Genomic DNA, 288,358 nt, shown 5'->3' with positions numbered 1-288,358 from the left:
AAAAGACAGACAAGGGGCACCTGGGTGGCTCAGTGGGTTAAGCCGCTGCCTTCGGCTCAGGTCATGATCTCAGGGTCCTGGGATCGAGTCCCACATTGGGCTCTCTGCTCAGCAGAGAGCCTGCTTCCCTCTCTCTCTCTCTGCCTGCCTCTCTGTCTACTGTGATCTCTCTCTGTCAAATAAATAAATAAAATTAAAAAAAAAAAAAGACAGACAATTTATAGCAGCAATGGCCACAGTCGCCAAACTGTGGAAAGAACCAAGATGCCCTTCAGTGGACGAATGGATAAGGAAGGTGTGGTCCATATACACTATGGAACATTATGCCTCCATCAGAAAGGATGAATACCCAACTTTTGTAGCAACATGGACGGGACTGGAAGAGATGATGCTGAGTGAAATAAGTCAAGCAGAGAGAGTCAATTATCATATGGTTTCACTTATTTGTGCAGCATAACAACACGGAGGACATGGGGAGATGGAGAGGAGAAGGGAGTTGAGGGAAATTGGAAGGGGAGATTAACCATGAGAGACTATGGACTCTGAAAAACAATCTGAGGGTCTTGAAGGGGTGGGGGGTGGGAGGTTGGGGGAACCAGGTGGTGGGTATTAGGGAGGGCACGGATTGCATGGAGCACTGGGTGTGGTGCAAAAACAATGAGTACTGTTATGCTGAAAAGAAATTTTTAAAAAATGACTATTCAAAGTTATTAAAAAAAAAGACAGACAATAACAAGTGTTGGTGAGATTGTTGAGAAACTGGAACTCCCACAGAATCCTCGTGGGAATGTAAAATGGTGCAGCTGCTCTGAAAAACAATTTGGCAGTTTATTAAAAAGTTAAACATAAATTTACCATATGACCCAGCAATTCCATCCCTAGCTGTGTACCCAAGAGAAATTAAAATATGTCTATACCAAGACGTGTATTCAACTGCTCATAGGAGCAGTTTTTAAAGATTTTATTTTTAAGTAATCCCTAGACCCAACATGGGGCTCAAGCTCACAACCCCAAGATCAAGAGTCGCGTGTTTCACTAAGTCAACCAGGCACCCACATAGCAGCATTATAATAATAGCCCCCAATTTGGGAAAAAAAAAAACCCAATGTCCACCAACCAGTGAATAAATAGAAAAAATGCAGTACGGTTCATTCTGATGCAGAGTTCATTGAGGAAAGCTGGATGAATGATTGGTTCTTTCCCTTTATTTACCAGCTTTATTTATTTTTTTTATTTAAGAATTTATTTTTAAGTAATTTCTACATCCAAGGGGTCTTAAACTCACAATCGCAAGACCAAGAGTCACACTCTCCATCCTCTGAGCCAGCCAGGAGTCCCTATTTACTGTTTTAAAAATAATCATTTGATTTTCTAACATGCACCAAAGATGACCAAGGAATTTCTCAGCATCATATTTTTTAAAGTAATCATGATGAATTTATTGATTGATGAGTACTTGATGTGTTTAGTTTCTACTGATAGCTTTCAAGTTGATACATACTCATGTAAAATACAGAAAAGAAAAAGAAAGGCATCGGTAATCAAATGCACCAGAAGCAACCTCTATGAACATTTTGATGTATTTTTTTTTCAGTCCTTTTTCTATCCATAGAATTTTACTGGGTGTGAACATACTAGATTCCAAATATTTCGGCATTTCTCCAACACAAAGATGAACGCTGCCACGTGCCATAGCTCTAAAGACAGCTTAAAGACCTGTTTTTGGTACTCTCAGAGCTCGGCACACCGGTCCTGCTGTCTTTTTAAATTAATTGATATATTTATTTGGGAAAGAGAGAGAGCATGTGGGCAGGGGGAGGGAGAGAGAGAGTCTTAAGCAGACTCCCCACTGAGCACAGAGCCCCACAAGGGGCTTGATGGCAGGACACTGAGATCATGACCTGAGCCTAAATCAAGAGCCACCCGGGTGCCCCAATGGTCCTGTTGTCTTAACAATAGTACACAGTGATTTCTCCATGAATCCTGTGATACAGGAGTCTGCAGTATAGCAAGGAAGACAACACAAATACAGTAACTATAATTCAAGGTAAAAACTATTGGGTGGCATGGAACAAAAATTATATGGGAGTTGAAAGGAAGGAGAGATGCCTTCTGCTGATGAAGTATCCTTCCCATGATACTGCCTTCCCAAGTGAAGTCACCTCTGTCCTGTGGCTGGCATCTCTTATTATGTTACTATGATTATCCAAAAAAGAAATGAAGGACTCTAGATCAGTTCTTCCCCATAACTATGTTAAAATCACATGGGTACTTTTAAAACTCTTAGGGCTGCACCACAGAACCAATTGTGTCAAATTCTGGGAGGAGGGACCTAAGCATGGATACTTTTTTTTTTTTTAAGATTTTATGTATTTATTTGACAGACAGAGATCACAGTAGGCAGAGAGAGAGGAGGAAGCAGGCTCCCCGCAGAGCAGAGAGCCCAATGCGGGGCTCGATCCCAGCATCCTGAGATTACGACCTGAGCCTAAGGCAGAGGCTTTAACCCACTGAGCCACCCAGGTGCCCCAGCATCGATACTTTTTTAAAAACTCCCCAGATGGTATGTGCAGCCAAGGTTGAGAACTGATACTTATTGTATCCAAAGCCCTCTGCCAAATTCTGGGCAGTGCTATAGAAAAATATAAAATACTTACCTGCATATGACCGCACTTCACATTTTAATGACAGGCTATTGTTACAGAAATTTTCCTTGTGCATTTCTGTCCATTCTAGCAATTAAAGTAAAACACTTCAGTTATTTGGACTCATAACTACTTGTACCTTATCAATTGCCCACTCTGACAGAACTAGTGGACCTAACATGTAAATGGGAACGGCAAGTTCAAAGCTATCAAAAAGGTAATGGCTTATCCTCCCCCATGTTGTTGCAGAAAGATGACTCTTTGATAGCATTTGTGTTTATTTTGAAAGCTAAGAATTGATACCTGCTGTAAAGAATGATTCCCATCTCCATTCTCTTCATCTAGATGTCTAAAATTGGAGCCGCCATTTATTTATTTATTTATTTTTAACGATTTTACTCATTTATTTATTTGATAGAGAGAGAGAGCACAAGCAGGGGGAGCAGCAGAGGGAGAGAGAGAAGCAGGCTCCCCTCTGAGCAGGGAGCCCGACTCAGGACTGTATCCCAGGGTGCTGAGATCATGACTTGAGCTGAAGGCAGACACTTAACCAACTAATCCACCCAGGTACCCCCACCTTTTATTTACGTTTTTAAAGATTTTATTTATTTATTTATTTATTTGAGAGAGAAAGAAAGAGAGCACGCACGCAAGTGCGCAGAGGGCAGAGGGAGCGGAAGAAGCAGTCCCAATGTGGGACTCTCTCCCAGGACCCTGAGGTCATGACCTGAGCCAAAGGCAGACACTTAACTGACTGAGCCAACCAGGCACCCCTAAAATTGGAGACTTTTAAAAATTGTTTTACTGTGGAGCGCCTGGGTGGCTCAGTTGGTTGGGCATCCACCTTTGGCTCAGGTCATGATCGCAGATCCTGGGATCAAGCCCCACATTGGGCTCCCCGTTCAGAGAATCTGCTTCTCTCTCTCCCCCTGCCGCTCCCTCTGCTTGCGTTCTCTCTCTCTCTCTGTCAAATAAATTAATAAAATCTTTTTAAAAATTGCTTTATTGTGAAGTAATTTCAAATTTACAGAAAAGTTGCAAAAATAGTACAAAGAAATCCCATATTCATATTTGGCCATATTTCCTTTATCATTCTCTAGATAGACAGACAGACAGATGGGATAGATGGTAGTAGATAGACGGTAGGCTGAGGTAGATAGACACAGACAGATCATTTTAATCCTTAGTAGAATAAGTTTATTGCTCTTTTACCCACTAAATGCTTCATAGCGTATTTCTCAATAATAAAAAACATTCTCTCATATAACCACAGTTCAGTCACAAGAATCAGGAACTTTAATATTGACATGCTATTATCCAATCTACAGTTCATAGTCACATTTTCCCCACTGTCCCAAGATTATCCTTCAAAGCACTCTTTTCCTGTCCAGGACCCAATCCGGAGTACTATGCATATCTCTCCACACAGTTCCTGTCAGCTCCTCAGCCTTCTTTGCCTTTCTTTTTTTTTTTTTTTTAAGATTTTATTTATTTATTTGACAGACACAGATCACAAGTAGGCAGAAGCAGGCAGAGAGGGGGAAGCAGGCTCCCCGCTGAGCAGAGAGCCTGATGTGGGCCTCAATCCCAGGACCCTGAGACCATGACCTCACGTTATGACGTGACTGGCCTATATCCTCTTCACAACCATCAATGACAAGAAAGGCAGAAAAGGGGCGCCTGGGTGGCTTAATGGGTTAAAGCCTCTGCCTTCGGCTCAGGTCATGATCTCAGGGTCTTGCCAGCTTTCTCTACCGTCAAGCTACTAATTTGGCCTTTCTAATGTCATTTTGGAGGACTTGCCAAACTCGGACTAGGAGTGAGTGAGGCATTTGAGGCACAAAATGCAAGGAGGGGACACTCTCAGGCACTCGTGAGCTTTAGCTCAGCGCCTCATAAAGAAATAGTATTTTCCCATTTTGAAAACGTCTTTTCGCTTTAGCAATTCACCTGCTGTTTCTTATCGGGTTCAGGAGGAAATCTCGCAAACTTAACGTGTTATCAGATTTGAAAAATAAAATTGAGATCAAATTCTGCCAACAGATTTAGTCCACCTGAGAAGAGGAAGCAGGAAGCGCCATCCAGGTGGGCGCGGGGTGGGGGGGCGAGGCGCGCGGGGTAGGGGGGGGACGCGGGGAACAGCAAAAGTAAAGCAGCTGGGAAAGGCGATGCTGGGCAAAAGGTCAGTGGAGCTCGGGGCGGTGAGCACAGCTCAGGATTACTGTGCAGGCCTCTTAACTGGACCCCAGATGGACTGGAGTCCATCTCTGTCCCCCTTCAGTCCCTCTCAACGCAGAACCTTTCAGTGTCATCGTGTCAGTCGTCCCCGCTCCCAGACTCAAAGGCTAGTGGCTCATCAGGTAGCCCCCATCCACCTTTCTTTTTTCTTAAAATTTTTATTTAAATTCAATTTAGGTGACATACAGCGTCTTATTAGTTTCAGGGGTAGAATCTAGTGATTCGTCAGTATCACTCCCAGGGCTCACGCCGTCAGTATCACTCCCAGGGCTCATGCCGTCACGTGCCCTCCTTCATGCCCATCCCCCAGTCACCCTCCCCCCCTCCAGCAGCCCTCTGTGCTTCCTGGAGTTCAGAGCCTCTCATGGTTTGCCTCTCTCTCTGGTTTTATCTTATTTTATTTTTCCTTCCCTTCCTCTCTGTTCATCTGTTTTGTTTCTTAAATTCCACCTAGGAGTGAGATCATATGGTATTTGTCTTTCCTCCGACTGACTGATTTCACTTAGCATAATGTCACCCTCTAGTTCCATCCACGCCTCAGCCACCTTTCTGACCTCTTCTCCCACCTTGGCCAGAGCTCACTGGAGCTGCTCTGCTAGAACAAAGCAAGCTCACTCCATTCGGCCTCAGGGACTTTGCAATAGTTTCCTGGCCAGGGACACTGCGTCCCAGATAGCTCCGCAGCTCTGGCTCTGCTGTCCCCTCATTCAGAGGCCTGCTTAACCTCTTCAGTGAGGCCTTCTCTGACCACCCCCAGAGCTCCTCCCTGCTCGCTCCAGCTCCCTATCACCCTTGTCTGCTTTACTTTTCTGCAAAGCACTTCCAACCATCTGATGTGCAAACGTGCATTTCTGTGCATTTCTTTGTTTTAGCTCCTTCAGCCCATTAGCAGGTGAACTCCCCTCGGGTGCACGTCTTTGTCAGCTGTGCTCACTTCTGGATCCCCAGTGCCTAGAACATGCCTGGTACATAAGAGCTCAGTGACCGTGTGTGAGTACGTGCGTGTGTGCGTGCGAGAGTGCCAGAGAGAGGGAGAAACAGAGAGAGAAAGGGAAAGGATATCTAGTAAGGCTGGTGGGTAGGTTGGAACTCTGTGCAGCTCTTTAACAGGGTGGATCTCTCAGGAAGCTCATGAGGCTTAAGGTCCTAGCAACGTGTCTCCGTGTCCATACGCTTAAATTTGCAAAACCAAAATGTATAAGCTGAAATCAATTTAAAACGTTGTCTCCTGGGGCGCCTGTGTGGCTCAGTTGGTTGAGCAACTGCCTTCGGCTCAGGTCATGATCCTGGACTTCCAGGATCGAGTCCCACATCGGGCTCCCAGCTCCTTGGGGAGTCTGCTTCTCCCTCTGACCTCCTCGTTTCTCATGCTCTCTCTCACTCATTCTCCCTCAAATAAATAAATAAAATCTTTAAAATAAATAAAAATAAAAATAAAACGTTGTCTCCTTGCATTCCAGTGTCCCCTCTCACACTTCCTGCGGGAGCTTTGTCCTGCATCAGTTTAGCTAAGCTGGCACCATGTTCTCTCCCCTCTGTGGTTCCAAGTTAGCACCGGCCACTAGACACGTTTTCATGGGAGGCAGGTGTGAATTTGCAGCCCCATTTTTGCAGCTCTGAAGGTTAGCCCAGGGTGCCAGGCTCCGTGGCAGCTTGCCTGCAGTGTCGCTGATCTGACGCCCCCACACTTAGATGGGACTGGGCAGCACTCAAGCCCACAGCTCCCTCAGCGTCTCCCAGATGTCCTCCTCCTTCCCAGCTGCTCTCCCGATGACCTACAGCGATTTCGGGATGGACCACAGACACAGCGGCAGCAGCCCACGCAGCCTTGTCCACCGGCTCCCACAGCTGCCAAAGATCTGACCCCAGAATGAGTCTCTTACTATATATCACCCGTGGCAGGTCGGCTTCCTCCATGAACCCTGACCCATACATTTCCCATCATGCTCAGGGGCATTGGCGTGGCCACAGGCTTTTGGGGGCCCGCCCAGCTAAGGGGAAGTTGAGTTGGAGACTCATTTTGCTAGGATTCAGAGACACGAGTTTACACGGTTTACAACTGCTTCCATGAGGGGTTAGGGCACTAAGAGCCACCCACATGGGAATGGTTCCCAGGAATATTCCCCTGGCCTACTGCGGAGGGCCCAGAGGGCACATGGCAATTTGATTGTGTCTTATAGCACCTGGCACCAGAAGTACGTGGCCAGGGGGTGCTGGATAAGAAACAAGATTTAAAATGTCCAGAGCCTGGGGGGCCTCCAGCTAGGTCAGTAGAGCACGTGACTCTTGATTCAGGGTGGTTCGAGCCCCACAAGTTCAAGCCCCACAAGTTCAAGCCCCACACTGGGTGTGGAGCCTACTTTAAAAAAAAAAAAAGATAAAATGTCCATAGTCAGAAGCATGTCTCTGGGAAGTTCTTCCAATCATATCATGTGATTCTTTTTTTCAGATTTTGTGGTGCTTCTGGTGTTTGTCAGCTTTTTAACCTTTGCAATTTTCTGTGATTTCTTTTCTCATTCCAAATAATTATTCACTTTTGTAGCTAATATTATACTATTAAGTTTGTATTATTGTTCTTTTTTTTTAAGATTTTTTTTTTATTTGACAGAGAGAGAGAGATCACAAGTAGGCAGAGAGAAAGCAAGGGAAGCAGACTCCCTGCCTAGCAGAGAGCCCGATGTGGGGCTCCATCCCAGGACCCTGGGATCATGACCTGAGCTGAAGGCAGAAGCTTTAACCCACTGAGCCACCCAGGTGCCCCTGTATTATTGTTCTTTAAGAGGGCCCCCAAACTGCATCATCTTCAGGACCCATGAGACCTGGAGCATCTCCTGCTCTTAACCATCAAGTTGGAGTAGTTAGCTTTTATCCTGGAGGCAATAGGGAACCATCACAGGATTGTGGCTGAAGAATGGAATAATCAGATCTGTACCAAGCTGTGGTATGCTGAAGCAGGGTCATATTGGCTCGTGAGAGGTTAACTGTTAAATTTTCAGAATTTTTACGAAGTGGTTGACGTCGTATCAGTAGCTTAAAATCAGCAGCAGCCACCGTGGGGGCATTTATCCACAGAAATTGGCAAAGGCTGCAAATCAGGCCCTCCTCCAGCCCTGCCCCTGGAGAGCTTGTTGTTAACCATACCAATACACCACTGATAACCAAGTGATTTTCTTGGTCATATAGCTTTATGAGAAAATACGCCTATAATTATTTTACTCTCAAGTGTAATTGATCAAGATGGGGGTTGGGGCAGAACAAAGGAATGAAGGTGTCACAAAGCAGTACTTAAGAGCTTTGAGTACCTGAAGATAAAGAAAGGAAAAGGATGAGAAACCCTCAAGACAAACAAAAGGGCACCCACTCCCAGCTTTGCCTGAGATCAGTCTTGCTGATCTTCGGTTCTATGGGGCGTGGGTCATTACTGCAATGGAGACCTTTGAGTGTGTGTGTTGCATGTTCTGTCTTAGTCACTCGGGGAAGCACTGGTTATGACATATGCAACTGAATATTTTAAACTGTACTTAGAGCCAGTATAGAATGTCATTGCCTTTGCCTCTGTGGGGATTTCAAAATGTATATTAAAATAAATTTAAATGTAAATATTTTTACTGATACTCTAAAATCACAGACCATATTTCATCTAGTCTAACATGTCATGATTATAAGCTACACCACTGTTTTAGGTCTAACTAAGAAAAATTGCTGCCAACTGCCCATTAGACAAAATCTGGTGAAAAAAATGTGTCTCAAAATCAGGAAAATATGAAATAGCCCTTAGAGATCTTCTGGGCTAAAAGTGTCCTTCGAGAAGTGAGGAAATTCTAGCCCGGGAAAGGCATACTATCTACTTAAGGTCGTAGGCTTAGTTAGTAGTCAGAGCTGAACACGGAAAACCCAGTTATCCCTCTGCCTAGGTCAGAGCTCACAGTGAGAGTTTCATTTGCCAGAGGTAGTGCTAGTGGTTAGTCTGGAGGTTTCTTCCAACTCTAAGAACATGATATGCAAAAATATACAAGTCATCCTCAAGTAAATCAGAAAATATTATATGGAACAGAATGATAACATTTACTAAAGAGGCCCCGTATTAAGCATTGGTTCCCATTACAGATGTCTACTGTTTGTAATAGTGTCTAGCTGATCTATTTATTGACACATTGTAGGCTCTCGAAAAATAGTAGATGGGTATATCTGGCTCCATGACTATCTCTGACTTTGGACCATTTGCTTCAACTCTCCGGAGTCTGTTTCTTCATTCATTAAATGGACATAGTAATATCCGTCTCTTAGGTGTGTAGTAAGTCAAGTCAGGTGGGTGTGTAAGTGTGCCTGGCACAGTAGCTGGCCAAGGGTGAGAACATCAATGTTAGTTTCCTCTAGGTCTTAAGTTACTGTTGTTAGATCCAAAATTATATAAATGTCAGTACAGGAAGCCATTCAGAAAAACCAATATTCCTATGGAGTCTAGTACTCTAGACTTGCATGGTCGAATATGGTAGTCACTAGCAACATGTGGCTATTTAAATTTATAATTAAAATTAAAAATTCAGGGGCGCCTGGGTGGCTCAGTGGGTTAGGCCGCTGCCTTCGGCTCGGGTCGTGATCTCGGGGTCCTGGGATCGAGTCCCGCTCCGGGCTCTCTGCTCGGCAGGGAGCCTGCTTCCCTCTCTCTCTCTCTCTCTGCCTGCCTCTCCATCTCTGTCAAATAAATAAATAAAATCTTAAAAAAAAAATTAAAAATTCATGTCCTCAGTCACATCAGCCAGATTTCAAGGGTTCAGTATCTACATGTGGCTAGTGGCTGATGGACCGGAAGCACAGATGCGGAACATTTCCATCACCGCCGAAAGTTCTGGTGGACTGCACTGCTCTATGCTAACAAGCGTACAATGCTACCCATGGCTCTTTTCTCAATCCGAGTCAGGATCTTCCCAACTTTTTTACACCTAACTTCACTTGATGAATGTATTTGTGCGCCCTCCTGTGGCTAGAGATGAAAACTAGTCTGTGTTTGAGGTGGATTATTTGCAAAAGGGTTAGTTTAGAAAGCTTTAGTAATCTGACCACTAGAAAGAAAGGTAACATAGAACAGCTACATGGATTTTGAAAACTCTAGAGACTACCAAAGAAAATCTGTTTGAGGAGGTCTGATCGCCTAATGATATATTATTCCTAAATATCATAGAATATTTATTTAAACACTCCCTGTTTAAACGAAGGACAGTACTTTTATATATAACTGTTCGAAAGTGAGGAGATACAAGCAGGATTATTCGATGAATGATTCCCAAGAATTCTCTATGGGGCAGCCGGCAACAGACTGGAACCTAAGGGTCCTCCTGTGTGGGTGGAGGGCTCTGGGTGCTAAACTGACTCTCTTCCCGCTGGACGAAGGGGACTCCTGTTTCTGGGAGCGGGGTAGGGGGTCCTTCCCCGCACCTCCTTACACAGCTAGTACCTAGGCTCAGCCTGCTTCGTGTCTAATCCCAAAAGTTTTCCCCCTACCTCCACATTTGCCATGCCAGACTGTCCTCACGCTTGCACAATGGGAAGGGAGAGCTGTGGCGGCGGGGTGAGCCCTCCCCTGGAGCGCTGGGGACCAGAGTTCAGCAGCCCCGCACAAGCACCCGGTCCACAGGATGCACAGAATGTGCGGGAATGTGCAGGGCCTGAGCAGCCACTGATCCTTCTGCCCAGGGTTTCCAGTCTCACTAGTGAGTCTTCTGATGGGGACAAAAAGCTAAACTCTTTGTAAAGGTTTATTTTTTTCTTTTTTTAAAGATCATTTTTTGGGGCATCTGGATGGCTCAGCCGTTAAGCGCCTGCCTTCGGCAGGTAATGATACCAGGGTCCTGGGATCGAACCCCATGTGGGGCTCCCTGCTCTGCAGGGAATCTGCTGCTCCCTCTCCCACCGCCCCCTGCTGTGTTCCCTCTTCCACTGTGTCTCTGTTAAATAAATAAAATCTTAAAAAAAGAAAAAAATAAGGCTTTTCTTTTTTTTAAGTGAATCTCTACACCCAGTGTGGGGATCCAACTCACAACCCCAAGATTAAGAGTCCCATGCTGCTCTACTGACTGAACCAGCCAGGCATCCCAAGGTTTGTTTTTTCAAAGACAATATTAATATGTAATTTCCCCTCCCCCCCAAAATCAGAGAGCTTCTGGGTTGGTGAGCAGGAGGAAGTGGTGTGAAGGTTGTCCACTGGAAACCCCATATCCCTTTCCATCTGGTTGCTCCTGTGTTATATCCTTTTTTTTAAAAAAAAGATTTTATTTATTTGACAGACAGAGATCACAAGTAGGCAGAGAGGCAGGCAGAGAAAGAGGAGGAACCAAGCTCCCCACTGAGCAGAGAGCCCAATGCAGGGCTCCATTCCAGGACCATGAGATCATGACCTGAGCCAAAGGCAGAGGCTTTAACCCACTGAGCCACCCAGGCGCCCCTGCATTATATCCTTTTATAATAAAGCAGCAACCTAAAACAGATTCTTTCTATACTCAACCTACAGTTCCAGGTTATAGACAAGCATGGAAAACTCTCTAATTGATTGTATGAGAACACTACAACCCTGAAATCTTGAAGAATACACTGGCAAAAAAGAAAACAGAAGGCGCTAGATGAAAAACTATAAATAAAACAATAGCAAATAAAATTCAGTAAGACGTTAATAGGATCCAGGCACCTGGGCAGCTCAGCTGAGCCTCTATTTTCCGATCGTGATCCTGGGGTCTTGGGATCAAGTCCCCCACGGTGCTCCCTGCTTGGAGGGAAGCCTGCATCTCCCTCTCCCACTGCCTGCCTCTCTGCCTGCTTGTGCTGTCTCTCTACCGAATGGATAAATAAAAGCTTGAAAAGATACATTAATAGAATGATTCACCATGACCACGTAGGATTTTGCCAAGGAATGCAAAAACTTGTTTTTCAAATCATTTTATTAAAAAATAAGTAAAATGTTACGGGTTCCAAAAAAAAAAAATACAGAGAAGTATAAAGAAATCAAAGATATCTGGAATTTGGACACTCAAGGGGAATCACCTACTAACATAGCTAAATATAAGATTGCACTACATATCGAGGTATTTCTCCCTGCACACTAGTTTACGTAGCTTTAACAGGCACGCAGCAAGCAGCGCAGGTGCCAAAGAGCTGTGGCCTCCCGGGGTGGGGCACACAGTTAGGCGCAGCTTCACCTCACTGAGCATGCTCTGCGGAGAGCGTTAAGTTGAACCAGCGCAGAGACTTCCACTCAGGGCAGCCCGCCCTGCGCTTTAGCAGCTACGTGTGCACTGTGGTCGGTGCATTGTCTCTGAGAGTAAGTGCCAAGTCACATCCCTCCCAGTGCAGCTGCAACTCATCAATCAGGGTTTTCACAAACAATGTTTTTGAAAACCAGGTACAGGCTGACCCGCTAACATTCCACGTTTATCTTAAGCTCACGACATTGTAGGAAGCAAATACACGTTCTGTTGCTTTTGCTTTTCTTTTTCTAAAATAGCTTTATTGAGATATAACTAACATACTGTAGGATTCATTTAAAATGTACAATTGGCTGACTTTTAATACATCTACAGGTTTATGTAAGTATTGCCACAATCTAGTATTTACTTATTTCTTTTTATTTCTTTCTTATTTTTTTAAAAAGATTTTACTTGTTTATTTGACAGAGATCACAAGTAGACAGAGAGGCAGGCAGAGAGAGAGAGAGGGAAGCAGGCTCCCTGCTGAGCAGACACACACCCCCCCCCATGCGGGACTCGATCCCAGGACCCTAAGATCATGACCTGAGCCGTAGGCAGTGGCTTAACCCACTGAGCCACCCAGGCGCCCTACTTATTTCTTTTTAAAGACTATTTTTTTAAGTAATCTCCACACCGGACATGGGACTTGGACTTACAACCCAGAGATCAAGCATCTCATGCTCCCCCGACTCATCCAGCGGAGTCCCCTTCAATCTAATTTTACAATATTTTTTTTTAAAGATTTTATTTATTTATTTATTTGACAGAGAGAAATCACAAGTAGACGGAGAGGCAGGCAGAGAGAGAGAGACAGGGAAGCAGGCTCCCTGCCCGATGCGGGACTCGATCCCAGGACCCTGAGATCATGACCTGAGCCGAAGGCAGTGGCTCAACCCACTGAGCCACCCAGGCGCCCCACAATATTTTTATACTTCATAAAATCTTCCCCATTTCCACCCAAACCTTCCGGATTTAGGCAGTCAATAACCTACTTTGTGCGTCTAATGGATTTGCCTACTCTAGACATTTCATATAAACAGAATCATATAATATGTGGATTTTATGCTTCGTTTCTCTCACTTAGCATATATTTTCAGGGTTCAGCCATGGTGTCAGTGTCAGATACAGAGATACTTAGTTTTTATTGCCAAATAAGATTCTACTGCATGGATATACCACATTTTATATATCCATTCATCGGTTGATGGACATTTGGGTTGTTTTTCCACTTTTTGGTTAGTATGAACAAGGCTGCTATGAATATTTGTGTACAACTTTTTGTGTGACTATATGTTTTCATTTCTCTCCGGGACATATCGAGGAGTGGAATTGCTGGGTCATATAGTAACTCTGTGTTTAATTTTGCCAAACTGGTTTTTTTTTAAGATTTTATTTATTTATTTGACAGAGATCACAAGTAGGCAGAAAACCAGGCAGAGGGGGGAAGCAGGCTCCCCACCAAGCAGAGAGCCCCACAAACAGAGAGCCCAGTGCGGGGCTCAATCCCAGGACCCCGGGACCATGACCTGAGCTGAAGGCAGAGGCTTAACTCACTGAGCCACCCAGGCGCCACCCCTGCCAAACTGTTTTTCCAAAGCAGCTGCACCATTTTACATTCCCACCAGCAATGTAAATGGGTTCCAGTTCCTTCATCTCCTCACCGATACTTGTTATTACGCCTCTTTTTTATTACAGCCATTCTTGTGGGTGTGGAGTAGCATCTCACTGTGGTTTTATTTATATTTCCCTCTTCATGCACTTGTTGGGGACGGTGTTCAGAACATGCTACCTCCGTTTACTTATTCATAACTTTTCTGTCTTATCATTTTCCCACGTTTGTTCATTCTTCATCAAACCTAGCATGAAAGCACTTCAATTTACCTGCTTCATCAGGTCTTCATTTCCTTATGAAAGCACTTGAGTGACATAAAGCTTATGTTAAATAAATTTGTATGCTTTTCTCTTGTCAATCTGTCTTTTGTTACAGGGGTCCCAGTACAGAATCTAGAAGGGCAGAGGGAAAATATTTTTTCTTCCCCTACATCAGCCATTTGTATATCTTTTTAAATTTTATTTATTTATTTATTTATTGTTAGCGAGGGGGAGGAGCCAAGGGGGGGAGAAGAAAGAGAATCTCAAGCAGGCTCCACACCCAGTGCTGAGCCCGAAGAAGGGCTTGATCCCAGGACCCTGAGATCATGACCTGAACTGAAGTCAAATGCTTAATCAACTGAGCCACACAGGCGCCCCTCCTTTGCCCATTTTTTAAAAGATTTCATTTATTGGGGCGCCTGGGTGGCTCAGTGGGTTAAAGCCTCTGCCTTTGGCTCAGGTCATGATCCCAGGGTCCTGGGATCGAGTCCCGCATCAGGCTCTCTGCTCAGCAGGGAGCCTGCTTCCCTCTTTCTCCCTCTGCCTCTCTCTCTGCCTACTTGCGATCTCTGTCTTTCAAATAAATAAATAAAATATTTTTAAAAAATTTAAAAAATTTATTTATTTGACAGAGAGAGAGATCACAAGTAGGCAGAGAGGCAAGCAGAGAGAGGGGGGAAGCAGGCTCCCTGTGGATCCCAGGACCCTGAGATCATGACCTGAGCCAAAAGCAGAGGCTTACCCCTCTGAACCACGCAGGTGCCCTGCCCATTTTTAAATTGGGTTTTCGTTTATTATTGAGTTGTAAGGGTCCTTTATATATTCTATATACATTCCTTTGTCAGATATATAATTTCCAAAAATGTTTTCACATTCTGTGGGTTGTCTTTTGGGTATCTTTATGGTATGATTAGCAGCACAGATGCTTTGATTTTGATGAAGCCCAGTTAATCTTTCCTCATTTTGTACTTTTGGTGTGTCATAGCTAAGAAATTGCCTAGCTCAAGGTCACAAAGATTCAGCCCTATAATTTACTCTGAGAGTTCTGCAGGGTGAGTCCTCCAACTTCTTTCATGATTGTTTTGGCTTTTGCAGGTCCCTTGACCTTCCAACTGAATTTGAGGGTCAGCTTATCAATTTTACAAAGAAGTTAGCTGAGATTGGGCTAGGAATTGCACTGAATCTAGAGATCACTCATCCTGTTTCATAACCTGCTTTTTTCCCCCAGTTAAATATATTGAGAGCATCTTTCCATTTCAATAATTATAGTATGTCATATTTCCTCTTATGTAATAATTCAACAGATATTTACTAAACACTTACAAGACATGAAGTTTTCTGGTTGCTGGTTATACTGAGATGAATCAGACACATATCCCATCTGTGAAAAGGAGCTTTCTACCTAGAAAGGAAAATAAGACATGAACATAAATAACTCTAACCTAAGTATAAGAAAGAGATAAAAAGCTTCCAAAAATAAAGTTATTTACAGAAATTAGAAAGGAGGTAAAACTTCCACATAGATATAGTCATTTGGTTAGACTAGGGTCTTTCAACCTTAGCACTATTGATATCTGGGGATTTTTCTTTGTTGGGGGGGGGGGGCTGGCCTGTGTGTTATAGAATGTTCAGCAGCATCCCTGGCCTGTACCCACTGGATTTTAGGAGGACTTCCCTCCCCAAGTTGTGACCATCCAAAATGTCTCTGGACATTGACAAATGTCCCTTGGGAGGCAAAATCACCCCTGTTTGAGAACCACTGAGCTAGAACTTACCTGATCATTTTTAATGCTGGTGTGGTACATCCATGGACAAACTATAATTTCCACAACTAATACCCTATAATTGTACATTCTTGTTGTGTTCAATTTTCCACTGCCTTTTAAAAAACATAACTTTTAGGGGCGCCTGGGTGGCTCAGTGGGTTAAGCCGCTGCCTTCGGCTCAGGTCATGATCTCAGAGTCCTGGGATCGAGTCCCGCATCCGGCTCTCTGCTTGGCGGAGAGCCTGCTTCCCTCTCTCTCTCTCTCTCTCTGGCTGCCTCTCCGTCTACTTGTGATTTCTCTCTGTCAAATTAATAAATAAAATCTTTAAAAAAAAAACATAACTTTTAGAATCTATTACATCAGCTCCTTAGGATAAATAGGTACATCATGCTAGATTTTTTATTATAAAAGTTATACATGTTAAAATTTTTAAAACGCAGGCAGATAAAATTAAAAGGTGCTCACTCTCTCTCAGTCCCACTCCCCAGAAACACAGTCTATGAACTATCAATTTTAAGTTTTTATATTTATTCAGAAGTGAAATGGTCTATTCATTGCACATTTCATCTGGAGCTTTCTAAGCTATGTTTTTGAAACTGTGGATCTTGGTCCATTAGTGAAATCAAATTAGAGAGTCATGATTGTATTTCATTAATCAAATAGAACGGCATAGAACAGATCAGATCAGAGAGTATTACCACATAGTAAGAATAGGCACTACTTTTGTTTCAGTATCATAAAAAGAGAGATAGATGATAGGTAATGTGAAATGTACATGTTACTGTGGGTTCGGACCAAGAAAAAAATTTAAAGCCACTGCTTTAAGTAATCTAAATATATATGCAACATTCCTTTCTATAATGGGAGTGAAGTGGTGGATGTGGCAAGCTTATTTTTTCTTGACTAAAGGAAAACAATTAACATAACATAAGCAAAAATACTTAGTATTAACAGTTACTCCCCAGAAAAGTAGCAACACTAACTCTCATACTAAATATTGGTTTTAATGTAAATTTAGAATCAGGGCTCCCTCAACTCAAGTTTCCTTAGGAATTAAATGATGCAACAAGAATCATCTACAATGCTTTTACTTTTTTTTTTTTTAAGATTTTATTTTAAAGTAATCTCCAAACCTAACACGGGGCTCAAACTCACAACCACAAGATCAAGAGTCACATACTCCACCAACTGAGCCAGCCAGGTGCCCCTATAACGCTTTTATATGTTTGCAATTTAAATAGCATTGTTGTATATATTAAGAGGGTTGCTGATGGGGGCACTTGGGTGGTTAAGTGGCTGTCTTTGGCTCAGCTCAGGATCCCAGGGTCCTGGGATCGAGTCCCACATGGGACTGACTCCCTGCTCAGCGGGGAGCCTGCTTCTCTCTCTCCCTCTGCCACTCTGCCTGCTTATGCTCTTTCTCTCGCTCTTGCACTCAGATAAATTAAATTAAAAAAAAAAAAAAGAGGATTGCTGATGTTTTTCAGTCTGCTTCTCTGGTACCTCTTTCTTCATTCAGTTGAGTCATTAGATATCATTATCAAACATTTATGACTATCTGTAGGGAACATGGGATGCAGTAGCTTATATAAATGTTGTTACTCCCTTCTGCTGGAGTGGTGGTTTATACAGCCAGGATGTTCTTGAATGTCTTTATTTCATACCAGGATAACACAACAAGGTCCTTGTGACCAACTGATTTTACATTATCATATAAATTTTTGTGTTTATTTAAGATAAAACTATTGTGATATTTGCTACAAAGCCAGGTCATTGAACTTTTAATATAACTAAGATTTCTCCCAAAAGTTAGAATATTTGCCCTAACTTGAAATTATCACATTTCAAGGTCGCTGAAGCCTAAATTGTAGCTGAACACACAAAGCAGCTTTCAAACAAACACGGACAGGAAACACGTGATAGACATAGAAACAAATTTTCCCTGAAGTTCTTCTGTTCAAAATATCATCAAAAAGATTTGATAAAGAAAACTTTTCTGTGTGAGTCTATTCTTTGCCGGAACATGCCCAGCCAAGTGATACCAGCTCCAATGCGGGATGCGATCCCAGGACCCCAGGATTACGACCTTAGCCGAAGGCATACATTCAACGATTGAGCCACCGAGGTGCCCCAATTCATCTCTACTTCTAAGGACAAAATTTCATTCTGAGATCTAGTACAATTCCTCGCTTCTGAGAGGAGGAAACCAAAGCTTGCAGAGGATAAGACTTCAATTAAGATACTTTTGAGGGGGGTGACGCCTGGGTGGCTCAGTGGGTTAAGCCTCTGGCTTTGGCTCAGGTCATGATCTCAAGGTCCTGGGATCGAGTCCCGCATCGGGCTCTCTGCTCAGCAGAGAGCCTGCTTCCCTCTCTCGCTCTGCCTGCCTCTCCATCTACTTGTGATTTCTCTCTGTCAAATAAATAAATAAAAATCTTTAAAAAAAAAAAAAAAAGAGACAAACCAGTAAATATAGAGGCTCTCTGGGTATTGATATCAAGGAATTGATATATTTATTGTACACACAAATGTATTGCTGTTATTTTTGAATTTTTAAAAAGATTTTATTTATTTGATGGAGAGAGACACGGTGAGAGAGGGAACACAAGCTGGAGAAGGGCGAGAGGGAGAAGCAGGCATTCCGGATCAGCAGAGAGCCAATGTGGGGCTCGATACCAGGACCCTGGCTGGGATCATGATCTGAGCCGAAGGCAGATGCCCAATGAGTGAGCCATGCAGGGGCCCCTCTGTTACTTTGAATTTTTTAAAAAAGGAACTTGGGGTTCGTGGCTGCCTGGCTGGGCTCTGTCAGTAGAGCATGTGACTCTTGATCTCAGGGTTGTGAGTTTGAGCTCCACATGGAGCATAGAGATTACTTTTAAAACTCGAAGACCCTCAGGGACACCTGGGTGGCTCAGCGGGCTTAGCCTCAGTCTTCGGCTCCTGTCATGATCTCAGGGTCCCGGGATCAAGCCCCACATCCGGCTCTCTGCTCAGTGGGGAGCCTGCTTCCCCCCCTCTCTCTGTCTGCCTCTGTGCCTACTTGTGATCTGTCAAATAAATAAATAAAATCCTTAAAAAAAAAAACCTCTAATACCCACAAAAAAACATCCTCAGTAACAAATAAATAAATAAATAGACTGTTAAAAAAAGGGAACTCTTATATAAAGATGCATGTAGAAATATTTACTAATGACATGAGATGTGTGAAATATGCATCAAAATAATGAGGGATGGCACGGCTGGACGGGGGTATAGATGAAACACACTTGACCATGAGCTGATAATTATCAAAGCTGGGTGGTGTATACATGGGGGTTCATTTCACTGCTCTCTTTTCTTTTGTATTTCTTTGAAATTATCCATAATTTAAAAGTTAAAAAAAAAACCCCACACATGCTGGGGGGGGCACCTGGGTGGGACAGTCAGTTAAGCGTCTGACTCTTAGTTTCAGCTCAGCTTGCAATCTCAGTGTCCCGAGATCCAGCCCTACATCAAACCCCACATCAGGCTCCATGTTCACAGTGGAGTCTGCTTAATTCTTTCTCTCCCTTTGCTCCTCCCCACCACACCCTCTCTCTCTAAAATAAATAATCTTTCTTTTTAAAAAAATCACACATGGTCGCGCCAGGATGGCTCATTCTGCTGGGCATCTGCCTTCCGCTCAGGTCACAATCCCAGGTCCTGGGATCGAGCCCCTACATCAGGCTCCCTGCTCAGCAGGGAATCTGTTTCCCCCTCTGCCTCTGTGCTTCACCCCACTCACATGCTTGTGTGCACATGTTCTCTCTCTCTCTCAAACAAATAAAATCTTTTTTAAAAAATCACCTATGTAGGAACTATTGACTTTAATTCAATTAATAAACGGACCAAGACTGAAAGCATTGCTAAGGTTACTGCACACCACTTTTAATTTTAATTTTTGGATAAAATTTTTGAGATAATTGTAGATTCATCCTGCATAGTTTCCCCCAAAAGTAACATCTTGCAAAATTAAAGTCTAATATTACAACCGGGATACTGGCATTGATATAATGCACTCGTCTTCATCAGACTTCCCCCAGATTTACTTGTATTCATTTGTGTATGGTTGCTTGCGTATTAATTACTATGCAATTTTATGACCTATGTAGGTTTGTATATCCACCACCACTGTCAGGATACAGAAAGTTCCAATACCACAGAATAAGGATTCCTCACTTTGTTCTTTTATAACCGCACTCACACTGTTTTTCTTTTTAATTTTATTTATTTATTTGACAGAGAGAGATCACAAGTAGGCCGAGAGGCAGGCAGAGAGAGAGGCAGGCAGAGAGAGAGGCAGGCAGAGAGAGGAAGGGAAGCAGGCTCCCCGCTGAGCAGAGAGCCCGATGCAGGGATCCTGGGATCCCGGGATCATGACCTGAGCCAAAGGCAGAGGCCCAACCCACTGAGCCACCCAGGCGCCCCCGGCACTCACAATCTTGAATCTTAGCTCCCAACCCCCTAACCCCTGGCAACCAGTAATCCCTCCTTCATTTCTCAAGTTTTTGTCACTTCAAAAATGCTATATGAATGGAATCATAAAGTATGTAACCTTTGGGGGTTTTTTCCCATGCAACATAATTCCCTAGAGATTCATCCAAGCTTTGTGTATCAATAGTTTCTTTTCTTGCTAAGTAGAATTCTGTGATGTACCATAGTTTAACATCTAGGCTGATTTCAGTTTTTGGCTATCACGAATAAAGCTGCCATGAACATTCATAGACACATTTTTCATCTAACATTTTGTTTTGCTACTAGTATAGTAATTTTCCCTTCTATTCATTAATCATAGAAGACTAGTAATTTTGCAAACTTTCAAAATAAAATCTGTTGGCTTAATCAGTCTATACTTTTGAAGCATGTGTAATTTCCCCTAAGTGAGACTATAAAGTATTTTCTCAGTAAGATAATGAATTTCACTGGCTTTTCTCCTAGCATATTTTGAAAAACAATTCTCAATAGGAATTTGTAAATGACCTTACAATTACAGATCTTTTGATGACTAAGATAGGTCTACATCAAAGCTGGTTTCCTCTTTGTAATAATCAAAGAGAACAATTTTGCCATGCCTCCTGAACCTCATAAATATGCATTAGGAGACAAATTTTCCAACTGATAACACCCATATGCCATCACTAAGGCCAGAGAACATGTTACAGGTTTGAAATTTGAGCCCTTAAGCCTTTCAGCATAAAGTATAATAATGATGCAATTTACATTTAGCCACAGATATACTGAAAATTTCCAATTTGCTTGGGAGTTCTATTTTCAAAAACCACTACGGGTCTTTTAAAAAGCAAAGCATGCTTTTGTCATGGTTATTTACCTGCCACCATCTCTTAGCTCTAAACTACCTCTTTTTTCCTCTTCTCTGTGTTGCCAGGGCTGGGATTCTACAAACTGCTTTTCCCAAATTCCCAAGCCCATTTCCTCCTTATTATGTTCTGTCAATGGAAGGTTCTGATGGCAGATTGAAAGTAAGAAGGGACCTCTGGTTGCCACCTTCAATCACCCCAAGGGTGAGGTATCTTGATGGACAATCCTACCTACCTGTAAGAAGTTTGGAGAAGAAAGAGGAACTCAACCAAAAGAAATTTAGCATGCTGTTTCCTCAAGAAGGAAGAATGGATTATAGCCAGCAATTATAACAAATTTTCACTATATTGAACTTCAGAAGCAGTCTTCTGTTGTAAATTACAATGCATTGTGTACTAAAACTTTGAATAAAAGAACAACGATCTTGGGGTGGAATGCTCAGAGCAATTTTTCTAAAAGAAGGTTCTACATGTGAAGCCTTGTTATCACTACTTATGGACTGGGACAGACCAGGAGGAGTTTCCTATTCAATATTTTTCATTTGACAAATATTTATTTACTCCGCCCCAGTGATTCTAAGTCTAAGCCCCAGGGATTCTGGACTAGGTCATTTCCTTTATTCACTGTCACCAACGCAGAGCTCATGTTGCTTAACATTAACAACCAGCACAACGGGGTAAGTTGGCCTTTCAGAAATCCAGAGGGACACCCATGAAAGTTAAATATTAACACATATATAAGTATAAAACAATGACTTCACTTTACCTAATAAAATATCACAATACTAAATGAAAACAAAGTACAAGTTCAAGCAAGTACAGTGTTTTCTACTTTCCAATAATTTCCTTCAGCTCCCTCTAACACAAGTGCATTAAACAATATTTTAAGAGAAATGACTAAGAATTCTATTACATTAAGACAATTCATTTGTGTGCCATTCTTTGTTTTTATTTTTTTCAAAAATGTGTGGGGTTTTTCTTCCCCTGCTTATAAGAGTAATGTTTGTCCACTGGAGAATTCTTTTATTTTTTTTTAAAGATTTATTTATTTATTTGACAGAGAGAGATCACAAGTAGGCAGAGAGAGAGAGAGAGAGGAGGAAGCAGGCTCCCTGCTGAGCAGAGAGCCCGATGCGGGACTCGATCCCAGGACCCCGAGATCATGACCTGAGCTGAAGGCAGCGGCTTAACCCACTGAGCCACCCAGGCGCCCCTGGAGAATTCTTTTAAATAGAGCAATGTATGAATAAGAAAATAACCATCAGGGGTGCCTGGGTGGCTCAGTGGGTTAAGCCGCTGCCTTCGGCTCAGGGCATGATCTCGGGGTCCTAGGATCGAGTCCCGCATCGGGCTCTCTGCTCAGCAGGGAGCCTGCTTCCCTCTCTCTCTCTCTCTCTGCCTGCCTCTCCGACTACTTGTGATTTCTCTTTAAAAAAAAAAAAAAAGAAAAGAAAAGAAAATAACCATCATTCATAATACCAGTAACCAAGAGACAATAGCTATTAATGTTTTCTGTACCTTCTTCCATTCCTAACAATTTGGATGAAAATCATTTGGTCAGAAACAAAATTGGAAAATTGGTATTCTTTATGCTCCTTTTTGCCTGTGTAATTTTCAGATTTTTCTGTAATGAGCTTTGCTTTTGTGATAAAAAAAAAATAAAGGAATGTATAAAATAGAATGAATGTTTGTACAAACTAGGACTGTATAGAGTAGGAGCTATGTCTTGTTCATACCAGGTACCTTCGGTTCCCAGAACAATGCATGGAACACAGTAGTTACTCCAAATGTTTTTTGAACAGCTGAGATTTTCACCAGAAACCAGTGAGCGTTGCTTACAAACACAGAATGTCTGGGTATTATATCCCTCTCTCATTTCTTTTGGTAAACAGTTCATTCTATCACACAGAATCACTTTTGCTGTCTTGCTATATAAGACAGATTGAATTCAAATTCCAAGTCCAACACTCACTAGCTATGTAACCTTGGCAAGAAACCACCATTCTCTACCTGAGCTTCCTCATGTGGTAAGCACCCGTCCTGGTACTGGGGATATAACAAAACAAAGATCCTGCAACTTATATTTTAGTGTAGCGAGAATAACCTATGAATAAACATTTTTCGGGTGGTGAAAAGCATCATGAGAGAAAAGATAATAGAGTAATAGTAATAGTAGAATGCAATTACCTGTGTAAGGGGGGCATGGGGTATGTTGGTATTTTTTTGAAAAAAATTTTATTTATTCATTTGAGAGAGATAGCAAGATTTAGCATGAGCAGCAGAGGGCGGGGAGGACAGAGAGATAAGTAGACTCCCCGCTGAGCGGGGAGCCTGGAGCACCTGCCCGCTGGCCTTGATCCCAGGATCCCCAGATCATGACTGGAGCCGCAGTCAGACACTTAACTGACTGAACCACCTCGGCACCCTGGTATGTTGCTATTTTATAAAAGATGGTCAGGGACTGGCTAGAGGCTTCAAAAATATCCTAGTGCCTGTGTTTTTCAAACTTCAAGTTGTGACTAAGTGTGATCATAAAAGTGCAAGGGACAGGGTAATCTGTATATTTTTTAAATGAAATAAAATACCAGACTGCATCACACATATTAAAGGTCAGCATGGTTTGGTGTAACCTGTTTCAGTTTATAATACAAGTAAAACACAGTAGGCATGGAGAAAGTGGTGGCTAACAATATAGCAACTTCGATGTAAGCAGTCTTAGGGAAAGGTACCTAAACAGGGCCTCTCTTGGGTAAGAGAGCCCATACTTTAGGAATGCACCTGTTCATCTTGCTCATTTAGCAGACTTAGCTTAGTGCAAGAGAGACAAAAACACAGAGAAGGTGGGAGAAAAAGGACCAGAGGTAAAAAGTTGGGGTGAAAAACAAAAACAAAACTGAACAGTTTAGCAAACTGAAGGAAAAGGTATTTCCTTTTTGAGGCAAAAAAAAAAAAAAAAAAAAAGGACCTGACTGGAAAAACAAAAACAAAACTCAAAAAATTAGAAAAAAAGGATTAACAGATTCTCCTTAGGAACAACAACAACAACAACAACAAAAATCCAAAGCTAATAAAATATGTTGTACATGATACTTTTGGATTAAGTATATGATAGTGCCTGAGTATTCTCAGAAACTCCTGAAATATCTACTTCATACTTCTGCCTCTGACCCTCAGTGAGGTGGACAGAATAAAGATTTTAAAGCCATAATGTCTGTGAAGATTTCTTTCAACTATTTACACATGTAATAGTTTTTGGAAATCATGCCTACTGATCAAAAGGGAAACTGGAAATTGGCAAGCCATCTCTTGCTGTGTACATGAGGACATTCCCACTGAAGCAAAGCCCTTAAGACAATTATTCTAGAACAAGTTGGACAAACTATAGAGTCCTCTGGCTAAATATAACCCACCACTTGCTTTTGTATGACTCGGAAGCTAAGAATGATTTTTCCATTTTAAAGTAATTGTAAAACAAATCAGAATATTTTATGGCACGTGATATTTATATGAAAATTCAGTGAAAATGTATACGAAATTTCCGTGTCTATAAACTTTTATTGGAATACAGCCAGGTTCGTCCATATTGTCTGGGGTTGCTTTCTCACGGTAAGGTGGCAGAGCTGAGTAGTTGCTCCCAACGCCTAAAATATTTACTCTGGCCCCTTTCAGAAAAACGTTTGCCAACCAGTGTTCTAGAATACAAGAACTGTGCTATTTAAACACCTTCCAACCCTTGTCCCTCTCTAGCCCAGGCCTTTTATGCCCAGCCCTGCCCCAGCTTTAGCCCCTAACAAGATTCCTGGGCCTGACATGAAGGCAGAGTGTTATAATAATGAATTGTACCCTATTGGAAAGTAGAGACACCAGACAGTAAATTTCTACATAAAGTAATATTACTGGTTCTGCCACCGACTACAGTAACGTGTGTGTTTGTTTCCCGATCAGAAAAGTGGACATGACAGAGGCAACTGAACAATTTTGTCTGAGGATCACCACGGTCATTCTCATGAAAGCACTTGGAAAATACCAAAGCAGCGAACGTTCTGAATTGCTTTTGCAGGGAGAGTCCCTCTCCGAGTCTGGGTGTGCACTGAGGCTCCCTTTGCACGCAGGCATTTTGGCCACCTCCCCCCACCCGGTACCATCTCGCCCTTCGGGCCCTGCAGCCTCCTTTCTCTGCATTCCCACGCACTCCTCAGGGGCTACCAAATTCCAAGGTAGAGCTGCGCTCAAGCAAGCCATCCCTGGTCAGTTTAGGGCAGCTCTCCCCAGCTTCGCCATCGTGGAGTGGGGTCGCCCCAAACCCCTGCAGGTGACAAGAATGACTCAGCAGGGGTTCGGACTGGGGCAGAGACAAGAACGCTGGGGTAAGGACAAAATTCTCTGCAGTTCGAGAGGGCGCAAATCATTTTAAGGACCCAAATGTGCAAACAAACGAAAATGCAATTCAAGTCAGCTTTGAGCTGTCGGCGGCCTGTGCCAGTACAGGCCGCAGGTTTAGCCTAATAGGGAGGCCCGGCGGCTTCAGCAGCCAAAAGACGCTCGCGGCCTCTGTAAAAGGTTCCCTTCGCCTCCAACGAACCCCACCTTAGCTCGACCAGGCCCAAGGAGGGAAACCTTCCAGGGTGCACAGAACTGCATGCCCATGATTATCGGGGAGACTTTGAGGGCACAGTAATCTCTCGAGACTAGAAACCATTTTCCTCCCTCGCTCTGAGATTTTGCTTGGCTAAGCGGTGGCAGTCTCCCTGCCCCCCTCCTACCCCACCGCCACAGCCGCTGCAAGCAGCCACGCCCCGCGGCCCCGGGGCTTGCGGGCCCCCGCGCAGCCCGCACGCCGCGCCCCCATCCGCCCCACCCCCGCGCGCCCCCATCCGCCCCCGCGCCCGGCCCTGGGAGCGCTGGGCGAGTCCTCGCGCCTGCGCCTCGCCAACTTCCTGCCGCGGAACGCCCCGCCCACCCCCAGAAGCCCGCCTCCAAATGCCGCGTGAAACCTGCCGGACGCACCTCATTGGTTGAAACGACCGAACCGTTGGCTCCCAGGCCCGCCTCTCCGCCGCCTCTCACTTTTCCCAGGGCGGATGCGCCTGCGCTCAGCTGCCTGGGCGGGCTGGGAGGCGCGGGTTGAAAAGTCTCGTTCCAAGTTTGGAGAGAGAGAGAAGAGCGCCTCAGACCTCGGTACCCGCGAGCGGGGAGGAGGCAGGAGAGAAAGACGCAGCGTTTGGGGAGCACCCAAGCTGTAAAACGGAGCTCACGCTTCGAGAGCTAGAAGAGTGTGACGCGCCAGGGCGAGGCAGGAGCGCCTGCGTTTGGTCTGCTGTTGGCTAGCGAGGGGAGTCCGAGGCGGCGGCGGCGAGGGGCGAACGACCCGACGCAAGATGGCGAGTAAAGAGAGTAAGAGGCCCTGCGGGGCGGCGCGCGCCGGGACCGCGGGGGGCGGCGGGCGCGCGAGGCCGCGGCACGCGCCGGCGAAAGGCGCGAATTGGCGTGAGGAGCAGGGGGCGGGGCCGGGCGCGAGGCTAGGCGCGCGCCTCGAGGGGCCTACTCGGGACGGGACCAAGGCGCGGAGGGCTCCGAGCACTTCCGGAGCCGGCCGCGGGGCCGCGGGGCCGCGGGTTGGGCCCCCTTCCCCCCCCTGCCCCCCCACCCTCCCCCCCCCCCCCCCCCCCTCCAGCGGCGGCGCTCCCTTCTGCGCCCTTGGCTCTCGGGCGGAGGCGGCCTCCGCCACCGGAAAGCGGACACGGCTGCTCCTTCCACGCGCGCGCGTCGATCGCTTCGGGGTCGCGGCCCTTGTCCGGGGGATTCTGGAACACGCCGGCCTATGGCTGCTGACGCTGGCTTCGTGGGAGCGGAGGCCGCTCCTGGTGGGGGATGGAGGGAGCGGGCCGAGGGGTTTCTGCTACACGTGGATTCGTCTCCCCGCGTGGGTCGTGGAGCCCCTGTACACACGGGTCGTCATCTTAGAACAGGTGCGAACAGCTGTAACTGGCGAAACAAAATCGTTGTCTGTGTAATTACCCAATTCTGTATGCGCAAGCGGTATTGATTTCTAAGTGCAAAAAATAAGCTTCCTGGTGTTAATAAATATTCTCTCCACCTTCTGGAAGAGTAGTTAGTTCGTGTCCAAATTAGAGGTAAATCTGAGTGGATTAGGTGTGGCCATCTCGAGGTGACCTCCAGTATCTGTGTACAGATTCTGACTTCGATTTTTCTCAGCCGCTTAATTGTATGGGCTTTCTCCAAATTTCAGTGTTTGAAGATACTGTGGAGGAGCGTGTCATCAATGAAGAATATAAAATCTGGAAGAAGAATACACCGTTTCTGTATGACCTGGTTATGACCCATGCTCTTCAGTGGCCGAGTCTTACCGTTCAGTGGCTTCCTGAAGTGACTAAGTAAGGGTTTTTGGCAACTTTTACTTTGCATAGATTTAACTATTGCCATGGATTCCTAGTTTCAGCATTTCACATATAGAACAGGAGTGTGTAATCAGTTTAGCCCTTGGATGAGGTAGCAGGTGATTTATATTTTCGAAAGTTAAGTGATATATGGGATGGCTTCTGATATGTAGATGTGGGGCTAAAGTGCGATTAATGATATTTGTGGGACTCATCTGATATATTTGACATTTTTTTGGTTTAAATACAGAGCGGCATTTTGGGGGCCGCTGACCCCAAAGAAATCCAGCCGCTGGGGGCCGGATTTCTTTACAACTTTATTGAAAAATACGGTATACACGGGAAAGTGCACAAATCGTAAGCATATGGCTTGGTGGATTTTTACCAAGTGCGCATATCCATGTAATCAGCTACTCCAGTATGAATAGGTTTTAATTGGCAAAGGGGGGAATAATTTAGCAACGGTTCGCCAAAGAAAAGATGTTAGGCTAATAATGTGGAATACACTTTGAGGTTGTTGTTGGTCTTCGTAAGAGTGTTCTTTTCAGCCACTTCTGGAATTTCCCTGGTAATAATTTCTGGCATTATTGAACACTTAAAATAAGGCCTGGCGCATCTGAAGTTTTTGTGTCCCCTTGTTTGGTTTAATACTCAAAAGTGTACTGTGATTACTTTTTATCATCCTTATGTTGTGGAAACTGGGGTGGAAACATTGAGTAAAATTCCCAAGATCACACATTCTGTAAGTGGTGGAAAGGGATTTTGAGCCCCCAAAACTGAGTATCCCCGAGTTGAGCCAAGCCCTGTATTAGATCACCTTTCTCATGCCCTTGCACTTTTTCTAGTAGGAACTTGGCCATATACTTTAAAACTATAAAACTATAATGTGAGTATATAATTCAATGAGCATTAACAAAATTAATCTAGGAAGGGGATTTTGAGACAAGTTATGGAAATAAGAGCAAGTTACTTTATATAAGGTTACTCCTTTAACGGACAGATTCTCCATATGCAAAGACCCTCTTCCATACAGGTAGGACTTCCATTGGGGTTCCCAAAATATCACAGTGTAGATACACAGATGTGGGAAGAGCAGCCAAGAAATATATGATGGAGACTTCTAAGCACTGACATAACCATTCTGAGCATCAAATACTAAAGGGTATTTGGGTTCTCAGCACCACTTAATTTTGACTCTTTGTGCATTCCTGTTAAGTAAATTAAAAGCTTTAACAGCTTAATTTACATTCTTTTAGACCTTTTTGACCTACCTTAACAGAAGAAAACAGTGGGGGTTGGTGGGACTCTGAGGTTAGAAACCAGAGTTTGAATCCTGCCCCCCTGCTTCTTAGTAGCTAAATTAAGGCACATTGGTCAGTATCTGCATCCAAGCTGTCTGATGTGTAAATGAAGGTGCTGGCGCTTCTTACTGCCTACTTTTGAGAGAATTAAATAAGATCCTGCACTGTTAAAGTGCTGGCATGGAGTAAGTATGCAGTAAGTGGTGACTGATGCTGATTTTCCCACCCCTTTGTATTCAGAAATAACTTATTAGAGTGTAATAGCTGTATTTCTCTATTTGGATTCCAATGAAAACTGCGTATTCAAGTCTTTTAAAAATGTTACTATGATATGTTTTGTGTAGCAGCTTTAAAGATGATAGATCTGTAAGTTCTTAGCCCAGATAATGCTTTTTTAAAGATTTTTATTTTTTAAAAAGATTTTATTTATTTATTTGATGGAGAGACAGTGAGAGAGGGAACACAAGCAGGGGGAGAGGGGGTAGCAGGCTTCCCACTCAGCAGGGAGCCCAGTGCGGGGCTCAATCCCAGGATCCTGGGATCATGACCTGAGCGGAAGGCAGACACTTAACAACTGAGCCACCCAGGCACCCCAAGATTTTTATTTTTAAATAAACTGTACACCGAATGTGGGGCCCCAATTTACAACTGAGATCAAGAGCTGCATGCTCCACCTACTGAGCCAGCAGCCTCCCCCCGCACCGTACTACTTTTATATTAACACTTAAGAACTTAAGAGAAAATACTCTAAATTGTGTACTCCATGGTGTTCTTTGCATGCAAAGAAGTGGGATCTGGTTGTGGGATGTGCAGTTGCTCTGGGAATGCAAGAAAATGCCAGGCAGCCTGCATTCTTGGATGTTGAGGATAGCTTTGTGGTGCTTTTGCAGGATTCTGTTTGGAATATGAAGGGACTTTGATTGTGTTTTGTTACTATATGGGACACTGGAAACGTTGGCTATTCTTACTCCCTGAGTCTTTGAGGAGCTAGATCCTAGTCAACCTCGTAAGGCCTGCCTTCTACCTACGTACTATATAGAGCATACTTCCTAATAATTACTTACAGTTTCTGAACTCTTGTCCTTTAAAAACTGAGTTAGGTAATTGTCCACATAGTGGGTTTGCCTTTAAAAATTTCTATTTAGGCATTTCTAAGATTTAATTTCATTATTCCATATATCTTTTATTGAATAATTTGCTATTAAACACATTGAGACTAAATCTCTACTTAAGAATCTTTGTAATCATTCAAATTCAGGTGGTACAAAGTGCATGGAGTGAAATATGTTTCCTTTTCATGTCCCCTATTCTCCTAGTTTTATTACCCAAAGCAGAGACCATCATTTTTGGCACTTTTTAAAACCCATCCAGAAATAAGTACATATACATATTTCTCCTCCATCTTTTTTTTTTTTTTAAGAGAGTATGTGCACATCAGCAGGAGGAGGGGCAGAGGGCAAGGGAGAGAGAGAAAGTTAAGCAGACTCCCTGCTGAGTGTGGGGCCAATATGGGGCTCAGTCCCAGGACCTGTGAGATCATAGCGGAAACCAAGAGTTGGACATTTAACCAACCGAGCCACTCAGGTGCCTCTCCTGTCCATCTTTTTTTTACAGTAGCAAGTTATTCGTTATTCACTTCACTTTACAGTTGGTAGTTTATATTAGAGACTTTCTTCTCAACATGCTTAGATAGGTACAATCTTTTGTTTTAAGGGCTCTGCAGAATTCCATTTATGAATTTATTATAATTTATGTCACCAGTTCTTTATTGATGGATATTTAGGTTGTTACCAATCTTTGCCACTAAGACAATGCTGAGAATAACCTTGTAATAATCTGAGCTTGTCAGGTGAATTTCTTAGCAGTGGAGTCCAAGTGAGCAAAGGATTCTGGCACTGAAAATGGACGAGGTCTTTTAACATTAGTGCTTCTGCAGCCTTAGGTTCATTCAGCATTGGAGGAAAACTTCGTAATATTGATTGGTTCAGGAAAATAGGTTTGTATTTTAATGATGGAGATGAAAGGATTTCCAGTAAAAAAAAAAAAATCCTTATATGATTATTGTGTCAGGGAGTACGTGAATTGAATTTTAGACTCAAGGAATTTTTCACAAACTCCAGTCCATGTTTGGACCATGGTCCTTAGAAAGGTGCTGTTTTTTTCTGTTTAAGCTCCTAAAAAGTCACTTCTTTTTATGTTAACCATAATACTGCTCTGCAGTGCCTCCTTTCTCTCAGGCATTCCTATTTCTCTTCAACTGATTCTAATGAGATGTGTTTAAGTTCCTTTTCATTTTGAGCTACAAAGATTTTGTTTTGTCTCAGTTCTCCCAAACTATATTGCTTAGAGCCTAGTTTTCTAAGTATGTCTTCTTTTTTTTTTTTTTTTTTTCATTTAAAAATAAGTGGGTGTGTGCTCGTATATATTGCCCCCCCCCCATATAAGTGCATCTAAGAGGAAATTAACTGTTTTGGCAGCCATATCCTATTTTTGGCCACTGAACATATATTGACTAAGACTCATGCCTTTTTTCAAACAAGCTGCTATTGCTTAGCCATGGCTGCCTTACTCTGTTCTTGGACTTGTATTTATTGTTCTTTTTATCATTAAGCCAAATCATGGTAAAATTTCATCTTGTATTTTTATTAGTTATTAGTAAATTATATTTGTAGAAGCAGTCCTCAACCCTTTTTTAAAATCCACTGAATGCTTTGTACAATTGAACTTTAGAAACCTAAGTAGCCTAATTTGTCTGGTGTTGGGGCCTAGAGTCTTAGGTTTTGGCCCTCTTCACTGAGGTGGGACCACAGAGCATAGGTGAAAATTGTTATTCTTGATAATACAAATGGGGAAACATTGTTAATAGATACAGATGTAAAAATCACTGTTTGGTCCACAGTGCCAAGGAGCATCAGTGGGTTCTTTAGCATCAAAATGAGTTCTATAGTACCAAGGTAACAAAGCAGCCCTCCCCCCCCCGCCCCCCCGCCATAAAATTGAGAAACCCATTTCATAGACATTGAACATTAATAATGAGTTTTCATGCCTTTTGCCCTCATAACCTGTTTTTCGGGTGAAGAAACTGGGGCCCCCAGGAAGTTGTGATTTAAGGAATTGCATATAGTTAATTTTAGTTTGAGCCAGGATTTGAACCCAGTTTTTCTGGCTCAGTGCTTAAACTTTCCATTCTATCTTGTTGCCTCTTACTGGAAAATTTAGAAATGTCTAATTTCTTAAAATGGAAGATATTTTTTAGGTGAGAAGTCAATGATTATGAGTGTGGAGATTGGAGATGGACTGAATTTGTTAGCAACTGATTTCTTTAGGGTTAGTGTGACTTATTTTCTTTCCTAAACAGACCAGAAGGAAAGGATTATGCCCTTCATTGGCTAGTGCTGGGGACTCACACATCTGATGAGCAGAATCATCTCGTGGTTGCTCGAGTCCATATTCCGAACGATGATGCACAGTTTGATGCTTCCCACTGTGACAGTGAGAAGGGTGGTAGGTATACCGTATATTCCAGTATTGGTGTTTAAGGAAGTGTGCCTTCTTTTCTACTATGTTATTACAGTTTTCTATTAATATCTTTGGGCCCAGCCGTTTAACTTTTAGGAGTTTATCTCATAGAACTACTTGCTCACATGTGCACAAGGATTTCACAATAGCATTATTTGCAGGATTGAAAAATTAAGATGAGCCTGGCAACCCAGATGTTAGTTTATAGGAAATTGGTTAAACACATTATGGTATGTTTGAAATACTGTTCAGCAATTCCTAAGAATGCGATAAATTTGAAATTTCACACAGACTCACAATGAGGCAAATCTGTATGCCCTAGTATGGAAAGCTGTCCAGGATAGATTAACTCCTTTGTGTGATTGTAGTACCCATTTTGGTAAAAAGTAATAATATGTATTGGGTGTATATAGGAAAAAGTCAGAGGAGGCGTATGTACCAAATAGTTAACAGTGGCTTTTTTATGGAAGCTATTGATTTCCTGTTTCCCCTGTCAAACGTACATTCCCCTGATTTGGTCTTCCCACCATCACCCAAGGTTGGCCATTGTGCTGGAAGGACTCAGAAGACTCAGCAAATTATACGCATGGCTAAAGTTTGTTACAGTAAAGAATCCAGAGAACAAAAGCAGTGGGGGAAAGATATACATCAGGGAGTCTAGGGAGGTCTGGCACAAGGCTCCTCCAAGGCTGCACACGACCTGCTTTATCTCTGGCAGCAAATAACAGGGACATGTGCAGAATCTCTCTCTTCTGCCCAGGGAAACCCATTTGAGTGTCAGCATCTGAGGCTCTGGTGGGGGGGTTGTTTTCACAGGCACGTCCTTCTGGCAGCCAGTTAAGACAACTGAAACTCAGGACCCCAGTAATGAAACCAGGTGCATGTCGTCAATCTTGTATCTGTGCAGAGCAACCCTGACAACCTGGTACAGCATGGTCCATTGCTCCAGGTGTACACCACAAAATCATCAATCCATCAGTGACGTTGAGAACATTCTGAGGTCCATGTTCCCAGGACTGAGGGTCATTCATGGTCCCAGTGTCCCCAGAACTGAAAGGGCTAAGCAACCAGACCTGTTGGGTTAGTGCTGTCTGCACAGCCCTAAAAGGTTTAATCTTAACATTTAAAGGAATTTACTTTAGTTTTTTTTTTCATATTGAAAATAAGACATTATAGCTAAAATCCTGCCACCCCATACCCCTTTCCTAACTTGCCTGCCTTTGAAGAATTTACCACTGTCCTGAAATTATTGTGCCATTTTTAACTGTTTGTATTTTTATTACTCATACAGTAGTAAATCTGTATAAAGGGTTTTTTTCCCACTTTTTTTCTTTGGGTACTGTTTTGTGTATGTATGTAAACCACGTAGATGTCCACCTCCTTTTAACTCCCATGTCTTGTTCCGTTGTGCTTTAAACCTTACTTGATTCATTCTACCAGGGGGCAGTTGGACTGCCTCTGCTTGGTATTTTGCTCTTACAAATGGTGCTTCAGTGACCATCCTTGCCATGTCTCCTTGTACACATGTGGGAGAATTCATCTAGCGGAGTAGGATTGCTGAGTCCTATGGTGTATTCATTGTCAGCTTAAAATAGTCTAAAACAATTTTCCAAAATGATTTAATCCCTTTGCCACTGCCACAATTCATAGTCCGTTTCCCTACAATTTTATGCGTTATTTCTGTAAAAATCGTAATGAGAAATTTTCAGTGGATTTTAATCCTAAAGTATGTATTTATTGGACTTTTGGCTTCAGACTTAGTCTCTGTGCATAATTTATGGATGTATCAAGTTACCGAAGTCACTTGTTTTGTGTATTCCATTCCAACAAGTGCCTGAAATAATTTACAGTTTACACCTCTCTATTTTCAGTTGTGGTATTTTTTAATGGATAGTATTTTATCATTAAAATGGTGGTTTTTATTTTCGAACTTTTGAGTTTGAGAAAACAAGGCCCTGTGTTGAAAGTAAATCTTACTGGAAATCTGTTTTTTTGGAAGAGGAGAGCTGTTCAGGTTCTAAGTAAAGGAATTGGGGAACTTGAGTGTCTTTATGTTAGAAATGCTAGAGCCCTTGGAATCCACAGTGGAGGGTTGGGTGGTGGGATGAAAAGCAAAGTTGGGGCAGAGTTGGAGCAGAGTCTCAGGGTGAGTGGCAATCTTAGAAAGGCTGGGCCAGGTTTCTCCCACTGACACGATGGAAAGGGGACATGTTGAGAAGGAAAAAGGTGATTGTATATGGTTGTGTAGGCATAGCTGTGTGGACTGGTCTGTGATTTTCAGCCACACAGAAGAGTAAGCTACGTTTGCCACAGAGAAGAGTGGCTGAATGCCAGTATTAAACCATGGGAGCCAGTGTTCATTAAGCATTCCCATATAGCAAGAGCTGGCTGAACCTGAGAAGTGGTTTGCTGCTTTCAGTTGGTTTTCTTTAGGACCCAGCCAGTCCGTTTTTCTTGTTTCCTGCCTGGCTCCATCAGGCATTTGAGTTAGTGTTCCCGAACCTGAGATCTGGGGGAACAGAAAAGGAACATGCGGAGAAGCGGCAATGTAGGTCAGGAAGAAATAACACAATTACGAGGTGAAACCTCCAAACTTTTTAAGCATCAGCAACTATTCCCGTTCCTAATCTTTGAACACAAAAAAGAAAATGCTTGTTTGCTGTTATGTGCTTAGATGTTCTCTACATGTACACTTTCTGTTATTATTTTGCTGCTTCTCAGAAGTTCCTTACGCTTTTTATATGACTTTGTTGCTTTTCCAAGGCCTTTTTAATAACTATTCAGCACCGTAGTCTCATTCACACACCAGCCCCCTCATTTGAGCTTTGGTACTCCGCTAGCAGTAGAATTCAGTACGCTAGTGGAACCAATATGTCTGTGTCTTAGGGTTGGGTGGGGGTTAGTTAGCATCGATTTCTGATTTTAGGAAACAATTACATCCTCTTTACAACTGAAAGAGGCCAGTTTTTAATTATTCTAAATCCAAGGTGAAACAACTAACTTGCATAAAATGGCTGTCAACATTTTCCAATTCAAATGGGCTTTGAGAATAAATTAATTCCAAGTGGCAAGTAAACCCAAATTTTTGTGTTCTCTAGTTAATTTGTGTTGTGTTTTGCCAGGTTAAAATTTGTTGGGTGGATTAAACTAAATGACTTCTGATTTTTAATCGTAAGTGTATGTGTTTATTTCTTTCTTCTCACATTAGAATTTGGTGGCTTTGGTTCTGTAACAGGAAAAATTGAATGTGAAATTAAAATTAACCATGAAGGAGAAGTAAACCGTGCTCGTTACATGCCACAGAATCCTCACATCATTGCTACCAAAACTCCATCTTCTGATGTGCTGGTTTTTGACTATACGAAGCACCCTGCTAAACCAGGTATGTAGTAATGAAATCAGGCCATCGGTTGAACATTTTTCTTGAAAAATAATTGCTGTGAGGTCGTTCAAACTAGTGTAATCTATAATTTTTAAAGGTTTAAAAATCTTCTCGGGGGTCCCATCACCACCCTCAAAATTCAGTTGATGTAACGAAAGGACCTCCCAGACAGGTTCTACTCCTGGCTAGGACTTACTATAGCAGAGGCTACAGAGCAAAAGCAGAGGAGGAAAAGATATGCAACAGGCAGAGTCCAGGGAGGTCAGGCACAGGCGTTTGAGTCCTTCCCCACTAGGGCCACGTAGAACACGCTTTTTCTCTAGCAGTAGACCGAAGGGGCATGTGATCAATGTCTCTGCTTAGGGAAGCCTGTTTGACTCTCAGGATCTAGTGTTTTTATAGAGGTCTGGTCACATAGGAACATGCTGCTCTATGACTAGCCATGGCAAGGGCAACTCAGAACCCCAGCAGTGAAGCCAGATACATCCTGAATCTTGCTGAACAACCCTGCAAGTCCTGACGAGCTGCTACGGCACGCCTCACTGCTCTGGGCACACACAGCTTCATCAGTCAGGGACATGAAGAATTTTGTGAGGGTCACATTCCTAGGGGTTGGCTAAGGGTCAGTCATGGTTGCGGGCTACCCTGGAGACATGCAGGGGCTGAGCAACCAGACCTGCTGTCTTAACTCTTTCCTCACAAAAGTGTTTGAAAAAAATTGATCCGGGGTGGAGCAGGTTGCCACTCCAATCTGAGGGCATAGTTGTAGGTTTCAGTGTTTTGCGTTGGAGCTAGTACTTGGTTTTGCAGAGGAACTAGTTACTTTATGGTCTTGAGACTTGGTTTGCATTGAGTATTTGAAATGAAGCGCAGAGAACAGCTTTTCAGAGTGGCTGTGGGTCAGACCAAGTCCCAAGTCATCGTTTGTATGTGACGCTTCTTCAAGCATTATCATGAATGTTACGGCTCATTCAGTGAGGACCGAGGATTGCTTTTACTACTTCTGATAAATAGAAAATCACTTCGTAGTTAATGTGTCTCTTTCCTTTTTTAGACCCAAGTGGAGAATGTAATCCTGATCTTAGGTTAAGAGGCCACCAAAAGGAAGGCTATGGTCTTTCCTGGAATTCGAACTTGAGTGGACATCTCCTAAGTGCATCAGACGATCATGTGAGAGACTTATTCTTTCTAATCTCATGTACTTAAAGACTGTCTTGGAGAGCTGTGCACTGAAGGAGCGCTGTGTAGTTGAAAGGTTTTCTAAGATAATACTCCTGATTATTGTGATAACGTTTTCACAGGATTTAGAGCAATGGTTATCAGACTGCCCTGTTGGAGCCTTGGGATTCCACAGAGCTCTTTTGAAGCAACCTTAGAATGGAGGGAAGGTGGGCAAAAGGTGTGCCATTATTTCCAAATGTATCTTTGTAATGGAAACTATGAAGTGTTTGTGAGACAGAAATTCCCTTTTAGTTTATTTTTTAAGTGTACAATTCATTGGGTTTTAGTATATTCACAAAGCTGTGCAGTCATCACTACTATCGGATCCTGAAACATTTTCAGCAAATGGCACAAAAAAGAAACTCCAGACCCCTTAAGCAGTCCCCTCGCCACTGCCCCCAGCTCCTGACAACCACTGATTTACTTTCTATGTCAATAGATTTGTCTCCTGATAAATCATATAAATCATATGTGCTTTTTCCCTGTCTGGCTTCTTTTCACTTAGCATAAGTTTTTCAAGGTTCATCCATGTTGAAGCATAGGTCAATATGTCACTCCTGTATATGGCAGAATAATCCATTATATGGATGTGCTGGAATTGATTCATTCATCAGTTGATGGACATGTAGGTTGTTCCTGCTTGGGGCTCATTGCTTTTCTTTTTCTTTTCTTTTCTTTTTTGTTTTAACATTTTGGGGCTATTTTGGCTGATGCTGCTATATGACCATTTTTGTATTAAGTTTTGTGTGGATGTAGGTTTTCATTTCTCTTGGGTAATTACGTAGGAATGGAAATACTGGGTCATATGGTAACTCTATGTTTAACTTTTTAAAAAACTGCCAAGCTTTTCCAAGGCAGCTGCAGCACTTCACAGTCCCACCAGTAATGTGTACTCCAGGGTACCAGTTTCTCTACTTCCTCGTCAGCACTTGTTGTTGTCTGTCTTCTTTATTATAGCCATCCTGGTGAGGGTGAAATGGTTTACCTCCTTGTGGTGATGAGGACTAATGATGTTGCATATCTTTTTTATGTGTTTATCGGCTATTTATAGCTCTTCTTTGGGAAAATATGTATTCAAATCCCTTGTCCATTTTTAAATTTTGTGGTTTTTTTTTATTGAGTTGTAAGAGTTCTTTATGTATTCTGGATACAAGTCCTTTATCAGGTAGGATTTCAGAAGATTTTCTCCCACTCTGTGGGTTGTCTTTTCGTTCTTGGTGATGTCCTCCAAAGCACAAAAGTTGAATTTTGAGTGTAGTTTATGTGTTTTATTTTATCACTTATGCTTTTGATACCGTGTCTAAGAAACCATTACATGATCCAACATCACAAAGATATTTACATCTACATTATCTTCTAAGAATTGCATACCTTTAGCTCTTACATTTAGGTCCTTTATTCATTTTGAGTTAATTTTTTTTATATGGTGTGAGGTAGGGGTTCAAGTTCATTCTCCACTTGTAGTTATTGTGTTTTTTCTAGCACCATTTGTTGGCAAGACTAACCTTTCCCTATTGAGTTATCCTGGCATCCTTAATACAAGTATTTTAACAAAAGTACCACACAAATGGAAAATGATCTTGTTAATTTATTGTAGATCAGTATTTGTAGCATTCTTTCCACCTACAGCTCCACACCTTCCTTCATGGATCCCATATTGTAAGTAAAACATGTTTGCTGTAACTCTAGCCCAGAGCTGAGAGTAGACTTCTGGAGCTTTTGAAAGCTCTTGTAACTTGGCCACAGGTTCTTTACCTTCTTTCTTCGTATATCCTCCTGCCTAGAACGGGGCCTGTTGCGTCACAGACCTTCTTTATATTTCTACTGGCCACGATTTCTGTTATGCTTTTTTTTTAAATACTGAAAGTAGGTAATTGGCCCAGTTAAGAATCTTTAGGTACAAGCAAGCAAAACCAACTCTGGCTGATACAAACAGAAAAGAAATTTATCAGAAGGACCTTGAGCAGCTCACAGAATTGCTGTGCTGTCTAGAAAATGGCCTACAACCCAGAGAAGAGGCTAGTGGATGTTACTCTCCGCTGTGTACACTCCCCACCCACCCCCCAACACACACTGGCAGTCATGAGAACAGATTTCCCTGTTGATGTTCGCAATTCAAAATCATGGCCAGACTGATGGAGCCAGCATCGTGTCCCAGCCACAGGAGAGGCTGGGAAGCAAGGGTCTCCCTTAGTTCTATGAAAGGAAGCTTTCTTCCACGTCCCTCAAAGTGGGCATGGTTGAGTCCCTAAAACAGGGAGGATGGGTTAAGCTCAGTTACTTAATTACTAGTGCATTCTGAAGACGCCGGGCTGGGAGTTGCTAGTTACAATAATAGCTGACGTTTTCCAAGGGCTCCGCATGTGCCAGGCATATTGCTAATCTTCCGGGATCCTTGTGAAATGAGCAGGGGAGGACGGCAAGAGCTCTACATGTTCCTTTTCTTCAGTGCTTGTAAATTGTGCATCTGAGTGTGTATCCACAAAGACTAAGGGTATGTGTATTATATAAAACTTCTTTTGGGTACTGGGTAAATAGCTATTACTGGGAAATAGCTTTGTTCTAGAGACTCGGATAAGAAAGTGATTTTCAAAGAGATGAACCCCATACCAGTGTCAGTGGAATTATTGCAGCAAATTTACTCTAATGGAATTGCCTTTTATTTTAAACCATGTGGATGATAATCATTGCCTTGTAGTTGGCAACATTTTTTCCTAAAAACTTTCCTCTTAACTTTGTGATAATTGTCATTTGAAGCCTCAGGTTGCAGAGCCTACAGATCTGTGATCTTTGGGGCCTGGGGAAGGCCCATGGCCTCTCCTTGGGTTGTGCTGATGTTTTGAGGAGTGCACTGTGGGGATCTGTCCATAGGCCCTAAGCTTTGGCCTCTCAAAGTAGCCTAGTTGGGGTTTCTGGGTTATTCACCTGTCCCACTTCTTAATGTTTGTAGTGGTTTCTGCTATGAAGTCAAAGATTTATCCAAATATTTTTGCTGTTGAAGAAGCATGTTTTAGTTTTAATTTCTAATCTCCCAGCCCTGTGTGAATTTCTAGGACACAAATATCTGTTCAGTAGATACTGAATGTTGGGCTCTGTGTTTCATTGTGTAATCTAGATGAATTTTAGATACTTGATTGAAGATATGTCAGTAGAAACTCGAACCTGATCGTCTCTTGCCTACCATCATGCTCGGTTTCCCCATCCCCCTTACTGTACCCTTACCTTGCCCTCTGCATCTCAGATGATGAATGGTACAAGAATACACTCTTCTGTTTCAGAAGCTTCACTTTTATTTATGTTTCTTCTCGTGTTTATTTCTACCTTTTATATAGTTAGATAATTTTTTTAAGTTTATTTAAGAAATCTCTACACCCAGCACGGGGCTCGAACTCATGACCGTGAGATCAAGTGTCATGAGCTTTTCTGACTGAGCCAGCCATGTGCCCCTCGTTCAATAATTTTTTAATGAAGGTTGTTTATTTTTTCCTTCTTTAGACTGTCTGTCTGTGGGATATAAACGCAGGACCAAAGGAAGGCAAGATCGTGGATGCTAAAGCCATCTTCACTGGCCACTCGGCTGTTGTAGAGGATGTGGCCTGGCATCTGCTCCACGAGTCCTTATTTGGATCGGTTGCTGATGATCAGAAACTTATGATGTAAGGTGGAAGGTTCAGTGGGGTCTTGCTATGTAGGTGTCCTCAATGACCATCAGTGATTGTGGTGGCCTGTGGTTTGATTTACTAATTTTTTTAAAGTTACATACTGGCCTTAAAAACTTCACTGAGGTATAATTGACATACAAGAAACCATACACGTGTAATGGCTTTTTTGTATAAAAGTTACTGTGGCATATGAGTAAACACCATTTTTTATTTGAAAAAAGAAAACATAAGTAAATATGAAGAAACCTGCTTGGCAATGGCAAATGTCAAAATTGGGGTCGCAGTGACTTTGAAGATGAGGGCTAAGAATGATTCTATCAGGTCATGGCCACTGGGCTGCATTCAGCCACCTGTAATGTGTTTGATTTCATAAACTCCTATCTGAGGCAAATGTGACCAAGTAATAAGACTTGACAAGGCTAGGTTGTAGGTATCAAATTGTTAAATTGTTCTCTGTGTAGTAGTTGGTGTATGCTTGAAGTAGTTGGTATTAAGACAGGAATCTAATAAACGAGTAACTGGAAATGATAGCCCTAATTTATTTTCTGTAGGTGTAGAATATGGCACGTAGTGGTTGGCAGTCCGAATTGGCAGCTCTGTACATGGTTGGGGTGTCCATGAAGGGGCAAGCGTAAGGGGCAGAAATGGGGGGGTGTGGAGTGGCGCGGACCCGGAAACAAGTGTGAGAAGCTGGGGAGGGGCAGGTGGCTTTGTCTTGTGCTGTGTGCCTTGTACCTTTGTGTTTTAGATGGGACACCAGGTCCAATACCACCTCCAAGCCAAGCCACCTGGTGGACGCGCACACTGCCGAGGTCAACTGCCTGTCGTTCAACCCCTATAGCGAGTTCATTCTTGCAACTGGCTCTGCAGATAAGGTTTCCAAGTTTTTGTGTATTTGGTGTTTATGAATCCAGTTGTCTTGTGCTAGTCAGATATTCTAAAACTCAATGTAAAGTGCAGAAATGAATTCCTTTTCATTTGTTATTTTTCTTCAGACTGTAGCTTTATGGGATCTGCGTAATTTAAAGTTAAAACTCCATACCTTTGAATCTCATAAAGATGAGATTTTCCAGGTACGTGGCAGTTTTCTATAGTCTCTGTCAGGTTTTTGGTAATTTCTGATGGGGGAAATTTAAAATCTTTTTGCTTTTATAGCAGGCATGCTTTTTTTTTTTTAAGTTCCTCTTCTGTGTAGGTTAACTAGTGGGAAGTAACTTGGAGCTCTGTGAGATTATAACTTTAGAAGTCGAAAAAGTCTTGCAAAACAGGATCAGTTTAAAAAGTGAAATCCAAGGATTCTTTAGTTAAGGTATCCAGCATGGTAGGTCCTCTGGTGGGAAAAACAACAAACAACCTTGTATATCGTTTCAAGTGGTTTCAATTGCATAGGTTTTTTTTTTTTTTCTTAAAAAGACTTTATTTATTTACAGATCACAAGTAGGCAGAGAGAGGGGGAAGCAGGCTCCCTGCTGTGCAGAGAACCCGATGTGGGGCTCGATCCTGGTACCCTGAGATCACAACCTGAGCCGAAGGCAGAGGCTTAACCCACTGACCACCCAGGCACCCCTCAATTGCATAGGTTTAAGATATACTTAATTGAAAAGTTGAAAAGCTTCTGGGGTAGTTAGGGGGCTGAGTAACTTTATGGGGATTCCTAGCTGAGCTCCCTTGTATTGGGGTGTGACCTTCAGGAAAGCAGGCTGAGGAGATGGGCCATTTAAGAGCACTTGAAAGGATAGGACAAGAAGAGGATAGAGAAACAGAAACTGGGAAGGTCTCGAGGATTAGAATAATACCCACAAACATAGGAACAGACGATACTTCACACTTTCCAATCTGTGTTGCTAGGTCCACTGGTCTCCACATAACGAAACTATTCTGGCTTCAAGTGGTACTGATCGCCGCCTGAACGTGTGGGATTTAAGGTAACTCCCAAGTCCGGTGACAAGAAACTGCATAAGTATGCCAATCTGACAGATGATGAAATTCATGAAGTCGAGAGTAGTTTGCAGATACCCATTTAATAAGCCAAAATTTTTTTTAAAATTTTACTTACTTACTTGACAGAGACACAGCGAGAGAGGGAACACAAGCAGGGGGAGTGGTAGAGGGAGAAGCAGGGAGCCGGATGCGGGACTCGATCCCAGGACCCTGAGATCATGACCTGACTCGAAGTCAGACTAATAAGCCAAATATTAAAGCAACTTTCAAGTGCCTTCCTGAAGAGTCTTGGTTCTGTAAAACAGAAGTGAATCAGGAAATGCAATGCAAAATGAATTTATATGATGAGAGTTTTTGTTGTTGGTATTCAGACATGAAGTTGGGGGCGTGTGTATGTCGTAACGATCGAAATAATTATATTGAAAACACTCTTGGCATAGAAAGGGGTACAGATGTTAGCTGTTTATGTCTCGTATGTGGGCTCTTAGTTTATGTCTCTTACCTGCACTCTTAGTGTTTCTATCATTTGCTCTTCTGTGCTTCCATTGTTTCATTTTGAGGACCTGAGCTCCTGCTGTGGTCTGTGTAGCTGCTGGGGATACACTTGGGCACGGAATAAGCACAGGCGGTGCTGTAAGCGAGCTTACATTCTTCTGGGGCTCAGCATAGAGTTCTTCCAATTTTGTAAAGTTCCTTGATCTCCGAGTTGCCATTCTAAGAATTTCAGACTCCTTTACTTTTCTTGAGCCTTTAGAGCCATTAATAAAGATGTTCAGTTATATAAACGTTCTTCTCAGATATCATTATCCTAAGTTTAAATCATTACCAAGAAATAACTTATTTAAAATCCTTATTTTAAATGTATTGCTTTGAAGTAGGCTAAGTTTTTAGTTTATTAAAACCAAGGCTGCTTTCATCACAGAGACCGCACACCAGTTCTTCAGTGCACAGAACATAAAACACTGGAATAAAATACTTGTATTGGTAAAACTTCTGAACATCTAACGTTCTGTGTTTGTACAGAACAAACTCTAGCCATGATTGAATCTTGGAATGTAGAGAATCTTGAAAGCGGATATTTGAGTCTACACTATTTTATTTGAAAACAATTTTAGTAGTAAAAGTAGAAACTGAAAACTCTGAAATCAAGCAGCGGGCTTTGAAAGTCTGGATGCCCTGGCAGCTGAATTGTCCCTAGAGGTGCCAATAGTAAATTTGGAGGCTTAATTCTTAATTCTTTTATAAGTTGCGTAGTGTTAGAATTACATTACATTGGATAGAATTACAGATTAAAATAGTTCTGACGGGAGGATATACATCATTGTCTAGCAGTCCCATGTGTTTGGTTTAAATTTAATAGGAAGAAAGAGTATCACTTGGAAGGTTATGTATTTTGGTTGCTTTTTTAGCAGTTCTTACTAGCAAAGCCCACCTTGGGGCTAGATATCAAGGCTGATACTTGGTGTGTAACTTAAAGAGTGTTGGGGCTGCTGGCAGATTCGGCATGTTGAAGTTATTAGGCTAAGTTTTTTTTCCTCTTTTCCTTGGCTTATATCTTTTTTTTTTTTTAAGATTTTATTTATTTATTTGACAGAGAGAGATCACAAGTAGACGGAGAGGCAGGCAGAGAGAGAGAGGGGGAAGCAGGCTCCCTGCTGAGCAGAGAGCCCGATGTGGGGCTCGATCCCAGAACCCTGAGATCATGACCTGAGCCGAAGGCAGCGGCTTGACCCACTGAGCCACCCAGGCACCCTCCTTGGCTTATATCTTGAGTTTTACCTTTTAAATCCAGTGCAGCAAACAGCCACAGTTAAAAATAATGACTTTTATTTTTTTAAATAATGAATTTTAAATTAGTATTTATTATAAACAATTTCTGTGCTGCATCCTCAGTTATGAACAGCTTTTATCATTTCCAGAAGGTGAACATCCCACTGTCCCACCAGTAACTAAGACAGAAGTTGTCATTGGCAGTAGTGTAGAAATGTGGTCTCTAGAGTGTGCATTTTAAGATGCCTTTTGTGGGCTGATGCTGGTTTTGTGAACACTGATACCTTCTGCAAGAATTTCAGTATTGACAGCATTATGTTCTTTTTTGATAGCAAAATTGGAGAAGAACAATCAGCAGAAGACGCCGAAGATGGGCCTCCAGAACTCCTGGTATATATTGGCTTTCTTATGCAGGATGAAATGTCATGTGCAGATTGGACTGCCTGTCATTGATCCATGAATCTGGAAAATGAGTCAGAACTCCAAATGCTAGCTCTTGGAGAGGATTTCAAATTGGTCTTAAAGGTTATTCTGACTGGGTTTTGACATTTATAGAAAATAGTAAATAGAGCACAGTAGGTTTTTATGAATATTTCACTAAGAACTATTTGGGCTCCTGGAAAATCATGAAATTTCTCACTAATTCCCATTTGTAGTATTTCTGAGGGGTTTTTTTTTGGGTGGGGGGCTCGGTATTGATACCGAATTAGCCAATACTTCACATTATCTAACAGTACAGAAATATTCCGGTGACTTGATTTTTAAGTTCCCTGCCCAGAAAATGACAGCATTCTGGATCTTGTCGGTGCCAAGTGTGTACCATCTCCCTCCTGCTCCTAACAATCAAGCGGCATCTTCTCGGCCCTTGAAGGTTTCTGTGGTGGGTTTGTCCTGTTCTCGTCCCTCCGGGTTCCGAGCTCTGCAGTGTGCGCGTCGGGTCCCCTTCCGTTGGGCGGGGCCGCACTTCGCGGCGGTTCCTCCTCACTCAGAATCCACGTTCGTGTCCGCCAGTCATTTAGCAGATGGTCATCCAGTCCACTGTAGCGTATTTCATTCCTAGGTCAGTACCAAGTCTTGGTACCCTTGGGCTTTGCCCACCGCTTTTAAAAGGTAAAGAAGGCCCTCAAAGGTGAGCCCCGCGTACAGGAGATGCTCACCGAAGCCCACGTGGCACAGACGCCCTGGATCCCCGCACTCCTTGCGCAGTGCCACACCCCACAGCAGTGGCCAGAAAGGGACACAGGGTGTCATAACACAGACATGCCCGCATGTTCTATGCACTGCACGCTGATTAAAGAAGAGCATTTCTCAATAAATCCCCTAGGCAGACGACAGCACCTGGACGGTGTATTCTCTGTTGAGTGACTTAGTCTGCAGAGTCTGTGCTGTGCTGCGTGGCTTCATAGTTCTAAAGTGTCTCTAGCCGAGGCGTTGCCGGCACCTGCTGTCATCCATCGTCCAGCCGTTGGTCCTTACTTTACTTTGGTAAAAACTTGGAGATGGAACTCACATACCATACAGTTCACCTGTTGAAGGGATAGGATTCAGTGGTTTTTAGTGTGCTCACAGAATTCTCCAACTGCCGCCACAAGTCAGAACGTTTCCTTCCCCTGAGGAAGGAGCGCTGCTCTGGAGTACCTCCCAGTCCGCTCCTCTCCTCGGGCCCTGGCAGCCAGCGGTCCGCTTTGTGTCTGGATCGGCCTAGCTAGCTCTGTCGAAGTGTGAGAGGAGGTGCTCTCTGTGACTGATTCTTTGGCTTGGCGTGCTCTCAAAGTTTCCAGCTATTTGGGGGTACCCTGTATAGTAGGATTCTTTAACAGACCACTCAACAGTGGTCCTTGAGGAAATCCACTGGGATTTTGCTCCTTTCACAGGAGAGCTTGAAATCAAGGGACACCTAACTTGTGGCAAACTGGATGCTGACCGTAATTTTAGTCCAACAGTGTCTTGATTTGAGGACTCTCTGCACATCCCAAGCCTGTGGTCTTAACGTATTTTCTCTCAGCGCCCCCTTAACACAATTCTGAAAAGCCGTTTTTCTCCTGTCATTTTTAAACTGAAAAAAATGATTAGGTAGAACAGTTACCTTGCATGTGACCTAATTGTCAACCTGAGTCAAATTAGACTTCGTTAGGAAATGTGACTTCGGTCCAAGACTGTGCATTCATATTGTCCCCGTGAGAATGGTTCCTTCTGATTCTTAATTCTGAGGTAAGGGAGGTCCAGTGCTTTCCCATGAGGCTGTGTCTTGTAGGGAGGGAGTCTCTGCTGCCTTCATCATTGTACAGCAAGCCCTCTGCTTAGCCTTTGGGGGGCTTTGCTTTTGGACCCTGGGGGTTGGTTGGTTTTTTTAAATCCCTGCCGGGAGTGGTGCCCCTTGGGGAGATGGAGGGTGGCTGGGCGGTGTGTGGGCTCCTCGGGTGGGCCAGTTTGGAGAGGCTGTAACAGAACTTTAAGGAGGTTTATTGTCTTAACTGTTTGTACCGAAGTACGTATATTTGATAATGAGGCTGAATTAATGTTAAGTGTATTAGGTACAGAAATGGCATTGTGGTTGTGTAGGAAGATGTCCTCACTTTTGGGTGATGTGGGGTGAAGTACTTGGGGGGGGGGGCGGCTTAGTTAGGTATGTTTGTGTGAGAAAAACGCACCCGTGCACATACTTGTATCGGGAGTGTAGGCAAAGGGGAGCCAGGCGTTGCTGTACTGTCCCATCTTTCTTGAGGGTTTGGAAACTTGCAGAGGCAGCAGGGGGTGGATTACGAAGCCTGTAAACCCCTCCCTTAAACCTCAGTTGCAAGATTGATGCTCTGAAAACTAAGATATGAAACAGGCTTTTTAAAATTCTTATTTTTCTTATTAACAGTTTATTCATGGAGGACACACCGCCAAGATATCAGATTTTAGTTGGAACCCCAATGAGCCTTGGGTCATCTGCTCGGTCTGAGGATAACATCATGCAGATATGGCAAATGGTGAGCTAAAGTGTTTATTTTTCCTGAACGAAGAGACATTCACTCAAAGTGTTTCTATTACAGAATTGTTGCTTTTCTAAATTTGGTGCAATATGCACAATCTTAAAAGACCTTTCTCCATTTTAACAAGTCTTAAGTTCGGTATGCACCTGTCAGGTCAGGAGAAATCTGTGTCTGCACACAGACGGGGACACGGCCTCTGTTCCGCTTTGCATGTTGTCGTACGCTTCGTCCGCTGGGCTCTTGGCGTCACTGCTGTAGGTCCGGGGTCTGCTCCGTCACGGGCATGAAGGATACAGGAGCAAAGCATCCACGAGTCCTCGGAAGCGGAGTACTGAGCACCTAGTGTTTCTGAGGTGGTGTTAACCCTCTCATTAACCCGCAGGGCCGGTGCTTCATGTCAGAGATGCTTGAAATGCTTTTGGAAAACACTTTTTACTACAGAAAGTAGTAGCATGTAGGCAGCTTGGTGGCTTAGGTGGGCTCCTCTGCCAAATGAGAACCCTGGCCCTGGGTTTTCCTCATTCAAGTCTGGGGGGAAAACTACTAAGTAAATCACTCTAAAAATGTCCAACACAGAAACACGCTGACCAGTGAATCCTAAAATCTAGACAGAATTAAATGCTGATTTCAGGAGGTTTTGTAAAAAACCATGGGGAGTTTTACCTATGCATTTATTTGGTTGTCCTCTCCAGGCTGAAAATATTTACAATGATGAAGAGTCAGATGTCACAACATCGGAACTGGAGGGGCAAGGATCTTAAAACCCAAAGTACAAGAAATGTTTCTGTTGAATGTAATGCTACATGAATGCTTGGTTTATCAAGCGCCGAAAAGGCATTGTATAGTAGGAAATGTAAGTGGGTTGGCATATGGCGTTCTTTACCTTCTGATTCTAGCACTTTCAAGTGAGCTATTGCGTACTGTATCATATTGTAGCTTTTAGGGAAGAAAGGAATGTTGTTTAAGAAAGAACATCACTGTTGTTTTAAATACAAGTAGCAGGGTACTGCCTTTGATTCAACTATTTTAAGTCCTTGTTTTCTCAAACTAAGTGCTTGCTGTTCCCAAATATGCAAGAATAACTTTTACACTTTTTCCCTCCCAACACTTGTTGATTGGCTTTGCAGAAATAAAGTTTTAAAATAAATTTGGTTTTGTTTTCTTAGAACCCGGGTAGGAGAGTATGAATGTGTTGTCCATGTGCGTCCCTTCCTGTGAGAAAACTGGTACGCGTGTGTGTGCGGAATTACTTTGCGGGATACGTTGAGTGTCCTGATCCAGAGATTGGGTAAGAAGTTAGACCTGTACACACGGACCTACTGTAACTTCTACACCGCCCCCCCCCCCCAAGAAAGCTCGCTGGCGTACACAGCAGGGGTCAGCGTCAGCCTAGGGGATAGACCAGGTTGGCCCTTCATCCTGTTTCGCAGGAGCTGCCACCTAGTGATGGTTTTTAATTTTAACAGATCAAAAATCGACAATGACGACCTTGTAGCCCATTAAGTCTAAAATAATTACAGTCAAATATAAGAGGGGCCAGCCAACTTTTAAGTTAATGTGCTTAAATACTTTTGGCTCATCTTCAAATAAAATCGTTCCCTATATGCCTCTATAATGTACCGAATCCTCTTGCTATTTAAGTAGGTGCACCCTGAAATGTGCGAGGAGCAGCTAAGACTTGTGGAAATGCAGGGTTGGCTTTTTTCCTTTTTGTTTTTTGTTTTTTTTTTTAATTTATTTATTTGAGAGAGAGGCAGTGAGAGAGAGCATGAGCGAGGAGAAGGTCAGAGGGAGAAGCAGACTCCCCGTGGAGCTGGGAGCCTGATGCGGGACTCGATCCCGGGACTCCGGGACCATGACCTGAGCCGAAGGCAGTCGTCCAACCAGCGGAGCCACCCAGGCGCCCCATCCTTTTTTTTTTTTAAACAGTTTGACAACAGCTAAACTATAGGATTTTTTTTAGGGTCTTCCCCCCGCCCCCAAAGGTGCAAAAAATACCCAAAAAAGTATGCACAGAGGTCTGGCTACATAAAAGGAGTCCTCTGCCACCCAGTCCCAGGGGTGAGCTGGTGCTCCGTCCTTGCTAAGGCCTGAGAACCCAACCGTGTGCGGCAGTCCTTGCAGTGGCTCGACAGGTGAGGTCACATGGGCAACGGAAGGAGACACAGATGCCGTCAAATTTATCATACATATTTACTTAATCTATACAGAATCGCGTAGATAAAATCAGATTCACATTAGTGAAAAATCTCTACAAAATGTCTTTGAAAAGCAAAACAAGACTGCCTCTGAACAATTCGTATCCTCATGAAAGACGTGGGCTGTAAAAATAAAGCCGTGTGTTTAGCACAAACTAGAAGATCTCTGCATCTTTTGTTTTTCACAGTTATTTCCATCTACAGTCTGAAAGAGGTAGATTTTTCTGCAACACCTGAGAATTGGATTGTGATAACCAGGTGTAATAAAGGCAGTTGCATACATAACTAAAAAACACTGGTCTCAAGACCAAGAAATGTACTCCTAACAAGTCTGAGGGTGAAATGGTCCATGATCCAAGACCCAAGTATTCTCTGCTCCTCGGAGTCTATGGCCACTACAAGTAACACACAGCAAGATCCCATGACGATGCGACAGATGCAGCTGAAGTGAATGTGACATTTAAACCTTTTCTGGACCAGCCGAACAGCAGGACAGTGTTCTAGAACACGGTGGACACAAGGCGTGCTACAAAGCCACAACACTGGGCTGGCGAGGTGATCGCTTTAGGAGGGGGTCTGCAGAGGGGCCTGTTCGTGTTCACAGGGTGATGGGGGAAGGATTGCGCAAGGACCCCTCATGCGTCCCGACAGAGTCGACCTTTAAATACCATGATCGCATCTAGCTACAGATACATAGTCAAAGCCGAAAGCAGCAGGCCAAGGACTGTTAATCACATCGCTTTAGAAAGCCCTTGAGAATAGGCAACGCGTCCCAAGAACGACATCTTCCACACAGGACAAGCACCACAAAGAAACGTGGTGGGCTACACGAATGGCTTCAGCAGTAAGAGCTGTACATCCAGCGGAGTTCTTGTGAAATGGGATCATTAGTACTAATTGTAAAGTAGGTTATATTTCTGATAAATACCTTCATTCCTCTAGGGGAAAGGAGTCCAACATTTCATCTAGTAGCAGAAAGGAGTATTTATACGAGGCCGTCGGAGGAGGGGATATTTGTTTTTAGCTTCCGACTCATTTTTGACCGTCGTGAGAAAACCGGCTCTGGTTTTCTTTCCCTCCACTCTCTGGCCCCTTGATTCCTATGACCAATGGCGGCGGAAGCTTCTAGGAGATAACGTTCAATTCATTCAACCCACTTTAGACCATGATTATGACAGGACTTTACAAAGACACTTTTAAAGAGAAAACCCTTTTAACTGGACAGAGTGGACTTTGATTCAGTCCACTGAGCAATTTCAGTGTCAGTTTGATAGTTTTGCTCTGTGGAATGTGGTAATATCAATTCTAGTAGAGCCTATTTCATAAATTATTTCAATGCAAATTTTATCACGGATAAAGTTCAAGCTTGCATGGTATAACCTGACTTTTTTGCATATCTCAGCCATATTCAACATCCTTAAGAACAAAGAAAACTAATTGAGAAGTAACGTGCTTCATATGGAAAGTTCCCCCAGTCCGAGTATAGAGACCTTGATCCTACTACTGGCTCTTTTCTTACAAGACAGTAATTAAGAAAAGGGGTGAGAACCAGACCAAAAGCATCATCGATCTTGACTACTAAAAACTCTCTACCAAGTCTTCCCACAGTTAAGTTAAAAGTGTGGGTTCCAGTCTTTCTGTTTTATAAATAAAACCCATTTCAGCATGATCCACAATTCAAATTACCTTTTAAAATATCTGGAGAACTTCGCTGGCGGATTCGCAAACGGTTGAACACCCAATTTCAAGTAGCTAGAAGGGCAGCAGGGTAGCGGAGGGCCTTCTGCTTGATGAAAGCTAGACATGAACTTAACCCTCATTGTCTTAAAATGACAACTACCAATGGCTGCCTTCTGCGGGAAGGGGAGGATGTGTACCCAAATCCCGAACTGGAAGCAAAACAAGCCGCCATACTCCAGAGTGAACATCTAGGTGGTCCAAGCTCAAACATGGATTCTAGTCCTAACCTGAAACCAAAGCAGTAGGATTGTTCTTAGTCACAAACATTAAGCCTGTTTTGTTTGTCCAATGATTTGTCTATATCTACTACTGTAAAAGTGACACCTTTATGTACATCTGCCAAAACGGAGTATTTGAGACTTGCAGCCATGTCAATTTGATATAAATATTATCAAAAAGCTAATTTGAATCAAAGATGCTATGCTTATTTCTGACCCAACCCTAGTTTATTTTTACTTGGCATTAAAGTGGGCTATTAGATAAAACTAAATCATCTTGATTTTTTTTTTTTTTTTTTTTAGTTGTATTAATGGAGGGGCGGGATGTTTGAATCAATATTGTGTTCACATCAGGGAACCATTATCAGAACAAAGTTCCCTTGTGATGATCGGCCCTATCTTGAGTGAAATTTGAGTAATTCTGTCCAAGGAACAGGGAAAATAGGACAAGGTGATGGTCACATGCATTCCATTGAAGGGAAATGAGGCAGATGTGCAACACGGCTGAGGAAAATGTATAGAGGAAAACTATTCAAAACTGCTAAGCAGCCTCCTGTACCACGTAAGTCCAGTAGTTCTAAGAAAATACAGATATGGTAGAAAAAGTAAGAAAATTTTCACCACAAAACCAATAGTTACTACTAACAGAAAGTTATACACAAAATAGAGCTCTCGATACAGTGATCATACTTCCTTTCAGTCCACGGACTCGATGCCCGGCACGGCACCTGCAGACCTGGCTGGTTTCTCCTTCGCAGGCCTGGGGGCGGCGTCCAGGGGGCCCCCCGGGGCGCTTCTAGAAGCAGTGTTCAGCTCCTTGGGGGCCTCCGGGCCAGGGCAGGGCTGCGTGGCGGGCAGCGCTAGATCCTCGCCCGCAGCTCTCCCGGAGACCTGCTCCTTCAAGACCTCCACCCTCTCGTTGAGCTCGTTCCGCTCCGTTTGGAGCGCCCGGCACAGCTTCTCTAACCGGTCCAGTTTGATCTGGAAGGCCTTGTACTCTTTATCACGGACAGTTTTCTGGAAGGGAAAAAGAGGGCTTACGTAACCTCGCTGAACACGAGTCCGTTCACGGGACGCAAACAAATGAACCTGAGCCGCACTGGAAACCACTTGTTCAATCACGGCTCGGCCGCGTTCGGTCTCCTCCCCCGCACCTGCGCGGACGCTGCTGCTCGGCCCGTCTCCGCGCACCAGCTGGTACTGACCGGTTCCCCGCCGTCCCGGGGGCCAGAGGAATAACCGACATGCACTTTTAAAAGCATTTTCTATTGATCTAAGGAATATTTACTAAGGAAATTTCAAGATACTCATCACAAAGCTAAAGATCAGAAACTTAAGGGCCTGATTAAACACAGAAAAGGATTCTTTTCCACATAGATTTCTCTTGTTCTACCATTTAGGTGAGAACGAGATTCAAGCCGGGAAATTGCGTGTGTGCACACGACACACTTCGGCCGGCAAAAACCCTCCTCTGCCGCCTTTTCCGAAGCCCGTCCAAGCAGGAAGGCAGGCAGCGGGGCCGGTCTCGGCATCACCGGAGCTGGGCCCCGCGGCGGCGACGTCAGCCCCACCCGATTCCTGCAAACCGGCCCCAGAACTCTGCGATCAGACCGCATAGACCCCTGCCACCCCGGAGTTCACAAGCTGCAGGCCCGCGACAGCCCGCCGCTCTACGGCCGCCCCCGCCCCGCCGTCCGCGCCCCGGCTCCGCGCAGAGCCCTCCACTCTGGCAGTGCTGTCCCCGCGCGGCCCTGCCCTGCGTGGGGCGGCGGCAGCTCCGTCCTCGTGACGACGAACACACCTGAGTCGTGGGAAACCACCTCACCTCCTCAGCCATTTGCAGAAGCGCTTTGTTATTGTTTTCCCATTTGGTACGCCATATTATTGTTTCTTTTTCCAGTTTTTTAATTTTCTTTGTCATCTGTCAATCAACACAGTTGCAAATGTAAATTCTAAGTTCCATCTCTCCACCTGTCCCACCAGAGAGCCGCGAGGCTCCCCCCGCCCCCTCACTGCACCCGCCTCGCGCAGGGACCGCGGCGCCTGTGGGTGGGCGGCCGCGCGGCCCCCGGCAGCACCCACAGAGGCCGCGGCGGGAAGCGAAGGAGGGGCTGTCGCAGCGCGGGACGCGGAACCTGCTCCCCGCTCCAGAGGCCGCGGCCCGCGGAGGAAGCGGTCCGACCGCGCACACTGGCCACTCGGACCTGGGCCGGGGCGCGCCTTTCATTCGGCCTGGGGTTGACCAGGAGAGACCCCTCCCCGGGTTGGACGCAAACATGTCCAAGTTGGGGTCTTCTATTCACTAATCTGTCTGGTTCTTGGAAGGACAGGGGTGTCCAAGCTCCCTGCGAAGATTCAGAACGGATGATCTACCACAACATCCAAGACCACATCCGTTTCAAAACTACAGGCAGTGTCACTTCAGGAACATTCTAGCGACCAAGAAAAAAAAAAGGGTCGTTTTATCCTTAGCTTTGGGCATCCTCCCAACTCTGCAAGACTGACGTCAGGTTTCGCTGAAGAGAAAATGAGCCCCCAAATAAGCGGAACATTCTTAAACCTGTAAGAACCCAGTTTTCAGAAATTCACAGTGAGACCGCGCTCTCTGCCTGGCCCCGAGCCCCCTTTTCAAGATTCCTCCGCGCACGGCTGACTGCGCCCCCCCCCCCCCGCTCCGACCCCACGCGGGGCAGCGAGCCCGGTGCCATCAGGGGAAACGAGGATCCGACAGAGCCAGCGCCCTGCCACAAAACCGTAACACAAGGCAGGGTGGGACAGAGGCCACGGGAAGAGCGAAGATCTGGGTCGATTATTGACCGACCGCGATCTCTAAGCTGCAAGTAGCAAGGACAGCGGCCCCCAGAGCCTGTCTTAATCTGTTCAGCCTTAACAGGGCGCTCGCTGTGTGCGGGGACCCTCGGCTGGAAGGACCGGCGGGCCGCGCTAAAGCACCACTGCCCGCACTCTCCGACGCCTGGGTCCCAAAATACCGGAAGGTGGTAATTTGAGCACTTAACACGGCTAAGCACTGTCTGAAATACTCCACTTTATGGAGGTAATTGCTTGTTATCTATACAGAAGACCCTGAAAGGTTCAACAGCTTGTCCCCAGCCACACATTATAGGACGCGGCTGGGACACGAGCCAGAGCCCACTCTCCCAGCCACTACGTAAGACCTAGTGATACTCACGACGAACATCTACTGGATGCTTAGGAAGTGCCAGGCAATGCTGTACTTCTACCCAACCCACCACCACTTCATAAAGTCCCATTTTAAGGGGAATATGCCACACAGAATAAGGATGGATGGATGGATATACTCTGGTTCTCAGCTTGGTTATCAAGGATATTGCTTTCCTTAATGTAGACAAGAAAATTTAAAAAGAAGCCAAATAAAGAATGCGTTTGGTTGAAGGAGAAAGAATTTAGCGGAAGGGGCGCCTGGGTGGCTCAGTGGGTTAAGCCTCTGCCTTCGGCTCAGGTCATGATCTCGGGGTCTCAGGATCGAGCCCCCGCATCGGGCTCTCTGCTCAGCAGGGAGCCCACTTCCTCCTCTCTGCCTGCTTGTGCCTACTTGTGATCTGTCAAGTAAATAAAATCTTTAAAAAAAAAAATTTAGTTGGAGAATAGTTAAAACAAACAAACAAACAAAAAAAAAAACTAAAGGTAGAAACACTGGGGCACCTGGCTGGCTCAGTCCGTGGAGCGTGTAACTCTTGATCTCAGGTTTGTGAGTTTGAGCCCCATGTAAGGTGTGGAGATTACTTTAGGAAAAAAAAAAAAAAAGATGGAAACACTGACATTTATATTACATGTAAATAAAAATACATAAATATAAATATACATAAATGTGTATGTGTGTGTGTATGTATGAAATCAACCAACCAGAAGGTGTAATTACTATTCCAGGCTTGGATATCTTCAAATAATCTCCAAAAACACAGAGCTTTGGGAAGGAGGGGCGGGGTGCAACTGAGTGAATAAAACAAAAGACACAACAAAAAAGAAACCACTTATAGTGTAACAACAAGTTGTATTTAATACAGGAATTCACTTTAATAAAGCTGGTATTTAAGGACAGAGACCACTAGCTACATGGGGCACACCAAGAGCAAAATGACCAAATGGGATGCCACTGGAGGGTCAGAGAAGAAATGAAGACTGTACCATAACAACAGCAACTCATCCAGGTCGTGTTCGTGCTTAAAAACAGCTTCTTATATAAATTCCCTTTTAGGTAATATTCTACTAAAAATATGCAAGTACCTTTTCCATTTCCTGCCGGAAGGTTGTAAACAATTCATTGCTTTTTGCCATCGTAGTCTGGAATTCTTCAAACTTATCCATATAAAGAGAAAGCTACAGAAAAAAAGTAATGAAATATTCTGAGTTCCAGGTAAACAATTTAAAGCAATTCCTAAAGACTTTCTAAAAGGACATACTATGGTTACACATTAGTTATCTGATACAAGTGACAGAAAGAGGAACGCAAACCCAGCCTCGGCTACCAGAGACAGCTGAAGTTCTATAACCCACCGAATCCCCTGAAACTGAGGAAATTTTGTGGACTTAAACATCTTTAGATGTAAAATGTTTAAAATGTACAAACAGGGGTGCCTGGGTGGCTCAGTCGGTTAAGCGGCTGCCTTCAGCTCTGGTCATGGTCCCAGGGTCCTGGGATCCTGTGTCCAGCTCTCTGCTCAGCAGAGAGCTTGCTTCTCCCACTCTCTCTCTCTGCCTGCTGCTCTGCCTATTTGTTATCTCTGTCAAATAAATAAATACAAATTTTTTTTAAATAAAATGTACAAATATCTACTAGCTCCAATCCACCAATTACCTCTCCTTACATTTGAGAAATTGTCCATGGAAAAAAGAGCATTCTTTTAGAACACCACCTGCACAGTTCTTAGCTTGGTATCAAGGATATCTCTCTCCTTAACACAGGCAGGAAAACAAAACAGAAGTTGAAGCACTGGCTTGGGGGGAGTGCAGGTGGGAGAATTCAGTGTGATGGATTGTTTGGACATTCAATTTGGACCGATTTGGGTACTGGGGGCCATGGCTCTAAAGTACACTTCAAATACTGGAAATTGTGATAACCACAATATTATTCCTGGTGTGTTATAGAATATCAAAAGTTTTAAATGCATGTTCATAGCTGTTTTCCTCGAAGATGGAATATCCAGGTAGACTGTTCCATCTAAGAGCTCAAAACTGGCCCATACTGGGAAGTTAGTAAGTGGCAACTACCGTGACACTGAGACTTCCATGCCTGCATCACAGAACAACGGGTCAACCAACACCAATCCAACGCTCTCTTCAACAAATGCTGGACACTGACATGGTAAGAGCATAGAATGAGACCAACACTTGGCAAGGACAGCCACATTTAGACTAGGAAAAGTAAGACATGACAGCAAAGGAACCAAACTAATGATCAAAAAACACGACCCAGGGTGACACATAGCACTGACAACAGAAGTTTCAATGGTAACAATCTAAGATAATCCGAGCTGCCTGGGCGCTTCATAGAAGGGTCCTCTGGTGCTTTGCCCTGGAGAATTAGCAATGACTCCCACATTTAAGTCCATCTTCCAAAGCCATCTACAAATAGACTATATGCCTTTTCCACATCAATACTCTTCTCCATTTATATGGACAACTCAGAGCTAATAAGGGGTTCAAATTTCCTGGAAGCAATCTAGCACAATCCTAGGTTACAGTGGCAAGTTAAAAAAACTTGAATTTTCAAAGTTAGGCTACAGGAAATGAGCATCACCTCATCATAAAACATGCCCAAAGACAAAACAGCATTCAAAAGAGGTGCTCTTAAAGATTCAGACCAGTCTCAGGGCACCTGGGTGGCTCAGTCGTTAAGTGTCTGCTTTGGCTCGGATCATGATCCTGGGATCGAGACCCGCATCAGGCTCACTGCTCAGCGGGAAGCCTACTTCTTGCGTTCCCTCTCTGGCTGTGTCTCTATTAAATAAATAAATTAAATCTTAAAAAAAAAAAATTCAGACCAGTCTCAATGTATCAAGTGCATTTTAGAACTAATTTAGAGACCTTACAACATTAAATATAAATGTGTTGTATAAGAAACTTTTTTTTTTTTTTAAGATTTTATTTATTTATTTGACAGAGAGAGATTACAAGTAGGCAGAGAGGCAGGCAGAGAGGCAGGCAGAGGAGAGAGGAGGAAGCAGGCTCCCTGCTGAGCAGAGAGCCTGATGCGGGACTCGATCCCAGGACCCTGAGATCACGACCTGAGCCGAAGGCAGCGGCTTAACCCACTGAGCCACCCAGGCGCCCCTTTTTTTTTTTTTTTTAAGATTTTAAGAAACTTTTTTTTTTTTAAAGATTTTATTTATTTGACAGAGAGAGATCACAGTAGGCAGAGAGGCAGGCAGAGAGAGGGGAAGGGAAGCAGGCCCCCCGCTGAGCAGAGAGCCCGATGCGGGACTCGATCCCAGGACCCTGAGATCATGACCCGAGCCGAAGGCAGCAGCCCAACCCACTGAGCCACCCAGGCGCCCTGTCTAAGAAACTTTTAAAATAAACACTTTTCTCAACAGAATGTAATCTAGTTACTTGGAAAAGGGTAGACTATAGGTAAACGCCTAATTTCACCTGTCCATAAAGGCATCAGAAGTATTTTCTGTACCTTTCCTTTGAGTGAGGAGGCAGTATCTGCTACCCTTACTACACATTAGACAAACACAGTGAAAGACTACATTAGGACAAACAAGGGGTTTGGACTGAAAAACAGGGAAGCAACAAAGAAAAGCCTAGGCCCAGATGGTCTCATGGGTGAACTCCACCAAACATTTAAAGATGGGGGCACCTGGGTGGCTCAGTGGTTTGGGCTGCTGCCTTCGGCTCGGGTCATGATCTCAGGGTCCTGGGATCGAGCCCCACATCGGGCTCTCTGCTCCGCAGGAAGCCTGCTTCTCTCTCTCTCTCTCTCTCTCTCTCTCTCTCTCTGCCTGCCTCTCTGCCTACTTGTGATCTCTGTCTGTCAAATAAATAAATAAAATCTTTAAAAAAAAAAAAAACATTTAAAGATGAACGAATGTCAATTCTTCCTAAAGTCTTCCAAAAAAAAAAAAAAAAGATACTGAAGAGAAGGGACACTCCCCAATTCATTTTATATAAGGTCAGCCTTTACCCTGATATTAAAGCCAGATAAGGATACCATTAAAAAACTGTAGGCCAACATCTCTGATAAATATAGCCGCAAAAATTCTCAATTAAATACTAGCAAACCAAATTCAATAGCACGTTAAAAAGATCACAGACCATGACCAAATGGAACTCATCCCTGTGATGATGCAAGGATGGTTCAACATACACAAATCAATAAATGTGACATTCCACATTGATAAAATAAAGGAGAAAAATCATGATCATCACAACGGGTACAGAAAAAGCATCTGACAAAATACAACATCCATTCATGATATAAACACTCAACAAGTTGGGGACAGAAGGAATATACTTCAATGTCATAAAGGCCATACATGACAGACTCACAGCTAATATGGTACTCAACCATTAAAGGTTTAAAAGCTTTCCTTCTACTAGAATTCCTAGCCAGAGCAATTAGGCAAGAAAAAATAAAAGGCATCCAAATCAAAAAGGAAAAAGTAAAACTGTGTTTGCTGACAAAATGATCTTACATACAGGAAATCCTGAAGACTCCACCAAAAACCTGTTAAACTCAGCAAAGTTTCAGAATGTGAAACCAACATACAGAAATCAGTTGCATTTCTATACACTAACAACAAAATATCTGAAAAAGAAATTTTTTTAAAAAACCTAAATTTACAATAGCATCAAAATCAATAAAATACTTAGAAATAAATTTAACCAAGGATATAAATGATCTACTCACTGAGAACTAAGACACTGATGAAAAACTTGAACACAAAGTGGAAAGATATCTGTGTTCAAGGATCAGAAGTTAGTATTATTAAAATGTCCGCACTACCCAAAGCCATCTATATTTAATCCCTACCAAAACCCCAATGGTATTTTTACAGAGATAGAAAAAACCAAACCTAAAATTTGAATAGAACCACCAAAGAGCTGGAACAGCCAAAGTAATCTTGAGAAAGAACAAAACTGGATGGAGGCACCATGCTCCCTGACTTCCAACTATATTACAAAGCTAAAGCAATCAAAACAGTATGCTACCAGCATAAAATCAGAGACACAAAGGAAAAGAGTTGAGAGCCCAGAAATAAACCCATACACTATGGTCAACCAATACTTGACAAAGAAGCCAAGAATACTCAATGGGGAAAGGACAGTCTCTTCAATAAATGGTGTTGGGAAAACTGGACCCCTCTCTTACCACTATTCACAAAAATTAAAGACTTAAACATAAGACCTGAAACCATAAAAACTCCTGGAAGAAAACACAGGTAAAAAATTCCTTGAGGGGCACCTGGGTGGCTCAGTGAGTTAAGCCTGCCTTTGGCTCAGGTCATAATCTCAGGGTCCTGGGATCGAGCCCCGCATCAGGCGCTCTGCTCAGCGGGGAGCCTGCTTCCCTCTCTCTCTCTCTGCCTGCTGCTCTGCCTACTTGTGATCTCTCTCTGTATATCAAATAAAAAAAAAATTCCTTGAAAGCAGTCTTGGAAATTTTGGTCATGGTACCAAAAGGCACAAGCAACGCAAGCAAAAATCAACAAGAGGGACTACACTGAACTAAAAAGCTTCTGTACATCAAAAGAAACAACAAAATGAAAAGGCAACTATGGAATGGGTAAAAATACCTGGAAACCATATACCTGGTAAGGGGTTAATATACAACATATATAAGGAATTCACACAATTCAAGAGCAAAAGAACAAATATAATCCAATTTAAAAATGGACAGAAGACCTGAACTGGCATTTTTCCAAAGACCTACAAATGGCCAACAGGAACATGAAAAGGTGCTCAACACCACTACTACTCAGGGACAGGCAAATCAAAACCACAATGAGATGTCATCTCACCTGTTAGGATGGCTATTATCAAAAAGACAAGAGGTGACAAATGTTGGCAAGGGTGTAGAGAAAAGGGAAATACTGGGCACTGTTGGTGGGCAGGTAAATCAGCAGTTACTGTGAAAACCAATATGGAGGTTTCTCAAAATTAATAACAGAACTAGCATGTGATCTAGGAATCCTACTTTTGGGTATATCCCTGAAGATGATGAGATCACTATCTAGAAGTGATACATATGCACTCCTATATTCACTGCAGCATTATTCAAAATAGCCAAGATATGGAAACAGCCTAAGTGCCTACTAACAGATGAATGGATAAAGAAAATGTGATATAAATACATAATGCAATATTGCTCAGTCATTTAAAAAAAAAAAAAAAAAAAAGGGGCGCCTGGGTGGCTCAGTGGGTTAAGTCTCTGCCTTCAGCTCAGGTCATGATCTTAGGGTCCTGGGATTGAGCCCTGCATCAGGCTCTCCGCTCAGCGGGGAGCCTGCTTCCCCCCTCTCTCTCTGCCTACTTGTGATCTCTATGTCAAATAAATAAATAAAATCTTTTTTTTTTTTTTTAAAGATTTTATTTATTCATTTGACAGAGAGAAATCACAAGTAGATGGAGAGGCAGGCAGAGAGAGAGAGAGAGGGAAGCAGGCTCCCTGCTGAGCAAAGAGCCCGATGCGGGACTCGATCCCAGGACCCTGAGATCATGACCTGAGCCGAAGGCAGCGGCTTAACCCACTGAGCCACCCAGGCGCCCAAATAAATAAAATCTTAAAGAAAAAAAAAAAGAAAGAAATCTTTCCATTTGTATTAATATGGATGGACCTTTAGGGCATTATGCTAGGTGAAATAGGCCAGAGGAAAGACACTGTATGATCTCACTTATATATGGAATCTGAAAAAGCCAAACTCCTAGAAATAGAAAGTGGAGTGGTGGTTGTCAGGGGCTGATGGGAAGGGGACATCCAAAGATAATGGTCAAAGGGTACAAATTTTCAGTAAGAAGATGAATGCGTTTGGAGGATCTAATGTACAGCATGGTGACTATACTTAACAATAGCGTGTCATATACTTTAAAGAGAAGAAAAAGTAGGGATGGCCCCCATCAAAATTACCATCTCCCATGGCTCTGAGAGTGGTTAATAGGCAATTTTTAAAATGGGTTATGTGTTCACAGCACAAAATTCTGAAGATTTTAGGTTCAACTATATGAAACTGCCATTTCTGTAGGTCAAAGAAGTATCAGCAATTTCATAGAATTCAACTTAATACAAAAGAGTGCCAATCTGCAGACTCCTCGGTTCTTCTTTTTTTTTTTTTTTTTTTAAAGATTTTATTTATTTATTTGACAGAGAGAAATCACAAGTAGGCAGAGAGGCAGGCAGAGAGAGAGAGGAGGAAGCAGGCTCCCCGCTGAGCAGAGAGCCTGATGTGGGACTCGATCCCAGGACCCTGAGATCATGACCTGAGCCGAAGGCAGCAGCTTAACCCACTGAGCCACCCAGGCGCCCACGGTTCTTCTTTAGTTGAAAATTAGCAGACCCACATGGAAGCAGACTGAGAAAGGGAGGAAACACCTGGAGTATTGGAAAGGGGACGCTGCAGACAGCATCACCAACTGTCCCAGTCTGCCTGAGACCTAAGTGCTTCCTGGGACACAGGACTCTGAGTGCTAAGACCACGGAAGGCCTGGGCAAATCAGGAGGAGCTGGTGACCCTAAATGAAGAGGAAAATTCCAAGAGGGACATGTGATCTACTCTCAGTTCTGGCTGGGAACAAGCACAAGCACCTTAGAGAAGATTCAAGGTATATATCAAATGAACCATAGATTTTTTTTTTTAAACAAATGCTACTATCCCCTGCTGTCAAGTTACCTGCTGTTTTAGTTGTACTTCTTGCTGTTTCATTTGTTCATATTTGTGCCTCGATTCTGTTGCTTCTTTTAATAACTAGAAAACAGAAACATACTATTACTAATAGTAATTACAAATATGATTCTAATGTCAAATGACCAGAGAAAGAGTTAGGCTTAATCCTTCCACTCATTATTTTAGCAAGAACTACAAGCCTATAGATAAAATATTCAGTTACATCAATTGTTCATTACCTCTCCAATCTGTTCTACTTGGTAACATTCAGGAATGTTGGAACACTCTTTTACTGCTTAGAAAGAGTACCCTGGAGGCCGAATAATAGGTTTGCAAAACTCAGGGTTAAACTGTTATGTTTCAGGTGAAAATAATGAGAAGTTTGGTATTAGCAGAAAACAGGACTAGGAATCTTGAGAGTATCTCAACGACTCAGAAATCCACTTTACTCTTGACAGTCAGGATGAGGCAGAGTGAAGGAGTATGGAGCAAAGCAATGAAATCAGAGACCAGTTTCTGATCACTTCTTAAAAAGCAGGGGAGAAGTGGATGAGAGCTTTAATTTATATACTTAAGTTTTTAAGAAAAAGTTATATGGTGAAACTGCATTATAGTAAGTAACTGTTGAAATTCAGCCCCTGAAGTAAAAAGTCACATGTAGGCCAAATAAGCCCTAAAAAGTCATTAAACCAACTATAAAGTATATATGTGCAATGTACATATGTGTGTGTGAATATATGAAATTTATACCCTCACTTTGGAAAGAACGGTTTCTTCAATTATACACAGGAAAGCATTATTAATTCTCACAGAAGATGGTGCTGTATGAAAAACAGGTCTCTCTTAAGCCTAGACCCACACTCGACGTGGTAAGTTCACATCATGAGGGCCACTCACAGAGCCTTCATACCAGGCTTGCCTCAAGGCCTGTGCTACTTGACTGAAAGCTGGATTAACAGTCCTCATTGCCATAATCATTTCTCATCTTTATTTGGGGGCGGGGGCACGCTAAGCACATAAAGTTGAATTTGCATTTGTTAAATATACATACCCAATGAGAATTCCACTGCATTCACAATTACTGACAGGCAATATAGTCTGAACATACACTCTGGGAACGAAGCTGAGTGATTAGGTATAGAGAATTCTGTTAAAATTTTATCATAAAATTATACCAGAGTAAATAGACAAAATAGGTTTCCTAGTTTCAAGTCACTTGTTTGAGATCAAAGTATCAGGGTATATAGGAGACCAGTGTTTGGTAAGCTCAATATTAAACTGAACCACCACATTTAATGTGCTGAATACTGGTATAATTCTTAAACCTGGTGACCATTACCAAAGTGAAATAACTGTAAGCATGAAAAAGTCAAATGAGTGCAGATCTTTCCACTAATTTGGTCTAATCTCTCCCATGTGTCTTCTGTATAAAAAAAAAAAAAAAAGTTAAACAGAAATAAATAGCCAAATACTTTCTAACACACACATGGCTTTCTCAGTCTAGAACAAAAAACCAATTAGCATGACCCAGGTGCTCTATTAACGTAGAATAAGTATTCTGAATGACTTTGGTTACAATTTTGACAATAAATTTCTTTTTTTAAGAAAGAAAACTTACAAACTCTCTCTCTCTTTGATGTTTTTCATCAGCTTCTTTTATTAGCTGTGTCGTCTGCTGAAGCTTGGCATCCACAAGCTGTTGTTGTAATTCCTTATGTTTGAACACTTTATCAATATGCTATGGGAGAAGTAAAATTTCTTACATCACTTAATGAAAAAGAAACACAATGATGAGGAAACAACACAAGTTACAATACCTTGTTTATTCTTACCCTGCTTTTCCTGCTAATAGCACCAGAGCTGAGGACCCTGGGTCCATGAGTTTATAGAAGAGTGAGCTTTACATCACCTTGCAATCCCTCCTGGGTTTGCACTTGCAGGAAAGGAGCCTTCCAGCTGCTACCCTGGACCCCCTCCCTTTCGGAGGTGGACTGTCAAGGAGCCTCATTAACCACACACTTGTACTTCCTACTCCTGCCCTACAATGAAAATGAGGCTCAAAAACGTATCAAGAAAAAGATGGATAAGGAGATCAAACTGTTAAACCCACATATCAGACACATTACCTCCTGGGTATTTCTCCCCGCTCTCCGTTTGCCGGAGGCAGCACGCGGTGACCACTGAAGCGGCCCCAGGTCAAGTCCTGGCTGGTGCGTGGCCTGGGGTAGATTTTCCCCTTGCTGACTCTCGATTCCCTCCTCCAAGCAGAGATAACCACATTTGCTGCAAGCTCTAAAAGCCAATGTGGTGGTTCTGCTGTGTAAGGTGCCTGGTGCCCAGCACATACTAGACATTGCATAAAATGTCATTACGATTTCCAAACAAAATTGGTAAGTAGTTATTTACATACAATACAGTCATCAGAACACCCCTTCTCAGATGTGCAGAGTAACTCTTCCTGACCGGAGACCATCTGATAACACTCAAAATAAGACTCACATGTAATGTGCTTAAATGTACATAGTTTTCAAGTTTTCTACATCTATCATGTGTCAGTCAGACTGTCATATTAAAAACCAAAAGAACAATTTTAAGAAAACTGAGGCCTTTATAATCTAATATAAAATTTATTCTCTAGGGCAAAAAAGTTCCTTCAATAAACACTCAAAGGAAAAAAAAAAGAGTGAAGAGGAAATCATTTTTTTTTTAAAGATTTTATTTATTTACTTGACAGAGAGAGATACCAAGAGAGGGAACAGAAGCAAGGGGAGTAGGAGAGGGAGAAGCAGGCTTCCTACTGAGCAGGGAGCCCGATGCGGGACTCGATCCCAGGATCCTGGGATCCCGGCCCGAACCCAGGGCAGACGGTTAACAACTGAGCCACCCAGGCGCCCCTGGAAATCTTCATGTTACAGACTTGAAACCAATCAGTGAAACAGATGGACTGCGTTTAGAGCTTGATTCAAATAGCTTAAAAAAAAAAAAAATGGGGGGAAGACACAACTACAGAAAATTGAACAATGACTCAGTATTTAACATTAAGTAATTACTGTTAATTTTGTTATGTGTGAAAACGATAGCATGGTTGTGCTTAAAAAAAGAATCCTTATCTTTTTGAGGTACACCCTCAAATATATATGAACGGAATGGAATAGAACACCTTGAAGTTGTATCAAAATAGCCCAGGGTAAGCTGATGGGAATAAAGCTGAAACTATGATTTCATCTGCTAAAACAAGAGGACATATTCTCTACTTTTAAGTTTATAATTCTCCATTTTAAAAAGGGAGAAGGCAGAGAGAGTGATTAAGGGGCACTGGGTGACTCAGTCAGTTGAGTGTTCAACTCGTGATTTTGGCTCAGATCATGATCTCAGGGTCCTGAGATGGAACCCTACTTTGGGCTCCTAGGCTCCGTGCTCAGAAGGGAGTCCGCTTGGGGTTCTCTCTCTCCCTCTGCCCCTCCCCCCACACCCGCACGCACTTTCAAATAATAAAGAAACAATCTTTTTAAAAGAAGTATTTTTTGAAGGGCTGAATGTAAGACTCTAAGTTAGTATGATCTAAAGTTTGCCTTCAAAACTGAATACATAACCCACAGAGGGGCCAATCTTTTTTTTCCCTTTAACCGGCTATTTTAATCTACTTGTGTAGGGTTACAACACACATAAAAGCATGTTTCCCTAACTTCAAAGGCAGGGGATGCACTGTATAAAAAGCCTGATGCCAACAGAAAGGATGGATACCTACCATTTGCATCGACATGGATGGAACTGGAGGGGATTATGCTGAGTGAAATAAGTCAAGCAGAGAGAGTCAATTATCATACGGTTTCACTCATATGTAGAAGATAAGGAATAGCGTAGAGGACCACAGGGGAAGGGAGGGAAAACTGCATGGAAGAAATCTGAGAGGGAGACGAACCATGAAAGACTCTAGACTCAGGAAACAAACTGAGGGTTCCAGAAGGGACAGGGGTGGGAGGATGGGCGTTAAGGATGATTGCTCACATGTGGTGATGGGCACTGGATGCGATACGCAACTCATGAAATCACTGAACGCTACATCATAAACTAATTATATGCTCTATGCTGGCTAACTGAAAATAAGGGGAAAAAAACCTTTTAGCAGATAAACATGTGAAAGAAATAAATTAATGTCATTTTCTTTGAATAAATAAATAAATAAACCTGATGCCTCTAATCCTGCCCATTTGGCCTGTAAAAATGAGGAGGCTTTTAAAAAACAAACAAAAAAATAGACCATCACCTGCTTGCTTTTAATTAACACCTCTGAATTTCCTGACTAGCCTGAAAAAGTCTTAGTTGGAGACCAGTGACCAAGAGTCTTAGTTGGAGACCAGTGACCAAGACCAGCAGGCATGGATCCTTCCAATAAGCTTTTTACTTCAATGAGTATGAGAGTTTAGAAATAGGTTCTATTTTTCCTCTCAAATAGTATAGAACCCCCACTAAAAGAAAGAATCTAAAACGCAGGTATAATACAACGGTAATGTAGACTGTATAGGTTATCACAGATGTCTGAGTTAAAGCGTATCTGAAGGCCAAATATTTATTAGTCTAGATAAGGGGAAAAATCTGCACGCTAAATATGCAATCTTGTAGCAGCAGGTGGAAGACAAGGAGTACTTAACGCTTCTCTAAGAAACCGCCTCACCTACCCACGGCCACAGAGTCTTCTCAACTATCTAAGTGACAACCCCCAAGACTCCTGTTCTCGTGGTGGCTGAAGTTTTCCTGAGAAAAACCCAACTTCCACTACGCAACTATAAAAGTTCTAAAACATCCTGTGACGGTAGTTCTCCTCTGGCAGTGAATGCGGAGAAACCCCTATTGATCAGGAGAAGCTGTCTGAACCAGGAGAATGGCTTTACCTCCTCCCTCAGGGCGTACTGTTCAATGAGCTTCTTCAGCTTCTCTCCCAGCTCAATGTTTTCCTGGCGGAGCTTGGCGTTGTGTATGTCATGCTGCTCCAGCTGCGCCTGGATTTCATTTAAAGTGATCTGGAAGTGTGCGGTGGCTTCTTTACGTCTTTCTTCCTCCTCTCGTGCCTGCTGCATATTTTCTTCCTTATTGTCCAAAAAAACTCCTGTTAATGGTACAGACTTACACAGAAGATACTCATAAAAGCTGCTGCTGGTGCTCCGGGGGTTTACTTATTGTGACCCTAAAGTGTTGCTTCTGAACTCTGATTCCCCTTCCCTTTATCTGGGACCAGAAGGTGATCATTTGATAAGCACACAGCTTTTCCTGAGTAGACATTCAGAGAGGCAAACTGCCCTGCTGTAAAACGAGTGCTATGTGCTATTCTAAAAGTACTTAGCCTCTGGGTACGGGCGGTAGGCAAGAGTGGTCTGGCCATGCGGCTGGTAAACGGCTCCTAAGGAGCTCAGCGGCTGTTTTCCCTCCCCAGATCCAGTCCCTGCCTCAACTCTGTTTCTGTTCAGCTTCGCATTCATGTCAGCTTCTCCTACGTGGTAACGAACTACCTCACTGCTCAGCAGAAAACTGGCAACTCTGAGTTTCCTAAGCCAGGGCTCCAGGCAGGTAAGCTGTGGTCTAAAAATCAATCTCAATTAGATTTCCCACGGCCAGGTATGAGGTCCATTAAGAAGCATCAGGCCAAGCAAAATAGTAGAAAAGTGGTTGCTATCTGTCTCCATGTAGAGACAAAAGATTTACTTCAAATAGGTACACAGTGATTATAAAATAAGCCAAGCCAGTGTCAGTCCCTCCTGAAAAACAGAAAACTGAACCAACTAACCTTTAATGTCTTATTGTGACGCTGCAGTTCCCGGCAAAGAGACTCTAGTTTGCTTCTTGCCAAGATAGCCTTGCTGTGCTCACTCTGCAAGTGGACTTTCTCTTTCACAATTTGGGCTTGTTTCTTCTGCAGAATCTTCATTTGCTTCTGAACATTCCTGCTTTCCTCCAGCTAAAATTAATAAGCACTTTACAGTCAGGAAGTACAACGAAAACCTTTGAGTTACAGCTGGAGGAATTACACTAAGAACTATGGAACTACATTTTCAAAAACCAAGTATTACAGTATTTTTTAAAACTTATTTTGTAACCTATTACTCTGCCAACCTTCTCTCTTCTAGTCATGATAGGAAAGTAAACAAAAAATCAAGGATAATGGAAAAAACAATCTTAATCTATAAAAAAAAAAAAAAAAAAAACCAAAACAAAAAAAACTCTACCCCCAAAGCAGGGCTCAAACTCACAAACCTGAGATCAAGAGTCACATGCTCTACCGACTGAGCCAGCCAAGCACCCCTTAATCTCTTATTAAAAATTGTTAAATGGTGCTTTTGGAAAAACTTTAGAAATAAACACCATGGAGTTTTACTTTTCTGAGAAACACACAGGCTGCTCTATTGAAATGGTCCTCCAAATTAGAATAAGCAGTATTGGGGCACCGGGGTGGCTCAGTCAGCGAAGCATCCAACTCCAGATTTTGGCTCAGGTCAGGATCTCTGGGGTGTGAACTGAGCCCCGCACCAGGCTCCACGCTGGGTGTAGAACCTGCTGAAGGTTCTCTCTCTCTCTGTCTCCCTCTGCCCACATTCCCCTCCTCAGCTCAGACACATGCATGTGCTCTCCAAGGAACAACAAAAAAAAAGAATGAGCAACATTCAAGTTCTTTGTGAGAAAGAGAGGAATTGCTGCAATTTTGGATTTGGAGCAAATAAGTATATTTCAAGGTTAAATCAACGCTAACAGATTAAGACAGCAGCCTTACTGACGGTTCACAGAAAAGATGCTGAGTCAATTTCAAGAGCCAAGAGTGACACCTTGTGGCCTATCAAAACACACCAAGCATCCTGAAATGCCATATGCTCACAGCTATTAAAAACATCCTTACAGAAATTCTTGCAGAAAAAATAGTTTTATTTTTGTATAATACTTTTGCAAAGTAACGTTATTATGACCACAGGTGCAGCACAGCTGCAGGAGGCTCCCCGCCTGCACAGACGATCTGTAACTCTGCAGAGAGCTGCAAGCCCTGTCCTCTCGGGCTCAAGGTGATCACAATCCAGAATCCCAGGCTCACCGTTCCTTTGCTCTTCTCATTCATCTCATTTGTGTGCGGTCCTAAAAGAACTGTTCTGGTTTCAGTTATTTTAACTTTTTTGTGGCTAGTGCAATTAAAGAACTGAATTTCTTCTTGAATTTAAATTGAGCTTAAATAGCTGCATGTAGCTAACAGCTACCATTTTGGACAGCACAACTGTAGATCATATTGCTAGAATGCATCCAAATTGTTTGCACAGATCAAGAAACAGAAAACCCTTTCTGTAAATGGCCAAAAAGTAAGTGTTTTAGGCTTTGTGGGCCACATACTCTGTTGCATTGTTGTGTTCTTTTTCTTAAACACTTTAAAAACGTAAAACCATTCTTAGCTTGTGGGCAGTACAGAAACAGGCCTTGCCAGATTTGGCCCCACTGGTTACAGGACATCTCACTTAAAAAATATGCCACACACAACATACTTTACTGACCCATTCTCAAGTCAATGGGCATTTGGGTTCTTCCCAGACTTGATTGCTTACAATGTTATGAACACTGTCCTATGTGCTCCCTGCTGTACACATGTAAGAAGTTCTCTGGGTGCAAGCCTAGGAGTGGGACTGCTAGGCAGTGACTCATGTTCTACTTCACATGACAATGCCACACTCTTTTCGAGAGTGGCTGGCAGATTTATTCTCCCATCAGCAACTTATAAGAGATCATGTAGATAGATGCGTATCCTCTCCAAAAGTACAATCAGAATTCTTAATGTATGCCGCTGCAGTGGATATAAAATCGCATCTCATTCTGGTCCAGATTTGCATTTCCCTGATCACCAATAAAGTCGAACAACTCTTTACATGTTTATGTACCTTTATGTTAAGATATCTTTATATCTTCATGTTTTTCCACTTCTCTAAAATGCCTCTTACATGTCTCTTGCCCAGTTTCCCATTGGGTTATTTGTTCTTTTCGTATTCATTCGTAGGTGTTCCTTAGATATTCCTGAAACTAAATACTCTGTTGGTTGTATTTGCTGGCATATGTTCTTCCCAGTTTTTTTAATGTGACGTCTCACTGTCTTTTGCTGAACAGAAAGTTAATTTCAACACAGCCAATTTTTGCAATCCTTTCTCTGATAGTGCTTTTTGTGTTGTAAGAAATCCTTCCCTTGGGGCACCTGGGTGGCTCAGCTGGTTAAGCATGAGACTCGATATCAGCTCAGGTCACGGTCTCAGGTTTGTGAGACAGAGCCCCGCACTGGGCTCCACACTTGACAGTGAGTCTGTTTGTAGTTGGTTCTCGCTCTCTCCTCCCACGCTTCTCTCTCTGTCTCTTCCTAAAATAAATAAAATAGGGGCGCCTAGGTGGCTCAGTCATTAAGCATCTGCCTTCAGCTCAGGTCATGATTCCAGGGTCCTAGGATCAAGCCCCGCATCAGGCTCCCTGCTCAGCAGGAACCCTCCTTCTCCCTCACCCACTCCCCCTGCTTGTTTCCTCTCTCGCCATATCTCTCTGTCAAATAAATAAAATCTTTTAAAAATTTATCTTTTTAAAAAATCTCTTAACCCAAGTTTAGAAAAATATTTATTAATATATCTAAATAAATCTAAATATCTATAATCTTTAAAGCTTAGTTTTTGACATTTAAACCCTTAATCCATTTGGAATTAATCATTGTGTGATTAATTTCTTTCTTCACATTGTGTGTAATATCTTTCCCATAATGATATACACTTTAAGAAAGGATTTATTTATTTAAGTAATCTCTACACCCAACGTGGGGCTCCAACTCATGACCCCGAGACCAAGAGCTGCATGCTCCATCAATTTAAACAGCCAGGTGTCCCAGGATATACACTTTTCAAGTTCCATTAATTTCATGAATATGGCAAGTCTCCCCCAAATGCACCAAAAGAATCCATGAAATGTTCTTCTAAATCCCCAAATGGGGGGCACCTGGGTGGCTCAGTGGGTTAAAGCCTCTGCCTTTGGCTCAGGTCATGATCCCAGGGTCATGGGATCGAGCCCCGCATCGGGCTCTCTGCTCAGCAGGGAGCCTGCTTCCCTTCCTCTCTCTGCCTGTCTCTCTGCCTACTTGTGATCTCTGTCTGTCAAATAAATAAATAAAATCTTTAAAAATAAAATAAAATAAATCCCCAAATGGTGTTTTTTCTCCCAATTTTTCCCAGTAAGTTGAACCTAAGATGTAATAAAGAGCCAAGAATAGCCAAGATACTTCTAACAAAAAGATTAATAAGAAGAATATATACACCTACCCCAGCAGATATCAGGATTATTATTACACTATAATAATCTACACTTGGGATGCCTGGGTGGCTCAGTCAGTTAAGGGTCTGCCTTCAGCTCAGGTCATGATCCCAGGGTCCTAGGATTGAGTCCCGCATTGGGCTCCTTGCTCTGCGGGGAGCCGGCTTCTCCCTCTGCCTGCCATTCCTCCTGCTTGTGCTCTCTCTGACAAATAAATAGATAAAATCTTCAAAAATAATAATAATAATCAACATCTACACAAACTGACTCAGGAATGGGAAAGAATAGCACTATAACACATACCTAAGAATCATGTTACAAACCTAATGATACCCACACTTAGCAAGTGAAATGTGAGCATTTCAAGAACCCACACTATTTGGTAAACATGGAGGCCCAAGGTCTCTCCAGCAGCCCATCCCAGTTCCAGGGCAACATGCCATACCGTCTGCTCTACAGGACATTCTACTTATCCACGCCACAAGCACCAATGATGTCAGATGATGCTATCACAAAAAGGACAGAGGACAGTGATGGCAAAGGGAAGTTTTCTAAATAGCCTTAGGAAGAGGTTACTCCATAGATGGTCTCACTGCGACAAATCTGAAGCAAAGAGAGGTTACTACTAGGCAAGTCTAATGTGTCACACATCCTAAAATGAATGTAGCAATTATTACTGGGACTTAAAAATAACCATACCCACCTACACACACACGCGCAATAAAAGCCACAAACAAAAACAGCCTAGACCCCTGCTACTTAAAGTGTTATTTAAAGGCCAATAGCATTAACATCACCACCTGGGAGATTGTTTAAATACAGACTCTCAGGCCCCAACCCAGACCCACCAAATCAGAACATGCCTTTTAACAGAAGTCCCAATGGTGCGGGTGAATCTGAGGACTGCCCTAGGCAGCTATCTGCCCTTTCTTCTAATCTATTCATGGCTGTCTGCCTTCCACCATTCTTACAGGATTCTCATGCAGATGGAACCAATAGGAACGGTTTCCACAGACAGTGGAAGATTTCCTTTCCTGAAGCCAGCAACCTGACCACACTGTGTTTTCTTCCATCTTTGTATCCGTGACTGTTCTAGGCCATTTATACTGACGCACTTGGCTTCCTGCTGCTCTGAACAGAAGGTGCTAAGCTGCGGAATGCCAGCTCCGGGGGCGCATACACACACCCCTTTGTAAAGCAAGGGAGATAAATTGTAATTCTTTGAATAATAAACAGAATTGATATTTAGAGCTGCCCAGTGACAAAAAGTAGTATTTGTGATATGGAATATCTGCTTCAGCAACAGATGAAAATGCATAAAAATCATCAATAATTCATATAAGTTTTTCACAAAAGGCATTACTTTTAGCATTTATATTACACTTACTCATTCTAAGTTTCCCACAACCCTTACACTTACAGAAAGGGTTCTAGGACGTCCCCATTCTTCAACCTAAACAGGATGGCAGGGTTTCCATGTTGAGACTTTTCATAATTTTTAAAAGAGAATTAATGTTTCTTGAAATAACACAGGCCCAAAACAAATGAGGTCAGTTTCTCTAGAAGGAGAAAGAAATGCCTGGCACATAGTAGATGTGAAATAAATATTTCCTGAGACACAGTATTGTTTTAGTAGACTATTTCATCTAACTCACAGTTTCAATCACAATGGGTAGAACATTTATCTCTAGAATTCCCCTGGGAAAAGTTAAATACAGGAACCACTACACCCAGACTAGCATCTTTAGCATCACACCGTAGTACTTCTAAGTCAGCCTTTTCACTTCTAAAACAGAGTTTTAGAAAATCTATGCCCTATCTTAGCATTATAATGTCCTATAGGTAGCCCCTTATAAAATGAAGTCACACAAGCAGCAAAAAGCCCCAAGAAATAAAATTCTCTTCAATTTTGGAACACAATATAATTTTTACATCTAAAGCTATATCAAAGTATTTTAAAAAGGTTATCAAGTACATACAACATTTTGCTGCACTTCATATGAACTTTACCCCCTTGATTTAATACTCACAAGATCAGCATATTTCTTACAGAGAGCTGCCAGCTTCTCTTCTGGAGTTGAAAGGGTGTTTAGGGCTTGCATCAATAATAAAACTTCTTTGCCTGATGATTAACAAGATGAGAGGAATAAGATCAAGTCTAACCTGTAAATTCTACATAACACTTTCTATGTTCTGACATCCAGAGTAAAATAATTTGTGCCTGTATCTAGACATAAGAGATTTACCAGCTAAATTAAGAAAGCTATTTTTAAATTCTGGATTAGCAGGCACCCCTTGCTTCCCACCCCTACCCTGAATTTTTTCACTCACTAATACTGCTAGCTATTTGTAACTCTTGCTAAAGGCTTAAAAATTCCCTTGCTTAACCACTGATGTCCAAGCTAAGACAAAGGGCAAGTTACAAAGGGCAGAATATTTTTAAAAGCTTCCTACCCAAATACAAATATAGAAGCAGGTTCAAAGAGAATTTCAGTTGGTACTCTCTAAGATGCACATAAATCACTTGTGGCATGTATTTTTTCTATAAGCAATTTAAATAACTTCTGATCATTTAGTAAGCACCTTCTGTGTGTTAACCAAGTTTAGTGTAAATAAAAGGGTGTCAACGTAAGTTCTTTCCCCCACAGGAGGAGCTAGCAACGGTATTTAAAAAAATCTTTGGCAGGGAGAAGCAGGTGGGTGAGATAGAGGACAAATGGTCTTTCAAAATAAGTGATAATATTTTACTTCTAAAGTAACCATTTTATTTTTTAAATATTTACTCTTATATGTAGGATATTTCATTTAAAAATATATATTAAAAGGACTTTGATATGTGGTATACAGACTGCTATGAAGAAAAAAAGCACGCGGACTTCAAAACTGAACACCTTTCTATCCACACAAAATTTCAGAAACAAAACCTCTCAAAGCCCAAGGCCAGTACAAATTTTAAGAGATGACTAAACATGATTATTAAATATGATTAGAAGTAACCATAATGTAACCTGCAATTTTTAATCAAGATTTTAAACCATATTCCATCTGGGTTGTTTTTTTTTTTTTGGAGACACAATTCATATACTATAAAATTCACCCTTTTAATTAGAAGCGTACGATGGAGTACATTCACAAAGTCGTGCAACAATCACCACTGTCTAATTCCAGAACATTTCATCACCCCAAACAGAAACCCCATATCCTTCAGCAGTCCCTCCCTCCTGCTCCCCCACCGCGGCCCTGGCAACCACTATGCCACTCTCTGTCTCCATGGACCTGCCAATTCTGAATATTTCATATTAAATAGAATCTTAATATGTGGACTTTTGTGTCTGGTTCCTTTCATTCAGCATGTTTTCAAGGTTCACCCACGTACAATGTTCTCACTACTTCATTCCTTTTTATAGCAGATATGATACCACATTTTGTTTATCCATTCATCAGCTGATGGATAACTGTGTTGTTCCAACTTTTTGGCTATTATGAAAAAGGCTGCCATGAATACTCATGTACACATTTTTGCATGGTCATATGCTTTCAACCCTCCTGGCTATATACCTAGAGGTAGAGCTGCTGAGTCACATGGTAACATTATGTGAAACTTTTGTTTTTAAGTATTAAGTCATCTCTACACCTAATGAGGGGCTCAAACACAACCCTGAGATCAAGAGTTGCATGTTCCTCCAACTGAGCCAGCCAGGTGCCCCATTCCCTGTAACTTCTTAAGACTCCATATCTGCTTTTACACATATAATTGGGGCTGCTGATTTTGAAGACATTTGTTTGAAAGGAATTAAAATTATTTTTTTAAAGATTTTATTTATTTATTTGTCAGAGAGAGAGAGTGAGAGAGAGAGCACAAGCAGGGGTAGTGGCAGGCAGAGAGAGAACCAGGCTCCCCACTGAGCAGGGAGCACAATGTGGGACTCGACCCCAGGACCCCAGGATCATGACCTGAGCTAAAGCCAGATCCTTAACCGACTAAACCACCCAGGTATCCCTGGAATTAAAATTATTTCTTGTATTTCTATAAGAATTTTAAGGGTTTCCAAGTTAGTGAAAAATATATTTAATATATTTAATATTTCCAAGTTAGTGGAAAATATATTTAATAATATTAATAATATTAAATAAATAATAATATTTAATAAGGATAATTTTGTACAGAAAACCATACAAATCAAACACTGTTAATCTTAGGTATACTAAGTATAAAATATTTAGGGGCACAGCACCTGGGTGACTCAGTCAGTTAACCATGTGCCTTTGCTCAGGTCATGATCCCAGGGCCTTGGGATCAAGTCCTGCATCGGGCTCCTTGTTCAGGAGCTTCTCCCTCTCCCCTGGCTTGTGCTCCTTCTCTCTGTCAAATAATTAAATTTTAAAAAAATTTAGAGTCAATGAGTAAGGCTAAAATAAAAGGGGATTTCAGATTTCATAACAAAATTTAACCTATTACCTTTTTAGTCCTAAATCTCAAACACAGAAGGAAAAAGAAAACGTACCCTTGAAAGTCAGTCTTAACCCACTTCTGAACGATAGATAACATTATGCTGTCTCTAAAGCATTGTGACTAGATTTTAAATAAAACAAGCCAATAAATGCACAGTCTTCACAGTAAATTTCAGTCAGACTACATTAAAGATGCAAACAAGGCAAGTCAAATACTACTTTGTCAAGTTGGCCCCAAATTCTGTGAAGAAAGCTTATTCCTGATTACTTAGAGAAAACAACTTCCTCCTTTGCTATCTTTGTCTCCTGCAAAAAATGCAGTAAATATACACACTTGCTCCACTGAGGACAAGAGATATATTAGCTAAACATCCGCCTCAACGCTGGCCACGTTCATAATCACCTGCGCTGTGGAGAACAGAAGTAAAAAGAGCAGCACACAGAAATGTCCAACCAATGAGCACAGACTATTACCTAAAGTCTTCTCTTTGCTCCCGCTGCAGTCTGAATCCTGCTGACCATCAGGAGGATCTATTCGAGCTTCTCGCCCAGGAATTTCCTCTCTGGACTCTTGCATGCAGTATGCTGGGCTCATCAAACTCCTGTTCTTTGTAATAAAATCACTGCCTTCATCCTCTTCCAATGAATGCTTGTTACTTGTGCCACCACAATTTGAGTCTTGATGTTGAAGAATATCATTTGATTGAGAGTTGTGTAACATATCTGCCTTCACCCCTAACCCACACATTCCAGCTTCTTCCATTGTGCCAATCACAAACTAGAGAGAGGAAAAGAAAAAATATGGAAAGAGGGGTTAAAGCAAATGTAATCAATGTTTACATCCAATAATACACCACAGATGGACAGTTTTTTTCTTTTAGTGATTTGTAAAATTGATGTAAATATGGTAATTTCTAAGTTTCAGAGTGGCGACATAACTGTAAAGTATAAGAAAATTAAAACAAATCACACAACTAAGTGGTCCCAAAGGAAGTGAGAAATGCCATTTACTTTATTTTATTTTTTATTTATTTATTTAACAGACAGAGATCACAAGTAGGCAGAGAGGCAGGCAGAGAGAGAGAGAGGAGGAAGCAGGCTCCCTGCTGAGCAGAGAGCCCAATGAGGGGCTCAATCCCAGGACCCTGGGATCATGACCTGAGCCTAAGGCAGAGGCTTTAACCCACTGAGCCCCCCAGGAGCCCTTTCCATTTATTTTTCTTTAAAGATTTTATTTATTTATTTATTTATTTATTTATTTGAGAGAGAGAGAGAGAGATCGCGAGTGAGAGAGAGCACGAGCATGAGAGACAGAGAGAGAGAGAGAGCATGAGAGTAGAGAGGTCAGAGGGAGAAGCAGACTCCCTGCCAAGCAGGGAGCTGATTCGGGACTCGATCCCAGGACTCCAGGATCATGACCTGAATGGATGGCAGTTGCTAAACCAACTGAGCCATCCAGGCGCCCCAGAAATGCCATTTAGTTGTAAATCTAAACTTATTTCCCTAAGGGCACCTGGGTGTCTCAGTCACTTAAGTATCTGCCTTTGGCTTGGGTCCTGATCCCAGGGTCCTAGCAATGAGCCCTACATCTGGCTCCTTGCAGACTGCTTCTTCCTTTCCCTCTGCCCCTCTCCACCAGTCGTGCTCCCTCTGTCCCTGTTTCAAAAAAAAAAAAAAAAAAAGGGTGGGCACCTAAGTGGCTAAGTCGGTTAACTCACTGTCTTTGGCTCAGGTCATGGTCCCAGGGTCCTGGGATCAAGCCCTGCTTCGGGTTCCCTGCTCAGCAGGGAGCCTGCTTCTCCCTCTCCCTCTGCCTCTCCCCCAGCTTGTGCTCACTCTCTCTCAAATAAGCAAAACAAAATCTTAAAAAAAAAAAAAAATACTGGGGCACCTGGGTAGCTCAGTGGGTTAAGCCACTGCCTTCGGCTCAGGTCATGGTCTCAGGGTCCTGGGATTGAGCCCTACATTGGGCTCTCTGCTCAGCAGGGAGCCTGCTTCCCTTCCTCCCTCTCTTCCTCCTTGTGATCTCTCTCCCTGTGTCAAATAAATAAATAAAATCTTTTAAAAAAAGTACTCACACTTCCTTTCAAAAATAAACTTTTTTTCCCTAAAAAGAATTCACCATTAAAATAGTCAATATCTTAGAAATGAAATTATCCTGTTAGGAAACATTAATTATTCTGTTCTTATCCCTGATGAGACGGTAGAGCAGAGGTGGCTCACTAGCTGTCCAGCAAAAACCCTCACTCCTCCAATACCCTCCAGCTGGCGCTGCTAGACAAATGCTCAGCTCAGGACTCCATTTCCCAGGCCCCTTGTATCTAAGCGGAACTCCCAAGCAGAGTTCCCACCAATGGAATGTAAGATGAAATAATGACTGTCCCTTCTTCAACAAGACTTTCATTCTTAGAAGCATACATTCTTTCCCCACCATTTCTTCCCCACTCTGGCTGAATGCAGAGATCTCCCAGACTCTGAGAGATGGCACAGCTACAGGATAAAAGAATTAACAGTCTAGGCCCCTAAATCCCATGTACATACAAAGGAAGGCTGCCCTTCCTACAAAGAACTCCACACTGGACTATTAGATGAGCACAAAAATAAAGTTCTCTCACATTAGGCCACAGAAACTTGGGAGAATAATGGTTTAAGCAACTATCCCTGCCCAAACAAATGTGGATAGTGGCCATGGCCATGGGAGTAAAGGCATTATTCTAGTATTTTATTCTCAAATCAGTAAAATTGACCTTACTCTCTCTTCTATCATAACGTTAACCCCATTTATTTATGGGCTTCTTCCCCTTAACATGATGTGGCACAAATTTGAATTTTACACATTCTATACATTCCCTCTCTGTATGAAAGAGGGCCTCTTCCCTTTCTGAATAATACAATTGGTATGTGTGTGTGGGGGGGGGGGGTGTTAGTATCTTTCTTTTACCACAAGTGGACAAAGTTACTTTCCAAAGTTTATAGGAGAGCAGAGATTCATTATTTCGAGTTACAAGAGTACTTCCAACTGAAGAACTAAAACTGATTTAAAGTATCAAAGTAGCAGAAGAGACAGAGATTGTGGAAAGTAAGTCCTTATCCTTTATAGTCTAATGTTGATGAACCAGGTCCTATACTTCTGGAGGAACAAACTGGTACAGCCACTTTGAGAAACTCTTTGACAATACGGATACATTCCAACCCAAACCCTGCTCTTAGGATTTTACCCAAGTATGCACATATGTGCAGCCAAAGGCCAAGAATGTTTAAAGAAGGGCTATTGGTAATTGTCCCCAAATGGAATTAACCCAAATTTGTTTCAAGAGAAGGGATACATTGTACTATGCTCATACCATCCAGCAACAAGAACTAACTACTGATAGATGCAGTGACACCAATCGATTTAAGGAAGGTGCCGAGAAATCCACACTGTAGGAAACCACTTATATGTAAAGTTCAGAATCAGGAAGGCTAGGGGCACCTGGGGGTGGCTCAGTGGGTTAAGCCGCTGCCTTCAGCCCGCGTCATGATCCCAGAGTCCTGGGATTGAGTCCAGCATAGGCTCCCTGCTCAGCTGGGAGCTGGCTTCACCCTCTCCTCTCTACTCGTGCTCCCCAGATATTTCGGTCTCTGCCTCTCTCTCTCTCTCAAATAAATAAATAAAATCTTCCCCCCCCCCCAAAAAAAATCTGGCAAGGCTAATCAATTATGCTGGATATCAACAGAGGGGTTAATACTGAGGGTAGGGTCTTCAGGGGTACTTGGCAATATTCTATTTCTTGAGCCAGATGGAGTCACACAGATGTTCACTTTATGAAAATTCATTAAGCCTAGGGGCGCCTGGGTGGCTCAGTGGGTTAAAGCCTCTGCCTTCGGCTCAGGTCATGATCCCAGGGTCCTGGGATACAGCCCCCTATCGGGCTCTCTGCTCCGCGGAGAGCCTGCTTCCTCCTTTCTCTCTGCCTGCCTCCCTGTCTACTTGTGATCTCTGTCAAATAAATAAATAAAATCTTTTAAAAAAATTCATTAAACCTAAACATTTACAATTTGTCTACTTTATTGAAGTAAAACCTATTTCAGAAAAGTTTATTTTTAAAGTTGCAATTTATACATTATTCAAGAGTTATGAAGAACCAAACAGAATATTTTCCTCAGGACAGAAAGATTAGCAATGTGCTGCTTTTCATGATACTTTTAAAATAATGTGCATACAATACTTTCATTTCTTAAAAAATTAATGCATTAAGAGGAAAAGGGTTGTCTATCTTCAGAGTTGCTGTTTGATGCCACATTCTAAGCCTAAAAACTTAGAAATATTTAAAAGACTCTTAAATTCTTTCAAAAATATTTAAAACTCACTTCCATATGCAATGCATTCTGTAGAATGAGATTTCACAAGTGTAATCCACAGGTATTAAATTTATAAAACACTCATGATGAAGTTTCAAAAACTTCAAAACAAACATCTTTTGTTAAATTCCTGCAGAAACTTCTTAAAGCCATGAATATGCCCAAATAATATACTACATAAGTATTAATCTCAAACTAAATGCAAAATGATCATTTTTTGCTACATTATATACCCAGCTACTAAGTTCCGCCTCTACTTTATATCAAATACTGAACTGCCATATACTACTGGGCACATGGATAATGTTAACAGCCCTCCTCTTTACAAGCAGTAGAGGAAAAACAATAAGTGCTATTAATATCATCTTTCCCAATTTTTATTTTATTATTTTTTTAAAGATTTTATTTGCAGGGAGGGGGGCAAGCGTGCGGAGCTCAGTCACAGGACCCCAAGATCATGACCTGAGTGGGAAGCAGATGTTTAACTGACTGAGCCACCCAGGCACCCCCTTCCCCAATTTTTAAAAAAATAATTTTTAAACCATTCCCCTGAAAACCATTAGTATAAGAATGGGTTCACAAAACCACAACATTGTTTTTTTGTTTTTTTTTTTAATTTTATTTATTTATTTATTTGAGAGACAGAGAGAGATCACAAGTAGGCAGAGAGGCAGGCGGCGGGGGGGGGAGGGGGGGGGAGGGGGCGGACGGACACGGGAGAAGTAGGACCTGACCTGAGCCGAAGGCAGAGACCCAACACACCGAGCCACCCAGGTGTCCCCAACATTGGCTTTAAATACCGATGAAAGTCTGTTAAAAGATAATTAAAACAGAAGACTGCTATCTCTAATACATGACAGAATTTCTCAGAAGTTGTAATGATGATAAAATCCACCTTATACCAGAAAGTTTTGTCAAGACACACCAAAAATATAATGAGCAAGCAATCTGTTGGAAGAAGGGGGAGCCATAATTTAATTAATGGGTAATTTTCTTTTTTTTTTTTTAAGTTTTTAAAATTTATTTAATTGACAGAGAGAGAGATCACAAGTAGGCAGAGAGGCAGACAGAGAGGGGGGGAAGCAGGCTCACCGCTGAGCAGAGAGCCCAATGTTGGGCTCGATCCCAGGACCCTGAGACCATGATCTGGGCTAAAGGCAGAGGCTTAACCCACTGAGCCACCCAGGTGCCCTGGGTAATTTTCATTCAGGAAAACCTGAAGCCTCTCCTAGGATCAATTTTAATAAGAAAGGTACCTGAGAAATGGAATTTGTTAATTTCTCATTTTTCAGCTCTATTAGTGTTTTTCATAACCTTTATTAAGATATAATACCCATGTAATTCACCAATTTGAAGTGTACAGTCCACTGGTTTTTAGTATACTCACAGAGTTGAGGAACCATCACCACAATCAATCTTAGAATACTTTAGTCACTGGGACGCCTGGGTTAAGCAGCTGCCTTCAGCTCAGGTCATGATCCCAGCGTCTTGGGATCTAGTCCCACATCGGGCTCCCTGCTTCTCCCTCTGCCTCTGCCTGCCACTCTGTCTGCCTGTGCTCACTCTCTCTGACAAATAAATAAATAAAATCTTAAAAAAAAAAAATACTTTAGTCACCTCAGAAAGAAGCCTTCCCATTAGCCCCAGCCCTAGGCAACTAACATACTGTATTTACAGATGTGGTTGTTCTGAGCAGTTCACCTCAACAGAAACAGGTAATACGTGGCCTTTTGTGTTTGGCTTCCTTCACATAGCTTGATTTCAAGGTTTATCCATGTTGTAGTATGTATCACTACTTCGGTTCTCTTTATTGTCAAATAATATTCCAGTTTGGATATACCATGTTTTATTTATCCATTCATCAGCTGACAGGACATCTGGATTATTTCCAACTATTGGCTATTATAAATAAATCTGTTATGAACATTAACGTACAAACTTTTATGTAGACATATGTTTACATTTCTACAGGGTATATACCTAGGAGTGGAACTGCTGGGTCATATGGTCACTCTGGTTAACCTTTTGGGGAACCGTGACACTATTTTTCTAAATGACTACACCACTTTATATTCCCACCAGCAGTGTGTTAGGGTTCCATTATTTATACGTTCTCACCAACACTTGTTATTGCCGGTCCTTTTGATAATAGCCACTACAGTGTGAAGGTATCTCATCTAATGACTAATGATGTTGACATTCTTTTCATGTGCCTATTGGTCATTTGTATACCTCCTCTGGAGAAATGTTTATTCACATCCTTTGCCCCCTTTCTAACTGGGTTCTTATTGAGTTCTAAGAGTTCTTTATATATGCCAGATACAAGTCCCTTATCAGATGTATGACTGGCAAGTATCTTCTATTACTATTCTCTCAATTTTGGAGAAAAGGCACAATGTATTCACCTATTTCAAAATGTCATAAATTTAATTAAAAATCACTCTGGCTTTCAGATTAAAGGCAGATAGGTTAATTTCAACTACCAAACACAGAAAAAAGATGCAGGACTAGAAAAGTCAAAATGTTTACATAACTCAAAACAGTAGCTGGTGGCACTGAGCATAAATAAGGACCCTGAATGTGTAGTATGAATAACCATCACATCTCATGCTGTCCTTCTATTTCATTGTTTTCTATTTTTTTAAAAGATTTTATTTATTTATTTGACAGACAGAGATCACAAGTAGGCAGAGAAGAAGGCAGAGAGAGGGAGAAGCAGGCTCCCTGCTGAGCAGATTCGGGGCTTGATCCCAGGACCTGAGATCATGACCGGAGCCTAAGGCAGAGGCTTTAACCCACTGAGCCACCCAGGTGCCCCATCATTGTTCTCTATTTTTAGTTAATACTACTTCTTTTTGTCTTTCCGGACACGCCACCCTTTGGCCTCTCAGCTCCTGTCACACACATTACATTAGCACTTATTTGGTATGCATATCCAACTAGACAGCAAAAGCTTATGCATAAAAGGTACTCAATTGCCAACTGATGGAGAACACATGGGCCAAAACGGTTGCTGAAAACAAGCCATGGAAAATATCTAAACATTACAAGTTAGAGGAAAATACCACTATGACTACTTTATCTTTAGAAGCAATACAGTATTACATTTCCTTTGCTCTCCTGTGCAACTAATTTTGATGTATTTTTCACATTTGCTAATGAAAGACTAACTTTGGCACTACAAAATCTTGGTTTATGAATAAGCCCAGGTCCAGCTGGACTCTTGAAATAGCAGGCCCCAATTTTTCTACTGTATGTGCTGTTTGTTCAAGAACCTTCTTGAGGCTCTGCACTGGGCCATGATATGAAGCAAATTCTTAAGTCAACAACTTTAAATGGTAGATTATATATATAAGCCCTCACCTCCTTAAGCAGAGATCTCTATATCACATAGCCAATACAACTTCCTATTCTGCTTTCTCTGATACCCATTCTGGATGCCTTTTCTTGGGTATTAATCTCCTGTATAAACAGCAGCAGTTAGTATTTATGCAGCAAATACTACATCCTGGCACAACTGCAAGCACTTTCTTATATTAACTAATTTAATCCTCACAATAATGTCACAAGATAGGTATTATTCGGGGCGCCTGGGTGGCTCAGTGGGTTAAAGCCTCTGCCTTCAGCTCAGGTCATGATCCCAGGGTCCTGGGATCGAGCCCCACATTGGGCTCTCTGCTCAGCAGGGAGTCCGCTTCCCCCTCTCTCTGCTTGCCTCTCTGCTTATTTGTGATCTCTGTCTGTCAAGTAAATAAATAAAATCTTTAACAAAAAAAAAATAGGTATTATTATTATTTTTAAAGATTTTATTTATTTGACAGAGACATCCAGAGAGGGAACACAAGCAGGGGAAGTGGAGAGGGAGAAGCAGGCTCCCCGCTGAGCAGGGAGCCGTATGCGGGACTCCATCATGACCCAAGCCAAAGGCAGACAGCCAACAAATGAGCCACCCAGGTACCCCCGAACATATGTAAATTTTATTAAAATTTCTACACAAAGTCATTTAAGTTTAAAAAAATGCTTAATTTTATTTTTAATTTTTGAGAGAGTGTGTGTGCACTCGGGGCGGGGGGTAGGGGGGCAGAGGGAGAGGAAGAGAAAGAATCCCAAGCAAGCTCCATGCCCAGCGCAGAGCCAGACATGGCGCGCCATCCCATGACCCCGAGATCATGACCTGAGCTAAAATCAAGAGTAGGATGCTCAATTGACTGAGCTACCCAGGGCCCCTCCAAATTAATTTATTATTTTAACACAAATGCATACTCAAATGAAATGAATGTTAAGACCCACAACCCAACAAAAATGGGCAAACAATACTAAGCAAGAAATCATAGAAAATACAAGTGGCTAGCAAACATATGCTTAATTTTACTCACAATAAGAGAAGTGCAACTTAAAACTATCAGATACCATTATTCACATCAAAAACTTTGACCACCCCGTGTGGGAAAGGGTGTGGGGTACGCGCAAGCATTCCTGGTTGGGGAACAAATTGGTTTAACTACTAAGGAGTCTAATTCAGGGCAGAGACTGTGTGGAAAGGGGTGCAAAGGAACTTTCCAGGATGATGGGAATGCTCTATAACTTGATGAGGGCTGGGGTTACAAAGCTGCACGCATTTGTTAAAACTCAGCACGTACACACTTAAAGTGGCCTCACGGGTGAAAGGACCAACAGATGGATAGATAAGTGAAAAGGTATGGTAGCAGAGAATCTAGGTGGTGGCAATATGGATGTTAGTATCAAATTCGTTCAACTTTATGTTTAAAAAATTTCCACAATAAGGGGCACTTGAGTGGCTCAGTGGATTAAGCCTCTGCCTTCCGCTCAGGTCATGGTCTCGGGGTCCTGGGATCAAGCCCCACATCAGGCTCTCTGCTCATTTGTGACCTCTCTCTGTCCAATAAATAAGAATCTTTAAAATGTTGGGGAAAAAATCATGCCACATAGCTTAAATCCACCAAACTCCTTTCTTATCAATTTCTTCTACGGACAAACAAGTACATCTATGACATTATATATATAATGACATTTATGTAGCAGTATTTGTAGTAACAAAAAAAAAATCAGAAATACCCTAAATGTCCATTAATAATGAACTAGATAGTAATAACTTTGTATGATGAGAGATGACAAACTGGTATTTTGTGGTATTACACTAATGTAATACTGCATGTGAACTGTACTTCAATTAAAATAAATAATAAAACTACATACCCCCCAAAACCAAAATAATGGACTGGAGAGATCAACTGTGGTACATCCATGTTACAGGTACTATAGCATCTATTAAAAAATAAGGTAGATGGAGAATGACTGATCTGTAAGGGTAAGTTGAAAGGGGATAAAGAAAAATGCCCAACAGCATGTACTGCATGCCACGATTTGGGGGTGTGTGTGTGTGGCTGTGTAAGTTTATGAGTGGGAATCATTTACAATCTCTGGAAGGATACAAAAAAAAACACACACACTAATGGAGAGAAACTGGAAGTGGTAGGGGAGATGGGGGACACCAAGCTTTCACAGCATGCCTGTTTTATTAATCTTTTAAGTTAGGAACCATGAGTTACCTTCAAAACACCTCCCTGCCTGGCAGGAAGCCTGCTTCTCCCTCTCCTACTCTCCCTGCTTGTGTTCCTTTCTCACTGTCCCTCTGTCAAATAAATACATAAAAACTAAAAAAAAAAAAAAAAATCCAATCTCAAATGAAAGTGAAAAATTTCTATTCGAACTTTTCCCTGAAAATCATAAAACAAGCTATCACATTTTCATTTTTTTCATGAGTCTATAGTCAGGAGCAGCACACACAGCTCTTACAGCTTGAAAGACACGAGGGAGAGTAGGTCATTCAGCCACAGCAGTGTCTACTAGAGCCCTAAACCCCAACAATCCTCCACCTCATTCACTCCCCTTCTGTCAAAGGATACATTTCTCAACCTTCCTCCCATTGTCTAAATACTTAGAGCTAAGAGGATTCCTTAAGTGAAGAAAAGACGCCTTCAAAATGGATAGCCACCAGTTCAGCAACCATTAACTGTAGGAGCAAACAGCTACTATAGAAAGTTTTGCGAACATGAATACACTGTACTCATCTACTACTTGCAATAGCTTTTCCATCAATATATTTGAAACTGAGATCGCATAGGAATTAAAAACCTAAAGAAAGGGGCACCTGGGTGGCTCAGTGAAGCGGCTGCCTTTGGCTCAGGTCATGGTCCCAGGGATCTGGGATTGAGCCCCACATTGAGCTCCCTGCTCAGTGGGAAGCCTGTTTCTCCCTCCCCCTCTGCCTGCCACTCCCCTTTGCTGTGCACGCGCGAGCGCTCTCTCTCTGTCAAATAAATAAATGAAATCCTTAAAAAGAAAAAAAAAAAAAAACTAAAGAAAAAACTATTTATTTATTTATTTATTTATTTATTTAAATTTATTTGACAGAGAGAGATCACAAGTAGACGGAGAGGCAGGCAGAGAGAGAGACAGAGAGAGGGAAGCAGGCTTCCTGCCGAGCAGAGAGCCCGATGCGGGACTCGATCCCAGGACCCCGAGATCATGACCTGAGCCAAAGGCAGCGGCTTAACCCACTGAGCCACCCAGGCGCCCAAGAAAAAACTATTTAAATAAGTTGCTTTCCTTTCTACTCTGTAGATAAAGATGAACAATTTTAAAGTTTAAAACTTCCAGTTATGCTCTTTCAAATAATACTGAAGCTTAAGAGCCATATTTCTTTGGCTTATTTTCTTTAAAGGGCTTAAATGTTTTTAGTAATGACTGTTCTTTTACTAACACTCATCTAAATAAAAACAAAAAAAGCCAACACCCACATCCACTTCCTAATTACTTCAACTACCATCTGCTTAAATGAGATCAAATGTCTTCAACTAGGGCCAGGCATGTGTTAAAAGCAGAAATAATCCAAACCCTGCCACTGAAGGCTAGGGTGGCCCTTCAGAGGGAGCAGGTGGGAAACACTGTGCACATTTATGCATTTTCCGGAGGGGGAGCTGTAGCTTTGCCTTGGGTTCCCAGAAAGTCTCAAAAAATGTTTATCAAGTAGGTGAAGAGAACCTTCACAACGCGCAGGTCCCTTTATAACCCCCATTTAACCTTCCCCTCAGAGAGGCTGGTCTTATTGTTCCCAGATAAGGCAAATGAAACTTACTGAGTTGAAGTAACTTGCCCACAATCATATTAAGTCAGCAAAAGGAACTCACAAAATTCGAAACAAGGTCTGTCAAACTCAAGAGCCTAGGTTTTCTTCATTACATAACTCCCCTCACACTTCATACATTAGCCTTGAAAAATGAAAGATCAAACAGATCTCTTGTGCAATTAAAAAATAAACCTAGGGGCGCCTGGGTGGCTCAGTGGGTTAAGCCGCTGCCTTCGGCTCAGGTCATGATCTCGGAGTCCTGGGATCGAGTCCCGCATCGGGCTCTCTGCTCAGCAGAGAGCCTGCTTCCCTCTCTCTCTCTCTCTCTGGCTGCCTCTCCGTCTACTTGTGATTTCTCTCTGTCAAATTAATAAAATAAAATCTTTAAAAAAATAAAATAAAAAATAAATAAACCTAAGAAGTTAAATGATGTCTAAAAATATATATCATGCTAGATATACAAGGATGAAATAGGAAAACACAGGGAAAGTGCTTTAAATTTTTAGCAGTGATGAACTCTGGAATTTAAAGAGGTGAGGCAGGACTAATTTGGGGGTAGGGCTCTCTATAAATAATTTAAGTCATTTTTTTTTTAAGGTATCGAAGTTGTTATGGTTTTACTTTTTTGGCCCAACTTGGGCTTGAACTCATGACCCTGAGATCAAGACTCGAGGAGAAATCAAGAGTCAGATGCTTAACTGACTGAGCCACCCAGGCACCCCTACTTTTTTGTGTCTTAGAATAAACTGAATTATCTCTAAAAATCCCTTCAACCCTATGTTTCTAATAGCTTCCCTAAGAGTTGTCAACTACCAAACAGGAATGTAATGGCAAGAGTACATGCCTGACAGACCCAGTGGGGGCCAGAGAAGTAAGAACCACCGAAGGAAATACTGAAAGATACCAAAAATACTCTGTATCTCTCAAGACATCAGCTATCAGCCTTAGTTGATTTTTTAAAAATATGAACCTCTCTCCTAAACATATCCAGTATTTTGAGAAGCTTTTACATTTCCAAATATAAATTTTACAAACTTATAACATTTACATTTTCATGTGCTTTTTAATTTTTTTAAACAGGTGGATGGAGATGGTGGGGATTTCATGTACTTGGTGGGGGTTTCATATACTTTTTAAATCAGAAAAGTGACTCTGGCTGTATATAAATCATTTAAAATAGTTTATATACTAAAGCTATTTTAGTCTTTCAAAGAATTATTCTGGATAGCAAACTTTTCCACACAGTTAACACTACATCAATCATTCATCTCAAAATTCTGTTTTAAACATTTTGGACCAAAGCCTTTAAAATATATATTATATAACCTGATGCCTCCTTAAATAGTAGTCTGTTTCACTGTGTTAGAACAAAGGAATGAAATGAAATGAAAGGATTTTAATTTTTAACAGATAAAATGACATATTACTGTGCACTAGAATATAATTAGATTCTAGGGTCCATCTCTACAATATGCCTGTACTCTTTTCTGGGGGGTGAGGAGGGACAGAAGGAGAGGGAGAGAATCTTAAGCAGCCTCCACGCTGATCTCACGATCCTGAGATCATGACCCGAGCTGAAGCCAAGAGTTGGATGCTTAACCCACTGCACCACCCAGGTGCACCCCCCATATTCTTTACGATAATAAACTCTTAATGTCTCAAAATATGAACTCCCACAGATGAAACATTATTTTTATTTCAAGCATGAAATACTTGTCAGAGGCTTCCTAATTATATAGCACTGTCTTCCAAAACAGACCATGCAGACCCATATATGGGACTATATTAAAAATGATGTCATGTCGGGGTGCCTGGGTGGCTCAGTGGGTTAAGCCTCTGCCTTCGGCTCAGGTCATGATCTCAGGGTCCTGGGATCGAGCCCCATGTCGGGTTCTCTGCTCAGCGGGGAGCCTGCTTCCCCCTCTCTCGCTGCCTGCCGCTCTGCCTACTTGTGATCTGTCAAATAGATAAATAAAATCTTTTTTAAAAATGATGTCCTTTCAAATTGGTAAAGGAGATAAATGATTTCAGGTATCTCCCAAACCATATGGGAGGAAAAGAGTGATACCCTGTAGCATCCCTCCAGATATACCAGGACTAAAAAACAGAAAATGAAAACCACAAAGAACTAGAAGTCCTAAGTAAAATTTTCTTCATAACCTTGGCATGGGAAAGAACTAAGTAAACCAAGAAGCACAGAAGATGTTTTTTTAAAGGACAGAAAGATCAATTTGGACCAACTTCAAAAGGCCGGATTTGTACGGGCCTCAAATGAGGCAGAGACCCATTTGCAAGGGTTTGTGAACAAGCAGATCACAGTTACAGAACATGTTTAACCTCATTCATAATAACAGAAATACGCATGAAAACGTAAATCATCTTTAACCTACCAGATGTAAAAAGGTTGATTTAAAAAGAACAGAACAGGGGCACGACTGGTTGGCTCAGTGGGTTAAAGCCTCTGCCTTCAGCTCAGGTCATGATCCCAGAGTCCTGGGATCAAGCCCCACGTCGGGCTCTCTGCTCAGCGGGGAGCCTGCTTCCTCCTCTCTCTCTCTGCCTGCCTCTCTGCCTACTTGTGATCTCTGTCTGTCAAATAAATAAAATCTTAAAAAAATAAATAAATAAAAAGAACAGAACAAGCCTTACTGTGAGCAAACAAGTCCCTCAGTACAGTCCTGGGAGTGTAAACTGGCAGAGCAGTAGTAGTTTTGTAGGAGTATGTATCAATGTCTGAGTACACATTCACTTTTATCCAGCAAGTCCACCACTAGTTTATTCTGAAGATATTATCACTCAAGGGCAAAGGCTATTCACCAAACTACTGACCATTACCACACAAAACCACCTAAATATCTACACATAAGGAACCGCTGAAGTAAATAATGCTCACCCATACATGGTAAAACTGCAGCAATTCGAAAGAATAATGCAGATCCACGTCAATATGGACAGAGCTCCAAGGTATAATTAAATAGGGAAAAATACAAACATCTAGTGCAGGATGAATATCTCAGTATAAATTAAAAATGTATTCATAGGGGAGCCTGGGTGGCTCAGCAGTTAAGCGTCTGCCTTCGGCTCGGGTCACGACCCTGGGGTTCTGGATGGAGTCCCTACACCCCCCCACCGATTGGGATCCTTGCTCAGTGAGGAGCCTGCTTCTCCCTCTCTCTCTTCTTGCACTTTCTCTTTCTCTGTGTCAAATAAATAATATCTTTTTCAAAAAATGTATCCATATTTAAGGCAGTATATTAGAAAATATTTTTCTGAGAATACCCTCAAAATTGTTCACCATAACAGATGGGCCTAGAAGCTGGTAATGAACAGAGACTTACTTTTCATTTTATACTTTTTTGGTTCTATTTTATTTTATTATGTGAATGTATTACTTTCATTTAAAACAAACAAACAAACAAACAAACAAAAATTTTGGGGGTGCCTGAGTGGCTCAGCCGTTGGGCTTCTGTCTGCCTTTGGCTCAGGTCGTGATCCCAGGGTCCTGAGATTGAGTCCCACATCGGGCTCCCTGCTCAGTGGGAAGCCTGCTTCTCCCTCTCCCACTCCCCCCCACTCTCCCTGCTTGTCTTCCATCTTTCTCTCTGTCAAATAAATAATTTTTTTAAAAAACAAAACAAAGGGGCGCCTGGGTGGCTCAGTGGGTTAAGCCGCTGCCTTCGGCTCAGGTCATGATCTCAGCGTCCTGGGATCGAGTCCCGCATCGGGCTCTCTGCTCAGCAGGGAGCCTGCTTCCCTTCCTCTCTCTCTACCTGCCTCTCCGTCTACTTGTGATTTCTCTCTGTCAAATAAATAAATAAAATCTTTAAAAAACAAAACAAAACAAAACAAAAAAACCTTTGAAGTTGATTGATTTATTCTTTAGTTAATTTGGGAGTGATATCACAGTATATGGTGATCCTTCTGCCCTTCCCCACACTCAAATGTTCTCTTTCCCTCTCTCTCTAAATAATTCTTTAAAAAATAAAATAAATGCTCTCAACAAAGTGGAGGCAGAAAGAACATACCTCAGCATAATAAAGGCCATACATGACAAGCCCACAGCAAACAACATACTGAACAATGAAAAGCTGGAAGCTTCTCCTCTAACAGGAACAAAACAAGAATGACCACCATCACCACGTTTGCTCAACACAGTATTGCAAATCCTAGCCACAGCAGTAGGCAAGATAAAGAAAATAAAAGGCATCCAATTAAGGAACAGGCACCCAAAATTGTCAGTATTTGCAGATGATATAATTCTATACAGAGAAAACCCTAAAGAGGGGTGCCTGGGTGGTTCAGTGGATTAAGCCTCTGCCTTTGGCTCATGTCAGGATCCCAGGGTCCTGGGATCCAGCCCTGCATCCAGCTCCCTGCTCAGTGGAAAGCCTGCTTCTCCCTCTCCATCTGCCCCTCTGCACAGCTCGTGCATACACATGCTCTTCCTCAAAGAAATAAAATCTAAAAAAATAATAATAATTATTATTATTATTTCTCCCTATCCATCTGCCCCTACCCCCTGCATGAGCATGTGTACTCGCTCTCAAATAAATCAATCTTTTTTTTAAAAAATGGGTAGCTAGCTCAGTCGGTTAAACGTCTGCCTTTGGTTCAGGTCATGATCCTGGGTCCTGGAATCCAGTCCTGCATTAGGCACCTTGCTCAGCGGGGAGCCTGCTTCTCCCTCTGCCTCTGCCTGCCACTCTCCCTGCTTGTGCTCTCTGACAAAATCTTAAAAAAAAAAAAAAAATGGGCAGAAGATCTAAATACACATTTTTCCAAAGACATACAGATGGCCACAGGTATATAAAAAGATGCTCAATGTCACTCATCATTAGGGGAATGCAAATTAAAACCACAATGAGGTATCAGCTCATACCTCTCAGAATGATTATTAGCAAAAAGACAACGGGACACCTAGGTGGCTCAGTAGGTTAAGAGTCTGCCTTCGGCTCAGGTCATGCTCTTGGGGTCCTGGGATTGAGCTCCAAATTGGGCTCCCTGCTCAGAGGGGAGTCTGTTTGTCCCTCTCTCTCTACTCGTGCTTACTCTAATAAATAAAATCTTAAGAACAACAACAACAAGAATTAACAAGTGGGGGCGCCTAGGTGGCCCAGTCATTAATTATCTGCCTGCAGCTCAGGTCACCATCCCAGGGTTCTGGGATTGAGCCCCACATCAGGCTCCCTGCTCAGCAGGAAGCCTGTTTCTCCCTCTCCCACTTACCCTGCTTATATTCCTTCTCTCGCTCTGTGTCAAATAAATAAATAAAATCTTAAAAAAAAAAAAAAGAAGGGGGCGCCTGGGTGGCTCAGTGGGTTAAGCCGCTGCCTTTGGCTCAGGTCATGATCTCAGGGTCTTGGGATCGAGTCCCGCATCGGGCTCTCTGCTCAGCGGGGAACCTGCTTCCCTCTCTCTCTCTCTCTCTCTCTCTGCCTGCCTCTCTGTCTACTGTGATCTCTCTCTGTCAAATAAATAAATAAAATCTTTAAAAAAAAAAAAAGAAAAGAAAAGAAAGGAAGAAGTGTTGGAAAGGTTACAGGAAAAAAGGGAACCCTTGTGTACAGGAGGAATGTAAACTGGTGTAGCTTCTATGAATACCAGTATGGAAGCTCCTCAGAAAGTTAAAAACATGATCCAGTATTTCAATTCTGGGTATTTATCTGAAGAAAGGAAAATATAAATTTGAAAAGATAAATGCATCCCTGTGTTCACTGCAGCATTACTTACAGTAGCCAAGATATGGAAACAATCTAAGTATCCATCAATGGATGAATGGATAAGGAAGATGTGGTATATATACACTATGGAGTATTACTCAGCCATAAAAAAGAAAAAAATCTTGCCATTTGCAACAACAGGGATGGACCTAGAGGTATTATGCTAAGCAAAACAAGTCAGACAGAGATAGACAAATATCACAGGATTTTAATTCTATGTGGAATCTAAAAAACAAAACTCACAGATGCAGGGAATAGATGGTTATTAGAAAGGAAGGGGGTTGGAGTGCGCTAAAGGAGGTCAATCATATGGTGATGAATGGCAAATAGACTTATTGTAGCAATCACTTTGTAGTGTATACAAATGCTGAATTATTATAATGTACATCTGAAACTAATATAATGTGATATTTCCAATTTTACCTCAATTAAAATAAACTGAGAAAAAAAACAGCCTTGTGTTTGAGATACATGGGATTTACAAAAGAGGGTTAACAGTATACCTAAGACTAAGTTCTGAGTAAAGGGAGGAAGGAAAACACAGAACATCTACTAATTGCTATGTGCTAGACTTTTAAAATACATTATGTAGGTTAGCCTTAAAATTCTAAGACAGTGAGAATGTACTCCATTATACAGATAAACTAAGGAAGAAAGTAGGAAGAAAGAGGGAAAAAGTCCATTATTTGAGACCTACACTTATTGAGCTTGGTATGGAGATATGCTTCTATGGGGGATGTCCTAAAGAATCACATTTGAAGGTAAGAATCATGACATGGGGTTCCTGGATGGCTCAGCCAGCTGTGTCTGCTTTAGGCTCAGGTCATGATCCCAGGGACCTGGGATGTAGCCCCACACTGGGCTTTCTGCTCAGCGGGGAGCCTGCTTCTCCCTTTCTGTATGCCTGCCACTTGTGATCTCTCTCAAATAAATAAATAAAATCTTTAAAAAAAAAAAAAGTTCTTTCAAACCTTTAGCAAATACAACCTAACTTTATACTGGCCATTAGGAATTAAATGTAAAAATATTCTGGTTGCTAGGATTACTGAATTGCTCCATTAGCAAGATAAAGCAGTTGAGTCAGTAATAATTAGGATTCCACATTCCTAGAACAAGGTTTAGGAACAGGGCCAGGAAAAATAAGCCTATTCTCTTCTAAGAGAACGGTCTTGGGAAACATGAAACAAGGAAAAGCAGAGCCCACTTCTGAGACAACTCAGGGACAGTGGTTCTCAAAGTATGGTCCCTGTGGACCCTTCCAGGTAGTCTGCAAACTCAAACATTATTTTCATAATACAGAGATACTGTTTTCTGGTGTTAACATTTGCACTAATGGTACAAAAGCAGTAAAGAGTAACAGCACTGGGGCGCCTGGGTGGCTCAGTGGGTTAAAGCCTCTGCCTTCAGCTCAGGTCATGATCTCGGAGTCCTGGGATCCAGCCCCTCCATCAGGCTCTCTGCTCAGCGGGGAGCCTGTTTCCCCCACTCTCTCTGCCTGCCTCTCTGCCTGCTTGTGATCTCTGGCTGTCAAATAAATAAAATCTTAAAAAAAAAAAAAAAAAGTAACAGTACTGACTCCTAAGAACAGTGTCAAGGCGGGACACCAAACTCTAAATCATGGTTTTCTTCACCACCATGTACTCTAACAGAGGAGGAGGGAGCATTTTTACTTAAAAATGCCCTTGAGGAAGCAATAAAAGTACAAATTTTTATTAAATCTCAACCAATGAGTACACATCTTTTTAAAGACTTTTTTTTTTAATTTGACAGAGATCACAAGTAGGCAGAGAGGCAGGCAAAGAGAGAGGGGAAGCAGGCTCCCCACTGAACGGCTCGATCCTAGAACCCTGGGATCATGACCTCAGATGAAGGCAGAGGCTTAACCCACTGAGCCACCCAGGCGCCCCCACATCTTTTTAACTGTGTGAAGACAAAGAAAGTACACATAAAGCAGTTCTGCTGCAAACAGAAGTGAGATGGGACCCTAAAGAAAACCACTAATGCAGTCATTTGAACTACAAGTCCCACTAGTAGCTTTTTTTTTTCATGGATCACCTTTTTTTTCTTTTTTTTTAAGATAAACTGTGCTGGGGCACCTGGGTGGCTCAGTCGTTAAGCAGCTGCCTTTGGCTCAGGTCATGATCCCAGGGTCCTGGGTTTGAGCCACGCATCAGGCTCCCTGCTCAGAGGGAAGCCTGCTTCTCCTTCTCCTATTCCCTCTGCTTGTGTTCCCTCTCTCACTGTGTTTCTCTCTATCAAATAAATAAAATCTTAAAAAAAAAAAAAAGATAAACCATGCTTATTTATTCAGACTTGGGTATTTGGCAAACATATTCTCCAAAATAAATAAAGTGAGCTTGTTACTTCAAGGCAGACAACAGATAGTATTTGTTGTCAATGACAAAATTTGAGTTTTTAAGCAAAATCTAGAATTTTTTAAAAACTATCTGCTACCATGAGTTTGGCAGCTTCCCAATACCTAAGACTTTTCTGTACAACACAGAACTACAGTGAATAATAATATAATAACACTGTATGGTAATATATGGAGACTATACTTCCAGTAGTGAGTAATGTAAAGAATTGTTAAATCACTATGCTATACACCTGAACTAATAACACTGCTTAAAAAAACCCACAAAACCTCTCCTGATGACATCAATGATGATACTACCATTATTTTGTATTATATAACAAAATGTGTCAACATTTGGAAGATCGACACAATCTGGTACACCAATACTTTTCAGATGACTAACATGATAATTACAACATGATGGGAAAAGAACATGCATTCAAAGTGCAGAACAGACCATTAGATTTTAATATAACAGCACTAAAAGTTTAGTAGAGTTTCAGAATCCACATTGGCAACTAACCTTCAAGAACTACTACTACTTGCCAGGGCACCTGGGTGGCTCAGTGGGTTAAAGCCTCTGCCTTCAGCTCAGGTCATGATCCCAGGGTCCTGGGATTGAGTCCCGCATAGGCTCTCTGCTCAGCAGGGAGCCTGCTTCCTCCTCTCTCTCTGCCTGCCTTTCTGCCTACTTGTGATCTCAGTCAAATAAATAAATAAATCTTTGAAAAAAAAAAGAACTACTACTTGCCAAGTTTTGGTGTAATACCACAGAATTTCCCTAACTGTCTAAAAAAGCTATTACAACACTCCTTCCTGGGGCACCTGGGTGGCTCAGTGGGTTAAGCTGCTGCCTTCGGCTCAGGTCATGATCTCGGGGTCCTGGGATCGAGTCCCGCATCGGGCTCTCTGCTCAGCAGGGAGCCTGCTTCCCTCTCTCTCTGCCTGCCTCTCCATCTACTTGTGATTTCTCTCTATCAAATAAATACATAAGATCTTAAAAAAAAAAAACAAAAAACCCAAAACACTCCTTCCTGCTCCAACTACATACATGTGTAAGGCCAAACTGTCTCCATATACTTTAACTGCAACAGCATATTGCCACCGACTGAATCCAGAAGCAGATTGAGAATTCAGCTGTCTATTAAGCCATTCATTAAAGAAACCTGCAGAAATATAAAACAATGCCACTCTCCTCACTAAAAAAAAAAAAAAAAAAAACAAGACATCTTGATTTTTTAATTCCCTTCATCTATTTCACCCATTCCCCCACCCACCTAGCAACCACCAGTTTGTCCTCTGTATTTAGGAGTCTGTTATTGTGGATAATCAGTATTTAATTTTCAAAAACCATTATGCTGATTATGTGGCAGGCAGCTTCTGACATGGCCCTCAGTGATCTCAGTGATCCTCCTGGTATTCACAGCCTTGTATAATTCCCTCCCCTTGAATGCAGGCTAGACCTACTAACTGATTTTTTTTTAAGATTTTATTCATTTATTTGACAGAGATCACAAGTAGGCAGAGAGACAGGCAGAGAGAGGTGGAAGCAGGCTCCCTGCTGAGCAGAAAGCCTGATGCAGGCTGGATCCCAGGACCCTGGGATCATGACCTGAGCTGAAGGCAGAGGCTTTAACCCACTGAGCCACCCAGGCGCCCCTAGTGACTGATTTCTAATGAAGAGAGAATCTGGCAAAAGTGAGGGGCTGTCACTTCTATGGCTACGTGATAAAAGACTGCAACTTCTTTCTCTCTTCTGCTGACAGTCTTGCTCGTTCTAATGAAGCCAGCAGCCATGTTGTGAGATGCCTATGGAAAGGCCCATGCAACAAGGAACCAAAGGAACCCTGGGGCCAACAGCTCATAAGGAACTGAATCCCGCCAATAACACATGAGTGAGCTAGGGAGTGGATCCACCTCCATCAAGCCTTCAGATGACTGCAGTCCATGAGACCCTGAAGGAGAGAACTAAGCCACACCCAGATTCCTGACCGATAGAAAGAGATCATAAACGTTTCAAGCACCGAGTCTTGGGGTGGTTGTTACACAGCATTGGATAATTAGTACAATATGAGTTCATTTAAAATGAATAATAATTTAAAACTTGTTTTAATTTCTAATATGGGAAATATTAGATATAACCCATAAAAACAAAAGGATACTTAAAAATTATGCAAAAAGATTCTGAAACCAAAAAGTTTGAGAACTGCTGTCCTGGTTGTGGCAGAACAGGAATAGAGAAACTAAAAGGCCAACACACTCAAACCACGGTCTGAAAGGGGTCCTCATCTCGGCACCTTTACCCAAGCAGATCCATCTCTAGGGAATACGGTCCTGGGTCCAAGTACAAAGACAGGGAGCAAGGAGTGCCATTTCCTCTGGTTCATTCGGAAGCCTCTCCAACAGTACTTGATATACTTCCTCATTTAATCCTCAGAACTATCTTATAGGCAAGTATGATGAACAAACAGGCTCATGGATATAATGTAAAGTAGTGTGTCCTCGGTCCTGAACCTAAGGGCTTGGAAAGCAGAGACTGAATTCTTAGCTTTTTCTCTATCATTCCAGAGAATACGTTCTTCCAAGGTTATGTTAAAAATAAATGCGGTGATGGTCACAAAACTCTGAATACACTAAAAAACCACTGAACTGTACACTTTAAGTGGGTGAATTGTATGGTATGTGAATTATACCTCAATAAAGCTGTTAACCAAAAAAATAAATAAATAAATACATGAGTAAAACCAGAGCAATGACAGAGTTCTGAGGAGGGATATAAACTGGAGGCAGTAAGTTCCAGGAGTTGTCCCAACTCCTAACGTTTGGCAGCAAAAGGCTGCCAATGATCTGTCTCAATATGTTATGAGCATGGGGAGCACACAGAGGCATTAATAGGTAAATGAGAAAAAAGAGGGAAACCAGTGCTGAAGTTAGGATGAGGGAACCAGATCTCCCCTCCTGGTGAAGAAGCCAAGAAATGAGCAAAGAGGTCCAGAAATGGTCTAGGTGGGACCCAGCTTTTTTAGCCTTATGATCTCTCTTATAGTAGTGTTACTACACCTATTACTAACATCTGTGGTGGGTACTAACCTCTGTATCAGACTATGCACATCATTTGCCTTTTAAAGCAAGGATGATGGCATTGATTTCACAATTTCTAGGACTATTTATTTTATAAAAATAAAGGATGCCAGACTCTATGATTTGCAAAATCATTTCTAGCTCTAAAACTGTAATTCAATGATAATCTGCAAACTGAAAGATATCTGCATTAGCCTAAACAGCTATCAAGGCAGCAAAAGTATCAGGAAACCCCAAAATTGTAATGCCCAAAGCTACTGAAATATGCTTGGGCCTGACCTATTTTGCAGAAGGGCAGGGGCTGGGTCACACAATTAGTTAGTATCTTCAAGCTACAGACTCCTAAGATGTTAAATGGTCTACTTTTATGGGTTACCGAAATGGAACACCTGTCCCAACTTTATGAAGCCATACTTCATCAGCTCCATGTGGACCAACCATGATGAACCTCTGAATATCAAGCTTTCTCTTCTTTCTTGTCCTGCTTACCCACAACACTTCAGTTCTTTGTTAACACTCTGTTGTGTGGATTTTAAGACAGGTTTTTAGGGATGCCTGGGTGGCTCAGTGGGTTAAGCCTCTGCCTTTGGCTCAGCTCATGATCCCAGGGATTGAGCCCTGCATAGGGCTCTCTGCTCAGCGGGGAGCCTGCTTTCCCCTCTCTCTCTGCCTGCCTCTCTGCCTTCTTGTGATCTCTCTGTCAAATAAATAAAATCTTAAAAAAAAAAAAAAAGACAGGTTTTTACAAAAAGGTCGCTCTAAACCCATTATCTTTCAAGTTATCCAGATTACACTCATACAATTGGAGGTGTTTTTGCAGAGTTTTAAAGCACAGCATACTTCCTAAATCATTTATCTAAAGGTTGACCCAAGGAGCCCAAAAAGTCTGACCTTCAAACATACCACTTACTGCCTCCTGTGCAGCCATGAGGGAAATCAACCTCTCAGTTTCCTTATCTGTAAACTAGGGATGTACATTATCTACCTTCTAGAGTTGTAAGATTAGATATAATCAATATAAACTGCACCATGCAGAACTGTTATAATATCTGAACAAGGATGCATTTGCAAATTATACAAAATGCCTATATTCTCACTTTTAATATCACCCACGTGCCCATTCATACAATACTAGGTGAAATGTGCTTCTAAGCTACTGGCACATCTTCCTTACCAAACCATTCTACGTTGACCTTTCTGAAAGTAGGGAAAGAAAAAAGGGAGAAGTGCTGGTTTAGCAGTACTACTTATGACTGACTGCAGAGTGGGAAGTTGGGGAGAACGGCGGTCGTTCTGGGGGACATTTTAGAAATGTAACACAGAATGCAAATCAAAACCCTGAGCAATAAATGCTAAGGAAATTATTTTGATAGCACAGAACGACAACACTGGTTATTTTATGTATCTTTTCCATCAAGTAATAAAATTTAAGTAGTTACAGTTACCAAGAGAGTTTCAACTAGGAAATGAATTGAATCATAAAAATACACTCTCAAGGTTCAAATCCTTAAAGGGTCACCTCCCCTATTTTTATTTTCTTCTGGAAATGCTCCACTTGGGAGAAATTTAAACATAGCTAATTCTAAGTGTTAATGAATACTACATTAAATTTGTACATTATTTTATACACTTAAAATACTGTCACATCTGGTATAGTAACTAACAGTTACTGATAATCAGTTCAGAACCAAACAAAAAGAAATTGAAGGAGGAGAAAGGGGGTGAGTAGGGGAGGAAAAGGCAAAGGAATTTCGTTGTGATATTAGATTAAAATTTGCTAGGTAAGCAGAAACTGTCCATGTAATAGGGTGTACCAGTTGCACAATTATATATCAACTCTAGGCCAACTTCATCAACCCAGAGCTATGTTATTTAAAGCAAGTTTTCTGTTGTTTGACTGAGCCTCAGATGTCGTGTCACCCACTCTGAAAAGGTAAGTAGATATTAGAATGGAAGCACATTTTAAGTGCCTAGTGCACTGTAGGTAACAGTGAGGAATCAGATTTCTTTCCTTTGAAACGCAGCTCTCTGTAAAGTGTACAATCTGAACAGCATATCTACTTAAAGATCTATTATAGTGAATCCTTCTGTATACAAGCAAATCACACACACCCTGTTTTATAGATTTAACATACACATTCCTACATTAAACTTCTCTAGTCAATTGGGATGGACCTAGAAGGCATTACGGTAAGAGAAGTCAGAGAAAAACCAATACCATGACTTCATTTGTATGTGGAATCTTAAAAAAACAAAACAAATAAACAAACAGAAAGAACAAACACACCCATAAATACATAATACCATAAATACATAATACCACACATACATAATACCACACATACAGAGCACTGATGGTTGTCAAAGGAGAGGGTGGTAAGAGGATGGGCAAAATGGGTTAAGGGAAGTGACAGGTACAAGCTTCCAGTTATAGAATGAATAGGTCACAGGAATAAAAGGTACAGCACAGGGAATATAGTCAAAGGTATTGTAATAGCACTATATGGTGACAGATGGTAACTACACTTGCGGTAAATGTATAATCTACCATAATGTGTAGACCTGTTGAATCACTATGTTGTGTACCTGAAACTAATGCAACCTTATGTGTCAACTATACTTCAATTAAAAAAGAACAAACTTCTTGGGGTACCTAGGTGGCTCAATCAGTTAAGCATCCAGCTCGGTATCAGCTCAGGTCTTGATCTGAGGGTCGTGAGCTCGAGTCCCACACTGGGCTCCACGCTGAACATGGAGTCTACTTAAAAACAACAAAACACAAACAAACAACAACAAAAAAAAAAAAAACCCACTTCTCTAGTCAAAAACAATATAAATGACACATATAACATACAAACCACCTTCCAGTAAAATGGTATATGAATGTGGCATATTATAATTCAAAAACAGGGACTTACTAAAGGATGTGCTAGATCTGGTCTACTCTCTTACTGCTTTGCCTCTTTGGTTCTCCTTGAAAATGAAACTGACCGAAGTTTGAAAATAGACAACAATGTTGTAAAGAAAAGGTCACTTAGATCATTATTTAATCTCTGTGCCAGAAGAGTGGAAGTTCAAATCCACAGATGGGGAGAAAAACAAGATAATGAAATGGTTTCTTCCTACCCCATACTCTTGCCACACTGACTGAACTTCTCATTTTAGCTATCCTAGACAGATTCTGGGAAGAGAGAAAACTCCAAAGCTTGGTAAGTAGATTTACCAAATTAACAGTATCCTAAAAGCAACAGAAATGGATCTTTCCTATAGTCTCCCTACCAGATCAAGGAAAATTCTACATGCCTGGCAGTGTACTGAGTGCTTCTCATCAACTCCTATTCTTTTTTTTGTTTGTTTTTAAGATTTTATTTATTTATTTGACAAAGAGAGATCACAAGTAGGCAGAGAGGCAGGCAGAGAGGAAGGGAAGGAGGCTCCCTGCTGAGCAGAGAGCCCGATGCGGGGCTCCATCCCAGGACCCTGGGACCATGACCTGAGCCGAAGGCAGAGGCTTAACCCACTGAGCCACCCAGGTGCCCCAACTCCTATTCTTTAAAACAATCCTGTGTGGTAGGTGCTAGCATCATAGCCACTTTACAGATGATGCAACTGAGGTTCAGAAAGATTGAGAAACTCACCCAAGGTTGCACAGCTAATAAAGCAAGTGGCAGAGAGCCAAGAGTCTTGACTCCAAAATCCATACTATTCACCCACTAGTACACTACTTATTACCATAGTCTAGATGACAGGGTATTGGTTTTTAGACTTGGCTTCACCCCTTGGGCAAATCACTTGACCTTGCTGAGCAGTTTGTCATCTGTAAATGAGGGCAATGACAGTTCCTCCAGCCTTCTCCACAGCATCCAGTGATGCTTAAGAGTTAACAAAAGTGCAAATAGCACTGTAAAAATGATAGGTCTCTATGTAGATACAAGATTTTGTTAACTTGAGCCTTGGTTACATACCTTTATCCTTCCAAATGGTTTACGGACCTAAAAATATTTTTTAAAGATTTTATTTATTTGAGAGAGAGAGAGACAGAGACAGCAACAGAGACAGCAAAAGAGAGCACAAGCAGGAAGAGTAGGAGAGGGAGAAGCAGTCTCCCCGCTGAGCAGGGAGTCTGATATAGGACTTGATCCCAAGACCCTGAGATCATCACCCGAGCTAAAGGCAGGCACCCAACTGACTGAGCCACCCAGGTGCCCCTTTATAAATAAGTTTAACAGCAATTCAATCATTTTTAACATTTCCCATCAAAAATCTAATATTAAGGGACACCTGGATGGCTCAGTCAGTTAGGTTCTGCCTTTGGCTCAGGTCGAGATCTCAGGGTCCTGGGATGGAGCCCCGCATCAGGCTGCTTGCTCAGTGGGAAGCCTGCTTCTCCCTCTCCCTGCTGCTCGTCCTGCTTGTGCTCTGTCAAATAAATAAATAAATAAATAATTTTAAAACTCTAGTATTAAAAACCAAATCAAACCTACCTTAGACTTTCTGGAAAAGACAAAACTACACAGATAGTAAAAACATCAGTGGCTATCAAGGAGGGATAAATAGGGGATTTTCAGGGCAGTGAAAACTATTCTGTAGGATACTGTAATGGTGGATGCAGGTCATTATACATTTGTCAAAACTCTTAAACCGGGGGTGCCTGAGTGGCTCAGTGGGTTAAGCTTCTGCCTTCAGCTAAGGTTATGATCTCAGGGTCCTGGGATCGAGACCCGCATTGAGCTGTCTGCTCAGCAGGGAGCCTGCTTCCCTTCCTCTCTCTGCCTGCCCCTCTGCCTACTTGTGATCTCTGTCCAAAAAAAAAAAAAAAAAAAAAAAAAAAAAAAAGCCCCAACCTCTTAAACTGTATAATACCAAGAATGAACCCCAACACAAATTATGGACTTTTGTTAATGGCAATGTATCAATATTAGCTACTCAATTCTAACAAATGCACCACACTAATGCAAGATGTAAATAACAGGGGAAACAATGTGTGAAGAATATATGGGAACTCTGTAATTGATATTCAATCTTTCTGTAAGCTAAAACTGCTCAAAAAAGTGTCCATTAATTTTTAATTAAATCTCCTAAAACAAATTCCACACAGAAATTTACACAGTAGAGGCGCCTGGGTGGCTCAGTGGGTTAAGCCGCTGCCTTCGGCTCAGGTCATGATGTCAGGGTCCTGGGATCCAGCCCCACATCAGACTCTCTGCTCAGCAGGGAGCCTGCTTCCCTTCCTCTCTGCCTGCCTCTCTGCCTACTTGTGATCTCTCTCTCTCTGTCAAATAAATAAAATCTTTAAAAAAAAAAATTTACACAGTAATGACCTTGGGTTTTGGGTTTTTTTTTTTTTTTTTGAAGAGTTTATTTATTTATTTGACAGACAGATATCACAAGCAGGCAGAGAGAGAGGAGGAAGCAGGCTCCCCGCTGAGCAGAGAGCCCGATTCGAGGCTCGATGCCAGGACCCCGGGATCATGACCTGAGCCGAAGGCAGAGGCCCAACCCACTGAGCCACCCAGGCGCCCTGGGGTTTTTTTTTTTAAGATTTTATTTATTTATTTGACAGAGAGTGGGCACAAGTAGGGGGAACAGAGGGAGAGCAAGAAGCAGTCTCCTTGCTGAGCAGAGAGCCTGATGTGGGGCTTGAATTCCAGGACCCTGGGACCATGACCTAAGCCTAAGTCAGACACTTACTGACTGAGCCACCCAGGCACCCCATGCCCTTGGTGTTCTAAAAAATGCCTCTAATACTTGACAATGTATATTCCATCTTTTTAGATGTTGTCCAACAGAATTTTACACAATGTTGTAAATATTTTGGATCTGCTCTGACACAGTAGCCACTAGCCATATTGGCTACTGAACACTTGAAATGTGGTTAGTATGAGGGAAGAATGGAATATTTACTTTTATGTAATTTCTTTTTTTTAAGATTTTATCTATTTATTTGAGAAAGAGCGAGAGAGCACGAGTGGGGTAAAGGGCAGCAGGGCTGAATGGGGAGCCTGATGTAGGTCTCCATCCCAGGACCCAAGCCAAAGGTAGATACTTAACTGACTGAGCCACCCAGGCACCCCTTACTTAATTTCAATTAAATATGCAGCTAGTAGCTATCATATCAGATAACACAGTTTTAGACAATTCAAGAGACCCTTAGAAATGTACTATAATATTAACTTCAGAAGCAAAGAGTTACCTCAAGAGACCATTCAAATGGGATGTAGTTATGAAATGATGCCACAATTAACTGAGCTGGCGAAGAATGACTAAGTGGATGGTTCAAACAACTAAGAGCCAATAAAGCCTGTCTCCAGTTGTTTTTCCCTTTAAGTCAGTGACTAAACAGTCACTCTTCTTTAATTCCCTCAGTATTTTCAAAACATTCCAATTAGTTAAACATCATTTCTGCTTCCTGAAAAAATACAGTACAAATCAAGTTAGAATTAGGAATATTCTTTCAAGCTGGTAACCCAGAGGAAATAAAAAAATTAGGAGTCATAAAGAAATAAGTTAGTTTCACAGACACAAGACAGTCACCCAATTTTTTTAAACGAAAATTCAAAAACTAATATTTAACCCAAGTATTTCAATTCCAGGTCATAGCCAATTGTAAATCAAAAGGAAGAAGATACCCAGAAAAACATGAGCAAAAGAAAAAAGGTATAGGATGAGACAGTATAGACAAACATGACTATTCATATCCAGCTGTTACCCAGAGTGCTGCCTCAAAGGGTCATTACCTCTTATCTCGGTCTTTTAAAATGCTAGTTGATTAAACCTCAGTTCCTAATTCAGACTTTCGGTCCTTATCCTAGTGGCATAAACGGGAACTTATATCCTCAATTGCAGTGGCTTTTTATCAGAGTCCTCCCCTGGGGGACCTATGAAATCCAACACTGAGATTGGCTCCCCACCCTCAGGGAATAAATGAAGTGTCCAAAGTGACAGTTTTGAAACCCTAGAGTACATTCAATCCACAGCTTTTTTTTCAGTCCTTCAAGTACTGGATCTTTATTTTAGAGTACAAAGAAAGAAAGAGAAAGAGAGGTAACTGAGAAGTAGTAATACCCTTATGCAGGGAGATATGAAAAAACCACCTTAGAAAGAGGCTCCTTAAAGCCAATTCTTGACACTTGGCTCCGATGTAAACCAAACCTTTGTTCTCCTTTTTCAAGCTCATAAATGTCATAAGAAAAATATTATTTCGTAATTTCACACAGGAGTGATTTTTGAGAGTATTCAAATGCATAATTAAGTAATATTAAATAGCTGAGTGATCAAGCAGGACGTCCAACAAGTTGAACGTTTCAATACGTTCCACTGTAAGGAAAAAGAGACGGGATTTCCACCTTTCCAGCGCCTTTCCCCACGGATTTCCATTCCTGGGTCCTGAAAGCCCTGTACCCCATTTGTTGTGCAATCTTTTTCGAACTCCACCCACTGACTCCAGAACAAGTGGAATTCTCCCATTCTGAAGGTCTCGATTTTCCTGTATCCAGGGAGACACTGAAAACTCCTTGACGTGAGTCAAGTAAGGCAAGGGGACCGGTCCAGTCTGTCTCCCAGATTAAGAGAGACCAAAGGCCAGGGTGGGGGAGGCGCTCAAGTTTCCGCTCACCCAAGAAAAAAGAAAGAAAAGAAAGGAGGGTAAATAAAGAAAGAGCAAGAAAGGGGAGAGAGGACTAAAGGGGAAAACCGGCTTTCACGCGATGCTGCCCCCAACCCTGTGGGACCCAGGTCCACCAGCATCGTCTTCCCATCACGGGTCCCGGTCCCACGTGTAACCAGGCCCGTAGTGCCCAGAGACGAGCCCTGTGACCCGGGAGCCGAGTGGCTCCTCCAGCCCCGTGGCGCTCGCCCGCCCGCGCAGTGGCGGGGAGCGCAGGGGGGCGGAGGAAGGGGGACGCAGTGCAACCCCAGCTCCCGCGCTGTTATCTTACTGCGCAACAGCCTCGCCCGCGCCGCCCGGGCGCACCCCGCAGCGCGCCCTGCGCACCTGCCGGGCAAGAGCAGGGCCAGCCCCTGACCCAGGCAGCCCTCCGATTGCGCCGGGAGCACGGAGAGCCCGCCGAGGGCGGGGGCTAGGAGAAGGAACACCTGGCGCCCGGGGTTCCCCGGCATCGGCCGCACGTGGCTGTCACACCTGGCGCGCCCCCGCCTCGCACCCCTTCCCCCTCACACCAGGCTGCGCCCCCTGCCATCTCCCACCTCTGTCGCGCGCCCCAAAACCCCAACCTTCGCTCCCTCCTATCCCATCCATCTCAGTCCCAAATCCCCCCCGACCCGCTCCCGCTGTCGTCACCCCCGGGAAGGAAGAAGGCCGGATGTTCGTCCCGTGGCTAAAGGTAACCGGAGAGAGTGAAGATGTGAACCCTGAAAAATCTAGCCCGGGCATTTCCCCGGCCGGACAACAACGCAGACGTCTCCCAGGCTGACCTTCTGCCGCGGGCTGCGTCGCCGTCCGCCCCGTCCGGCCTCAATAGCCTCTTCGGCGCCGCCGCCGCCTCTACCCCGCGCTGCCTCTTCTAGCCGCGTCGCCATGAGGTGACGGCAGCAGCCAAACAAGCGGCCCTACAAGGGGCAAGGAACCTTTCAGGGCCCCCGCGCCCCGCCCCTGAGCCCCCACGGCCAATCGCCGCATGAATGTCCTCCCACGTGACCGGAGGAGGTTGGCCCCCGAGGGGATGGAGCGGAATGGGGGTGGGGAGCATTGAAGTCTGGGCTGAGCTTCTGCTGGGCCGAAGGGCGAACACAGGCCGTGCGAGTCTGCGCAGACAGGGAAAAAGAATCTGAAGCGGACTACAAGTCCCAGCAGGCTTCGCGGCCACGGCTCGCAGGCCCTGCTCAGGATTGGAGCGTAAGGCGGTGTTCTGAACAGGGGAGAGAGTCCGCCGGCTTGCGCGTGCAGCTTACTGGGACTTGTAGTTTTCTGAAAGCGACGTACTGGTACCGGAAGGTACTCTTGATTATCCTGAGGGAAAAGTTTAGGAATTGTACCGGGTTTGGGAGGGAGCGGGAGTGGGTACATGTTGTTGTGTTTTTGTTTTTGTTGCTCCTCTTCGGAATTGAACCCAAATGATTAGGGATAAGGGGAAATCGTGACTTTCAAGGCGGGAGAGATGTAATGGCTTTCAGAATTTGAGGTTTCTGGCTGGGACACCTGCTCTGAGCCTTGGTCATCCACCAGAACTCTCAGCACCATTTACCTGTCCTGAACTCCTGCGAGGTGGGGGCTGCGTCCTTTTCACCTTGGCTGAACCACCGGGTCTTCTAGCACAGTTCTCCACTCTTAGTTGGCGCTTAATACATGTCGAATGTATCCTGTTTTCTCCGGTAGTAGTTTCGTTACTGAAATTTTTAAACAAATTACGTTAGCGGGGCGCCTGGGTGGCTCAGTCGTTAGGTGTCTGCCTTTGGCTCAGGTTGTGATCCCCGGGGTCCTGGACTCCAGCCCCACACGGCTCCCTGCTCGGCGGGAAGCCTGCTTCTCCCTCTCCCACTCCCTTTCCTTGTTCCCTTTCTCTCTCTCTCTCTGTCAAATAAAATCTTTAAAAACAACAACAAATCGGTTTGCTGAATCGGTTTTTGTTTTTGTTTTCTTGACGGGATTGGGGCAGGGGGTGCAGTTTTGCTCAGGAATATTCCATTTCCATCTGATAGAACTAGATCTCTAATGACTGAGCCTCTGAAAGTCACGGCCCCTCATGAAATTCTTTTTTTTTTTTTTTTTTTTAAAGAGTTTATTTATTTGACAGAGGGAGAGAAACCACAAGTAGGCAGAGAGGCAGGCAGAGAGAGAGAGTGGAGGAAGCAGGCTTCCTGCGGAACAGAGAGCCCGACATGGGGCTCCATCCCAGGACCCTGAGACCATGACCTGAGTTGAAAGCAGAGACTTTAACCCACTGAGCCACCCAGGCACCCCTACTATTTTTTATTAAAGTTAAATACAAGACAGTGGTAGCAGGTGCTAAAAATGTAATAATACACATGAGAGTAAATTTCAATATTGTGGAAATTACATTTATCAATTTTAATTATTTCTGTAAATTTGGGGAAAGTATCAGTATTTTATCTCATGGGCAGAACACCTCAGTCCAGCTTTGAGATTTCAAAAGTAGAGCAGTAGGTAATGAACCCATAGCCAGATTCTGTATAAAGTTGATGGTCTCGGCCATCATACCTCACCTTTTTTTTATTTTTAGGATTTTATTCATTTATTTGAGAGAGAGAGTACAAGAGGGGGGAGGGTCAGAAGAAGCAGCAGACTCCCTGCTGAGCAGGGAGCCCTATGAAGGGCTCAATTCCAGGACTCTGGGATCATGACCTAAGCCGAAGGCAGCTGCCCAACCACCCATGCGCCCCATGCCTCACCTTCTTAAGGGTAAAAATCCCAACAAGACACATAATAAAGTAGTGGTAATGCTTTTTCTAACGTGTTCAGGGAGCTTAGTGTCAAAATGTGTAGTAGTTAAATAATGGCACAAACACCATGCAGCTACTAAGAAAGATAAACACTTTTTTAATTTAACCTAGAAAACATACATAACATAGTGAGCTTTACTTTTTTTAAAAGATTTTATTTATTTATTTGACAGAGATCACAAGTAGGCAGAGAGGCAGGCAGAGAGAGGAAGGGAAGCAGGCTCCCTGCCAAGCAGAGAGCCTGATATGGGGCCCAATCCCAGGACTCTGGGATCATGACCTGAGCCGAAGGCAGAGGCTTTAACCCACTGAGCCACCCAGGTGCCCCCATAGTGAGCTTTAAAAGAAAAAATTCTAGGGGTGCCTGCCTGGCTCAGTCGATAGAGCACGTGACTCTTGGTCTCTGGGTTGTGAGTTCAAGCCCGATATTGGGTGTAGAGCTTACTTCAAAAAAAAATTTTTTTCAAAAAAAAATCCATTGGGGAGGAGGTAGGGGATGACAGAAGGGGTGAAGGGGGGAGGTAAAGGCTTCCAGTCATGGAATGAATAAGTCACAGGGATAAAAGGTACAGCGTATGGAATATAGTCAATAGTATTGTAATAGCTTTGTATGGTGACAGATGGTAGCTACGTTTGTGGTGAACACAGCATAATGTATAGTGCTGTTGTCAAACCACTATGTTGTACACCTGAAACTAATGTAACATTGTGTGTCAATGATCCTTCAATAAAAAAATCCATTTGAATAGAATTGCCTGTATGTTTATAAAGAGGTATTTAAAAGGATATTAATCAAAATGTTAATAATGGGGGCACCTGGGTGGCTCAGTGGGTTAAGCCGCTGCCTTCGGCTCAGGTCATGATCTCGCGTCCCGGGATCGAGTCCCGCATCGGGCTCTCTGCTCGGCAGGGAGCCTGCTTCCTCCTCTCTCTCTCTCTGTCTGCCTCTCTGCCTACTTGTGATCTCTGTCTGTCAAATAAGTAAATAAAATCTTTAAAAAAAAAATGTTAATAATGTGTTTCCCTGGGTGGTGAGATTTGAAAGTATTTTCACGTCATGATTTTCTGTGTTAAGTATGTATGGAAAAAAGTCAGTAGTTATCGCTATTACAAAAACAAAAGAACTATGTAGGTGACATCAAGTCTTAAAAGATGAAAAATATTTAATTGTATTTATTTTATTTATACATGGCATTGTTTCAAAAGGGGCTTGGGTATATGTGTGTATGTAGAGATATAGATCTAGATCATGCTATTCATTCATTCCTATGTATATATGGGGGAGGAAGGACATGAGGAGAAAGTGAATGTGAAAGGTTAGGGAAAAATAAGATGAAGTCATGGGTGACTTGAATCCGTAAAACACATACCTTGAGGTCTTGTGCATAAGCTGGAGGTGAGCCAAATTTTTATTCTGTGCTTCTTGACAGCTGAGAAAAGAGGAAAACACAATTTATAGAGTGATTTACAACACTGTAAAATAAAGACAAAGTGGTTGCTTGAGAGAAACATAGCTATTACTGCTCCTGAGATAAATATGAATTTTAGAGGTCCTATAACATTTTTTGTTGTTGTTTTTTTTTTCCCTGTAACATGTTTAACATGGGCAATGGTGGTTTTAAAATCCGTCCGTAGGTTCGTCGATGCTCCTTCCTCCAAAAGATGGAGTCTGGTTCCCCTCCTCCAGGCTGTGGGCCAGGCTTAGTGGTTGACTTCTAAAGAAGATGGTAGCATAATAGAGGTGATACACAGCTTCCAACACTGGTCAGAGCAAGAATACCTTCTGCCTGGTCCTTCAGGTCCTGGATCATTCTCTTCTTCCTTGGGTCAGACTAATCTGATTTTTTTATAGACCCATTCTTTGTTTAGATTTTTATCATAAAAGTCTTCAAAAAGGTCACTATCAAGACTTAGTCCAAAGCTCTATAAAGCACTTCGCTTATCTCTGCTGGGATCCATTGTTAAGATTATATTTTAGGCTTGTGATGGCTATCATTTTTTGTTTGTTTGTTTTGTGAGTCTTAAATAGGCACCCCGTGTTCTGTCTTTATTAATTATTCTTACATTTGCTCAAGGAATTGTCATCTGTTAAGAACTGTGCCTGCCAGAAAGGTGAAGGTCCTGAGGTAAACAGTTCCTCCTCATTAGGTAGAGAATATTCTCCCCAGGCTCCCTAGGAGCTCTGCACATAACCTGAATATGGGCCCATCTATTCAGATGTTGATTAAGCAGCCATGTATCTGAGGCACAGTTTTTTTTTAAAGATTTTATTTATTTATTTGACAGACAGAGATCACAAGTGAGCAGAGAGGTAGGCAGAGGGAGAGGGAGAAGCAGGCTTCCCGCTGAGCAGGGAGCCTGATGCGGGACTCGATCCCAGGACCCCAGGATCATGACCTGAGCTGAAGGCAGACACTTAACAACTGAGCCACCCAGCACCCAAAATAGTTTTTATGAATAGTAAGTTCAGGGATGTCCCAGCTCTCTGTTGTTTCACGTACTCTGACTATCACTTTGTAGGAAAAGCAAGACAGTCAGAGTAGACTTACCATGATTACAGAGAGAGGATTCCGTTGGCCTCCTAAATATTATCGGGGAGCTGGAACTCTCAGAGTACATAGCTGGACACAGGGCCATTTAGAGGTTTAGCCTACAGTATCATTCCTAAGGAAACAGGCTTCCAACTTGCTAGGCTCTCATGTCCTGTCAGTGCAAGGGTGACAAGAGTCTCACATACTCTGAACAACGCAAGTCTTTAGTATTACTGATTTTACCAATCCAAGCCCACTCTCTCACTGTTACGCTAACAAATTACTAATTCCACAAATGAAAACCAATTTCTATTTTTTTTTTTTTTTGACAGACAGATCACAAGTAGGCAGAGAGAGAGAGAGAGGAGGAAGCAGGCTCCCTGTTGGCAGAGAGCCCGATGCGGGGCTCGATCCCAGAACCCTGAGATCATGACCTGAGCCGAAGGCAGAGGCTTTAACCCACTGAGCCACCCAGGAGCCCCCCAATTTCTATTTTTAATAAAGATTTTATTTATTTGGCAGAGAGAGATCACAAGTAGGCAGAGAGGCAGGCAGAGAGAGAGGGGAAGCAGGCTCCCTGCCGAGCAGAGAGCCCAATGCAGGGCTCGATCCTAGGACCGTGAGACCATGACCTGAGCTGAAGGCAGAGGCTTAACCCACTGAGCTACCCAGATGCCCTTGAAAACCAATTTGTAACCTTCATTCTGCTACTTAGTAAAGCTGCTGGTTTGATGAGCTATGACTGACAGAAGCACTTGTAACTGTAACATGGAATATGAACTCCATGATTAATACAGCTGACCACCCCTGCGGGGTCAGGTCCTGAGTCATTGCCAGCCCTTAATTTAATGCAACACACACACACACACACACACACACACACACACAGCTGCTGCTGCTACTACTACTACACTTTTTGCTGACAGTAAATTACAGACATCATCAAACTGTAAGGGACAAGGGCAAGCTCCTCCAAAATGTGCCACTTTAATGTGCAGATTATTTCAAGTTGAAAATAAGTAATGGCCAGGGCACCTGGGTGGCTCAGTGGATTAAGCCGCTGCCTTTGGCTCAGGTCATGATGTCAGGGTCCTGGGATCGAGCCCTGCATCCAGCTCTCTGCTCAGCAGGGAGCCTGCTTCCCCTTCTCTCTCTGCCTGCCTCTCTGTCTACTGTGATCTCTCTCTGTCAAATAAATAAATAAAATCTTAAAAAAAAAAAAAAAAAGAAAAGAAGTAATGGCCAAAAACACTCAGAAAGAAACCTTCTTACTTATTCCTAACTGCCTAAAAGAATCCAGAGGACCTGTTGAGAGAGAGCTAGCACCATAAGTAACTGTATTAGACAAGAACTAGGTATGGTAGACAAGAAGGAACCCAGCAAGCCTGTTTGATCAAATTCCTCTTTGTGTCCCATTGTGTGGGTGGCCCACCAAATGCTTGTTTACCAAACATTTATTTTTTCATCTTCATGAAAGTTGCTTTCCTTCCCTTTGAAGTTCTAGACCCCTACTCTCTTCTTGGTTCAGGAGTTCCTTTATACTTCATTTTGTCTGTCTTTGGACACTCATGTCTGTGTTGATTCCTCATATGTATATAATTAAATTTTAGGGGCACCTGGGTGGCTCAGTGGGTTAAGCCTCTGCCTTTGGCTCAGGTCATGATCTCAGGGTACTTGGGTCGAGCCCTGTATCAAAAACTAAAAAAAAAAAAAAAAAAAAAAAAAAAAATTATTTTCTCTTGTTAATCTGTCCTTTGTCAGTTTGATTCTCAGACTAGCTAGAAGAATGTTGCAGGATAGAGGGAAAATCTTCTTCTCCAACAATACCCTATAACATGATCAAAGGTATTGACAAATCTAAAGAAGCAGTGTTTCTATTAGATTAGAAACCGAGAAAAGGGTGAGTCAGGGAAGCCTAGCTGACAAAGCCATCCCTGCGGAGTTTGGGGGAGAGAGAATCTTGTTCCAAAAAAAGAGAAATTCAAAAATAATGGCCCTATTCACAAGCTTAATTCCTAGGGTGGGGACGAAGGCTTCATCCTCCTCATGCCTAATGTGAATTTATCTAGAGAGAGAATGTAGAGATGTGTACCTTTCCCTCCAGTGAACCACTTTCATTGCTTATTGTTAATAAAGGGACATTTTGACTTTGTAAATCAGGCCTGAGGGCTGTGTTTTGGAGAGAACATATTCTGCGTGGTCCCTCCAGGAAGCCCCTCTGGTGCCGAGTGTCTTGGGTGTAGCAAGTTATCCATCCCTAGCATGTTGTCCTTCTCACCCCAAGTCAGTCCAGTTCTTGGAAAGGCTTGTTGAATGGACTCTTCCCCCCAGCCAGGCGGTCAATGAAGTCAGGGTCAGGACTGTGCCCATTGAACTCCTGATCACCACTGCCCGGCAGAATAGAACACTCAGAAAGCTCCCAGTACTTACTAAAGCCTCTGAATAGATACAAGGTACTCATTTTTTGGAAACTGTACAGATGAAAGCCAAACCCTTAATTCCCCAAGGTGATATACCTCTTTTTTAAATTTTTACTTTATTTTGTCAGTGTTCCAAGATTCACTGTTAATGCACCACACCCAGTGCTCCATGCAATACGTGCCCTCCTTAATACCCACCACCAGGCTCACCCATCCCCCCACCTCCCTCCCCTCCAAAACCCTCAGTTTGCTTTTCAGAGTCCACAGTCTCTCGTGCTTCGTCTCCCATTGATATACCTTTGTGCAACCTCTTGGAGAGTTTCCTGGTAGTAACAGTCCTCAGTTACACTGAGACCTCAGCCAGCCACAGGACCAAGATCACCCCAGGATAAACTTGGTGGCAATAGAAAATTTTCACTCATGGGGGGGCGCCTGGGTGGCTCAGTGGGTTAAGCTGCTGCCTTCAGCTCAGATCATGATTCCAGGGTCCTGGGATCGAGCCCCACATCGGGCTCTCTGCTCAGCGGGGAGCCTGCTTCCTCCTCTCTCTCTGCCTGCCTCTCTGTCTGCTTGTGATCTCTGTCTGTCAAATAAATAAATAAAATCTTTAAAAAAAAAAAAGAAAAAAAGAAAATTTTCACTCATGAATTAAACATTTGAGCACCTACTTCATTCTGAGCACTGTATTAGACATGATTTAGAATGAGGGCACCCAGGCCTGTAATGGACAGGGACATATACAAACAACATAATTCATAAGATACAGGTAACAGTTATGCAAGATAATTTCTTTTTTTTTTTTTTAAAGATTTTATTTATTTATTTGTCAGAGAGACAGCGAGCGAGAGCGAGCATAGGCAGACAGAGTGGAAGGCAGAGTCAGAGGGAGAAGCAGGCTCCCTGCGGAGCAAGGAGCCCGATGTGGGACTCGATCCCAGGACGCTGGGATCATGACCTGAGCCGAAGGCAGCTGCTTAACCAACTGAGCCACCCAGGCGTCCCTGCAAGATAATTTCTTGAAGGCTATTTTCTTCTGGTGGTAGAGCAATTTAAGGAAGGTTTAGGTAACATCTGAGCTATGTCTCGAAGAGCCCATGGGAGTTAAATTAGCCATGCTAGTTTGACTAGTCCACCTCAGTATTTTCAAAGAAAAAAAAAGCTCCTATTAACCTTTAAAGCAGCCAAGAGTATTATTTCATCAAGAATTAAATTTCAGGGGCGCCTGGATGGCTCAGTGGGTTAAAGCCTCTGCCTTCGGCTCGGGTCATGATCCCGGGGTCCTGGGATCGAGCCCCACGTCGGGCTCTCTGCTCAGCAGGGAGCCTTCTTCCTCCTCTCTCTCTGCCTGCCTCTCAGCCTACTTGTAATCTCTGCCTGTCAAATAAATAAATAAAATCTTAAAAATAAAAAAAAAAGAATTAAATTTCAGGGGTACCTGGGTGGCTCAGTTTGTTAAGCCTCTGCCTTTGGTTCAGGTCATGATCTCAGGGTCCTGGAATCGAGCCCCACATCAGGCTTTCTGCTTGGCAGGGAGCCTACTTCCCCCTCTCTCTCTGCCTGCCTCTCTGTCTACTTGTGATCTCTCTCTCTGTCAAATAAATAAATAAAATCTTAAATTAAAAAAGCATTAAATTTCATTTTTGTTGAATACTACTTGGGTTGTTGTAGCAAAAGGAGTATTTGCCTTTTCAGAGAACAGAGAACTTATTGTTTGATTATCCAATACCATCCTTCTGAGTTAACCCTGATTTTAGTCCTTATAGGAATTTGGCCAATTTTAGTGTTTGCTATACATTCCACATTTCTGGCAGACACGAAAAGATTGAGAAAATGATTTTACTTCATACCCAGATTGCTCAGGCATATTGATGGCAGGCCACAGAGAGTTCTAGTAGATCGGCACACACTGGGGAGCCAGCTCCAGCAGGTGGATACATCCAAAGTTCTTGTCACGTATGGAATATTGGAAGAGTACCTGCATTTCAAAAACTCAAATCTCAAATACATATATTATATATTTGAGTATAGACATTCATGAATTTTGTTCTGGTTTCCCCAAGACTCAGCTTTAATTATATACTTTCAAGGTAATAGAAACTATGTTTATAAAGACAATGGTAAAGAACACAAAATATTCATGGGTTAAGATCTCTTAAACACACACACACACGCCTGCACGCACACATGCCTGAGTGGCTCAGTTGATTAATCAGTCTCTTGATCTTGGCTCAGGTCTTGATCACAGGGCTAGGAGTTCAAGCCCATGTCAGGCACAGGACTTACTTAAAAACAAAAACAAAACAACCTGTTTCTGGCATTATGGTCTAGTCTACTCGCCAGTCTTCTCCAGGTTCAGCGCCTCTAAGTTACAGATATTTTAGAACTGGTGGGGTCCCCGTCTTGGGGTTATTTTTAGCATAAATATATTATTACTACTACAAATGTCTTACTTTTGAATAGTTATCTGATGATTGGGCCCCACCAAATACTTCTGGATCCACTGAAGAATATATTTCACCCATAATAGGTGCTTTGTTGAATATGGTGAACCAACCGTTTCTTGTGTAAGATGTTCCGGGATAAGGATTCATTATATTTCCAGCTGGTTTTAGTGCCAGTAGGGTATCCAAATCCCCATTCTTTAGTTCTTCTGAGGCTCTTCAGGGAATATTGGGGCTAGTATTTAATTAAGTCTAGATGTAGTACCGAAGCCATTATAAAGTGTTTTGTGGTCTTCATAAGGGTTACGAGCTTATGTAAGACCCTTCATAAAGGTCTGGTTGATTATTCCCTTGAGGAATCAAACAATTTGGAGGGTCCTCAGCATTGGACAATAGCTGATGGGTCACCTTTGCATCCAGCTCTTTGCTGTCCTTGATCCATCAAACTGCTCCCATCCATAATCATTTCAAAGTCTGGAATTTCCAATGGTAGATCCATCAAATCAGGATGGCTAGAACAAACTTGTTCTGGTGATCTTTCTGAGTGACTCATGAAGCAACAGACAAGCATGGGCCAGTGTGGTGATTTTCTTGGAGGTTTACTTCAAGTTCTCTAGCTTTGGTTTACAGGACTTCTGGAAAAAAGGGGCAGGTTTAATTTTCAATCGTTTCAAGTCAAGAAAACGGGAGAAAATACAAATTTTGTTGTTCTGGACAGATTAAAGATAAAAACCTTTGGGGCGCCTGGGTGGCTCAGTGGTTCAAAGCCTTTGCCTTCGGCTTAGGTCATGATCTCAGGATCACGTGTCTTGGGATAAAGCCCGAGTGGGGTTCTCTGCTCAGCAGGGAGCCTGCCTCCCTGCCTGCCTCTCTGCCTACTTGTGATCTCTGTCTGACAAATGAATGAGTAAATAAAATCTTTAAAAAAAAAGATAAAAACCTTCACCATTTAGACCATTAATCTCAAAGAACTGTCATTTTGATAGAGGAAAACCAAATCCCAAGCCTATACCACGTACTTGGTATTAAAACTCTTACTCCAACAAGACATATTTAAACATTTTTTTCTTTTATTATTTCTTTGAGACAGGGAGAGAATACGTGCAATGGAGGAGAGAATCTTAAGACGTGGGACTCCATCTTATGACCATGAGATCCTGACCCGAGCCCAAATCAAGAGGTGGATGCTTAATCAACTGAGCCACCCAGGCACCCTGCAACAAGATGAATTTTTAAAGACTTCATGCAGTCTTTTTCCTGTCATCTCCCATGTTGATATAAACTTAGTTTAACAAAAAGATCCAGGGCACTGCATGGATCAGAGTTGCTGTGGCCGCAGTCATACACTGACCGCAATCTCTATTAGGAATGAAAGACTCTAAGGTGTGAGGAGGCTGCCAACCATTCCCAACTCTAAAGCCATCAGGGATGACCTTGACCGAAGACAGCTGCCTTGGGACAGCCGTTCCCTCTTCCCAGGTAGTCACATCAAATGGCTGTTCTAGAAGTTCAACCCACTTCCCCTAATTTAGGATGGTTCTGAAGGGTAATCCAACCCTGGAACTCCTCAGAATCAGCTAAGGCTTCTGTTAATATTTTACTACTGTTCAACTTCTGCCTTATTTTGCTCTTTTACTCTTTCTTTTCTTCCCCAGGTGTTGATTACTCCCTTATAAATGTTTTCTGTATTCCTTCTCTATAATCTTAGTCCTATGTACAAAATTCCTTACCAAAGACTTCCTTCTCAGAAGCCTTCTACTACAACTTTCCTTTTCTACAGTCAGATTTTGCTTTAACTTTTCCCTATTTAAATAACCAGTCTCATTTTCCTTGCATACAGAGTTGTTACCCTCATTATTTCCAGTCTTAGATCACCCATAAAACTTCATGGAGTGTTAGACAAAGCTCTAAGTTTTTTCCCTTTTCTGACAAAATTTGCAATAGAAATAACACAGACTTTTACATTCAATGGTGATAATGCTAAAGACATGTCCATTGTAATTAAACCGATAGACTTAAATTAGCTTTAATGCCAAATATTTCCCAAGATCATGTGAACTTCAACTTCAACGTTTGCGTTAGTTTCCATCTTTCTGAGTTTTAAAATGCCCAATTCTGGGGCGCCTGGGTGGCACAGTGGGTTAAGCCTCTGCCTTCAGCTCAGGTCATGATCTCTGGGTCCTGGGATCGAGCCCCGCATTGGACTTTCTGCTCAGCAGGGAGCCTGCTTACCCCCCTCTTTCTGCCTGCCTCTGCCTACTTGTGATCTCTCTCTCTCTCTCTCTGTCAAATAAATAAATAAATAAAATCTTAAATAAAATAAAATAAAATAAAATGCCCAACTCTGGGGCATGTGGGTAGCTCAGTCAGTTAAGCGTCTGCCTTTGGTTCAGGTCATGATCCCAGGGTCCTGGGATGGAGCACTGCATGGGGCTCCCAGCTCAGTGGAGAGCCTGCTTCTCCCTTTCCCTAGGCCACTCCCCCTGCTGTGTGCATGCACTCTCTGTCTCTCTGTCTCTCTGTGTCAAATAAATAACTAAAACCTTAAAATGTTTTAAAAACTAAAATAAAATACCCCATTCTTACAAGTGCTTGCCTTTAAACCAACTAAACAGAGCTCTTGTACAAGTTAATCTTAGCAATACCATCAGGAGGTAAAGAAAATAGCTCCCGTGTATAACATACATGGACACACCCACAAAAACACAAGATGCAAACAAAATCTTAAAGGACCAATTTCTCAACAGCTCTTTTTTACAAAACAATTCTAACTGCAAGATGATATTATAATTTCTGGATCTGTCAATTGGTCATTTTTCTCCAGGATCTAACGAATATCGTAGCCAAGAAGTGTTACACGAAAAGATTGCCCAGTTTTGGAGAACACAGCCTTAAAGGGCCACACTCGGGAATCGAATCCTCATTTCCCATTTTCCCATTACACCGTGGCTGGTTTTCTTCAAAGACACCAAAAGACATTACAACACGCAAAGCAGACAAAGCCCAGAGTAGCTCCGTAAGGGTTGGTTTCTCCCCAGAAAGCTGGGGCTTCACCGACTGAACCAAACGGCATCCTCCCCAGTCTTTTTTTTTTTTTTTTTTTTAAAGATTTTATGTATTTATTTGACAGAGAGAAATCACAAGTAGATGGAGAGGCAGGCAGAGAGAGAGAGAGGGAAGCAGGCTCCCTGCTGAGCAGAGAGCCTGACGCGGAACTCGATCCCAGGACCCTGAGATCATGACCTGAGCCGAAGGCAGCAGCTTAACCCACTGAGCCACCCAGGCGCCCTCCCCAGCCTTTTTTTTAAGCATGCAAGAAAAGGAGACTAAGAGAACCAAAACTTGTCAGGAGAAGGCCCCCGAATGAGAGGAAGAAATCTAAGAGAGCCCAGCTGAACGGGAGGAAGAAAGAAGGTCATGTGCGGTCACACACAAAGTACTCACCAAGAGAAGGCTGTGCAAACCAAACCCCCACTCCGACTCCGTGCAGTAAGAATTAAATTAGGCGCTGAAGGCCAGCAGTGTCCACTCCGGGTTGGCCCTGGGGACAGTCCCTAGGGCAAAGAGTGTAGGCAGCTGCTTAGACTTCCCTCCAGACTCCTGTTACTGGCTGGGGGCCCAAAGAGCCACGGGCAAAGAGCAACCAGCCGGTTGACTTGCCAAATTTGTAACCAAGCCCAAGCTCATGTTGTTCTGTGCACGACAAAGCCAGTCACCGAGTCACCGAAGCGCGGAGCAAGGGAAGAGGCAGCAAAAGGACTGAAACAAGAGAATGAGCTCCAAATCCACCTTCAACAGAGGAAGGTCAGGGAAATGTAAGTGCCAAGGAAAAAGTCTGGGCGAAAATCTGCCGCTGAGTGTATTAGTCCGCAGCAGCAATTAGCCCCACTCAGCAAATTTGGTTATAATGTCAACGAGACGTTTACTCCACAGATAAAATGTAATATAAGGAATGATTAACCAAGGGTTGGGGGGAGGGGGGAAGAATGATTAGCCCATATATTGAAGAGCCAAAAAGGCAAAAAGGAAACACTAAGGTAGGCGTTTCCAGGAATTGCTCCTGGGACTGGAGGGGGGAAAAAAAAAGCAGTTGGAATGATTGAGGCTGACCAGCTTGGGGAGGGCGGGACCAGACCTGTGATGACGGGGCCTCGATGCCGGGGTCTCCTGGGGCACCATGAGGTTGGTTCTGGGGGAAAGCTGCAAATGGGAATTAGCTGCTACTGCTGAAACTAACTACGGCCAGGTGAAATTTCGGCCGGTAAAGCCCAGAGACAAGTCCTCTCGCCCCTCCAGCCTGCCCTCTAGCGCCTCCCAAGGGCAGGGCCTAACGGGGAGCCGCTGGCCAAGGTGAACACCGAGGCACCTGGGTGGGCAGACGTGAAGCTTAGAGAGGAAAAGCCTAATGACCGGCACAGGTTGTCAACTTCTGGCTGACTGGGGTCCTGGAGGCCCTCAGCTTGAGCTGGGCTATAGTGGTGGCAGCGGCTGGATCATGGGGAAGTCTTGGGCGGCAGGGGAGGGACTCCCGGGGAGAAGAGCTGGGCGGCCCAAAGGGCCGAGGAATGTATTCATGGTGTCACTATCAATGCGCAATTTCTTTTTTTTTTAAAGATTTTATTTATTTATTTGACAGAGATCACAAGTAGGCAGAGAGGCAGGCAGAGAGAAAGGAAGGGAAGCAGGCTCCTCACTCAGCAGAAAGCCCAATGCAGGGCTTGATCCCAGGACCCTGGGATCATGACCCAAGCTGCAGGCAAAGGCTTTAACCCACTGAGCCACCCAGGCGCCCCCAATGCGTAATTTCTAACAATAATTTTTTCCTATCATCCAGTATCCAGTCCATTTTCAAATTTACCTTACTGTCTCGAGGATATATTTTAAAATATATAATACATGTATAATATGTAATACATGTATTAGATATAAAATACATATATAATCTATCTAATAACATATTTTTAAATTTATTGAGGTGCAATTCACATAACATAAGAATAGCCATTTTATCTATGTAAAGATTTTATTTGTTTATTTGAGGGAGAGAGAGCATAAGCAGGGGGAAAGGGGGAGCAGGAGAAGGAGAAGCAGGCTCTGCCTTGAGCAGGGAGCCAATGCAGTGCTCGATCCCAGGACCCTGGGATCATGACCTGAGCCGAAGGCAGCCGCTTAACCAACTGAGCCACCCTGGTGCCCCAATGATTTATATTATTCAAGTGATATATACTAAATGAAAAACTTTCAGGCAGATACAGTAAAAAATGAACACCTATAGTCTTACCACCAAGACAGCCATCTTTAACTCTCTGCCATATACCCTTCCAGTTTTGTTTCCTATATACACCAACGGACAGCACAAATGTTTGAACACACAATTTTTTTCAACTTTTCAAAACCTGTGGTGAAATATACACGAAACTGGCTTTTTAACCATCTGGAAATAGAATATCACCATTTTGCAACCCCCAGCGAAGGAATGAACCAGGCACTGCATATCCGTGGCTCCCACCCAGAGAAGCCGGCACCATTTTATGTCTCCCAAGCTTATGACCCAGTGATCAAACAGAGTGGACTCGAGTCCAGGAAATTCCCAGTACACGGTGGCTCCTGGAACCACATCTGGAGTTCATAATCCACAACATTCAAGCTGCTGGGATCAAAGGGCCCAGTTTCTTCTGCAGAAAAATTATAAATGGAAAAAAGGGGGGGGTGGAGGGGAAATTGCAGATAAAAACAATTTGAAAGACATAGACACAAATGGGCAGGATTAAACTGTGGTACCTGGGGATGCACGTTTGGGTGAACCATAAATAAAGGAGGACGAGGAGGTAGGTCTTCCAGGAAAGGCAGTGGTGATGGGGATCATGGATCATGGATGCTGGGTGGCTGGCAATGTCCTATTTCTTGACCTGTGTTGTGGTCACTGGGAGGTTTGCTTGAAGATATATCAAGCTGCACATTTGTTTGTATGTTCTACTTTTATTTTCCAAAAACAGGTTAAGAAATATCACTTTCCAGGTTTACACATCCCCATCTCTCAACTCTCACTATCTAGAGGCCACCATTTCATCTCTTTAAAAAGTCTCTGGGGGTGCTTGGTTGGTTGAGTCAGTAGAGCCCGTGACTCTTGATCTCAATCAAGGTTGTGAGTTCAAGCCCCATGTTGGGTGAAGAGCTGACTTAAAGAAATAAATCAGTCTTTAAAAAAAAGAAAAAAGAAAAAGTCTCTTACTTGACACGAGATGTTAGGGATTAAAACTGTTCTGTGATTTACGCTGGTGTGTGTGTGTGTGTGTGTGTGTGTGTGTGTGAGAGAGATTTTCACTTTTAGGTCATGGTAGAGACTTCTTGTTGCCCACTCTGAGATCTGTTTCTTCCTCTTCCTTAGTAATACCCCCCCCCCCAATTATTAGTTGGGAAGATGGACATGGAAAATAAGACCATATTTCTCAGCCTCCCTTGGAGCTGGGCTGGCCAAGTGACCAAAGCCTGGCCAAGTGGCTAGGAATGGAAATGAGGTGTGGCTGGTTTCTTCTTACGGGGCTGAAGACAGCGCCATTGCCTGTTGTCCCTTTCCATCAACCAGATGCCAGGAAGCCAGATAACCCCTTTAGGGAGCAAAGGACTAGAAAGGCCAGAGTCCCTGACTGCTTCTTGGAGCACACTTAGCCTTGCTTGCCTTCCTATAGACTTTATTGATGTGAAATAGAAATACACATCCAGTTTAGACCATTGTAATTTTGGGTTTTCTGTCGCATGCCACCAAATTTACTCCTGCATCATGGTAAAATACTACACATAGATTTGCTTCTAGGGGAGAAGAGCCTCTAATGCTTTTTTACGTGCTCTCCCACATCACCCCACAGAGACAAAATGAGAATCCTAAAAGCTTCCTGAGTAAAAAGACAGGTCACATGTCAAGATTCAAGAATCAGAAATGCATTCCCAACAACACTGCAAGCTCAAAGGCAGGACAGCAACAACCTTAAAATCTTGAAAGATGGGCCACTTGGCTGACTTGGTCAGAAGAGCATCTGATTTTTTTTTTTTAAAGATTTTATTTATTTACTTGACAGATAGAGGTCACAAGTAGGCAGAGAGGCAGGCAGAGAGAAAGGAAGGGAAGCAGGCTCCCCACTCAGCAGAGAGCCCGACGCAGGGCTCAATCCCAGGACCCTGGGATCATGACCTGAGCCAAAGGCAGAGGCTTTAACCCACTGAGCCACCCAGGTGCCCCAAGAGCATCTGATTCTTGATTTGATTTGCGGTTTTGCATTCAAGCCCCACATTGCGTATAAAGATTACAAAAAAAAAAAAAAAAATCCTGAAAGAAAACTTTTTCCCACCAAGAATCATATACCCAAAGTATAGATACAGAATGAACTCAAGAGTGGCTATGTGACCTGTTTTGGCTATTGGAATATAGCCAGAATAAATACATATCACTTCTGAGCAAAGGCTTAAGGGCCATCTCTGGCTACACCCTCTTTCCCTCTGGTTTGAGACCGATGTCAGTCAGGGGCTGCTCCATCCCCTTGGTCCTGGGAAGAAAAGGGATAGGGCTACAGCCAACCCATGAGGGACACCTGAGAAAGGTTTGTTGTTGAAGATCAGCGGGGTGTTAAGGTCATTTGTTACCGAAGCATAGCTTAACCTTGGGTGACATACAAAGGGGTAACTGAGAAAAAAGAACCATATGAGATCCAGGGGAAAAGGACCCAACAAAGGGAAAAAGGGGAAAGCCTGGAGAAAGAAAGAAAGAAAAAAAGGAAGGAAGAAAGAAAGGAGGCCCTGATTCAAGAGAGCAAACTGTCCAGGTTGGAGCAGAAGGGCGTGGAATTCCTGGAGGGATGTCTCTGGAAGTAGATAAAATGACTAAACTAGCTGAGGTGTCACAATGTACTAATGTATTGAAATGAGATTGTGGGGCACCTGGGTGGCTCAGTTGGTTAAGCAACTGCTTTCAGCTCGGGTCATGATCTTGGAGTCCCGGGATTGAGTCCCGCATCGGGCTTCCGGCTCCACGGGGAGTCTGCTTCTCTCTCTGACCTTCTCCTCGCTCATACTCTCTCTCAGTGTCTCTCTCTCAAATAAATAAATAAAATATTAAAAAAAAAAAAAGAAATGAGATTGTGCTGAATGTATCTGTAGGAGAGACTCTGGAAAAGAACTGGGCAATGGGGGTATAGAAAATCAAGCAAATAAAAACATAAGGCAATTGTTCAGAGACGAAAAAAGAAAAGTTGAACAAGAAAACTACTATATTCATAAGACAATATATGACTAAGTTGTAAATAATACTCACCTGGAAATAATGTAAAAAACAGATTAACACAATTAAAACATAACTATATTGGAAGGATGATGATGCCAAAGTGTGTGTGTGTGTGTGTGTGTGTGTGTGTGCGCGCGCGTGGGTGCACCCACACGTATGGGTGTGCTGGAAGTTTCTTTTTTAAGATTTTATTTATTTATTAATTTGTCAGAGAGAGAGAGAGAGCGATCACAAGTAGGCAGAGAGGCAGGCAGAGGCAGAGAGAGAAGCAGGCTCCCCGCCAAGCAAGGAGCCGGATGAGGGACTCGATCCCAGGACCCTGAGATCATGACCTGAACCAAAAACAGCGGCTTAACTGACTGAGCCACCCAGGCGCCCCTGTGCTGGAAGTTTCTTTAATTCTTTTTTTTTTTTTTTTTAAAGATTTTATTTATTTATTTGACAGACAGAGATCACAAGTAGGCAGAGAGGCAGGCAGAGAGAGAGAGGGGGGAAGCAGGCTCCCCGCTGAGCCGAGAGCCCGATGCGGGGCTCGATCCCAGGACCCCGAGATCATGACCTGAGCCGAAGGCAGTGGCTTAACCCACTGAGCCACCCAGGCGCCCCAGTTTCTTTAATTCTTTCATAATTTTCTTTTTTCCATTCTGTTTTCTCTTTCTGGACTTCCTTTAGCTAGAGATTGTACATTCTGGAATGATTCTCTAATTTTTTAAAAAAGATTTTATTTATTTATTTGCAGAGAAAGAGACTGCAAGGGAGGGAACACAAGCAGGGGGAGTGGGACGCAGACTCCCCACTGAGCTGGGGGGCCCGATGTGGGGCTCGATACCAGGACCCTGGGATCATGACTTGATACAAAGGCAGATGCTTAACAAATGAGCCACACAGGAACCTCCTGATGTTCTAATTTTTATCTTTTTTCTCCTTTCTACCACCTATTTTGCTCTGCTTTCTAGAAGATGGTCTTAACTTTGTCTTGTAATACTTTAATGAAGTTTTGACCTATGCCATCATATTTTAATTCTCTAGGCCTATTTCTTGTTCTCTGAATGTTCTTTTTTTTTTTTTTTAAAGATTTTATTTATTTATTTGACAGAGAGATCACAAGCAGGCAGAGAGGCAGGCAGAGAGAGAGGAGGAAGCAGGCTCCCTGCTGAGCAGAGAGCCCGATGCGGGGCTTGATCCCAGGACCCTGAGATCATGACCTGAGCCGAAGGCAGCGGCCTAACCCACTGAGCCACCCAGGCGCCCCTGAATGTTCTTTTTTGTATAACATACTGTTATCTTATCATGGATACAATTCTTTCTTTCTTTCTTCTTCTTCTTCTTCTTCTTCTTCTTCTTCTTCTTTTTTTTTTTTTAAGATTTCATTTATTTATTTGAGAGAGAGAGAGAGAGAGCACAGAGGGAGAGAGAGAAGCAGACTCCCCGCTGAGTAGAAAGCCTGATGCAGAGCTTAATCCCAGGACCCCGGGATCATGACCTGAGCTGAAGGCAGAGACTTAAACGACTGAGCCACCCAGGCGCCCCTACAATGCTTTCTAATATCTCATTTAAGATATTAGAGTTTTTGTTTTAAGTTCATTATAAAGTTTCCCATCAATCTTTCTCCTAATGGTTTTAGCATCACTAGTGACGATTAATTAGATCCTTACTTCATTTGGTACCCCTTTTGTACCTCTTATTAGTTGGAGTTCTTTTATACTGAAGAACTTTCCTTCATCAATTCTGCGTGCCATTGACTCTTTCCCAAAACTCCATCTATATCCTTAATATGGTAAGCAAAGGCGAAGGAGAGCCAAGACAATTCCTGAATAATAAATACTTTGTCTCATCTGTAGAAACCATGGCTCTTGGATAAATGCCTGATTCTGGGTCTGAGTTGGGAAATATAAAAGTTGAGTGTGAGGGCACCTCGGTGGCCCAGTTGGTTAAGCGTCTGCCTTCAGCTCAGGTCATGATCTCAGGATCCTGGAATCAGAGCCCCACATTGGGCTCCTTACCCAGTGGGCAGCCTGTTTCTCCCTCTCCCTCTGCTGCTCCCCCTGCTTGTTCTCTCCGACTCTCTGTTAAATAAATAAATAAAATCTTTTTTTAAAAAAATAAAAGATGAGTATGAAATATCCTGTCATCTTGTGTGTGTGTGTGTGTGAGTGTGTGTGTACGTGCAGCAAAGCAATGAAGCTATATCAAAGACTACTAAGTTGAGTCAAAATCTTAGGGGCCTACTTGAAGAAGCTCCTATTGGACTGAGATGACGATTTAAAAATCAATAAAGACAAAAACTGCAATGGATAGACATACATCAAATATATTTATTTCATAGGGATACTTATCTGACTCCTGGTTTAGAGCCTCAATTGTCCAAGTTAAGGTCTCTGCAATTCTTCGACTGCAGCTCCAGCCATCACATCCATATTCCAGGGAGTGGGAAGGAAGAAAGAACAAGGTTGACTCAGTTTTTCTGGGAGTTCTCCCAAAGACTTTTACTTACTTCTCATTGGCCATTCTCACTGGCTAGGGACACTGAGAAATGTACTTTTTTTTTTAAGATTTTATTTATTTATTCGAGAAAGAGAGAGTGAGAGAGAGAGCACAAGCCAGGGGGGAGGGGCGGAGGGAGAAGCAGACTCCTGGCTGAGCAGGGAGCCGAATGTGGGACTGGACTCAATCCCGGGACTTGGGTAACATGACTTGAGCTGAGGGCAGCTGCTTAAATAACTGAGTCACCCAGGGGCCCCTGGGAAATGTACTTTTATTCCCACAAACTGAGCACATTGCTGACCTACAGACACCTTGTTAGTAAAAAGAAGAAAAATGTTACTGGATACGGAGCTAGCAGGGTCAACTACACTTTTGTATCTTTTTTTTTTTTTTTAAAGATTTTATTTATTTATTTGACAGACAGAGGTCACAGTTAGGCAGAGAAGCAGGCAGAAAGAGCGGGGGAAGCAGGCTCCCTGCTGAGCAGAGAGCCCGATGTGGCTCGATCCCAGGACCCTGAGATCATGACCTGAGCCGAAGGCAGAGGCTTTAACCCACTGAGCCACCCAGGCGCCCCTACACTTTTGTATCTTTAATTATATTCCATTTCTAATTCCTAAGATAATTTGTGCCTTCTTTTTTTATCTTGATAAAAAAAAAAGCTCTTAAAAAATCATTTTTGTTTCTGATTCTTTGTTTTGTACTCCTGCTATTTATTATTCTTCCTTTCTAATTTTTTCTTTGCTTATTATGAAATCACTTTATTTTTCTTATTTTGCCTTACTGTGTCAAACAGACATTTCTGAAAATGTAGACAAAAACAAAGAGCTTGCAAAAAGGCATATAGCCAGCATTAACATTTTGGTGTAAGGATCCTTTTGGTGTAAGCATTTTTTAATGCACATACATGACCAACGTACACATACGCATGCATTTTTTTGTAAAGAAAAATGTAATCGTATTAAATACAGTCTTGTAATTTGCCTTTTATATTTCATCTAACGTTATATTATGAACATTCTTTTGTGTAAAGTGCAGACCTCTGACATTTTCTTAGGCAGGCAACAAAATCCTTTATCCCAAAGAAATCACATCCAGAGCCTCCGTGAACAAAACAGATGCAATTAGGGGTCGGGGCGGCTAGGGAGGGGGCCAGTCCCTGCCAGGCAGGCATCCGGGGAGCTCGGGAGTTATGGGTTAATCTCCAGGGCGATGACTCAGCTACCATTTGCATTTCCACGGTGCACTGCAGGCACTATATTTTCAAGTTAAAAGCCAAAGATTTCCTTTAAACCTATTTTTTCAAAGAATGAGACTTTTCTTTACCCCAATGACTGAAAAAGCTGCTGCACTCCTCTCATGGGGATGACGCGGTATTCCTCTTTCTCTTCAGATGGCGCAGATCGTCTGACTTTCATTAAGTCTTTTTGCGGAGAAGAAACAAGCTCGAATGTTGGTCTTTTTGGAGCCCTTGTCCGTGCGGGGCTGGTATTTGGATAGAGTGGTAGATCTCGTAGCTACCGGGTTTTGTGCAGTTTTGATTTTCTATCTTTCTTTTTCTCCTAGATTGTGAGAAGGCTGTTCGTTTTTTTTTTTTCTAGGTCGGTAGTACTGATTTTCATAGTGGTTGTTTTAGTTTTTTACTGCTTACAGTTTTCATTTTTCACCTGTATTTCAGGGTTATGTAGATGGTCGTTCTGTTCTTTTGGCTCTTTTTTTGCTCATTTCATTTGTGCGATTCCGAGTCATTCACATTCTCGTGTGTAGCTGTCACTCATTTACGTTGTTTGCTGTTCACTGTGGTATATATTTCCATTCTGTGTTGATGGTCCTTGGGGCTGGATGCAAGCTGAGGCCACTAGAACACGACTAAGCACATTTTTGCACATATGCTGGATATACTCTTCCTTTTATCTTCCATTTTACTAAGTAAGAACAATTTTCTTCGTAAGTATTTCTATCATTTTATATTCCCTAGGAGAGGAATTCCTAGTCAAAGAGAAGGGCCTATTCAAGCTTTCATTTAAGTGATGCCGATTTTTGTTTTTTCCGTGAACCAGTGTAGACGCTTGCCAGCAGTATATCTACAGTCCAGTTGTCTGACATGCTAACCAACTTGCTATTTTCAGACTTCTTACATTTTTGAGCATCTGGTGGGTGTGAAATCCATCACTTAAAATGTTTGCATGTTGGGGCGCCTGGGTGGCTCAGTGGATTAAAGCCTCTGCCTTCGGCTCAGGTCATGATTCCAGGGTCCTGGGATTGAGCCCTGCATCAGGCTGTCTACTCGGTGGGGAGCCTGCTTCCTCCTCTCTCTCTCTGCCTACTTGTGATCTCTCTGTGTCAAATAAATAAAATCTTCAAAAAAAAATCAGTTGAGGAATATATATATAATACTCTGTATGTATATGTACATACATACATATATGTATGTATATGTACATACATGTATGTATATATACATATTTATATATACTTGTTCAAATGAAGATTCTGGTGTAGAACAAGCAGGTAGTTTTCCATGTTCAGTTTTATAGTGAAAGCAGTGCTTGTTCAGTTCCTCAAGATAAATTCCAAGAGTGAAAATGCTAGACTAAATGTTCTGTACATTTAAATTTTTGGTCTGTATTACCCAATTGCCATTCAGAAAGGTTTTACAATTTTACATTCTCATCTACAGTATTTGCATAACTTTTCCCTCATACCCTGGTCAAAAACCACCTTGTTTTTTTTTTTTTTGTCAGAGAGCGTGGGAGCCCGCAAAAACAGGCTTGGGGTGGGGGGGCAAGGGCGAGCAGGGACCCTGGGATCATGACTCCAGTGCAGAAGCTTTAACCGACTGTGCCACTCAGGTGTCCTCAAAAATAACTTTTAGGGGCGCTTGGGTGGCTCAGTGGGTTAAAGCCTCTGCCTTTGGTTCAGGTCATGATCCCAGGGTCCTGGGATCGAGGCCTGCTTCCTCTTCTCTCTCTGCCTGCCTCTCTGCCTACTTGTGATCTGTCAAATAAATAAAATCTTTAAAAATAAAACTTTTAAAAAAAGAGCTCTTATCAAATGATGAAGTCTTCCTGAACGGCAGACCCCTGACTTGCCCTTCCCCATCCCCAAATCCTAGGAGCTATTATTGTTTTTTTTCCAGGAGCCATCGTTTTAAACCTTTAGCTGTTTCATCTGTTTGCTTCTATAGCCCATAATTTGCTCATACCATTTTTTTCTTGATGATTTTTTAGTTTTAAAGGTAGGCCTCTAGTCGCCTCCCTTATCAATTTCCCCTGCTTTTAGAGGGAGCACACCTTTGGAATTCCTGAGCCTTTCACGGTTCTGAAACATTGAAATGTCTTCCTTCTGCCTGGCTACTGTTGCCTGCTCTGCTGTTTTTCTTACTATAAATTTATACCTTTTGTTTTTACTCTTTTACTGTCATTTAGTGGGGGTTGTGGATGGAGTGGAGCTAAGTCCATATGTTTATTTTTTATTTTTATTTTTTTAAAGATTTTATTTGACAGAGAGAGATCACAAGCAGGCAGAGAGGCAGGCAGAGAGAGAGGAGGAAGCAGGCTCCCTGCTGAGCAGAGATCCCGATGCAGGGCTCGATCCCAGGACCCTGGGATCATGACCTGTGCTGAAGGCAGCAGCTTAACCCACTGAGCCACCCAGGTGCCCCTAAGTCCATATGTTTAATCTGACATAGTCAATCTGAAAGCTCAAGACATCATACACTCCAGAAAATTAAAAACCACTTTGAAATCAATTAAAATATCTATCTGGGCACCTGGGTGACTCAGGCAGTTAAGCTTCTGACTCCTGACTTCAGGTCAGGTCATGATCTTGGGGTTGTGAGATCAAGCACCACGTCGGGTTCTGTGCTGGGCGTGGAGCCTGCTTAAGATCCTTTCCCCCTCCCATCTCTTTCTCTCCCCATCTTGCTCTAATTAAAAAAAAAAAAAAAGTATTTTATAAAGTCCTCTCTTAAAATAACATTTAGGACACGGGATGGACTTTAAAAACTAGGGGGCACCTGGCTGGCTCTGGTGGTAGAGCATGTGACTCTTGATCTTAGGGTTGTAAATTTGAGCCCCACATGGGGTGTAGAGATTACTTAAAAATAAAATCTTAAACGGAAAAAAAGAAAAACAACCCCAAACCCCAAAACCCAGGCAATTCCACCCTTTCATTTTTCTAAGGAAGCAACTGAGTGCTCCCTAGTTATCTTGCTGAAACAAATCTTTTTCCCCCAGGCCTCTTTTCCCTAGGCCCAGAGATTTGCAATTCTAGCTGCTCTTCAGAACAACTTGGGAACTTATAAAACAAAAACTGAAACAGCCCTATGCCCAGGCTACAACCTCAACGGTTAGTCTCTCTGGGGAGTGGGGCTTGGGCATCAGCATTTTTAAAGCTCCCTGGTGGTTCTCAAGCACAGGGTCACTGCCTTAGCCGGAATCCTAAAAGCGTGGTACTAAGGACAGCAAGACATGCATCCCATGTTCTTGTTATGAAATTACTTTTGTGTGTTGTTCAGATTTAACAGTGTCTGTTTTCATGCCTTAATTTCACAAGCACTCATTCTGCTCATTCAATAAACAAAGAATGCTAATCTTGCTGATGGCATTATTTTAAATAAAGATTTGACAGAGAGAGGGGGAGAGCACGCACAAGCAGGGGGAGTGGCAGGTAGAGGGAGAAACAGGCTCCCTGCTGAGCAAGGAGCCCGATGTGAGCCTCGGGACAAGGACCCTGGGATCATGACCTGAGCCAAAGGCAGAAGTTTAACGGACTGAGCCACCCAGGTGCCCCACATTTTTTCTTTTTTTTAAGTAAACTTCAGGCACAACGTGGGGCTTGAACTCATGATGCTGAGATCAAGAGCCACACACTCTACAACTTGAGCCAGCTGGGGCCCTAATGTATCTTGTGCCACACTCTTTTGGTAGGACACCATTTAGCTCAGTTCCCACATCACGTTTATAACCTGCAGTGTCTCCATGGGAGTGAATGTTGTTGACTGATGCGGTCCTTTTGCTGTATTTTGATTTTTGCACAAAGTGCAATATGGCAGAGGAGAATATAATGTGCTGGCTATTTTCATGATTATAATGTGGATTCTTCAGTGGTATTTACCCAAATCCTCTAGTGTGTTGACTATATCTATTTATTAGGTTAGTGTTTTGTTTTGTTTAAATAAACTCTAGGCCCAACGTGGGGTTTGAACTGAACCCCAAGAGTCACATGCTCTACAGACTGAGCCAGCCAGGTGCCCCTATTAAAACACAGGCTGAAATTCTTTCCCCTTGGCTTTACTGAGAACTGGTTAACCTTGGTGAGTTTTAGCTTTAGCCAGCAGAAAGCACCATCAGTGCTCATCATGGTTATCAGGAAAGAACAAGATAGATCAATATTACTATCACGACTGGAGGAGGGAAAAATCCCGCAGGAGCTTTAGAGTAAAAGACCTGCTGACTGGATTAGAATTACTTTCTATTGCGAAGGACAACCCACTGCACTTGAAAGTAAAATGTGTTCTTAAAACCCAATACGGTCTTTTTTTTTTTTTTTAAGATTTTATTTACTTATTTGAGAGAAAGAGATCACAAGCAGGTAGAGAGGCAGGCAGAGAGAGAGAGGAGGGGAAGCTGACTCCCCGATGAGCAGAGAGCCCGATGTGGGGCTTGATCCCAGGACCCTGGGATCCCCTGGGATCATGACCTGAGCTGTTGACAGAGGCTTTAACCCATCCTGGAGCCACCCAGGCGCCCCAAAACTCAGTACCTTCTTAAGGTAGTTTTAATTCTAATAGAAGCTTACATACCTGATAACTCTGAAATATTTATAGGTCCTTATTGTAAGAGAATTGTTAGTTTTTCAGGAAAAACCATTATAACATATCACTAAAAATGAGGTTTATTTATTCAGAACCAAGTTGAATATAGTTTTTTCATATTGGAAATAGATCAGAATGCACTGAATAAATGCTGTTGAAAACTAATTGTAGTTTAACAACTGAAATCATAAATGGCTTCATCTGAACAAATCCCTAAGTGTGAGGACCAGATAAACAACTGATGATTCATGAGAAATATGTAACTGCATGTGATTAAAGGTTCATGAATATGTATTTGTCATCTGCCATGACTCACTGGTTTAATAAGCACCATCTTTTTTGGGTATTGTAACATGCATCTTGTAATTTTATTTTCCTATCAATATAGTCTGGAAATAATCATTTATTAAAAAGGCCTGTTTTCCTCCCAAAAAAACGGATTATATAAACTATATCAAAATTCCTACTACTTATATTTTTAAAAGCTGAAACAAATTTTGCGAAAGTTAAATGCATCTAATTTTTACAGGTGAAAAAGGTTTAGCTTTAAAATGGAAAAATCTCACTATTACCAGAAAGAACCAAATCAAAGTGTTTACAGAAGCACATTCACAGTCCTGGTTTTTATACCAAAGTGGTCAAGGAAGGAAATAACCTATGGCAAGTTGGATGTGATCTTTTTTGTTTGTTTGTTTTGTAAACCTTTAAAATGTCCTAAAAATCCTATTTGTAATAATAGTTTGTGAAAAACCATCTTGGTTACTGTACGGAAATCACTCCGAGTTACAAGTATCTCCTAAAAGACAAGGTTTTCTAGTTTAACCTTTCAAGACTTTCAAACTGAGATTTCCCACTTCGCCTAGGAAGTTGCCACTTCTGCATACGAGGAGCTTCGGACATCTTGAGTCGCGCGCGCTCGGGCGAAGGCTGGGGCAGCTGTGGCCTTGTCGTACGTGCCATAAACTGCTGGAACTGTACAGAGATGTTCTCGTTCTTGTCAAGTAAGACTCCCCATAGCTAAAATTGGCCTTAAAGACATAGTTTGGTTCAATACTCCATCACCTTGTCAACTATTTTTACTTGATTTTATGTGCATGAACGTGCCACACAGGGTTCCATCCATCCTTTCTAGCCTTCGGGGGCCAGCAGCCCTCTGATGCTGCTTAGGAACCTCAGAGAAAGCTCGTGACCACGTGAAGCAGTTCTCAGGGAGCCTTATCTGTGGGCTTTGTAGCGTTGTTATTTCCCTCTGAAATGTGTGACATCAGAGAGATCTGACTTAGCAGGATTATTCATCGTCTCCCTGGGAGCTTGGCTCCTCTTTATTTGGCAGCGTGGAAAGGTGAGTCGGCAGCAGGAACCGGCTGGAACAGCAGAGGCGGCATCTGTAACACCAACTAGAAAGACACCATCATCCAACCATGATAGCGGACGGGTAAAAAGTACAAAGCACCAGCAACCTCAGCGGCCCTCAGGGCATTAGGACGCTAGTCCAATGTGCCTCCAACTGTAAAGCCCATTCTAATGGGGGTCTCAGTAACATGCGGAGTCCGGGCCATCAGGTCTGTGGCCAGGCCTGAGACCCTGCATTTCTAGCAAACTTCTAGGGCTGGCCATTGCTACTTCCTGAGCCACACACTGTGAGCGGTGAGGTATGATCCCCATAGTGTGGGATTCATTGTGTGAAGCTTACATGTTTTTATTTAATGTGTTTATATCTTCACATAGTGTGAAGCGTATGTGTTTTTATGCCCAGCATAGCTTGTTGGCTACCCTTCGGGCATGTAATAAATACTTAGGAATTTTCCACCCACCATGGTTATAAATTATTTTTCCCTTTAAAGGAATACATTTCAGTTACCTGTATCACTTAAAAGAGCAGAACATTTTACTCCTATTTGAATCATAAAAATAGAGCATAACTGTATTTTTATGCTGTGTATTAAATATTATTTTAGTCTTTTATTCTTATAAAGCAATGCACAATTAGCTTGTTTTTAAATGCAATAAGAATATCATGTAAAGTTGATAGTAATAACCATAACACGTCTATTGTCATTTTAGGTTTTTTTTTCCTTAGCTTTCTCTGAAACCTTTGCCTTTTTGTATTTATTCAACAATGTGAATTTTAGTGCATATACCAAGAGCAAAGCACTGTCGTATTTTGATCTGCTTACATCCAGGACTTTCAGCTACTTAAAAACATTTTACATGTTTCTTTCCCTCCAGAAAACTCTACTTTAAAAAAATCCAAACTTTTCCCTTCAACAGGATTATTTAAGAAGTTGCCAGTCATTATCTCTGAACCCAAACTCAGTAATCATCAACTGTTACACCACGAGTGGAAATCCCTTGATGATGGGGTCAGCGATTTCATAGAATACATGAGTTTATTACTATAACCCAAGGGGTCCTAGCTGAGACGGTCTGGCTCACTCACCAGTATATACACCAAGCTACAAACACGAGTAAAGCCCGGACACACATCCAGTTCTCTCACTGACGATACCTTTGCCAGAGGACCATGGGCTAATTTTTATAGGGTCAAAAATATACATATGTACATTTTTTCCCATAAAGAATCATCTTAACTCTATTCCCTTTTATGAAATAAAGTTTCCTTGAGAAATATGAACGTTTTACAAAGCCAACGTCTCAAAAGTGTTCTGACATTAAGCCACCTTGTTCTTTTAAAATACCATATCCTATGAGCATGGGCCTGCTGGTGTAGGATAATATAAGCAGGATTGAGCGGTGAAGTTCTGTAAGCTGCACTTAGAGTAACACAATTTTATAAGGACTAACAGTTTAATTAAGACAAACAAAGCTGAAACTTTTTAAACAAAAACAAGAGAATGTAAGCTGAATGGGCTTGTGAAGGTCATTAATATAAAAAGGACAAAAGGCCCCATTTTCTACAAAAACTGTGATGTGGAATTTAGGAAAGCAACAATATTAAATGTGGTATAGTTAAAAAAACAAAGAAACAAACAACAACACAAGAAAGAAAGAAAAGGCCCCAGAGAAAAAGAAACGTCTTTGCACGGTATTTCTCAGTTTCAAATTATGTGATGTTTACACCATTAAAATCAACATCATTATCTTACCTTTTGGCTTCTAGATGGAATTTTAGAAAATACCTAGCAAGAAAATAGTCTTGAAAGTGCTTCTTCTTAGGTTCTTTGGTACAATTTGGTCATTTTGATAGTTATCAATTCATTACATAAGTACTTTAACATACATGTATCAGTGAAAGTGCAACAAGAAGTACAAATGTTTAGAAAAAAAAAATTGAAGAATAAATTATAATTCTGACCTCACAGAAAACAGAATTCTAAAATTTTACTTGCATTTCTGTGGCAAAGATATCCATAGTGACTACATGAATACCTCTAAATAGATTTATATTAAAGAAATATTACATAAAACATCCTTTTTGATTATTAGGATAACTATTTCTATATACTTTTTTTTAAAAGCAAAAAAGGCAAATTTCAGCCTAAAAATGAACAATCTTGGATTTCAAAATTATACCCATCTTTTGTGCCTTCTGATTCAGCAAGTGTTGTCATCTAGAATTTAATGTCAGTTACAGAATGTTAAGCATTACTCTTTTATTTCAGGAAAGAGCTAATTTTCCTCCTGCAGCATTTTTTCTATTTCCTTATCCCAGTTTTCATCTCGTTTCTCTGACTCTGTCACCACTTCATATTCCTGAAGCTCTTGTTGTAGCTCTTTTTCCCAATCTGCAGAATCTTCTGAAAAACAAATGAGAAGGAAAAAATTCTCTCTGAATTCACAATGTTGGTTTTAACAACTTGGTCAAGTATAATTCCCTGTGGAAATCCTAGCCATGGTAATTTTTTTTTTAAAGATTTAATTTATTTATTTGACAGACAGAGATCACAAGTAGTGAGAGAGAGAGAGGGGAGGAAGCAGGTTCCCCGCTGAGCAGAGAGCCGGACTCGGGACTCAATCCCAGGACCCTGGGATCATGACCTGAGCTGAAGGCAGAGTCTTTAACCCACTGAGCCACCCAGGCTACCCCTAGCCATGATAATTTTTAACATTTCAGGCTTCCTTGCCATGTGTGCTCAGAAAAAGTGACCAAATTTTAATAGTAACCGAAAGGAAATACGATTAGAAAGATACCTCGGTTAAGTGCTATATGTTTGGGTGTTATTTTGCTTTCTAAAACCTCTGCTTTTCCTTATATTTAAATGGATAGTTGATAATGTTTGGTTGCAAATTAGTTTTTAACACTATCAACAATGATGATGGTAGAAAAAAACAGCCAGCGTTTCTTGAGCACTCACTGAGATGGGCACTGTACTAACGGCTTTCTGTGTATCACTCCTTTTCTCCCCTTCATCGTTACAACAATCCAGGAACTAGATACCCTGCAGCACATTTTATAGGTTGGAAAACAGAGGCTTAGACAGGTTAAGTGACTTGTCCAAGAACACACAGCATGATAGCAACAGACATCCAGACGGAGCCAGGCCTGCAGGCTTCACAATCTGTGCGTAAACACTCTAGCAGTCTCCCTAGAGTGGCCACAGGGATACCAGAACCTGAAGTCAGGTTTCCTAATGAAGCCTGGCCCCTCACACGGGGCTCCATCTAAGCTCTCACGTTCCTCTTCTGTGCTGAGATTCAGAACTGCAACTTTCCACTTAGACCCTCAATGTGTGTGTGTGTGTGTGTGTGTGTGTGTGTGTACATATATGTATGTATGTAGATGATAAGACATCTGCTATGTAGTATTATAAAATAGAAAACAAACAAACCAGCTATTGAAAAAACAAAGCCAAAATTCATTTTGATCTTTTTTTTTTTTTTTTAAAGATTTTAAGTAATATCTATGCCCAATGTTGGGCTTAAACTCCTAACCCTGAGATCAAGAGTCAGATGGTCTGCTAAATGAGCCAGCTGGGCACCTCCTCTGTCTTCTTTTATTTTATTTATTTTTATTTTTATATTTTTAAACAAGACTTTTTTTTTTATTTTTAAGATTTTATTTATCTATTTGACAGACAGAGATCACAAGTAGGTAGAGCAGCAGGCAGAGGGAGAAGGAGAAGCAGGCTCTCTGTTGAGCAGGGAGCCTGATGCGGGGCTCTATCCCAGGACCCTGGGATCATGCCCTGAGCGGAAGGCAGCCACTTAATGGACTGAGCCACCCAGGTGCCCCCATTGTCTTCTTTTAAAAACAAACCTTGGGACTCCTCGGTGGCTCAGTCGGTTAGGTGTCTGCCTTCAGCTCAGGTCATAATCCTAGAGAGTCCCAGATCAGGCTCTTTGCTCAGCAGGGAGTCTGCTTCTCCCTCTGCCTACTTAGCCTGCTGTTCCCTCTGCTGGTGCTCCCCCTCTCTGACAAATTAATAAAATCTTTAAAAGTAAATAAATAAGTAAATACAAACCTTAAACTTCGTAGCTATAGAGTAAACAAAAACCAATTTTTTTTAAATTAAAGATTATTTATATATTTATTTATTTGACAGAGAGAGAGAGAGAGAGATCACAAGCAGGCAGAGAGGCAGGTGGATAGAGAGGGGGAAGCAGGCAGCTGATCAGAGAGCCCAACGTGGGGCTCGATCCCAGGACCCTGGGATCAAGACCTGAGCCAAAGGCAGAGGCTTAACCCACTGAGCCACCCAGGCGCCCCTCCCAAAACCAAATGTTTTCATTTTTCTTGGGAGTGGAGAATCAAGGGAAAGGATGCAGTGTGTTCCATGGCAAACCACCAATGTCACAGTATTTATTGGTGGCTTGCTGGGTGCCAGACTCCATGTTAGGTACCGTGGGGTGCAAAAACAAGGTGCAACTGCCCTGAGGAACCTACAGTTTAGCTGGGGGCCAAGACAATAAATATATAAAAGAATATTACATGGTCTCGGGGCGCCTGGGTGGCTCAGTGGGTTAAGCCGCTGCCTTCGCCTCGGGTCATGATCTCGGGATCCTGGGATCGAGTCCCATGTCGGGCTCTCTGCTCAGCAGGGAGCCTGCTTCTCTCTCTCTCTGCCTGCCTCTCTGTCTACTTGTGATCTCTCTGTCAAATAAGTAAATAAATAAATCTTAAAAAAAAAAAAAAAAAAAAAAAGAATATTACATGGTCCCAATTATAACTTGGGCAGGAATTCAGTGACAGAACAGCTTGCCCAAAGCATCTAGCCAGCACCTTACGAATCCTGCCTCAGGGCAACTTCCAGCAAAAAGGGAACCAGTGCCCAGTCCGCCTACGACACATGGGGCTCTTGCCCACTGTCCTTCCGCGGTGGCCAGCAGCCATCTTTATCAGAAACAGATGGGGTGGGAGGGGTCTGAGGTACCTAGTGAGCCCAAGTTTTCAGTTCCCTCTGGCCTCTCTTTCCCCCAGAGACTCTTCCTTCCTTCCTTCCTTCCCAATTCTTTCCTCCGAAGTCCGTCTGTGGCGTGCCGTCAGGGCTCCAGCTCACCTCCGGGTAGCGAGCTGTCTCACGGGTGTTCTCTGCACAAATGGAGGCAGCTGGCTTCCCGAGTACATTGTAAGTCTCAGAAGCCTTCATGAAACACTATTCATCGATGATGATTAACCCAAGCCTTTGCTTTTCACCCAGTAGAAAGCCAGTCATTTGTCCTGATGTGCCAAAGAAAGCAGCCCCCCCGGCCCGTTGGCACTTTGTCTCTATATTATTTTTTTAAAGGCAGACGCTCCTTCCTGGAAGCAATGCTCTGTGTCACACAGCAGCAGGGAAAAGAATCTTCTACAAAGAAGTATAAAGCCAAGGGGCCCCTGGGGGGCTCAGTCAGTTAAGTGTCTGCCTTTGACTCAGATCATGACTCCAGGGTCCTGGGACTGAGCCCCATGTTGGGCTTCCTGCTCACTGGGGAGCCTGCTTCTCCCTCAGCCCTTCTCCTTGCTCATGTGCACATTCTTGCTCTCTCGAATGATAAAATCTTTTTTTTTTTTTTTAAAGTATAGGGGCGCCTGGGTGGCTCAGTGGGTTAAACCTCTGCCTTCGGCTCAGGTCATGATCTCGGGGTCCTGGGATCAAGCCCCACATCAGGCTCTCTGCTCAGCAGGGAGCCTGCTCCCCCCCACTCTGCCTGCCTCTCTGCCTACTTGTGATCTCTGTCTGTCGAATAAATAAGTAAAATCTAAAAAAAAAAAAAAAGTATAAACCCAAGTAGAAGGTTGGAGGACAGTGTCTCTAAGTGAAAGGGTATGTGCTCTGTGTTGCCCGTTATTGGCCACATGTTGTTGGGGTGAGGTGCCTTGGACCAATCACTTATCCTCTCTGGGCTCAGTCTCTCCACTCTCCACTCCTGTGCGTGCTTAAGGCAGAGGGACGTGAGGTCTGGTCACCTGTGCTAGAATCCACCTGCTAACAGGGAACAGAGAAGCGATTCCGACGCAGAAGTTACAGTATGTTTGTGCATTTGCTTCAGAATGACATTTTCTACAATCTACTTCAGAATCCGAAAAGAGTACAGCAATTTTGTTAGTCTGGTACCTTCTAGAACGGCTGTCTCCTCCTCCTTTTTGTTAAGAACCAGTTGCTCCATTTCCTTCCTCAGATCCTCCTGATTTAAGTTACAGGCATCAAAGGCGTCGCTGACAAACTCAGCAACCCCTGGGCTGGTAGAAATCTCCTCTTCATCCTGAAATGCAACAAAGCAGCTCTGGGAATGGTTTTCTAAGCAGCAGTTAGCGCAGCGTCCGTTTCTTCTCCTTCCTCCGCTAGTCAGATGCTCACTGCTCTCCGGCCTTCTAACCTGCGCGGCGGCTTGGGAGCCAGATGAGCCTCTACCTGAATCCGCTGTGCTTTCTCAGGCTGGGTCACTCCAGTCATTCAGTCCAATTCCTGACAGTGCATCTAAAATGACTGACAGCAGGGAATCGCCTCACGTCTCAGCTACAGGTCCCTAACTACGCAAGTGCTGGACCCCTCTTCCTCAAAACAGGTAAGACCCATATTCATAAGCAGTTTCACATGGGAGCTGAGAGTTAACACAGAGTTATTTCATTTCCAGACATCAACTACTAGGTACAACGTAAAACTGTATTACCTCTTGAGTTTTAAGCTGAGATTTGATTACGACAGGTGGCGTTTTGGGCCGTACTGCCTCTAAGAAGTGAGAATAAAAGAGACAAAAATTGCTTGATTCAATTCTGAATACATGTTATAGTAACAACTAAAATATCCACAAGTACGATGATACTAAATAATTTTCAGAAATGAGCTTTTATGTTATGCTTTCAAGAAATAGCTAGGTTAGACCATTTCAACTTCTTTCTTTTGGGAATACTATACTTATGTTTTAAATGTCATCCTATTTGATGCCCCTCATTTAAGATTTCTAAGCAGGAAATAAATTTTGACCTCAGTGTTAGCTGGAATCAAATTCAGGAATAGATCTGCTCCTTCTTTTAGGATACTGAGAATTCAGTTATTTATCAAATTTTCCATTTGTCACAAATGCTGGAAAGCACAAAGCAAAGTACAACACTTCCCCTCCTTCTCCTGGGCCACGTTTTCTATCTTATGAACCTTACTAGGTGTATAGTCTTTACTGAATCCTGTCTTAAGCCCATTTTGTGATACAGGCAGTAGTTGGTAAAATGGCATTTTCTAGTAAAATCAATGAAAGCAAATAATAAAGAATAACAGACAACTGGGATTCTTTTTAACATCTATATGCAAAATGCCAAATTTTACTGTATAGAGCAACTTCATTACATTTCCCTGACCCTACATGCAGTGTCAGGTTCTTTTCTGGTGGTCTGTACAACCCGTGCCTTAGGATACACGGTTCTGCATAATTATTTAAAATTCCACGAACAGGTAAGTCTTTAGCTATAATTAGTACCTACATACAGGTGTTCATGAAATGTTAAAAATATGACACAAAATACGTTCTTAGTTTTTGGAATACCTTTCTCATTTTAATTATTACTACAGATCTTAAATTGTTGCTGGTATTATAAAACACTTCCCCAACAACCAGGGGTCAGCTGTCCCAGTAAGAGCTAGGTCTGGCCTAGCCACTAGTAACTTGGAGTGGAACGGAGCTCAGTTCTGGTCTACAGGGTACAGTACCAGGGGAGCATCTGCTTGAATGGAAGCAGAGAAATAAAGAAAAGCAGTGGACTGAATCGGGAGAGGACAGAAGGTATAAAATGTTACATCGTAAAGGGCAAGGAAAGAGATGGGAAAATGCCTAGTGACCGAGAGAGAAATAAAAAGAAGTAGAAACCCCAAAGAACAAGAAAAAGAAAGCAAAGGAAAGCAAAGCTTGGGGAAGACATGTGAGCAGGGTCAGAGAGAGGGCAACGAAAATGAATGTTCCACTGGAAAGGAAAGAGTTTTCCAGAAGATTACAATGACATTTTTGGTACGTACAAGATGACAAGCTCATGAGAGTCTCTAAGAATATTTTGAAGGTAACTCTTTTTTTTTTAAACACACAGTGAAGTCTTCTCCAAACATACCTGTCAGCGGCAGGTCTTCCTCGGTGCCACGGCTCTTCTCCTCCTTCCCGGAGGCCTGCTGCTGGGCGGCCAGGGCCGTGAGCTGGGCTGACTGCTTAATCAGGGAGACGCGGTAAAAGTAGTTTCTCCAAAACACTTCTTCTTTCACGCTTTTCAGGACAGACAACAAGGCATTTGAGAATGCCCGTGACACATACAAATGCATGTTTGGGGGGGGGGGGTCTGTTTTAGCAGAGGCGGGAGGAAAGGGTTTTTTAGGCGCATTTTCAAATCCGAGTGAGGCTCAAAGGAGATTCTCACTTGCTTTTGAACTGGAAGCTGTGGGACAGGATAAAAAGAATAGCTATCTTCTCCACAGCAGCAAAAGACAACTTACAGAACACCAATGAAACCTCTGCATTTCTTGGTATGTTGATGCTACCAACAGGGCCGTCAGCAGAGGAAACAGGCACTGTTGTGAGACCAGCACACCGGCCTGGGAGAGCACAAGCGCAGCCAGAATGGCAGTGTGTTTGCTGCTGACCGAACAATTAAGAGCTTTCAAGCAGTGACAAGAAAAGATTGTGGGTGTAGTTTGTTATGAAAGGAAATGTCTGGCAGCACACAGATAAGTAGCAATCAGTAAATGTTAGTAGGGACGTGGGAGATGACTGATAAAAAACTGAAGTGCAGGAGCGCCTGGGTGGCTCAGTGGGTTAAAGCCTCTGCCTTTGGCTCAGGTCATGATCCCAGGGTCCTGGGATCGAGCCCTGCATTGGGCCCCGCATCGGGCTCTCTGCTCAGCGGGGAGCCTGCTTCCCTCCTCTCTCTCTGCCTACTTGTCATCTCTCTCTGTCAAAATAAATAAATAAAAATCTTAAAAAAAAAAAAAAAAAGACTGAAGTGCAGTTCAACCTAAGAATGCTCAGTGGTCCTCAAACTTGTCTGCCTATGAGAATCACCTGGCAGGGGGTGCTGGTGACCAAGGTGGGTAAGGTGAGTGTCCACATGGGGGTGGCCTGGAATGGGAAGTGACAGTATGAGCAGGGAGAGGGGGGTGTCTGAGCAGGAGAAGGGGTGGTGGCAAAAATGGAAGACTGGTTACACGCAGGGGGTTCATTAATTAAACAGAAATTTTAAGGACATGCAAACCAAGTTTCTCATGATCAGAGAAGGGAGTTAGAAGCATTGAAAGGGAAAATTCGAGAATGATCCCTGTTGTGAGGTAGCACCATGAATACATGGCTTTCATTCAATAGAGATGCAAATGAGTATATGTGTATATACATGAGCACACAGATATTCCCCAGCTCTGTCCGCTGAGTGGACCAAGGGGTAGTGACACCCCAATAGCAATGAACATGACTAGCACTCAAAGCTTGGTGTCTGTACACCATTTTCCACTAAAATGAATCAGAGCTCCTTGGATTAGTGGCCAATTCCAGGGTTACAAAGGAGAGAACAAGAGGAGCCTGGACTATTCCATACAGGAAACAAGGAAGCACTTAAAGAATGATGAAAATGAGTCAAAAGACAAAGAAGCTTGAATGTGCTTCCGCTGGTCAAGTTGGCGATAATTTGAGCATCAAAATAAATAATGACAGCAACGGATTATAACCATTGCATAAAATAGAACCATGAGTCAATATAGACAAAAATAAATACATGAATACATTCAAAGTCTGATGAGGAATGCAGTATTTTTAGAGTTCAAAGTACCTCTCCAGAAAATACTCATTTCAAAGAGGGAAGAAGTAACTTTATAGTCAAGAAGTCTGGCAGAAACCGCCTTCATCAAGCGAAGTGACCAAAGTGTGGACAGTAACAGGACAAAATGGCAGTGTGCACCAGCTGACAGGATGCAACAGACCGAAGGAGACTAAGAGACACGAAAGCTAAATGCAACACTTGAGTCTGTACAGGATCCTCTTACTCAAGAGGACATTGGGACAAATGATAAAACATGAATGGGGGTGCGCCTGGGTGGCTCAGTGAGTTAACGCCTCTGCCTTCAGCTCAGGTCATGATCTCACGGTCCTGGGATCGAGCCCCGAGTCGGGCTCTCTGCTCGGTGGAGAGTCTGCTTCCTCCTCCGTCTCTCTCTGCCTGCCTCTCTGCCTACTTGTGATCTGTCTGTCAAATAAATATATGTAAAAAAAAATCTTTAAAAAAAAAAAACCCAACATGAATGGGGTCTGAGAATTAGATGGCATTAAAACATATGTGACTGTTTCCTGATCTGGATGGTTATGCTGGAAAAGCCTTGTTTGCAGGAACATCAGGGCTCAAATTGAGTGAAAAAAAAAAAAAAAGTTTTTATGCTATATCTCCAACTTTTCTATATGAAGATTTAAAAATAAAAAGCAACATGACTATGCTTACCTCAGAGCAATCAAATAAAATCTTAAGGGTGGAAGGCAAAACAAAACTCAACAAAAAACATAAAATGTTCACCCCTATCATAACTAGCAACGGCTTTGGTGACCTTTGGAGTATGTGTGGGGCTTTTTTTTTTTTTTTTTTTTTTGCCTGGAGGAATCACTCATTTTTGTGCTCCCAAGACATCTTGCTAGTAGAAGTGACAAAAGGGTAGCAGAATGCCTCTCTACCCCCTGGTTTACTTGAAGGGATGCAAGGTCTTAGAATGGGGAGAAACCTAAGGAAGAAAGCATGACTGAGAAAGATTTTGAAGGAGTAGAAGAAAATCAATGAGAACTAAGAGAAAATTCCAGGATGTGGGCTTATGGATAAAGACAGGACTTGCCTTAGTTAAGTCAGGAGAACACACAGTTGTCATATCTGTGAATGGTGAAGCTGGGCCAGGAGACTAGCTTTTTAAGTGACAGAGGCTAGTTTTTTTTTTTTTTTTTTTCTTTTTTAAGAGAGGCAGTGAGGGAGGGAATCTTAAGCAGGCTTTATACCCACTGTGGAGCCCAGCGTGGAGTTAAATCTCACAACCCTGAGATCATGACCTGGGCCAAAATTAAGAGAGACGCTTAACCAACTAAGCCACCCAAGTGTCCCAAGGAAGACTGGCTTTTTTACGCGACAAAGGCAAAATACAAGGTTATCTACATGGGCTAGGCTAGGTAACAAGACATGCTGCTAGATGCACCCCATCTTTTCTTTCATTAATTCTACCAATATTTATCGAGTGCCACATGCATCAGGCCCTATCCGGGTGATTCAGGGACAAATAAACCAGGTTATCTGCCAACACGAGTGGTCACAGGAATAATAACCTCTTACTTGGTAAGTTCTTACTATGCCAAGTAAATGGAAAGTAGTATTTTCCAAACTCATGTGGTCTCACAACCCTCTTTTTCTTTTAACATCTCTTGGACATAGTTCAGCAGGAAGGAGGCCTGGCTTAACAGCAGTTCGTGAGGTGTTACGGTCAGTCACAAGTTCACCTGAGCAAACAAGAGTATGCTGCGGCCTGCAGAAAAGCGAACAAAATCTTAGGCAGCATTTTAAAAAGCAACACAAGGAGCACCTGGGTGGCTCAGTTGGTTAAGTGGCTGACTTTTGGTTTCAGCTCCAGTCATGATCTCAGGGTCATGGGATCAAGCCCTGCGTGGGGTTCCTTGTTCAGCAGGGAGTCTGCTCGAGGATTCAGTAAGTAAAATAAAGAAGTCTTTAAAAAGCAACACAAAAACGACCTATAGCGTGCTCTTCTGCAATTAGACAACACTTTATATTCACTTCAGAGAACCCACTTTTGGAGGTTAAGCACCTGGATCGTGAGGGGGCACAGAGATGAAGATACCCGGGGTGGCGGCGGGGGGAGGGGGGGAACTGGGGCTCTTTACTTGGATAAGTTCAAGAATCTTAGACTGTTAACGTCACAGTTAGACAGAAGTGAGCTTAGCTTCCCATGAGGTAGTGAGCTGCCTGAATGTCTTCAAAGTCACTTAATTCTGAGCTTTATGAAATATCCAAAATGAAACAGGTGTACCACCAATCTACAGCAGATCGTGGGCAACGTCTGCTCTCTGGGCTGTTTCCTTTCCCAGAACCTCTCCCTCTTGATGTGAGAGGATGTGCTCACCGAGGCACATTAGAGAAATACTGTTACACTCTGGACAGAGTCACAATGCGAATGACATATAAAGATTCTGAGCGGGGCGCCTGGGTGTCGCAGTCAGCTAAGCATCTGCCTTTGGCTCAGGTCATAATTCCAGAGTCCTGAAATCAAGGTCACTGGGCTCTCAGCTCAGAGGGGAATCTGCTTCTTCCTCTTCCTCAGCCCCTCTCCCCTGCTCGTGCATGCACTCTCTCTAATAAATAAAATATTAAAAAAGGAAAAAAAGATTGTGAGGAGCCCTATGACAAAGAAAACCATGCCACTCCCAAATGTCTATCTTACCACTTATGTTTTCATGGACTCTTTGAAGGCATTACAATAACTCTAAACAGCCTCTTCCCAGACAGTGGGCATAGGTCAGTCCGAGGCTGGAAAGGGCTTGGGATTTCTCTACTGTCGGCCAAGGGAAGGCCTCAGAGGCTGTTTCTGATGCAAGAGCCCTGGCTCATGCCAGCACTGGCTTCGCCGGCAAGTGTCAGTGCACTGGAAGGTATTTTGAAACATAGAGCAAGTGTTTGTTTTGATTTCTTTTTTCTTTTTTTTGATTTATTTTCTAAATTGTTCCTGGCTCATGACGGCTTCTGTTTACAAAAACTGTCTCAAATGATCAAAGTTGCACTTCTGCGTGCCAGGAAGGAAAAGTCCAGAAGCCCTAGATTTGTGTGTGATGATGGCTCATTTGTTTTGTTCTGGAAGTTTCAACGAAAACAAAAGTGGAGCAACTACAACAAAGAAGCCCCATGTACCCGTGACCTAGCCGACAACTACCAGTTTATTTTGCCAATCGTGTTTTACCTATGCCCCTCTCCACACCTACCTTTCTCTGGGTGTAGGATGGAATATTTTTAAGACAATGCCAGCTATTACACATCCTTTCATCCACAAATACTTCAGTAAGCATTTCTAACAGATAAAGATTTATAAAAAATGATAACCCTTAATTTCTAAAATCATCCCTAGCAGAATTAACAGGAAACTGGAATTATATTACTCAGTAGACAATTTACCTGACCAGCAACAAACTAGAAATATTGTTTGCCAAACACCAATTCTCCAAATCTTAAAAACTCTAAAAATTACTCTCAGCAGTAAAAGGCAGTCCAGAATTCTCAACAAGCAAACCTATGGAATCAGAGCTAGCTACGTGCCTGCCACGAGTACACTGGGCCACATGCCCCAGAGCGCCTGGGCCCCTGGACAGTCCCGAGAGCACTGGCAGGGAATCTGCCAAGTGGCCCACGGTGATTCATATGGTCTTCAAGTTAATGGAGCCTGTAGATGCAACGCCCACCTGAACCCCAGAGTTTTGCTTCTTCTCTCAAAAGGAAGCAGTTATTCAGAATAGGTATAACCTCAAATTCTGATATGAAAGAGTGTCCAACAGACATATATACAAAAACTGTTCAAAAGCCAGTTCTCAGGGTTTTGTGAGCATAACAGTAAAAAATAGATCAGATGACTTTTTTGATATCCTTCACTAAAAATAGCTACTTTATTTATCTATTTTTATTTTATTTTATTTTATTTTTTTAAAAGATTTTATTTATTTATTTGACAGAGAGAAATCACAAGTAGATGGAGAGGCAGGCAGAGAGAGAGAGAGAGGGAAACAGGCTCCCTGCCGAGCAGAGAGCCCGATGCGGGACTCGATCCCAGGACCCTGAGATCATGACCTGAGCTGAAGGCAGTGGCTTAACCCACTGAGCCACCCAGGCGCCCCTCTATTTTTATTTTTAAAAAATATTTTATTTATTTGACAGAGAGAGAAAGATCACAAGTAGGCAGAGAGGAAGGTCGGGGAGGGGGAAGTAGGCTCCCTGCTGAGCAGAGAACCCAATGTGGGGCTCAATCCCAGCACCCTGAGATCATGACCTGAGCCAAAGACAGAGGCTTAACCCACTGAGCCACCCAGGTGCCCCTATTTATTTACTTTAAAGTAATCTCTATACCCAATGTGGGGCTCGAACTCATGACTCCGAGATCAAGAGTGATGGCAGGCAGGTGCCCCCAAAATAGCTACTTGTGGGGCGCCTGGGTGGCTCAGTGGGTTAAAGCCTCTGCATTTGGCTCAGGTCATGATTCCAGGGTCCTGGGATTGGGCCCTGCATCGGGCTCTCTGCTCAGCGGGGAGGCTGCTTCCCTTCCTCTCTCTCTGCCTGCCTCTCTGCCTACTTGTGATCTCTGTCAAATAAATAAAATCTTTTAAAAAAAAGCTACTTTAGACACAATCTAAGAATTAGATTTGTAATGAGATTTTAGCCATATAACACATACTTTTTTTCTTCTTTTTAAAGATTTTATTTATTTATTTGAGAGAGAGAGAATGAGAGAGAGGTCAGTGGGAGAAGCAGACTCCCTATCAAGTAGGGAGCCCGATGTGGGACTCAATTCTGGGACTCCAGGATCACGACCTGAGCCGAAGGCAGTCACTTAACCAAATGAACCCCCCAGGCACCCCCATACTCTTCTTTTTAGGAGGGGAGGGGAAGGCCATAAAAATTCACCATGAACATGTTGATAATTATGAAGAGTTTCACTACAAAGTAATATAAGTAAAAGGTTCGATACAAGCGCTATTCCAAGTCGGCAAGGACCCTTGCTCTTCTCTCACACAGAGAAGACCTTTCCTTCCACGGGAACCAAAGAGCTAGCACATATTTGTTAAAGCCCCTGTCTGGGGGGCGCCTGGGGGGCTCAGTTGGTTGAGGGTCTGCCTTCGGCTCAGGTCATGATCCCGGAATCCTCAGATCGAGTCCCGCAGCGGGCTCTCTGCTCCCTGGGGAGCCTGCTCCTCCCTCTCCCTGCTGCTGTCCCTGTTTGTGTGCTCTCTCCTTCTCTCTCTGACAAATAAAATCTTAAAAACGAAACAAAACAAAAAAGCCCGAAACCCTGTCTGGCCAGCTAAACATAGCACAATGAACATGCATTTACTTGTGCTCCCTCTGAAAACACTTCTAAAATAATAGAAAAGGCATTAAGTAGACAAACTCCACATGACCAAGAGAACTAGCGAGAAGACCACAATGGAAGCTGGAAAGGTGAAGGGCAAAGAGTAATGCACTCCGCAGAGCAGTGAGCGCGGCAGCGACTGCACGCAGGAGGGACGGCGGCAAGAAGGGGCCTGTCCACCAGGCGTCTGCTCAGAAAGTCCCCGGGGAACAGGAGGCACTCAGGCACCTCTGAAGGCTGGTGCCGGCTGGGCTCAAGAGCGGGGGAATGGTGGCAAGGCCCCACAGGAGCGGCCAGCTGGCTGTGACTCCCGTGCTGCCCCTTCCAGCCAGGGACTGTGTTCCCATGCAGCAGAGAGTGACCGGGAACTGTGAGCCAAGCCGCTCCACACTCGGACAGCTGGCACAGCTCAGAGGGATCAGGCAGGAGGTGGAGTCCTTTCGGGGAAGCCACCCAGCCCTCAGCTACGAGCCGCCCCGTGCACAAGGCCGGCGGGAACACACAGCTCCCAGCGCTCCCTCAGCGGGGTGCCTTCAGATAAGGAAGCCTGAGGAAAACCTGCAACATGAAAGACAGAGCCCAAGACAGACACAGAGAAAAGCATTGAGACCAAAGAATATTTCAAGAAAACTCTATTTCACATTCTCAAAGGACATGAAGATACTGCACTGAGAGCTGGGGCTCCTGGGTGGCTCAGTCAGTTGAGCAGCTGAGCTTTTGACTTTGGCTTGGGTTGTGATCTCAGGGTCATAGGACCGAGCCTCATGTAGGGCTCCCTGCTCAGCAAGGAGTACGCTTAGGAGTCTCTCTCTCCTCCACTCACTCCGCCCTGCCCCCACTTGTACTCTCTAAATAAATAAATAATAAATATTTTTTAATATTAAAATAATAAAAATAGAATGCTATAAAAAAGAAACACTCACAGATTAATAAAGACTACAGACTGAAAGTGCAACAGATTCAAAACAGGGAACTGGAATTTAAAAAAGGTAAGAGCCCTTGGTGGCAGAGGGGAAGGGAAGGTGACCCTTTGTGGGGGGGAGGGGTTGCTGATACCTGTCAGGGTTGTATCCCTGAAGAGACAGTATGCTTGCACTGGAGCTCAAAGGACAAGTAGGGACTTTCGGAGGAGAAGGAGGCCGTTGGGAAGAGGAAAAAAGTCAGGTGGGAAAGAGAACAAGAACATTGTTGCCAGAGAACAGAGCCTGAATGGAAAAAAGGCAGTGGGCCAGGTCCTGATGGGCCTTGGAGACCTTAATTCTATTTAGAAGACATGGGCACTTTGGTTGTTTCTGTAGGAAACTGTTCTGGCTTCTTTCTGGGGCTGGGGATAAAAGAGCACATCTTATCTACACCCGACGTTTCCTATCAGGTCTACTCTCAGTTTTGATTATATGGGTGTGTGTGTGTGTGTGTGAGAGAGAGAGAGAGAGAGAGAGACGGAGAGAGACAGACAGACACTGCAGAGCATGAGCAAGCGAGCTGAAGGGCAGCAGAGTCTGTTCTCATGGAGAGAGAGCAGGAAACCATTCCACAACTTTCCCCTGACAGTGTGCACAGCCCCACTCTGGCTCGGGAACACAGTGCTTACAGTTTAGGAACAAGGGCGAATCTCATCCTGCTCAACAGCTCGTCCTCTTGAAGCATGACCAGGGCAACGGGATACATCTGGTCAAAGTCAAAATGAAACTGCACTCCAGCTGGAGGGTCACGAAGGAAATTCCTCTTGTCCTTTAAGGAAAGGGGGAAAAACATGGGGGAAACCACAGTATGCAATTAATATGAAACAATGCGTCCCTGATTTGACAGATACTGAGTTCTCCTCAAGATTCCAGCCACAACGTCCACTGAAGTGTCATTAACTTGTCTGTTGAGAGAGTGGAGAACGGCAGATCCTGTCACATATTTAACATTCTCAACTGAAGAGAGCCTCATGGGAGGCCAGGAAATTCAGTCGTGCAATTAGTTTGAAATTAGAGTTTAAAATCATATGAATACGTTTGTTTCAGTGCAGAATAATCTCAGAAAACTGGCTGCTTAAATCTTAGGAACTGGTTACTAACAGCACCGGTCAGTTTCATCTCATCTTGCCCGTGTTAGATTTTAATAGTATTTTTGGTTTTTGAGAATTCCTATATTAATAAAGCAAGAATAAATCTGAACCTAAATGGATTTTAGTTATTTGACTTTCCAGGCTAAAAACTGCCAAGCCTGAAGCGGCCCCATCACGGTTCACCCGGATCTCTACAGCAGCCGCCGAAGGGACAGCTGTCTCCGGCCCCATTTTCCTCACCCAGGGCAACCCACTTTCTACCCTGCCCAAGAAAAACATGCGTTTTACCTACTACTAAAATCCTTCAATGACTCCTCTGTCGCCTTTAAGATGAAACCCAAGCTTATGAGAAAGGTATAAAAAGATCTTCAAGACTTGGCTTCCCACATCCGCAGCCTGCCGTCCAGTCATCCCCACGCGCTCACAACACTCCCTGTCGGAACCTCCAGCCCCGCCCTGCATCCCCCAAATATCCACACACTCTCCTCCCAAGACTCAGTACCAGCTCCAATGTCATCAGTTCTGGGAAGCTTCCCCGAGATCATGCCCTCCCCTCTCCAAAACCAGCGAGCTGCCCCTCCCCTCCCCTCGGTGCTTCGCTACCATCCTGTGTGACAGAGCTCCTCCCAGGGAGTGACGCTCGGTGTCCTCATCCAGCAGCTGTCCAGTAAGCCCTTCAGGCTCTTGGAGGGCACATCTGATCTACCTCCAGTCCTAGGGCAAGGCTGGCCCAGAGGAGGTTCTAAAAACAGTTTGCTGAACTGAGCTCTCACAACTACCTAATGATAGCATTATGCCCTAAGGGTTGCCCCAACATAAGGAGCTTAAAGGGTTACTCTGCTGTATTGTCTTAATTGTCCCTACGAGTGCTCAGCAAGTCAGAGAATGTGAGGCGACTCTGGCAGAGATTGCTAATTATGTCCCAGTATGCCTTCCTTCCTTCCTTCCTTTTAGGATCGCAACTCTTGAGCTCCAGCTGGGCATGTGGCCACCCAGCCGGAGACCGGATTTCCCAGGCTCCTGGGCATCTAGGAGCGACCATGCATCTAGGCTGCCAAAGGGACGTAGGTCTGAGTGAGAGGTACAGTTTCTGAGTCTCATCTTTCAAACAGTCTGGCATGCCCACCCACCTCTTTCCCAAATCCCATAGGCTACAATGCACCCATGGTCACGGGAGCTGCCTTCCCCATACAGAAGGCAGACAACACCCTAGAGGCTGGCACAGGAAAGGATTCAGACAGGAAACACAGGTCTGTAGATGACTTTGGAGGCAAAGCTCCCCTACGTGGAACATCTATCTCTGGACTCTTACGTGACGGAGAAAGAGGGAGGGAGACAAAGTCACAGCTTCTCCAACCTTCCATATTTTGGGACTTCTCGATTACAGCAATTTAGTCTACCCCTTACCAAATTCAGCAGCCACTATAAAGGATGTACTGAAGATCGTTCAAAGCCTCTGCGCCCTGCTAAAATCGGGGGTGCTCTCTTGTAGGCGTGTGTGTGCCTCACCCATTCCGCTGATGCCCATCTGGCACCTGCTGTGCTCCAGGCACTGTGTCACCTGCTCAGCAGGGCCCAGCACAGATGGGAGTCCCCGCCGTCACGGTGTTCCTATTCCAGTTGTCGGGGGCAGGGGGTGCGTGGCACGAGACAGACAAAGGCTCAGACTGCCAAGGCTCCAAGAAGGGGCAACTGGTGGAGGGCTGAAAGGATGGCAAGGGAGGAGGTGACGTTTGGGACGAGACCGTACGGAATGGTGTCGGGTGGCGTTCCAGGAAGACGGGACAGCAATCCCAAGGCACTAAAGCAGGACAAAGCTCGGTTTGCTTGTACACCAGAAAGAAACAGTGGCTGGAGTGCTGGGAGGCAGAGCAGTGGGGCACAAGGGAGGAGAGGTGTGGAAAGCCAAGGGCTTAGAAGCCAGCGGAGGGAGTTCAGATCTTAGCCTACAGGAGATGAGATGCCATCAGAAGTCCCTAGGCAGGAGAGGGACACGAGGGATTTGTACCATAAATGGACCCCTGTGACTGCTGATGTGGGCTTGTAGGGAAAGGGACAAAGATGGGACAGCAGCTGGGATGCTGGGGACAGGAGACGATAGCATCAGGACCACGGTGGCGGCAGTGGAGTGGAGCAGCGGTACATTTTGAACACAGTACTGTCAGGGTGTGGGCGAGCCCTGGGCTGGGCAGCAGGGCGGCTGCGGGGAGGTATGACTGCAGGCAGACGCCGAGGCTGGCGACCAGAGAAAACTGGTGGATAGCCGGAATCTTATTTTGCGATGGAGGAGAAGAGAAGGACAGAACAGATCTGGGGGACAGAGGAGCTATGGGGATTGACTGGTGAGTATCTGATGTTTACCCTCAAATGACAGCCTCACTGTCCCAATTTGCTTCTGGAGAAAAGCATCATGTGAGGTCAGCATCAAGTCTGGCCATAATACAGTAAACAAAATACATGGGGTTCACACTGAACTCATAATGGATGCTCAGGCCTTTGTGAGTTTTACTAATGGAAAGAAAAAAACCTTAAAATGTCCTGGGGGAGGGCAATGATGGACGGGAAGTAAAGACCAGTTCTTTGTCTGTTTCCTAGACTAAAGGTCCATTTATGACCTTGGCTAAAAAAGAAAGAGAGTGGATTAAAAACAAAGCCTGAAAATCAATGATATGGAAAAAGCCCCATTTGCTGAGTCCTATGCCAGGCAGGCTGCTGGGTGCTGAGAACAGAGATCAAAGTCAGCTTTTGCCTGCTAAGAACGCACCTAGTGGAGACACATGTTAAGTAGTGAGGGTCACATTTGGGAGTCACATCCTCACGCCTGTACATGGCGATAAAAGCCCCTATCTACCTCACAGATGTGCAGTAAAGCTCAAAGCAGATAATGCGAAAGAAAGTTCTTTCTGAAACTGTCAGGTGCTGTACAATTGTTAACGGTATCACTGTGTTCCCTCTGAAGTCTCAAGAGAAATTTTTGTGGGCCAGCAAATATTTTTTTTTCAACTTCAGTTTCAAATATATTTAACAGTTAAAGAGAAAATTTAGACTATAATCTTTTCATTCAGATGAACTAGAATGCTACCTAGAAACTTTATATGATACTGTATCTCAAAGATTCTCTTAATAACAGAAAATAATCCTAAGACTGAAAGAATAATAAATCCTAAGACTGAAAGAATTATTTTGTGTAATAGATTATACTTTACCGTTAAGAAAAAAAACTTAAGGAGAAGCAGGTTAAAACTGGGGGTGGCGGGGGAGACTTAGTGGGGGAAAACTGTGAAAGTTGATGTGTACAGTCCTAACAGCTCAAAACATTTTAAAAATTGTATAGAAGGAAAACATTCTATGGATAAAATCATGATAGGAAAAAAGTATTTCTATACAGGGAATCATAGATACTTACAGCTGATAAGGCCAGGATTTGTTGTTGAATTGTTTCTTCATCATTACTATCAACCCATGGGGGCACTGCTGCTTCTAAAGGTTTTCAATAACAAAGGAAAGAGAAAAACAGTTTACGAGGGTTACAATGCAATCTGTGGTTTGAAAGAATGAGAGTTTCCACATCATCATTTTAGCAATTTACTAACAAGTTCCAAACATAAACATTCATTATAATTCCCAGATGTGATATATGACTAAAGCATGTATGCATTCGGTAAAAAAAAACTTACTTAAATTATACAGAGAAATTGGGCAACACCTTGACCAGGTGACCCAAGTCATCATGACCAATGAGAAAGAGAGGGCCGCTGTAGGCCTCCGGAGGTGATATGCTGAGGGGGACACAACATCATCTACGTAGTATTCTGGCTGAGAATGCATAATCTAAATCTAACAGTGAGGAAATTTCAGACAAAGTCCAACTGAGGAATGGTTTATTTTAAAAAGGAAGAGGGAGGGGCACCTGGGTGGCGAAGTGGGTTAAGCCTCTGCCTTCGGCTCGGGTCATGATCCCGGGGTCCTGGGATCGAGTCTCGCATCGGGCTCCTTGCTCGGCAGGGAGCCTGCTTCTCCCTCTGCCTCTGCCTGCCTCTCTGTCTGCCTGTGCTCACTCGCTCTCTCTCCCTCTGTCTCTGACAAATAAATAAATAAAATCTTTAAAAAAAAAAAAAAGGTATTGTATATAAAGTACCCCCCACGTAGCAGGTACTCAGGAACTGTTCATTTCTCCTGTTCCTCCCTTCCTTCCCCTCAACACTAGGTCTCTGCTCAGCTGTCTTCATGCTTGACACACTTTTCACTGAGGTCACATTCTCATGGTTTTTACATGACTAACAATCTCTACTGGTAGATGGAATTCTCCATGCTTCAAACAGGAATCAACTGCCACTGCTGGAACCCATTCAGTTAATTTAGAGCAATGCTAGCCGAAAGAACTTTCTGCAGTGATGGAAATGTTCTAGGTTTGCACAATCCAACAGAGAAGCCACTAGGTCCCATGTGGCTGTTGGGCCCTTGAAATGTGACTAGTGCAACTGAGCAAGGCATTTTCCTGATATGCCACTGCATTCCCTTCCCTGCCTCTGTACATGATCCTCTCACCTGGGCTCTAATGGGCTCCTCAAAACTGAAAGTGCCTCCAATCTTCACCCTACTCCCTCAAAGTTCCTATCTCAGAGGCTCTAACCAGTTCCTATGCCAAGTCTCTAAGCCAGGATCACTTGCACTGCTTCCCACAAATCACGAAGGTATGCCAATTTGTATAGATTATTTGTCCCAAAGATCTGCTTTACACTTTGAGTTTACCTAGGCATGACCATGCCTGATTCACCACATGACTAAGTAGCTCTTTCTGAATTTGTAGCACTGTACAAACTGATCGAATTATTTTACCCCTTTGTCAAATTCAAAGACATGAGGCCAGTTTTGTGTTTGAATGATATCCGAACAGCAGAAGTAGACATTCTGAGACCCAATAACTATCAAACATTTATTTTATTTATTTTTTTTAAAGATTTTATTTATTTATTTGACAGAGAGAAATCACAAGTAGATGGAGAGGCAGGCAGAGAGAGAGAGGGAAGCAGGCTCCCTGCTGAGCAGAGATCCCGATGCGGGACTCGATCCCAGGACCCCGAGATCATGACCCGAGCCGAAGGCAGTGGCTTAACCCACTGAGCCACCCAGGCGCCCCACTATCAAACATTTAAACGAGCACTTGTCAGTAAAGAAATGTATTGAGGGGCACCTGGGTGGCTCAGTTAGTTAAGTGTCTGACTTCGGCTCAGGTCCTGATCTCAGGGTCCCGGGATCGATTCCCGCTTTAAGCTCCCTGCTCAGCGGGGGGTGTGTGTTTGTGTCTGCTTGTCCCTCTCCCTCTTCCCCTGCTCTCTCTCTCTCTAATAAATAAATAAAATCTCTTTATAAAAAAAAAAAGAAATGTACTGAGTAACTTCCCATAACACCATGTGACTTTTCCTAGCCCTCTGTCACTCTGCTGGAAAGCTCTTTCATTTTTTCCTCCCGAAAAGAATGGGAAGAGACCCAACTTTTGCTAAGTGCCTATTATGTGTACATCACATACTGTGCTGGACATGTTCTAAACCAAGAAATGAAAGCTCACTCTCCTTCAGAGCCAGCTCCCCAAGACGGGCCATCACCCGCTGGTCTCACCCTCCATCCCAGGCACAGGGAACAATATCCTTCCTTCCTTTAACGCCCAAAGGTTTATGAGCTTGTCTCCCCCAACTAGTCTTTCTGCTGCCTGAAGGATGGGGCTGTTACTTACACATTTTTCTATTGTCAGAGCCTTTAGTGTGGTGTCTGGTACACTAGTAAGTGCTGGCAGGTAAGTATCTTGTGTACAAAAATCCAGTATCATACCTGACTTTTTGGTATGCTGTTCCTCAACAAATTTTTTCTGTTCCTTCTGAAAATCTCCTATAATTGTCTGTTAAAAAATATATAAAGAGGCAAGTTACTTTGAGAACTTTATTATTAGGTAAGAATTACCTTTAAGATTTGGAAAGTCAGGGAGATAGTTTATTAATTTTCTTCAAATAAAATGGTTTAAAAAAGTAGTATTTACCCTTTCCCCAACAAACAGAAATTCAACATTTCTGAATTTTAAGTATATAACTCTTTTTATGATAGATTACCTTTTCAAATGCAAAGATAAACTGAGTTAAAAACTGAATTTTTGCTTTAGTCCAAAAAAACAATAAAAACCAAGTCTAATCTCATTCTAACAAATACTACAATAATAAGCTAGCTAAAGTTTAACTGATGACCTCCTTAGCTCAAATAATTACCAACATAAATGAAATTCCCTGCGCCTGCATTCTACCACTGCAGGAAATGAACAAACTTACTTCAAGTCTTAAAAGTGCAATTTCTAATGGGTTAGGACTTTAAACACCTAGATGAATGATGCAAAGACATAAATATATGGAAACAGTTACAGTTTAAAATTAAACTCACAATATAAAAAGTTTAGTGTTACCCAAGATTACCAGTGTATTTTAGAATATATTAAAATTAAAACCAAGGTTATTTAAATCATAGTTACTTCTTATACCCAAGAACCTCAAAACAATTAATATTTTTATCAGAATATGATATCCTACTTGGGTTAATAAAGTTCATAAAAAGGGATAATTAGCTGCTAATGAATTTTGAAAGATGTTTAAATGTACCTTATCAATGATGTCATCTATCTTTCCTTCTTCTACTGATTTCTTTATTGTCTGTGCTGTTTCAGCAACTGATTCAGTTATCTTTTTTGTAGCAGCAGTTGCAAAGCTAAACAGATAGTCTGTAAAGAATAAAAGACAGTCTATGCTCCATTCAAGTACAATGGTTTTTATATTTGTGATTGTTCCCTTAAAGAGCTCTCATGGGAATCTTAAACCGTAGGGCATGATTCCTGCTAAGCAGGACTTCAAATACTGAGAGTACTCCACTTTCTGGGTGGACGAGCCATCCACACACAGCCTTTAGCTCATCCCTTTCAAAGAGCGCTAGCATACTCCCACCCCTTCTCCCACAGAAGCTGTTTCAGACTTGCCTTTCTCCAGCTTCTCATTTTAATTTATCTCAGTAGATAATCTCCCTTCCAACTTCAGAAAAAAGATCAAGGCTCCTTGCACTTTCCTTCTTTTCTAGACCCTAAATATCCTATTTTATTTTTTCCTTCCCTCTTGTCCAAAGAAAATATGCCATTCCTTCCCTAGGGATTATGGACATTGGGGAGGATATGTGCTTTGGTGAGTGCTGTGAAGTGTGTAAACCTGGTGATTCACAGACCTGTACCCCTGGGGATAAAAATATATGTTTATAAAAAATAAAAAATTAAAAATTAAAAAAAAAAAGGGGTGGGTGGGCGCCTGGGTGGCTCAGTGGGTTAGGCCTATGCCTTTGGCTCAGGTCATGATCTCAGGGTCCTCGGATCGAGCCCCGCGATCGAGCCTCCTCTCTCTCTGCCTGCCTCTCTGCCTACTTGTGATCTCTGTCTGCCAAATAAATAAAATCTTAAAAAAAAAAAAAAAAAAGAAATCTTGGCAAGTCCTAATATAAATATAAATCACCCTCTTAACTAATAATAATGAGCAAATACGCAGAGTAAGATTAAAACTGGAACACATAGGCGTGTCTGGGTGGCTCAGTCAGTAAGTGTCCTCCTTCAGCTCAGGTCATGATCCCATGGTCCTGGGATCGAGCCCTGCATCAGGTTCCCCACTCAGCAGGAGACCTGCTTCTCCCCCTGCTCGTGCTCATTCTGTGTCAAATAAATAAATAAGATCTTTAAAAATAAATGAATAAATAAAAATAAAACCAGAACACGCAAACTTTCATCTTTACAAAACAAAGCAAAAGCACAAAATTAACTTTCCTGAAGACTTGAAAAGACAAGTACCAAGGCTTTATCGCAGCTGTAACATAAAGATCTGTACATAGCAAGTACACTTTGAAGTCCACACTGTATACAACGTAGGCTGCGGGAAGCAACCTCAGGCAGGTTCTAAAGCGGACTTGCTGGGCAACTGGCCTTCCAGCCTCATCTGTGGGAAGCACTCTCTGTTAGGGAGGTCTTGCCTCGGCTACTCGCACCTGCTGAGGGCAGGCAGGTGGACTCTCACAGCACTCAGCAGGGGGGCAAAGCCAGATAAGAATGGCAAAGGGAGCTCAGAACATGGGATTAAATCCTCACCGGTGCCTGGTATCTCTTCCAGAGAATCAGGCAACTGGTACTGTCTATCTGGGAGCAGCAGAACTATCTGCCAATCTGAAGGACTTTCTCTCGCACTTTCTGTCACCCTTACCATAAACAGTCTACTTTCTCCCATTATGTCTGGTGGCACTTACCTGTCAGTGATGTCAACAACCCATTGTGACTATACTACAGGCTATGACTTGCCTCTGGTTTCATTCTTGCCGTTCTTCCCCCTCCTATTCTACACTCACGTGACCCTAAGAAATTCTTGAGGATCTCCAAGGACGTCTCAGATACATTATTCCTTGGTTTGAAACACTTAGCTGCCTTTCCTTTATCTGGCTAACTCTACATATACTGTGGGTTTCTGCTTACATAGCACTTCTCAGGCAATGTTCCCTGGCTCCTTGACTAGAGCAAGAGCTCCGGAGATGTGTTCTCTCAACATCTGTGTTGTCAGACCAACAACATTCACGACACTATACTGATTACTTGGTGGTTCTGTCTTCTCAGACTGAAGGCCTGCCTTAAGTCCCACTGCGGCAGGGATCGAGGTTGTCTGATTCACCAGTGTATCCTACAAAGTGGCTGGTAGACAGCCAGATTATTTTGTAAAAATATTCTTTGCTGATAGTCAAAGAAAGCCAAAGTTCTAAAAGAGCAGGATTCCTTTTAAGATTTTCTCAGGAAAATATTTTAAATTAGAATCATCATTTTTATTCTAAGGAGAACTGCCTTTTAAAAACTGGTATTTTAGGGGCGCCTGGGTGGCTCAGTGGGTTAAGCCGCTGCCTTCGGCTCAGGTCATGATCTCAGGGTCCTGGGATCGAGTCCCGCATCGGGCTCTCTGCTCAGCGGGGAGCCTGCTTCCTCCTCTCTCTCTCTCTCTGTCTGCCTCTCTGCCTACTTGTGATCTCTCTCTCTGTCAAATAAATAATAAAATCTTTAAAAAAAATGTTTAAAAATAAACCTGGTATTTTAGGGGTGCTTGGCTAATTGGAAGAGCGTGTGACTGTGGATCTTGGGGTCATGAGTTCGAGTCTCACATTGGGCATACGAATTACTTAAATAATAAATAAACTTAAAAAAATTAAAACGTATTTAGCATACTAAATCTCAATCCTCAGATTTTAATGATTCCCAAGAGTGGAATACATGAACACAGAGAACACTGGAGGAAGTATAGTTCTTGTCCTCAAGGAATGTCCTTATTTCTAAACAAATAAGCCAATAAAAGGCTCAAAGACAAGAGGACCAAGAATAATCATTGAACAGAGGCACTCAGAGGGAGGGAGGGAGAAGGTCTCCCAAGAGTAATTAGAGAGTGGACTAGATTCCGAAGTTAGAGGGAGTGGGGTATGGGAAAGCGTGACAGGAGATTTTCAAGTAAGAAGCTCATAAAGAGAAGAAGTGGTTTATTAATTTTGCAAATTAATATATTGGGTGACACCAAGTTAAAGACAGTTTTCATTAACTGGTTAGAAAAAATTGAGACGAAGATAAGAGTTAACAGGAAGTAACAGGAGTACAATGTCCACTTCAGGAACATAGGCACAAAGAGAAGGTCTGAACTAAAGCAGCAACCCAAGAAGAAAAGGAAAACTAGATAAAATGGCTCTCGGTGAGTAAGACTACACAACCTTATGGAAGGAGGGAGCAAACTGCTAACAATGAAAATAGTAATTTTAATCTCACAATCATCCTGGGAAGCATAGGTATAATCTCCCCAGTTTACAGATAGGTAAGCCAAGGCTCACAAAGGATAAATGATCTGCCCATTAAGATAGTGGCAGACTCTGCTGACGGCCTAGCCAATGCCTATCCCCATCCTCCCTGCCAAAACCACCCCAATTTTGGGATCCAAGCTCTTGACCATTTGTACTACCTTCCCCCATGGTAAACCTGGATTTGGCATCAGAACTGAATTAGTTATGTTACTTCTGTATTGAAGAACACATACATTCTTCTGTACTGAAGCACACATGTATTTTCCTACATACACACTAACTTTTGGGGCCTTCTTAGTTGCAAACTAGGCAAGTTAGACACCTAGAATTTGAAATGCGCTTTCCTTACAGAAAGAGGATGGCCTAATTAATACAGTTCCACTGCACCTACTAAGAGTACTTTTCAAAGGAGAAGAGGATGTAGCCCTTCCTCCATTTCTGGGCATGGACTGGTCTTCGGGACAGTTTTGAAAAAGCCAAAGCTCATTTTTGGCCATCCTTCCATATATTTAAACTGTGCGAATGACTCATGTATTTAACACTCTCAGAGATATGGGTTTGTTTGTTTGTTTTTCAAAAGAAGAACATAGATAAAGCTTCAATTTAGTCGACTTTAACAAAAACCAAGCAACCAATATGTGCTGAATAAGAAGTTACTTTGGGAGGTGAGGCCTCCCTTTAGGGAGGTAGGGAGGAGCTCTTCAGTGAGTTCCCTTATAAACTGCCCTCCTTCTGAAGCAGGTAATCCTAGGAGAACAGAGTTTATCAGAAGGGAGGACCAAGAATAGGATGGTTTGTTTTTGGGTGGGGGAGTGGAATCTAGGCCTGGGTGTCCACCATTTGTAACTGGTGAATTGCCTAAATTTACAAATAGATCACCAGGAACCAGAAATATTTAGGATCCAACCTTGAAGGCAAGCACTCAACAAGTGTTTACAAAACAAACTGGGCTCCCAGGAGAGTCCATGTAGATTTTAAAAGGCTAAAGAAACCAATCTATGTAGTGGGAGTCAGGCTCAGAGACACATAATTTCAGTTTTTAAGAGGGGGGTCTTTTGGGGGCACCTAGGTGGCTCAGTCGGTTAAGCCTCTGCCTTTCCAGGAGGTCACGATCTCCTGGAGGTCCTGGGATCAAGCCCCCCCCCCACCCAATGGGGCCTTCTGCTCAGCAGGGAATCTGCTTCTCTCTCTCTCTCTCTCTCTCTCTCTCCCTCTGCCCCCTCCCCACCGCTTTTCTCTGTCTCCCAAATAAATAAATACAATCTCTTTAAAAAAAAAAAAAAAAAGGAGAGAGGAGTCTTTTTAGATAACATACAGGGTGCCTGGGTGGCTCAGTCATGAAGTGTCTGCCTTTCACCTCAGGTCCTGATCCTGGGGTCCTGGGATCGAGCCCCGCATCAGGCTCCCTGCTCAGCCGGGAGTTGACATCTCCCTCTCCCTCTGTCCCTCCCTGCTGCTTGTGTTTTTTCTCTCTGTGTCAAATACATATATAAAATCTTAAAAAAAAATAAAATTTTAAAAAATAAAGATAACCTACCGCTTAGAATCAGTATGTAGAAAAATATCTGATCATCTCTCTTATCTTTCTGAAGGTTTATGTATAAACTAGAACCTTTACATCTTTTTAAAATAACATAAATTTCAGAACCAAAAGAACTCTCACTTATTTGGAAACTTTACGTTCACAATTTGTTTGTGGGCAAGGAAGTGAGGGTGAGGGCATACCTCCATCTAACCCAAACACCAAGAGTCTGGTAAGGAAAGCACGGGATGGGAGCATTAGACTCCAAAGTAGACACCCATATCAAAAATACATTTATTTTAGGGGTGCCTGGGTGGCTTAGTCAGTTAAGCATCTGCCTTTGGCTCAGGTCATGAGCCCAGGGCCTGGGACAGAGCCGTGAGACAGGATCCCTGCTCACCTGAGAGTCTGCTTCTCTCTCCCCCTCTCCCTCCCCCTGCTCCTGCTGTTTCTCAAATAAATAAAATCTTCAAAAAAAAAAATAAGTAAATACAGGGATGCCTAGGTGGCTTAGGCGTTGAGCATCTGCCTTCAGCTCAGGTCATGATCCCAACATCCTGGGATCCAGTCCTACATCAGGCTCCTTGCTCAGCAAGGAGCCTGCTTCTCTCTCCACCTGCTGTTCCCCTTGCTTGTGTGTGCTCTCTCTCTCTCTCTCTGACAAATAATAATAAAATCTTTTTTTTTTAAAAAGAAGTAAATACAAATGTGAGGTTTCAAGTTGACAATAAAGCCCTTGCTGTTTTAAGAATTGATTTTTGGGGTGCCCGATGGCTCAGTCATTAGAGCATGTGACTCTTGATCTCAGGGTTGTGAGTTCAAGCCCCACACTGGGCATAGAGATTACTTTTAAAAAAGTGACTTTTGATAGTCCCCTGAAGATCGATAAAAATGGTTCCCTATGTTCTATGAAATGGAGTAAACGCCCATACCCTGCTTTTCCTCTCAACTACCTAACATAGCCTTTCTGCTCTAGTCCAATTCATCTCAAATCCCTTTGAGTACTGCAAGCTCATTTCTTCTCAATTCTCTACACAAAGGGACAGCAAACAGTTGTTCCCTCTTTTTTTAATATTTTTTTAAAAGATTTTATTTATTTATTTGAGAGAGAGAGACAGTGAGAGAGCATGAGCGAGGAGAAGGTCAGAGGGAGAAGCAGACTCCCCATGCAGCTGGGAGCCCGATGTGGGACTCGATCCCGGGACTCCGGGATCATGACCTGAGCCGAAGGCAGTCGTCCAATCAACTGAGCCACCCAGGCGTCCCAAGATTTTATTTATTTATTGGAGGGGGGAGAGCGAGCACAGGCAGACAGAGTGGCAGCAGAGGCAGAGGGAGAAGCAGGCTCCCTGCTGAGCAAGGAGCCCGATGTGGGACTCGATCCCAGGACGCTGGGATCATGACCTGAGCAGCTGCTTAACCAACTGAGCCACCCAGGCGTCCCCAGTTGTTCCCTCTTTAGAGATTTTGTTGCACAGCACTTTGTTTTATTTCTCTTGTGGAGTTTGGGGACCTTGAGCCAAGATTCTGTACTGCCATGTCTTGAGATTATGTCTGTTTTCCCTGTCCCTTCCCCAAACTTCTTGAATGTTAGAGCCTTTCTTATTCAAATATGTGTTTCTTCACTCTCAGGCTCCAGCCTCTCCTATGCCCTGGCCTTTTAGTAGATTCATAAAAAATGCCTGCTTAACTTAGTGACTACCTTTACTGCAGTTCTGTCACTTGTTGTGCCATCTGCTTTAGGCCCCACCTCCTCAAAGACGTTTTGATTATTTAAGCCCGCCAAGGTCTCCAGAATCAGAATTACCAGAGCTATGTGTTTCTTCTTCAAGCCTACTACTTTTACTCTCCTAATTAGACTGTGGCTCACAAAGAGTATGGGCTTTCAAATTAGACAGACCTAGGTTCAAATTGCACGTCTACCACTTACTATCAGTATAACTTTGAGCCATTAACTCTGGGCTTGTTCTCCCAACTCACTGGGAGGTTTAACAGATTAAATGAGATATCAAACATCTAGTAGCAAAGTTCAGACAAAATGGACAGCTACTTTCCTGTCTTTAAAAAAAAAAAAAAATTCCCACTGCACCGACAAAGGAGACCAGCCTGAGAGGGAGGCCTTCAGTAACTGCTCCCACGATTTACTTCAGACAACTCACTGTGCCCTAAGGGCACAAAAGAGCACTTTCCCAACCAACTTATGCTCTTCAACGTCCCCCGCCCTGGTGCGGGTGGGGGCGTGGAGGTGAACGCTGGAGAACTCAACAAAAACCATTCCTTGTCAAACCTAAAGACGTCGAGACACACTGTTTTACGGAGGCCCTGGCTCCCAATGTTGACACACCTCGTCAAGACTGACCTGACCTCAGGAACTTCAGGCACAGGATTTGTTTGACTGCTAGATGAAGCTTCAGCCTTGCCCAGATCCTTACCAACTTCTCCCGTCCCAAGACGACCGAGTGACAAACTTCCTCCCCTTCCACCCAACCCACACCCCGCAACCAGTCGGGTCCGCGCACTCGGGCGTCAAGAAAAGGGAGCGGACACCGTCCCCCGCCCCCCGCGCCCCCCCGCTCTGGTCCCCAGGGCCGAAGGAGACTCACTGCCGAGGCCTTTCGCCTGGTGAAGAAGGAGTTCCTGGTTCCCCGCTTGACGCGGCTCCCCGTCCGCAGACTCGGACACCACTTCAGAGCACTGCTGGGGTGGAGCGTCTCCCTCAGATTGCCGGCCACCCGCCGCCGGCTGCTCCAAGCCAAACCAACTGCTCAAACCCCGGAACATCCCGCCCGCGGGGCCGCCACTGCGGTCCCGGTCGCCGGAGACCCTAACTGGCACGGCCGCCTCCGGACTTCACAATGCGCGTCTCCCAGGGAGATGGCCGGAAGTGCGACCCTGGAGCAGCCTCTCTATCCGCTCCCCGTCTCTATGGCCGCTCTGCGCCAGCCGCGCGTACGTCATTTCCGCAAAAGGCCCCGCCCCGTAGGCCGTTTAGTTCAGTGACTTTATGACGTTCGTGGAAAGTAGACAATGGGTTTTCCCAGCGTAGTCCCGCCCGGTCCTTTCTCCTCCGGTGACTGACCCAGACGTGTAAACGGCGTCTCTGTCACTCTAAGCAGCTTGGCTGCCGATTTAGCTTCGCCTTTTCAGATCCAGCTGGGCCGTCGCCGCAGAAAAGGACGTCTTTAGCCCCTTTCTGAGTCCCAGTCAAAATTGGCCCAGGGCCAATTAGTCCAACAACTAATTTACAGGGAGTACAGAGGACTAAGGAAAGTGTTAAAGGACATCACGGGATGAGGGTAGCAGAATCTAAGCCGTGAGAAACCACAGGACAAATGACCTTGTTTCTTCAAATAAATTGCAAGGAAGATAGGGGAAGGGGAACCTAGAGATTAGAAATGATTTAAGAGCCATAATCCATGGCAACCTGTGGATTTTATTTGGATCCTAATTCAAACAAACACTGAGGGGAAAAGCACGACATTTATAAGAACTGGAAATTTCAGTGCAGGATAGTTCATGAAATTAAGAAATTACTAAAATTTTAATTGTGGTAGCACATCCATGAAATTTAACATCGCAACCATTTTTAAGTGTACAGTTCAGTAGTGTTAAGTACATTTATATCGTGGTAACCAATCTCCAAAACTCTTCAAGTTGCAAAACTGAGACTGTACCCATTAAACAACTCCCCGTTCTTTCCTCCCACCAGCCCCTGGGACTCACCATTTTACTTTATGTCTCTATGAGTGTGACTACTCCAGGAACCTCATATAAGTGGAATCCTACCATACTTATGCTTTCGTGACTAGCTTATTTCACTTAGCAGATGTCCTTGATGTTTATCTACATTGTAGCATGTGTCAGAATTTTCCTGAAATTCTGATTTAAAAGGCTACGTTTAAAAAAGGCTGAATGATATTCTGTTGTCTGTATACACTGCCTTTTGTTTATCCATTTATGTGTTCATAGACGTTGGGATGGTTAATTTTTAAATTGTGGCGATGGTATTGTGTGTACTTAAAGGAGTTCTTTTAGACAGTTGTACTGAGATATTTCCCAGAGAAATGATAGGATGTCTGTCATTTGCCTCAAAGTAATACAGAAAGCGGAGTAGAAAATGGGTAGGGATAGAGAAGAAACAAGGTTGGTCATGGTTTGACAGGTGTGCAAGCTGGTGTTTATACTTTTATGTATGCTGCTCTATACCTTTAACTTTTTCCATAATAACATGAAAATGAAAAAAAAAACTGGTCGAGTGAACAGCTACCCCTCTAGAGCAGGGAGTGCATGAGCAGATTTCATAAGCACTGTCTTGAGCAATCTGTTGGCGAAAGACACCCATTATTCCTCCTCCTCCCACCTATTTCCAGTGTGCTGGGGGAGTATGTGGGGACAGATTATGACAGATTCTGATTCTGATTTCCCTGCTCTCCAGTTTTTCATCCTAAGGTATATTCACATTTCAGGTTCAGGAGTTTGGCTTAGTAAGGCCAAACAGCTTTTTTCTTTTTTAAAAAAAAATATTTTATTTATTTATTTGACACAGAGAGAGAGAGAGATCACAAGTAGGCAGAGCAGCAGGCAGAGAGAGAGGGGGAAGCAGGCTCCCTGTGGAGCAGGGAGCCCGATGTGGGGCTCGATCCCAGGACCCGGAGACCATGACTGGAGCCAAAGGCAGTGGCTTAACCCACTGAGCCACCCAGGCGCCCCGCCAAACAGCTTTTTAAAAAAGATTTTATTTATTTATTTGAGAGAGAGAGCACGAGCAGGGCAGAGGGAGAGGGAGAAGCAGACTCCCCGCTGAGCAGGGTGCCCAACTCGAAACTCATTCAGGACCTCAGGATCATGACCGAGGCTGAAGACAGAGGCTTAACTGACTGAGCCATCCAGGCACCCTAGAGTCAAACAACTTTATTGAGTTATGATTCAAATACCATATAATTAACATATTTAAAGTGTAGAATTCAACATTTTTTATATTATACTATTAATTTTTTAAACGGTAGTAAAATATATTTAACATAAAATCTGCTCTTTTAAATTAACTTTTTTCTTTTTCTTTTTTTAGGCTCTACGCTGAGTGTGGACCCCAGTGCGGGGTTTGAATTTCTGAACCTGAGATCAGGACCTGAGGTGAACTAAAAGTTGGACGCTTAACCGACTGAGCCACCCAGGTGCCCCTCTATTTTAACTATTTTTAAGTGTACGATTCAGTGGCATCAATGACATTTCAACCTGTTTTTAGAGTCTGTGTCGCTCTCGGCCCGCAAGAACGACTGGGAGACTCACGTAGCGGGGAACCTTCTTCTTTAATCGCTTTTTTCTTTCTTCCCCTTTACCCTCGGCGCATGCGTTTTTATACAGGCAGTGTTACCCAATCACAATGCAGTGCTCATGCACCTCCCGCGAGAGTGGACCTAAATGAACAGCCAATCATATTCAGTCCCTTACAGCTCTTATAGTGGGCCTCCTGTACTGGCTCCCGACAAGTCTGGGTGTTGATTTAGTTTTGAAAGTCAGGAGACATCTTAGGACCAGTGTTTTTTGGGATTTATGTCAGTAAGAACATGAAAGTAGTCAACACTCTACTGAAAAGGGATAGTTATTTCAGGTATGGTTGGACTGAGCCCAGAATTTCAGTCAGAGGCCTAGAGGAATGAAGATTCTAACGTCACCATCTAATAGATGAATAACCTTGACCTGTTATCTGTCCTTTCTGCCCTTCAAGTTTCTTCACCTGCAGAAATACAGTGCGGAGGTAGGGCCCAGCCCATTCTGCTCTACTTTTGCCTTATCTCCAGGTGTACCCAAAAACCACAAGAATGGCTCTGTTCCCCAGGGAAAGGTAGAAGTCTTCAAAATAAGAGATTGTATGAGCAATCAACTTAATGACAGACTTTGTATTCTCCTCTTTCTTTTTTCAATTCTTGTTTCTATGCTGGTTTTGGGCCATGAATAAACATTTATTTATTCATGACAATATTCTTGTCCCACCCAAATCAGTCCATCTGAATCCTGTTATCAAATTTGTTTTTCTCTTCATATTTTCTCCATTTTGTATTAATAATACAATCGTCATCATAATAATCCCTTTGTAGTCACAAAATATCTTTCATCTGTTAGCTACATAGAGGAATAGAATAAGCCGAAGGCAGACGCTTAACCGACTGAGCCACGCAGTGCCCCAAAAGTGTTTCCTCCTTTTCAAAAAATTTACTTATTGGCCTTCATGAAGACCGGGGCTTCCATATACTTCCCGCTGGGTGGAGCCTCTGTGTATTTTCCCTGAAGTTGACATCACCATGCCTAGTTCCTTCCTGATGCTTTCATGACACTCCTGTGTCATCCTTGGTGGGGAGAAATTCCCCTTTGCTTTGAAATTCATTGAATTTTTGCCATACAACCCTCCCCACCCATCCTTGTTGCTGTCTTCTATTAGCTTCTATTAGCTTCCACATTCACTGAAGATTTGGTTCCTTGGCCTCAAGATTTGGTTCCTTGGACTCCTCCAAGTTCCAGGGACCTCAGTGTCCCACACGCTGGCCTGGTGGTGCTTGACCGACTCATTTGACTCTGTTTCAGCTGTCAGACCCTAAGCTGAATCATCTCCTGGAGTTATTCCCCCTTTGAAGTCTCCAGTGCCAACACCACAGCTGGTGACAGCGTGCCAGCTCCTTTATTCCCATAGGCCTTTGTCTTTAGTTCTGTCTCTTTTCTTCCTAGTCTATCAGCTCTACACTGCTCTCCATCCTTTCCTGTGTGGACTAGACTCCCAGTGGAGTACCACAATCTCACATTCTCTCAGGCCCTCAACTGCCTCAGTCACCTCCCTCTACTCAGCCCACAGACTGCTTTTATCATAAATATCCATATTTATATATCTACCTATAGATAGCTCATGAAATCATAGCGGGCATCATCACACACTATGGTTTCTAAACTCCCCTAGATCTTCAATGACACTTTTGTGAGTTGGTACTCCAGTAACTCACACTGGTTATTCAAAAATTTCACCACTTTGCTAACTTCCATCTCAACTCCAAACCCTTCTGTTGTCCAGTTAGAGCCTTTCTTGTTCGGTGGTTTGTGTATGTTCTTCCCTTCCCCTGAATAACCTGTGTCCTCTCCCAGCACCAGCCATCCTCCAAGTACTCTTAGAAAGTCAGTGGGTGAAGCCCTGATTAACCTCCCCGCACCCCACGTTTGTTTGTTTTTGTTACGCTAGTAATGTTTGACCAACTTTACTAATTTTTTCTTTTAAAATTTTATTTTACTTTATTTTTAATATTTTATTTTTTCATTTGACACAGAGAGAGAGAGATCACAAGCAGGCAGAGACAGAGAAGGAAGAGAGCTCTCTGCTGAGCAGAGAGCTCAAAGCGGGGCTCCATCCCAGGACGCTGAGACCATGACCTGAGCTGAAGGCAGAGGCTTAACCCACTGCGCCACGCAGGCGCCCCTAAAATTTTATTTTTAAGTAATCTCTGCACCCAACATGAGGCTTGAATTTACCACCCCAGAGAGCAAGAGTAGCGTGTTTCCACCAGCTGAGCCAGGGAACCCTGGAACCAGGTGCCCTAGGGAACTTTACTGATTTAAGGAGACGTGCGCCTTCAGGCCGTGAGCCCCTCAAAGGCAGGAATGGAGTTCTATTTGCGTCCTCTTAGCTTTTCTACAGTTCCTGGAGCGCAGTAAGGGATCCACAAACGTTTGTGGGCAGTGTGAAGCTCTTTACAGTGGGGAGAACTGGACGGGAGGACCCGAGTAAGGATCCCGCCTTGCCAAAAGGCAGGGGCTCGCCGGGAACGTGGCGTTCATCCGCGCCCCCGAAGTGCCTCTTCTAAGTGAGCCGCGGAGGGGAGGAGCAGTCCCCGGGCTGAGCGAGGCCTGGGGCCAAGTGCATCCAGGGCGGAGGGTGGCGGGAAGCTGTCTGTCTGAGGAGTCACTTTTTAGGTGCTTGTTTTGGAGCGTTGCACAAACGCGGGTGCAAACCCCAAGCTCACCAGCGTGAGTCAGCGGGGCCCGCAGCAGCAGGAGAGGGAAAGGTGGGCGAGGAGGGCGCCGCGCACCCCGAGGCCCGCGCGGGCGGCGGGAAGGACCCGGTGGCGACAAGGGACACCCCTAGCGGCGGCCCCTTCCCCAGCCCTACAGGTGAGCGCGGGCCCGCCGCGGGGCGGAGCGCGCTGTCCCCACCCGGCTACTCTCCCGGCGCCACCACCACCGCGCAGGTAACCTCCCGCCCGGACCTTCCCCGGACCCCCAGGGCCTCCGCGCTGGGGCCACCTGGCATCCCCTGGGCCTCCGCGCCCCCAGTCCAGGCGCGCACGTGGGGGCCGGGCGCCTTTGTCCCCTCGCCGATGGCGCCCGCGCCGAGTCGGAGAGGGGCGGGCAAGCGGCGCGTCCCCGCACCCGGCGCACGCAAGCCGCCGGCGGACGGCGGACGGCAGACGGGCGGGGGCCGGGGCTGCCCTGCCGGCGCCCGGTGCCGTCGGAACCCGCCCTGCCGCGGCCCACGATCGCGGCTCCGGAGCGTCGCGTCCCCGGGGTGCGCTTCTCCCCGCACGGGGCCTCGGAAGGGGGCGCAAGGGTCGGCTGCACCCCGGGCCCCATTTCTCCCTGGCCTCGGGAGCCCGGAGAGCCCCGAGATGGCGTTGGCGGAAGTGAAGCCCCGCGCGGAGTGAAATGGCCTTTCTGTCCCCTCCCCCGCGCAGTGCCCTCGCTAAACAACGACCCTAGTATTTCCCCCAGAATAGCTGTTTAGGGCGCACTGGGGCTGAGTACGCTGCTGCTACAAGATAGCTTTCGTTTGGCAACAGTTTTTACGGATTGGATGTATAATTTACATACAACAAAATGCCCCCATTTTAAGGGTGCAGATCAGGGATTTGACGAATTATACACCCGTGGAACCACTACCACCACTACCGCGTGGACATACACCATTTCATTTCCGTCGTCCCGGGAAGTTCCCTCGTGCCGATTCCAGCCAGTCCACAACCCCTCTCCCCGCCCTGCCTGCTTTCTAGCATAGCTTAATTTTGCCTGCTTTCGAACTTAATAAAATGGGATCATTCAGTAAGTACTCCTGTTTTTGACTAATACTACTTTTTTAAATGGTCGTCATTTGAGAAGGTGTTTCTTGGTGCTCCTGGTGTTTTCAGTTGCTCATGGGCCTGAGCTGTCCAGTGTGGTAGCCACTGGCCACGTGTGGCTCTTGACTATTGGAAATGTGCTGAGTCTGAATTGAGATGTGCTGAAATAGACACACTGAATTTTGAAGACCTAGAGCCCCCAAAAGGGGGGGACATAAAATACCTCACTAGCGAATTCTTATATGGTTTGTGTGTTAAAATGATAGTATTTTGGATACATTGGGTTAAATAAGATGTTATTAAAATTAACTTACGGTTTCTCTTTACTTTTTAAATATGGCTACTAGAAAATTTAAAATTACACAGGTAGTTGCTGTAATGTTTTTATTGGACAGCAGACAGAAGAGACTCTGCACACTCCTGTTTTGCGCAGGAGTTCTGCTCCCTGCCTATAAGAGCAAAGGAAAAACTTCAGCCTTCACAGGGGCAAAAACAACTCGATTCAAGGAGGTAGCTTGAAGAGCCTGCTTTTTCCTATAGTTTTGAAACTTGCTTCAAACTTGTTTGCTTTCAAGAGGTAGAAAGGAATAGGTGTCTCCTTGGTATTAAATTACATTTTTTAAAAAAAGATTTTATTTATTTGTCAGGGAGAAAGCACAAGCAGGGGGAGAGGCAGGCAGAGGGAGAAGCAGGCTCCCTGCCCAGCAAGGAGAGGGATATGGCACTCTGCTTTGAGGACCCTGGGATCACAACCTGAGCTGAACACAGACGCCTAACTGGCTGAGCCACCTAGGATTCCCTTGAGTTACATTTTGAAGAAGGACATTGCAAAATACCTCATGTATTTAAAAAGGCATCTTGTGATTTTTTAAAAAGATTTTATTTATTTATTTGACAGAGATCACAAGTAGTCAGAGAGGCAGGCAGAGAGAGAGGGGGAAGCAGGCTCCCCGCTGAGCAGAGAGCCTGATGCGGGACTCGATCCCAGGACCCTGGATCATGACCGGAGCCAAAGGCAGAAGCTCTAACCCTCTGAGCCACCCAGGCGCCCCAAGGCATCTTGTGATTTTTGAAAAAATAGAAAAGTAGTCACTGCCTACACCCCAACCACCTACGTATAAAAATTTAGCTTTTTGATGTAGTTTTGGTTAGTCTTAACTTAAAAACATAGTTGAGATAATATTATATTCAATTTTATATCCTTCTGTATAAGGGAGTTTTTTATGAAAAATTCTTAGGCTTCTTACAACCATATAATGTGACTTCACATGCATGCACTCTAGTTTTCAATGACATTTTTCGATTTTGCTAATTTTTACAAATAGAAAGTCATTTTAATAGGGTGACAGTGCCAGTATAGGGTACAGTGACAGCAGTGCTCATTTTGTAACTGAACCAAACAAGAGTTTGCCCACCTGGTGCTCAGCAAGCCAATAAAAACTGATACTGAGTTTCTGCAGTGAAGGAAGATAGGCTATGTATTGGTATGGTGCTACCTATGGAGCAGGGAGGGAATGCTCTGAAGTCCCAAACTCCCCAGTGGCTTGCAAGTAAGGGTTTTTTAAGGACAAGATTTGGGGCAGGGTCTCCTGAGAAGGTGGACACCATTGCCTGGAGGCACGTGAGACCATGTGAGCTAACCAGGTACTCTCCTGCAACTTTGTCTGGTCCCCTGGAGGTTTTTCCATCTCAGGAGACTGGGAATCTGAAAAATATCTTTGTTCTTTATGTTAGAGATTTCATTAGGTACATCTGGTAATTATATCTTAAAAAAATTTTTTTTAAAAGATTTTATTTATTTATTTGAGAGAGAGAGAGAGAGAGAGAGAAAGAGAAAGCATGAGCAGGGGAGGGGTAGGGGGAGAAGTAGGCTCTCTGCTGAGAGAGCCCGATGTGGGGCTTGATCATGGGACCCTGGGATCATGACCTGAGCTGAAGGTGGATGCTTAACCAGCTGAGCCACCCAGGTGTTGCGGTAAATATATCTTTATTTGTAAGTGAGTAGAGTTGCATTCCTACAGGTTCCTTGGCCAGTCCAGCTATGCCTGGGGGCGATATGACCTCTAGTTGTCATTCTTTCATCTCAACTAACAAAACAGATCCTGACTAAAAATTGCCTCTTACTCTCACAGGGAAGGTGAAGTCCAAGAGGGCAGGGACCTTGACTTTTTGTCTACCCCCATGTCCCCAGGACCTGGGAACATGTTAAGCATAATTGACCTATAATAAACATTTGTGAGCTGATTGAAAAATGATAACAGCTTTCATTAAGCACTTGGGTACTCACTTTGTAAATGCCCGCCCGCCTCTATCAGGCAGGCCCTGTTATGATCTCTGTGTACTGCACAGGTAGAGAAATCTGAGGTTTAGAAAAGTTGAAGAAGTCGTCCAGGGTCATAGCTGTAAATAACAGAATCAGCATTTGCACCCAGGCTGTCTGACTTGAGAGGAGGGATACTTACTGAAATAGAAGAAAGCAGCAGGAGCGGGAAGTGGGTAAGAGAGAGCTGCCTGTAAGGGTGGCTGTGTGGCTTAGTCATTAAATGTCTGCCTTCGGCTCAGGCCATGATCCCAGGGTCCTGGGATGGAGCTCCGCATCGGGCTCCCTGCTCAGTGGGAAGCCTGCTTCTCCCTCTCCCACTCCCCCGCTTGTATTCCCTCTCTCACTGTCTTTCTCTCTGTCAAAGAAATAAAATCTGGAAGAAAGAAAGAATGAAAGAAAGAAAGAGAACGAAAGAAAGTAAAGAAATTACTCCTATAATGACTACCTGGGCCAGCAGGGCTGGAAAGAGGTGAATATTCAGATAGATTTTGGATCTATGGGAGGAGCATTCTGGGTTTGGATCCATGGTTAATCTTTTCGGCTAAATCTAGCTGGAGTGAGCAAAATGACAGGTGGCTAGAGAAGAGGAACAATGGCCTTCAATGGGATCATCTGGAGTGTATAGAAAGGCAGGTCCAGGGACTTAGGGAAGCCATCGGGGATGGGACTTGTGTATTTTGGATGGTTTCAGTTCACTTGCCTTGACCGTGGTCGACTAGTTTAAATTGAACTCAGAGCACTGCAGTGAGATAACCTTACACACCTTCAAGTTCTGATCGTTTGATTTGAAAGGAGAGGAAACTGCAAAATCAGTCTATTCCTTAGTTCATTTAATCCTCACACCCACCTATGAGATTTTTATAATGTCCGCATATATGAAGACCGATTTTTTAAAAAAAGGCTTTATTTTTTGGAGCAATTTTAGATTCACAGCAAAAATGAGCAGGAAGCACCGAGTTCTCATGCACTCCCTGCCCCTACAAGCATAGCCTTCCCCACTACCAACATCTAGAACCAGAGGGGTTCGTTTGTTACAATGGACGAACCTACACTGATACAGCATTATCATTCAAGCTCCATTATAGGTTGACGTTGGAGTTTGCTCTTGGCCTTGTTCATTCTGTGCCTCTAGACAAATGCATAATGACTTGTATCCACCGTTATAACATCATACAGAATAGTTTCGCTGCCCTAAAAATCCTCTGTGCTCTACATATTCATTCTTCCCTCTCCCCCAACCCCAGGGACCCACTGATCCTTTTGTTATCTCCATAGTTTGCCTTTTCCAGAATGTCAAGTAGTTGGAGTCCTACAGTATGTATGCAGCCGTCTCCGGTTGGCTTCTTTCACTTAGTAATGTGCACTGCAGTTACCCCCGTGTTTTTTCATGGTTTGAGAGCTCATTGCTTTTTAGTGCTGAGTAATACTCCAAGGAACTCGTATTTTTTATTCCGTTTCACAGATGAAGAAACAGAAGGATTAGTAACTTGCCCAGGTACAGCTTGTACAGATCAGTCTGATTCCAGATCGTTTTCTCTTAGAAATTTTACCATGCTTCTGAATCCCAGAGAAATTGGGTCTCTCATAATGAAGTTTGTCACATAATGGAGTTGGGGTAAATGGAAAATACGGGCGACTTCGCTTGCAGAAAGTACCCATCGCTTTCTGCATATAGCCCAAAATGGAAAACCTGGAAGGGAAGACTTTGTTTCAAAAGTTTACTTTATATGGAAAAATGCCATGTGCTTTTGAAATTCTAGTTTAACACACTCCTGCTTTACTGGTTTGAGAATATGATTCTCTTCCCTGACTCTTAATTTTGTTACCTTTCAGATTATTTCTGGGTGCTCGCACTCAGCCACCTCCTCCACCAATGAAGTACATCCTGGTCACTGGAGGGGTCATCTCAGGCATTGGTAAAGGGATCATTGCAAGCAGCATTGGGACGATTTTAAAGTCATGTGGACTCCGAGTTACTGCCATCAAAATTGACCCTTATATTAACATCGATGCAGGCACTTTTTCTCCTTATGAGCACGGTATGAAAGAGAATAACTTCCCCCTCTTATGAGGCACTGGGTGTTTCTTTCCTGTATGGGGGGTAATTTCTTGAGAATAGAGTTAGGAAGTAGAGTTGCTGGATCAGTCATTATGAACACGTGAAATGTTCTCATGGTTGTTGATACATTTGGAAAACAGTGTAGAAGGATACCATTTTCATTGTACCTTTTACAGTACAAATTATGTTTTGTTTTATTTTTACCATAAAGGTAATATAGTTCTCTTAACGTTTCATTGTTAAGAGAAAAAGTCAGACAATATGGTAAATACTGACAGTTATACTGACAATATAGAAAGGCACGAAGAAAATAAAAGTCCTCCATTTCCCAGCACTAAAAGTAACTATTATTAATGTTGACATTTTAATGTACATGCTAATTATTTTTAAAAAGGCATTAACACTTACATACTTTCTTTTTAAACTTTTTACATACAAGCAGGCAAGTGCACAGATCATAAGTGTACCACTTGATAAAGTGAACCTACTGTGCAACCAGCCCACAGACCAAGAAACAGAACCCCTCACCCCCGCCGCCAATGTCCCTTTCTAGTCTTTCCCCACCTGAAACCACCAGGGTAACTGCTGTCCTGTCTTCTAACACCACAGGTTACTTTTGCCTTTTTTTTTTTTACTTATTATTATTTTTTTTTACTTTTTTGTTTTGTTTTTGCATAATGCACTGCATAACCTACTAGCAGGGACAGATGAGCATAACCGAGTGGTTTTTCAACAATCAGGAAAGTGCTTCCTTAATTAATGTTCTCCAAACGCTTTGATATGTACTAACAATTAACTCCAGAGATTACTTTTGCTTATTTTTGACCTTTAAATAAATTGAATCTTATAGTCATGTCAGTTTTTAATCTAATTTTTAAAACAGTACTGTGAACATTTGTATATATTTTAAAGTTTTTGTTTGTTTTCTAATTTTTTAAAAAGTCTTATTCATTCATTTGAGAGAGAGAGACAGCAGGAGCAGGGGGAGAGGGAGAAGCAGGCTCCCCGCTGAGCAAAGAACCCGATGCGATGCGGGGCTCCATCCCAGGACCCTGGGATCATGACCTGAGCTGAAGGCAGATGCCTAATCAACTGAGACACCCAGGCACCCCGGTGCTTTATACTCCTAAGGCTCCACAAAATCTGTACAATAATGGGAAATAATTTCCAATGTATTGATATTATAAACAACACTGTGATGGGAATCTTTAACATTTATTTTTTTTAGACATAAATGCCTACACACAGAATTTCTGATTCCACAGGGAGGTGTGCTTTTCAGGCTTTTTGACATATAATGCATATTACCCAAGGTTTTTAGATTCATGATCTCTTACCTATAAGTGTAAAATCCAGAAAGTTCTGAAAACTTTAAATTGTTCATAAGTTTGTGGCTATTTATAGTCTTTTTTCAAAAGTTTTGAAAAGTGAGGGGCACCTGGCTGGCGCAGTACTTAATCGTCTGCCTTGGGCTCAGGTCACGATCCCAGGCTCCCGGGATCGAACCCACGTTGGGCTTCCTGCTCGGCGGGAGACCTGCTTCTCCCTCTCCTACTCCCCCTGCTTCTGTTCCCTCTCTCACTATGTCTCTCTCTGTCAAATAAATAAATAAAATCTTAAAAAAAAAAATTTTAAAAACTGGAAAATCTTCATAAAGCCATGACTACTTATAGTCTTTAATCCATTTGGAATGTGTTTGCTTTTGGGGTGTTTTCTAATATAAGGCAAGTATTCTGTATTACCTTTGCATAATCTGAAAAACTTCAGATTTCAACTTCCATATTGTTTCCAAGAATTCTCTGATAAGGGCTATGGATCTGCACCAATTTATATACAAATCAACAGTGTATAAGAAGGCCTTTTTTTTTTTTTTAATATCCCTGCTGAATATTATGCTTTTGAAAGTTTACTAACCTGAGAGAAAACAAAAAACAACAAAAAAGGGTATCTCATTGTTCTAATTTAGATTTCTTTGGTTTTCATTTTGTCTGTGGAGTGAATGATTCAAGTGAATGGATAGATTGTATTTTTGTTTGAAAGTATTACCCAACTTCCTTCTGTGGAGTAAATTTCCTTGTCCCGTTGACTTTGGACTTTGGTCATTTAGGATGGTGAACTCGTCTGGGTATGCTTGGGATTTTCCGGTTTTGAAACTGAAAGTCCAAATCCTGGGAACCCTATTAGTCCTGGGCAAACCCAAGAGCTTGGTCACCTTATTTGGTCATGTGGTTTGTTTTTTCCCTAGGAGACATTAGTGAATGTGACATCTGTCTTGTTGAAAGTAGAAATTTTCAGTGCAGTGGCATGATTTGGCTCTGTCTCTTTGGTGCTTCTGCTCTCTGCCGTGAGAACCTCCTGCTCTGTATAGGGACTTCTCCTTCAGTCTGGGTCCTGGAATGAGACCAAGTAGACTCACAACTAACCCACAGCCCCCACTTAACACCTAACCCAAGGGAGAAATCAATAAACATTTTGTAAGTTACTAAGATTTTAGGGTTGTTTGGTATTCAGTAAAGTTGACTAATCCCATGTGTTATGCCAGTTTTCCTTTGGATTTTTAATTTTTAATTTTTTTAGATTTATTTTTATCTTTTTAAAGATTTTATTTATTTGTTTGGCAGACAGAAATCAGGGAGTAGGCAGAGATGCAGGCGGGGGCCAGGAGAGCAGGCTCCCTGCTGAGCAGAGAACATGATGCGGGGCTCGATCCCAGGACCCTGAGATCATGACCTGAGCTGAAGGCAGAGGCTTTAACCCACTGAGCCACCCAGGCGCCCCTCCTTTGGATTTTTTAAAAACGTTTTTTAAAGATTTATTTATTTATTTATTAAAGATTTTATTTATTTATTTGACATAGAGAGATCACAAGTAGGCAGAGAGCCAGGCAGAGACAGGGGGGAAGCAGGATCCCCGCTGAGCAGAGAGCCTGATTTGGGGCTCAATTTTAGGATGCTGAGATCCTGACCTGAGCCGAAGGCAGAGGCTTAACCCACTGAGCCACCCAGGCGCCCCAAAGATTTACTTATTTGAGAGAGAGAGAGTGTATGCCAGCGTGCAGCTCGTGGGGAGGGGCAAAAGGAGAGAGAATCTCAACCAGGTTTCCCACTGAATGAAGAGCTCAACCCAGGGCTGGATCTCATGACCCTGAGATCATGACCTCAGTGGAAATCAAGAGTGGGAGGCTTAACTGACTGAGGCACCCAAGTGCCCCACTTTGGATGTTTTAAAAATGATTTTCAAGGGTACCTGGGTGACTCAGTTGGTTAAGCTACTGCATTCAGTTTGGGTCATGATCCCAGGGTCCTGAGATTAAGTCCTGTGTCGGGTTCCCAGATCCGCGGGGAGTCTGCTTCTCCCTCTGACCTTGTCCCCTCTCATGCTCTCTCTCTTTCATAAATAAATAAAAAATTTTAAAAAATGATTTTCAAGAATATTTTACATAAAGTATTAACCTGTATATATATATATATATAGAGAGAGAGAGAGAGAGTGTGTTTAACTCTGTTTGAAATTTGTCATAATATTACCTCTGCTAGTTACTAATAAATTTCCACTTACCATTTTTTTAAAAGGTTTTTTATTTATTATTTATTTGACAGAGAGAGATCACAAGTAGGCAGAGAGGCAGGCAGAGAGAGAGGAAGGGAAGCAGGCTCCCTGCCGAGCAGAGAGCCCTACTCGGGACTCGATCGCAGGACCCTGAAATCGTGACCTGAGCCGAAGGCAGAGACTTAACCCACTGAGCCACCCAGGCGCCCCTCCACTTGCCATTTATGTGATTAAATGTATCAACTGTTTCTTTTATGTTTCTGTCTTTGATGTCACCTTTAGGCTTCTCTGCCACAGGAATATTTAAATATTCATATATATTTTCTTCTGGAACTTTTATAGTTCCATTTACTTTTACTTTAACATTGTTAACACAGCTGGAATTGAATTTGTGTGAGATAAAGATGTAACATGATTTTTTTTCTAATTTTTTTCTGATTAGGCAACTATTCCTAATGGCATCTCTCAAGGATTTCATCCTTTTCTTCCTGACTTGAAATGCCACGTTTTATTATAAACCACATTTCTGTCTATACTTAGGTCTATCTTTGAACTCTGTTCTCTTCTGGATTTCTATGTTTATTCCTGCCTATCATTTTAAAAGCTGCAGCTTTTGATTATCAAGGAGGTCAGAGTCTTCCACGTTCCTTTTCTTTTTCCTTTGTTTTCTCTCCGTCTCTTTTTTTAAGTGCAAAAATGTGTTTTTATTATCCCTCTAGCAAAGCATTGACTTTTTTAGTTGTTCCTTTGTTTTTTTCTTAACCTCAGAGTGTTTGTTGTCTTCAGAATTAACTTAGGAATCATTTTGTCCAAGTTTACAAGAAATTGCATTGGAATTTTTGGCAAAAATTTCTTTAAATTTATTAATTAATTTGGGGAGGAATTAAACACTGCAAAATGTTGACTGGCCCATTCAGGAACTTTAGAAGTGGTTTTCCTTTTATTTATACCTTGTTTTATGTCTGTGAAGTAAGCTTTTTAAGTTTTATAAATATAGTTCCTACATTTCTTCAAAGTTTATTTCTGAGTGTTTTATTTACTTTGATTTGTGATGATAGCTTTGGGGTTTTGGTTTTTTTTTTTCAAGTCATATATTAAATTCTTTTATGTAATAGGGATCGTTTTGTTTTTTGTTTTTTTAAAGATTTTATTTTAAGTAGTCTCTACACCCAGTGTGAGGCTCAAATTCACAACCCTGAGATCAAAAGTCACATGCTCCACCTACCAAGCCAGCATGACCCCAATAAGGATCTTTTTGGATATTTTGGTTTTGTGACTTTGTTCCATATTTATATATATTGAAATATATGTATGCATATATATTTCAATCTTCCTTTACTCACTGCTATTTGTTAAAAGGGCTTTTTAAATTTATTTTTCGTGTGTTGGTTTTGGTAATCACACCTGTTTTTCTGAAAACTGACTGTAGTATCATCCTCAAGTTGAAAAAATCTGCTGGAATTTTTATTATAACTACAGTAAATCTAAGAACCTATTTCAGGACTTGTCATCTGCAGTTTTTCTTTCTCTTCTAGGAATATAATGGGTATATACTTTTCTTTTCTTTTTTTTTTTTTTTTAAGATTTTGTTTATTGGGGCACTTGGGTGGTTCAGTCCGGTAAGCATCTGCCTTGGGCTCAGGTCATGGTCCCAGGGTCCTGGGACGGAGCCTCCAGTCCAGCTCCCCGCCCAGCAGGGAGTCTGCTTCTCCCTCTGCCTCTCCCACTGCCCCTCCCTCTTCTCCTGCTCTTGCCTCTCAAATAAATAAATAAATAAGTAAATAAATATTTCATTTATTTTTAGAGAGAGTATATATGCTTTTGTAGGGGGGGAGAAGAAGGGGAAGTGGGAGAGAAGCAGACTCCCCACTGGGTTCGATCCCATGACCCTGAGATCATGCCTGAGCTGAAAACAACAGCTGGACGCTTCACTGTCTGAGCCAGCCAGGTGCCCCTGAAAAGAAATTTTTAATATTTACATTGCCTTTTTATCCTAGGCGAAGTGTTTGTCTTAAATGATGGTGGAGAAGTTGATTTAGACCTTGGAAATTATGAACGGTTCTTGGATATTAACCTTTATAAAGACAACAACATTACCACTGGGAAGATATATCAGCACGTGATCAATAAAGAGAGGCGTGGCGATTACCTGGGGAAAACAGTACAAGGTATTGTGTCCCACACAGCTTAGCGAGTCGTGTCTGCAGAGCACCCGCACCCTGGTCGGAATGCTCCCTGAGCTCTCCAAGTTCTAATCCTTTTCCAATCTTGCTTTCTTCCCCTTTGCGATTTCTTCAAAGGTGCCTGCTTCACCCTCCATGTTCTTGATTGTATTTTCTTCGGTCTTTTTCTTTATTACTAATGTTGTTTTCTCTCGGTACGTATCTGTCTTTAGCTATTATACATATCTCTCGGTATGTATCTATCTGTAGCTATTATTTATAAAATCCATGCAGAACCATGCATTCATCATTTTTACCTGATTGAGGTACAGACTTTTTTCATTTGTTTTTTGTCTGTCTCTTTCCTTCTTGTATCTTTGCATGGATGTGAGTCATACCCCTTTAAGGACAGTGTGCGGAGGGACTGGGGGATGGAACTGCAGTGGCTGGAAGTGTGGTCTGACCCTGCTTCACCAACTCTTTTCCTGAGTGGTATGAGTCTCTTTTGTCTCGGGAGAGACCCCTGCCCTCCCGTGGTTCCCCCCGCCCCCCGGCAGGTCTTGTATTCACGGTTTCCGCGCAGTAAGGTAAAGGTGATAATTCCCCATCTCCTTTAGATCACGTGTTGGATCCCGTTGAGAGGTAGACATGGGGGCCGGATAGATGGAGATCAAAAGAACATCGGTGTAATTCTTGAAACTGGAACGTGCGGGTTAGAGCTCAACCATAGCTGGGCTAATAGCTTTTCCCCTGAGTGTAGATCTTGGGAAGACCCAGAAGAAGGAGAGGTGCTGCCTCACACCTGCCGCATCCCTGTGATGGGGAGAGAACAAGGCCCCAGGCCTGGGCTCTGACTCCTGATCCCTGGGCTGCCGATGTGGGGGCAGAGGCCGGGCAACACCTGCCCTGCGCTGCCCTCCCCGCCGTTCCCCGCCCTGGCCCTGCTGCCAAAAGGGGCCAAACAGCCCACGTAATGTGGGTTGCTCCAAATGCACCGGTGGGTGACAAGGTCCTCCTGCTCTGAAGGAGCACCTAGCGCTAGGGAGAGCCGGCAACAGATGCCCCTTCGCTTTGGCTTCCCAGAGGGCCACGTTCCTGCTTCGTGTATCCCATTAGATTAGTTGGCTGCACTGTGAGGCTGTCCCCATGCACCCGCAGGGATGTCCGCTTTCTGTCCCTTTGGCAGAGATATGTAGCTGCCGGCCTGTTCACTACCAACGGGCCTCTGGGCCTCAAATGCTTGTGGAGTTGTCACCTTTTGGCTTCTTCAGCGGCCACTAGCAGCCACAGGCCCCTGGTCAGCATGCAGGGCCCATCTACACCCTCTGGGGGGACCTCTCCCCACTAACTGGCAGGCTGCCCAGAGCCTGCAGCACGGGGCCACTCTGTCTTTCTTCCCCCACAGAACTCAGCATGCAGCAGGCCCGACAGCCCTCCTTGCAGTTGTTAGTTGGCCTCATAGGTGTTTCTAGATGCCTTGTCGATGGCGTTTCTGCTTTCTGATTCTTAATCTCCGTGGTCGGCCAGTTTCAAAAGAAATGACATAACATTTAAGTGATTAAACCTGTATCGTGCCTCCATCAGGGAGATGGAGAATCACATGAACTCTGGAGTTTGTCTTATTTGCCAAGTGGCTGTCAGGTTATTTGGGAGGTCTAAAGACATGAATACATTCCTTTCTCATGATTGTGACCGTGAAATCGGCTTTTATGCTAATTATGACTTCCTTCTACAGTTGTCCCTCACATTACTGATGCTGTCCAGGAATGGGTTATGAATCAAGCTATGGTGCCCGTGGATGGTCATAAGGAAGAGCCCCAAATATGCGTTATTGAGGCAAGCATGGAATTTTTCTTTATAAACTTAATATCCTTCTGGGTTTTTGAGCATGTAGTCTTCATTCATTCAACACACATGTGTATTATTTTATTTATTTATTTATTTATTTATTTAATATGATTTTTTATTTTTTATAAACATATATTTTTATCCCCAGGGGTACAGGTCTGTGAATCACCAGGTTTACACACTTCACAGCACTCACCAAAGCACATACCCTCCCCAATGTCCATAATCCCACCCCCTTCTCCCAAACCCCCTCCCTCCAGCAACCCTCAGTTTGTTTTGTGAGATTAAGAGTCACTTATGGTTTGTCTCCCTCCCAATCCCTTATTTATTTTTAAAATATTTTATCTATTTGACAGACAGAGATCACAAGTAGGCAGAGAGGCAGGCAGAGAGAGAGGGGGAAGCAGGCTCCCTGCTGAGCAGAGAGCCCGAAGTGGGGCTCAATCCCAGGACCTGGGATCATGACCTAAGCCGAAGGCAGAGGCTTTAACCCACTGAGCCGCCTGGGCGCCCTCAACACACATGTATAGATGGCCTCCTACATGCTAGACATTGGGCTGGGATGAGGAATTATAGCAGGGAAAGACGTAGATGGTCCCTGCCTTTGGGGTCACGAGTCAGTGGGCCAGTTGGGCATTAAACAGGGTGAATACTCCTGGGATTTTGTGCAGCAGCCCGTGTATGGGGACAGATTAGTTGCAGGATGCTTTCTAGTGAGTGCTGTTCGAGGGCTAAAGAAACTGACGTCTCTCTCACCTCCCAGTCAGAAATCCAGGTATAACATTGATTCCCTCCAAAACGTAACTACTAACAGCCTGTTGTTTACCAGAAGCCTTACCAATAACATAGTCAATTAACGCATACTTTGTAAGTTATATGTGTTACAGACTGTATTCTTCCAATAAAGTCAGCTAGAGAAAAGAAAATGTTGTTAAGAAAATCATAAGAAAGAGAAAATACATTTACAGTACTGTGCCATATTTATAAAAAAAAATAATCCATATATAAGTGGACCCACACAGTCTAAACCCATGTTGTTCAGGGTCAACTGTAGGGGCGCCTGGGTGGCTCAGTCTGTTAAGCGTCTACCTTTGGCTCAGGACATGATCCCAGAGTCTTAGGATCGAGCCCCACATCAGGCTGTCTGCTCAGTGGGAGCCTGTTTCCCCCTCTCCCTCTGCCTGCCTCTCTGCCTACTTGTGATCCTCTTTCCCCACCCCATCAAATAAATAAATTTAAAAATCTAAAAAAAAAGCGGGTTAACTATATTTGCAACACGCTTTGGAAGTAGAGAGAGACTGAGGGAAATGTGATGGTGGACGCGATTTGGAGGTGAAAAGTGAGTATTAGCTGCTTAAAGAAAGAGCATAGTATTTGAACTTATTTACTATTTCCCTTCCTCTCAAGGAATGAGAATAACGTGCTTGTACTCCTTGTCTAAATGTCAGCAGACCTAACTGCTGGGTAGGACAGCAGAATAATGAAAAATTGAGTTCCTAGTGACTGTCTGTCCAAATTCAGATTTCTGCTGTCACCTCTGAGTGGGGTAGAGCTCTGTGGTTAAGAATTTGGAGCCAGACAACTTGGGTTCATAGCCAAGCTGGGTCACTTACCAGCTGGGTGACCTTAGCCCAGTGTGCCTCAGTTTACTCATCTGCTAAATGGGGATAATGTTTTGAGGGTTAAATAAGTCAGTACACTTAGTGCTTAGAATGGTGCTTAGAATGGGGCGCCTGGGTGGCTCAATGGGTTAAAGCCTCTGCCTTCAGCTCAGATTATGATCCCAGGGTCCTGGGATCGAGTCCCGCATTGGGCTCTCTGCTTGGCAGGGAGCCTGCGTCCTCCTCTCTCTCTGCCTACTTGTGATCTCTGTCTGTCAACTAAATAAATAAAATCTTTAAAAAAAAAAAAAAAAGAATGGTGTCAGAGCTATAGCAAGTACTCAAAATTTATTAGCCATTATTAAGACGCCTGTGTGACTTTTGGCAAATTACTTCTAAAGCTTCAGTGTATTCAACTATAACAATATGATAACAATGCAATATTGTAGTAAAAGCCAGATGATATTAACAGGGTTGCTGGGAGGAAGAAGTGCAATTATATAAAGCACTTGGCATGTCTGGTGTTCAGGAAGTGTTCAAAATGTGTGAGCTGTTCTTATTGTCATCACTGTCAGAGTCCACAGACGGATGCTAGGCTATCTGCAAGGTCCATTTTGTTAACAGAGCTGATAAACTTAACATAAATGTGCTGTACTATCATACGTTAACTATATATTGTACTGCTATAATAGTATGGTTGATAATATTAATGTGTAAATGTGCTATGCAAAATTTTCTGTCCCTTGCTGTTTCTCTTCTTTCCTTTTCTTTTTATTGAAAGATTTTATTTATTTATTTGACAGAGAGAGAGCATGAGTCGGGCAGAGGGAGATGGAGCGGGGAGCCTGATGCGGGGCTTGATCCTGGAACCCTGGGATCATGACCTGTGCCGAAGGCTGACACTTAACCGACGGAGCCACCCAGGCGCCCATCCCTTCCTATTTCTTCTTTCACAATTTACAAGGAAAAGGGAGGGTGCTTCCTTTAGAATTTTTAAAAATTGGAGTATATAAAAAAAAATTGAAAATAAAAATAAATAAAAAATTGGAGTATAACATAAACACAGAAAAGTGCACACATCCCAGGTATACAGCTTAATGAAGTCTTATAAACTGAACATACTTGCATAACGAAGTTGGCTTCCTTTAGAACACACTTAATATCTAATACAGTGTATAGTTTGCAAACAGACTGAGGCAAAGATAAAGACAAATCATTTAAGAAAAGAGAAAGGCAGGTAAAAGCTCCAGGAAGAATAACATCTGATACGAGAACCAGGGCATAGCTTGCCTCTACAGTGAGGGAGACTTACATGGTCACTCTGTTTATTGATTTTCAGGTTTTAGATCCTCAAAATGCATCAGAGAAGGCTTCAAAGCAGGGTTGTAAATGTCAGCTTTGAGGTGGAGATGTGGAGGGATGCTGGAGAGGGACGGAGGGAGATGAGAACTTCATTTTCCACTGTGAGGCAGCTACAGATACCGGTAGTAGTTGGCAGAAAAAGAGGTAAAAATGTCTCAGGTTAGGAAAGTAACCAGTACAGCCAACAGTTGAGATTAGGATCTGGGGATGGGGCAGCAAAGAACTCGAGCCTCATCTATCACAGCAGGAAGTCAGCTTGTGTTATTATAGAAGGTGTCTGAAATGGGTCAAGTCAAGAAAGAGTTGAGAGAGAAGCTGTTTGGAGATGTGATAGAAACTAGCGGAAGAAATCATGAACAGAAGACTTAAAATGCTTCCCTTGAGGAATCCGGATTTGGAAGTGGAGGAGGTGGGGTACAGGAGGTTTTTACTGTCAGTGCTTTTGAACAATTTGATTTTGTTGGGGAACGAGAATTCTGTCCTCTTCAAGGTCCTTCTAGTCAGACTAAGAATCAAATTGACAGGAGTTGCATTAGTTGAGATGTGCTGTGGATTTTAAATACACACTGAGCTTAAAAGGTAGCATGAAAAAAAAAAACCAGAATGTAGAATACCTCATACTTTTTACAAAATTGGTGATATGTCAAAATAACATTTTGGATATATTGAGCTACATAAAATAGAATGTTAAAATTAATTTCTCCTCTTTTGTTCTTTTAAGTGTGGCAACTAAAAATGTTAAGATTATGTTTTTATTTTTATTGGACAGTGCTGGCCTAGCACTTTCACTGGTTTTTGCTGTCCTAGCAATAGGAAAGGTAAAGGATCCAAAATGTGTCCGCTTAAGCGTCTGCCTTTGCCTCAGGTCATGATCCCAGGGTCCTGGGATTAAGTCCGCATCAGGCTCCGTGCTAAGTGGGGAGCCTACTTCTCCCTCTCCCACTCCCCTGCTTGTGTTCCCTCTCTCGCTGTGTCTCTCTGTCAAATAAATAATAAAAATAAAATCTTAAAATAAAACAAACAAACAAAAAATCAAAATAGGTCCATTTTCCCTGAAGAACCAGTCTCTGGCCCCAAAGTATTCAATTTTCTAAACCTGACTATTTTTATAACGTTTCTAGAGATTTTTTTTCCTTTCTTTTAGTTTTTGTATGTGGAAGAATGGCTTTTTTTGGTTTTTGTTTTTGTTTTTTTTTTAAGACTATTAATCACAGGAAAGTTTCCAAATGGTCATGTGTATAGATGTTTTTGCCTCCGCTCTTCTTTTTTAAAAAAATACATTTTAAAAACTAATAATCACAAAAAAGGAGAAGGGTGAAATCCATTTTTTTTGTTTCATCATTTTTATTTTTCATATATCCAGGATTCATGATGTAAATCATTCAAAATAACTGAATATTAAAAGAATAGTTTACAGTTTGGCTCTGTTTGCACAAATATTTAACACAGGAAATCATTTTTATAAATACATATGTTTTCTTATAGGAATACTTTAATAAGGAAAATAAGTCATAAGTCTCTATACATCTTACATCAAATTCTATGCAGGTCCCCCTGCCCCGACTGAACCAACATTTTGGGCTCTCCATCCCAGCACATTCACCACATCCAATAAACCAAACCACAGTGTGCCGCTGCTTGTCATTTTCAACCATTATTGAGATTTGCACTGTTAAGAGTTCTTAGGATTCTTTTTCTCATCTTTCCTGATCGGAAAGCATTCACATGTTTAAGCTAGATGAGAACATTTAAACACCATTCCTTTTATTTTTTTATAATAATTTATTTATTTATTTGACAGACAGAGATCACAAGTAGGCAGAGAGGCAGGCAGAGAGAGAGGAGGAAGCAGGCTCCCCGCTGAGCAGAGAGCCCGATGCGGGCTTGATCCCAGGACCCTGGGATCATGACCTGAGCCAAAGGCAGAGGCTTTAACCCACTGAGCCACCCAGGTGCCCCAACACCATTCCTTTTAAATCTAGCTTGCAGGAATAGGTACTTGGTGATCTCACTCCTCATTTAGGCAAGACCAGCTGGGTAGCTTAACCCCCACCCCCACAGCACCCAGCAGAAAGGATACAGTCCTTGCATTCCTAATAGTTTCTCAACCGCCAAAATGAAGCGACCCTAGAAGCAAGGGTTAAATACAAACATTAAGAAAGCTAAAACATTTACTAATGATTGGAACAAAGAACACTTTCAAATTCAAGGTCTCTCCTAAGTTGAAGAAGACGTAAAAGATGTGGCAGTCCTTTTATAAAATACTGAAACACTAAAAATTATTAATTGCGTAGGTCAATGGTGCATCATTTCCAAAGTGCCAGAAGATGCAGAATCTTAGATTCTAAGGCCGAACTCCAGATCTGGCATCCTTCTTTTTTTTTTTTTTTTTTAAAGATTTTATTTATTTATTTGACAGACAGAGATCCCAAGTAGGCAGAGAGGCAGGCAGAGAGAGAGGAGGAAGCAGGCTCCCCGCTGAGCAGAGAGCCTGATGCGGGGCTCGATCCCAGGACCCTGAGATCATGACCTGAGCCGAAGGCAGCGTCCTAACTCACTGAGCCACCCAGGCGCCCCAAGATCTGGCATCCTTCTTATGCAGTGGCTTTGAAATAGCCTAATATTCCCCTATCCAGGGGCACATCATCATTCAGGCCTGGGGTGATCTTTGCAGAATACTGACCACGTTTACCTGAAGAGGCAGGATCCACCAGGGGAAACATTTGGTATTTATGCTAGTCCTTCCCTTTTACTGAAAAGAGTGTCCACTTGGCAGATCTTGTCTTACTTTTCAGGTAGCATGAATGAAAACCAAGAGACTAGCGGTTAGGGTTAGTACTTGATGCTCTGATTATCCAATACTTTTTTTTTTTTTAACGTTTTATTTATTTATTTGACAGAGAGAGAGAGAGATCACAAGCAGGCAGAGAGGCAGGCAGAGAGAGAGGAGGAAGCAGGCTCCCCGCTGAGCAGAGAGCCGGATGTGGGGCTCGATTTTAGGACCCTGGGATCTTGACCTGAGCCGAAGGCAGAGGCTTTAACCCACTGAGCCACCCAGGTGCCCTGTGATTATCCAATACTCTTAAAAGGATTCTTTAACCAAGCCCTTGTCCAGTGGGACTACAGTGTGTCCCATTTCTCTTATATCTCATAGTTGATCAGTTCAGCTTCACTCATTGGTGGGACCTGTTCATTCCCTTCGTCCTTTGGACGTGAGGGATGGCTGTGGAGAGTTCTAGTCCATCAAACAAATTATGACCATCATAGTCATGCATTTTGAAATAATGGAGTTGCAGTCCTTGTGGGGACATCTCTGCTTCTGGTATGTTGATGACACCTTCTAGATGCTTTATGATAATGCTCTTGGTCGTGCACTAGATTCTTATCCAGGTCCATGCCACCAGGATGGGAGAAGCTGGCCCTGGCACCTGGGGCACAAAAGACCCAGAGCAGGCCATACAGGAAGGGGGTTCTGAGCAGCTGCAGAGATCTCATAGTTGCGGGTACCCTCACTGCCCTGTTTCCAAGCAGTTTTCCTCAGACGTGAAGCTTTCCAGAATGAGCCTTGCCCTCATCCTTAGAACGTTTCTCGTTGCCCTCCTCCACCCCTTCTGACTTGGGGGAAATCTATTTTTTTTTTAGTGTAAAATCGAGCTGTCTTTGAACAACATTAAAATATAAGCCCAATTTGACCTGAGGATGAGCCTTCTTGACACTTCTTTTTCATGTTCTCAGTTTTCTGTCTGTTATTTTTTGAGAATCATCCTTGAAGAAAGCTTTTATGTTTCCTTCTGGGGTCAGTACATCTGATTCTCTTAGCCTTCATCTTACAAAGATGTATACTATAGATTCAGACTCTCATTGTTGGAGATTGCATTTGTACAATAAAATCAAGAATTCTCAATGACATCTCATATTTTTTAAAAAAGATTTTATTTATTTGAGAGCGAGACAGAGAGCAAAAGTAGGGTGAGACGCAGACTCCCTGCTGAGCAGAAAGCTCCACTTGGAGCTTGATCTCAGAGCCCTGGGATCAGGACCCGAGCTGAAGGCAGATGCTTAACCCACTGAGCCACCCAGGTGCCCCAGTGACATCTCAAATTAAACTGAAATTTCCATCTCAAGAAACAACAGGGAAGCATTTTAGGTCTGTACTTGCGAATTGTTTTTTTACGTCTATGGTCTTTATTATTAGTTTTCCATCCTGCTCTTAAATGGACTTTTTTGGCTTAGAAAGCATTAATTTAGTACTTAATATGCACTAGCTCCGATTATAGCTGCTAGGCCTATAAATGCAAATGTGATCTGACTCCTCTTTTCTGGGACTCATGGTCTTCATTTTTAATTTGATGGAAACGGAGAAACTGACAAGTTGTCCCCAGCATAACTCCTTCTTCATATAACCCTAATGTTTATTTTGGCTTATTGGACACTAGGTCAGGCATCCTTTTGGGTTCGTTTTAAGTTGTGCTCAACATTTGTGTTTGTGCATGATTTAAGCTTTTGAAGAAGGGCCATCAAGCAAATTTTCAGTTTTAAGCGGGTAGATGTGGTTGAAATGTCTCCAAAGCCTTTGTGAGGCTCTTACTTTTCAGATCAGTGGAGCTAACAGTCTTTATTTGTTAAGAATTCCAGGTCATCTCCACATAAGCCTGAAATAATTTATGCTTAGCTTAACGAAATAAATTCTTTCTTTCTGTCTCTCTCTTTATTTCAAAAAAGAATCCTTTCCTTAAAGCAAAGCAGACGTTGCACATCTCATAAATTTGCTGTTGCTTCGATTTCAATTCTGGATAAATCTTAAAATATTGTTATAGGCGATATTTTCCTTGTTGTGTGGGGGAAATAATTAACGTATTCTAGTTATAATACTGAAGGTTTCTGACCTTCCAAATTGGCTGAGGGAGTGCAGTACCATTTTAAGCCATGTGAGGGCAGAAGTGGATAAAGTTTAAAGTTTTTGCCTCTTTTTTTTTTTTTTTTTTTTCCCTTCGATTGCCTGTTGATTACCGGAGTACACCTATGACAAAACAGATGTCCCTATATGGTTTAGTTTAAGTGCAGGCCTTTTTTCCACCCCCCCCCAACATTTTTTCTCATTAGATTCTGGTACATTGCAGTTGGTGAGCAAGGACTTCAGCCCCTCACCCCCTGCCAATTTCCTGATTGCATGTGGTATTTCTAGGATTTTCATAATTAAGTTTGTCATTCTCCTACAGAAAGGTCACATCTGTTCCATCCCAGGAAGCTTGAATTTTAATTATGTTTTGTTATCTGACTTAAAATTACCAAAGAATAATTTTTTTCTGTAGCAATGTAGTCCTGAGATTCCTTAGTTTGATTCCATTATAATGATGATAACAGGTGCTAGAATGCTGTTACCTAGGACTTATAATTAAATTTTGAGACCCTCTGTTCTGGGATGAGCAGTAAGCTAAACCCTGTTGGAGTTAGAAAATTTTACTGTTACCCTTCAAGGTTCTTCTGGCTGGTCTAAAAATCAAACTGACATGAAACAGATTAATATGAGAAAAATCAAACAATGGTTTAGTTACATTTGTATAGAAAGTTCATATGAACATGAGAGATTCCAAAGCAGACAGGCAAAATGAGGTTAACATGATATCCCCAACCAAGGAGAGGGTAGAGGCCTGCAGGTTACAGAGGGGAGGAAGACCATTTGCAGAGAGGCAAAGATGTTTGGACAACAAAGACTTCCCTGTTATGCAGCTTAGTTTCTTAGGTAAAGAGGAATCTCTGGTGATGGCTCTCTTCCTGGTACCGGGATTCTCCACTTTCCAATGTAATTGTAAGCAGTTGAGAGGGAAGGAGGGAACTTTTCCTGAATCTGCTGGGTTTTGATTGCTTTTAACTCAAAATAATCTTCATGGCAAAGTGGCATATTTAAAAATTTAGGGGCGCCTGGGTGGCTCAGTGGGTTAAAAATTTTAAAAAATATATTTTATTTATTTATTTGACAGACAGAGATCACAAGTAGGCAGAGAGGCAGGCGTGGGGTGGGGGGAGAAGGCTTCCCACTGAGCAGAGAGCCTATCAGGGCTCGATCCCAGGACCCTGAGATCATGACCTGAGCCAAAAGCAGAGGCTTTAGCCCACTGAGCCACCCAGGCGCCCCAGGAGAGAGAGATTCAAAATAATTTTTGTTTTTTTGTATTCTGAGTTTTTATAAGGTCACTCTGTTGGTATGTGACAAATGATTTGATGGTAACACGGGAGAGGGTAGACGCTCAGAGGGCATTTAGATTGGGAGGCGGGCAGAGAGTCAGGTCTGCTGTTGTAGTATGAAAGCAGCCATAGGCAGTGTGTAAGTAAACAGTCACAGCTCTGTGCCAACCAATACAACTTTATATAGAAAAACAAGTAGCAGGCCATAGTCACCACCCCCTGGTTTAGATTATTGCCATTGTCCTGGCAAAAGGCGGCGTTGGCGTGGGTGTCTAAGGTGCTGGCACTAGATATAGAGAGCAGTGGAGAGATTTTCAAGAGGTTTTGCAGGTATGACCCACCAGGCTGGATCCGATGAGGAAAAGGGAGGGATCAAGGATGGTTAGTAGGAAGAGACACTTGCGCTAAGAATAGGAGACACTCAGAGAAACGGGCCCAGGGAGAGTTCTGTTTGGGCCGTGCCAAGTTTGAGTCAGTGCTGAGTCATCCATGATGTCAAGGACGGGTTGGTTCCACAACCCAGTTGTGCTGGGAAGAAAGGTTGGGGCTCCTAGTAGATTTTGGACCTACTCAGGTAGCTGAAGCCAAAGAAGATAGTGGATTCTGGGACTGATCCCGCCATGACCTCTTCTTATCAGCATCCAGATCATTCCAATTAGCGCCTAAGTTTTACCGCCCCCCCCCTTTTTTTAGTTTTATTTATTTAAGTACTCTCTACACTCAAATGTGGGGCTTGAACCCATGACCCTGAGATCAAGAATCCCACACTTTAATGACTGAGCCGGCTGGGAACCCCAAGTTTTACTCTGGATTATTGTTCTTTAGTGCTGCCTAATTTTCCTTGATAAATTCTGAGCTCCTCAGGAGCACCGTTGTCTTAAGTTCTTTTCAGTACCTCATTTATAGTATTGAGTGTGCAGTAGATCCTCAAAGGCTAGAGAATTAATTTTAAAATCCTTGTGATAGTCTTAAAGTATTTAAGTATGATGAGGATGAGTAGGTTGAGGCAAATGTTATCCTAAAGTCAATGCTTATTTTAAAATTCCTTACATTAAAAAAAACACCTTGGGTGCCTGAGTGGCTCTGTCATTAAGCTTCTGCCTTTGGCTCAGGTCATGATCCCAGGGTTGTGGGACTGAGGCCCACATCGGGCTCGCTGCTCGGCGGGAAGCCTGCTTCTCCCCGTCCTGCTCCCCCTGCTTGTGTTCCCTCTCTCTCTGTCAAATAAGTGAAATCTTAAAAAAAAAATGCCGTACTTGTTGGAAGCACATTGTAAATTAAGTTAACATTTGTCAAAGGATTACGCTGTCAAGAATATCACTGGGGCTTTTGGAAGGACTTGTTTCAGAAAGGCAGCACGTTTTAATAGTAGTTAATTCGAGTAATACCACCATTGCCGAGACTGTTCAGAAGTCTGCAGGAGGGGTGTGTGTGTGTGTGTGTGTGTGTGTGTGTGTACATGGAGAGGGAGAGAGAGAGAAAGAGAGGCAGGCCCGGGTGGCTCCCACCTTTTCTCATAGCGTCACTGGATTTGCGTTCTACCTTCCACATGGTCCACGGGTAGAAACTAGCTGATCTCACTCCTCAGTGGCCTGTGTTCTGGATCTTTTCACCTGCTTATGAATTCCCTTCCATTAAAGCCTTCCTGGAGTGCCTGGGTGGCTCAGTCGGTTAAGCATCTACTTTTGGCTCAGGTCATGATGTCAGCATCCTGGGAAAAAGCCCCGCATCATGGTCCCTGCTCAGCGGGGAGTCTGCTTCTTCCTCTGCCTGCTGATCCCCCTGTTTGTGCTCTGTCTCTCAAATACATAAATAAACTCTTAAAAAAAAAAAAAAGCCTTCCCTTTTTTGTACACTTTTTTTTTTTCAATCTTGGTGAGATGAAGTGTTGTCAGCTTTATAATGATCCCCATTTTTCTGGGTGGGGGGGTTTACTATCTGTAAAATTCAACTGAATCAGTGATAGAAGAATTCATTTACTTAACTTAGTCCATATCTCCACACAACAGGCAGTATAGTATTATAAACACAGGAATCAGGTCATTCTTAAAATTCTCCTTTAAAAAAAAAAGATTTGGGTGCCTGGGTGGCTCAGTGGATTAAGCCTTTGCCTTCAGCTCAGGTCATGATCTCAGGGTCCTGGGATCAAGCCCCACATCGGGCCCTCTGCTCAGCAGAGAGTCTGCTTCTCCCTCTCTCTCTGCCTACTTGTGAACTCTCTCTCTCTCTGTCAAATAAATAAATAAAACCTTAAAAAAAGAAGAAGAAGAAGAAGAAAAAAGATTTATTCATTGGGGTGCCTGGGTGGCTCAGTCAGTTAAGCATCTGCCTTCGGCTTGGGTCATGATCCTGGGGTCCCGGGATCGAGCCCCACATCAGGCTCCTTGCTCGGTGCAGAACCTGCTTCTCTTTCTCCCTCTGTTGCTCCCTCTGCTTGTACTCTCACTCTCAGATAGATAGATAAGATCTTTTTACAAAATAAAGATTTATTGATTTATTTTGGGCGGTGAAGGGCAGAGGGAGAGGGAGAGGGAGAATCTCAAGCAGACTCCCCACTGAGCATGGAACCTGACTTGGGGCTCCATCCCAGGACCACGAGATTAGGACCTGAGCCAAAACGAGGAGTCAGACGCTTAACAGACTGAACCACCCAGGCACCCCTTAAAGCCCTCCTTGACCTTGCTTTTTTTCCCCTTCTTGACGCTCTGCCTGTTCTCTTACCTGCTTACCTGGCTATGTTATCCTGCATCCTTTCTTCTTAGTTTCCTTTCTAGTTTCCAGTCTGTCTTTCTGAGATGTACAGTGCTTTTCTGTTTTGCGTCAAACAGCTTAGTGAGGTTTAATTTATCTATCATAAATTTCAACAGATTTAAGTATACAATTCCATGATTTTTAGTATATTTATAAACTTCTGTTCTTGCACTCACTGTTTATTAATAATGCTTCTATTAGTCTGTATACAGTGGAAGGTCACTTGTGTCTTTTTTTTTTTCTGTTCCCAGTTGGGTGGCACCATTGGAGACATTGAAGGGATGCCGTTTGTGGAAGCATTCAGACAATTCCAGTTTAAAGCCAAAAAAGAGAATTTCTGTAATATCCATGTTAGCCTTGTCCCCCAGGTGAGCTTTCCAGATAAGCAACTTCTATATATCTTCCTGTGATATTCTGTTTATTCCACATTTTTTTTTTAAAAGGAGATAGAAGTTTACTGAATACACTGCAAGGGAACAGCGGGCAGGACAGCAAAGGAGAGACTGTCTGCCTGTTTTTTCCACATTTTAAACTAGGGAGCCCTTAATTATGCAGAAGAGCTAAATATCCAATATATTAACAGTGACCCATTTCTTTTCAGCCCAGTGCTACCGGAGAACAAAAAACCAAGCCCACACAAAACAGTGTTCGTGCACTGAGGGGGTTGGGCCTGTCTCCTGATCTGGTGAGTTACTGAGAATGGATAAATTTCTTGGAATAGGACCTTCATTTCTTTCTTTTTCTTTTTTTTTTTTTTTTTAAGATTTTATTTATTTATTTGACAGAGAGAGATCCCAAGTAGGCAGAGAGGCAGGCAGAGAGAGAGGAGGAAGCAGGCTCCCTGCTGAGCAGAGAGCCCGATGTGGGACTTGATCCCAGGACCCTGAGATCATGACCTGAGCCGAAGGTAGAGGCTTAACCCACTGAGCCACCCAGGCGCCCCGGGACGGTAGCTTCTTGACTTGCAAAAGCTACAGTGTTTACTGTCTGGCCCTTTAGAGAAAACGCTTGCCACGCCCCCCTCTAGCTCAGCTCCTGTAAAAGAGGCATTTGTGAGCCTTCACTCTTGTTTACGAGAGATGCCTTGGCATTCTGAGCCCTTCCTGGTGGACTCGAGTTGATTACACTTGCTCACATTAGCGCTCAGGTGTTTCTAATAGTCCCATGGACTTGCCCAGAATGAACTGGTACGCACTCAGTCAAGTCTCCGGTTGTAAGAAGAAATTAACATAGCCTCCTCCCGCAAACGTATGGTGGCAGGAACCGCCCGATTCCTGCTTGCTGACCTGTGCACACCCGACTTTGACAGATTGTCTGCCGAAGTTCAACGCCCATCGAGATGGCTGCGAAGGAAAAGATTTCTATGTTTTGTCACGTGAACCCCGAACAGGTGAGTGCTGCTCTTTGCCTTTTAATGACTTGCAGGCAGGCAGTTCTGCAGACGCGAATGTTTGGACTCTCTGGAATGACTGTCCTACTTTTCATGGCACTAATTAGGAAAGCCTTGGGAGAGTCATATCCAGCCAGCCCCGGCTTCCTTGCCCTTCAGTGAACAACCTGAGACTCCCAATTTCCTTACCTAGATCATGATCTCTTTGTATCATCACTCCTTATGTTACAGGGACAAAACCAGGAGGGCTTTCGAACCAGGGAGAGAAGCCCGTGAAGCCTGCTTGTTTTCTGTTTGTCTTGTGCTTCTAGGCCGCTGCCTGCTTTCGCTCCAATTTCTCCTTTGCCCATGTTACAGCGTAACTTTGCCCGGACTGCACGTTATACGGACGTTCACACCATCGCCACTGAGTCCATCAGTGGCCTCAGTTCTGTTCCCTGCTCTAGAAACCGTACTGTGATTTGGGCTCAAGTCCTCTGTCCTGCGAGACTTTCCACCTGGGTACTGGAGAGCTTTTTCTTTTTTCTTTCATTCTCTTATCTATCTTTTGTTTGTAAGAAGGCTTTCGTGTAAGGGCTCAGGGTTGGCTATAGTTTAAAAGGTGGTATGAATGGTGCTCAGGAAAAGGGTGAGGTTTGGAGAGACTTTTGTTTTGTTTTAAAGATTTTATTTATTTATTTGTCAGAGAGAGATCACAAGTAGGCAGAGAAGCAGGCAGAGAGAGAGGAGGAAGCAGGCTTCCTATTGAGCAGAGAGCCCGATGTGGAGCTCGATCCCAGGACCCTGGGATCATGACCTGAGCGGAAGGCAGAGGCTTTAAGCCACTGAGCCACCCAGGCACCCCTGGAGAGACTTTTGTTTTCTTCAGTTTAGCCCTGGGTTCTCTGAAGCCTAAAAATCATCGCCTCAGATTTCTTTCTTTTCTTTTTTTTTTTTTAATCTTTCTTTTTTTTTTTAAGATTTTTTTTTTTTTTAAATTTGACAGGGAGAAAGAGAGATCACAAGTAGGCAGAGAGGCAGGCAGAGAGAGAGAGGGAAGCAGGCTCCCCAATGAGCAGAGAGCCTGATGTAGGGCTCGATCCCAGGACCTTGGGATCATGACCTGAGCCGAAGGCAGAAGCTTAACCCACTGAGCCACCCAGGCGCCCCTGGAGAGACTTTTGTTTTCTTCAGTTTAGCCCTGGGTTCTCTGAAGCCTAAAAATCATCGCCTCAGATTTCTATATCAGGATTTCTGGATCCAGGATACCAGGGTCACACAGCCTCCTGCCTGATAAAGTTTTCAGAGTTGGGTTACTGAGAGCTCTGAGAAGGGAAGTGTGCAAATTTCTAACCCTACTGATCCTGTTTTTTCTTTTCTTTTAAGATTTTATTTATTTATTTGACAGAGAGTGAGACAGCGAGAGAGGGAACACAAGCAGGGCGAGTGGGAGAGGGAGAAGAAGCAGGCTTCCCACTGAGCAGGGAGCCCGATGTGGGGCTCGATCCCAGGAATCTGGGATCATGACCTAAGCCAAAGGCAGACGCTTAAAGACTGAGCCACCCAGGCGCCCCCAAAGCCTGTTTTCGATAGAACGATAGTTACGAAGAATTCTATCCGAGCAGCCCACAGGCTAGTTTATTAGCCATTTTTCAGCACATCTTTTTTTCTGATGTGAGTTAACGCTCCCATTTCTTGGTTCCTAGTGAACTGGCATTTAAAGATCTTCTTCTCTGGTTTCCTGTGGAAGGAATGGAGGGTCAGAGGCATCTCTCTGGATGTGGTTGTTACCATGACATTTGAAAAAAAATCTCTCTCTGGACCGGAGCATGAATGAGTAGAGTTCCACATGCCACGTCTTCCAGCATGGGAGTTTGGGCTGCCCAGAGATTTAGTTGTAATTAGTAGCGGAGCTGGAGCTTACGTCAGTGGCATCTTGGCACTTCGAATTGCTTCAGTGAATGCACAAGTGAGGTGCAGTGGTCCTAGGTATCAAGTTGGTGATGTGCAAACAGCTTAGGAACTTTGGAGTGGATTTAGCTATAGCTTTGGGAAGAACTGAACACACAGAATGAGCAGAATATTTCTTGGCATTGATTGAGAATGTGGCAGATCCTTAAATGCCTGCCGGTGGCCCCTTAGATATACTCGAGACAGCGGTGAGAGCTCGTTAGGGTAAGTGTGAAAAACAACCGTACCACCTTGGAAGGCGCCGTTCAAACAGGTGTACTAATTGCTTTGACTGGGTTCAGTGTGTGCTTGAAAATTTATCCAAGGGAAGAGAGTAGACAGCAGTAGCAACAGCAACAAATGAACACACACGAGCGCACACACACACACGAGCCACACAACCACATTGAGAAGACAAAATGCACATATTCAATGTTACTGCTTTAGCTTGGACTTAGATGATGCCTTGGGCCATGTGTCTTAGGTATTGACCCATAAAGCATCCATGTGTCAATACCCATTCTCGGATACCAGCTGGGGTCCTGCAGTTCAGCTGTGACACTAACCACTTGGAGTGGGGTTCCGCACACTGAGGGCGGAGTTCTTTACAAGACGGCCCCCCACTTCAGTCACCAGCCACAAGTTTCCAGTGTCCCTGAGCCACCGACACTTCTGCCTGGCTGACTACAGATTTGGGGCTTCCCATAACCCCCTCAGGTTCAATAATTCTCTAGAATGATTCATGGAACTCAGGAAAATGTCATACTTATTACCAGCAATTTGATTATAAAGAGTGTGGAGGAACAGCCGGATAAAGAGATACACAGGGCAAAGCATGGGAGGATCCCAAGCTCAAGGTCAAACTCATTTTCCAGCCCCCTTATTATCCCTGGAGGTCAGGGGGCTGAAAGTTTCCAATCCTGCTTGGGTTTTCTCGTGACCACCTCCCATCCTGAAGCCATCTAGGGGCCACCAGGAGTCGCCTCATTGGCATAACAAAGATGCACCTGTCACTCAGGAATTTCCAAAGGGTTTTGAAGCTTTGTGCCAGGAATTGAGAACAAAGACCATATATATATATATATATATATATATAAAATTGATTCTATCATGGCATCCATGTTTCCAGAATTGGAATAATGTGTTCAAAGAGTTTTATAATTAGATCAAAGTAAGCTTGTGTTAATTCTGCCTCTTGTTTGGGTCACTGGGCTCTTGGTTTTCTTCAGTATAAATAAACTTACATGTCTCTTGATTTTTGGCTCATTCTTGAACTCCTTCTTGTGGCATATTTGAGGTGTTCCATTTAAATATGATGTTTTATCATCATTAAACAGGTCATATGTATCCATGATGTTTCGTCCACATATCGAGTGCCTGTGCTTTTGGAGGAACAAGGCATTGTTAAATATTTTAAGGAGAGATTGGATCTGCCCATTGGTGATTCTGCAAGTCATTTGCTTTTCAAGTGGAGAAATATGGCTGACAGGTACGTGAAAGGAATTATTGATGTAATCTTTAATAATAATTCTTGGGTTTGGGGGTAGGATTGAGACATACCTTAAAGGATACCTATGCCACATTCAGCTTTCTGTATGTATATGTTTTGGTATGGATTTATCTAAAGCTTTAATACTTTGGTAGAGTGTTTTGCTGTATTCTTTGAAGATTTCTGGGGCTTTTGATTTTGTCCTACTTAAATGAAAGTGAATAGAAGGAATTTGGATTCTGGAATGATTTTTTTTTTTCTTTCAAAATCTGGAAGCTTTTTGACGGATTGATTGATTTCTCAGTTTCCAAACATTTTAAATGGGTTTAAATGTCACAGATTTTTTGGTTTGTTTTGCTTGTTTTTTTTGTTTTTAAGTTTGTTTATATATTTTTTAGTCGTATCTACACCCAATGTGGGGATCAGACTCAAGGACCCTGAAATCAAGAGTCACGAGGTCTTCCAGCTGAGCCAGCTAGGTGCCCCTGTTTTGCTTGTTTTTAAAGACTTGGCTAACATTTCCTAAAGTAAATCCCTTTTAAATGAGAGGTTTAGGCTCTGTCATTATTGCTCCATCCTGGAGTTATTAACTGGCAGCATTGTTATTAAAACCTCAGACAGGTTCTAGCTTTCAGACAATGATATTAATTTCAACAAGGCTTGTCTCCTTGGAAGTTCATGTGGAAATTAAATCCCTGTCACCTATTTTCTTTGACTAAATGTAGACAAGGCATCACTCCATAAAGTCCTGACTGCCTGGCTTTTTTGTGTTGCTTAGGTAGTGGACAGCGGTGAGAAACGTCGGCTCTGGTGTTCCTAAGGAGTAGATCTTGAAAGTTCTCATCATAAGAAAAAAAAATTGTAACTGTGTGGTGATGGATGTTAATTAGACTTATTGTGGTGATCGTTTTGTGATACATAGAAACACTGAATCACTATGTTGTATCCCTGAACCTAATATAATGTTATTTGTCACTTGTATTTCAATTGGAAAAAAAAAGGTAAGCTCTGGCATCAGGCACTCTGGATTGAGATCCCAGCTTCTCCTCTCACTAGCTGTGTGCGTTTGGGTAGATTACTTAACCTCTCTGGCACCCATATATAACTAGTACCCACATTGTGATAATGATGAGAGAAAACACGTAAGACCTTAATCTCGCATTGGGCGCTGAGTATTGGTTACTGAGGTTGGTAACAATAATTAAAGTGGTTTGAAGGTGACGAAATCACTCACTTTGGTAGATGATCAGTAGATTGAAGTGTTCTTGCCCTTTCACTTACAAATTTAAAAAAGTGTCTTTGAATCTCTGGGACAAGTAAAATCAGGGCCAAAGTGCAGTTTCTGAACTTGAGTACTGTCTTGTATGATGATACAGTTAAGCTCCAGCCCTCCAGAATGCTTAAGGAATTAGTAGCTTTGGGGGAATTTTCTGAGTAGCTTGGGGCTGATCCTCTTTAAGCATTAGAAATTTTAGTCTGTAACTCCTTTTATTGGAAATTGCTCTAAATTATACTCCGAGGTGCTGTGCTTTTAAAAGCCAGTGTCTGCTCTTCATGTCAGTTTCTTGGCTGCTGGAACAAGTGACTACCAACTGGGTGGCATAAACTATCAGTTGTGAAGGTCCGAAGTTCAAAAGCAAGGCATCGGCAGGATTGGTTTCTTCCAGAGGCTCCAAGGGAGCCCACTTTCTGCCTCTGTCATTACATGGCCTTCTCTGTGTCTCTCCACTTCTCTACTTCTCTCTCTCTCTCTCTCTCCGCCCACCCCCCCCCAACCTTGTATAAGGATGCTTGTCTTAACTTAATTGTATCTGCAAAGACCCTTCTTCCAGATATGGTCACATCCACAGGTTCTGGAGGACATAGGTTTTGGGGGCCACCATTCAGCTCACCACAGTCTTTAAGCAAAAGGAATATTGAGCATCGGTTTCTAGTGGTGTTGTGGGTTTATTGGTAATGATGGTAGGTACTGTCCCTTCAGTACAGCCTGTAGAGAGATACAAGGCAGCAAGCAGGGGTCAAAGGGGAGCCTTGTTCATGGAGATCCAGTGCTGTCCAGAGGCCAGGGGTCCCTGGTTGAATTGGATGGCAGAGCTCTTCTGGGACCCCAGACAAAGTGGAGACAGCTCACCTCCCCGGGGACCTGCGTGTGGAGTGGGCCTGCAAAGTGGGCCTGGAGTTAGGTCCAGGGCAGGTGAGAGCTTGGCTGGTCCAGACAGGGCCACGTGAGCCTCACGTGCAGGCCCCGAGAGTGAAGAGAGCACAAGGGGAGTGCGCTCAGGATACATAACCTTCCTGGATGGCAGCCCTTGCCCCTGGGCCATCCTTCCTTCCATGGCGGCGTGAGAATAAGGGAGAAGGGCTCATTCCAGCAGATGTGCTCAAACGTGGTTGTGATCACCAGTTCCCCAGGCCCAAACCTGGCGTGGACAGCGCTTCCCTCTGACATTGCATTGGAATCTTGCCTTGATACCAACTTGCTTTGTCACCAGTGTCCTTTATGTAGGGATGAGGGGGAGCCTGTGCAGCCACGCAGTCTCCCGAGTGACGTAAAATTCGGTTTAGCAGTTTAACTTCTCTGAGGTTCTTCAGTCACCTTCCTCGGAAGTCACCTTTACTGTCAGTTTGAACTTCTTAGCCGCTTCTGCATTTTTCTCCTGTGAGCGAGGAATGTTCCCGCTCACGGCAACCTTTCTGTTCTAAGGTATTTGGGGAAGGGTTTGCTTCCAGGCCCTAAAACATCTTCAGCCCCAAGATGACGTTTCTACATACATAGGACCAGACCGGACAATTTTCATGTTCGTTGTACAGTGTTCCTAACAAAAGCAACAGTAAACATTGTGTCTTTAGTGGTAAAATGTGATTGAACATCTTAGGTGGAATGGAATTTTCTCATAAAAATGATGTAAATGGCTTGTAATATTTTAAATAGTTATCTTAGTGCCATTCTTCAGACATGCCATGAATAACCTTCCTTTGTGGGCCTGCTGGAACTGTAACCGTTTTTAATGTAGACAGTTTGAATGCATTTTCTTATATAACGTCACCTTATAAAGTTAATATTGAAATGTTTCCTGTTGACATTCAGAATGCATTTTTCTTATACAGTGTCACCTTATAAATGAGTTTAAGGACAGCTCATTTTTATGAGATGGGGAGAGCTTTTTTACTTTTAATGGTTTTAACTGTTTCTCTGATACAATTTCCGTGGATTTATGTCTCTGCCTGCTTATGTAAGCCAACATTGGGGTTGCTTATGATTTTGCAATCTGTTGGCACTCAGATTTTCATTCCACAGGGGTGGAGTGGAGTGGGGATTTGAGTCAAGTACATCAAGTTCGAGGCTCGACTGCCCTTCAGGTTTTAAGAGGTGCCTTGAGATAAGAACAGTGGCTGTCATTATATTTGTGATGTTATATTACATGCATATAACCCTTAAGCTGGTCTTTCATCTCAGGTATGAAAGGTTGCAGAAAACATGCTCCATAGCCTTGGTTGGCAAATACACCAAACTCAGGGACTGCTACGCCTCCGTGTTCAAAGCCCTGGAACATTCAGCCTTGGCCATCAACCACAAATTGAACCTGATGGTGAGCCCTTGCTGGTCTTCCGCATAGTTCAGTCATTCACTGTGGTATCTCGCGTTGTGTTGAAGGATCCCCAAGACTTCCGCCGGGATTGATGTCACCAGGACTCACAGTACTGAGTGTATAGCCCAACTTGTGGCTAAGATTTAATCCACTGAGAGGATACAGAGAGAAGTCAGCAAAGGGGAAAGGTGTATGCGATGAAGTCTGGGGAACTTCATATATATAGCTTGAGTCTAGACTTTGTCTTTGTTACATACAGAAGTAGTGCATGTTCAGTGTAGGAAATTTAAACAAAGCATCATCTAAAATGCAGAAAGTGGGAGATCCCTCCTCCCTGAAACCCTGCTTCTCTGCTGTACCTGTTGTTCCCAGTTTGATGCATAGCTTTCTAGACATATGTATCTATGTTATATTTAATGATATTCCTTTTATCTTTTTTAAAGATTTAATTTATTTATTTGACAGACAGAGATCACAAGTAGGCAGAGAGGCAGGCAGAGAGAGAGAGGGGAAGGGAAGCAGGCTCCCCGCTGAGCAGAGAGATGCGGGGCTCGATCCCAGGACCCTGGGACCATGACCTGAGCCGAAGGCCGAGGCTTAACCCACTGAGCCACCCAGGCACCCCAAGCCTTACGATCTTGATTTAAGTGGTGAAGTATTTATATAATGCGCAAAAAGATACATGTATGCATCTAAGAAATTCAATAACTTCCAACTTAGGACCCATTTGACTTTTCTCTCATGTTTCTAGCCTCCTCTTGTCCTAATCACTTTAAAAAAAAAAAAAAAAGATTTATTTATTTATTTTTGAGAGGTAGAGAGCACAGGAGAAGGGGCAGAGGGAGAGAAAGAGGGAGAATCTCCAGCAGGCTCCGCGCTGAGCAGGGAGCTGGACGTGGTGCTGGATCTCATGACCCTGAGATCATGACCTGAGCCGAAATCAAGAGCCTGACGCGTAACTGACCGAGCCACTCAGGCACGTCCGTAATCGCTTCCGTATCTGTGGCTTTCCAAGGAACACTTCACTTCCTGTTCTTCCCGATCCTCCGAGTCCCCAAGCCCCTCGTAGGGAAAAGAAAAGAGCAGTAGAAAAATTGTTAGATTACCAATTTTATAAAGCCTTTACAAGTTTGTATGTTAATATGGTCAGAAAGTAATTTTTACAGAATAAATACTAAAATAATATAGTTCTATAGGGACTGTTACCTACCTAGGAGTCGTCCTACATGAATTTTCCAGTTGACAGAATTAGTTGACATTCGCTTCTGCGAAGTCCTATTTGAGTTATGGTCTCGTCATATTGTTTTTAGACCACTTCGCTTCTGTGCGAAAGACCACTTTTGCTTCCCTCGCCTGGCTTCCTGTAGCAGCCTCCGGCCTGCTGTGCTCTCTTCGCTCCATTTTTTCACCTCAAAGCGCTGTGATCCTTCTAAAATCTCTCTCTCTCTCTCTGTTCTCTCTGTTCTTTAAGACTTTCTAGTGGCTTCAAGTGTAAACTTCTCTCCCTGGGTGGAGTGTGTTTTGAGGGCCCCCGAGTGACCGCCCCATTGTCTGGTTCCTCTTTGCGTCCCTCCTCCCTGCGCGTCCCACACACCTTCCTGCCGGCCTCCCGAAGCGCACACCCAGGCTCCTCCTCGAGGGCTGAGCTGCTCGGGCATCACCTCTCCAGAGGCCTCCCCCGCGGCGCTTCTTCCCGTCTTCCCTGTAGTGTCTCCGTCTAGATTAAGTGTGGCTCCCACTTATTTCCACAGCGTTCTCTTTGCCCATCGTGGCCACTGACATGCTATGGTGTGCGTGCCTGGGTATTGGGTTCTGTAGTCTTCCTGGAAGACTGCACGAGCCCCAAGACGAGACTGTGCTTTTCTATCCTCAGTGACCGTTATAGTGTTTGCGAGAGTTGGGTCATAGTGTTAGATGCCTCCAGTATTTTCGAGTATCTAATTTTTTTTTTTAAGTATCTATTTTTCTTAAGTGTGTTTTTAATCTATTGGATATATTTCTTTCTTTCTTTCTTTCTTTCTTTCTTTCTTTCTTTCTTTCTTTCTTTCTTTCTTTTTTTTCTAGTACATAGATTCCATTGATCTAGAACAGACCACCGAAACTGAGGACCCTGTGAAATTCCATGAGGCTTGGCAGAAGCTATGCAAAGCTGAGTGAGTGCCGAGGACTGCCCATACCAGTTAGGAGAATGCCATTGTGCTTTTCCCATAACGATCTGATTGACCCCAATTCCTAATTTTTATGCATTTTTGAAAGGTAGTCTGTCATACTTGTGGTCATTAAGGGTGGTCACGCTGCATCGTCCCCTCATGTCCTTTGAAATGTGCCGCGTTCATGTTTTGTGGCATGTGCAGTGAAAATGGGTTTTATTTTGGGGGATGATGGGGATCCGGTATTAGGGAGAAAGGGGGTTGATTCTACTGAAAGATACAGAAATGGATCTTACATATGCACAGTTAAAGTACAAGGACGCAACTCTTCCTTCTTGGTTATATATTCTTTTTTACATCATTTGACTGTAGGTTTTATTTTATAAGTAATCGACAGAACTTTGGGGGGCAACACGGTATTGTGAGGGTAGAATGACTCTCCCAGTTAGTACTTGAACTCTTGTCTTCTCCAATGAGTGTTTGCCTAAAAGGTCTCTGAAGTGTCTGTTAGCCAGGAGACTTTCATGTGCCACTATTTAATTAGCAATTGAAATTTTAGGCTGATTTTACCAGTTTTAACTCTCTCTGATTATGTAAGAGATCTTAACTTTTTTTTTTTTTTTTTTTTAAGATTTTATTTATTTGAGAGAGAGAGAGAGAGCATGAGAGTAGAGAGGTCAGCAGGAGAAGCAGAGGGATCATGACCTGAGCTGAAGGCAGAGGCTTTAACCCACTGAGCCACCCAGTTACCCCTGAAAATCAGAGTTTTAAAAAGAAAAATAATGTCAAGTTCACCCTTGTGTTATGTTGATTGCAGTGGTGTTCTTGTGCCTGGAGGCTTCGGAATCCGAGGAACGTTGGGGAAACTCCAGGCCATTTCCTGGGCACGGGCAAAGAAGATCCCTTTCCTGGGTAAAACTCAAGATTATGCATCCTAACGATGACTTTTTTAGATTGTTGATATCTAGTAAGTAGTAGGGGTAACATTTCATAGAATGTGTTAACAGGAAAGGTGTGAACTCAGATTTGAATATTCAAGTGCCAAACAGTCTGCCATGGGGGCCAGCAAACTCTGTCCTGTTTTTGTAAATAAGATTTTACTGGAATAAAGCACACCAATGTGTTTACATATGGAATGTGGTTGCTTTTATGGTGCAGTGGCCGAGTTCAAGGCCTACAGCCTGCAAAGCATAAAATCTTTACTGTCTGGCCCTTTGTAGAAAAGGCTGTTGGCCTGGGAGAACTTAGCACCGTTCTGGTTGGGTAGCAAGAGGCTGAGAGAAGCTGCTGTGTATACCGTTTTCACCCAAATTCATCTTTTCACCGCTTCCAGCTAGAAGAGACCATCCTACGTCACAGGAAGAGCTCTGCTAAAATTTGGTGGAGCCAAGTCTTTTTAATGTCTTTGTTCAAATTTTATTTATTTATTTTTTTAAAAGACTTTATTTAAAGAGCAGCAGGGGTAGTTAGATAGTTTGCAACTCTTGAGCTTTCTGTTTGACGCAGCGTCTCTTTATGTCTTAGCCATTTGGAACTTTCTGAACTTCCTCCCCCTTAAAGCACTCAGCAGTTTCGGGCCAAGTATGCTGGTTGCCCTTCTCTGATGAGTCCCTTGCATACCTTAGATAAGTCTATAAAAACATCTGGAATGCTCCTTGGCGTTTGTTGAGTGGAGAGGATTGCTGGATGTGGAGATGGGTGAAGGGCCCATCGCTGTCGCAGCCGGCTGGGGGCTACGCAGGTGTTTGTTTTCCTCCTCATCGGGCTGTCTGTTCCGTTCCGTCCCGCACCTGCCTTCCCTGCTCGCCAGCCTGCCCGAGCCCGCCGTGCAGATGCCGGCTTCCCCCAGCTGCTGCTGTTCCCGCAGGGACCGTATAGGCCTGTTCTGCGCCCGGCACCTGGCGCCCACTTCCCGCCGCTTAGATCCCAGCCCGCTGGCCAGCCTCAGGCTGCCCTCTGAGAAGAGGGAGTGTCAAGTCTCCCTCTTGAGCTGGGGTGTCGGTAGACCTCCTTGGGCGGAATCAGGTGCTCTGGGCCAGCCCCGCGTCCCTCTCACATGTCTCGAGTTAGAGGAAAATTTGGGAGGAGGCGGATTTGCCTTTGGGACCTTGCCCTGTCTTTTCTTGCCCCTTTCTGACCTCGAATTCCTTCTTCCTCAAGTCCGGGTGGCCTCCTGCCTCTGCCACACATGCTCTGAGTGCAGAGGGCACAGGAGCGAACCCGGCAGGCAGTGTTGCTCTGTCCGAGCCTGCGTTCTAAGAGAAGGAGGTGGGCAGGAAAGGAAAGACCAGGAAATAGGAAGTAATACACAAGCTGCTCGTTTGCTTTATGTATATGCTTTTTCAAATAGGAGTTTGCCTCGGCATGCAGCTAGCAGTGATAGAGTTTGCAAGAAACTGCCTCAACTTGAGAGGTAGGCCTGCTACTTGCTAGTAACCCTTTATTAAAAAAATCCTTATTACTTAACATATTTTTCAGCAATACTGGTGAATTATTGACCTCATTTCTTCATCTTTAGATGCTGATTCCACAGAATTTGAGCCAAATGCCCGTGTTCCTGTGGTAAGTGGCTTGTTCATCTTTCTGGGGTCGGTCATGGTCGTTTTGTTTCTGGGTCTGGCCAAAACGCATAAAGGGATATTGTTTTTATTATCATTATGCTGTCCTTACCACATCAGGATGTTTTAAGTTAGATATGATTTTATTATTATTATCACTACTGCTGCTATTATTTTTATATCAAATGGCTCTGCTCTCCATAGTCCCTCTTATCAGCTGTGCCTTGAAGAAACACAGTCCTGGACTGATTTCTTTTGGTGCTTCCCAGCTTTCACTGATTATTTTTCCTATAAAATATTCAGTCCAAGTTTTTTGGCTAGGACTGAAGGCCACTGTGCTCTGTCACCTGCGGCTTTGCTACACTAGTCCTCCTCGTCCGTGGGGAAGACATGCCAAGACCCCCAGTGAATGCCTGAAACAGGATGGTATGCAACCCTAATATATACTCTATTTTTCCTCCCCCCCAACACCTATGGTAGAGCTTAATTCATAAATGAGGCACAATAAGATGAACAATAGCTAATAATAAAATAGGGCAGTTATAATTTTGTGCTGTAATAAAAGTTAGGAGAGTGTGGTCTCTCACCATCTCTCAAAATGTCTTATTGTGCTGGGCTCCCCCTTCTTGTGCTGCTGTGGGCTGATCAAATGCCTGTGGTGCAACGAAGTGAGGGGACTAGCAGCTAGACTGACCCTCCGACAATATGAAACCATGGATAATGGGGGACTACTGGAATTCAAGTCGAGGTGTTCCTGTCCCTCCCATGCACGGGGTTTATGTTTGGACAATCTGAACGGTGTTTTTCTTTTCTTTTCTTTTTTTAAATTTTATTTTATTTTATTTATTTATTTGACAGACAGAGATCACAAGTAGGCAGAGAGGCAGGCAGAGAGAGAGAGGAGGAGGAAACAGGCTTCCCGCTGAGCAGAGAGCCCGATGCGGGACTCGATCCCAGGACCCTGGGATCATGACCTGAGCTGAAGGCAGAGGCTTTAACCCACTGAGCCACCCAGGTGCCCCTGAACGGTGTTTTTCGATGTATCCTGATATTCCGTATACCTGAGCTGGTCCCCATCCTTCGACCTCCCTTCCCTTGGAATCTCAATAAAACCAGTGAAGAATTTAATTAAAAAAGTCAACCAGATCCGATGACGGACAACTTCCTATTCATCCTGGGAAGCCTATCCTGACCTCTGGTCTTTCCTTGCCTCTGCCTTCTGTGCCTCATGCCCATCTCTGTCAGACTGCACACCTCACCACTGTGATTGCTTTTTTAAAAGTTTATTTATTATTTATTTTGAGTAATGCCTACAACCAATGTGGGGCTCAAACTCATGACCTCAAGATTAAGAGTTGCATGCTCTTCCTGCTGAGCCAGATGTGTCCTGTGATCACTTTTTTTTTTTTTTTTAAAGATTTTATTTATTTGAGAGAGGGAGTGAGCGAGAGAGAGAGAGAACATGTGCGTGTGTGAGCATGAGCTGAGGGAGAGGGAGACGGAGAAGCAGACTCCCTGCTGAGCAGGGAGCCCGATATGGGGCACGATCCGGGACCCTGAGATCATGACCTGAGCCAAAGGCAGTTGCTTAACCCAGTGAGCCACCCAGGTGCCCCCCCAACCCCATGATCACTTTTTTTTAAACATTGTTATTTTGAGAGATAATTACAATAACCTTGAGCATATTGACAGATGGGTGCAACCATCACCATAATCCATTTTGGACCATTCTCATTACCTCAAAAGAAATGTCACACCCCTTAGCTGATATCCCCAACCTACTGTCACCCCCAGCTCGAGATAGCCATTAATCTGTTTTGGGTCTCTGTGGATTTGCCTGTTCTGGGCATTTCATGTCTATGTGGCCTTCTGTGACGGACTCCTCTCGCTTAGTATAATGTTGTCAAGGTCTGTCTGTGTTACAGTGTCTATCCGTACCTTGTTTCTTTTTATTGCTGAATAATGTTCCATTAGATGAACACAACACATTTTAGCAATCCATCCATCTATTGATGACATTTGGGTTATTTCTACTTTTTGACTACTAGGAATAATGCTGCTGTGACCATTGGTATACAGGTTGTGGTGCAGACATGTTTTCATTTCATCTATTACACCTAGGAGTGAAATTGTAAGTCATATGGTGACAGTATATTTAGACTCGTGAGGAACTGTCCCAATATAACACCTTTTCTTCCTGCCAGCCCTGTATGAGGGTCCCGGTTTCTTCACCTTCCTCACACTTGTTACTGTCTCTCTCTCTTTTTTTAAGATTTTGTTTTTAAGTAATCTCTACATTCCACATGGGGCTCGAACTTAGAACCCCTGGATTAATAGTTGTGTGCTCTACCGACCAAGCCAGCCAGATGCCCCATGATTATCTGTCTTTCGATTCTAGCCATCCCAGTTGGGCGTGAAGTTGTATCTCCTTGTGGCTTTGATTTGCATTTCCATGAGGCCTGAGGATACGGAGCATCCTTGCACGGGCTTATTGGCCTCTTGTATATCATCTTTCGGGAAATGTCTATTCAGGTCCCTGGCCTGTTTTTAACCTGGGTTATTTGTCTTTGTATTATTAGGCTGTAAGAGTTCTTTATGTATTCTAAATACAGGTCCGTCATTAGATACACAGTTTGCACTATTGGCATTTTGGGCTGGATTATTCTTCGTGGTGGGGGCTATCTTGTGCCCTGTAGAATATTCAGGAACATCCTTAGCCTTTACCCACTAGATGTCAGTAGTACACTCCTCCCAACCCCCAATTGTGATGCTTAAAAATTCCAGCCAAGGAGCGCCTGGGTGGCTCAGTGGGTTAAAGCCTCTGCCTTCAGCTCAGGTCATGATCCCAGGGTCTTGCTCTCTGCTCAGCGGGGAGCCTGCTTCCTCCTCTCTCTCTGCCTACTTGTGATCTCTGTCAAATAAATAAATAAATAAAATCTTAAAAAAAAAAAAATCCAGCCAAACATCCTCTGGGGGCACGGGCAAAATAGCCCCCACCCAGAACCACTGATTTTTAGAAATCCACTTCCGTTCCTCTCTTCTCCATCCTATTCCCTCCCTTCCTTTATGGTAGTCATTAATTCTATTTCTTGGTAGGTTTTCTTTCTTTCTTCCTTCCTTCCTTCCTTCCTTTTTTTTTTTTTTTTAAATTTGTTATCTTTCCATTTAAAAAACATAAATAAATCTATATGTCTACTCGTAACCCCCTCTCCTTCTTAGATAAATGATAGCATGCTCTACACATTTTTTTCTGTCTTGCTTTTTTAACTTAACATTATATGCTGGAGATACTCCATGGAAGGATATAGAGATATTCTTCACTCTCTTTATAGCTTGCAATTCAGACCATAATGAACCATAACTTCCCAGCCAGATGGTACTTTTAAGTCCTATGCTCAGAAGACCTAATACCAGTGAAGAGTTCCTTATGAAGCTTTATTATAAACATATTTCCTGACTAATGGCTGAAATGGCTGTGCAGGCAAATCATCGGTTTTCTTTCCTAAGATAATACTTTGGGATAGGAAGTGATTTTCTTTTGGGGGGGAGCATGTGTGCTAGGAAGGGGTTTGACCAGTAGGTGCCACTGTTAGATAGCTTTGGCAAGGTTAATTCTTTGCGGACTAGTCTTTGCATTGTGTGTGTGTGTGTGTGTGTGTGTGTGTGTGTCACGGATTGTGTTTTCTTTTTAACAAATACATTGGCTAGCATGCTTGAGACACTGTGCCCCTTGCCTTTTGTGCAGATCACTCTCTGTCAGTACGCAGGCACCTTACCCCTGCTTCTCTGCTGTATGCACCATTTACTTAACCAGTCTCATACTGATGAATATTTAGGTCGTGTCCATTACTTGGCCACTGTAAATCATGTTGCAAATTAGTATCCGTGTACATATGTCCTTTCGGCCTGCGCGTGCACATTTCTATGGGATGTGTTCCTAGAAGGGGAATTACTAAGTCTGGGGATCTGTGCATTTTGCATTTTGATAGCTTCTATACTCATAAGTGAGATGGGAACAATAAAACCTAATTGCTACTGAATATCTTTATGGCCTGCGATCAGTTTGTTGGAGAAAAATGGCCTTAAGAGGCAGCATTTGTGCTGATGGTGAGAAGTCCTATTAAGAAGAAAGGCTAAGGGATTAGAATCATCAGGCAGCAGATACCAGGAAGCCTGGGGAAATCACTTAAACTTGAGCAAATAACAATGATTTACAGTGGGTGATGGTCATTCTGGCCCTTCCAGCTAAAAAAGTAAATAATTTGGAAACTAGGAGACTCCTTTAGGGTATATTTGCTGCTACAATCTGTTTCATAGGTGTGGAGAAGAAAAAAATGATTTTTCCTCCTCCCTTCTAGGTTCTTGGCTGAGACCCCTCTGTCATAAAAGACTAACAGGAACAAAAACAAAAGAAGGCTTAATAACCTATGTACCTCCTGTATACATGGGAGAAACCCAGGAAAACTGAGTGACTCCCCCAAGTGGCTCAAGCCACCATGTTAAATAACCTCTCCAGATAAAAACAAACGTTGATGTTGGGAGTGGGGAGCCAGTAAGGGGTGGGGGGTGAGGAGTTCCCCGGCAGAACGCTGGAAGCAAGGGTCTGATTGTGATGCAGATTGAAAGCCCTGCTTTTAACATTCATTTGACTTTCTAGAGATTTAGTCATCCTCTTCCTGGTACCCAGTGGGAGACACCCTTACAGATGGAGATTTCCCTTATACATGTAAATATCTCTCCCAGCGGTAGAAGACAGGGACAGCCGGGGGAGATATCTAAGAGGCCTGTATCCCTTATGCACAGAAAAGGAGAAATACATTTTTCTCTAAGAGCAGAGGGAGACTCCAGACTACCAGGAAGAGAGTGAATAAAATTTATTTTATTGTGTTATTTCTCTGCTTAATCCACAAGCTGAAACAGAAGGCTCTGGGAATTTGCTGAATATTTAGGGGTCTACAGCAAGTCTGATTTTTTGGCTTGCTTCAAAGTAGGGTTACCTGCTTTCTGGACAAGGCTTACCAAGAACACAGCTGTGGGTGACTTGCATTCTGACTCTGTGTCAGTCATGTGGCGGCTGCTGACACCTTTGACCTTGAATTTGGCTTCAGATTTCTCTAGTTCATGTGGAGGATAGTTCACGGCATTGTGTACTTTATATATAGAATATTTGGGGGTTTGGACACATATACAGGAAGGATGATCTCAATCCAGTATTTAGGTATGTGGCTATGCTTAATGTTTAGCAGTTCTTTTCTGTTTATTGAAAATAGTAACTAAAACAACCCCTGAATTTCCATAAGATGCAACACTCAGAAAACAAAATCCGAGTCTTGCCTTTATTACATCAGTACATACATGTATACTTGGATAAAGGTATTGGTAAGGAAAAGTGAGGAATTTGAAGCATTTTAAGCAGATGCAAGTGGACATTTGAGATTGCGTTATTTGGTACTTTTTCAATTTTATTTATTGTAGATATAACTTCTTTTATCCCTTTTTGATGCAGGGATTTTCAAAGTTGAAATTAATTTCACATTTGACAGTGGATTTGTGGCATAGTTACATCTAATTAAAAGTCGATTCAGGTGAAGGGTAATTTCTGTTATACATTAAGCATAATTAATGTATGACATTTTCTAGCTCTAGATGAAGCTGTTTGAAACATTTTTTCTTCCATGTTATTTTTCAACAACTTTGTATGGAAAGCAAATTACGAGGCATTAAAACAAACCCAGACAGCCACTCAGAGTAACCTTTCAGGTGACTTTTTGTTACTTTGAAGTAACAGTCTTTTAAAAAAGTTTTTCAAAGATTTTATTCATTTATTTGACAGTGAGAGAGAGAGAGAGAGGAAGAGAGCGAATACAAGCAGGGGGAGTGGGAGAGGGAGAAGCAGGCTTCCCACCGCGCGGGGAGTGCTCCATCCCAGGACCCTGGGATCATGACCTGAGCCAAAGGCAGATGCTTAATGACTGAGCCACCCAGGCATCCCGTGAAACCATCTTATAGAAATCCTTTGGAGCTTTGTTTGGGCTAAAGAACTTTTCTTCCCATCAAAGTGGTTGTCAAGAAGATTGCTGTACTATGGCTAAAATAGCCTTTTATGGACCAGTTTCGGAGCCTAATAGTTATTTAATCCTGTCTCTATGGGGGCAGTAGGTACAGAGTTGGTATTAGGCTGTTAGCCAGAGAAACTACTTTTTATGTGAAGAAAGAACAACTCTACAGGCATGATGGCTGCCTTCTAATGGCTAGGGCATCTTCTCCACCCCCTCCCCCGCCTTATGCTTGCCTACTCTTTGGAAAGAGATGGCATTTGCCGTGCTTGAAATGAGTCCCCATTAGTGAATCACAGGGTAGTCTGTAATTTTAACAGTAAGTGACTAAATGAGTACTTCAAAGCTAATGTATTTGACGGCTTTTGTTCCTTGAGCTCAAAGGGAGATGCCTTAGGAATAGGTATTTCAACTACTTGAAAGATTTTTCTGCAGTAAAAATAACTGGATGCTAGTGGAAAGAGACTATTAAAAAGAAAAAAAAGTCACTGTACATTTAGAGCTCGTCCACTTAAGTGCAGTTCCAAATATAATGTATTCAGAACTGCTGTCACAGCCCCGCTTGCAGTTTAGTTGGGGATTCGAACCATGCACCGGTGAAACGTATGACTACATCTATGGGCAGCACGGGCGTTGTGGCCACATTAATGCTAGCAGTGTCGTCCACTAGGACTTTCTGCTGTGCTAGAATGCTCTGTATCTGTGCCATCCAATATGATAGGCGCAAGTCACGTGGGGGCTGTGGAGTGGTTGAAATGTTACTAGGGCGGCCAAGGGACTGAACTTGAAATTTTACTTCATTTTAATTGATTTAAATGTCCATAACCGCCACGGTATTGCCCAGCACAGGTAGACCCTTAGATACTTAAGAATCCAGAATCTGGAAAAGAATACTGTGGGTTAGAGTAAGAAGGGAAGGTTGGCAAAGGCTCGGAGACTTCACAGAGAGGAGAGGAGGCACTGGCTGGGTTGGGATGTCCACGATTTGCTCCTAAAATACCGAGGGGCTTGACTGAAGCAGGCGGCTCCCGTAGGGAAGTGGAGGGGAATAAGAGAGGCTGGTACGGATTTGTGAGGGTCCTTGAGTATCAGTGGCAAAATTAATCCTGAAGACCCTAGGGAACCAATGAGATAATACCCTCAACTGTGACATATTATGCAAACACCATACTCATTGCTGAAGACTTCTGAATAGAATGAGTGCTTTAGGCAGATTCAGCTGGCATGGGATCGAGAGACATGAGAGGGAAGAGAAGACTCTGGGCACAGCACTTGGTTGAGTCTTAAGGCAGCCTCAGTCTGCGATCTCAGGAGCTGTGTCGGAGCAAAAGTTAGAAGTAGAAAGATCTGGGGACGCGTGGGTGGCTCAGTGGGTTAAAGCCTCTGCCTTTGGCTCAGGTCATGATCTCAGGGTCCTGGGATCAAGCCCCATATCAGCAGGGAGCCTGCTTCCCTTCCTCTCTCTGTGCCCGCCTCTCTGTCTACTTGTGATCTGTCTGTCAAATAAATAAGTAAAATCTTAAAGAAAAAAAAAAAAAAGGAAAAGAATAAGAGAGAGAGAGTAGAAAAATCTGCCTGGCAGAGCAGCTCTATGGAATGAATCAACAAGATTTAGTGACTAGATAGTCAAGAATCATTCATTCAGCAAATAGGGCTGGTACTGTTGATTCAAGTGGAAATTCAGGCAAATCTTGCTGGATGTGGGAGATGAGATGAATGTTGGAAAGTTGGCCAAGAACGCCAACGAAGTTGACATGTACATACTATACCCACATTACATACATCTCTCCATACATTTTCACCTTTCCTTAAGGTCCTCACATGATAATTTGTCCAAGTCAGTAAATCTTAACCCAGGCAGAGAAGGTATCTCTCCCACGCGTGTCCTCTGCATTGCCACCATTTCTTTGAGGCCTTCACAGTTTGCCTCACTTGCCCCGGAGGCCTCCTGCCTAGCCCTAGCCTCCACTCTGTGACCACTCCCCACACTTTACAGCCTCTGTATTGGTGCCACCTCAACTTCCCGAAGCACAGTCACATCACTTTATGACTCCTACACCTTTCTACTCCCTTTTTGACCTTGGTTTATCATGGCAACCAAGGACTTTCATGATCGGAAGCCAGTGTGCCTTCTATAGTCCCTGTAGCTGGCTTTCCACCCAAACCGTAGTATGTGTATTTCTGCACTGCCTTGTACTTACACATATATTTACTTGGGGTGTTTTTTTTTCTCTCTCTTTTTAAAAAAAGATATTTATTTGAGTACTCTTTATACCCAACACGGGGCTTAAACTCATGACCCAGAAATCAAGAGTCACATGTTCTTCCGACTGAGCCAGCCAGGTGCCCTGTGTTTTCTCTCTCTTATATAGCTCAGTGCTGCTCATTCCCTGCAGGTTCCTCTCAAGGCTCTTCGTACTAATCCCAGTGGGAAATACTACTTTCACAATTAAGCCTTTTCCTGACCTGATCCCAGACTTGCCGACTTAGGATCTCAGAGGCCTAGTAACTTCTGTCTTTTATGGTATCTTGTGTAATGTCTTGCCCATAGTAGTTGCTTCATACATGGTGCAGTTGAAAGAGATAACACATATTTATACTTTGAGGGGCCAACCGAATGCCAGAATCTAGGCTAAAATGGAAAGCTAGCATGACCTCGATATTAGAACTCCGCAAACATTGGCAAACAAAAGATAAAACCCAAAACTATAGATTAATGTTGATTATTGATAAAGATGTAAAAATCTTAAATTTTTAAAAAAGATTTTATTTGCTTACTTAACAGAGAGGGAGAGAGAAAGCACAAGCAGGGGTGGACCAGCAGGCAGAGAGAGGAGGAAGCAGGCTCCCCACTGAGCAGAGAGCCCCAATGCAGGGCTTGATCCCAGGACCCTGGGATCACGACCTGAGTCGAAGGCAGATGCTTAACCGACTGAGCCACCCAGGCACCCCAAAGGTGTAAAAATCTTAAATAAAATATTAGAGTGCCTAATTTAATAGCATTAAAGAATACTAAATCATGACTGGATAGTGTGTTTGTCCTGGGGATTGAATCAATTGGCACATTATATTGATCAGACAAAAGAAAGAACCCCCATATCACCACAGATGCTCAGTGGCAATCTATAGAACCTAAACCCTCCTCAGTCTCATAACAAACTAGGAAGAGAAAGGGAGTTCTTTTTTTTTTTTTTTTTTTTAAGATGTGCATTTATGTTTTGGATAGTCCTTGACTTTTAGTTAAAAAGGATTTCTAGTTACTAAATAATTTTGGCAGATTTCTTGTTCTTTAGAGAGATTATAGCATGATGTTCATGAACTTAATTAAACTGAGATGGATATGAGAGACTAGAAGAAATACTTTGGAATCAGAACCGGTATCTAAATCTGAGCTCCTCAATTACTAGCTATGTTGAAATCCTAAAATATTAATATTAAAAATATGTAATAATTTCAGTATTTATGTAAAACAATTTTTTGAAAGGGGAAATTTAAAAATTTTCTTTTCAGTTAAGGTACAATTTTAATTAGCTCGCTACCCCTTCTTGCCCTAATTATTCAACTACATTTGTTCTCTACTGTTGAAAAAAATAAAACCTGCTACCTTTTTTACAACTTAAAAAAAAAAAAGATTTGTATTTACGCATTTGAGAGAGAAAGAGCATGAATGGGAGAAGGACTAGAGAGAGAGGGACAATTAGACTCTGCTGAGCACAGAGCTCAATGTGGGGGTCTATCTCATGACCCTGAGATCATGACCTGAGCGGAAAACAAGAATTAGATGCTTAACCCGTGAGCCACCCGGGAGCCTGGAGATGGGGACTTTTTAAAAAGATTTTATTTATTCATGAGAGAGAGGCAGAGGTAGAAGCAGGGAGCCTGATGCAGGACTCGATCCCAGAACCCTGGGATCATAACCAGGGCAAATGCTTAACGACTGAGCCACTCAGGCACCCCAGAAGGGGACGACGACTTCTTCTTCGTCGTCGTCTTCTTCTTCTTCCTTCTTTCTTCTTCTTCTTCTTTTTGTAAGACTTTATTTATTTACTTGACAGAGAGAGAGAGAGATCACAAGTAGTCAGAGAGGCAGGCAGAGAGAGGGGGAAGCAAGCTCCATGCTGAGCAGAGAGCCCGATGCCGGCTCCCTGAGATCATGACCTGAGCTGAAGGCAGAGGCTTAACCCACTGAGCCATCCAGGCGCCCCTAGAAGGGGACTTCTTCTTTTTTTTTTTAAAAAAAAAGATTTTATTTATTTATTTGACAGACGGAGATCACAAGTAGGCAGAGAGACAGGCAGAGAGAGAGGAGGAAGCAGGCTCCCTGCTGAGCAGAGACACCCCCCCCCCCATGCGGGGCTCGATCGCAGGACGCTGGGATCATGACCTGAGCCAAAGGCAGAGGCTTCAACCCACTGAGCCACCCAGGCGCCCCTAGAAGGGGACTTCTTAAGCATGAGAAAGATTACCTTTTATAAACCAATATCAGACAGTAAACTCAATGGGGAAATAGTGGGGAATTCCTACTAAAATTAGAAATAAATAAAAGATGTACACTATTGTGACCAATAAAGTTGTTAAAATGAGACCAACTAATGCTGTCTGGAGAGTGCAGATGGCATTCTCCTGCTGTTTGTAGATTTTTGAATCAATATGATCTTTCAGAGAATCAATAAGGTGGTCTCTTTTATAAACCATAAAAATACTCATACCCTCTGACCCAGACTTTTACTTCTCAGAAATTCTCCCAAGGAAATGTGCTATATTGACAGAGATATGAACAGGTACTCATTATACCATTATTTAGAAGAATCAGAAGTGGCAACAATCGAAATGTCCTGCAATGGGGAAATAGTTAAGACTGTTATGGGGTATCCCTGCAGTGGAGTATAATTAGCCATTAGAAATGTTTAAGGCTTTTGATGCACTGAGAATGCTCTTGTATCGAATTAGTATGATACAGAGTACATTTAAACATTTCCTCGCTGTGTATAAAAATTTCCTTCGTTTCTTGGTGGTACTGTTAGAATTTTTTGTTTTTGTTTTTGTTTTGTTAAATTCCTCTCCAGCACTCCTACTCCCTCCTTCCCCCAAGCTGGGCTTAGGAAGTAGAACTTGAGGCCTAGCTGTTTCTCAAATCCTGAGAGTCCCAGCAGCACTGAATGCCAGAACTGGAAGGGCCTATGTCTTCCTGTCCCTTATTTAACACATTACATGCCAGAACCAAGGCCACACCCTCAGGGATGGAGCAGAACTGACTCTTGGTCCTGTGATGCTTCTACTCTCCAACAGGGTCATTGATTCAAAAAACACAGCGAGTGCTAGAGGAGACTGACTTTAAAGACAAGTGCCTGTTTTTTGAAGCAGTGTTCCTCACTAGCTGTTGTCTAGAGTTGAAACTGGAAATGATGGGAGCACTGAGTGGCTGGGGAGGGAGAGCAGGAACAGGGCTATTTTGATGGAAGACTGGAATCAGGGCATTGGTTTGGCACGTCAAAATTGTTTCTGAGCCTCTGACGCTGTCTTTCCAGTCTTGGTGAAGATCATGGAACTATTCTCAGCCTTTCTTTAAAAAAAAAAAAGGTATAAAATTAAATGCATTAAGCTAAGGTTACTTTCAAATCTATTAAGCCATGGGGGTCAGTACTTGGCAAGGAGAGACAAGGAGAGTTTAAGAATTTCTTTATTAATAGTAATTGGACCTCAGTGTCAGATCATTATAATTGCAAAGAATTAAACAGAGACATTAGCGATTGGGTATAGAATGGGGCCACATCCCAGACGCTCTTCTTCTGGTGCTTGGAATGATGATACATTATTTTTTTTTTTTCCTTCACTGGGATATCTTCTTCACCAACACCTGGAATTCTTCGAAACTAACTTCTCCATCTCCATTCTTGTCCAGTTCTTGAAAGAGGTCATCTAGGGTGCTGGGACCCTGGTTTTAGATGAGAAGGATGGGAAAGGGGAGAGGAGAGAAAATGAATCAGTTACCGCTACCCATTTTCTGAAATTAGAGATGCCGGGTCTCTGTTCCAACAAGGCAGCTGAGGTTCTGGTTACATGCCTTGATGGTTGGGGGTGGGAAGACCAACTTGAGCTCCATGTCCCTGAACTGGCTACCTGGTTTTTCCTATATCGTACATTTCTCTCTCTCTTTTTAAAAGATTTTATTGATTTTGAGAGAGAGAGAGAGAGAGAGTGTGTGTGTGTGTGTGTGTGCATGGGCAAGTGGGGAGACAGACATAGCCTGAGGGAAGAGAGAGACTCTGAAGCAGGCTCTCCGCTGAGCACAGAGTCCTACGTGGGCTTGGATCCCAGGACCCTGAGATCGACCTGAGCCGAAATCAAGAGTCAGATGCCCAACAGACTGAGCCACCCAGGTGCCCCACACATTTATCATTTTAATATTGGTAATGTGCATTTTAATATACAGTTGGCTCCTGAACAATGCAGGGGTTACAGGCATCTACCCCACCCCCACACAGTCAAAAATATGAGGACAACTTTTGCCTTCCCCCAAACATAATGACCAAGAGCCTACTGTTGACTAGAAGCCTTCCTGATGACATATACAGTAGATTAACACAGATTTTGTACATTATATGATTTAAATACTATATCTTACAATCAAGTAAGCTAGAGAAAAGTGTTATGATGGAAATCATAAGGAAGAAAAAACACATTTATAGTACTGTAAAAAATCCACATAAAAGAGGACCTATGCAGGTCAAATCCACATTGTGTAAGTGTCAACTATAATTGGTTTTCTGTGTAATCGTAAGTATTTTGTCTATGCGTCTAAAAAAGAAGAAGGAATCTGAGGGCTTCACTGGACTGCTGAGAAGCCCCTGGCCCACCAACAGCTGATGATTCTTGCCCCAAGGTTTTCCTGGGACCTGGTTCTGTGAACCCGAGGCAGCATGGTACAGTGGGCAATCTGTAGCCTGCTCAGTGCTCCCAGCTACCCTGTGTGTGTGTATGTGGGGGGGTCCACTCTTCACCGGAGGGAACTGTGCTCCGGGACAGCTGCCAGCTGGCCCCAGGGCCCACAGCTAGTAGACAGAGAGTTTGAGGTTCAAACATGGACTCCAGAGCTCAAGCACTTAACTAGGAACCATACCAGTTTTTCCCAAGTCCGTGTGTTACGGCCCCTGTCTACACCCTGCTGGATGACGGAATCAGTGATTCTCACACTTTGGCGCTCAGCAGAGTCACCACATGGGCTTACTGACCTTAGGAAATATAGAGTGACAGGTCCCACTCCCAGAGGTTCTGGTTCACTAGGCCTGGGACGGGGCCTGAGACTCTGTGTGCCCAGCAGGTTCCCAGGTGGTGTTGATGATGCCGGGCCAGGACCAGTGACATTTGGAGAACTACCGCTTGAGATGTTGCAAGAGATCGTGTTAGGCTTGACTCTGTTTTGGCTCTGCTACACCTGCAAGGTCTTAAGCTGACTTAAATTTTGTCTCTGGCCTAAGACTCAAGTCTTAAAGCTGTTACAGCTCTGCCTTTCAGGTGAGAGTTTATCTGCGGCAAAATAGTACCTAGGAAACTCACTGAAATAATGGTTTAGTTTACAAGTCAGTTTGACTTGTTTTTTTTTTTTTTTAACATTAAAAAAAAATTGTAATATTTACCATCTCAACTATTTTCAAACGAATGCACTTCGGTACTGTTGACATTGTTGTACAACTGATCTCCACATCGAGATATGTTTTAGCTCTTAGGATTCCTCTAAAGACATTTGTACTTTGCTGTGATTAGAAGACCACACTAAGATAGTTACTCACTTTCCCTGAAGCATTTACGAGGTTCTAAACCATACACGGCATTGGTGGAAAGAATATAGCTTGGAAAACCTTAGTAATCCTTATGAAAATATAATCCAGTACATGATTCGGTAAATAGATTTTTCAAAATTTACCATCAGTTTTCATACCTTTATTCAAACTATGAGTCATACTTTCTTTTTGTAGGAAATACATAAACCACAGGAAAATATAGAAAAATTCCCCAGTCTTACCTTTTAAAACAACTTGCTTGAGTAGATTGCCTAGGCTTTCCTGTCAGATTATTATTTTTTTTCTTTTATTAGGATTATTCCTTCCTGTTATTATTTTTCTTCCTTTTTGAAAAATGCCAGAGTGTTTTTTAGAATCTAATCTTTCTCAGAAAACTTTGTCTTAATTTTTAATTAAAAAGTCTCTTTTTCTGGGGCTCCTGGCTGGCCCATTTGGAGAGTACATGACTCTCGATCTCAGGCTTGTGAGTTCAAGTCCCATGTTGGGAGTTGGGCTTACTGAAAAATAAGTAAATACAATAAAAATCAGGCAATTTCTTTTTAAGGTCTCCTTTTCTGCTAGTACCTTTAACTCCTTTTCAGAGTTATATTGTATTTTAACCGTAAGCAAATGAGGAGACATTGGGTTATAAGGTCATCGAATTCGGCCACTTTTCTGGGTACCAAACCCAGAAACCTCAACAACTACAACGGGGAAACCCCCTCACATGTCATACTGGCAGAAGGGACATTTCTGGTTAAAATCTGGGAAGCAAATGCTTTCTTCCGAAGTTTATAGCTAAATAGTGACCATGTGGGGTAAACAGTTGCTCAGTCACGTCCATTTGGAAGATGGCTTTTACTTGCAAAGGAGCGGAAGTGTATTGGAGCAAGGAGGGTCAGCCCGCCTCTCTCCTATTCTATTGCCTCAAGATGCACTTTGATTTGGACAACTCTGGGCCGGTTTTGAGGAGAAACTGTCGGGCTAAAGAGGTTTAATCCCTTCCTGGAAGTTGTTTAGAAATGCCTCCCTGCCTCATTAACACAGATTAAGGTGCTTAACACAAATTAACACAAATTTAAATGCTTTTTGAAATATAAATGGATGTCGCCAGATGGCATTTTGTAGGTGCAAAGTGGATTTTCTCTATAGATCGCCTGGTGAGTGTTGGTCTTCTTGACACATCCTACCTATAAGGATGAAGCATGTCAAGGCCAGCTAATAGTATTTTGCACACCTCTTTGTTTTCCTAAAAGCCTGACCTGGAGGTGCTGAATCCAGGCCAAAGGCCTTAGTGCGTTGGGTTGGTGCCCTGTGGGTCTCCTAGGCCTAGCTTCATTACAAGTGCCATCATTGCTTCCTTTTACTGTGGCTGGTCCCGGAGAGTTCCGTGCCCAGGCTGTGGGACATAAAAGGCTTGGCCCCTCTCTGCCTTCTAGGTCCTTGCCATCTGAGATGTGGCCTGCCACCAGGGAAGAAAACACACGTTCAAGGGCTCTTGGCCAAGGAATGCCCTTGCCTTGGCTGCTGTGTGCTCTGCCCCAGAAGAAGCATTCCTCTTGCTCTCCTGTGTCTTGTTCCCACCCCTCACTCCTCCCCGTCGTCGGAGGTCCCCAGTTGCCCGGTGCACTCACTTTCAGTAAACTGGGGAATTCTGTCTGAATCAATAGCTTCAGCTCCTCCTTGGACAGCTGGTTTGGATCACCTTCTTTGGCTGCGTATTTTTCAAAAATGCTCTTCAGTTCCTCGGGAGACTTTTTGCCGCTCATCGTGGTGTCCTGTTGATTGGGAAAGAAATGAACTCACCAAAAAGCTGAAGAAGCAGAGTTTTGTCAGGATGATTTTGCCAGCAGTTTCACACCTTTGGGCTCTTTCCTTGGCGCCGTAAAAATAATCATCTTAGTATGTTAAATGTCTGATCTTAGAGTCCATCTGTGAGGAGACAGTCCCTTGAGCCAAACCCTTTTGTTAATAAATATGACATTCTGCACTTTTTATGCACCTGGTCTGTGCTCTGTAGGTTGTGGTCTGCAAGAAAGCTGACCACAGCTTTTAGCTCTTAAATTACTGGTAATATCTTTAGATGGCACAAACCCTCTTTTTCTCCTATTATCTTTCACACCATTCTGGAAGGAAGCAGAAGGAATAGGAGGTTGTACTAACATCACACTTACCTGGTTACCCAGTTGTGAGGCAGCTAGAAGAACCAAGAAGTAGGAGTGTGAAGCGTTGAGTGGAATGGTGACTTTTATAGTCTTCACAGACACACCACCCTGATTATGAAATTTTCCTTTTGTTTGCCATTTAAGGGTAATTATTAATGATTTTTGAAAGCCAAGCTTAAGACTGCATGAACCTCATAACTAAGGGCAAGAGCCAATAAATGGCCACTTCAACAGTTGCTTAATGGTTCAGAGTCCCAAGAGTAAACTTGGATTTTTTTCCCCCTTACATTGTATTTTCCCTCCAATGTGGCAATATGATATTTGTTCACTATTTACATTTCAGAAAGCTTGACTATGGAGGGTTGGTTATTTTTCAGTTCAGTTGCATACTTAGGCTTGAAACAATAATTTTCTTCACACTCAGAAAAAAAAAATGCTATAATGGATGGTCAATACCGTATAGTTTAAGAAATTGCAGTACAGGGAGTGCCTGGGTGGCTCAGTCATTAAGCATCTGCCTTCGGCTCAGGTCATGATCCCAGGGTCCTGGAATCGAGTCCCATGTCGTTGTCGTCAGGCTCCCTGCTCTGCAGGAAGTCTGCTTCTCTGTCCCACTCCCCCTGCTTGTGTTCCCTCTCTCGCTGTGTCTCTCTCTGTCAAATAAGTAAAATCTTTATAAATAAATAAATAAAAATAAATTGCAGTATGGCTGTTAAAGTCCCTCTGATATTTTGTGAAGATTAGGTGCTTAAACATTTGAATAATTGAATGAATGAACAGAAGTATCGCTGAGAAGCAGGCTTAATAAGTGGGGAGAAGATATACAATAATTTTTGGTTTTATTTAGCAAAGCAAGTTTACCAAGTAGCATAGTAATTTTTCAGCTTTTCCAGTATTTGTTATTCCCATATCTGCTTTTTATTTCTCATTACCCCTTTCCTTACCACATATATGTATGTATATATTTTTTATTGAGGTATAGTTGACACACGATTTTGTATTAGTTTCAGGTGTACAACTCCCCTCCCCCCCCAAATATATTTTGCTAATCATTCTAAAAACTTGTGAAAGCGCTTGACTTACTTTTATTTGGCTGGAAATACTTCAGACTTGTGGAACTGCCAGGACTTAAAGGTGGAGACTAAATTTATTTCTACTCCAAAGAGTTCCATAGAAGAACAAGGACATTTCTAGGGGACATTAATCTAATACTGATGTAATTCACAGAAAAGGTTTCCAGATTGACTTTAAGAGCTCTTATCAGCTTTTTAAACACTTGCATGCTTCCATACTTGTATAATTTTCTCTGACCCTCATTATATTGTGTATAAATTGAGCGTTGTACTATTGGACTATATTTTCCTCTGACACTTTTCAGTTCTCATTTTCTAGGGCCTTATTTATGTTGGAGAACAGATGTGAAATCTTACAGTTTCTTAAAAACTTCCCACCAGTCTTGAGCATTTATCATTCCATGTGCCTTCCGTGTCCTTGTATAACTTATTCTTGCTTTTATTACAGATTCTGTGACTTTGGTATTCACCAGTATTGAGTATATATGAACTCACTTCTTGGAGTAAAGATAAACGTTTTGGGTTTAGTTGTAAGATTCTACGCAAAAAGATTCTGATTTTGGCAATGAATTTTAATCAAGATTTTAGAGAATTTCTAGTGTTTTTATACTTATGCTCTGTTTTTACTGGGGAGGAAGTCAGCTTTTATTGAACAACCATAGCAAAAAATATCTTTTTCTTCTAACACCTTTTAAAAAAATTTCCAATCTACAGAAAACTTGCAATAGTCGGTGAAAACCAACCTGCCTTTTGCCAAGATTCATTTGAGAGTCAGTTGCCGACTGACTTTCCCCCTAAATACCTTAGCCTCTTATCTCCTAAGGACAAGGACATTCTTCTATACAACCACAGTGCCATTATCACAGACCAAAATCAAATCACTCCAAATGTGGAAATAGCATCTTAAGTCATCTGTTCTCTCAAATTACCACCTGTGAGCTAAACTCAACATGGCAGTTGTTATATTTTCTTAAGTCTATATTGAAGAAATGGTTTTAGTGACTATATAATGTATAAATATAAATTTAATTAAATTTAAATTTTATTAAATGTAATTTTAATAACTCTATACTATAGGACAGATATAAGTTATGTATAACACATGGCATATATTGTATATATGGGGTGTGTGTGTGTATGTGTATGTGTATGGTATTAAGTCGAAGAGAAACATTTGGGATAGTTTTGGTTAATAGTCTTTCAGGGTCCATATCTATAGTTTCAAGGGAGGACCTCTGATTAAAAGAGGCCTAGTGCTGGGGCACCTGGCTGACTCAGTCGGTAGGGCAAGCAACTTTTCATCTCAGGGTTGTAAGTTCGAGCCCCCTGTTGGGCATAGAGATTACTTAAAGGAAAAAAAAAATTTTTTTTTAAGATTTTATTTATTTATTTGACAGACAGAGATCACAAGTAGGCAGAGAGGCAGGCAGAGAGAGATGGGGAAGCAGGCTCCCTGCCGAGCAGAGAGCCTGATGTGAAGCTTGATCCCAGGATCCTGGGATCATGACCTGAGCCAAAGGCAGAGGCTTTAACCCACTGAGCCACCCAGGCGCCCCAAAGGAAAATCTTTTAAGAAAATAAAAAATAAGGGGTGCCTGGGTTAAGCCTCTGCCTTCGGCTCAGGTCATGACCTCAGGGTCCTGGGATCGAGTCCCTCATTGGACTCTCTGCTCAGCCGGGAGCCTGCTTCCTCCCTCTCTCTCTGCCTGCCGCTCTGCCTACCTGTGGTCTCTGTCAAATAAATAAATATAATCTTTAAAAATAAATAAATAAAAATAAAAAATAAGAGAGGTCCAGTGCTACTTGTCAGAACTTATGCTTGTAGTAAGCACTAACAGAACTTGAAAAACAACCCATGGGTTTCAGATTTCCACTCGCTAACCTCTGCCAGTCACATCTCTCATCTCTTATGTTTCTCTTTACCTACGAGCTCAAGTGTGAGGGTAAACCTGCAGTGGGAAATCCACCAATAGATAGTCTCATGAAACATTAACTAAAAATATATGGAGACAGGCAATAAACACAGGGTGTGTTCGAAAGAGAGCATTTTGAAACTAGAGAAGGGGGGAAATGCCAGGCACAAGGTTGGTCATGGAGAATGGAGAAGCAAAGGTGATTTATCTCCTCACCATTCAATTGCTTGATCTTTGGACAGCCTGCGATTTTCCCTAGGGAAGCCAAGAGTAACTTATTTGCAAAGCTCTGGTACCACAGGCTCCCATAGCTGTATTACTCGATTCCAAGTCCACTGCCAGCAGTGCCTCGAAAAGCTCCTTTGGAAGGGGGTCGGTGTCAGGCCCTGCAAAACGAAATGGGCAGGCAATGCTCTCCTGGGTTCATGTTGTCTTCAATCCTGAGGGTTAAAAAAGAGACTGACTACTGAAGGACAGCTATCCCTAAACGCTGTGTGACATCCTCCCCTTGCCTGCCTACTCTGTGCCCTACCACCAAGTTACCTTCTTCAAATCGAGGGCTGGCTCTTCCATCTCTTCCGGAAAATACATCCGTTTGTATGGGCACGCTGAGTGCCGTCTCCATGGCGGATTCCACCATCGTGCTGCTGGTCATGAGGCAGGCTGGGGGACAGGGCAGTAAGGGTCCTGTAGCAGGGGAGGGGCTCAGCGGTGCCCATGCCTCAGAGCGGGGCACTGTTCCTCCCCTGTGCGATGCTCACATGAACTGCCTGCCGCTCTGGACAGTCCGCAGCATCCCCAAGACCCCATGCATTGCTCTTTGACTGCGCACCAGTCCCGTAGTCGGCTCTGTTGGTTTCTGTTACAAATCCAGGGAGATTTAATGATGGGAGCACTCGACTGGACCCTGACATCGTATTGAACTCTGATAGAGACAGAGAAGAAGATCCAGTCCTTGTGCTCGATGAGCCCACCCTGTAGCCAGTGAGAGGAGGCACGTAAAGGAGATGACAGAGGGGGTTGAGGTTGTATACAGTGAAGGACTCTATTAGTTTCCTGTGGCTTCTGTAACACATTACCACAAACTTAGTGGCTTAAAACAAACCATTTTTTTTTTCTTCCTTACAGTCCTGGAACTCAGAATTATAAAATAGGTAGGCAGGGCTACCGTTCCTTCCAGAAGCTTTAGGGGAGAACCTGTTTCTTTGCCTTTTCCAGCTTCTGGAGGCTGCCTGCCTACGACCCCTTCTTCCATCTTCAAAGCCAGGAGGGTGCATCTTCCAAGCTCTCTCTGTCTTTTCTCTCCGACCACCACTTTGTCTTCTGTCTCCTTCTCTGACTCGGACTCTCCTGCTTCTGTCTTATAAAGACCCAGTGGTTAAAGGGGCACCGGGGTGGCTCAGTTGGTTAAGTGTCTGACTCTTTTTTTTTTCTTTTCTTTTCTTATTAATACAGTATTTATTTGTCTTCCCTCTGTCAAACCAGGAGCCAACCACTTTCCCCAGGCTGCCTGGGGAGGTATAGGAAAAGGATTATACAGGGCAGACAAGACACGAGAGAAAGACCTATGGGAGGTGGAGACAGCTCCTTCACATGGTGAAGAAGATGAGAAAGGCCACCATCAGGCAAAAGAGCCCCATGGCCTCTGAGAGGGCAAAGCCCAGAATGGCATAGGAGAAGAGCTGTTGCTTCAGAGAGAGATTCCTGGCATAACCAATGATGAGGCTCCCAAACACAGTCCCAGTTCCAGCCCCAGAGCCAGCCACCCCTACCGTGGCAGCCCCAGCCCCAATGAACTTGGCTGCTGTATCGATGTCCCTTGAAATGGCGCTGGTTTGGAAGCTTCGGCTAGGAATAAGTGAGGTCAGGGGACGTTGGGCTGTCAAGATGCTGAGGCCTTATAAGGTGCCTCATCTGTTAGGGTCTCGGGTGGTTTTAGCACCACTGCAGACAGTGATCGGCTCAACAGCTCAGAGGTGCTCCTGACCAAGAACGGGGCGGAGACGAACTTTGTGCGGGCGGACATTTTCAGGGGATGAGGGGCTCTGGCAGGAGAGCTGCTCCCAGGGCTGAGGAGACCAGCGTCTGACTCTTGATTTCAACTCAGGTCATGATCGGGCTTTGTGCTCAGGGCAGAGTCTGCTTGAGATTCTCTCTCTCCCTCTCCCTCTGCCCCTCCCATGCTCATGCACTCACTGACTCTCTCTCAAATAAATAAATAAATCTTAAAAGCAAAATTAAAATAAGGACCCTGTGGTTACATTGGGCCCACCCAGATAACCCAGGACAGCCTTCACATCTCGAGAGCCTTAATTTACTCATGTCTGCAAAGTCTCTTTTGCCATGTAAGGTTACCTGTTCACAGATTCCACGGGCTAGCATGAGGACCTCATCATCCAGCCTACCACAAGGACTAATTCAACATGAGCTCATAGCATATAGGTGATTTATTTGGTAGGGTGAGCGTAATAGCACAGTGTTAATTAGGGGTCAGTAAGGAGAACAAGAGGGTACCCAAAAAACATGGGCCCATGTGGAATGGTGGGGAGAAGGCATTTTCAGAAAAGTAGTGAAGAGACGATGTTTATGAAGAGGGGTTGTGGGGAGGCGAGCAGAGGAGCCATCAGCAACGGACCTGTCTGGCCAAGGTGGAAACCACAGGTTAGAACTCATGAGGCGAGCACAGGCAGACTGGGTTCCTGAATGAGGTGGAACCTGAGTACCACAGCGGAAGGGCGTCGATTTGATCTGCGGTGGGGGGGGCTGCCGGAGCTCGCAGTATAACACAGAACGAGTTCATACTTGAAGAACATCAGTTGGGCATTTTAGAGAGATTATACTAAGTCAGTGGCTACCCCACTGAATACTAACCAGGATATAATGATTTCCATTTTGAAAATCTTCACTAATTTGATAGGTTAAAAAATGACACTTTGTTTGAATTTCTTGTTTGATTACCATTGAAATGGCAAGTTTTGTGTGCTTTTATATACAATATAAATTATATTTATAAAATAGAATTATAATTATAATATATGTTATATATAAGTCATAAAAAAAGAACAAAAAAAAGCTCATACTTTGTACGCAACTTGAATATGACTCATTAATAATCGACATCAGAAGCAGGCTTGAAAAAAAAATGACCAGAAAAAACTAATGGACAGGAGGAAAGGAATGGGTTGGGAAAATCCTTGTAAAGAGTACTTGAGGAGGGGCACCTGGGTGGCTCAGTGGGTTAAAGCCTCTGCCTTTGGCTCAAGTCATGATCCCAGGGTCCTGGGATAGAGCCCCGCATCGGGCTCTCTGCTCAGCAGGGAGCCTGCTTCCTCCTCTCTCTCTGCCTGCCTCTCTGCCTACTTGTGATCTTTGTCTGTCAAATAAATAAATAAAATGTTAAAAAAAAAAAAAAGAGTACTTGAGGAATATACTAGAAATATACCAGTGGAATATACTAGAAAGTCTGAGAAAAATCACTGTGTGTTGCCTAAGAGCCTAGAAACAGCCTGCTGTTGGGGGGGGCGGGGGTTGGGCTCCTTCAGTGTCCCCAGATGTCCAAAGGCAAGGGACAGGAGGGAAGCTGACCTACTCCACACACTGGAATTTCATCTTTGATAAGAGAAACTAACTTCCTTAGACTTTGTCGTTAAGGCATGTGGGTCGCATGAACCCATTACACTCTTATCGTGGGCTGCAGAAACTTCAGTAAGGGTTAATTAGTGCTGTCTTTCTCCTTATGTGGTGCTTTTACATCTAAAGCTTTATCACCACCAGCATTCGTTACTTATTGATTCTTTTTTATTTTTCTTAAGCTGTATGGCTGGCTCAGTTCCAAGGAAGGGCAGACCTGTGGTGGGGTTCAGACAGAAGCCAAGGCAAAATCAGAGCAGACCAAGGCAATCCTTTTGCAATGGAAGAGGCATTTTCCTCCTAGATGCAAATCTAGGGGATTTTGGAAATGTCAGGATTCAAACTAAAGCACATTTGAGGGTTTTTTGTTTTTAAGATTTTATTTATTTATTTATTTATTTATTTGAGCGAGAGAATGAGCAGGGGTGGGGAGGAGCAGAGGGAGAGGGAGAAGCAGACTCCCCGCTGAGCAGGAAGCCCAATTTGGGGCTCCATCCCTGAACCCTGGGATCATGACCTGAGCCAGACAATGACCTAAGACAGATGCTTAACCTCCTGAGCCACCCAGGTGCCCCAAGGGTTGTTGTTTTTTTTTTTTTAAACTATCCCAGTCAAAAGGATATGTTTTGGAAATCGATGTCTCTCAGGCTTTTCATGGAAGGGATATGAGGCACAAAGATATTCTTCCTGATGTTGACTCCGAATCAGGTTGCTTGTAACCCAAGAGGCAGTCATGCATAGGAGGTGCCTGTAACTGAAGGCAGGTGGCGGGGCCTGGCTCGGCCAGAAACGCACTGCGTCCTCTACCTTCCGCAGTCTTCCCTTTCCATTGGGTTTGGGTTCCACCAGCCTGTGCCTGACCTGGAGGTTCTTTGACTGAGGGTCCGGCGAGCATCCCTGGATGAGGCCTGCTCAGCCGGACCAGAGAGAACAGCAAATCTCCTGCCAGTTCTTGCTCTGCTTTTTTTTTTTTTTTTTTTTTTCACTGACATTCGGGGACATCATTTGCCATTAGAAAGCTACTTGCCTCTGCTCCCCCATCTTTTCTCTAACATTTTCTTTGCTTTCTCCAGTGGTTTCTGTGCTAATACGTTTTAATCAGAAGATCACCGTGGCTGCTATTCCTTGGGATTTCTTTCTGTGTTGTCATTTCAGGAGAAGGTTATAGTTATTGCTTCTGAAAACAGCAGGGATAATGTGAACTAATACCCTAGTGGAAGTCTGAAATAATATATTTCACTGTTTGGGCTTTAAATTTGTATTTTCATTAAAATAATGCTATGTACAAAGTTTACAAAGCCAACATGTTCCAAAAGGTGTATAATGAAAATACTAATCCGCACACCCTCTCTGCCACCGTTAAGTCTTCCAGCTGTTTCAACTGATATTTACCTCCATGTTTTATTATTTTTATGCGTATATATAAACTGTATCCCCAACATGGGGCTCAAACGCAAGACCCCAAGATCAAGAGTCACGTGTTCTGCTGACTGAGCCAGGCAGATGCCCACTACCTACCTCCATGTGTTTAAATAATATTCTCATATCTCTTTCTCAGAGATTTCCAGATTTCCATTTATGTTAGAGGAGTATTTAACACCCTCAGGCTGTCCCTGTGCCCAGTGCATTTTTTCTTTTGGAAATATGTTCTAGTCCTGTGTTTGTCAAGTTCCTCTCAAGTACACAGTAAGGCAGGTTTCCTGTCCGCAGGTGGGTCATTTGAGTTTTCTTACTGGTTCATAGCAGAACGTTTCTTGAAGACCAAGCACGCCAATAACTATACAAACTACGTTCAGAGACTCTTCCTGGGCCGAAGAGTTCAACGCAGGAAGTAAGGGTGGTTTGAGCAATCACAGAACTAATAAGAAACCAGTGGGGAGTTTATTGCTGTGCTCTTCCTACATGGTTCAGGTTGTCTTAAACGTAAGTGAAAGTTGAGGCTGTGGTGGGTAAAGCAGTCTTATCTGCCCTTTCCTAGAAAATGCTTCAGGGGCGGGGCATTTATAAGCAGCTTAGCTTTGAGAACTGGAAGCTGATGCCCTCTCTCACCTCCCTCCAGCAGTACGTAATCTAGCCATAATTAGCCAACCAAGGAAGATAGGAAAGAGATGCCAAGGCCAAGAGCACTTCAGAACTGAGCACTCCATCCAACAAGGGGAGTAATCAAGTTTTTTCTCCACCCCTTCTCCTCAGTGACTCTTAGAGTGTACTTGGGGCATGGGGTTCAGACGGCTTGGAAAGTTCTGGGGCACTGATAAGATCACACAAGTTCTGGGAAAATTTTGACCTCAGGAAGTTGCCGTTGTCCAGGCTTCCTATAGAGTAATACATGGCAGTTAAGGTATGGGGGGAATAAACTGGACGAAAGGTTTTATGAGAGGGAACCTAAGTAGTTCCATTAGAACAGGTTATCTTGCCCAACTATAGTCTTTAACAGCTTAAAAAAAAAAAAAGATGAAACAAAACCATGAGATCATAGCATCTAGAACTGGGAAAACAGAGCAATGACTTATGAGAATGGGCTTTTCATAAAAATCATGTGTTTCTGAATTTCTGTGAAGTAAACTGAACATAAATCTGAAATTATTTGGTCTGAGTTCATTGCTTCCTTCCATCATGCACTTATGCCGTGTATACCCTGGGCCAGTTCCATCGATACGAGAGGCTGGGAATGCCGTGTAAGGAAAGACGGCACTGACCCAGCTCTCAAGGAGGTACAGTCTGACACACAAAAGCACTCTACAGACGTGAAGTGAGGGCAGCTCAGTGCGGGGGAGGGCAGAGATTGGGGGTCCTGACTAGGCATGGAGCCTGGGAATATCAGCTCCCCATAGGAGTTCATACTGGATAGTGGAGCTGAGATCTCAAGGTTGAGGCCGGTTTGATTTAGGAAAGGAAGGTAGGGGAATGGGAGATGTCCTGGGCAGAGGAAACAGCATGTGCGAAGTCCTCATAGGGGGAGGGAAGAAGATGCACTGGAGGAAGGGAAGGAAGGCCACACTGACCAGAATTCAGGGGACAGTCCTGGGACACGAGGCTGGAGGGGTAGGCTGGGCTGATACCAGGCAGTCAAGGATTTCAAGATGGGGGAATACGACTACTTTGCATTTGCTGGCGGTGTGCAGGGTAGGGTAGCCTGGGGCCATGTGAACTAGGGTAGGGGGGGCAGGCTTCTGGTAAGCTCTGGCTGTAGTCACGGGCAGGGGCTGTGGTTTGGGTGGTGGTTGGAGCAGTGGATGGATGTCGGAAAGCTGGAGGGGGTGAATGGAGAGAACTGGACACACTGAAGATGAGGGACGAAGAAGAGGGAGAGATCCAGGGCAGCGCTTAAGTTTACCACATACAGAATGTGCTAGAATGGATGACATTACCCTCCTTTTTGCTTAAAGGAATCCTTCTAAGGTTTTCTACAAAAAAATATCTTTGGTGTAGTTTTCCACAAGGATTGGCAGATTTGCTTATGGAAAATCTTTAAGGAGTGAAGTGGGCAGTGGGGGAGGGGTGTGAATAGCAAAGTGAGAGGTCCCAGAAGCCCAGAACTTGAAGTGTGAACATTGCCTGCAACTGACAGCTCGAGGAATGACAGGAGGAAGGTCATAAAGAGGCTCCTGATAAATTTTTTACAAGTGATTTGAAGGAAAGATGAGAAGCAGAGACAAACAGGAAGCATACCGTGAGGGGTGTGTCAAGCATGGCTGTATTCGAAAAAGAAAATTGGAAGGAACGATCAGGTTTTACTCTTTAGGGAACATCCTTATGCAATGATAATTACTCTAAAAGTAAAGCTTTGGGGGCACCGGAGTGGCGAGGTCTGTTAGGCATCTGCCTTCAGCTCAGGTCATGATCTCAGGGTCCTGGGATCGAGCCCTGAGTGGGGCTCCTTGCTCAGCGGGGAGCCTGCTTCCCCTCTCCTTCTGCCTGCCACTCCCCCTGCTTGTGCTTGCTCTCTCTGACAAATAAGGAAATAAAATCTTTTTTTTTTTAATTTTTTATTTGACAGGCAGAGATCACAAGTAGGCAGAGAGGCAGGCGGCTGGGGGGGCGGGGCAGGCTCCCTGCTGAGCAAAGAGCCCAATGCAGAGCTTGATCCCAGGACCCTGGGATCATGACCTTAGCCAAAGGCAGAGGTTTTAACTCACTGAGCCACCGAGGCGCCCCAAGTAAATAAAATCTTTACAAAAAAATAAAATGAAAGTAAAGCTTGAGATGTGGGAAATAACATTTGTGTAAGATGGAAAAACCGGATTTGTTTTGTTTTCTAAGGTGATTGATATGCCTGAACACAACCCTGGCAATTTGGGAGGAACGATGAGGCTGGGAATCCGAAGAACTGTTTTCAAAACTGAAAATTCAATATTAAGTAAGTTTCTCTGATCACTGGTTTTACGACAGCGGGGGTGCTCGGCGTGGCCGTGCAGTCTGAGCCTAATCCCACCCCCTTCCACCCCTCGGGCTCCCCTTCCAGTAGCCCCTGGTGTTGCCTGCGACTCTTCCTCCTACCTGCCCTCCTCCGCCACCCCATGCCCTTGCTGGTCCTCCTGCTTCCGGATCCCTCCCCCTGGTAGGGTTGGTAGACGGCTAGGAATAGCCCCTCTCATCTGATCTCCACAATACCCTGCCCAGGGAGCTGCTCTGTGATTGACCGATGCTCCTGGAGATGCTCCCGGAGATGCTCCCGGAGATGTTCCCAGAGATGCTCCCGGAGATGACCTTTCCCCGGGGAGCCCCAGTTCACTCAGTTCTTTCCAATCCGCTCCACCGAAAACCAGCTTCCAGTTCAGTTGTTTCATGTCGGACTGGTTTTAGCCACTCATTTACGAACTTCGTGAGGAGGAGAGCAGTCATTTGAGAAGTAGATTTCTCTGTTCCCCCAGTAGCTTCGGCGTGGGGAGAGGAAAGTATGATGGGGCTTTCCATCTGATATTTGCCCATCTTCTACTCTCGATAAGGTTATTCGAATTTTTGTGAAACTTCTTCTCATAGATGAACATATTCTATGAGAATAACTTAGAGTGAGAAAACCCCCAAAGGCCTGAGTTCAATTTAGTAAATACAGCTTGAGTGCCTACTCTTAGCCAAAGGTGCTGTGCTAAGAGCTGCAGGTCCGCTCCCTGCCCGGGACAGCCGTCAGCCCTGCTGGCCTCAAAGCAGGTGCAAAGAGAAGGCTGGAATGAGACAACGGGAACCCAGGTTTCTTGGGTGTCCAGCATCATCCCATGAAGTTATGAGCGTATCTTAGAAAAATGTCTTATTCAAGAAGGATAAGACCAGGAATGTGAGTTTCTCCTTTATGGATAAGAAACTGCTTCCATGGACTATACAGCTTCTGCAGAAGAATGATATCTAAGAAGGAAAAGTTTCAAGGTACACACATTTCCCTACTTTCTCTGGATAAGAAACCACTGTTCTCGAAGTGGCTTTTTTTCTTTAAGAATGTGCGAATTTTTTCTCTCCTTAGATATTAGCAGTGATTCCTCCTCAGCTTTCCGATGTTTTCAAACCCTTCGAAACTTGGTTCAAATAATTGCCTAAGAGACAAAAAATGGTTAGTGAAAAATGTAATGTTTTAAAATTGTATCTTCTATAAAGGACTCAGTGCTCATCATACTCAGCTTTTAAAAAAGACCATGTGTTCAAAATATTGAAAATTTTGATGTGTCTCGATAGAAATAAGACCGAGTTAGGGTTTATTTTTCTGTATTGTAGACATAAAAGTAATGTCAATGATTTTTATGATTCTTAAACACACGAAGAGCTTGTTGCTTAATTAATATCTTTGGTCTGCTTTTTTTTTTTTAAGATTTTATTTTTTTATTTGATAGCGAGAGACAGCGAGAGAGGGAACACAAGCAGGGGGAGTGGGAGAGGGAGTGCCTAAAGCCTGAAGATATTGGTAGACACAATGGCTGGATTACTAAAGTCATTCTGATTTTTATATTCATCAAGTTCCTCTTTTTTTCTTAGTCACCTATTAGTTCCTTAAGGTTCAGGAAAACTGGGAATTTGTTTTTTTCTTTTTTTTTCAAGCATTTCACTGAGGCATCATTGACATATAGACAGCTATACATATTTCACATATGCAATGAGATGAGATGAATTTGAGTTTTCTAAAGTGGAGATTACAGGTATAAATCGATTTGGACCAAAGTACTAATCATCATTTGCTCAGTTTGTAAGAAACATGTCACCAGAGGCTCACTTCTGTCCTCCTTCTGCATGCGTGGGCTGTCCTTGCCTACAAAGGCTTTTTGTTATTAAAGGACTAAGGACAGTGTGTGGGGAACTGTCAAAGCTGGTTCACAGGTCTTCACAAATAAGATATTTTTTCTGTAACACTTCACCATAGTGTTAATTACACCTTCATGATGTCTTCAAAACTTTATGTTGCTTGATTTTTATGTAACCTTTTGTTGTAGAATAATGTTTTATGAACCTAGTCTTTGTGTCTATTACTTGGGCATATAATATTTCATTGAACTAAGGAACCATAATCCACTGACTCTTTTCTTATTGCTAAACATTGCAGGTTGTTTCCAACATTTTGTTAGAAAAATGCTGATGCAAACGTCTTGACATGGTGTTTATGTTCTTTTAATTGTTTCCTTAGGATAGATTTCCAGGAGTCGGACTATTAGGTCAAAGGGTATGAGCACTTTTATGACTGATAATTCTGCTGGATTGTTTGAAAGAAGAGGTGAACCAGTTCATAGTGATGTTAACTGTACTGTACTGTTCTTGCTTTCTCTAGTCTTTTTGCAAGTGTTGTTTTTTTTTTTTTTTAATATTTTATTTATTTATTTGACAGACAGAGATCACAAGTAGACAGAGAGGCAGGCAGACAGAGAGAGGAGAAAGCAGGCTCCCTGCTGAGCAGAGAGCCCGATGCGGGACTCCATCCCAGGACCCTAGGGATCATGACCTGAGCCGAAGGCAGAGGCTTTAACCCACTGAGCCACCCAGGCGCCCCTCCGAGTGTTTTTATTATTTTTCTTTTTGCTCTCCTAGCAAGAACAAAAAGGGCCCTTTATTAGTGTACTCTATTTTGCATTTCTTTTCATTACTACAAAGTAGAAAGTCCCTCCCACCCCAAAATGTTGATTTACTTGTATATATACTGCCCATGTTCTAGTAACACTTAATTGTAGGAAGGGAGAGATCTACCAGCCCAAAGTCTATAACCTAAATGGCCTCAGCCAGGGGTTGATAAACTTTTTCTGTAAAAGCCCAGATAGTACATATTTTCAGCTTTGGGGGCCACATGGTCTTTGATGCAACAGCTCTACTCTGTTATTGTAGTGTAAAAGCAGCCGCAGGCAAATACATAAATGAATGAGCGTAGCTATGTTTCAATTTATGTCCCTTTATTTACGGGCACTGAAATGTGAATTTCATGTAATTTTCATGCATCATGAGATATTATTCTTCTTTTGATTTTTTTTTTCAACCATTTGAAAATGTAAAAATCATTCTAAGTTCGAGGGCTGACCAAAAAAGTCAGGGGAATCCTATTTTGCTTCAGAATTACCATGGCTTTTCAAACCCTGGTCTACACAAAAACAGGCAGCGAAGCTGTTGCCCTCCTGGGGAGCGTTCCAGGACATCTCCCAGCTTGTCTACTTGCCTGCCTGCAAACCCTATTTAGTGACAGAATAAGGTCAAGAGGGCTTTTGGAAGCCATTTGACCCAATCAGTATTTTTCAGCAAGGAAATGGAGGGCAGAGAGGGGAAGTGGCTCACCGTCAGTGGGTGGTCAGAACAGGCCCAGACCACTTGTCTTGCATGGTTTCTAGTCTTCTGTGCCAACAGATGGCCCTAGCTCCACAACCCACCATTATAATCACTCTCCAATATGCAATACTTAAAACACACATTTTACTATTGTTAAACTCCGTTTTTCAGATATGTATCTTTCACTGCATGTAAATTACACCTCAATTTTCCAAAACAGCATTTTATCTGGATACATAGATGGCAGGACTTGTCTTGTAGGGAGACCATAACTTGGTTGATTAACTCATTACATGACTCCTGAAAAGCAGAAGGAGAAATGGTGCAGAGCAGGTTAAGTATTAAACCAGGCGCTTTGAAGAGGGAGAAATCGAGAAAGAGGTGAGAAAGGAGCCGGGGAAAGTACCAGGGAACTTGGTTATGAGAGGATTCTGAGGCTCCAAAAATAAACTTTATCGGTTTGCCTGTGGCTCTCAACTGAGTGTGAGAGTTGAGAACATGGTAAAATACAAAGCAATTCACACAAGGTTCAGAGCTCACTAAGGGGATGGCTGACAACTTGTTTGATGGTTATTGTTTCCAAAATATTGCAGTCCCCGGGCTTAATTTTTTTGGTCAGGTCCCAGACATGTTGCTGAGAGATCCAGGAAAGGAAGCATGTCTTTGTCTGTGCTGAGTGTGGTTTTCAAACCTAACTGCCACCTACCAGAAAGAATATGCAGGTAGCATGTTTTAATGCTGCTCAGTGTGGTGTGCCTATGCACTGGATGGATTGCTAGAGTCAGCTCAATTTAAAGCAAATCCCATATTTGACTCTAAACCAGTACCCAAATGGTTAGGGAGCCCTTGCCTTTAGAAACAGGAATGCTGTAGGGGTGGAAAGGCACAGAGCAGGCCTGAGTACTTGGGGTAGGGATGGGGGGTGCGGGGGGGTGGGGGTAGGCAGAGGAAGGAAAGGGCCACCCGATGAACATAGCTCTGTGCTGAGGAACCGTTAAAAGTGAGTGGGTGCCATTTTGCCCTTTGGGGGTGTCCAGTCCTGTGGAGAACGTGGCATAACATTTTGGAAGGAATTAGAAGCCCTCTTCGGGGCAGTGTATCCACCCAGAGACCAGGCCCTGGTGACTTCCCATCAGAGTTCTGAAAAGATGACCCTCCTCCTCAGGGCAGATGACAAGGGGTCAGTGCAACTTGACACAGGCAGACGTCAGCTGGCAGTGGAGGCTGCGGAGAGCTGCTCGGGGTGATCGGCTAGATGGAATGCTTTAGGAAAAGACTTAATTCCTTTTGGGGATCTTCCTGGCATTTCCTCATAATAAGGAGGAGGACTTGGCTAAAACATTTGGTTCTGTTTTATTGTGAAAGAAAAAGGGTTTTGTTCTGAGAGAACAGGCAACAGGCCAAGGAGGGATGTATGGGGTGAGTCCCAGTGTTAAGGATCTGGGTTAAATTCATGGCATTGGAAATGCAGAGGGGTCAATCTCGAATTTGAAGGAAAAGAGGATAAGGTAGAATAAATTTTCACTGGCTAGAAAAATTGCTTTTGCTTTCTTATCTCTTATCAAGGCATTGATAGAGAAAAACAGCTTCTAGTTCCTGGTGTGATTAGATTGCTAGGAACTTTAAGAAAATAATCGTGCCATACAAAGAGCCTTGGCTGGGTTAATGAGGTGATTTACAAAACAGTTTAAAAGAGGTCACCAGGGATTTAGGGACGCTGGAAGTCCCTGCCACGGTAATTTGTCGTGGTGAGACCGATGGGAAGGGAGTGCGGTGCTGCTCTGCGCCAGCTGGCGTTCTCCTGCCTCCCTCTGATGGTCCACACCGCAGGCGAGCTCTCTCCCCTGCCCCTTCTTGCCTTTGGCTGGGGGAACCATTCTCTAAGGTGTATTTGCGGATATGGGGGCTTCCAGGTCTGGGACGTAACATAGCCCCTTTAATCCTGACAAGAGGAGGCATTTACATGTCCCTTACTGGACCGGTTCTGCGCCGAGCACCTCGCCCACGGGAACTAGTGGCGTGGTTAAAGCCCAGCCACGCTGCCCCCGTGGAGGCCCCTCTGGGCCCAGCTCTCTGTCCCTGGCTGTGTAGCTACTTACGGCGCTGCAGTTTCCACCTCTGGAGAGCGGATACCAGAATGCCTCCTGCCTCATGGGGTTCTGGTGAGGGTTAAATCAGTTATACATGTGAGTCCTTCAGTGCCCGGCACAGTAGAAGCGCTATTCAAGTGTGGCTGTTAGGGTCATTAAGATGAAGGGCATATTGTCAATACAGTGAGACCTGTGAGTCTCTCGAAGCTCTGGGTATGATGGCGTATTAAAATACCTTATGATCGGGGCACCTGGGGGGCTCATCAGTTGGGCGTCTGCCTTCAGCGCAGGTCATGATCCCAGGATCCTGGGATCGAGCCCCACATCGGGCTCTCTGCTCAGCGGGGAGCCTGCTTCTTCCTCTCCCTCTGCAGCTCCCCCTGCTTGTGTTTTCTCTGTTACACACTCTCTCTCTCCAATAAATACATTTAAAAAATCTTAAAAGAAATAGAAAATACAATACCATATGATCCAGTAATTCCACTACTGCGAATTTACCCAAAGAAAATTAAAAACACTAATTTAAAAAAATGCACACACCCTATGTTTATGGCACCATTATTTACAATAGCCAAGATATGGAAGCAGCCCAAGTATTCTTGAATAGATAAATGCTTAAAGAAGCTGCGGTGTATACACACACACACACACACACACACACACACAGCAGAGTATCGCTCAGCCATATAGAAGGATGAGATCTTGCCATTTGCAACGACATGGATGGACCTGGAGGGTATTCTGCTAAGTGGTGGTAGTCAGACTGAGAAAGACAAATACCATATGATTTCACTCATAATGTGGAATCTAAAAAACAAATGAATAAATAAATGGCAAGCAGAATTCTATCTATAAAGACAGAGAACAAATTGATGGTTGCCAGAGGGGCGGGGGGTGGGAGGAGTGAGCAAAATGGGTGAAGGGAAGTGGGAGATACGGGCTTCCGGTTATGGAATAAATAAGTCAGGGGCATAGGAGGTAGAGGGAATATTGTCAGTGGCATTGTAACGATGTTGCGTGGTGACAGACAGGAGCTTTAGCTGTGGTGAGCACAGCATAACACACAGAGGTATTGAATCACTCTGTTGTACACCTGAAATGAATGCGATATTGTATGTCAGCTACACTTAAAAAAAAAAAAAAAAAGAATAGGGTCCTCCAGACATGGAGAGGGGAGAAGGGGTGAGCCTGAGGAGAAGGGGAGCGGGCATTCCCCTTGCCTTACATGTTCTCTCCGGTCCCTCCGTTCTGGTCTCCTTGCTCTCTACCTGCTAATATGACTAGCAGAAGCAGACCAACAAAATCTAAGAAAAGAGGTATTAAAGATGGGATAAGAATACTAAGTCGGGCTGGGGGAAAGACATGCAAGCAATGAAAATAATATAATGCTGTAATGTGGAGTTAAAGGCAACACATTTCAAAAATCAAAAATTAGCATTTTTATACTAGCAAACGGAGATAAAAGCAGATCATGAAAAATAAAATTAGAGAAAGAGGAGGAATTTAGATGCTTAAAAGGAATGAGATGTTTTATAAAAACTGAAGAAACGGTATACCAAGAGCCAAAAGTAATAAATAAAGGAGGAAAAAAATGGTGGCCGGCCCGACTGCACACTTTCTAAGCATCAGTAATGAGGAAGTTCTATGCATCGTTTCACTTATTCCTTTCAACACCGACCTGGGTGGATTTCGCACAAGAGAAAAAGGCATCTTAGGCAGCTTAAGTCATTTGTTAAAGTGTCACTCAGCTGATTTCTGAGCCCGACCTCTTGGCCATCTCACTATATCAAATAGCAGACCTTAATTAAAGAGGGGATAGAAAGACCCAAACAGCTCACAGAGCTGAAAGCTAGCTTGCGCTGAGAGCCCCAAGACAGGGCTCCACAGGTCTCAGGAGGAGTGTTTTGTGGGAGAAGAGCAGGGAGTGCAGAAAGCGAAGACCCCACCTCTGGCTTCTGAAAGACAGTCTGAAACCACATGCTTGGCTTGAGAAGGGACACACGCCCTGAATGGACATTGGACTGAACAGCTCGGCCGGTAGGACTGGGCTGGGAATGTAAATGAGTCAAACAGCCAGGTGTAAGAAGTGCCACAGCTTAACTCCACAATCAGTGGCAGCTACATCAGGCCTTAGAGTTAGAGAGGCGGTAGGGAGTGATGGGGACTGGGGCAAACTGACAAGCAGTTGACCCGTCAACTGCTAAAACTGATAGTTGCATGAAGAACTATGGCTTCACTGTTGCCAGTCTTCGAACTTTCCAAGAGAATCTGGAAGTCTGGAGTTTTATGACAAATCTGGTTTCTAAATGTTGGCAACTTAATTCAGAATTTTAAAACACTGTGTGTTTGCCAACACCATGCAAACCAAATACACCAAACATCTGTACCCTGGGCAGCGTCTTGGGATCTCTGAACTAGACACACTCCAGCAGACCCTTGCACATAAACAGAGAACTCTATCCCCTCTAGTGCTTAATTAGTTCAGGGCATGGTTCTGGGCAGTCTTTAAAGGGACTTTAATGAAGACATTGGTGCAGCAATTAAAAGATGTTTGGGCAACGGTAAGGCAGTTCTGCCTAGAGGGAAGAGGTCACGAAGCCCATCAGGGAGTGATGTTACCTTTTGGACATGCCATGGGTGATTTCTTCTAGCTCCCGTGGAAATAGGAAATGTGGGGCCCAGGTGAAAGATAAGAATCAGAAGGTAGAGATTGGGGGCGCCTGGGTGGCTCAGTGGGTTAAAGCCTCTGCTTTCGGCTCAGGTCATGATCCCAGGGTCCTGGGATCAAGCCCCACATCTGGCTCTCTGCTCAGCAGGGAGCCTGCTTCCTCCTCTCTCTCTGCCTGCCTCTCTGCCTACTTGTGATCTCTGTCTGTCAAGTAAATAAATAAAATCTTTTTTAAAAAAAAAAGAAGGTACAGATTGGGGGTCTAGAGCATGGAGGGGTGGCTTTCAGCAGTGAATGTGAGGGAAGAAGGGAAGGTATGGTTCTGGGCAGGTGTCCCTACTTGAGGATGAAGAGCTAGTAAATGGGGCGAGGGGAGTACACAGAGGAGCAGAGGTCGCAGATGGGGAAAGGGAGAGTTACTCAGGTCCCAACTGAAGACACATTTGCTATTATTTTGAGAGCTGTTTCAGTAAAACAACAGGAACAAAAACCAAGTTGCAAAGGATGGGGATGGGATGTTTAGATAAAGGGTAAGTTAGGGGAAGAGAGGGTGGTGGGGGCAAGAATGGGGCCGCATAGCCTTTACTTTTTCACATTTTAATTGTGGTAAATACACATAACATCAAATTTACCGTCTTAACCATTTTTAAAAATATATATATTTTATTTGTTTATTTGACAGACAGAGATCACAAGTAGGCAGAGAGGCAGGCAGAGAGAGAGAGAGAGAGAGAGAAGCAGGCTCCCCACTGAGCAGAGAGCCTAATGCGGGACTCCATCCCAGGACCCCGGGATCATGACCTGAGGTGAAGGCAGAGGCTTTAACCCACTGAGCCACCCAGGCTCCCCAACCATTTTTTTAAAAGAATTTATTTGTCAGAGAGAGAGAGAGCACAAGCGGAGGGAGGGGCAGAAAGAGAGGGAGAAGCAGGCTCCCCGCTGAGCAAGGAGCCCGAGGTAGGACTCGATCCCAGGACCCTGGGATCATGACCTGGGTTGAAGGCAGACACTTAACCCACTGAGCCACCCTGGTGCCCCCCATCTTAACCATTTTAAAGTATATAGTTCAAAAATACACACACACACATACACACACACACACACAGAGTGTGCATGTGCACACAAGCAGGGAGGGGAACAGAGGGAGAGGGGGAAGCAGTCCCCCACTGAGCAGGGAGCCCGATGCTGTGGGGCTGCATCCCAGGACCCCTGGATCACGACCTGACCAGAGCCCAAGGCAGACACTTAACCGACTAAGCCACCCAGGCACTCGCGCCCCCCTCCAACTTGCTTCTTAAGGCAACATGAAGCTTATGTGCAGTTAATCTCTGTTGCATTTGATTTTGTCTCCAGAAAGACTAGGATAGAAAAGAAGTCTGTGTCGTTTTGTTGAGGATTTCCCCCTGTGCCTAAGATCATCGCATGGCACGAGTGCTTGATCAATCCATCCGGAGAACCGCTCCTCACAATGTGGTGTATCTAGCCCTCAGTCTTTTCACTCCACACCTAGATACACTCCGCAGTCAGCCACAGCTAGCGGCAGCTTGCCTTGTCACTGATTGTCATTGATTGTCCTCCGACAGCGCTTTCAGCCCGAGTGGGGATCAGCAGTGCCTAATCCGGAATGCACAGGGAGTCGCTCGTGGTGCTTTGTAAAAACCCACATGCCCAGGCCCTCTCCTGAGAGTAACCAAATCAGAATCCCTGGGGCCAGGGCCCCGGAATGAGCATTCTTGGTTTTATTTTGTTTTTAAGGTGTTTTCTTTTCTTTTGTTTCTTTCTTTATTTTTTAAAGATTTCATTTATTGTTTATTTGACAGAGAGAGAGATCACAAGTAGGCAGAGAGACAGGCAGAGAGAGAAAGAGGAAGCAGGCTCCCTGCTGAGCAGAGAGCCCAATGTGGGACTCGATCCCAGGACCTTGAGATCATGACCTGAGCCCAAGGCAGAGGCTTTAGCTCGCTGAGCCACGCAGGCGCCCCTTAAGGTGTTTTCAAATAGAATTGGACTGGTAACATTCTGAGCTATTCTCAACATATAGTTATAAAGGAAATTTCAATTTTTTTCCCCTGGATATGGCAGTGGATTAGTTTTGTGAATTTGTTCTTGACAGATTTGTAGGTGATCAGGTAAGAATTTGAGTCCATGAAACAGTATTTCCAAAGTTCTGAAAACATGTTTCATTATATGCCATATATATATATATATACACACACACACATAGAAATGATGCATCCATTAAACAAATATTTATTTATTTATTTAGATTTTATTTATTTCTTTAACAGAAAGAGAGAGAACACAAGCAGAGGGAGTGGCAGGCAGAGGGAGAGGTTGAAGCAGACTCCCCACTGAGCAGGGAGCCCAACTCAGGGCTCCATCCCAGGACCCTGGGATCATGACCTGAGCCGAAGGCAGACGCTTAACCGACTGAGCCACCCAGGTGCCCCTAAACAAATATTCATTAAGTACCTGCTTATGTGCTAGACAGCAATTGAAGGGACACGTCCTTATCTTGTCTATTATCTTGTAGAGCTTATGTTCTGTCTTCTTTCTACTTGGATTTCATAGTCTAGAGTCTAATTAACAGTTACATGGTTTACTTACTGTTCCAACTGTTTTTTTTTTTTTTTTTTTAAGATTTTATTTACTTGACAGAGAGCACAAGTAGGCTGAGAGGCAGGCGAGGGGGTGGGGAGCAGGCTCCTCGCTGAGCAGAGAGCCCGATGTGAGGCTCAATCCCAGGACACTGGGATCGTGACCTGAGCCAAAGGCAGAGGCTTAACCCACTGAGCCACCCAGGCGCCCCCCCCCCAAGTGTTTTATTTAATCCTCACAACAACCCTATGGAATAAGACTATCAATCATCCCCATTTTAAAGTTGAAAAGGCTGAGGCAGAGGGCTGAAATAATTTGCCCCAGCCACACATCCATTCAATGCTGTAGTGCAATTTAGAGCCAGATGGCCTGGTTCCAGAGTCACTACACCAGCCCTGTTGTCCTGTCACCCTTGAGGTATCTTAGCAAACACAAAATTTGCCTTAAGCCGGCAGTATGTGCACGGCATCCAGTTTCAAAAGGTCGTGTAATATCCTGCTAGTCCTGATGACTTGAAGTTAGAATTCCTTATATCTTAATTTGGAGATGTTTGCCATTTTCTTCACCATCTGTTAACATTGGCAGGCTCTATTATTGGACATCTAAGTCATCTGTTGTAATGCAGTAAGCAGAGAAGAAATTTTGGACCATAGGAAGAAAAGATCAGTCACAAAGTCAGAGGTCATAAGGGAATTAAGAACCTCTCCAAGTTAGGTCCAGAGCTTTCAAATGATTTTTCTCGTAACTTCGCAATGGTATATATGCTTCTGTTTTGTCCAATTGGACATTATTTCGCTGTTTCCATTTTTCCTTTCATTTTTATGAACCAATAGTTTGAGTACAAAGGCTCTGCCTTGAATGAGTGCCCTCTCAGCGGCGCTTTGGAGCTCTCACAGAGTAACTCCCTATCCCCACTATTGCCAATTTTTCTAAAGCACCTGTGGCAAATACTCACTGTGATTAACATTGTCCCCAGGGAGCTGTGTCTACATGGACAAAATTGCAAACTGGAGGTTCGGTCGTGATAAATGATCGTATCAAGTCATAGCAGAATGCAGCCAATGTGCACTTTCTCTATCCAAGTCAAAAGCGCAGAGGAGACACAAACATCCTGCTCCACAGCCTTATGGCGTGTCTCGGAGGGTCTGACAGTCCCCCGCCTGTGGAACTGAGCACTGCTCTGGATTCTGCTGGAGGAGGACAATGTGTCCCGGCGCAGCTGGCAGGGCTTTTCATTTAATCCTCCAGTCCTCGATTTCTGGGGCTCAGTTTGCTTCGTTGTTCACTGTTAAATAACGGAGTGGCATGTGTCTTCGTGGTGAACTTGCTGTCTTCATTTCTGTTTTCTGGGGTGAATTCTTAGAGGCCGAATTTTTAGAGCCAGAGGACAGGCCCATGTTTAAGGCGGGGTGTAAACCAATTTGGCTGGTACGCAGAAGCAGCTGGTATGGTGGAAAAAGCACGGACCAGGTGTCGGGGGGTCTGGGCTCAAGATTGTGCTGCCAGCGGGGTTGGGGCTTTCGGCAAGTCCTTCGGTTTCATTTCCATTCCTTTGGTTTCAGTTTCTTCTTTTGGAAAATGAGCCCGGTTATGAATCTGCCCAGAAGTGATGGTGCTCAGACGTTCCTCCACCTCCCTGTCCTTAACTGTAGGCAGGTGTGGCAAAGGAGGGCCTGTCTGTTGGAATCCATGGTGACTTGTGTAACAGAGGGCTTCCACTTCCCTTAATGCCGTGCTGATGGCATACTTGGGAATTGCTTCAGAGTTTCAAAGAAGCTCTTCCTGTTCTGTGCTGTAGGAGAAGAAAATCTAGATGACTATCTGGACCAGTCCAGGTAATTTGTAGGTCAAAGAGACGTCCTTCACACATACGCTCTGGGTGGCGTTCCAAAGCTGATTACTTGGATGTTAATTTCACTCTTGTATCTTTACAGGGAAACTTTATGGTGATGTTCCTTTTATAGAAGAAAGACACAGACATCGGTATGAGGTATGGCCTACATGTGAATTACTGTGGAATGTAGATGGTTAGTTTGAGGAACTGCGATGATTACTGGTGGACATCTGGAAAAGGTGTCCCGCTCGGTAGTATCCATTGGGAGCAGGGGAGTCATGCCAGATTTAGCAGAGGGGCTCGATTCCAGAACCCTGGGATCATGACCTGAGCCAAAGGCAGATGCTTAAAAAGACTGAGCCACCCAGGCACCCCTATTATCTGTCTTTTGATTATAGCCAGCCTAGTGGGTATGAGGTGATATCTCTTTTTGGTTTTGATTTGCATTTCCTTGATGATAAATGATGTTGAACACCTTTTCATTTCATATTTCCAATATAAGGAAATTTATTATAAAAAATTTAAAAGTACAAAAATTTCATATTTCCAATATAAGGAAATTTGTTATATCAGGTGATAGGTAGTTCAGAGGCTGGGTAGGCTGCAGGCATGGTATGTTCAGGGCTTCTACTATTTCTGGGATTCTATTGGCCTTACCTTTTTCTGTGTGTTTGCCTTGCCCTTGGGCTGATCTTCCTCCTAGTTGCAAGATGGTTACCAGCAGCAGCAGACACAACATGCATCTTTAGACATGGAAGTTTTTCTTCAGTCTCATTGGATCAGTACACATTACCTGCCAACCTATGAACTAGTAACCATGGCAAGGGTAAAGCTAAACCAGGGTTAGCCCGGTTTCTTGCAGGGTTAAACCTGGGTTCTTGCATCATTCATCAGCTAACAGGGGTAGGTTTATGATGTTTGACTTGGACTAATCAGGGCCAACTTCTAGAATGGGGAAGATGGAGCCCCATGGGTCTTGCAGGAGTGGTATAAATGCTGGAAAAAGTCCAGGGTTCTGTTTGGAGGGAGGACCAATGAGAATTGATGTTGGGTAGGCTACCAATATTGTCACTACACTTAGGGAACAATTTGCCGAGTACAGGCCATTTTTGTTCTTTTTTCCATTGGGAACTGGCCCAGCTGGTAGGACCAGAAACTATTGAGCTGCATTGCCTAGGTGGTAGGCAGAAGGTATAAGAACTAGTGTGCATACAATGGTGTGGCCATCCATTCCTTCTTTCTTACTTTGTATCTGATATGCACTTTTCATTTGTCTTGGGTTATACATCTAAGGATGGAACTACTGCGTCATATGATAACTCTGCGTTTAACTTTTTGAGGCACTACCAGATGGTTTTCCAAAGTGGCCGCACCATTTTACATTCCTACCAACAATGTATCCTCACCAACACAGAGGATTTCAGCCATTGCCATGATGAATCCAAGAATAGGCCCTATCCCCTCTAACCATCATCTTTTAATCCCCTCATCACCTGTCTGTCAAATAAATAAATAAAAGCTTTAAAAAAAATACTCTGTCTGTCAAATAAATAAATAAAAGCTTTAAAAAAATACTATAAAAAATAAGATAACAGATAAAATAAGTACAGATGAAACCATATATCAGACAAGGATTGAACTTTTGTCTGTCAAATAAATAAATAAAAGCTTTAAAAAAATACTATAAAAAATAAGATAACAGATAAAATAAGTACAGATGAAACCATATATCAGACAAGGTACTTCTATCTAGAATATATAAAGAATTCTTATAACTGAATATTAAATGATGTGAAAGATTCTGGAGAGACAGCTCTCTGGCCATTTGTGTATCAAAAAAGATACACAAATGGCCAATAAGCAAATGAAAAGGTGTTCAACATCATTTATCATCAGGGAAATGCAAATCAAAACCACAAAGAGATACCACCTCATACCCACTAGGCTGGCTATAATCAAAAGACAGATAATATGGGCGGCTGGGTGGCTCATTTGTTAAGCATCTGCCTTTGGCTCAGATCATGATCCCGGAGTTCTGGAATCAAGCCCTGCATGGGGCTTCCTGCTCTGTGGGGAGTCTGCTTCTCCCTCTCCTTCTGCCGGCTGCTCCCCCTGCTTGTACTCTATCTCTCCATTAAATAAATAAAATCTTTAAAAAAACAAAAAAGATAATAACAAGTGTTGGTGAGGATACATTGTTGGTAGGAATGTAAAATGGTGCGGCCACTTTGGAAAACCATCTGGTAGCGCCTCAAAAAGTTAAACGCAGAGTTATCATATGACGCAGTAGTTCCATCCTTAGATGTATAACCCAAGACAAATGAAAATGTGCATGCACACAACAACTTGTATACGAATGGTCAAAGCAGTATTATCCATAATCGTTAAACAAAAAGTGGACACACCCCAAATGTCCATCACGTGATGAATAGGTAAATGAAATGTGATCTATCCATAGAATTATTTGATAATAAAAGGAAATGAAATATTGATACGTGCTACTGGAGACACGAATCTAAAACACATGATGCTTAGTGAAAGAAGCCAGTTACAAAAGACTCCATACTGTAGGGTTCCATTAACACGAAATGCCCAGAACAGACAAATTGAAAGAGACAGAATATAGATTAGTGGTTGCCTAGGACTGGTGGGGAGGTGATGAGGGGATTAAAAGATGATGGTTAGAGGGGATAGGGCCTATTCTTGGATTCATCATGGCAATGGCTGAAATCCTCTGTGAATATGCTAAAAACCATTGCATTGTATACTGTTAGTGGGTGAAATGTATGGCATCTGAATTATATCTCAATTAAAGCTGTTTTTTAAAAAAAAGGAAAAATGACAAATTATGAGAACTAGCCTAATGTCGAAAAAGAAAATAAAAACATGGGGTTGAGATTGAGAAAGACAGGTTGATTCAGATGATCAGTGCTTTCTTTGAAAAAGAGGCTGAAAAGTTTGGGAAAGGACCAGGAATGTGATGAATGAGGGAAGAGGTTGAGTACCAGCCCATCGAGTTGTCATCTATAACCAGTATTCTAGCTGAAAAATTGCTTCAAGCTTCTCTTTAAAGGTTTTATGTAAATATATGTGAAGAAAGCTTTGGGGCTAGTCACAAGGGAAATAAGATAGTTTCAATCCTCAAGCAGATTTGTAATTTGGGGAGAAACAGTTAATTACACATAACTCAAGGGAAGAAACAAATATGGTAGCGGCTATAAATAGCTAATCTCAAGGTTCCAAGTCAGAATATCTGTGTCACAGTCCTACTTTTTGAATCTCATCTTTTAGCAACAGAAGGTGGGCATCTCAGGTTTAGGGACTGCGATTAGACTGTTTCGAAGGTTCATCATGAGTTTAAAAATAGGCTTTGGGGGAAAAAAATAAGCTTTGGGGGCGGGATATAGAAATTAAGTACTAGTTAAGAACATCACTGAAATGGAAAACCCACCCAATTGATAGAGGACATTTCTATAAGATGATATATCTGTCTAGCTCTGCTGCCCCAAAGCATGTAATTTCTTGTTTTTCTAGGTGAACCCGAGCCTGATCAGTCAGTTGGAGCAGAATGACTTAACTTTTGTAGGTCAGGATGTTGATGGAGAGAGGATGGAAATCATTGAACTGGCAAGTAAGTGGGCTCTTTTGTTTTTGAAAATTTTCATGGTAACCCAACGTCTTTTTGTTGTTACAGATGGAGATATAATTTGCCATTCTATGCGAAGCCATAACTTGAGACTCATTTTGTTTGCTCTCCTTCTTCTCCTCTCTCCTTTGAAATAAATATGTAACTAAATAGAAATAATGTGACTAAATATAACTGGAGAAAAACAGACCACTTATAATCCTCCTCATTTGGGGGCCCACTAGTCTGAATCTACCAGAAAATGATACATTTTTCTGAGTCTACCAGTTCTGCTACTGTTATGCTTCCTCACCATCCCTGCCCCCTTTCTGGGCCTTCTCCTGTTCCTAGCCTCTAGGTTACTTGCTCTGGGGAAGGAAGACAGCCCACTGTTGAGCAACCCTCTGTTTTCCCCCTCTTTTTTTTTTTTTTTTTAAATATTTATTTATTTATTTATTTATTTGACAGAGAGAGAGAGACAGAGAGATCACAGGTAGGCAGAGAGGCAGGCAGAGAGAGGGGGGAAGCAGGCTCCCCGCTGAGCAGACAGCCCAATGTGGGGCTCGATCCCAGGACCCTGAGACCATGACCTGAGCCAAAGGCAGAGGCTTAACCCACTGAGCCACCCAGGCGCCCCTGCTTTCTCCCTCTTTGGAGGAAGAATGGCCCAGTGCCCTCCTCACTACTCACAACCAGTTTTGACATCTGTCGTGTACAGGACCTGGCCTCTCATTCTACCTGGAGTCTGCCTTTCCACACCACTTGTGCTCCATGGTCAAGTGTGGGCCAGTTGTTTAACTTTTGAACACTAGTCCCTGCACCCACAGAAGTTCTTAGTGAGACTAAACACAGCACAAAGGGATAGGGACTTCCATTGAAGAAGATTGCTGAAGAAGTTGTTTGTGTGTGGGCTGGGACACACTCAAGAGCCCAGGCACAAACCATGCAACGTTTTTGATGAGACAGAGGACACTATTCTCACTCAGAGCTGCAAATACATCATAAGCCCATGCTTAGCGCTCATCCCAGCTCTTTCTCTACCATTACTTACGACCTGGCCCTTTCCAGAAGTGTTTGTCAACCCCTGTTGTAAACCCACACATATATACTTCCTTTAATTGACTTGAACTTAACATGTTCAGGTGCCTGCTTGACCTGTTTGTCTATCTGGATGTTCTCCTAGCAGTTCCAGCACAACTTATCTAAAACTAAGTTTACATGTTTCCCAAAATGTTTCTGCTAAGTCATCCTCAGTCTCCTTGTTCAGGGCTTTTCACCCTCGCCACCACTGGCATGGGGGGGGGGCGGTCATTCCCATCACACCCCATTGTGGTGGGGGCAGTCCTGTGTGCTGTGTGGTATTTGGTAGCATCCCCGGCCTCTACCTACTGGACACCAGTAGCATCATCCCCACCTCCCAATGTTGTAACACCCCAAACCATCGCCAGACATTGCCAAATGTCCCTGAGGGGCACATACGTCTCTGGGTGAGAGCCACTGTCCTGGACCATCAGGTTTAAAATTGGCCTTATTTTGTTCTTCTTCCCCTTTATACCGCCAACTCGTAATCAGTTGTCAAGTCCTGTAGATTCTGTGTCTAGAAGGACTGAGCTGGGGTTGCATTCCCATCCCTCTCACTCTCATCCCCAGTGCATGGTGACAACCTAGAGTCCTCCTAAAGCTCCTTCCTGCCTCCAGGCTCTCCCCTCTGCAGCCCCTCCTAATGAGGACTGGGCTCTGTCACATGTCACAAATCTACAGTGCACGTGACACGAATTTGGTGGATAAACCACTTTCATTTATCAAATGCTTAGTTTGTACAGAATACTATAAAAATGGTAACGTGATTTCCTAGAACTTACCTTTTCAATCTATCTTCTTTAGACTCCAGGTATTCTAGACTTACTCTTCTAAATTTCCTACTTCTTTTACCATCTTAACCCATGTCACCATTCTCTACTTCAAATTCCTTTGCTTTGTCCCTTTCCTTTTCTGTCACAAGTCTGTTTAGGTACTTCAGGAGTCCTGAACAGGGGGTGGGATTGAAGTTGGCGAGGGCATCTCTGAATGCAGTGACATGCTACCTGGACCCTCAAAGAAGGAAAGCAGTGGACACTGTGCGCACAGTCACTAGATGCTTCTCCCTAGACCCCTTGCTAGGGACTCGGCGTGCCTTATGTATCTTACAAGACAGCTGATGTCATTCCCACTTTACTGAGATGTCCAACTCATCACAAGGGGCGCTGGAGCCAAACCAGGTCTCACCATGCCCTCAGCAGATATTACTCTTCCTCTTGTTTGCCCTGGACATGTCACCTAAGATGATCAGTCCATGCCCAAAGTTTTGAATTAAAAGATGAGGATGTATTTCCTGTAGTCTTTCTTTTTTTTTTTTTTTTAAAGATTTTATTTATTTATTTGACAGAGAGAGATGACAAGTAGGCAGAGAGGCAGGCAGAGAGAGAGAGGAGGAAGCAGGCTCCCCGCTGAGCAGAGAGCCCGATGCAGGACTCAATCCCAGGACCCTGAGATCATGACCTGAGCCGAAGGCAGCGGCTTAACCCACTGAGCCACCCAGGCGCCCACCTGTAGTCTTTCTGATGGAAATGCCCATCATTTTAGGATTTTTATAGTGTGGATCACTGGTCGGGGTTGGAGTCTCTTAAATCTGGGATGTGAGAGGGCAGAGAATTTCTTAAGCAAATGACTGTTTACTTCATTCAAGTACTTACTTTCCTTTAAATCTCCTGGCTGTCATCATCGTGAGCAAATACGTAGATGCCTCTCCATCACCTGGATTTACATTCCCGTTGACACTTTCAAATTTCATGCGTGTTGGGAAGGAAATGAGAGATGCTGTACAATCCTGGCATTTTTTAAAAAGCTGATTGCAAGGAAATTCGTTTTATTAAGGAAAATTTCCCAGAAGATTCTGATCTTAGGTACCCCTTAGGAGCACTTGGCATGAATCTCTATATTCCTCAAGGAGTTCTAAAAGGAATAACAAAGTTTGAGATTCATATAATGTCAGAATGTGATTCAAAGCAATTAAGAGCACTATTTAAAAGATACTTTATCTGACTGATAGAACACCATCAAAATAACAACTATTTTGTTTCTTTCCTCATATTGGCTTAAGGAATTCTCTTGGAGAAAAGTGATTCAGAACAGTGGTCCATTCATTCCAATGTTTTGTCCCTGGCCATGACCATGATTCTTTCCGTAGCTTCTGTCTGCAGTAGTACAAAAGTGGTATTACTGTGTCCTTCAAAGCCATCCCCAGATCTTTAATTTAAAGCTACATTGCTTCATTTCTTTTCGAAGAGTGGATAATTTCTTCTCTTCTTCTCTTGAGGGGGCACATTCCTGGGAGAAGGTAGCATTCTCCTCACCAAGCTTTCATCCCTAAGTGTCCCTCGCAGTCAAGGAAGCTTCTTCCTGGATGTGAGGTATGGGATTTCTACACTGGATTTTTCTGGACTCAGACCTGTCCAGTGAAACTTGCTGCAACGATGGACTATTCTGCCCTGTTCCATATGGCAGCAACTAGCCATGTGTAGCTGTTGAACGCTTGATGTATGCTCAATGAATTTGAATTACTTTAAATAGCCACGTGTGGCTAAGAGCTACCATTTCGTATAGCAGAGCTTTCAATGATAACCGTACAAGAGTGGGCATTTCCATTCAGTCATCATTTCCTTACTATTGCAGTAGGAGCTTTGGGTCTCCAGTGGTAAGTGATGGGGATTTGTGATTTTGAATTCCATGCTAGGTTTTTAGATCATTTGATAAAGCATTCCATTGAAAGCTTTAAACTTATATTCACTCCCCCCTATTAAACCTATATTCTGTCATCTTTGGATTGATATACATAGCAATTAAAAGGATTTTTAAAGTAGTGACTATAACACCAACCATACTCTGCACAGTAGTAATTATGGGATTAGAGAGTTGCCTGATTTCTAATTAGAAGTTGCTTCCTGGGGCGCCTGGGTGGCTCAGTGGGTTAAGCCGCTGCCTTCGGCTCAGGTCATGATCTCAGGGTCCTGGGATCGAGTCCCGCATCGGGCTCTTTGCTCAGCAGGGAGCCTGCTTCCCTCTCTCTCTCTCCGCCTGCCTCTCCATCTACTTGTGATTTCTCTCTGTCAAAAAAAAAAAAAATTAAAAAAAAAAAAAAAAGAAGTTGCTTCCTAAAACTGAGGGTTGCTGGGGGTAGGGGGTAGGGAGAGGTTTGCTGGGTTATGGGCATTGGGGGAGGGTATGTGCTATGGTGAGTGCTGTGAAGTGTGTAAACCTGGCAATTCATAGACCTGTATACCCCTACGGCTAATAATGCATTATGTGTTAATAAAAAAAATAGAAAAATTATTTTTACAAAATTGCTTCCTAATCTGGGTGGGGGCGGTGGTGGTGGGTAACCAACATAGTTTATGAGAGTTCTGACTGGGGGAAGGAATTTGCAACCCTATAAGATTTCTACCCAGATTTGGAAATGTTGCCCATTTAATGTTTTCTAATCCAAAAGGGGATTTGTGTGTTTAAAAGTAGCTGGGTAAAGCTACTTTTCTGTTCCTATTCCATCTTGGAGAGCTTGAATTGCTCCTGCAGGGGCTTTATACAACCCTCAATTTAAAAATTGCTCAAATTGCTCCCCATTAATGTAAACAACATATGCTCATGGAAAAGCTTCACAGGGTAGGGAAAAGTGTAAGGAAGAAAATAAAAATATCTTGACCTCTTAACCACCTGGAGCCATAACCACCATTACCATGCAGAAAGGCCCACCCTTTATTGCTCTGGGACTCTTCCTCACAGGCGATCAGTTGGCAGAGGCTGGAATAAGGGTGCAAGTTCAGTTTCATGGTGCTGGCTCTGATTAATATCCAACCTAAAGGTGTGACGAGAAGAGCGGTCATACTGGCTGCTTTCCCAGGGCACTCTTCCCTTGGGAAGGGAAACGACCTCGTAGGAAATGGCTGGAAGCCAGCTGAGAGACGGAATTCCCTACAGGTAGCCTCTCGGGTGAGGGGCACCGTGGAAATGGAGCCAGCAAACGTCTATGAAGGGCTTTCGAAATCCAGACCAACTTTGGGCAAAGCAGAATTCATCTTGCCGTTCAAAAATGTTGCTTAACTTTGCTCCCTCTAATACCTTGCTCAGATGAAATGCCAGATCTCTAATTAAGCGAGATGTGCTTTGCTGGCTGAGATTCTGCCATGAAGGGGGTTGGGGAAGGTAACTGTCAGTGGTGGTTAACAAGTTAATTGTCTCAGCGTTTGATGTGTTTTCTTATTCAAAGGTAAGACCGTTAAAGCAGCTCTTGTGTTTGTCTGCTTCAGTCACACCATGATTATTCTCATTTCAGATCACCCCTATTTTGTTGGTGTCCAATTCCATCCTGAGTTTTCTTCTAGGCCGATGAAGCCTTCCCCTCCGTACCTGGGCCTATTACTTGCGGCAACCGGGAATCTGCACGCCTTCTTGCAACAGGGATGCAAACTGTCCTCTAGGTAACCAGCTTACTGCTCTCAGCACCAACTCCAGCTGCACTTACATCAACATTTTAGGGCTCTTGTGAAATTTCATAGCCATACAGGACTTTTTTTAAAAAATAAAGAGTAATTTTTTTCTTTCTTAACAATCCTGATTTTTTTTTTCTCCGAATGAAAATGGTTTCTTCACATCCAAGGCAGGGATACGTCAGCTTTCCGAATCACGCTGATGCTGGGTGTTACTGTAGAAGTTTGTGTCATTTCGAGAAGTGCGAAGTGGGATTTGCTTTTGTTGAGTCTCTGATGAATGAATATACATAAGTATTTTATATGTTTATTTGCTTTTTTAGGACTAGCCTCTTCAAACCCTCTGCTCTAATTTCCCTTTTGTTACTGTATCCTTTTCCTTACTTATTGGTAAGCTCTTTGTATATAAAGGACATGAATCCCTTGTTAGGTTGCAAACAATTGTTCAAAGTGGGTTTGTTTGTCTTTTAAGTTGTTAATGATACTTTTCATTTTCCTTGAGGAGTTTTAAAGAAGGGCTTTATATAATCTTTATATAGTCTTTATTTATGGGTTTTTTTTTTTTCTAAGATTTTGTTTTTCAGTAATCTCTAAACCCAATGTGAGCTCAGACTCACAACCCTGAAGTCAAGAGTTGCCTGCTGCCCTGACTGAGCCAGCCAGGTGCACCTGTTTATGTATTTTTAAAGTTTATGCGGTCAGATCTTTAATTTTTACGGATTCTGCCTTTAGTATCATGCCTAACATCTTTCTTTTCCTATCAAAAATATTATATAAAAATAGGCCCTCTGTTTTCTATTAGCACTCTTATGGTTTCAATTTCATGGTTGAAATCTGTGACCTACATGTACTTGCTAATTGGCGTGGTGTGTAAGGTAGGATTTGCATCTGCCACCCCACCCCTATGGTTAGCAAGTTGAATAGTTCGGATTTGTTGTAAGGATTTCTGTTTTGTTCCATTGAGGATTTCATCTCTTACTTCTAAACCCTTAGCACCCTTTTCATTATCATAGCATTACTATAAATCAAGCTCTTATCTACCTTATGCCCATTTTTATTGAACTTTTAAAAAAATATATTTTGCTATTCTTCCAGATGAATTATGTGATGATTTTTAAAATTAGATTTAAAAAAATCCCTAACATTTCTTGACACTTAAATATTGGTCTGGGGAGAATTCATATGTTTACTTCTTCTCCTGCAAAAGTATTGGATGCAATAACTTCAAAAGTGGCTGGAACTAGCCAGAATCATAGAGGTATTAGGAAGGGTTATTACTCCAGTGACTGGATATATGTCATTTAGATCATTACCTTTGCTGACCCTCATTCTAGCAAATGACCCTCGTGATGCTGCAGTCGAGAGCAGCCAGGATCGGTGTCTGATGTGTGTGCGTGTGCTCGTGTCACACAGGCCTGCTTCACTGTGACATCACTTGCTAAGAGAGGCTCAGAGCTGTCCCTCATTTCTCATACCCATGTTTTCAAAACGGGAGAAGCTTTCCATATTCCGTGTCTGGCGTGTTGCTGAATGGAGGATCACTCCTTGCACGCTTGAACCAGTGCTCTGGTTTTCCAGCTGTGCCCTGCGGAGCCGCAGCCTGGGCTGCGGTGACAAGCTGACTTCGAGGGTCCCCAGGCTCCTCCCTGCCTGGGCAGAGCAGCTGCACACTACCAGGCTCACATGGCATGGTTTAGCATGAGATTGCACATGAAGAGAGCTTCCCGTGTTCTGATGCTGCGTGGCTTACAGCGGATGCCACGTGTGGTCTCACGTTGCATGTGTGCCGTGCCCCTTCTCAGCCACTGCAGAGCCACCATTATTTCAGGTGCTCGCATGTAAGAGGAGGGTGGCCGCAGAGGAAGTTAGATGGCTGGGAGAAAGGGTTCATGCCAAACTGGTTGTTGGCAAGCAACGGCTAAGAATGAGCGTTCTCTAATTTGTGCTCACCGCCCACCTGTGTGTTCGATGGGCCGCGGCTTCCCGCGGGGGGGATGGTGGTTTCTGGGTAAAGCTTATAGCAGTTTTTGAGAAAAAGGGCTGCTTGTTAGTGACTCCTGAGCAAGATTCAGTGCATCTTGAGAAGGCAAGACTTCTTAACAGAACTCTGAGGCGGGTATGGGAGTCACAGCTGACTAGCTGACTTTCGTGGTCATCAGAGAATTCCTACATAGCGGCCATAAAGTGGTGCATTTCTTAAGCGCAGCTGGCACCTTATTTATCGTGATCCCCCTGGCTCCCTAGCGCATGGGGTTGTTTACGACCCATTAAAGTACTAACTGTAGGAAGCAGGGAAGGATGGATATGCGCTAGTCTAATTTTGACACCTCACAGCAGCGGGGGTTGCCGGGGGGAGTTTCTAACTAAGAAGGGTGACCGTGAGTTAACCACAGGCACAGACACCCATGTCCCAGAGGAACCTTGCACTTGAACTCCTCTCTGCCCAGCCCCGTGGTGTTACTGAACGATGGAAAATGAACGGGGGCTTCGATGGCCAGGCTCTAATGTGAGCTGAGTTGCTACTGTATTTCTGTCAAACAAGATTACTGTCTGTAATCAACCATACACAAATGTAACAAGGGATATGAACACCAGCATAATGACTTCCTTCCCCAGAAATTGGCTGACGGTATGTAATTATATGGCACATGTGCAGCTGACATCTTTAAAGCCCAGAATATAAAAATCTTGGGCTTTGAGCAAGTACACCTGAACTATAACCTCTGCGTTCTGCCCTGGGGAGAGTAGTTAGTTATCTTTTAGCGCCTGGGAAGTTGCAGTGAAGATGTTATTTTGGGATCTACAGCTGGTAAGCCTTCATTTTGGGGGTCCCCCCAGGATGGCACACATATTTGATGATTCACTAGAAGGAAACCAGAATATAGTTGTACTCGTGGTGAAAACTCACTTCCGTGACAGAGGAAGCCTACACAACTGGCTCAGTAAGAGAAAAAGATGGCAGTGGGGTGTGGAGAAACCCATTTGCAGGTTTCCTATGTCCCCTCCCTCCCATGAGAGCTCCCACAGAGCTCACCTTCCCTTCAGCAGTGAACATGCAGCAACATGGTGTGATGTCTGTGCCCAGAGGAGCCCCTCTGAGACTCAGAGTGTAGGGTTTTTTTTATCGGGGCTCGTTACATAGGCATTCTCTACCTGGGAACCACTCGGATTCGACTGTCAAAAGGAAAGCAAGCTTTCACCATAAATCACACCAGCCTACACCCAGTGAAAGGACCTTATCAGTTAGTGATGGAAACACGTTCTGAAAGCCAAGTTCCTCGGTGGTTCTCCCCCCCGACCAAGCAAGCCCTCTAATGATAGCAGCCTCATGCCTACTGTGTTAAGTCTTTTATTTTATTTTATTTTTTTTGCGCAAGTCTAATAAGCCAGTTTTAGGAAAAAAAAAATCCAATGGGAAATTATTGTAATTCTCTGTTGAGATCTCCCCTCTGCGTCTAAACATAATCTGTCCCATGTACAAAAGGAGACCGCGCATTTGCCTGGTTTGCTGGCATATCATGTAATGGATGAGGCTGTTTCATGTGATTGTAAGGAGGCAATTTTAGGGGACTTAAATTAAAAAGACTGTACAAAGGCGCTTGTAACTGTGAGTTCTTTAGTATCTAGAAACAAAGCATATCATCATCTCCGTTCAGAATTGCATTTTTAAGCTACTGGAAACAGAAGAGAGATCGGAGTCCAAAGTGGTCCAGAGGTGATTTTCCAGCATGTGGGTCTCTGGGCTGCCCTGCAGGGCTCTTAGGCTCACTCCCTACCTACCAAGTTGAGAAACAGCTTCCAGTTTGGGTCACGCTGCCATTTATCACGCCCACGTGGCAGGTCAGACTAAAACTCTGAGCGCTTACACAGTGCCCGTTCCATGTTAGAAAGCAAAAACTTAGATGGGGCTCGGTCAGCAGTTTATAGACACGCAGCTTTTGGAGGTAACATGTCTTTAAAGTATAACACCAGGAGCGCCTGGGTGGCTTAGTCAGTTGGGCATCTGCCTTCGGCTTGAGTCATGATCCCAGGGTCCTGGGATGGAACCCCACATCGGGCTCCCTGCTCAGTGGGGAGCCTGCTTCCCTTCCTCCCTCTGCCTGCTGCTTCCCCTCTCTCACTCTCTGTCTCAAATAAATAAACAAAACCTTAAAGAAGTACAAGACCAGCATCTTAAGACACTTGAGCAGCGTCGTAGTCTCGGGTTTAGGATTCTGGATTTCATGCCTCCACCCAACATATACTATCTTTTGTGCAGAGAAATCGTCTTCTTTGGCAAAACAGGAAGCGGTCTGGTACAGAAACAACAGGAGGGAAATTACTCAGTGATTCCCTAGATTTGCTTGACTTTTTCAGACCAAACTCAAAAGCTGAAACTACTTTATAATCAAAGGGCCCTAAAAGGAAGTTCACACCCAGAACCAGATCTTTCCATTTCTCGATCCCTCCTGTGCTCCTAGGATCTGCACACCCAGAACCAGATCTTTCCATTTCTCGATCCCTCCTGTGCTCCTAGGATCTGCACACCCAGAACCAGATCTTTCCATTTCTCGATCCCTCCTGTGCTCCTAGGATCTGCGTCCATTCTCTCCATGCTTATCCTTATCTCCCCATTTCCACCCGTGAATCCTGGCAGCAGGTGGGGAGAGAAGGCACCCATTTTCATTCACCATTGTCTCTAGTCTCTCTTCTGGGTTTCCTTCTAAGTGACACACTGGCTTCCATCTGGGGAAGATTTTTGTGTTCTGTGGACTTCTAAATGTAACAGGACAGAAAATTTTGAAAATAGAAAGAAAGGACCCATAAACCCACCAGCCTAACACACTGGGCTCATTTTTTAGTGTTTCCTTCCAATCTTTATATCCATATAGGACTCCTTTCATGGTTATAATCACTGTTCTGTGACCTCGCTCTTTTCTGCCTCAGTTTCTTTATAAAACGGGCATGGTAATGGTGCCCACTTGACATGGTACCCATTTAATGAAGATTAAGTTTCATACTAAATGTAAAGCACTTAGCACAGTGTCTGGTCTACGGTGGGAAATTAAATGGAAATTATTATTATTATTATTATTTTTAAAGGAAGCTCTACACGTAACGTGGGGCCTGAACTCACAACCCTGAGATTAAGAGTCACACACTCTACTGACTGAGCCAGCTAGGTGCCCCTAACTGGGAATTATTATTAATTTTACCTTAGCTCTGGTCTTCATCTCTTGTCTCCTACAAAGGCTTCCTAACTGGTCTCTATGCCTCCAGCTTTCCTCTTCTCAATCCATTTTTCCTACATTATTTTGGAGTTTAAAACTCTCAGTGGCTTCCCTTGACTTAGAGAGTAAAATGCACACAAATCCGTAGGGAACAGTTTACAGTCCCTGGATCTCCGTAGAAGCTTTTAATGCCTTTGCCTTAGCTCACACCACTTTTGTGGCCCTTGATACACATTCCTGAAGTGCTTAGTGAGAGGTGAATCTGCCAATCTGTATCCTTTTAGGATGCTGCGCCCTAACAGTGGGCATGGGAGGTGGGCGTGGCCTCTCTTTTGACTGTAGAGTGTGCATTTCTCCCTCTAAGGCATACTTACCCCCTTGAGTACCTCTTTCTCTTTGACTAGGAAGGTAAGATACTCTTTTCCTCCTGGATGTGCGTTTTCCAGCGCTATTTTAAACTTGGAATCACCGTGCCTATCTTTTTTTTTAAAACTTCGGGCTGCATGGTTGATGATGCCAAGGGCCATTCTTGCAATATACAGTGTGTAGGGGCCAAGGGTTGGCCACCCCAAGATGGGCCAGTCTAGCATAAAGATTATTTCAAGTTTAAAGGGGTTTGGGACAGGTCTTCGCAAAATATGCTACGTTGGCACATGGACCGTTTTGAGTTGAAGGCAATCGAGACCCTCAAGAGAAACTTTAGTCCCCCCAATTGTCTTCTGTTAATCTGTCTCTGTCACTTGGATTCTTAGGCCAGTGAGGAGTACCTTAAAGGGGACAGGAAATTCTTGCTCCCTGACAGGTACAAATAGTTGGTTTCTTTGGGGACAGTGTGGACGAGGAGAGCAGGTGCTATGGATTTGGTTTCTGGATTTGCTACAAACTGGGTAATTTTTCCCAAGTCTCTACTCCCAAACTTCGGGATCTTCATGCATTTGTGCTGCTCCAAAGAATAGTTGAGATGGTGCTTTGTAAATATTAACCCGATAGAAAAATACTACTTTTTCCCCTTTGTTACATTTCAAGCAAAAGCGAACTGGGGGAAAAAAGATACTTTTTTAACGTTTTTTTTAAATACCTTTTAAAACAGCACCACCTCCTCTTCTCCTGCCCCCATTATTTGTCACCAGCTGCATGCCTTGAGACTTCTTTCAGTAAAGTGCTGCTAAAAAAACACATTTGAGTACACCTTCTCTTAGGGATTAAATGTTGATTAAAAGGTGCTCTTTATTGATGGTGGTTCACTGCAAGGCTGATGACATACAGGGTGCTGGCCGGGAATGGAGTTAATACTGATAGAGATCACTGTGCTTTTAATGCCCTGCTGGGGTCGAATTCTACCATTTACTATTCAATGCAAAACTCATCAAAGCATACTAAGATTTTATTCCATTGCTCTTACATTTTATGGCTTCCAGGGGCTCTTTGAAAAGGAAGTAAGTATAGCAGTAACAATGCTTTGGAGAAAACTATGTGCATGGCAACCTGTTTTAAAACATGCTTTTCCTACATGAAATCGATTTTTGATACAAAGTGTTGTAGGAACTCATGCATGCTGGGAATCCTAAGCTGGCCATCAAAATTTTCTTTTCTTTTCTTTTTTTTTAAAGATTTATTTATTTATTTGATGGACAGAGATCACAAGTAGGCAGAGAGGCAGGCAAAGAGAGAGGAAGGGAAGCAGGCTCCTCACTGAGCAGAGAGCCCGATGCGGGGCTTGATCTCAGGACCCTGGGACCATGACCTGAGCTGAAGGCAGAGGCTTTAACCCACTGAGCCACCCAGGCACCCCTGGCCATCAAAATTTTCTAAAAAATTCCAACTACCTCTTTCTGTTAATGGAGAAGAAGTGGTTTAATGGCTGCCCCTGGGGTGGCCTAAAAAGTGGGAAATATGAGGCATTACTAAATCTTGTCCTAGTGCCTTGGAATATATATTTCTTATATTGGATATTTTACTAGGAACCAGGAATCTTTGACAAACGAATGACTATAAGCAACCTCTTGTTTGTCAAAGAACCACACGTAGATTGTTGCAGTCAAGTCTCCAAAGTCAAGCCAGTGTTGTAAGGATAGAGGTTCCCATGAGTCGCTGCTGGTGATTTTTATTTTCTGTAATAAAAAATAATATAGGGGGCATGTGGCAGGCTCAGTCGGTAGAGCATGTGACTCTTGACCTTGTGGTTGTGGGTTCAGACCCCACACTGGGCTTGGAGCCTACTTTTAAAAAACAGTATATATATATATATATATATATATATATATATATATATATATATAACTTAAAAAAAAGAGTGCTTCTGTTATTTGGGGAAGCACATGCATGCATAAGAGACAACTGCCATTATTTCAAATAGCTCTAGATAGCCAGACCTTAAAAAAATCTTTTTAGGGAGTGGCAAGGAGAACCATTGCATGGTGATTATGGTTTGTTGTTGTTGCTGTTTTTAATCATTATTCATTTGTTTTAAAAATCAGTGCTATCCAATAGAATTTTCTGCAGTGATGGAAATGTTCTATAATCTGCACTGCCCAATGGGACAGTCACCAGCCCCACGTGACTATTTGTTGGGCAGTTAGTTGGGTCTGAGGGAGAAGGAATAAAGCAGTTGCTGGCCACACCCTTGGAGCAACCCTTAAGAATTCACAGCAACACCTGCAGAGCCACCTCTGAGGGCTAAGAGAGCGGGAAAGGCCTAGCCATGAGCTGGCTTAGAAGCCACAGGGGACTTCCAAGAGCTGAGCATGCGCAGAGAAGGCGCAACTTGTCCTTGAGGTCACAGCAGAAGCTCCTTAGAAACTCATAAATATACAATGCATAAATAAATACAAATATAACGGCATGCATCATGGGTAGGCGCATGCGCAGAAGCCAAAATGTTATATAACCACGGGCTGTCACTCAAACATATCCTTCAAAGCCAAATTTAAGGCAGAAAACAGGCTTAAAAGGATGCAGCCAGACCTTCTTGGGGCCATTGCCACTGTTGCTCTAGCAGTGACCTGCTTTCACTCTTGGAACCGCACTGTACTCTACCTGCTTAATGAACTCTAGCTCCCCATTCTGCTCTCGGGTTTCCAGTTCTTTGGTGTATCTGGGGCAAGAAGCGAGCAACGCGGTAACATATTGAGCACTTGAACTTCCCCTTAATATGTGTGAGTGAGGCATGGAATTTTCAGTTCAATTCGGTTTTAATTGATTTAAAGGTAGAGAGCGTCCCGCGGCTTGTGGCTACCGTACTGGGCAGTGCGGGTTTAACATGTCCGCTCCCCAAATATATCAAGATAGACACCAGTGGGTCCGTATTCTGTGGCGTTTCATAAAGATTCGCGTGTAAGACATTAATATCTAATAATTTTCCCTGAGAAATGTGTGTGCGCACGCCCACGTGTCTGTCCAGAGAACATGATTTAGGGTTAGTCTTAGGGAGCTGAGATGTCGCGAATTAAGTGTAAGTCTACTCAGACAAGTATATCTTATGACTGTTTAAAGTTTGTTCCGTGTGAAACTAAAATGAACCCCTAAGCCCCATGCAGCACAGAGTAGCGCTCACATTTTATTGGATGTGTAGGAACCACTGCTGTTCTGTGTGTGATGGTGATCCACATTGTATTTCTAGGGGCGCCTGGGTGGCTCAGTGGGTTAAAGCCTCTGCCTTCCGCTCAGGTCAAGATCCCAGGGTTCTGGGATCGAGTCCCCCATCCGGCTCTCTGCTCATTGGGGAGCCGGCTTCCTCCCCTCTCTCTGCCTGCCTGTCTACTTGTGATCTCCGTCTGTCAAATAAATAAAGATAATCTTAAAAAAAAAAAAGGCACATTTTTTACTTCTAGCGCTTGGTGCTTGCTGGCGAGTGGATACCCTGAAATCAGGCGGTTGAGCAGCAATGCCTGCTTTAATGATTCTGTTCTTGAGCCCCGTGGTTTACTTCATTGTCCTACTTCTGGCCCCTGGCACAGAGGAAAGAAAAATCAGCAAACCCGCTCATTTGCCTTAGAAATGAGTAAATTCAAGCCCAGTCTTTTCGTGCCATTTGGAGGTGTCGTCAGAGTTTGGGGCAGCCAGCGCCAGACAGAAAGGACAGCCGCCAGGTTAGAAACAGACCCACCCCAGGTTTGCGGGGTAAGACAGGGCAGGGAATGACCTGGGACGAGAAACAATTCTGAAAATCATGCAATTGGCAGTTTTTGTGATTTCTTTATGTTTCGATGACTTTTTAAGAGATACCGTGTCAGGGACGCCTGGGTGGCTCAGTTGGTTAAGCAGCTGCCTTCGGCTCAGGTCATGATCCCAGCGTCCTGGGATCGAGTCCCACATCGGGCTCCTTGCTTGGCAGGGAGCCTGCTTCTCCCTCTGCCTCTGCCTGCCACTCTGTCTGCCTGTGCTTGCTCTCGCTTCTCTCTCTATGACAAATAAATAAAATTAAAAAATCTTTAAAAAAAAAAAAAAAAAAGAGATACCGTGTCATGAATATGTAAGACTCGTGAGCAGCAACAGCTTACATTTTTATATTGTCTTCAGAGTGCATTCAGATGTTCTCTTTTGGCCCTCATACCATCTTGGTGAGGTTGTAGGTATTGTTACTGGTTTTTTTTTTTTTTTTCTAGACTCTCAGCAGTCAAGTGAGCAGTCCGGAGGTATGCGGCTAATAAACAGTACAACCAGGGTTGTCAGGGGGAGGGTGTGGGCCCCACCTTCTTCCTCCCTGAGCTCGGAGGTCGGGAAGGAAGCAGGTGTAACGTCTTATGCCTGAGAGAATAGGCTCTCCTTGGCTCTTCTGGCCTTCTTGCTTGTGCACTCAGGGGATATGCCCCCCCCCCCACGGTGCCTGCTGGCACATTTCAGCACCCCTTAGACTTGAGCTTGTGGCCTGGGTTGGCATGATGGGGATGCTGGCCTCACCTCGAATGAGCTGTGTGCTGGGTGAGTCACCAAAACACCCCGACCCTCATTTCTTCTCCCCGAGGAAGTTGAGTGCAACTTCCAATTCCCTTTATGTCGCCCAGAACCAGGATGGATTGACGTTTGTGTAATGAGAATGCGTGGATAAGGAAGGACATATCAAGTTTTGGGGACAGTTTAAAAAAAAAAAAAAATATATATATATATATATATATATATATATATAATTTAGTTATTCCTGTGTTTTCTTTTTTGGAAACCCTTTTTTTTTTTTAAAGATTTTATTTATTTATCAGAGAGAGAGGGGGGGAGAGAGCGAGCACAGGCAGACAGAATGGCAGGCAGAGGCAGAGGGAGAAGCAGGCTCCCTGCTGAGCAAGGACCCCGATGTGGGACTCGATCCCAGGACGCTGGGATCATGACCTGAGCCGAAGGCAGCTGCTTACCAACTGAGCCACCCAGGCATCCCTTGGAAACCCTTTTGTAACAGAAGTGACTTTCCTGCTCTAAAAATTAAGTAGGGGGTATCTTGTACTTGATTTGTTTTGAGGAGCTGTTGATTCGTGTTTAACATATCTTGTCTTTTCTGCCAATTCTTTTTTTTTTTTTAAAGATTTTATTTATTTATTTGACAGGCAGAGATTACAAGTAGGCTGAGAGGCAGGCAGAGAGAGAGGAGGAAGCAGGCTCCCTACTGAGCAGAGAGCCCGATGCGGGGCTCGATCCCAGGACCCTGGGATCATGACCTGAGCCAAAGGCACAGGCTTTAACCCACTGAGCCACCCAGGCGCCCCTTTTCTGCCAATTCTTAATCCTCTTCTATCTACGCTCCATTCTCGAACCCCGCCCCCACAGCCTTTCCAGTATTTTGTCCAAAAGTCAAGGAGGAGAGTGAGGTTGTCTTTTACATTCTTGTTGACGTATTTATTGATACTCGCTCAATGTGTTTAGAGTAAATATTCGCTTCCTAACATGTCAGCAGAGGGTTTATTCAGTTGTTCCCTTTCCTCCTTAAAAAAAAAAAGAGTGGATTTTCACGTGTTATGGAATTCAGAGTTCTACTGCTATCCATCAGTAAAAAGTTGGTCAAGGCTAGGAATGGGTCAGGCATAAAACACTCACTTCCTGGCAATGTCATCTCCATAGGTCAGTAGAACTCCTGTGGAGTTGATCTACTTGCTGATTTATTTGGAACCAAGCAAGAAGAACCCCTGACCTTAGCCCATAGCTCAGGTTAAAACTACAGTTGCAGGGCTCTATCATGGAGAAAATGTACTTCTGAGGGATCCCAACATGGCAGTAGTATGTCAGCCATCGGTCCTATTCTGAGTACTACATGCGTCTCGAGGTAGTGGGGGCATCCCATAAAGCTTCTGATGTGAAAATAGCATAATTGTGCAAATAATTTCTCAAACCCTTGGGTATATGAGAGTATCTGTTGGGATGGCAAACTTTTATGCTGCTGGTCTACACTGGTGGTCTTTAGAAGATTATACATTTTAATCTAAATTGAAATGCTTTTATCAATTTTCTGAATAAGTTACTTCCAGCTTAAGATGAAAGCAGGTGATCAGCTCCTCTGACAAAAGATCACCGTGTGTGGTGGGACTAACCTCTTTCTAGAAAGTGGTAGTACAATATCCCTTAGCATTTTCTCTGAGTGGAGATTAATTACAGAACATGTTTGGAATTGTAAATAGAATAATTCTCCAGGGTTTTTTACACCTTGCTAAATTAGTTCCTTTTTTGATCTAGTGATAGATACAGCGATGCCAGTGATGATAGCTTTTCAGAGCCAAGAATAGCCGAGTTGGAAATAAGCTGAAAATAATACAGGACTTGGAATAATCAGGACTGCCTGTGAAGGTAAGATGGAATTCTCTAGTATTCTCTGTTTGTCTTCCAGACAAGCTGTTGTCCTGGGGGAGAAGGGAGAGTTTTAGGACTTGCCCTGCAGGATTTCACTCTCGAGGGATGCTCCTATTTGCCTGGCACGTGTAGCAAATAGGTGATCCCCAGGCATAGTTAGGACAGATCTGACAGCTGACCATGCTTTTGGGAAACTGGAATGCATCCGGGAAAGCTCGAAGTTAGCATGGGGAAAATGGAATGCACCTGAGGTCAGGAATAAATATGTAAGCTCACCTTAAATGTGTATCCGGAGGCTAGAGTGGTTAGAGTTGTCATAGATCAGCAAACTTGTTCTGTAAAGGGCCAAATCATAAATATTTTAGGATTTGGGGGCCGTTCAGTCTCTGTTGCAACTATTGTCCTTTGCTATTATCGGGGGAAAGCTGGCATAGACAGTATGTAAATGAATGGACATGGCTGTGTCCCAATAAAACTTCATTTACAAAAGCAGTTTGCTGAGCCCTGGTTTAGGTAATTCATGGAAAAGCAGATTTCTTTGGATTTGTATGAAATAAAATGGTATTTTATTTCTTTGGAGGGAAATGTCTGGGCTTCTGAGGGCAGCTCATTTCCCCCATGGTTCTTTCAGTCTTTCTGAGGGAGGATAGCAGCCTGGATAAGTTTATTAAATTCAAACTCAGAGCCTGATACTGCCTGGGATAACTCTAGTGTTATGGCAGGCCTCAAGGTGGATGGGCAGCTCTCTTTTCACAGGACAGCAGCTTCTGGAAAATGTGTAAAGAGTTAATGGCTCCAGTATGAGCTCTCTTCATGTCACCTAGTGGCAGGATCTTCATGTTCCCCAGGGAAAGCATATCTTTCTCGATTTCGATTTGCTTCAAACATGGAGACCTTTAGGAGCAAACCAAAATGGCGCAAAGACTAGCTTGAGGTACTTGAAAGACTTACATTATTCAGTTTCTGATATTGTTAATACTTATATTCTTCTTCTTCTTTTTAAAGGCTCTGAAGTCACTGAAACCAGGATGAAGGAACTGTCTGAGGAAATCACCACACTCTTAAAGAATCACCCTGTTTTCCACCAAACATAAATGTAAAACCTCGAAGGGGATCTAATGATAGATAGACCAGAACCAAGGGGCTACTTTCCTTTTCAGTCCAGAGGTGGCCTTTGGTTCTCACAAATTTCTGTAGCTGATTAAACTTTTCCCAGCAACCTCAAGAGGGAGAAAGCGTGTTTGTGTCTTGTCTGGCATATGGTGATGTCCCGGCCGTGAGCGAGGATCCGGGTAACTGAGCCTTCACTGTGCTGTACGAGAGGGCTGGCGGGGCACACGAGACAGTGATTTTTGAGTCAAACAGGAGTCGTTCTGTGACCTGAAGCTCAAACACTGATTCGTGTGCTGCCCAAGCTTCTTTCACTTTGTCACCATGTTTATTTTTAGTTAAAAGTAAAATTAAACAAGTCCAAGAGGCAGTGGTGGGGAAAGGAAAACCGTCCCAGGCAGGCAGAATGCAATGGGGCCTAAAAATATATGTTACATATGTTATATTCATTGAGGTGGAATTCACATAACATAGAATTAACCATTTTTTATTTAATTTTATTTTTTATAATTATCCATTTTATTATTTCTTTAAAATTTTTATATATTTATTTATTTCAGAGAGACACAGGTACCTTGGCGGGGGGGCGGGCAGAGTGAGAGAGAGAAACAGGCTCCCCACTGAGCAGGGAACTGATGCCGGGCTCAGTCCCAGGACCCTGGGATCATGACCTGAGCTGAATGTAGTAGACATTTAACCAACTGAGCCACCCAGGCGTCCCTAGAATTAACCATTTTAAAAATTCTATTTATTTATTTATTTCTGTATTTTATTTATTTTTAATTAGCATGTAATGTATTTGTTTCAGGGGTGCAGGTCTGTGAATCATCCGGCTTACACAATTCACAGCACTCACCACAGCACAGACCCTCCCCAGTGTCCATCCCCCAGCACCCCCATCCCTCCCACCTCCTCCCTCCAGCAGCCCTCAGTTTGTTTCTCAAGATTAAGAGTCTCTTATGGTTTGTCTCCCCTCTCTGTTTTCATCTTGTTTCATTTTTCTCTCCCTTCCCCCATGATCCTCTGCCTTGTTTCTCAAATTCCTCCTATCAGTGAGATCATATGATAATTGTCTTTCTGTGGTTGACTTATTTTGCTCAGCATAATACCCTCTAGTTCCATCCACATCATGGCAAATGGCAAGATTTCGTTTCTTTTGATGGCTGCATAGTATTCCATTATATACATATATACACCACATCTTCTTTATCCATTCAGCCTGATGCGAGGCTCCATCCCAGGACCCTGAGACCATGACCTGAGCTGAAGGCAGAGGCTTAACCCACTGAGCCACCCAGGTGCCCCTATTTTCAACTTTTTGAGGAACTTCCATACTGTTTTCCAGAGTGGTTGCACCAGCTTGCATTCCCACCAAGAGTGTAGGAGGGTTCACCTTTCTCCACATCCTCGCCAACATCTGTTATTTCCTGACTTGTTAATTTTAGCCATTCTGACAGGTGTGAGGTGGTATCTCACTGTTCATACAGTTGATGCTCTTCTTCTCTTAGATTTCCTGTTGAGTTCATAGGTGTTCAGAATGGTTTGATAAATATCTAGCTGAATTCCTGGGACCAGACAAAATTTAGGTCTCCTACTCGTCTGCCATCTTGGAGCCCCTCCTCCACCACTATATTATATTATATTTTATTTATTTATTTATTAAAGATTTTATTTATTTATTTGACAGACAGAGATCACAAGTAGGCAGAGAGGCAGGCAGAGAGAGAGGAAGGGAAGCAGACTCCCTGCTGAGCAGAGAGCCCGATGTGGGGCTCGATCCCAGGACCCTGAGATCATGACCTGAGCCGAAGGCAGAGGCTTTAACCCACTGAGCCACTCAGGTGCCCCTATTTTATTTATTTAAAAAAATATTTTTATTTATTTGAAAAAGAGAGAGCACAGAGGGAGAGGGAGAAGCAGGCTCCCCACTGAGCAGGAAGCCTGATGTGGGACTCCATGTCAGGACCCAGGATCATGACCTGAGCTGTAGGCAGACACTTAACAGAATGAACCACCAGGCATCCTAAGAATTAAGCATTTTAAAGGTGCATCAGGTATGTTTACATCATTGTCATCATTGTGGGACCAGCACCAATCTCTAGTCTGCTTCCTGATGCCCCACTGAATGTGCTTGAGAGGACAGTTTTTGCTCACATCTGAGCTTCCGCTTCCCAACCCTAACTTAAATTTTTTAACTGCTCAGTTAATTTTTTTGAGTGTGGTTGTCTTTAGCCTTTTAACATTTTCCACTTCATGCTGAAAGGTGATACAGCGTTATTTTGTAAGACGCTACAGAAAATTCATCTACCAAACCGAGCAGAAGTGAAATGCATAATTATGGTAAACAAAAATATTAAAGAGCTTTAGGGTTCCACTTGTGAAAATTATAACTTAGAGATCACAAGAGCTCCAGATGAAAAGCCCACAAGGTATCTTAAAAGCTGGAATAGGCCTCATAGAGAGAGGGACTTAAGCACTGGGCTCAAACTTTAACATCACAAAGGGGTAGTCTGGCTTAAATGGAAGTTTTTGATTGTGATGATTATGATTCCTAAAGTCACTTACATCAGAATGCTTTCACTGTGGGCTAACTGTGGGTGCATGTAAATAGGATGAGAATAAGGACACTTAAAAACAATAAAGGAGCTCTTTTGTTGTTACTACAGGAGATTTTTCTCTTTTAGAGACACCCCTTGAACTTGGAACCCATTGAAGGCTTAATGGTACTAGAATGGCTGCTCAGGATAGTGGAGCAGCCGTGGGACATGAACACATAGAAAGTTATTATAAATCATTCATTCGAGAAATGTATCTGAGCCCTCAGCAGGAGCCACAAATGGTATCAGGTGCTGGGAAAATCAAAGGGGAGCAAAATTTGCCCTTGTGGGTGTCCTCGGTAGGCTGCCCCAAGATGAGTTAAAAGTCATCAAAACCCAAAAGCTCTCTGCCTCCCCTTCAACTGCCTAATTTCACATTGGAAAGGAGAGCCTGTACTGGGAAGAAAGCTATTAACAGAGACTCCCCTGTATCTAAAAACCTTATCTGCATAATAGGGCAAATTTGTTTTTCAAAATGTCTCTTTTTGCTTTCCTGCTAATGATCTCTCTTCACTTTGTGCCCTCAGACCCCCTCCACCTCTCCCTAGCTCCTATAAACTTCTGTGTTGCCTCCTTATCTTTGGAATTTCCACGTCTGTGTGGCTTCCCCTTAAGTATGCGATTAAATTTGATTTTCTCCTGTTAATCTGTCTCGTGTCAATTTGATTCTTAGTCCGGCTAGAAGGACATTGAAGGGCAGAGGAAGGTCTTACTCCCCAATACCCCCCAAATTAGTCTCTTTGGTATAAGAATTAGTTTAGACTAATTTTATTTTATTTTATTTTTTTATATATTTTTAAAAAGATTTTACTTATTTATTTGACAGACAGAGATTACAAGTAGGCAGAGAGGGAGGAGGAAGCAGGCTCCCCGCTGAGCAGAGAGCCCGATGTGGGGCTCGATCTCAGGACCCTGGGATCATGACCTGGGCTGAAGGCAGAGGCTTTAACCCACTGAGCCACCCAGGCGCCCCTTATTATTTTTTTTTAAAGATTTTATTTATTTATTTGACAGACAGAGATCACAAGTAGGCAGAGAAGCAGGCAGAGAGAGAGAGAGAGGAGGAAACAGGCTCCCTGCCGAGCAGAGAGCCTGATGCAGGGCTCAATCCCAGGACTCGGGGATCATGACCCAAGCTGAAGGCAGACGCCTTAACCCACAGAGCCACCCAAGTGCCCCAGTTTAGGCTGATTTTAAAGAAATAACAGACATAGGAAAAGCTCTGAAAACTGAGGAGAAGTTACCATTTGTGTACAGGAGGTACATGGGTTATTAAACTGTTCTTTTTCTCTTGTTAATCTGTTTTATTTTTTTTGTTTGTTTATTTTGTTTTTGTTTTTTTTAGTTCAGGGGGTATCTTCTATCCCAGGCTTTGGTGGAAATAGAACATGAACTTGGTGAGCTTTAGTCTTTAAGGTTCATATTCATGAGAATCTCTCAAACATGGTGGCAAAAACATGGATACCATTCAGGTTTCTCTCTGGGATGGGGCTCACTTTCCATCCTGGTAGCTTCCTTGGTACTATCTTCTCCTTTGAGAAGAAAACTAGTGAAAAGCTGGGGGATCCAGGCGGCACTGTGTGATTATATCGTTCATTTTTAAGCCTCACTGTCAAGTTTTAAACTTCCCATCTTTTCCTTGAACAAGAAATTGTTTTCAAAATAGATGTATTGCGTTGATTTGTTTTCCCTGGGGGAGACAATGCTTTCAGTGAATATGCTGAGTGTGTTCGATATTGAGGGTAAGATAAAAGCCTAAAACCTGGAGGCTGGTGTCAGTCTACCAGAAAACTACACTTTTCCACGCTGAATCACCCTCTCAAAGGGCTTCTGTGAGCTAGAGAAACCTCATCTCATGCCATAGGGGCCAAGATGTTACTACTTGTTATAATGGTCACTTCTGTAGAGAATTTAATGGCAAGAGGTTAATATCATTTGAAACTATCTAAATTTCTGGAGTTGTAATTTTTGAATTTATTTGCACATATATATGATTTATGTATTTATTTTTAGAGAGAGAGAGAGCACGAGCAGGAGGGCAGAGGGAGAGGGAGAGAGAATATCAAGCAGACTCCCCGCTGAGGAGAACCCAGTGTGGAGCTCGATCTCACAACACTGAGATCATAACCTGTGCCGAAACCAAGAGCTGGACGCTTAACCAACTGCACCATCCAGGTGCCCCCGCACAAGTATATGTTGTTTAAATGTCAAACTTGACAAGTATGAAGACTCAGAAGTAATTTTTTTTTTAAAGATTTTATGTATTTATTTGAGAGAGAGCGAGAGAGAGAGAGAGAGTGTGCACCAGCAAGCACTGAGGGACAGTGAGAAGGAGAAGCAGACGTCCAAATGAGCAGGGTGCCGAACACACGACTCGACCCAGGACCCTGAGATCATGACCTGAGCCAAAGACAGACCCTTAACCAATGGAGTCACCCAAGTGCCCTCCAGAAGTAATTTTCCACCCAGAATGTGACTTCTTTGATTCATACCAGGAAGATTTCTGATAGGATGAGAGTTATTTATTTATTTATTCATATTGACATACAACATATTATATTTTTGAGGGGTACAGGTCTGTGATTCATCAGTCTCACACAATTCACAGTACTCGCCATAGCACAGACCCACCCCAATGTCCATCACCCAGCACCCCCATCCCTCCCACCCCGTCCCCTCTAAAACCCTCAGTTTGTTTCCTAAGATTGAGTCTCTTATGGTTTGTCTCCCTCTCTGTTTTCATCTTGTTTCATTTTTCCCTCCCTTCCCCTATGATCTTCTGTCTTGTTTCTCAAATTCCTAGTATCAGTGAGATCATATGATAATTGTGTTTCTCTAATTGACTGATTTCACTTAGCATAATACTCTCTAGTTCCATCCACATCATTGCAAATGGCAAGATTTCAATTTTTGATGGCTCCATAGTATTTGTGTGTGTGTGTGTGTGAGAGAGAGAGAGAGAGAGAGAAAGAGAGAGTATCACATCCTCTTTATCCATTCATCTGTTGATGGACATCTGGGCTCTTTTCATAGTTTGGCTATTGTAGACATTGCTGCTATAAACATTGGGGTGTATGTGCCCCTTTGGATCACTACATTTGTATCTTTAGGGTAAATACCCAGTAGTGCAATTGCTGGGTCATAGGGTAGCTTTATTTTCAACTTTGTCTATTTTTAAAGATTTTATTTATTTATTTGACAGACAGAGATCACAAGTAGGCAGAAAGGCAGGTGGGGGTGGGGATGGGAATCAGGCTCCCCGCTGAGCAGAAAGCCTGATGCGGGACTCGAACTCAGCACCGTGGGATCATGACCTGAGCCGAAGGCAGAGGCTTAACCCACTGAGCCACTCAGGTGCCCCTATTTTCAAGTTTTTGAGGAACCTCCATACTGTTTTCCAGAGTGGTTGCACCAGCTTGCATTCCCACCAAGAGTGTAGGAGGGTTCCCCTTTCTCTGCAACTTTGCCAACATCTGTCGTTTCTTGACTTGTTGATTTTAGCCATTCTGATTGGTGTGAGGTAGTATATTATTGAGGTTTTTATTTGTATTTCCCTGATGTCGAGTGATGTTGAGTACTTTTTCATGTGTCTGTTGGCCATTTGGGCGTCTTCTTTGGTCTGTTCATGTCTTCTGTCCATTTCTTTCTTTCCTTCTTTCTTTTTTTTCTTAAGATTTTATTTATTTATTTGACAGACAGAAATCACAAATAGGCAGAGAAGGAGGCAGAGAGAGAGGAGGAAGCAGCCTCCCCGCAGAGCAGAGGCCCCAATATGGGGCTCGATGTGGATGGAGCTTGATCCCAGGACCCTGGGATCATGACCTGAGCCGAAGGCAGAGGCTTTAACCCACTGAGCCACCCAGGCGCCCCTTCTGTCCATTTCTTAATTGGATTATTTGTTCTTTGGGTGTTGAGTTTGATAAGTTCTGTATAGATTTTGGATACTAGCCGTTTATCTGATACGTTATCTGCAAATATCTTCTCCCATTCGGTCAGTTGTCTTTTAGTTTTGTTGACTATTCCCTTTGCTGTGCAAAAGCTTTTCATCTTGATAAAGTCCCTTCTTTCCCTTGCCTTTGGAGATGTTTCTAGGAAGAAGTTGTTGTAACTGGGGTGGAAGATGTTGCTGCCTGTGTTCTCCTCAAGGATTTTGATGGATTTCTGTCTCACATTTAGGTCCTTCATCCATTTTGAGTCTATTTTTGTGTGTGGTATAGGGCAATGGTCCAGTTTCATTCTTCTGCATGTGGCTGTTCAATTTTCCCAACACCATTTGTTGAAGAGACTGTCTTTTTTCTATTTGTCATTCTTTCCTGCTTTGTCGAAGATTAGTTGACCATAGAGTTGAGGGTCTATTTCTGGGCTCTCTATTCTGTTCCATGGATCTATGTGTCTCTTTTTGTGCCAGTACCATACTGTCTTGATGATTACCGCTTTGTAATAGAGCTTGAAGTCTGGAATTGTGATGCACCCAGCTTTGCTTTTCCTTTTCAACATTGCTCTGGCTATTCAGGGTCTTTTCTGGTTCCATACAAAATTTAGGATTATTTGTTCCATTTCTGTGAAAAGAATTGATGTTATTTTGATTAGGATTGCATTAAATGTGTTGATTGCTCTAGGTAGCATAGACATTTTAACAATATTTATTCTTTCAATCCATGAGCATGGAACATTTTTCCATTTCTTTGTGTCTTCCTCAATTTATTTCATGGGTATTCTATAGTTTTCATAGTACTCTAAAGTTATCTGTGAGTACAGATTCTTTGTCTCTTTGGTTAGATTTATTCCTAACTATCTTATGGTTTTGGGTGCAACTGTCAATGGGATTGACTCCTTAATTTCTCTTTGTTCTGTCTTGCTGTTGGTGTATAGAAATGCAACTGATTTCTATGCATTGATTTTATATCCTGTCACTTTCCTGAATTCCTGTATGAATCCTAGCAGTTTTGGGGTGGGGTCTTTTGGGTTTTCCACTTAAAGTATCATATCATCTGTGATGATTGAGAGTTTGACTTTTCCTTTGCTGATTCGGATGCCTTTTATCTCCTTTTGTTGTCTGATTGCTGAGACAGGATGAGAATTTTTCATGGCTTTTGAAACACATTTTCTTATTTTTAGATTTATTTATTTATAAGAGAGAAAGTGCCTGATCAAGGAGAGGGAAAGAAGCAGGCTCCCTGCTGAGCACAGTGGCCAACCGAGGGCTCAGTCCCAAGACCCTGAGATCATGACCTGAGCAGAAAGCAAGAGTGGGATGTTTAACTGACAGAGCCACCCAGAACTTTTGCTTTTCTGAGTGAATATCGCAACTCCATGGTTTTATCCCATACACTCGATGTTGTTTTTCTTCTGCTCTCCATTATCTTTCCTTAGTCTAAGCATAACTGTTTAACTGTTAAGAATGAAGAAGTAAAAAGCATGGTTGTACTTTATTGTTTGAAGGGGGCAGTATCTAAAGCAGGCGGTGGCAAACTATAGCCATAGGCTACGTCCCACCTAGTTTTGTTAGTAAAGTTTCACTGGCACACAGCTGCAAACACTTTTTTTTTTTTTTTGGCTATTGTCTATGGGTGCTTTCCTGCTGCAAGAGCAGAGCTGACTACTTGTTGGAGATCCACAAAGCCTAACATTTTACTCTCTGGTGCTTTGAAAAATAAGTTTGTTAAAAAAACAAAACAAAACAATTTTGTTGGCTGTTACCCAAAAGGAGCACTGTAAGAAAACTTTACAAGTCTCTGGCTGGGTCTCAGTTTTCAAAATCTTTCTTTGGGGTGCGTGGGTGGCTCAGTGGGTTAAAGCCTCTGCCTTCAGCTCAGGTCATGATCTCAGGGTCCTGGGATCGAGCCCCGCATCGGGCTGTCTGCTCAGCAGGGAGCCTGCTTCCCCCTCTCTCTGCCTGCCTCTTTGTCTACTTGTGATCTCTGTCAAATAAATAAATAAAATCTTTTTTTAAAAAAAACTTTTTTCTATGTAATGAAGACATGCTCTTTAAAAGGTTCTAAAAGAATTCCTGACATGCGGTTCCACATTGAAAGACTACAGAAAAGTCTCTTTTCAACTTTAATCTTCAGCCACCTGGTTCCCTTCCCTGGAGACTGTTTTATCAAATTGTTCTGGGTCCTTCCTGCTACATACCAGGCAAAGGTGATTGTTTAACCATAATATTTAAGCAGCATTCTTATTTCAGATGAAGTTATATTTCTCTCTTTAGCGAGGAAAGAATAATTAGGAATACTAAGGAAAAATGTGCAGGGGGAAGGTCAGTACCTGGTTCAGCTTATGACGGATATTGTGTACACACTGTGGTCCCAGCTTTCAGTGCGGCAGAGAATACGAAAGACCTGCAGAATGTGGTCTAGTTGGGGCAGGGCCCTTCAAGATGGTGCTTGAACCGAATCCTGAAGGATGAGTAGGAGTCAAGTAGATGCATCTTTGTGTTAGAAACACTGGCAGGACTAGTCATTGGCTGCTCCAAACATTTCCCAAGGATGCACTTGAAACATAGTGAGCCCACTTCCTCAAATAACACTGCCCAGATTTGGAGCATCTCGAAAATGATGAGTTCATTGTGAGGGCTCTCTGTCTTCTCACTAACAGGCAGAGAGGCTTTGGTGGTGAGAAACCTAGACTTTAGAAGAGCTCTGTGATCTTCTTTTCTCTTCCCTATTCTAACCCCAGCTGCTCTCTAGACCAGTGCTATCCAAAAAATAAAGTGTAAAATAAAATAAAATAAAACCTGAGCCACATGCATTATTTGAAATTTTCTAGTGGCCATATTAAAAAGTAGAAAGAAACAGGTGAAATTATATAGTAGTATAATAGTATATATATTAACTTTAGTAGTATAATGTTACATTATACTCTAAATATTATAGTAATTATACAGCACAGTTCTAGATTCTCTGTAAAGAGGATGTGCAGATCTACCACTTGCTCATGGTAGAATCCCTGAGTATATGTCACAGAGCACAAGTATATATATTAATATCTCAATGCATAATGCATAATGGGTTATGCATATTTTTGTGTTTGAGATGTGAATGGGTTTGGGACAGAGCTCCCCCCATGGCCAGAATGTACCACTTGTGGCATGTGGATTATTTTGAGCTGAAGGCACTTGAGACCCTAGAGACTCATGAGAAACATTTGTCCCTCCCTTCACCACAGAGAAGAATCTAAATTGGGAGCATCTTTCTCAGAATAAGGGTTATCAACAGAGATAAATTTTATCTGAGTGAGCCATGTGTATGGTAGGGCAAACATCTAATTACCAAACCTCTGCTCTTCTTATCACCCTGTGAAGTGCATTCGTTTCCTCTGAATTCCCAGACACCTGCCCCCCTCTCCTTGGTTCAGAATGACACACAGACCTTACTTTGCCTGTCTCTGGAATTTCCATGGCTCTGTGGAGCCCCCGTATGTACACCTGTTAAATTTGATTTTCTCCTGTTAACCTGTACCATGTCGATTTGATCCATAGTCCAGCTGGAAGGACCTTAGAGGACTTCTTGCTCCCCTAGAAGCTGAAAGCAGTATAGATCAGCTGCATATGTGACTTGGTAGTCTGCCTTCTTGCTATTTTTTTTCTGGTGGCTCCCCAGGTGCTCTAGCCCTACATTTGCCTCTGGAGTTTGAGAAAGCACTTCCTTCTCTCTTCCATAGAATTTTCCAGATGCTGCACAGCATTCTTAAACAGAGAAAAGAATTAGTTGGGTTTGCTGTTCTAGCATTTGTCACTCTACCCAGGACCATTGTAGGGGAAATTTACTTGGCAGGTCCTTTCAGATTCTCCTTAAGAACATATACAAGCAATGAGCATTTTTTGCTTTCAGAGAAGAATAACATTGACAGTAAAATCTACTAATTGCCAGTGTTGTACTTCTACATTCTGTCTTTTAAAAAAATTATCTGAGTATAGTTGCTACATGGTGTTACCTTAGTTTCATATGCACAACACAGTGATTCAAACATTTTGTCATTGGTATCGATATAGTTAATAAAATAGCAGAGCCCCTGGCAAGTTTCAGGTAGAAGCTACTGGTGATTAGCAAATTTGGCCCTTCTCATCATTAGGATGAAAGAAAATGGAACTATTATTTTTTATTAAAAAATTTAAAAAAAAAGATTTTTCTTTATTTATTTGACAGATCACAGATAGGCAGACATGCAGGCAGGGGGTGGGGTGGGGGGATAAAACTCCCCGCTGACCAGAGAGCCTGATCCCAGGACCCTGAGATCACGACCTGAGCTGAAGGCAGATGCTTAACCCACTGAACCATCCAGGTGCCCCTAAAAAAATTTTTTTTAAGATTTTATTTATTTGTTTGTGGGGGAGAGAGAGAGCACAAGCAAGGGATGTGGCATGCAGGAAGAGAAGCAGGCTCCCAGTTGAGCAACGATCCTGACATGTGACTCTATCCCAGGTCTCCGGGATCGTGATCTGAGCCAAAGGCTGGTGCTTAACCGACTGAGTCACACAGGTACCCCAATAAAAAAAATTTTTTTTTTTTTTTTTAGTTAGCTTTGCTAGTAAGGTGGTGATAGACAGTAACTTGGAGTCCTGTATTCAAAGAATTCAGTCTGATGTTAGGGGCATTTAAGAAGAGATTCATAGCCGAGTGACATCTGATTCTTTCGAGTGCTTCAGTGGTGAGATAGAATAATGTCATGCATCTTACTGGGGAGGTGATGACATGGAGGCAAGGCTTCCTGTGTTACTAAGAGAAGCTGCCCACACACGTGAATGTGTACAAGAATGATTTGCTTCCACCTGGAATGGAGTTGGGTAGATTTCTGGAACTGTGACATGTTTTATGAAGGGATTCTATAATAGCAATAATGGGACTTTCAGCTGTTGAATGAACAGTGGGAAATGCTACGCAGATGGGAATTTATTAAATTCGTAAATTGCACTAGCCTCTCTCTTCCCACAGCTCTCCTGATTCCAGGCCATTTCCGACTTGTTAATAAATAATTGTGTATTAGTGTAGTTCTCTTCAAATCTAAAAGAGAATAATGGCCTGCAGCAGATGGAGAGCCTCTAATGCTAATGACCCTATCAAAGTTGTTTTAAAATGTCAGTTAACAAAAGCAAACCATAATATTGGAGCAGAAAATCCTTTAAGTGGCTACCTAAAGGATGCCTTTCTAATGACTATGTAAATGATGTTTTCCTTAATTTAGGAGTGAGATTTAATGTTTATTGGACATTTGTTTTAAGTTTAGCACATCGTCTAGTCTGTTGATCTCAAAAGCATGTTTTGATTCAGACTAACCCCATTTTAAGTGCTCAGGAGTGGTTTTCTCTGGCATACCAGACTCTGTGGCTGGGAGCACAGAAATGTGAAGAAATGCGAAGCTTGGTGTCCACAATACAGCCTTAGCAAGAGTTTACATATAATGTGACTTGTGCCCTTAGTGATTAGGGGAATATGAGAGCAAGGCTAACCTTAACCTATGGTTCATATCTTGCAAAGCTGAGACTCACCAAAGTCAAAGCCCCCTTCATGGAGAAAATGGAGCTGAATTGTCAGAGCAAACTGTCTGGTCAGGGGAAGCTTCCATGGAAAAGTATTGACCTGAATTAGATAGGGGGCAGCCTCCCCTATAACAACATCCTCTTGATCAGAGTCTGGTAGTGTTTTCCTGCATCCGTTTGCTCTGTGTTTAATCTGGAGCCAGACAATATGGCTTGACTAGCTTTGGAATAGCAATTGTTTGCTTTTGGTCTCGCGGGTCTTGCAGAAACAGGCCAGCTTAACCCAATTCAACTCAGGCAGAGAGAATGCAGAAAGAGCATCAGAGGAAAAATAACATATAACCTAGAATATCACATGGAAACATAGCACAGCTCAGGTAAATGCTCGAGGTGTTTTTATTTTGTTTTTATCTTGCTTTCTTTGGTTCCTCCATTGCAACTTCATTCTTACGGCACCCATAGAAACTCAGGAAGGCAACTGTGATAGCTACTAACTGACTAAACATGATAGCTACTAACTTCAGGGGTTAAGCTACTTAGAATTTACATCCTAGAAACAAGGCTTATTATGAAGGCAAACTTGCCCTTGGTGGGATTCCACAGCTGTGAGAAAATGCAGGCGACCCGTTCACGGTAACGTATTTTTGTTCACGCTAGAGGTTTTCTTCAGCAAAGAAGTAGGTAAAGATGGTGGCATATACTCTTCACGTGACTAAAAATGTCATCTTCTTCTTTTTTTTTTTTTTTTTGGTAAGACATCTCTTTTGTTCAGCAGAGACATACCGGGAAGTGTCCTTATTATGCAAGGGAAATGTGTTGCCAAAAACTTCTTAAGCCCTTTTGCTATACCTTATTTAACTTAAGAAATCTTACTTTACCCTTGGTTAGTCCAAGGCACCTGATTTTCTTTTAATCCCACCCCAAATATTTTCTTAAAAAGGTATAATAAATCCCTGAAAACTTGACAGTGCTGTTTGGTACACGTGTTCATGTCAAATTTCTACAAATGGCATTGTGCTACAATTCTTACTCGTATCTTCCTGCTGTTGTTCAACACCATGTTTTTAAAGTCTCTCATTTAGTTCATTGCTTTGGGCTGCTCCAGAATAGTCTCTCATCTCCATCCATTACATTTAATTACGTATTTCTTGAATTGCACCCACCTTCCTGTTGCCACAAACAAGGCCGCACAGAATCTTCCTGAACGTGCACCCTTATGGAGGGCAGAACTGCTGGGCCATAGGAAATAGGCACACTTAATTTTGCCAAAACTGGCCAGGTTGCTTTTCCGGAGAGTGGCTATCGCAGCCTGTCCACATTTCCATCGGCAGCCGAGGAGCGTGTCCGTTCCCATGGTACCTGCCAAGTATTTATTATTCACCTTTTTGATTTTTGCCCATCTGATACGTGCAAAGTGGTATCTCAATGTTGTTTTGATATTTCTCTGATTGCTGGTGATGGTAACCATTCTGGTTTCCTCCTTTGTGGATTGTCTCTTTTTAATCTGTGGGTTTTTTTTTTTTTCTCTTTGACTTCCTGACTTAAACAAATATATGTGTGTGTGTGTGTGTGTGTGTACACACAAATATATAATAGCTTTATTGAGTTGTAATTTGCATGCTGTAAAATATACCCACTTAAAAAGCAATTGTTAGTGTTTTTTTTTTTTTAAGATTTTATTTATTCATTTGACAGAGATCACAAGTAGGCAGAGAGGCAGGCAGAGAGAGAGGAAGGGAAGCAGGCTCCCTGCTGAACAGGGAGCCCGATTTGGGGCTGGATCCCAGGACCCTGGGATCATGGCCTAAGCTGAAGGCAGAGTTTAACCTACTGAGCCACCCAGGCACCCCACGCAGTCGTTAGTTTTTAGTATATTCACCATGTCATGCAAGCATCACGACAATCCATTTTAGAACTTTTTTGTCCGCCTCAAAAGTGACTGTTCCTTTAGCTCCAGGAGACGCATTTAGGTTGGGCGCTCCCTGTAACCTTGTTGGTTGCACCGGTCTCGACAAAAGGTCCATGGACTCTGGTTGCTGGAGCCCTGGTTTCTGCTTTCCACAGCAGGGCTCAGCGTCCCTTCAGTGTGCGAGTTTCCTCAGTGTCCTGCCCACAAATTCTTCCACAGTGCATGCCTTCCCTTCGTGCTTGTCGCCTGCCTTGGTTTCTGTTTGCCTACAATGAAAAGAATCTAAACGAAGTCAGAAATTTGTACCTAGAAGAAGGATTTTGCAAGGAACAGACCCTAGAATGTGGAATTGATGGAGTTGTAGTGGGTGGCAGAGCCGCCCCTCCCATCCCCCGTCTTTTCTAGAAGAAAGGGCAGCAAAACTGTTGATCAGACTATGATTCATTTCCTCCGGGGGCTGTGTACCTACCGGTAAGATGTCTGAATGTTCCGCAGGGTGAGCTGCTTCTCTGCCTTTCTTGAGGTGCTCTGAGAGAGAGCGGTAAGCTTTGGTTCAAGAAGAGAACAAGGCTCGTGCAGAGCTCAATTAAGAAAGCAGACAGCCGGGCACCTGGGTGGCTCATTGGGTTAAGCCTCTGCCTTCGGCTCAGGTCATAATCCCAGGGTTCTGAGATTGAGTACTGCATTGGGCTCTCTGCTTGGCAGGGAGCCTGCTTTCTCCTCTCTCTCTCTGCCTACTTGTGATCTCTCTCTATCAAATAAATAAATAAAATCTTTAAACAAACAAAAAGAAAGCAGACAGTCTGGCCAATGATCTGATACATCTAAGGTCTGTCTGTCATGCCCCCCAGGAAGTGGGCTGCTAGGAAGGTACAATGCTTAGCACCATTCTCACATGGGGCTCTGGAACACACTGGGTGAAGGAAATTCAATGGGCACAACGTCAGTTAATCAAGGACCTCTTTTCACTGCCAGAGAAGCAAATTGGCAGGTGGACATTTACAGAAGACGGTCCGGGAGGACTATGTCCATGCTTGAGAAGTTGCTTTACCTTTTGCCTTTTTATCAAACATTTTTGGTCTCTCTCTGCTCATGTAGTATATCGGGTATCATCCAGGACACAGAATGCAAGACCATGAGATGCCACATCTCATCCTGCCTGAGTCATGGACATCACCAAGAGATACTTGACTTGGCAGCTCGATGGGAAGACTAGCTATAATTTTTAATGGTCTCCTAATGGGGAAGGGGGGTGGGGGTTCAGTCCTTTCTTGTTTTTTTTATGTGGAGTAACTGTATTATGTTAAGTGGTAGTATTTAAAAAATTTGAGCATAGGATTAAAGGCACATGCACACATACGTGTGTGTGTGTGTCCATGCACCTAAACTACCAAAGATACACTATGGTATACTTTTATTATTTTGTCCTCCCAGAGCAGAGAAGAAAACTGCATTAGTCAGGTTTCTGCTGTGATAACACTACATAACAACTAACCCCCCCATTCCCAGTCCCCCACCCTCTCAATGGCTTACAAAAATAGCACTTATTTCTTACTCATGGGTCTGAAAATGGTTGTGGCTTTGCAGCATTTGGCTTCTAGCTGCAGGTTGGTTTCTGGTCTGCTCTATGCATCACTAGTGGATACTCAAGGCATGTTCTTCTCATTGCCAATGGCAGAAGTACAAAAGAGGCCAAACCAAACTGTGTGAGCACAGTTAAAGACTCTGCTTCAATTCCGCTAGCAAAATCATTGAGGACTGGGATTTATTCTCTGCCCACAGTAAGCCTTCTTACAGGAGGGGAAGGAATGAAGAAATGAGAATAAATAAATCATTCTGCTGCTCCCTCTTCTTCTAAGAAATCGGGCATGTGGTTTAAATGTGTTTTCTCTCTCAGAAGATTACCTTATTATCCATTCAGTTGCTCATGTTAGAAGCCTATGATATAAGAGAGGGCCCAGAATGGGAAGAGAGGAGCATTTGTTTAATTTCAGATATATTGAGCTTGAGGGGAGTATGGGATAGAGAGATGACAAGACTCTTGGCTATCTAGACCAGAGTCAAACCATTCTGGTTGTTTATGTTCCCATTCAAGCTCCTACAGGTTTTATAAATGAGGCTACTGATGAGTGTTACTAGTTTCTTAAAGGCCTCTCCACTTAGGTGTCCTTATGATGTAACTCTCGTGAAATTATTCTGGATTTTGAGCTGAAACTGGTCCTGGTCCTGGCCTTTCATATATAACTTTGCGAATTCCTCAAGGTCAACATCAAGGTTTCTATGTGAAATTACCATGCAGATTTTTGTTACTTCAGACAAGTTTTATGACTGAAGGGCATTAGCAAGTAGTATTTTTCAATCTAGAACTGCTTTAGTCCACCATTTGTAAAGATTCTCCTGAAAAAGGATTTTTTGTGCTTGTGTAAATACACTTGAGTCATCATATCATGTGCAAATTGTCTGTATTGATTAATGGTCTCTTGTTTGCTTCCTTTTGCTTGTTGTATTTATAGCTCGCATTACTTATAATTGTTGGACAACATAATATGGACCAGATGGCTTTATTATTCTGTGTTTCACATTTTGAATTTTAAATGTTGTGTTGGACTGCCTGTCAGTGGCCAGCTGTGTCCTGGAGGAGATATGAGGCCAAAGCATAGTTCAAAGATCCCAGCCCAGATTCCATGGACAGTAAGAGCTGTTGAGGTATTACATTTGAGGTTTCCTCTGGCCCCTCTGCCCTTGGAAATTCAGACTGGAAGGCCAAAGGGGAGAGAGAGGATGTGTATCAAAGGCTTTCTGAAGCACTCAGCTGGCCCATGATCGCATTGTGTTTGAAAAGGTTTTTTCCCAATAAGCTCATAAAATTTATTATGCGTTAGGTATATTTTGTGTGTATTATGTGTTAGGTATATATTATGTGTTAAGTATAGCTACTAATATTTTAAGATAAGTGTATCAGTCAGGGGCTTAGCAGGAAACAGATGATATACTCAAATAGGATGATTGAAGAATGGTTACGTAGAGACTCTTTACAATAGTATGGGCGAAGGAATTGAAGAATAGTTACATAGAGACTCTACAGTGAAGTAACATCAATCTTTTCTGGTCTCAACTTCAGACTAAAAGATTATTTCTTCGTGGGTTATGAGCTTACTGGCTTTTGTACTGGAACTTACCTCATCAGCTCTCCTGGTTAGAGACTCGGTCTACAGACTTGGACTAGAATTATACATTAGCTTTTCTGGGTTTCCAGCTTCTCCAACTTGCTGACTCATCCTGCAAATCATGGGTCTTACTCTCCATAGTCATATGAGCCAATTCCTTATAATAAACTGTTTTCTCTCTCTCTCTCTCTCTCTCACACACACACACACACAACACACACACACACCCTGGAAACCCCTGACTAATATAGAGGGCAAGGCAACAGGGGTTGTGACCTTTCTTAGAGGGACACATAGATAATCCTAACCACCAGGGAGAGGGGGGAGCTAGGGGAATAAACACCTAAATCTTACCTTCCTTCCTGGT

General features: G+C 43.1%; 5 protein-coding genes, 2 long non-coding RNA genes and 1 pseudogene across 12 annotated transcripts in view; 3 read left to right on the top strand and 5 right to left on the bottom strand.

The window, feature by feature from the left end:
• LOC106006499 overlaps positions 1–22,109 on the top strand; it is a 41,800-nt gene extending 19,691 nt beyond the window's left edge. Inside the window, exon 3 of the long non-coding RNA XR_001180589.2 lies at positions 21,168–22,109. This is a non-coding gene — a long non-coding RNA (uncharacterized LOC106006499). The remainder of the gene's footprint in view (positions 1–21,167) is intronic.
• The window catches only part of LOC106006500, a 35,280-nt gene extending 9,044 nt beyond the window's left edge, over positions 1–26,236 (bottom strand). The window contains exons 1-2 of the long non-coding RNA XR_006609471.1: positions 26,107–26,236; positions 15,317–15,395 (exon numbers count right to left, since the gene is read on the bottom strand). This is a non-coding gene — a long non-coding RNA (uncharacterized LOC106006500). The remainder of the gene's footprint in view (positions 1–15,316; positions 15,396–26,106) is intronic.
• On the top strand, positions 26,202–48,418 carry RBBP7 (RB binding protein 7, chromatin remodeling factor). Of its 2 annotated transcripts, none has more exons than XM_045089338.1 (12): positions 26,202–26,493; positions 27,350–27,494; positions 32,157–32,302; positions 35,526–35,699; positions 36,754–36,869; positions 40,416–40,576; positions 41,331–41,457; positions 41,578–41,655; positions 42,431–42,507; positions 44,626–44,683; positions 47,160–47,268; positions 47,964–48,418. In XM_045089338.1, exons 1-11 carry the CDS (start codon positions 26,478–26,480, stop codon positions 47,238–47,240), a joined length of 1,179 nt encoding a protein of 392 aa, XP_044945273.1. In that variant the 5' UTR covers positions 26,202–26,477; the 3' UTR covers positions 47,241–47,268; positions 47,964–48,418. The 2 variants fall into 2 exon arrangements, with proteins under 2 accessions (XP_044945273.1, XP_044945272.1); XM_045089337.1 differs by lacking the exon at positions 26,202–26,493 and adding an exon at positions 26,906–27,068.
• Positions 48,419–49,445: 1,027 nt separating this feature from the next.
• On the bottom strand, positions 49,446–107,291 carry TXLNG (taxilin gamma). The gene is made up of 10 exons (XM_004758904.3): positions 107,129–107,291; positions 76,522–76,825; positions 73,626–73,717; positions 68,075–68,245; positions 67,185–67,379; positions 63,911–64,030; positions 62,299–62,373; positions 55,694–55,786; positions 53,253–53,348; positions 49,446–52,444 (listed from the first exon to the last, which is right to left on the bottom strand). The coding sequence occupies exons 1-10, from the start codon at positions 107,231–107,233 to the stop codon at positions 52,124–52,126; spliced, it is 1,572 nt and encodes a 523-aa protein (XP_004758961.1). The 5' UTR covers positions 107,234–107,291; the 3' UTR covers positions 49,446–52,123.
• Positions 107,292–133,145: 25,854 nt separating this feature from the next.
• Positions 133,146–165,942, bottom strand: SYAP1 (synapse associated protein 1). 3 transcript variants are annotated; one of them, XM_045089334.1, is made up of 9 exons: positions 165,637–165,941; positions 158,268–158,386; positions 157,456–157,522; positions 155,033–155,106; positions 151,165–151,304; positions 142,559–142,707; positions 141,136–141,194; positions 140,580–140,727; positions 133,146–136,841 (listed from the first exon to the last, which is right to left on the bottom strand). In XM_045089334.1, the coding sequence occupies exons 1-9, from the start codon at positions 165,812–165,814 to the stop codon at positions 136,714–136,716; spliced, it is 1,062 nt and encodes a 353-aa protein (XP_044945269.1). In that variant the 5' UTR covers positions 165,815–165,941; the 3' UTR covers positions 133,146–136,713. The 3 variants fall into 3 exon arrangements, with proteins under 3 accessions (XP_044945269.1, XP_044945271.1, XP_044945270.1); XM_045089336.1 differs by lacking the exon at positions 158,268–158,386 and having other exon boundaries at positions 165,637–165,770; XM_045089335.1 differs by lacking the exons at positions 157,456–157,522; positions 158,268–158,386 and having other exon boundaries at positions 165,637–165,942.
• Positions 165,943–170,895: 4,953 nt separating this feature from the next.
• On the top strand, positions 170,896–270,955 carry CTPS2 (CTP synthase 2). Of its 3 annotated transcripts, none has more exons than XM_045089332.1 (19): positions 170,896–171,184; positions 176,282–176,487; positions 182,054–182,224; positions 183,954–184,054; positions 196,218–196,334; positions 196,568–196,651; positions 197,276–197,356; positions 200,623–200,774; positions 204,232–204,364; positions 206,429–206,517; positions 207,332–207,426; positions 208,865–208,927; positions 209,033–209,076; positions 235,954–236,050; positions 248,709–248,764; positions 252,143–252,239; positions 257,599–257,743; positions 269,617–269,727; positions 270,736–270,955. In XM_045089332.1, the coding sequence occupies exons 2-18, from the start codon at positions 176,322–176,324 to the stop codon at positions 269,684–269,686; spliced, it is 1,761 nt and encodes a 586-aa protein (XP_044945267.1). In that variant the 5' UTR covers positions 170,896–171,184; positions 176,282–176,321; the 3' UTR covers positions 269,687–269,727; positions 270,736–270,955. The 3 variants fall into 3 exon arrangements, with proteins under 3 accessions (XP_044945267.1, XP_044945266.1, XP_004758958.1); XM_045089331.1 differs by having other exon boundaries at positions 171,144–171,261; XM_004758901.3 differs by lacking the exon at positions 170,896–171,184 and adding an exon at positions 171,649–172,108.
• S100G (S100 calcium binding protein G) lies at positions 220,791–225,196 on the bottom strand. Its single transcript, XM_004758900.3, has 3 exons — positions 225,084–225,196; positions 224,544–224,687; positions 220,791–221,063 (listed from the first exon to the last, which is right to left on the bottom strand). The coding sequence occupies exons 2-3, from the start codon at positions 224,676–224,678 to the stop codon at positions 220,959–220,961; spliced, it is 240 nt and encodes a 79-aa protein (XP_004758957.1). The 5' UTR covers positions 224,679–224,687; positions 225,084–225,196; the 3' UTR covers positions 220,791–220,958.
• On the bottom strand, positions 229,650–230,119 carry LOC106006495 (annotated as a pseudogene).
• Positions 270,956–288,358: the final 17,403 nt, after the last annotated feature.

The sequence above is a fragment of the Mustela putorius genome, unplaced genomic scaffold, assembly GCF_011764305.1.
Source record: "Mustela putorius furo isolate JIRA1106 unplaced genomic scaffold, ASM1176430v1.1 tig00003836_pilon_pilon_pilon, whole genome shotgun sequence".
Taxonomy (NCBI): domain Eukaryota; kingdom Metazoa; phylum Chordata; class Mammalia; order Carnivora; family Mustelidae; genus Mustela; species Mustela putorius.
This window is presented reverse-complemented; position numbering and strand designations above follow the sequence as displayed.

What these genes read in the sequence shown, in the direction of transcription:
- RBBP7 (XM_045089337.1), top strand. Translation starts at nt 26,921, where the DNA reads ATGGCTGCTGACGCTGGCTTCGTGGGAGCGGAGGCCGCTCCTGGTGGG. An exon ending in CTGTGACAGTGAGAAGGGTG is followed by an intron (nt 32,303 to 35,525) that starts GTAGGTATACCG and finishes TTCTCACATTAG; the next exon opens with AATTTGGTGGCTTTGGTTCT. An exon ending in GATGATCAGAAACTTATGAT is followed by an intron (nt 40,577 to 41,330) that starts GTAAGGTGGAAG and finishes TTTGTGTTTTAG; the next exon opens with ATGGGACACCAGGTCCAATA.
- TXLNG (XM_004758904.3), bottom strand. Translation starts at nt 107,233, where the DNA reads ATGGCGACGCGGCTAGAAGAGGCAGCGCGGGGTAGAGGCGGCGGCGGC. An exon ending in AGTACGCCCTGAGGGAGGAG is followed by an intron (nt 64,031 to 67,184) that starts GTAAAGCCATTC and finishes CTTCTCCCATAG; the next exon opens with CATATTGATAAAGTGTTCAA. An exon ending in TCCGGCAGGAAATGGAAAAG is followed by an intron (nt 53,349 to 55,693) that starts GTACTTGCATAT and finishes GTTGATTGACAG; the next exon opens with ATGACAAAGAAAATTAAAAA.
- SYAP1 (XM_045089334.1), bottom strand. Translation starts at nt 165,814, where the DNA reads ATGTTCCGGGGTTTGAGCAGTTGGTTTGGCTTGGAGCAGCCGGCGGCG. An exon ending in ACAGCATACCAAAAAGTCAG is followed by an intron (nt 155,107 to 157,455) that starts GTATGATACTGG and finishes GAAAACCTTTAG; the next exon opens with AAGCAGCAGTGCCCCCATGG. An exon ending in GGAAGACCTGCCGCTGACAG is followed by an intron (nt 141,195 to 142,558) that starts GTATGTTTGGAG and finishes CTCACTTCTTAG; the next exon opens with AGGCAGTACGGCCCAAAACG.
- CTPS2 (XM_045089332.1), top strand. Translation starts at nt 176,322, where the DNA reads ATGAAGTACATCCTGGTCACTGGAGGGGTCATCTCAGGCATTGGTAAA. An exon ending in CCCAAATATGCGTTATTGAG is followed by an intron (nt 184,055 to 196,217) that starts GCAAGCATGGAA and finishes TTCTGTTCCCAG; the next exon opens with TTGGGTGGCACCATTGGAGA. An exon ending in CAAATGCCCGTGTTCCTGTG is followed by an intron (nt 209,077 to 235,953) that starts GTAAGTGGCTTG and finishes TTGTTTTCTAAG; the next exon opens with GTGATTGATATGCCTGAACA.
- S100G (XM_004758900.3), bottom strand. Translation starts at nt 224,678, where the DNA reads ATGAGCGGCAAAAAGTCTCCCGAGGAACTGAAGAGCATTTTTGAAAAA. An exon ending in AATTCCCCAGTTTACTGAAA is followed by an intron (nt 221,064 to 224,543) that starts GTGAGTGCACCG and finishes ATCTAAAACCAG; the next exon opens with GGTCCCAGCACCCTAGATGA.